The sequence below is a fragment of the Staurois parvus genome, unplaced genomic scaffold (assembly GCF_062004578.1).
Source record: "Staurois parvus isolate SC_StPar_1 unplaced genomic scaffold, SC_StPar_1.0 ptg000292l, whole genome shotgun sequence".
NCBI lineage: Eukaryota > Metazoa > Chordata > Amphibia > Anura > Ranidae > Staurois > Staurois parvus.
This window is the reverse complement of record NW_028318088.1, coordinates 3,352,268-3,640,625: the sequence shown is the minus strand read 5'-3', so window position 1 is coordinate 3,640,625 and position 288,358 is coordinate 3,352,268. Positions and strand designations below refer to the sequence as shown.

At 40.9% G+C, this 288,358-nt stretch overlaps 1 protein-coding gene and 1 pseudogene across 2 annotated transcripts; one reads left to right on the top strand and one right to left on the bottom strand.

The window, feature by feature from the left end:
• The first annotated feature begins 92,300 nt into the window (after positions 1–92,300).
• Positions 92,301–195,931, top strand: ZNF462 (zinc finger protein 462). Of its 2 annotated transcripts, XM_089682607.1 has the most exons (13): positions 92,306–92,705; positions 145,029–145,279; positions 145,511–150,828; positions 159,508–159,681; positions 164,553–164,857; positions 167,781–167,899; positions 168,004–168,180; positions 169,233–169,500; positions 171,333–171,469; positions 188,125–188,348; positions 191,437–191,551; positions 191,915–192,035; positions 193,463–195,931. In XM_089682607.1, the coding sequence occupies exons 2-13, from the start codon at positions 145,060–145,062 to the stop codon at positions 193,626–193,628; spliced, it is 7,344 nt and encodes a 2,447-aa protein (XP_089538733.1). In that variant the 5' UTR covers positions 92,306–92,705; positions 145,029–145,059; the 3' UTR covers positions 193,629–195,931. The 2 variants fall into 2 exon arrangements, with proteins under 2 accessions (XP_089538735.1, XP_089538733.1); XM_089682609.1 differs by lacking the exon at positions 159,508–159,681 and having other exon boundaries at positions 92,301–92,705.
• LOC149458176 (uncharacterized) lies at positions 138,359–140,102 on the bottom strand (annotated as a pseudogene).
• Positions 195,932–288,358: the final 92,427 nt, after the last annotated feature.

Genomic DNA, 288,358 nt, shown 5'->3' with positions numbered 1-288,358 from the left:
AGGATTCCCCAGGGCGCGGAGTCCAAGTCCCAGTCTGCTTATTCACCAGGGCCCCTGATGGTGGGGATGGACTTGGAGCAGACAGGATCCAGGTCGCGGCCCCTGAGTACACCTGCTAGTGGTAGAGGGATCCGCCAGAGGTATGTGCAGGTAGAAAGCCTGATGTGAAGAGGCAGAAGGTGTGAGCAGGGACGGCTGGATCCGTGCAGGATGGATGGATGGCAGAGTAGTTAGCGTGGTCAGACGGGCCAAGTCAGCAACGTGCGGGCAGCAAGGTACCAAAGGAGCAGGCAGAGAATGGTCAAGGTCACAAGCCGGGTTCAGTAACTCACAGGCAGCACGGTACAGGGGATCAGGCAGAAGGATGGTCAGGCAAGCCAGGGGTTCAACAGGAGACGGTCAGCAGAGGTCAGGATCAAGCCGGGTCAGCAACGAAGCAGGAACACAAGATACCAGGTACAGAGGCTCATGGGAAAACATACACCAAGGCCCAGATCACAGGCCTGGTCATGCCTTAAATACACCTTTCTGCAATCAGCCCCAGGTTTGGCTGATTGCACGTGTGAGCTCCTGGCTGCTGAGAGCACCCGCTGGTCAGCTCTGGTACTGCAGCCCACACGGCAGGTGAGTCCCACCACCAGTGCTGAGTCCATTCCTGACAGTACCCCCCCCTCAAGGAGCGGCCTCAGGACGCTCCAAACAGTCCTTAGTGGGCAAAATGTTCCACCGCCCGGGTCAGGTAACTGGCTGAATATCCTACTGCCGGAGTAAACCGGCTGGCTTGGTTTCCTGCTGGTAGACTTCTCTTGGTGTAGGAGAACCCAGGAAGGCAGGTCACTGGGCACAGGATTTCCAGGAGCAGGCTGGGAATCAGTTATTGGCCAGTTTAGCTGGACATCAGGGGCTGGCATGTCGGGCTGTGCAGCGGGCAGAGGCACGTCAGCGGGCACCGAGTCATCTGGCACGACAACGGGCACCGAGTCACCGGGCACGTCAACGGGCACCGAGCCATCTAGCAGAACTGCGGGCACAGAGACACCTGGCAAGTCAGCGGGCACCGAGCCATCTAGCAGAACCGCGGGTACCGGGTCACCAAGCTCGACAGCAGGCACCAAATTAACTGGCACAACAGTGGGCACTGAATCAACTGGCACGACAGCGGGCACTAAGTCATCAGGCATCAGGTTATGTGGCTCAACAGCGGGCACTGGGTCCCCAGGCATCAGGTCATCTGGCTCGACAGCGGGCACCGAGTCAACTGGCACGACAGCGGGCACCGAGTCATCAGGCATCAAGTCATCCGGCTCAACAGCGGGCACCGAGTCAACTGGCACGGCAGTGGGCACCGAATCAACTGGCACCGAGTCAACTGGTACGACAGCGGGCACCAAGTCAACTGGCACGACAGCGGGCACCGAATCATCAGGCATCAAGTCATCTGGCTCGACAGCGGGCACCGAGTCAACTGGTACAACAGCGGGCACCAAGTCAACGGGCACGACAGCGGGCACCGAATCATCAGGCATCAAGTCATCTGGCTCGACAGCGGGCACCGAGTCAACTGGCACCGAGTCGACTGGCACGACAGCGGGCACCGAGTCAACTGGCACCGAGTCGACTGGCACGATGGTACAGCGAGTGGGAGCAGGGTACTGACATGTGGTAGATAGCAGGGTATACTGGGCTGTCCCTGGGGGTGCTGTCGGGAATGCAGGAAAAGAGCTTTGAGCAGAGGAATGATGAGAAACAGGACTGGTTCGTTGCAAGCTGATTGAGGCTGGGTGTAACAAGTCTGACCATGTCTGCAGTAAGGGTTGGACAACGCTCAGCTTACACAAGGCCTGTCTGGTCAAAGATTGCACTGCGTTTATACACTTCTTTAGCACATGTGGTGAACATGCTAAATAATGCTCCAAGAAGCAATCTGGATCATCCTCCAACAACCATACCAGTGATATTATTTGACTCACCCTGAATGGAAGAAGGAATTCATCCCTGCTTTCAGGGGTACTAGATGAAGCCAACTCAACACAAGCCTGAATCAATGGTTGCACCTCAGAGAGCTCTAGGACCTGACCTACTAGGGAATGAGCGACCCGTATGCACTCTAGCAGCTGATCCCTGATATACTCCCGTAGAGTCTGATAGGCATATTCTTTGTCATCAAAGACTAGCATAGACAAATATATAACCTCATCAGGATGCATCCTTCACAACAAGTCAAGATGGCTTCCCTGTGCAGCCACGTCTGGTCAGGAAAGGCCTTGGTGTGATGTCAGGAATCTAGGAATGACCAGAAAGGTGTAGACTGACACAGGGAAACGCAGGCCTCAGGTACAGTATAATACAGTTTATTATTAGCCACCCAGATATATATATAAACGCACAGTGAGCAAACCAACCTTCCAGATATATATATAAACGCACAGTGAGCAAACCAACCTTCCAGATATACATATAAACGCACAGTGAGCAAACCAACCTTCCAGATATATATATATATATATATAAACGCACAGTGAGCAAACCAACCTTCCACTAATCTTAGGAGGTGCAGGAACACAGGCGTAGTCAGGGCTGGAGAGGTGGAACGGTCAGGCCGGCCTTAGGGTTCTGTAATGACCGTTTGGTGGTACCTCTAGCGGTCCTCAGGACAGGATTCCCCAGGGCGCGGAGTCCAAGTCCCAGTCTGCTTATTCACCAGGGCCCCTGATGGTGGGGATGGACTTGGAGCAGACAGGAACCAGGTCGCGGCCCCTGAGTACACCTGCTAGTGGTAGAGGGATCCGCCAGAGGTATGTGCAGGTAGAAAGCCTGATGTGAAGAGGCAGAAGGTGTGAGCAGGGACGGCTGGATCCGTGCAGGATGGATGGATGGCAGAGTAGTTAGCGTGGTCAGACGGGCCAAGTCAGCAACGTGCGGGCAGCAAGGTACCAAAGGAGCAGGCAGAGAATGGTCAAGGTCACAAGCCGGGTTCAGTAACTCACGGGCAGTGCGGTACAGGGGATCAGGCAGAAGGATGGTCATGCAAGCCAGGGGTTCAACAGGAGACGGTCAGCAGAGGTCAGGATCAAGCCGGGTCAGCAACGAAGCAGGAACACAAGATACCAGGTACAGAGGCTCATGGGAAAACATACACCAAGGCCCAGATCACAGGCCTGGTCATGCCTTAAATACACCTTTCTGCAATCAGCCCCAGGTTTGGCTGATTGCATGTGTGAGCTTCTGGCTGCTGAGAGCACCCGCTGGTCAGCTCTGGTACTGCAGCCCACACGGCAGGTTAGTCCCACCACCAGTGCTGAGTCCATTCCTGACACAATCAGTTAGCAGTAATGATGTGCAGTAACCTCTAGCAGCCAATCAGTGAGCAGTAATGATGTGCAGCAAGCTATAGCAACCAATCAGTAAGTGGTAAGGATGTGCAGTAACCTCTAGCAACCAATCGGTGAGCGGTAAGGATGTGCAGTAACCTCTAGCAACCAATCAGCAAGCAGTAATGATGGGCAGCAACCTCTAGTAATCAATCAGCAAGCAGAAATCATGTGATGTAATCTCTAGCAATTAATAAGTGAGCCTTAATGTGTTCTGTAACCTCTAGCAACTAGTCAGTGATTGGTAATGATATTCTGTAACCTCTGACAACCAATCGCAATCGTTGCCAGATCTGCTGCAGTAAACTGATTTTGAGTCTAGCTGCTGTTTATTTTATGTCTCAGAGCAGGTGGAGAGCAAAATTGCATGGGGTGGGGAAGGGGGTCAAGAAAATGCTTGCCCAGGGTCCAATCAATACTAAAGACGGCCTGGTTACATATAGGAAAATACAAGGGAGGTTAGATGGGAGGACTAGGGGCTGGAGATCTTGTTTAGAAGGGACAGAAAAGCACTGAGGAACACAAAGTAGGAGGGTCTGGTGTTGTGACAGGCCGTGTCTCTGTCTGGGCTATTAACCTCCCTGGCGGTATTCCCGAGTGGAGCTCGGGGTTAAATATCAGTGCCAAAAGCGGTAGCCCTGTGCTACACTCGGGATTACCCTGCAGCGTTGCTCTGGGATTCTCTCGATCACTTACCTTGTCTTGCACTCCCGCGATGTGTCCCCTGCAGTGTCCCCGGCCATCTCCTCCGGCCGATGTCAGCATCCATCTTCTGGGTTCTGGTCCCTGCGAGCTTCGGGACGTACAGGACGTACGGAAATTGAAAAATTTTAAAAAGTGACATTCACTAATACACTAAAATCACATAGTAAAACATTACTGTATCAAACCATTTCACATACATTTTGTCCCTAGTGCTTTGTCCTGTGCCCTGCCTGCATTTTTACTGTTCTTTCTGCCAGGAAACTGAGAAAAGTCCATGGCGTCCAAAAAGTGTCCCTTTATGTCAAAAGTGGTTTTAGACCAGCTAGAGAACAGGGATAGTAAATTAGAACTACTTGCAGAATTGAGTGATAATGATTCATGGGGAAATTCATCATCAGACACTGAAAATGATTTTGCGACTAAGCTCTATTTCAAATTTCAATGTTTTTGGTTTGATTATATTATTGAATTAAATTTTTTATTATTATTATATTATTATTTTTTATGATTATTTATTATAATTTATGATTTCGTGTTTCAAATTTTATCATACCTGGGATGTTTACTAGACTCTTGTTCGGACAGATTTCAGCGAGTTATTCCTAAAAATTACAGGCCTACAATAAAAAAAACAACATATTTCCATGCAAAAAAATGTACCGCTTTCAGCACAGAAATAAGGACATAATCAGACCGCTAAAATGAGAAATAAACTAGTACATTTTGTTTGCAATGGTCTCTAGATATAATTTTGATGAGTTTCAACTACCAAATATACAACTACTTGAGGCCAGAAATTCTAAAGCATGCCTTCATAACTCATCAACAATGCGTAGTGTCAGAATCTCCTCATGATCAAAGGAAAATCAGTGATCTAATCCTATTACAAGTGAAACTCAACAAATTTGAATATCGTACAAAAGTTCATTTATTTCAGTAATGCAACTTAGAAAGTGAAACTAATATATGAGATAGACTCATTACATGCAAAGCAAGATAGTTCAAGCCGTGATTTGTCATAACTGTGGTGATTATGGCTTACAGCTCATGAAAACCCCAAATCCACAATCTCAGAAAATTAGAATATTACATGCAATCAATAAAACAAGGATTGTACATAGAACAATATTGGACCTCTGAAAAGTATAAGCATGCATATGTACTCAGTACTTGGTTTGGGCCCCTTTTGCAGCAATTACTGCCTCAATGCGGCGTGGAATGGAAGCTATCAGCCTGTGGCACTGCTGAGGTGTTATGGAAGACCAGGATGCTTCAATAGCAGCATTCAGCTCTTCTGCATTGTTCGGTCTCATGTCTCTCATCTTTCTCTTGGCAATGCCCCATAGATTCTCTATGGGGTTCAGGTGAGGCAAGTTTGCTGGCCAATCAAGCACAGTAATCCCACGGTCATTGAACCAGGTTTTGGTGCTTTTGGCAGTGTGGGCAGGTGCCAAGTCCTGCTGGAAAATGAAGTCAGCATCCCCATAAAGCTCGTCTGTGGAAGAAAGCATGAAGTGCTCTAAAATCTCCTGGTAGATGGCTGCGTTGACCCTGGACTTAATGAAGCACAGTGGACCAACACCAGCAGATGACATGGCTCCCCAAATCAACACAGACTGTGGAAACTTCACACTGGACTTCAAGCATCTTGCAGTGTGTTCCTCTCCATTCTTCCTCCATACTCTGGGTCCTTGGTTTCCAAATGAGATGCAAAAGTTGCTCTCATCAGAAAAGAAGACTCTGGACCACTGAGCAACAGACCAGGTCTGTTTTTCTTTAGCCTAGGTAAGACGCTTCTGACGTTTGTTGTTCAGGAGCGGCTTGACAAGAGGAATACGACATTTGAAGCCCATGTCCAGGATCCCTCTGTGTGTGGTGGCTCTTGATGCACTGACTCCAGCCTCAGTCCACTCCTTGTTAAAGTCCCCAACACTTTTGAATGGCCTTTTCCTGACAATCCTCTCCAGGCTGCGGTCATCCCTGCTGCTTGTGCACCTTTTTCTTCCACACCTTTCCCTTCCACATAATTTTCTATTAATGTGCTTTGATACAGTACTTTGGGAACATCCAACTTCTTTTGCAATTACCTTTTGAGGCTTTCCCTCCTTATGGAGGGTGTCAATGATGGTTTTCTGCACAACTGTCAGGTCAGCAGTCTTTCCCATGATTGTGATTCCTACTGAACCAGACTGAGAGACCATTTAAAGGCTCAGGAACCCTTTGCAGGTGTTATGGCTTAATTAGCTGATTAGAGTGGGACACTTTGAGCCTAGAATATTGCACCTTTTCACAATATTCTAATTTTCTGAGATTGTGGATTTGAGGTTTTCATGAGCTGTAAGCCTTAATCATCACAATTATGACAAATCATGGCTTGAACTATCTTGCTTTGCATGTAATGAGTCTATCTCATATATTAGTTTCACCTTTTAAGTTGCATTACTGAAATAAATGAACTTTTTCACGATATTCAAATTTTTCTAGTTTCACCTGTATATCCAAAACAGGATAGCCACAAACCATAAATTGTTGTTGAGGTCTAAATACAGATTTGAGAATGTATATACTAGGGTATATTTTATGACACTTCAAATGAATTAAAAATATTATGGGAAAAGTGTGCATCTCGTGTCAAATGTAAAGGATAAAATAACCAAAATTAAAACCATACAAGCACAGCTTACCTGTAAAGCATTTCATTTTTCATCCAGGCATTATGGACGTGCACCAGTCCACTCACTCCCTTCTGGTGAGTGATCTGGTTCTCATACCTGGTCATCTGAGAATCCTTGTTGTGATGCAGGAGAGCAGCTCCCAATCACAAGGGACCTATTTTCCTCCCCTGATAATGTACTGCACAGCACCATCTTGCATCTGACTTTAAGATATCTTGTATTTGCCTTTGTGAGTAACATTGTGTTTTCAGGATTTTCTGTTTAGTATTATGTTTCAGCTGCAGTATGATATATGTTATATTACTCTATAACATCTAAATACATTATATTGCCAAACGTATTGGGACTTTGCCTTTACACGCACATGAACTTTAATGGCATCCCAGTCTCAGTCCGTAGGGTTCAATATTGAGTTGGCCCACCCTTTGCAGCTATAACAGCATCAACTCTTCTGAGAAGGTTGTCCACAAGGTTTAGGAGTGCGTCTATGGCAGGGGTAGGCAACCTGCGGCTCTCTAGCTGTTGTGGAGGCATTGCAACATTACAAAACTGACAGTTACAGCTATGACTTGCAGAGGCATGATGGAACTTGTAGTCCTGCAACAGCTGGAGAGCCGCAGGTTGCCTACCCCTGGTCTATGGGAATGTTTGACCATTCTTCCAGAAGAGCCTTTGCGAGGTCAGGCACTGACCTTGGACAAGAAGGCCTGGCTCGCAGTCTCCACTCTAATTCATCCCAAAGGTGTTCTATCAGGTAACATCTTACATTAGATCCCTAACCTCTCCTTTTCCCCCTCACTTCCATTTATTTGGAATGAGCAGTGCATGTTAGTTGTGGTCATGTGCACTACACTACGAATCTCATAGTCCATCTCAGAAGTTAGCAAGAGAGGGTGACTATATACCTACATACAGTGGGACCATAAAGAACAAACATAGCCACCTTCTAACATGAAAACAGATCAATACAACAAAAAAAAGGAATTTAGATATTTGGAGGAGGCCGAGAGCAGCTGAAGGTACTTTGTTGAGCTTAGAATACATACTTGAAAAGATTTTGTCTTTTAAACCAGAGTTTAGTGTCTCTTTAAAGCTGTATTAAACCCAAAACAAAATATGTAATATATTGCAGCATACCAATCATTAGATATGGTGGTTGCATTTGTTTTCTTTTGTTTAGGCTTTTCCCCTCACCTGGTGATCTGGCCAGTAACACACTTCCTGTATTAGAGTGTCTCCACTCTGGATGAATGAGCACAGGGGGCACAGCAGACAGAAGCATTACCAGTCTAGAGGAAGGTTGTGACAAATGTACTAGCAGGTTTAACCTCATCGCGCCAGCCGTATGCAAATGTGCGGCCTCCCGGCGTCTGGGTCTTGACACAGAGCGGCCGCACATTTGCGTGCAATTAAGAAAAACAGCACACATGTCAGGTCCTCATGGAAAGGTCGAAAGAGGAGATCGGAACCTTTCCCGATCATGTGACCGCTGTGACGGCGAATCACGGCGGTCACATGACCTTAAAACCCCGCCCTGCCTCCCAGCTTCTGAAACTCTTAAAGGGCCGGGAGGCGCCGGTGCCAAGGGGTTAAATACACTAACAATTTGAAGCCAAACTGCAGCTAACACTTTATAATCAGTTACGGAAACAGTTTTTTCTTCTTTTGGGATAAAGAATTTACATGAATAAATAAAAGCTGATCATTGTAAGCACTCCTGCCAAGGTTAAATGGTTTGTTTGTCTGTAAATTCATACATTGGAAAGAAAGCTTGTTCTTTTGAAAAAAAAAACAGACTTTCTGGCCAGATCACCAGATGAAAATAGAAGAAAGAAAGCTTAAAAGGAAATGAACACAGCCATCAAATCTAAGAATGGGTAAGCAGCAATATAATAAGTGTCTGCTTTGGGTTTACTGCTTTAAATCCTACCTAGCTACACTGGGTTTCAAGGTTTATTTTACACTACATATATTATCCACATGGCGTTTGAAGAACTTATTTACTGTTATGCATTCAACAACATTACATTTGCAGAGGTTATATTTGAAAAAAGGCCATCTCCTTAGATGAGTTTATTGCATAATTCAATACACATTTTCAGATGTTTCCTACACACCAATAAGCTCATCAGTTTCCAGACTTCCCATTTTACCACTGGTCTTGTGATGGTCTATTAAGCAAGGAAATGCCCTTGCAAGAGGTTATATGTTATATCTAGTGTAGGATCTATTTAGTAAATCGTTGTAAGGACTAGTGCTTGGGTGATTCCTGAGCATATGAGATGAATTATGTACAGGAGAATTTTGGAAAAAAGAGCTCTTTTAACAGCTTACGTTGTATATGATTGTTGCTTTATATGTGCTGCAGAACACAAGAGCTCTTTGACTTGTTTTTTCATTGTTTTGTCAAATGTTTTTGGAGTTTTCTATAACTGCATAAATGAAAATTATGAAAATTACACATCAAAATGAAAAACGCTCTTTTACACCTGAATATTTTGTCTTTTGGATCTAGTTCTACAAAATAACTTTTTCATTACATGAAATAGACAAAAACATAAATAGAATTTGTAATCCTTTTGTTGTTAGAAGGACTACTAAACACAAACAATTCTGTCATTCCAAAAAGAACTCCTGTTAATGGATGTATCATTTAATCATCAGAAAATATCATGAAATGAACTGTCACGGCTCCTTGAGGCTTCCATTTTCACCTGGTCTTCCTTTTGGGTTCACGAGCTGCGGATATCTGATTGGCCCAGCCACAAAGTCATCACTCCCACACATACATGTCCATTGAGAGAGCATTGTGCATGTGCCGGTGACATCACCGTTATTTCTACAGTAAATATCTACTAAACTGTGAACGTTTAGAAGGTATTTACAGAACCTGCAGGTAAGTCTTATTAAAGGCTTACCTGTAGGTAAAAAATAAAGCTTACTTCCACTTTAATTTTATTTTTTTTCCAGCCTTATTTTCCTTTTTTCAGTTACTATGAATAATACATTCCCAGGAATTCATAAACTGTTTTACAAGTCCAGTTCACCTCCATACAACAAATGTCGGTGAGGGTGATAAATCAGGGGCAAGCACCAAGTGTGGAGGCGCACTGAGAGTTAAATGTCCATTCTGACCTCAGTACAGCAGCAATCCCTCTCTGCTGCTGAAGCTGTTACACAGACAGCACAGCAGCAGAGAGTTTTGTAATTGGGGGGGGGGGCGTGATGGGGATTTACAGACACTTCTTCCCCATCAGAACCCTCGTGAATGACAGCAGGCAGTGGGCAGTTCCAAAACCAATAGAACTGCTAAAGCATGGGTGCTCAACCTGTGACCCTCCAGCTGCTGTGGAACTAGAAGTCCCATGAGACTTTGCAAGGCTGACAGTTACAAGCATGACTCCCAAAGGCCTAGGCATGATGGGACTTGTAGTTTTGTAACAGTTGGAAGGCCAAAGGTTGAGCAGCCATGGGCCCATTGCACTGTAAAAGTGGTGCTATTAGGAACTACCAGAATTTGGCATACATGTTGGTAAAGTTACCAAAACAGGCAGTAGAGATTTCTAAATTTGGTGCATGCTATTTTAAAGAGCCATAGTGCTGAAAAACTGTCCATATTTCTTTACTGAATTCCCCCCTGATAATGTTCTAGAGTCGCAATACTTAATTACTCCACTGTATCTGTGGAGGGAGCCATGATTGTCACCCAGCCTACACCCATGATTTGGACTACAAGCACATCTATCGCTCTGTGTCTCCATTACATTGGAGAGCAGGGGGGTCATGTAGATATTAATATTCCTTTTTTTTTCTTTTCCCTTTTTACCACTTCCCACCCAGCCACTGCACATAAATGGCTAGATGGGATAAGCATCGTTCTGAGTTGACGTCCCTATATGTCCCTCAGACTTGTGCCGCCCCCACCGGACACAGTGGATCACCAATCTCAGCACCGATCGGCAAGGCGCTGCCTTGGTACCATGTGGTTGCTGTGGCCAATCACAGCGATCACATGTCCTGTAGTAAAGATGGCTACTAATGATGCAGCCATTCATAACTACTGTGAGCTCTGTGATTGGTCACAGAGATCACATGGTACAGGGCCAGGCACTGCCTCCCTGTGCCATATAACAGCTGTAGCCAACCACAATTGATCACAGTGTTCTCAATGGCTGCAGCAATGCAGCCGAGAACTGTCAGAAATGATCGTTTATCATGGCTGTATAAGCAATCATAATGCAAAAAAATTTATGAGATAATATAATAAAAAAAAAATTAACAATATTGTAAAAGCAGAAAAAAAGCAAAAATAATAAACGGTATACATATACATACAGTTGCAAGAAAAAGTATGTGAACCCCTTGGGATTACGTGGAGTTTTGCATGAATTGGGCATAAAATGTGCTCTGAACGTCATCTTAGTCACAACAATAGAAGAACACAGTCTGCTGAACATAATACTACACAAACATTAGATGTTGCCATGGTTTAATTGCACATAACATGTAAACATTCACAGTGCAGGGAGGAAAAAGTATGTGAGGCCCTAGCTTAATGATTTCTCCCAGAGCTAATTGGAGCCAGGAGTGAGCCAACCTTGAATCCAATCAGTGTGATGATATTGGATGTGTTGCTGACAGCTGTCCTGCCTTTAAAAAACACACACCTGTTTTGGGTTTACTGGTTTCAAGAAGCACTGTCTGATGTGAACCATGCCTTGCAGAAAAGAGCTCTCAGAAGACCTACGATCAAGAATTGTTGACTTGCATGAAGCTGGAAAGGGTTACAAAAGTATCTCCAAAAGCCTTGCTGTTCATGTGTCCACGGCAAGACAGACTGTCTACAATGGAGAAAGTTTAGCACTGTTGCTACTCTCACTAGGCTTGGTCGTCCTGTAAAAATGACTGCAAGAGCACAGCGCAGAATGCTGCACGAGGTAAAGAAGAATCCCAGAGTGTCAGCTAAAGGTCTACAGAAATCTCTGGCACATGCTAACATTTTTGTTGACACATCTACAATAAGGAAAACATTAAACAAGAATGGAGTACATGGGAGGACACCACGGAGGAAGCCATTGCTGCCCAAAAAGAATATTGCAGCACGTTTGAAGTTTGCAAAAGAGCACCTGGATGTTCCACAGCACTACTGGCAAAATATACTGTGGACAGATGAAACCAAGATTGAGTTGTTTGGGAAGAACACACAACACTATGTGTGGAGAAAAAAAGGCACAGCACACCAACATCAAAACCTCATCCCCACTGTAAAACATGGCGGAGGGAGCATCATGGTTTGGGGCTGCTTTGCTGCCTCAGGGCCTGGACGGATTGTTGTCACTGATGGGAAAATGAATTCCAGAGTTTATCAAGATATTTTGCAGGAAAACGTACGACCATCTGTCCGCCAACTGAAGCTCCGCAGAGGATGGGTGATGCAACAGGACAATGACCCAAAGCATACAAGTAATTCAACAAAACAATGGCTGCAACAGCACATAATACACTTTCTGGAGTGGCCCAGTCAGAGTCCTGACCTGAACCCAATTGAAATGCTGTGGCATGACCTTAAGAGAGCGATTCACACCAGACATCCCAAGAATATTGCTACACTGAAACAGTTTTGTGAAGAGGAGTGGTCCAAAATTACTCCAGATCGTTGTGCAGATCTGATCTGCAACTACAGGAAACGTATGGTTGAGGTTATTGCTGCCAAAGGAGGGTCAACCAGTTATTAAGTCCAAAGGTTCACATACTTTTTCCTCCCTGCACTGTGAATGTTTACATGTTATGTGCAATTAAACCATGGCAACATCTAATGTTTGTGTAGTATTATGTTCAGCAGACTGTGTTCTTCTATTGTTGTGACTTAGATGACGTTCAGAGCACATTTTATGCCCAATTCATGCAAAACTCCACGTAATCCCAAGGGGTTCACATACTTTTTCTTGCAACTGTATATAGGCTATATCGCCAAAAGTAGGACACTCCTACTGTTCCAATCACCTCCATGGCCACAGGTGTATAAAATCAAGCACCTAGGCATGCAGACTACTGCTACAAACATTTGTGAAAGAATTTGTCGCTCTCAAGAGCTCAGTGAATTTAAGCGTGGTACCAAGATAGGTTGCCACCTGTGCAATAAGTCCATCTGTGAAATTTTTCCTTGCTACTAAATATTCCACGGTCAACTGCTAGTGGTATTATAACAAAGTGGAAGCAACTGGGAACAACAGCAATTCAGCCACAAAATGGTAGGCCATGTAAAATGACAGAGCAGGGTCAGCGTATGCTGAAACGCACAGTACGCAGAAGTCGCCAACGGTCTGCAGAGTCAAATGCTAAAGACCTCCACATTTCTTGTGACCTTCAGATAAGCACAACAACAGTGCGTAGAGAGATTCATGGAATGAGTTTACGTGGCTGAGCAGCTGCATCCGAGCCTTACCTCACCAAGTGAAATACAAAGTGTCAGATGCAGTGGTGTAAAGCATGCTGTCACTGCTGCCACTGGACTCTAGAGCAGTGGAGATGTGTTCTCTGGAGTGACAAACGGTACTTAGCTGACTGCATTGTGCCAAGTGTGAAGTTTGGTGGATGGGGTTTATGGTGTGGGGTTGTTTTTCAGGGGTTGGGTTTAGCCCCTTCGTTCTAGTTAAGGGAACTCTTAAGGCATCAGCCAAGATATTTTGGACAATTTCATGCTCCCAACCTTGTGGGAACAGGTTGGGGATGGCTCCTTCCTGTTCCAACATGACTGGACCAGTGCAAAAAGCAAGGTTCATAAAGACATGGATGAGCAAGTTTGGGGTGGAGGAACTTGACTGGCTTGCAGTCCTGACCTCAACCCGATAGAACACCTTTATGATGAATTAAAGCAGAGACTGAGAGTCAGGCCTTCTCATCCGACATCAGTGCCTGACCTCACAAATGTGCTTCTGGAAGAATGGTCAAACATTACCATAGACACACACCTAAACCTTGTGGACAGCCTTCCCAGAAGAGTTGAAGTTGTTATAGCTGCAAAGGGCGGGCCAACTGTTGAACCCTACGTACTAAGACTGGGATGCCATTAAAGTTCATGTGTGTGTAAAGGCAGGCGTCCCAGTACTTTTAGCAATATAGTGTATATATACTGTATATATACAGTATATATCATTTTTGGCCCCTTTCACACAGGCAGTCTGATCGGGTACACCTGCTTGTTTTTCAGGTGGACCCTCAAAAACCCGCAGACCCCTTTACACCTGTCATGCTATGGCACGGCAGGTGTAAATGGACATGTGTCCATATATTCCCATCTACATCCAATTTGATCCACAAAGGGACGGGGATCTGTTCCCCTCTGCCTACGCAGATCGAATTGGATGGCAGTGGAGTGTAAACAGACAGGCGGTCCGTTTCCATTCGACCACCCATTGAGGAGAGCAGACTGTGTCTGACACACAGACCTGTCATCCACCTGCTCAGTGGGGATCAGCTAACATCGTACCATACCGCCACGCCATTCACTGTCCCCAGTCACCGCCACCCATTCACAGCATCCTTAATCACTGCCACACCACTCAGTGCCCCTGTTCACCACCATACCAGTCACATTGTCCCTGATTACCGCCACACCAGTCATTTTGTCCCTAATCACCGCCCACTAGTCATATTGTCCCTGATTACCGCCACACCTGTCATATTGTCCCTAATCACCACCACACCAGTTAGTGTCCCTGATCACCACTACACCAGTTGCAGTGTCAGTACACCAGTGTAAGCCAGCAACACTGTCCCGATTGTCTCTACAGTCCTAGTGTCACCTGACCAGTATCAGTCAGCAGCAGTGTTCCTGATTGCTGCCACACTAGTCACCAATGTCACCAGGCCAGTGCAGCCTGTCAGCAACAATGTTCCTGATCACTGCCAAACCAGTACAGTGTTGCTTCTGTCTGCTACCTGTTATGACCCTGGCCTGTTTATTGACCACATTTCTGCCTGTTGCCTGGACTGATCCTTTGCCTGTTTGGCATCAATGTCTCTGCCTTCGGCCTGAACTGACCTAGCTGCATGTTCAACTGACTGTTACTGTGAGACACCAATCCCAGCCATCCCCTGTTACTGCTATAGGCGATGCTACACTAAATACTACACTAAGCAATGTTCCCTGACCACTCATATAGAGGTGACCATTACAGTACATTGGTTTTATACAATTGGTTAATCTGTGTGATATACAAGATACTTCCGGTATTCAACCACTTGCACTCTACAGGAGCCAATGACAATACGAGTAGGCGTATGCCCCCTACCTGGAAATGCAGAATCACATGTATATACACGTGATTAAGCATAGAGCAGCCATCCTGTAGCAGTAAAACTGCTATTGGGTGGTCGGCAAGCAGATAATCAGCCCAGATAGTGAAAAAGTCTCACACATGTAGAATCTCCATACTCAGAAGGAGTAGCAGAATGTGTTTTGGGGTGTAATTTTAAGTATGCCCATGCTGTGTGTGAGAAATATTTTATTAAATTGATGACTTTGTGTACAAATATTAATTTTCCAAACACTTGTGTCAAAAAATGAAGTCTTTACATTTTCACCATGCCTCCTAAAAAATACCTTGGGGTGTTTGCTTTCCAAAATGTGGTCACTTTGTGAGTGCTCCTGCTGTCCTGGTGCTCCAGGGCCTCCAGATGTCCTGGTGCTCCAGGGCCTCCAGAAATGTGATAGGTAGTCAGGAAATCAGACGTATAATTTATCTCCCTTGATCACCTGAAGGTGTCCCTTGGATTTTGGGCCCGTCTATGTGGCTAGGCTGTGAAAAAGTCTCACACATGTGGTATCACTACTTGGGAGGAGTATCAGAATGTGTTTTGGGCAGTAAATAAGTATGCTGTGTTTTAGAAATATCTTATCATTATTATTATTTTTGACAACTTTATGTAAAAAAAAGTTTCATTTTCTTTCCTGCATTTTCCAAAAATGTTTGTTAAAAATGACTCATTACATCTTTCAGAAAATACCTTGGGGGATTTGCTTTCCAATTGGGTAATTTTTTGGGGTGTTTCCACTGTCCTGGTGCTCCAAGGCCTCAAAAAATGTGATAGGTAGTCAGGAAATTAGATGCAAAATGTATGCTCCTTGAAAGCCCAAACATGCTCCTTGGATTTTAAACCCCTATATGCATCTAGGCTGTAAAACATTTTCACACATGTGGTATCCCCATACTCAGGAGACATAGCAGAATGTATTTTAGGGTGTAATTATAAGTATGCCAATGCTGTGTTTGTAAAATAACTTGTTAAAATGACAACTTTGTGAAAAAAGAAAACTTTAAATTTCTTAATTTTCCAAAAAATTGTGACAAAAAAAATTACAACTTCACAAAAAAATCACCATGCTTATTACTAAATACTAAGGGGTCATTTGGGGGGTATTTGTATTGTCCTGGCATTTTAGGGCCTCATGTAATGAGACAGGCAGTCAGTACATCAGGAAAACATGAATGGTCAAAAATATATACCATAGTTTGTAGACTCTATAACTTTATTTTTAGCAAAGAAATGTAGCAGAATACATTGTGGCTTAAATTTATGAAGAAAGATTATTTATTTACAAAATATTATAACAGAAGCTAAGAAAACGTGTTTTTTTTAAATTTCCTGTATTTTTTCGCTTATATAGCAAGAAAAAATAAAAATGTAAACACAACCCAGTGTTGATTAAATACCACCAAGAGAAAGCTCTGTTTATCTAACAAATTATAAAACTTTCATTTGGGTACAGTGTTGCATGACCAAGCAATTATCATTCAAAGTATGACAGCACTGAAAGCTGAGAATTGGCATGGGCGTGTCCAATATTGAGGTGGTTAAATCAGATTTTATTTAAAAACTATTTTTATAGTTTACCACCACAAAGACAAACTGCCACACAGGGAGTAATACAAATACAAAACACAATAGTACTTCATATGTAAACCAGAGTAGAGAAAAGGAGGAAAGAAAATAAGGAAAAAAAAGGAAGGAGGGAAAAGCTGTCTATGAGCACCTAGAAAGGAGAAAACATGCCCCAGCCATTGAGACTATATAGCATTAAATGTATACATAAAGTTTCTCAAGTAGTAAGTATACTTTTTATAAGAGATATATCTATTTAGATCCATTATCCACTCAGAAAGAGTTGGTGGGTGAGGCAAGGTCCACTTAAGTTAAATCTGTCTACGAGCTATAAAAAAACCTCTAGAGATGTTGGAAGGATGGTAAGCACCAAATCATGATCCATAGAAGAGGCGTTGATATAGCAGACATGTAAGTGGTTCCACAAAAATAATATCACAAATAAACTGTTCAAAGTGCCTACAACCTCAGTCCAATATCTCTACAGCTTAGGGCATTGCATGAGATAGATAAGAGATTCTAAAGAATGTCCATACTTATCACAACATCAATTGTCTCTCATCCCTATTGCATAGAGAAATGTAGGAGTTCTATACACCCTATGTATAATATATACCTGGGTCAATCTATGAGAACCTCACATGCACCTTTTCCTTGCACGAAACGTAGGGATATAGAATTCTCCATATGACATTAGTGCCCTGATAAGGAAGTATACTGTCTATTTACGTGTCACCCTAAAAATGAGGTATAGCACTTCTGTATTAGGACAGTCATGGGATGCCTTGTCACATTCTTAATAAGGAAGTACTATACTTCCTATTAAGGCAGCACCTAAAAAGGTGGACAGCTTCCATATACTGTATATGGCCCCTGTTGCCATGGGTGGAGGAATTATTCTACAATTAAGGCTTCCAGCTAGTGTGGTGGTTGCTATGCACTCTGTGTTTCCACTCAAAAGTGCATTGGCAACTGGTCAACTTGAATCACCTTCAAGTTCACTATTATAATGAGCAAAGTAAATATTTAGATTTTCCCATTTTATTTGCTCAATTTTAAAATGTACAGTAATTGTATTTTCTCAATTCTATTTACAATAGCTTCATTTGTTTTTATTTCTTTTAGAAAAACATCAGCAGAACATACTATTTTGTGATGTTATACAGTTCATGAAAAGCAATTTTCTATTCGTGCCAGGTCCAAAATACATTCTCTATTTAGTTATGTGAATATAAAAATGTGCATTGTTATTTTGTTTTCAGTATTTTTACTAAACTACATTTTTGTAATTTTGTAAATTCTGTCATCAGCAGTGGACTGCACTCAGCCTAACTGTATCTTATCAGGAGTATTTCTCTAAGCACAAGTGTTTTTTCTGCCACATGCTGTTTGAGTTTGCTTCATCAGGGTGTGCTAGAAAGTTATAATTATTTGTTATGGATCTTGATAGACTGGCCAATCAGTGGGCTAGGGTAACCTGCTGAGGCATGTTGGGAGAACTATTAAATATCTGAGACATGTCTTGTTCCGTGTTCTAACTCTTGGGCTTTTCATCTGTGAAGATGTCAGCTTTCAGGTCAGTTACTCCTAGGCCTTAGGTCTAGGCACATGGAATAATGGGGGGATCCCTGAAGGTATTAACTGTTGCAAAAAGAGAACCTAAGGCCTAGGGGAAGTAAGCTGTAAATGTTCCCTACATATGGAGATGTATATTGAGTGGAAAGTTATATACAGAAATCTTTCCATGCTCTCATTCCCTGGAAGTGAAAGCTGAGACACCACTTGAACTTGAATCAGCAGGGATTCCAAGCTCTGCAGAAGTCTAGCAAGCACAGTCTGAGATTTTCAAGATAACCATCTGAGACTTTGAGACTATAAAGAGAGATCTAAAAGAGACTGAGGACTAGCTTGATGTCCAGTGTACTTGGGGATATCCTGAGCCAGAACTAACCCTCCTTCCAATATTGCATCTTCAATAAATCTTTTTCTATTTTAAAATCTACTAAAGTGAATGGTGATCATTTCTGAACATCCACAGAGAAGAACCACATTTGAGATAAATGTTTCTAGAACTTTACTATAAGTAATGGACTTACAGCATTCTCATGTAGTTGTTTGAGAGCTGAAGATAAATGTTCATGTGTAACTATTGAATTACAAAGTGTTAGATTACATGGTATATTTTTTCAGTTCCACTTCTAGCATGTAGCCATAATGACAAGACATTTTTTATATGCCAACATTGCCAAAGGCATTAAGTAGAAGGTGGTGTGGTAAGTGCTTAGCTTCTCAGGGAGGCTCTTTACAATAGTTCCTTAAAAATATTAATTTCTGCACCGATAAGAATCATGATCAAAATAATCACTTTTTTATGAAAAGATTGAAGGGAAGACTATGACTGGATGGACTTTGTAGGCACATACACATCAAACAATGTTTCTTTGATAAAACTTAAATTATCTTTATTACAAAAAGTAATATACATAAGAAGGGACAAAACAAAGTTTCAAAAAGTGATACCACAAACTGAAAAGAGGGGTTTCACCTAATACATAAACAAATTGAAAACCTTAAGCTTCCTAGCAACTGTATAAACTATTAGGTACCAAAAAATATCACCGATGGCTAGAATGACCTTGAACAACTGTATGAATATATATAATATTTCAAGTGGGAGCTAATGCGATTTCAACTGGAATTGGCTCTATATGTTTCGTGACTACATGTCGCTTCTTCAGAAGCTAAAAAGGTTGCATCTAAAGCAGATGAATAAGACAAACAATTTTTGTTTAGATCTTCATATACAACCAAAAGATATAGATATACATACATTATACCATCAAAATGTATATATGTTTACAGTTTTTGTGATTACTCACAATAAAGTTATAATTAGTAGTTAATCATTAGAGGGGGAAAAGATGCACAGTTACAATCAAGTAGGAATAGGACACCTTAAATTTAATTGATGTTTAGTTAGATCATAGCCAAAAAACAAGAAATTAGCATGCAGTAATGCATTTACTATAGATGCTTGGGTAGAAGAAACTGGGCCAGTTGGATCAGGTAGCAGTAAATAGTCATCAACATTATGTGAGTGGTGTACTCAAAGCTATAATTCACAAAAAGAGAGGATTGGACATAGTTACAATCTATATTCCAAAGCGCTACAACCACGTTTGCCAAATACTAGTACAAAGAATGAAATACCTTGATGCACATAGATAAGTTGTCACAGGTATTGATATGAGGGTCTAGATGTAGCGGATGTCAAGGGCCAGTGCATACCCTACTACAATCGCAGACTAGTGGAGCTGAATTGAGCCTGCAGAGTATTCTCTTTCCAGCACCATGCCAATGCTGAAAAACTATATGCTCAAAATCATTATCTAACCTGTGCTGCATAACGGATGTATTTATGCCACCAAAAGCCACTTTGCTCAATTTTACCACACACTGAGCCTTGTTTGTATTGTCTTAAAGTAGCCAGTCAAATTTAATCTATTTTCCACCAGGGTGTGTCATTAAATGGCAGATCAGCGGCACTATATTTACCAAGTACCATTTATAATGCCCAGCATAAATAGCCATCAGGCAGCCAATCTGACTGGTAATTATATTTGTATCGAGCTATCATTAGATGGCACTGTACATTGAGATATTTTACCGAGCTGAACCAAGTGGCTGGGTACCATGTTATCAGGGAGATAGATCATCACAGTGATCACATAGCATTGTTTGTATGGTTGATCCTTTCCTCTTAGAACAGGGGAAAAAGAGAGATCGAGATATGTGAATAGAAAAAGAAGAAATGAATCAACAGGTGCAGCTGCAGATTTATTCATACTATTTTAAAGAAGAACTAAAAGCAAAATTCTTTTTTAAGTTTTGGATAGAATGAAGAGGGATTAGAACACCTGTCTGTTTTTATTGCTCTCTGTGCTCCTCTCTATTTGTCCTGTTTACCATTATCACTGGAATTGAAAGTAAAAGAAATGTTTGGGTTGTCCCCTGAAAAGTAATAGAGGGGACATCTTCCAAAGGGCACACTGGTTCTGGTGTCCTGGGGGACCCAAAGGATTACTTTTATTTGTAGGGATTTCCTCTCATTTCCTATTTTGGCTATGAGACAGGAAGTGAAGGTAAATCTTCCCAATGGGACGCAGATGGCAAAAAATAAACTGACAGGGGTTATACCCCTCTGTTACTCTATCCAAAATGAAAAAAAAAAGCTTTGCCTGTGTAGCACCCTCCTAGGTAGGTTGCTAGGATGTGTATAGTCTAGTTTAGTATAGTGTGGTCTCCTGCTTAACAGGAGACTGATAGGCAAACATAGCAGCTTTTCTGATTAACAGGAAGCTACAATTCTTTAGTGGGAATATCCTATGTGGCTCACAGTGTTGCTGCTGCTGCTGCTGCTGCTGTGATTGGCTCTCCTGTATCCAGGAGACATTGGAAGGTTCTGGGTGAACAGGAGTTTGCTCCAGTCTTTGTACAGTTTGCTACACTACTTAAAGAAAGCTAACCTCAAGTGTGCATAGTTTAATTCAGCGTATCCCACTTCCCTATCTCAGTTCTAAAACAAAATGAAAACAACACAAAAAACTAAAACCCCTAAACTGACCATTGGAGTAACAAGTAGAAGTTGTGTGCACCTGGCTATAGGAAATTCTGAGTGCTTGACTGCAGGAGAAGATCTAGGGGAAAGCCTGGGTAAGGTAAAAGCGGCTCCTACTGGGGTTGCACTACACCTATAATTCTACTTTAAGGACACAGAGATCAGTTTTCAACCCTTTCATGCCTCCCTTCCCTCTTACACATGCTACCTACATGTTTTCTCTATGTGACCTGTATATTAACCTTTTCACCTCCCTTATCATGCAAATCTGAACAATAAACCCTTTACCTTCATTCTGCCACTGTATGTGACAGTACATTAACCCCTTTAATTCCGCCTCCTCTGTATATGACCTTTACATCAATGTATCCAGTGCACCATTACCAAACTCCAAGTTTAGCCGCCTCAATACCAACATGCTCCTTCCTTTCCAAAGAACTGTGGTAAAAAAAATGAGATCCTTGGAGTGTCTACTTTCCTAAAGGGGTAATTTGGGGGTTTGCATACTATCCTTTTGCATTTTTAGTTTAACAGAATGTAAGAGTAACAGATGTTCTTTACAAAATGAATGGAGGAGGTGGACTTTTCATTCATCAGCTGTCATTCATTCATAGATCCACTTTCATTTATAGAAGCTATAGTACAGCTTCTATGATTGGAGGAGGGGAGCAGTAAGGATGGGTATAGTTGGCACTCCTGATGAGTGCCTATGACAAACGTAACTTAGGCTTCAAATCTGGAACATTACATCTTTTTAAGTACACTCCAAAAAGAGCAAACTATTAAGACAAACAGCCAGATTATATTTAAATATAAGCAATCAAATTTACTGACTATTAGCAGCTATTAAATTAGAGCTAACCCAATACCACCACAATCCAACAATCTAATGTGACACCTGGCAAGAAATGGCTAATTATTAATACTCCTAGAAGGCAATTATAAGTGCACTCAGTGTCATAAGCATTGGTTGTCACTCACAAAAAATGTATAACCTATTTCTGTGCACAACCTTGCCGATTCTTCTTTCATCTCAGGAACAAGTGGAAAGAAAGCAGCTAACTGCCCATGTGTTGAGAGATCACATAAGAAGCAATAGTGGTAACATCAATACAAAGATCGGTCTTTTCATATTTCTGGCTAGTTCTAAGCTCGCCACAACCATCCTAAGAGCTGCAAATCTCAAGAGCACTGCCCTTTATACGCTTCATAAAAATGGAAGAACACTTCTACTGACCTAGTGTGAGGACTTTTTTCTTTCTGAATTTGCTTTTGTAATCTTGTTCTCTGCTTATTATCCTTTCAGTTCACACTCCTCCTGAATATACATTTTACTGGCTATGTCTCACATTTCTCAATCTCTATTTTTTCTTGCCCTTTCTTGTCCTGTATCTTCACCCTGCTCCTCCCATTTACACCTGTGCCTTGTTTTCCAATCTGTCCTTCCAATATTAGTCTGTCATTTCCCATGAGTCATGGTGGAATATTGACGTAGCAGAACTTGATGTTTATTAGGAGCCTGAATCCCAGCTTTGTTAACTCGTGCTCTCTTGTTTGTAATCCTTCTCCTGAACTCTAGCCTTGTGTTCACTTATGTCTTCTGTTTAGTCCTCTCTTGTGGTTTAACGTTCCTGATTGTGTCAGTTCACCCTGCCTGGTTTCCTGTTGCTGTTCCTCATTCCTGTCTTAGTTCTCTCTCATTAACCCCTTGCTTCTGCCTCTCCCTAGCCTGGTCTTTGTTGTCTAGTCCATGCTCCTGCATCTGGCTACCTCAGCTTGGCATTTTCCTTGCCTTGTCCTTGTGTTCTCTATTGCTCCATTATTTAGTTGCCATCTGCCTCTATTGCTGCCTCTTTCTGTATTTCTTTCCTACAGGCTTGTACCTTCCTTCTTGGATGTTGAATCTTGATACCAACTGTGTTTCTACCAGCAGTGACCATTAACGGTCATATATTAATATATTGCTGCTACCACCATTTATTTCAGGAAAAAACTGGAACAGGTTTTATAATCTGTTTGTTTCTAACACTAACAGTATTGATGCACAAATTATCCCTGCCTTGCTACTGTATTCTGACAGCCAGCACTACCAGATGTCAGAATACGAAAATAGATCCTGCATCTGATGAAGGTGGCAAAGTGGTTAGCACTTCTGCCTGGCAGAGCTAGACTTGCTGGTTCAAATCTCAACTATGGCACTAACTGCATAGAGTTTGCTTCTTCCTGTGACTGTGTGGGTTTCCTCCAGGTACTCTGGTTTTCTACAACACTCCAAAGACATGCTGGTAGGTTAATTGGCTCCTGTTCAAATTGGTCCTAGAATGTATATGTATGAATGTGAGAAAGGGACCTTAGATTGTACACTCCTTGAGGGTTAGGGACTAATGTGAATGTATAATATGCAAAGCGCTGCATAAATTGGTGATGCTATATATGTACCTGTAATAAATAAATAAATAAGGCAGGTGCTGTTTGGCCACCATTTTTTTGACAGACTCCTTCAAAAAAGCCGATTGAACAGTTGACTTTTATTGAATGGAGTGGTGCCAGAAGTGCCAAACACTGCTTTAAATTCATCAGACCCATTGTGTACATTGTCATTATGCTTGTATTCTGAACATGTCAGCATACATACTGTACACATACGTATGTCCTAATCCTACAAATATACAGTAAGTAAAATTACCTTCTCTCCAACCAAAACAGCAGCCAAGTGTTATTATTTAAAAGCAGGTGTCTAAGAGACAGGGACTCATAAATATCTTTGTGAATAAATTCATCATTTAATACAAGTATTTTATTTATTTAGCTTTCTAGTTCTCAGAAAAGTATAACGTCTGAAATCTGTGTTTAAAATGCAAATAAAACACAAAAGCTAACACCCATATGCCCATCAGGCAAAAGAGAACAGTGTAAACTATTATGGAAGATAACCTTAGGAACAATGCACAATTCAACTCTCAAATATGAGGTTTCATACTTATTCTTTTTTGTTTTTACTAGCTGCTATGTGTGATATTTTAAATACATGAGGAATCTGTATCAAGCTGGCATTTGTATATTGAAAACAGACAATGAAGCATAATTAAAACGCTAATGTTAATAATCAGGAATCACATATTCTACAGTAGTGGACTAGTTGTACAAAAATTGTGGTTCTTTAGGCTGGTTACACATAGATGAATATCTTTCTAAAAACAATGGATGGGGAGACATCTGCCTGTTTGTAGCACTGTTTTCAGGGTGAATCTCCCTAGTGGGGACACAGAAAGGATTTTCCTTTCTGTGTCCCCACTATCCAAATCTGGAGATTTGGATCCCTGCTTTATCCAAATCTAAAACCAATGTTTTGTTTTTAGACACACTTTAACCCTTCTCAGCGAGAAGCAAGAGTTATTGTCCATCTTTCTCAGAGAGCTTCCAACAAGTCGTAAGGTCTCTGTGAGCAAATGTCAGATGTACTCAGTATGGCCATGTTGTTGTACTTGCCAATGGCCCAAGCATCCCATTGGGTGATTAGTGTGGAGCAAGATCTTGGTCATTGTTTCTCCTGTCTGTCCTATCTAATCTGTCAGTCATTTCAAGTTTTTAAAGGATTAGTTGATAAATTCACCTTTTAACAAAAAATAATAAATGCACATTGTTTTGCAGACGAAAAAATGTGTGTTTATTATTTTTAGTTTCTGGAGCCTCTATAGCATTGCTCCAGCGATCAGAAGATCGCTGATGCCATTCAGGTCTCCGGCAGACTGTATCTGTGTGCCCATACAGCATAAGGGCAAGCAAATACATTCTGTCAGGAAGACTAAATGAACTACCAAAGCTTTTACAGAGCTGTTTTAGTTCATTGAGAACTACAAACCGACAGCTGAAAAGGCTGCCGGGACTTGTAGTATTCTCATTCACAGAATTTTGTGAATACACAGCATATTGTGATAGCTAGCGAGTGGAGAGGATCCCCGGCTAGCTGTCACAATGGGGGATTGGGGGGAAGGGGGTTCAAGGGCAGTCCATTCATAACATGTTACATGCTACACCCTGAATATGGGTGTAACATGTAACATGTTACGAAAGGTTAACTTATATTTCATTACATAAAGATAGCATACGTAAGTATACATATCCTCAAGAATAATATAGGTTATTGCAGCTTATAAATCCTTAGCTGTATTAGTTTTCCTTTTTTCAAGCTTGTAAATTGTCATTCTATCTTCCTGTTTACTGAACTGAAATATTATACAATGTTATCTGCCTTCCCAGGTATCATCTGTGAACTGAAAAACAACTCCCTCTATGTAATGAAGATGAGGGGGAAGTTTGTAGTTCAAATCAGCCCAAGATAACAACACTGTTCCTCCACAGATGCAGTACAATAAATGAGTAATGTTATCGTAGGACAGGAAGTGTGCTGCTGACAGAAACAGCAAATCAAGTATGTCGGCAGCACAGTGGTTAAGTGGTTAGCACTTCCACCTAGCAGCACTAGGCTCATCGTTTTGAATCCCAACCATGACACTACCTGCCTGGATTTTGCATGTGCTCCCTGTGCCTGCATATGTTTCCTCCCACATTCCAAAGACATGCCGGTAGGTTAATTGGCTCCTGTCTAAATTGGCCCTAGCATGTATGAATGTGTGTTAGGGACTTTAGATTGTAAGCTCCTTGAGGGCAGGGACTGATGTGAATGGTCAATATATATGTGTAAATTGACAACGCTCTATAAGTACCTGTAATAGATAAATAATAAAAATAAATAAGTAAAATGCCTAAAAAAAGAGAAATAATGCAGACCCTACATTTACAGACTGAAAAGTTGCCATATAGAACCTGTCTAAGAGAATGCACCAAAAGGTATATTCTATTGCCATTATTAGCTGGAAAAAAATTTTCTGTGCACTATGCTGAAACTGATCACACTTACTAGGAACCTGACCACCCTGGCTTCAGGACTAGGCCATACCCATCCTCTATGCTTTAAACATAGTGACAGCTGACACTAACAACTGAAAAATTCTCAAGTTAAGTATCGGTTCACACATATGTAGACCGGATGCGTTTTGAACCATATCCAATCTTCAGAACATGTAAAATAACATTGCTTCCAATGGTGCCTGTTCACATATGTCTGGTGCACTGGCAGTGCAGATTCAGTGCCGATTGAAAAAGAGTCATGTCCAATTTCTGAGCAGTGCGGTCTGGTTCAGGTGCAGATATCAGGCTATTGACTTCTATGGAAACCATTTCCAAAGCGCACGTGTAATTAGTTGTGAACAGGATAAAATCTTGACTTGGACCTGATCTAAACCTGTCCTGAAAAGATACACCTGACCTGAAACACTGGACAACTACTGTATCAATTAGCTTTGAAACCTGAGCTTGAATACACACCGCACATGTGTGAATCAGCACTAAGAAGATGGCAGGGAGGTGCTGGTAAGTCCCAGAGCCAAGAAAGTCAAACCCTTAATATGAGAGGGCAACGGGCTATACATATAAGTTTTGGATTTATGAGGGTGAAGATAGTCACGTGGAGCCCCCCGGATGCCCAGACTACATGGGGAGCAGAGGCAAGATAGTTTCAGATTTGGTGTCATCCTTTTTCCATATGGGATAGCACTTATACGTGGTCAATTTTTATTCAAGCGTGCCACTATTTAGACATTTGTACAATCTTGGAATTGACACATGTGTGACCTAATCGCCTGGGCTTCCCCCAACAGGTTGTAAATACACATCTTAGAAATAGGGAAAAGCCTTCTTGAGAAATGAGGAATTGCTTGTAGTGAAGTGGAAGGACAAAAACGGAATGTTTTCGTCCTGTCTTCCATTCACACAGATACGACCATCCAAATTGCCACGGTAGCTGGTGTTGTTGAGAAGCCCCTCTGTGTCCATGACTATAAACATAACATGGGAGAGGTGGACTTCAACGACCAGATGATGAAGCCGTATTTAGTTTAAGATGTTGTGTCTGTAGTAGACATAGAATTATGCATTACACCCGCTTTTTTTGTCATGGCCAACCTGGTCTCTGCCTCAAGGACTGCTTCCGACGCTATCACACACTATTGGAATATTAGTATAGGGTATAGCACGGCACAGTTCAGGGAACATATTTACACAGGGTCTCAAAAGATGTTAGGTAGTCAGGAAACTGGCTGCCGCATTTTGAGAGACCCTACAATCTGTTTTAAAAAGTTAAAGTTAAACAAGTAAAAAAAAGCATAAAAAATAAAACGTACAAATCCCCCAAAAAATAAAAAATTTTAAAAATCAAAAATAGTTATAGTTTTTTTAGTTTTATGGTTTTATTGTTGTTGTTTTTTTGTTAGCCATTGCTGTTTTCTTTGCAGGAATGCCATTCAGCTGCAGCACTGACCTGTTTATTCTGACAGCAACAGGAACTTGCTCTCAGAATATAATAAGTCAGTGTGGACAGTGCTGTTAGATGAGATTTTTCATCTGCAGTTAAAAAAAGAGCATATATGTAAAAGCATGGGGGCCTGGGGTGGCCAGTGGGTGGATGGCCCCTATGCTTCGGCATATATATTTTATAATATTTTTTGGCACATTTCATGTGTGCCCACCCTTAGAAGTGGGTGGATGCAGGGTGGTATATTCTAATGGTGGGCATACCACACACTTTTTCTGACAAAGATTTCTTCTCTTTTTTTCATTCAGCCCTCAGGTTGCATAAAAAAAGAGCACATACACTCAACAAGGACTAGCGATATACAGGTACATCACTGGACTTTGAGTGGTTATGCCGGGATGATGCCTGCAGCTCCAGGTATCATCCCGGTACGGTTTTTTCAGCTGGCGATTGGCTTTCAAGTAAAAGCAATCCTAGTGACTAATTAGCTGCAGGATTGCTTTTACAAGCAGCGGAAGAAGATGCCCCCTCTCCCTCTGCCCTCCACAGCCTTCTCAGGCAGTCCCGTGCCATCAGGGGAACCTGAGAATGCAGCCGGTGTTTCTGTCAGCTGACCATAGAGCTGATTGGAGATCGGAATGGTGCCAATCATCTCTATAGTCTAAGAGTCTAAGATATCGGAAGCTATAAGCATGTCATCATTTCAGTTTCTCAGGATATAAACAGCACCATTTGTAAATTGGGAAAGAATCTGATCACACCGATCTTGGTGAGATTAGATAATGTAATGGCAGAGGAGATATTTAGAGTCTGATAGACCTCAGATTTCTCAAAAAAGAATATATGACAATACCCAATGAAGTTATAGGGGTATTTGTATTCCCTGTGATAGCATTAAGAGTGATTAAAAAAAATTAAAGGGATAGTGTAAAAATAATAAAAAAAATCAAAATAACTTAAAAAAAGCCCCCTGCCCCCCCCCGCGTGTACACATGCATGCGCGAGCGTTGACCCCCTGCCAGTATGTTAACAGCGGTTGCACCATGCGTGTGAGGTATCGCAGAGAATGTCAGGTCAAGGGCAGTAATTCTAGCACTAGACCTCCTCTCTAAATGTAAAATGGTAGCTTGTAAAGGCTTTTAAACTGTTGTCAATGTATATTAAAAATGTATGCAGTTTGTCGCCATTGCACGGTGCATGCACAGTTTTAACCACTTGCCTACCGGGCACTTATACCCCCTTATTTACCAGGCCAATTTTCAGCTTTCAGCGCTGCCGCACTTTGATTGACAATTGCGCGGTCATGCAACATTGTACCCATATGAAATTTTGATCATTTTTTTCTCATAAATAGAGCTTTCTTTTGGTGGTATTTAATCGCCACTGGGCACTTTACTTTTTGCGCTATAAATAAAAAAAGTGCAAAAAATTTGAAAAAAAAAAAAAAGTTTCTTTGTTTCTATTATAAAATTTTTCAAACAGGTATTTTTTCTCCTTCACTGATGTGCGTTGATGAGGCAGCACTGATGGGCACTGATAGGCGGCACTGATGGGCACTGATAGGCAGTACTAAAGGGCACTGATAGGCAGTACTAATGAGGTGGCACGGATAGGCGGCACTGATAGACAGCACTAATGAGGTGTCACGGATAGGCGGCACTAATATGCAGCACTGATAGGCGGCACTGATAGGTGACACTGATGATGGGTACTGATAGACGGCACTGACTGGCATCACTGCTGGGCACTGACTGGCGGCACTGACTGGCACAACCCCTGGGCACTGACTGGTGGCACTGACTGGCAGCACTGCTGGGCTGCACTGGTGGGTGGCACTGGTGGGCAGCACTGGTGGGTGGGCACAGGTGGGTGGCACTGGTGGGCACAGGTGGGTGGCACTGCTGGGCACAGGTAGGTGGCACTTCTGGGCACAGGTGTGTGACACTGCAGAGTGGCACAGGTGGGTGCACTGCTGGGCACAGGTGGGTGCACTGCTGGGCACAGGTGGGCGGAGCTAGTGGGCGCACTGCTGGGCACAGGTGGGCGGAACTTGGGGGTGGCACTGCTGGGCACCGATCATCAGGGCACTGATCATCAGTGCCCTGATGATCGGTGCCGATCCCCGCTCTGACAACTGCCGGTTCTCGGCAGTACTTTCCTCACGATCTGACAGCGTGAGGAAAGTGCAGCCGAGAACCGGCACTTGCATTTCCCTCTGATCAGCGTGTCATTGGACACCGCTGATCAGGTGGTAAAAGGCCGCTGTGATTGGCCTTTCACCACATCACGTGATCAGCTGTGTCCGTAGGACACAGCGATCACGGAGATCGCCGGGTGCGCGCCCCCTGGGGCGCGCAGGAGAGCGCGTTCTGGGAGGACGTCATATGACGTCCACTCAGAACTGGCCGGCCGCAGTTTAGCCATCATTCGGCTATCTGCGGTCGGCAACTAGTTAAAGCATGTCATGTTTGATATCTATTTACTCGGCATACCATCATCTTTTATATTTTACCAAATAATTGGGCAATATATTGTGTTTTTGTTCATTAAAAGTAAAAAAAGTGTATTTTTATTGCGTTTGAAAAATCGAGTACTATGTGACATAAAAAATTGCAGCACCCATAATTTTATTCACTAGGGTGTCTGCTTTAAAAAAAATATATAATGTTTGGGGGTTCAAAGTAATTTCCTTGCAAAAAAATACTGATTTTTTTCATGTGAACAAAAAGGGTCAGAAAAGGCTTGGTCTGCAGGTGGTTAGAAGAGTGAGTGATGTATAGCATAAACTTCTAATTCTGGGAATAAAATGCCCCCACCCCCCAAAATGACACCTTTTTGGAAAGTAGACACCCCAAACTATTTTCTGTGATTTGTATCACAAGTTTTTGGAAAATGACAAAAAAATTATAATTTTTTTTTTTACACAAAATTGTCACTTAAATTATTTATTGCTCACACATGCCATGGGTATATGTGGAATTATTCCCCAAAATACATTCTGCTACTTCTCCCGAGTATGGGGATACCACATGTGAGAGATTTTTTGGCAGACTAGCCAAGTAAAGGACCCCAAAATCCAATAAGCACCTTCAGACTTTTAAAGGGCTTTATTTCCTCATTACACTTCCTGACTACCTATCACAGTTTCGGAGGCCCTGAAATGCCAGGATAGCACCCCCCCCCCCTCCCCCCCCCCCCCCGCAAATTACCCTTTTTTGGAAAGTAAACACCCCAAGGAATTTGATGGTGAGTATTTTGCAGATCCCATTTGTTGCCACAAGTTTTTGGAAAATGAAGAAAGAAAACAAATTTTTTCTTTTCTTTTTTATATTTCAAAACCTTGTGAGAAAAAATGAGACCTGCAAAATACTCACAATGCCCCTTTTTAAATTTTTTGGGGTGTCTACTTTCCAAAAAGGGATCATTTGGGGGGGGGGGTTGGTGCTATCCTGGCATTTCAGGGCCTCTGAAACTGTGATAGGTAGTGAGGAAGTGAAATGAGGAAGTTACGCACCTTCAGGCTTTCAAAGTGGTCATTGGATTTCAGGCTCCTGTACGTGGCTAGGCTCCCAAAAAGTCTCACATATGCAGTATCCCCATACTCGGTGGAAGTAGCAGAATGTATTTTGGGGTGTAATTCCACATATACCCATGGTCTGTGTGAGCAATATATCAACTTTATGTAAAAAAAAAAAAGAAAAATGTTTTTGTCATTTTCCAAAAACTTGTGGAAAAAAATAAATCTTCCATGTACTCAATATGCTGCTCAGCAGATAGCTCAGGGTGTCTATGGGTCATTTGGGGGTGTTTGTACTGTCCTGGTATTTTAGCACCTCAAGAAATGTGATAAGCAGTCAGAAAGTAAAAGCTGTGTAATTTCCATTATCTGTAGTTTGTAGATGCTATAACTTTCACACAAAGCAATCAATATATGCTTATTGAGATTTTTTTTTACCAAAAACATGCAGCAGAATACATTTTGGCCTAAATTTAGTGCAAGGCAAATAAATTCTTTAAAAAATCATACAATGTGATTTCCTGAATTGTTTTTTTAAATTCTGTCTCTCAGAGTGGGAATGCACCTACAATGTGAATTTCAGACCCCTCCATGATTCTAAGTGGGAGAACTTGCAAAATCGCAGGGTGTTCAAAAACTTCTGTTCCTCACTGTACATGTGGGCTATTATACGTAGGGGCTGCAGAGGAAACTAATCTTTTAAAGGATCAGTTATACAAGTGAAAATCACAATCAGATGGAAGAATAAGAATTTCCTTCTCCATGCCCACTTTACAACTTTGAGGTGTAATATATCACAGCTGTGGTTTGAAGTGAAAAGAGCAGGTAGACATTCTATAATAAACCGGTGTAAGACCAGCTACCCTGAAAATGTTCTCCAGACATTTGAACATATATCACAGGGTACAAACCACTGCAACCAAACTTAACTCTTTTTGTGCAATTATGCTTACCTTAGTGTTTTGCTTCCTTTTAGAAGATGTATCCTGCTTGTTTCATATTGTTTTTCAGGTTTGCATACTTTAACAACTATATGCCTATTTTTTTTAAAGGGTTAGTTCACATTCAAAAAAAAAATATTATTGAATTATTTATATATACATAGTGCAGGGCTATAAGATACAATGTTGCATAAAAACAAATGATATATAGAATGACACATATACAGCAAGAAACTCAAATATAACATTAAATGAAAAGATCCTCAATTGAGGGATCAATAAGTGCAAAAACTGTGTGTGTGTCCCTTTAAGGGAGATATATATCATGCAACATGGGGAGTCATATCACAAAGAAAAAAATCAGCATTAAAAGGCTATTCATAAATAAGTGTCTTTATGGATGAAAAAAAACACACTCCTCATGCAAGTGCTCAAAATTGCGTGCCAATCCTCAGTGCCTGGGGTGCCCCCTCACCTTCCTGCCCAGGCCCCTCAGGACCAATGAGCCTAATAAGTCACACAGTATTCCTCCAAAGGATAAGATTCTCCTCAGCAGTGGTGTTGGGACTCCCTCCTACTCTGGTGGATAGGTATCCAATGGTAACTAGTGATGCTGGATAAGTGACACTCCGTACACATCCCCAGTAAAGCAAAAGATATCCAATATAGTGTAAACCTGTTTATTTGCTATGAAATAGTACATAAAAGAATCCTACTCACATTAAAGTGGATGTAAGTCAGCGTTCTCACCAAGCTATGGGTGTACTGCATGTGTGGGTAGTACTAGGGTGTGTGGCTGGAGTTTAGCTTTAAATAACTTTAAAATTCTAATCATACTGTTACAATGTTGTATTATGTACTAACCCTTGACCCTAACCTTAGCCTAACATTTAAATTGCTTTGCATACCTTTTTCCTGGTTTCTAAAGGATTCATACAGAATTAATCAGTCCCATACTAGCCAACACAAAACCAAAATTTGAATCACTTGAAACCACTAAAACAAGGGCTCTTGTTGTTTGGGATGAGCAACAACTCTATTTTTGATCTGTGTTTTGCTGCTTTAACCACTTTGGGGCCGCTCGCCTGCAATGTACTGCGGATGGGTGGCAGCTACAGGGCCAGTGACATACCCGTATGTCGCTGGACTTTTGCCAACACAGGGATGCGCTGCGTGCTCGAGCTGGCGCTCAACCCTACCCCCTCATGTCTGCTGTGTCCACCAGACACAGCAGAATGAGAATCCCGGTAATCGGGACCCAATGATCACGTGATTGCTATGCGATCACATGATCACAATGACAACAAAGCTTTTATGAATCAATGTGATTCATAAAAGCTTTGCTTCTGTTCCTGGAGAGCTGTGACTGGTCCACAGCTCTCACATGACACATGGGGCCAATCACAGCACCCTTTACCATGTGACCAGCGGGAGCCAATCACAGATCACTGTCACTATTGAACTGTCATGAACTTAACACATTCTTGACAGTTCAAAGCAAGCTTCATTGCTCCTGCTTTGCACAGTGTAAAAAAAAAATCCCTGATCACCTCCCAGGGTAGTGCAATGTTATTATGGCAGAACTCTGATGAAAGTTTTCTTTAAAAAAAATTGTAAAAAAAATGAAAAAGAATGTTTAAAAAAAATTGAGAGAAATTTTTTTTTAACTACTTGCTGCTCGCGTGTCAACAATGTGCGGGTGAGCATCGGCTCTGGGAAAAGTGATGTAATCTTTTGTCGCTTTCTATTTCCGGGTGTGGGTACGCCCCCGCTGCCCCCTATGCCACCCAGGGAGAGAAGAACGAACACGGCACTGAGCGAAAGCATTACATTTTACACACATATTTCCTTTCTTTGATATGATATGGAGAGTCATTACCAGAGATTGTAGATCTGGAGTGTTGGAGCCATTCTGGGAGAGTTACTGTGGAGAGTCAGTTACAAAGGCTATTGATTTGGAGTGTTGGAACCATTCTGAGAATAATCAATGTATATGAGAGAATATCCTGGTCTGGAGAAATATATGTTTATACCAATGTGAATTTTGCCAACCATGAGAGTGGGAGGCAAATAAAGTTGGTGAGTGCACACCTAAAGGCGGAGCACAGTACAATTTGGATATTTATTTACAGTCACGTGGTGATTTTATTTTTGAAAATTCAATTCACATGGTGATTTCAAAAAGGACTTTATTGATGGACTTTTTGTTTATGAGTTTCTTTATATGATTTACAGAGTGCTGCATATATATTTTGTTACTTCAAAATATTATTTGTTACAATTAATAAACATGTATTAGGATTAGGATTAGGATAGGATTATCAAAGACGTGCAGCAGAATACATTTTGGCCTAAATTTATGACTAACTTTGAGTTTACTATATATTTTTATATAATGTTTTTTTCAAACTTTTTGGCATTTTTTCATTTATATCACAAAAAAGAAAAAAACCCAGTGGTGATCAAATACCACCAAAAGAAAGCTCTATTTGTGTGAAAAAAAATATAAATTTTGTTTGGGTACAGCATTGCAATTACCAGTTGAAATACTGCGGTGCCGAATAGCAAAAAATGGCCTGGTCATTAAGGGGGGTAAATCTTCCGGAGGGCAAAGCATAGTTTTACATTTACTAAACTGCTTATTGCACACTAGATAGTGAAAAAAAAAGAAAAACATGTACTTTGTCCATGCAGGGTAGGATTGCCGCCCAGGCACCATGCACTGCAGAGTTATAAAGTGCACACATTCTCTGTTTCAGCTGAACAGGCTAATGATAAGTGAATACATTATAACAAAGGATCGTTCTAAAAGTGCCTAAAGTATATTTGTAATCTGCAATGAGTAACAATAAAGCCTGAAAGTTTTTTTTACCTACATGCATTCCATGCATGAAGGTGTAGCACTATCCCCTTAGGAGACATGGAGCTTTTGGACCCTCTAAAACTCTGCACAGCCAGGCAACACGCATTTTCTTCCACACTTAGCATTCAGAGTCAGTAAACAGTCCTTGAGCTTGGTTTTGTGATTTTATTAAGGGACTAATAACTTGGATGGAGTCTACGGGTGTTCAGGATGCCCAAAGGAGTTGCAAACTTTAGGACAACTTTTCTGCCAACTATGTACAAAATGTACAAAAATGTTTGAATAGCGCAAAAAAAAAACCCTGTAGTACCCCCTCAGAGCCCAGATTAATCCTCCACTTCACCCAGCTGTCTGAGGGTATCCCTGGGCAAGGGGGGCCCAGAAGCTGCCAATTTAAAGCAAGCAGTCCCATATGAGAAACTAGATGGGTTTTCCACCTGACTGCCCTCTTCCCTTATCCTGCCCAGGGGGTGTAAGAGTGTTCACACTGTCCTCTCCTGTAAGCTTAGTGGTTTGGTTGCTGCTTTTAGGCCTAACGCTGGGCTGGCTTCTTTCCTTGCCGCTCAGGATGTCCTCCCCAGGAGATGGTGGTACAGTGGAGATCCTCTTTTCCAGAATCCTTCCTGCAGTTGAGCTCTCCTCCCTGGGGCCTCCTCCCAGGCTTCTCACTCCAGCCTTTCTCTCAGTCCATCTTTCACCCGACACTACTCTGCTGCGCAGGTTCTGCCACATTTGAGGGTTGCCCTGGACACCATGCCCAGCCTCCTGCCAGGGAATTGGCCAGGGTCCCTCAAACATACAAATCTGGGCCTCCTCCCCTCCTCCGGAAAGTTCTCTAAGTTTCTGGAAGGTTGGGAGGGCTCCAGAAGCCCTGACCTGTTAGAGCCTCACAGCCTGTCCTGAGGTGAACTCCTGCCTCACTCACAGGCTGACTCATCCCAGGCTGCTACTCAGCCTCTGACTAAAAAAACATATCTAGCTAACTTGGAGGTGTTACAAAGGTTAAAAAACCTTCAGTGTGCAGCTCCTCCCTCAGCCCCCCCAGAACTTACCTGAGCCCAATCTCGATCCAGCACAGGAGCCCTGACTTTCCTGGGTCTCTCCCTACCCAAGGCACAGCAGCGGGACCCATTGGCTTTACTGCTGTCAATCACAGTTGTGAAGGGGGTGAGGACGAGTCACGCTCTGCTGTGTCTTATGGACGCAGAGAGCGGGGCTCAGGAGTGAGCACACACCAGTGCCCCCATAGCAAGCTGCTTGTTATGAGGGCACTACTTAAGGGGGAGAAGCCAGAAGCGCTGGCGGCACACCTGAGAAGAGAAGGATTGGCAACGCTCTGTGCAAAACCATTGCACAGAGAAGGTAAGCATGACATGTTTGTTATTTTAAAAAAATAATAAAAACAAGCGTTTAGTATCATTTAAAATTATGCCTTATCATTCAGCATCTTGTGGATTCACTGACATAAATATGGCATTTCAATGGGAAAATTATTATTTGCATACATGAAATGTAAAAACCTGAAAGGCCGATTCACACCAGGAATTGCACAGGAACGTGTGCATGTTCCTCTGTGATTCCTGTGCAATTTGAGTGCAGTGCATTTTTAGCTCGCTTGTTTCAATGGGCTGAAATTGCATTGCACCACACCCCTACTTTAAAAAAGCACTGCAACTGGTTTGCATGGTACTTCTGTACCACGGAATCTGGTGCAGATAAACACACTACATTTGTAACCTGCTTTGGGGCATCATTAGCATTACATTGACACCCTCTGCAGATCACAATACAGTGCGGGGAAACTCACATGGAACGCGGGTTTCCTGCAACATGTTATGGTGTGAATGGGCTCTGAAATGAAGAGAGGCCTGCTAAATAGCTCCCAGATTAACTGCATAGGTAACAGTACAGATAAAGTCCAATCAAGAAGCTACCTATAACATCATTCTAAGGATGACTTTCATTTCCCCAGCACGCACACTCCGCTCCTCACAAGACCTCCTTCTCTCTAGTTCCCTGGTCTCCTCCTCCCATGCCCGCCTCCAGGACTTCTCCAGGGTGTCACCCATCCTCTGGAACTCCCTGCCCGAACCCATCAGATTATCACCTACTCTCCTCTCCTTTAGGCGCACCCTGAAAACCCATCTCTTCAGGGAAGCCTACCCCTCCCCCTGCTAACTTGCCGACCTCCTCCACTCTTTCTACCACTCCATCCCCCACAGCTATCTCCTCCTGTGCCACCACCAGATTGTAAGCTCGAAAGAGCAGGGCCCTTGATCCCCTCATGTTTTGCATTGTATTGGTATTGTTCTGTCACATGTTCTGTCCCTCTTTGTAATGTACAGCGCTGAGCGAACTATTGGCGCTTTATAAATACTGTATAATAATAATAATAATAATAATTTCCTATCCTATACCAGAGAAACAGCTGGAAAATCATAGCTGCCGTGGAAAACACAAACATTTAATATGTTTATAGATTCTTGTTTGGCATAATTAAATGAAACATAAAAGACTGACCAACTGGCCCATTCAATCTGCCCTCTTTGTTAACTTCTTGCTGCCCAGGTAATGCATATGTGCTTCAGCAAAGAAAGTGGGATTTAAAGCGTTACTAAGCCCAGGAACCTGCATTCACTATATCTGGTCTCCCACAGTACGCAGAACATGGAAATGCAATTATTTAGTAAATATAAACTGCTAAATACCTTTCCTCATCAGCAATTAGAGTAGTCTTGTGACTTCTATCAGTGTCCAGCAAAGCACTGGTTAAAGCTTGTAGGAGGAGTTTTCATTCTTCTCTAGGAGGATAATGTCTGGACAATAATGATTGGCCCTGTGCTGATCACATGAACTCTCCCAAAAAAAACAAACCCTCTCTTGCAATACACACCAAACTGAGCATGTGCAGAGTGACTACACACGATATGTCTTATCAGGCCATAAGAGGGGGCACTGGAAGAAGGGGAGGATCTGAATCAAACAGCCTTTTTACACAATGCGGATGATTAACCCCTTAGGTTCCACGTGAGTATAACAAGCATACATTACTTCATATACAAACTGGTTTCACTGTTGTGGGTTTGATAACACTTTAACACTCATGTGTTGCAACTATGCGTCAACGGGCAGCTGACGTTTCTGTGCTGAGAGCGCACAAGGCAGATTTTGCATTCGGCTGATAAGGAACTCAGTAACCCAGGGACTTCTCACCCTGACATTGAATCTCCATGCCACTCAGCACCCCTACCACTGCACCCCTGATTCTGAAACTGCATGCCTTACTAGTACCTCTGTCATTGAACCCCAGCACCCCAGACAATGCACCTTTCTGCCACTGCATACTCCACCACTGCTCCCAACTGTCCCTGCTCCCCATTACAGGACATGCAGGGAGGTGGAGAGCTGGAGTTTCTAGGCTCTCTGCCAACTTCTCCCCCCCTCTAGTAACATTGTCTCCTCCCCAGTGCAGCCTATAAAGGCCAGTTCTGGGCCCTGGGGGCTCTATGCACATTATGTACATTTCCAGGAGAAGAAAGAGGAAGTGCACACTTTCAGGCCGAGAAGAAATTTGGCAGCCATTTTCTAGAATTGAAATGTATTCTTTATTTCCTTTCAAGGTAAGTGTTTTATATACAATAAAACACACACACATTCTTTTCTCCTAAACGAATGAAGCTTCTATGTGGTTATTTTGAACATGCAATGTTTATATCAGGCGGACACTAAAGCAGAAACGACAATTCCATTCTACTTCCTGTATTCTTTTCCAGTAAGTATGTGTCCGCTGATTTTATCTCCTTTACTATCCTACTTACTTTTGTAAGGAACCATATTAGTTTTTGCTTCCAGTTACTCTTACTAATTTGTTGGACATATAATTGTGTTGCCTCCAGGAATATAGAATTAATAGGGTCCTCTGAGAACTAACCCCTGCAGTTTTACTTCATCCCCTTCATTTGTTTCTTTGAAGGACCTAATTTATGACACCTGCCTGGTTTGTAACATCTGATAAACCAGTAAACCATGTAGGACAGCATCTCTGGCCTTAGTTACATGTATAATTCTACCTTTAGAGTACATATAGGGAGGCAATGTCAATGCATTGGTGTGTCTAAAGGCAATTTTTCCTTAGTTTTACATAAAATAGGGAAGGGTTAAAATCTCTGTCAGTTTATGTTCTGCTGTATGTGACCCATTGAAGAGATGTTCCTTTACTTCCTGTCCAAGAGATGCAACAGCGAGAGGAAATCACTGTAAAGTATGAGGAATTATTTTGTATAGGAAAATCTTTTAGGTAATAGCTGAGATATTGGCTACTAATACAAGCAGTTGTTCACAAAAAAAAAAACAACATACTCATGAAATAAAAGGAAGCTGTCTGTAAAATGTAAGTATTAAAGCACTAGTAGCCACTTCCCATCCTTAGGCGGTTTATAAATGGCCTCAGATTGAAGTGGTTATACCAGGATCATAACTGCCACTAAAGTCATGATCCTGGAATAATTTTTTTAGCTGGTGATTCTCTGAGTTAAAGTGATCCAAGTGGTTATACAGCCACTGGATCACTTTTACAGGTGGCGGAACGAGGTCCCCGATGTCCCATCGGCAAGCCCAGTAAGGATGCGACAGGTGCCATTGGCTTGCCCAGACACAGTGAGAGGACCCGATGTTGTTCCTCCAACTTTGTGATATCACAAACTGGAAACAACAAGAATTTAACCACTTACCCACAGCCGTATAGCAGATATACTGCTACACGGCGGCACAGGTGCAAAAAAGTCATGTATATATATATGTGATATTGCATTTCCGGGCAGGGGGTGCACACAAGTTGAGAGCGCGCCCTATCGCGCCACCATTCGCAACCGTGGATGTCAATCACTGGATCTCAGCAGGTGATTACCCGCCGGCGCCCAGTGATTGCCAGCAATCACTGTTTGTTTAGAAACAGTTTTCCTCCCTGTCAGCTCGGGCACACTGCTTGGGATGGCTGTGCACAGCACAGCCATCCCAATCAGTGTGCTTACAGTGAAGTACACACTCTCCCCCTAGTAAAACACTCCCTACACACAATTAACCCTTTGATTGTCCCTCACATTAACCCCTTCCTGCCCAGTGTCATTAATACAGTGTCAGTGCTGGGTTTTTTTAGCACTGATCACTGTATTGGTGTCATTGGGGATGTCAGTGACACCAAGTTAGTTCCCCCCCAGTGTCAAAATGCCCAGTCCCGTTAAAAGTCACTGATCGCCGCTGTTACCAGTAGGAAAACAAAATCCCAGTAACTATACTGCCAATTGTAAACATTATAAACTTTCAGATAAACCAATTAATTTGCACGCATTGGGATTTTTTTTTAGCAAAGACATGTAGCAAAATACATTTTGGCCTACTAAATTTATGCCGAAATTTGATTTTTTAAATTTTTTTACTGGACATGTTTAATAGCAAAAAGTCCAAAATATTATTTTTTTCTCAAAATTGTCAGGTTTTTTATGCTTATAGCGCAAAAAATAAAAACCGCACAGGTGATCAAATATCACCGAAAGAAAGCTCAATTCATAGGAAAAAAAGGACGTAAATTTCATCTGGGTGCAGCGTTGCATGACCGCGCAATTGTCAGGTAAAGTAACGCAGTGCCGCAACACAAAAAATGGCCTAGTCAAGAAGGGGGGTAAATCCTCTGGAGGGCAAGTGGTTAATCACTTCTGGTTTCGGTCTCATGTATACAAGCCTTACTGGCTTGTGAAAGCATCTGATCTCAGTTTACTCAGATGCTTTGAAGTCCAGAGGAGACATCTGGGGTTTAATAGACCCCAGATCTCTCCATAACGAGGACCTGTCATGGCCCATGCTATCACAAGGGGTGTTGTTCCCTTGTTGTTGTGATAGCAATAAAGTTGATAAAAAAATAAAGGTACAGTGTAAAAAAAAAACATTTATTAAAAATAATTAAAAAAAATTAAAGCACCCCACCCTCCTGTGCTCATGCACAAAGGCAAGCGTATACATACTGTAGGTCTCCTATGCATATGTAAACATTGATCGCACCACACATGTGAGGCATTGTCATGAATGTCAGAACAAGAGCAGTAATTCTAGTTCCAGACCACCAGTGTAACTCTAAACTGGTAGACTGTAAAGGCTTTTAGGGTGTTGCCTATGGAGATTTTTAGGTACTGTAGTTTAGTGCCATTCCACAGGCGTATGCAGTTTTAAAGCTTGACATTTTGAGTATCTATTTATTCGCCATAACGTCATCTACTGTATTATGTTTTACCAAAAAAATGGGTGTTTTATTTTGTTGATGTTCACTAAACTTCATTAGAGTGTATTTTTCTGAAAATATGTGTTTGATAAACCACTGCGCAGACAGGGCTTTTTTTCAGCAGCAACATGGGGGAATGCAGTTCCGGCACCTCCAGCACTAAATGTATGTAATGACAAGGGGAGCTGGGGTGTGCTGGAGGATCTGTTGATGCTGTCTGCTTGGGGATCTATTGTGGCTGGGTGAAATGCATTGTTGCTGGGTAGATCTTTTGTTGCTGGTGGGGGACTATTGTTGCTGTGGGGGTCTTATGTTTCTGGGGGTCAGTTGCTGCTAGAAGGGATCTACTGTTGAGGGAGTGGTCTATTGTTGCTGGTTGCTGGAGGTTCTATTGATGCTGGCTGCTGGGAGATCATTTGTTGCTAGCAAGTGTCTATTGTTCCTGGGGTCTACTGTGCCAGGGATCTATTGTCGCTGGGGTGGTCTATTGTTGCTAGGTATCTATTGTTGCCTGGGTGGTCTATTGCTGCTGGCTGCAGGTGATCAATTTTACTGCTTTTCTTGCTGTCATTAACAAATTCCATATAAGTTATTTAGAACCACAAAATGATATTTGGTTCTAGATTCTCTAAAAAGGTGGTGCTGGGAGATGAATAGGGGCGGAGACAAGGAGTGACTCAGAAGGGGGAGCACATGCACCTATTCTCTGAGAATAAAAGCCGTGTGCGCAGATATTGTGCAAAAAAACAATTTTATTCTTTAGGGTCTCTTCTTAAAAACATATATAATGTTTGGGGGGGTCTAGGTAATTTTTTTATTAAAAAAATGCAGAATTTTATATCCATGAGACCAATGTCAGAACTGGCCCAGACTGGCACTGGTTAAACTCCAAACCATCAATGTAATATCTTGCAGCTCACCAATCATAAGATATGGTGGCTGCATTAGTTTTTTTTTAATTTATTGGCATTTTCCCTTTCTTTTTACCTGGTGATCTGGCCAGTAACACCCCTCCTGTATCAGAATTCTCCCAATCTTGAAAAAGGAGCAACAGAAACACCTTTGGACAGCAGCATTGTCAGTATGGGGGAGGGGAATGTTCGATGCACTGGCAGATTTGGCCATACATTATGCAATTTTCTTGCACAATCTTCCTTTAGATTTACCAAAACCATATAATAAGAGGTCAAACTTAAACACTTTCAATTTGTATGCAGGTAGGCAGGCCCTTGCACTACATAGTTGAAGGTAAACCTAAAGGAAATTGAATAAGAAAACTGTATAATATATGGCCAGCTTAACATACACTAACAGACTGAAGCAAAACTGTAGCTAACACGTTTTAAGCAGTTACAGCAAACAGTTTTTTTTCCCTTTGGGATAAAGGTTTTACATAAATGAATAAAAACTGATCATTGTGGGCACCACTGTCAATGTTAAATGGTTTGTCTCAACCCTCTAACTGCTACCTCTGATGGACAGCTTGTTCTGTTGAAAAACAACATACTTGCTGGCTTGATCACCAGGTAAAAATAAAGGAAAGAAAGCCTAAAAAGGAAAAGTAATGCAGCCACCACATCTAAGAATTGGTAATCTACAATATAATAAATGATTACAAGGGGCGTGTCTGGCTGGCTTTGTGTATGGAAGCTCCTTGAAAGAGCTCCTCTGCCTCTCGAGCTAGTAAAGCGGCAACACACCTACTTGCAGGATAACAATTAGCCCAGATAGCCTGGCACAGCCTCCTTATCACCCCGGCATTATGCCCCAATGTCAGAAGTCACCCAGTCAGCCGCAGAAGCTGACTGACTTCTACACGGCCCAGGAATTGAGCGGCCAAGATGGCAACGGCCGCTTGCAGAGCTGTCCCTCCATTCACACTGAGGATCAATCCTCCTACACATCAGACCCCAGGCTCTCCGCTCCCCTGTATGATGGCGATCCGGGTGAGTCCTCTTCTCCTCTATCCCCATCCTCACGCAGTCCAGTTAAAACAAAACCCCAGAAAGAAGAGGCCACCTGCACCTTGCCAGCAGAAACACCTCTTTTCTCCTATATGCCTGCCTCACAGCGTCAGTCAGCCATAGAAGCTTTCCCTGCCACTGACCAACCAGTGTCTGAACAAACTATGAAAAACATGCTTCTATCCTTGAGACAGACCCTACATAATTATTTGACAACTGTGATAGCTCCAATTTCTAACACTGTACAAGAGCATGAACAAACCTTGTAACATGTTGGAACCAAAAAGGGTGAAATGTTCTCGGCCCATAATGAAATGGTGGATGCTCATGTAGATCACGAAACAGAGCTGCAGCAATTAAAACTCAAAATAGTAGACTTGGAAGACCGCTCAAGAAGGAATAACATCAAATTCCGTGGCATTCCTGAATTGGTCAGTCCTGATGCCTTGGTTCCTTACCTTCAATAACTAATGAAGTATCTCATCCCTTTGCTCAACAATCTAGAAACAGCCATCAACAGAGCTCACAGAATCCCCAAACTGGCTTTCTTACCCACCTCAGTCCCTAGAGATGTATTGGTATGAATACACTTTTATCATATTAAGGAGAAACTTATGTCTGCAGCAAGGAACCCGTCGGCACTTCCTGCCTCACACACAGGTATTAAACTGTATGCTGATCTATCCAAAGCGATGTTACTCAATGGAAAGTAGCTGCTCTCCATCACTAAGGCCCTACGCAATAATGGCATTGGTTACCAATGGGAGTTCCCCACTAAACTCACAATCAAGTGACAGGGAAAAACATTTACGAGTCTGGAAGCAGGCCTTGATCTCCTCAAAGAATGGCATATTTTACTTGCAGATGACCATTCACGTGCTTCATACCAACCTCACCACATTTAATGGACCTGATAGCAGACTCTACAACTTTAAGATAACCCTGCCTACTATCTTCCTAGTACCCATAGCTGGAGCACCTCAACCTAACCCACGAAATTCCAAAAATTACAGGTAACACACCACCATGACAACTTACTGTTGCTATGGTTGCTCCTCTACCCTCATTCATCAGTAGCTGTAAATGTAACCCATCCCTCTTGTATTTTGAGCAATAACTTTTTTAATCCTTTGTTATTGTTTATTTTATCTGTACTACCAGTCTCAAATACTCCAATGCCTTCTACGATATTTCTGGCAATCCTACTCGCACAAGTCATCCATACGAGACCTCACCTCCTGGACCATACCTCCTCTATTCCTACCACAGATGAATATCATCATCAGCGCTACAATGCCTTCCTCATACCATATGGTAGTATCGGGTCCAATTGAAACAGATTTTCAGCAACTGTACTCCTTCATCCTCACATGCCATTATAGCGATTAAAATAGCATCACTCAACGTTCGGGGCCTTAACTCCCCATATAAAAGATCATCACTCCTCAGAGAAGCTCAATCACTTCGAGCAGATCTCATCTTCATCCAGGAAACGCACTTTGCTGTATCCAAGACACCTCATTTCACCTTGAAACATTTCCCTACTCTATTCCTAGCCTCAAATACCAAAAAGAAAAATGGAGTTATGACGGCTATAAGAGATACGGTAAACTTCCAACCAACCTCTGAATTTGCAGATCCTCAGGGATTCCACATCCTTGCATGCAATAATATATAATACTCAATACAATGTCAATGTGTATGGCCCCTAAACTAATCAAATTCAGTTCTGCAAAAGACTGTATGCACGAATCTCAACATGCAAACATGGTCATTTAATTATTGGAGGGGACTTTAATACAGTTGGAAATGTCCAGCTTGACTCCTCTTTTGGCAAACGGCCCTCTAATCAATCCTTGAATCACTTTCTACACACCAACGACTTCCACAACATCTGGAGATGCCAAAACGGGGCAAAACGGGTCTACTTGTATTACTCTCCTCCCAAATATCATATTCCAGGATAGACTTTTTCGTCACGGACAAATGGACTCTACAACATATTACCACCTCAAAGATCAGTACGATAACATGGTCCAACCAAGCACCAATCAGTATCGAAATTTACAACCCAGATAGGCCCTCTATTCCTCGCCTCTGGAGACTGAACTCTACTCTCCTGATTCTAAACATTGAAAGACCATTAGAGAAGCTCCCTCCCTTTTTTTTTAAACAAATAATATTCCAGACATTTCAATACCTGTGTTATGGGCTACTTACAAAGCATATATGAGAGGGATTCTCATAAAGATAAGCTCTCAGATTAAAAGCCAGAGGAGGCGTCAAATTGAAGAGGTTTTAACTTCCATTAAATTAAAAGAAGAACAAAATAAACTTTCCCCTAGTCATAGTCTTTCAGCTTCTTACTCGTAGATAGAAATAAACTTTGCTCCCTACTCATATATAGATACAACATTTCCTACAATCGATCAATCTCCCTACCCTATCCTCCTCCCAAATCCAAGATATATCTGAACCATTTTCCTCTACAGAAATTAAATTAGCTATCAAAACTCAGCCCCTTAACAAATCCCCTGGTGGAGACGGCTATGTTAATGAGTACTATAAAGAATTTGCCTCTATACTTTCTCCACATCTAAATGACCTCTTAAACTATGCCATGTCCTCTGGCTCCTTGCCTAAAGAGATGTTACAATCTATTATAACAACAATACCTAAACCAGGCAAAAATACCCATTTCATACAAAACTACAGACCCATATCTCTTATAAATGCGGATGTGAAATTATTCGTCAAAGTAATAGCCCGCAGATTGCTTCCATTGCTTCCGTCCCTGATCCACCCAGATCTGGTATGATTTATACTGAGTCATCAGGCCCCAGATGCTACTAGAAAACTACTTTCATTGATCTATAGTCTTGAATCTCAAAAAATGCCTTCTCTGCTCCTATCCTTGGATGCAGAGAAGGCATTTGACAGTATACACAGGGGATTTATGCAGGCAGTACTGCAGAAATATGGCATTACATGATGGTTACGTACACCTATTATGTCTCTATACTCCCATCCCTCCACTAGAGTACTAACTGGCGGTGCTAAACTGATGGATCTAAACCCTTTAACATGAGGGAGGTGCAGAAGCATGGCGCTGTGAGGTAGCGTGGCAGATGACCTCCGGATGCCCACATGAGCTCCATATGCCCTAAGTCTAAGTCTCCCTGGGCCCTTGTGTGGAGCAGTTGGGAGGCCGAGTGGCCCGGATGTCTGGTGGCTGGTCGCTTCATTGGCGGTCGGTGTGGCGGAGGTCCCCGGGAGGTGTCCATGGCCACTCTGTGGGAGTTGCAGTGCCTGTGGCAGACCGACAGGGACTGGGGGCCGGATGCTACAGAGGTTCAGTGGCTCCGGCGACTGAAAGTGGAGAAAGGAGGAGAGGATAGCTGGAAGACGGGAGGGCACTGCTGGTGCCCATGATGCTGCCTAAACGGTGGGGGTCGCAGAACCCAGAAGTAATGGGGGAGTAGCTGGAGAAAGAGCGGGTGGCTCATACAGAAGAAGAATCATTCAGCTTCCCTGTTCCACAATATAACATATTGCTCTCTACCTCGGGAGCTACCTCAGACGCCCCAAGACCCCTGACTTGAGAGGGGCCCTTCATGGTGAACCCTGGCTGGGAGAGTGGATACAAAGAAGGAGTAAGCAGGGACGGAACAGCAGCGCATACGTGGCATGCAAGTGGAGGGTGAGCTGCCACATGTAGCAGTTAAAACTCTTCTAAGAACTGTCATTTTCTGCAGTAAATTGGTACATGTATTGGCCACTGTGGAGAAAGAGAAGATTATGAATGGAGGGCCCCGGTGGGCTTCAAATGTGAAGATATATTCAAAGCAATATGTAACAAGGTGCTATGCTGACTCACCAGTCAAAAGGGCCAAAGGGGTCGCGATAGGGCTGTCAAAGAATGTAAGCTTTATATTGGAGTGAAAAAGGGAGGCTCCAGAGGGTTGATTTTTATTCTTGAGGGAAAAACTACAAGGAGCTAAATATACATTGGTTAATATTTATTGTCTGAACAAAAACCCAGCAACATTCCTGGAGGGAGTGTTAAGAGAACTTACCGAATTGAGGGTAGTCTGATTATGGCTGGGGACTTAAATCTGTGTATGGATCCCCAGTTGGATACGTTGTCTTGTACAAGGAGAGAGGGGGGTTAGAATTTTAAATTACACTGTTCAACAGGTAAAATGTTTTGGGCATAAAATTAGCTAATCTTACATAATTTTGGGGTGCTGAAAACAAAAATGACCCTAAAAATTGTTGATTGGCTCTAGTTTCCATGATATATTCACCCATCTAATGACGTAAGCCATTCAAAATTATGATGCAACTTCAGCTGCATATTGCGCAATTGATACTGGTGACCAATAGAAAATTGCATGTATACTGAGATGATGCAATATTAGCCTTTAATTGCATCACTTCACTGCATAAAAGCTGCAGTATCTGTAGCTGATTGTAGTTCGACAGCGTCTTTACATTTCGTTTTATGCTTATATAGGCTACTCAGTAATGCCTCGAACTTGTGTGAATAAAGCAGATAATTTCTGCTATATCTGCGGTGAAACAACTTTTATCTCACAAAAAAGGAGGATAACAGGAATGATTAAGAAAGCCTACAACTTGTATTTTGGCTGCAAGATAGGAGACCAGGACAAGAGCTGGGCACCACATATATGCTGCAATTCTTGTGGGACGGCACTGGAGCAATGGTTGAATGGAAAAAAGGCATCTATGCCTTTCGCTGTGCCAATGATTTGGAGAGAGCCAACAGATCATGTTAGTAATTGTTACTTTTGTATGGTGCCTCCAATTGTAAAAGGGCTAAATAAGAAGAAAAAGTTATCTGTGCACTATCCAAATATTCCATCGGCAATACGTCCAGTTCCTCATGGAGAGGGGCTACCAATTCCTAAAGCACCAGAATCCTTCGTGGTTGAGTCAAGTGAGGAAGAACCTGAAGCGTGTAGTCACGTGCAGTTGTAAGAGATAGCCCTTTCCTCGAATACAAGAGAAATGCCAAGAGAAGCAAAACCGACACAAACTGAAGACAAAACTAGTGAGAATCCTAAGTATTAAAATGATTCAACTTAGCTTATGGCTATAATTTTTCTTGGTAATCCTATGCAATATATTATGCCATTTAGGCTTTATGTAGTCAATATCACTTGCTTTATATTTGTGGAAAGACATCTATCTATATAATTATTGTGCATTGTGTAGTCATTACGCCTATAGTAGAAAACTTTCCGTTTACAGAAAAACTAGAGCCAATTGACAAATATCATTGTTATATTTGAACTCAGAATGTGAAATTCATTAAGAAATGGATCCTTTTGTTTCCAAAACTGGCAAAAAATAAAAATTTGTTGAACAGTGTTATTAAAGAAACTATTTAATCAAGGGCAACTTATGGATACTTGGAGAGTTAAAGATCCAAGAGAAAAAGATTATACCTTCTTCTCTCCCGTACATGGATCATATTCAAGACTGGACTACATAATGATCAAACATAGACAATTGGAGTCGTTAGTTAGCACTAATATAGAGGTTATGTCTATCTCAGATCATGCTCCATTCACAATGAGGCTTCAGGTGGGTGAGAACCAAGATAAAGTACCATGTTGGAGAATAAACTAGATGCGTATTCAAGACCCCAAATCAGAAAAAAGATTAAGGGGGGAGATAGGGCAATTTTTTTTTGTTTAATGAGATGGAGGATGTATCAGCAGCCACAGTCTGGGAGGCACATAAAGCCTATATTAGAGGAAGACTGATTTCGATGAGAGCTGAAAAAAAAGAAAGAACGAGGGAAAAAAATAAAGGTAGTGACTAAAGAGCTCTCTAATTTAGAATGTTTGCATAAAGAAGACATGTACAGACATGTATCAGAAGTTAATTATTAAAAGGGAAGAATAAAAAGATCTAAAGGAACAGGAGTTGAGAAAGCAGGAGAAAAACTAGAGACCCTAGAGAGACATCCTAGAGGAAATAATCTGGCCTTAAAAAATACAGCTAAAGGAAAGAGCCCGGGACCGGACGGATATAAAGTGGAGTATTACGAAAAAATTTTGTGATCTTTTGGTCCCCAAAATGTGTAGCTAGATGAATGCAATATGGGAAGGGCTGGAAATGAGAGACGAGTCATTGCAGGCCCATATATGTATCATATTCAAAGAAGGGAAAGATAGTACACAGTGTGCTAGTTATAAGCCAATATCCTTATAAAACATCGATACTAAACTGTATGCTAAAGTGTTGGCAACTAGATTAAAGGATTTGATGCTGGAGTGGATACACCTGGGTCAGGTAGGATTCATTCCTGAAAGAGAAGGTAGGGATAATGGCCTGAGAACATTACCTTACAAAAGGTAAAAAGAGAAAAAAGCGCCGGACTTTATAGCACCCCGTCAGCAGCGGTCAAGGTAAATGGGTCCCTCTCTCAATTCTTTCAAATGTATAATGGAACCAGACAGGGTTGCCCACTCTCCCCCTTATTGTTTGTTATATCCTTGGAGCCTGTATTGGCTAAGGTAAGGAAGTGTGTGGATATAGCAAGAATAAAGGTTGGACAAGTGGAGCATAAAGTGGCAGCATATGCAGACGATATGGTGTTTTATATTTTAAAAAAAACTGAGAATTAGACACGAGACACTGTGACGGGCAAACAGGTAAAGGTAGGCGTTTGGGGTTGCCAAATGGTAAGTTATTACCAAGCGGTAATACTTTTATGAATAATAGATTGGATATTTAATTCACAAAGGAAAGGTTGGGTGAATATGGAAGAGACGTTGAGTAAGGCACTGTCAGGAATGGACTTGCCAGTAATGGTGGGACTCACCTGCCTTGTGGGCTGCAGTACCAGGGCTGGCCAGCGGGTGCTCTCAGCAATCAGAGACTCAACCCTGCAGTCAGCCAAACACCTGAAGCTGATTACGGAGGTGTATTTAAGGGATGGCCAGACCTGCAGTCTGGGCCTTGGTGTGTGTTTTTCCATGGGCCCCTGTATCTTGTTACCTGCATTCCTGTTCCTGTTCCTGCCTGAATTACTCGTTGCCTACCCTGCCTGATCCTGACCTCTGCTGTCTTCTCCTGTTTGATCCCTGGCTTGTGACCCCAACCATTCTCTGCCTGACCCCCTGTACCTACCTGCCCGTTAGTTGCTGTACCCGGCTCGTGACCTGACTACTCTCTGCCTGCTCCTCCTGTTCCTACCTGCCCGATTGTTATTGACCCGGCCTGCCTGACTACGCTTGCATTGTATGTATTGTTATCTGTGGGTGGTTTGGTTTGGTTCGTTTGCACTGTGTTTATCTTTTAGTATTGCACTGCATTTTGCATTGTTAGTATTAATAAATTATATTGTTTATAACATATCTGAAGCCTGCGTTTCCCTGCATCAGTTCACATACCTCTGGTCATACGTGGAGCCCTGACAGGCACAGTTAGGAAAGTTGGTTTGGGTACCACACAAGTTTCGCACATTAGATGGGAACACAAGTTCACTGACAAAGAAAGGTTTTAGTGTTTGGGACAGATTGCACAATAAAAAAGGATGGAAATATAACTCAGGTATGATCCCCTTGGTGGAAACAGAGTATTTCCCACTAGGGAAGGATAATATCTCTGGGAAATAGATAAAAAATCAGAATACACATTTAAAAGATATACTGAATAAGGGGTGTGGCATACTTTTTTTGAATTAAAGGAAAAAAAGATTTATTTTTCACATTAGATGAGTGGCAGTATGGTCAACTGGCTCACTATGTTTCAAGACTCCCACAACCACTGAGAAACTGTTGAATGTAACTATAGCCTCGAAACAGGGCACTTCTAAGATTTCTAAGATTCTTATGGATATAGAAGGTACTGACCTCCCCCCCCAGTTCTTGGAAAAATGGGAGCAGGAGTTGGAATCAAAGTTGAACGAGTAACAGAGGAATAATTTGTTCAAATTAGCACAAGGTTATAAACATGAGCATGGTGGAAATGATTTATAAATGTATGGCTTGATGGTATATCACACCGAGTAAAGCATATAAACAACAAGTAGAGGTCTCACCTTTATGTTGAAGAGGTTGTAGGGGAAAGGGTACAATGACACATATATGGTGGGAATGCCCGAAGATACAAGAATATTGGAAGGAAGTCTTACAATATATTCAGGAAATATGTGGGACTACTATACAGAGAGACCCATGGATTTGTTTATTTTATAAACTTGAATCTTCGATAAAACTACGCAAGGACAGGGTACTATACCATCTAATTTGTGCGGCTAAGGGCCTGATTCCTAAATTTTGGCTTGCCCCTGACCCACCAAGTATGAATGACTGGGTAAATAGAGTAGATAACATTTATAGGATGAGGAGCTGTATCATATTGAAGAGGATAAAATGGTAAAATTTAGGAAAATATGGAGAAAGTGGTTGGCTTTTAAAAAGATATTATGAACTGCTCGGGAAAAAGTAAATGAATATGGGGAGGGGGGGTAGTTTTTAAGGATGGCCCACAGAGAAAAGGGGCTAGGAGGAAGGGAATACAGATATAGACTGACAAAGACGAAAAAGGTTAGAAACTAGGAAAGTGGCATGGTTTTAGGGAATTTGGGGGGGAAAGGGGTGGGATGAGGGGAGTAGGAAAATTATGATATGAGGTTTTTGGGATGCATAGGAGAAGCTTGTTATGGTTTTTGTTCCTCATCTAGATGTGTATTTGATGTTCTTTTTTTGTATAAAAAAATATAATAAAAGATATAATTTAAAAAAATAAACCCTTTGACATCACAAATGGCACTAGGCAAGGCTGCTCTCTATCCCCCATTATTTTTGCACTTCTTATTAATCCTCTTGCCTCAAAACTAAGGGAAGAGCCCTTAATCACTGGCATTCTGCACCATGGAACTGAGCATAAAATCAATCTATTTGCAGACGACATCATTTTAATGGTTACCAACCCCTCCCAATCACTCCCCATAATACACAATATCCTCAATTTATATGCAGAAGGCTCCTACTATAAATTGAACGAGAATAAATCCCTGGTCCTAAACTTGCACACACCTTCAAAAACTCAACACTCTCTTACCAAAAAATTCCTATTTAAGTGAGTCAAGCATTCAATTCCATACTTAGGAATTAACTTGACCCCCTCAACCACTCAACTTTTTGAATCTAACCACAAATTATTCCTACAATCCCTACTGAAATTTCTCTCTTTTCAAACCTTTGGCCTGTCTAAATTAGGCTGGATTGCAGTCCTAAAAATGTTTGTTCTACCCAAACTGCTTTATGTCTTTAGGACCCTTCCTATACCGTTGCCTTCTAACTTCTTTTACATTGTAGAAAGATAATTAGCTCAATTCATCTGGGAATCCAAACGGCACAGATGTGCCACTAATTTATTACTACATCCACTTAGTAGACGTGGTGCGGGCCTCCCCCACCTATACTCCTACTACCAAGCCACGATTTTAGTCCAAATATACTATTAGTGGCACCCCACTAAAGAAAAAAACTTGGTCCAAAATGGAATCCCTAATGATTCGCCCACTCTCACCACAAAATCTCCTCCTCCTACGCTCTATGGATCAGGTGTACCTTCACCTAAACCATCCCTGCATTAAGGCATTCATTTGAGGCCTGGTCGAAAATATTGTCCCACAAATTCTCAGAATCTAGATCAATACCACTTCCCATTAATACTTTATATGGTTTGATACCCTATCTCAAACCTAACATCCTGGGGAAAATGCGGTATACACACTGTTAGACCTTTACATAAATAATAACCTAGCCTCTTTCCAATACCTACAAAACAAATTCTCCCTACCTCAAAACGCTTTACTTACATGAGGATCACCCATTGCATACAATTTATTACATTTCCCCCTACTTATACTCTCCTGTGCCGTTTTTCAATATTTTAACAACCCCAAATACACAGGTAAAGCGATCTCCCTTTTCTACTCCTATATCACCATTCTAAAATTCAACCTGAGGATGACCTCCTTAAAAAAATGGGAATTGTTACTAGATCAACAATCTCAGACCAAGCTTGGCAGAATGCCTTCATATTCACATCTAAATCCTCCTACTGCGCCACACGTTGAGAATCATACCCAAAACTCCTCCATCAATGGTATTTAACACCTGTCAAAAAAGTACTTTACTCACTCTCCACACTGCTGGAGTCAATGTGGAGAATTAGGATGCCTACTACACCTTATTTGGTCCTGTAAATCACTCAGATCCTTCTGGAACAGTATTTTTACCTTAAGTTCTGAGCTAGTTGGAAGTCCAATTAGTCTTAATCCCACTATAGCCCTATTTCATATTGGTCTGTAGAGATTTCCCCCTAATTCTAAAAGCATTATAATCCATATATTGTATGCAGCCAACATTAAAATTACTAGGCTGAGGAAATCTCTCACATCACCATCTGTTTAAATGACGATTAATGATCTGAATGGATGTGCTAACCATTTAGCCACTGTACTGCCCACAATAATCATTTTGTATAACTGTGAACTTGTGTACTTCACTTTTGTTATTATGTTCTCTTGAAATGAAATCTCAATAAAAAAAATACTTAACAAATACTTAAATATAAATAAATGATTACTTTTGGGATTATTACCACTTTAAGAAAGCTCTATTAAACAAAAATACCTTCTATGTAGCCCTACTGTTCCCTAAAACTGCTCTCCAGCTTTTACACAATAACCACATATGTTGGCACCATCTAAGGCCTGAAGTTTCTTGGTTCCCCAACCTAATGCAGACCATAGATGGGGAGAAAACTGGCAGATTTTTCTTTAAAAAAACGAAAAATCGGTCGTTCAATCGGTCGACGTTACCAGGAACGGTAAAAAAAAAAAAATCGGCCGATTTTCATCCCATCTACAGCCAGCAAAAAGTGTCTCTGCAGAGAGCTCCGCTATTTCTTTGACAGTTCTTTGACATTTATAGCGGCTGCAACATTGTATCTATTTGTATCCATTTCGGATACAGATGTTTTTGTTCGGAAACAGATACAATGTTGCAGCCGCTATAAATGTCAAAGAACTGTCAAAGAAATAGCGGAGCTCTCTGCAGGGACACTTTTTGCCGGACTGGAATTCTTCCTCTTCTTCATCCTCTTCTTCCTCTTCTTCTTCTTCATCCTCTTCTTCTTCATCCTCTTCTTCTTCTTCTTCTTCTTCATCCTCTTCTTCTTCATCCTCTTCTTCTGCTTCTTCTTCCTCTTCTTCTCCTTCATCCTCTTCTTATTCTTCATCTTCTTCTTCTTCATCCTCTTCTTCATCCTCTTCTTCTTCTTCATCCTCTTCTTCATCCTCTTCTTCTTCTTCATCCTCTTCTTCTTCTTCCTCTTCTTCTTCATCCTCTTCTTCTTCTTCTTCCTCTTCTTCTTCATCCTCTTCTTCCTCTCTTCTTCTTCTTCATCCTCTTCTTATTCTTCATCTTCTTCCTCTTCTTCTTCTTCATCCTCTTCTTCTTCCTCTTACTCTTCTTCTTCTTCATCCTCTTCTTCTTCCTCTTCTTCTTCCTCTTCCTCTTCTTCTTCATCCTCCTCTTCTTCTTCATCCTCCTCTTCTTCTTCTTCATCCTCTTCTTCTTCATCATCCTCTTCTTCTTCTTCTTCTTCATCCTCTTCTTCTTCTTCATCCTCTTCTTATTCTTCTTCATCCTCTTCTTCTTCTTCTTCATCCTCTTCTTCTCCTTCATCCTCTTCTTATTCTTCATCTTCTTCCTCCTCTTCTTCTTCTTCTTCATCCTCTTCTTCATCCTCTTCTTCTTCTTCATCCTCTTCTTCTTCTTCTTCTTCTTCCTCTTCTTCTTCATCCTCTTCTTCTTCTTCCTCTTCTTCTTCATCCTCTTCTTCCTCTCTTCTTCTTCTTCATCCTCTTCTTATTCTTCATCTTCTTCCTCTTCTTACTCTTCTTCTTCTTCTTCATCCTCTTCTTCTTCCTCTTCCTCTTCTTCATCCTCTTCTCATTCTTCATCCTCTTCTTCTTCTTCATCCTCTTCTTCTCCTTCTTCTTCTTCATCCTCTTCTTCTTCTTCATCCTCTTCTTATTCTTCTTCATCCTCTTCTTCTTCTTGCTCTTCTTCTTCATCCTCTTCTTCATCTTCTTCCTCCTCTTCTTCTTCTTCTTCATCCTCTTCTTCTTCATCCTCTTCTTCTTCTTATTCCTCTTCCTCTTCATCCTCTTCGTCCTCTTCTTCTTCTTCTTTCTCTTCTTCTTCTTCCTCTTCTTCTTCATCCTCTTCTTCTTCATCCTCTTCTTCTTCATCCTCTTCTTCTTCCTCTTCTTCTTCATCCTCTTCTTCTTCTTCTTCTTCCTTGTCTTCATCCTCTTCTTCTTCTTCTTCTTCTTCTTCATCCTCTTCTTCTTCTTCTTCTTATTCATCCTCTTCTTCTTCATCCTGTTCTTCTTCTTCCTCTTCTTCTTCTTCATCCTCTTCTTGTTCATCCTCTTCTTCTTCTTCATCCTCTTTTTCTTCTTCTTCTTCATCCTCTTCTTCTTCTTCTTCATCCTCTTCTTATTCTTCATCTTCTTCCTCTTCTTCTTCTTCATCCTCTTCTTCTTCTTCTTCATCCTCTTCTTATTCTTCATCTTCTTCCTCTTCTTCTTCTTCTTCCTCTTCTTCTTCTTCCTCCTCTTCTTCTTCCTCCTCCTCTTCTTCCTCCTCCTCTTCTTCTTCCTCCTCCTCTCTTCTTCCTCCTCCTCTTCTTCTTCCTCCTCTTCTTCTTCTTCCTCCTCTTCTTCTTCTTCCTCCTCTTCTTCTTTCTTCTTTTTGTCTTCCTCTTGCAGGTCACTGCTCATGCACAGATTTTTTATCAGTAAAAAGATTGACCGATTTGCCCATAATTGCAGCGAAAATCGGCCGATCGGCAAAATCGGCCAATCTTTTTCCAACTTTACCGATAAAAAAAATCTGCCAAAATACCGAAAAACGGCCGACCTATTAACCCACTAACGATCCGAAAATCGGCCGATTTTATTTTCGGCCGAAAAATCGGCCGATTTTCGACCCATCTATGGCCTGCATAAGGCTCCATGTACACTGCAGCTGATAAACTCACATTTAGGAGCTTTTCTGCATTTTTTTTTCAGCAGCCCCTGAACTCTCCCTAATGTTTTCCTATGTGTCCATGTACACTAATTCGTTTACAGGCAGTTGAGTTTACAGTCATTTTTTTAATGCACCAAACTTGCGTTCAGGAGTAGATTTTATCAGCGTTTCAAACTACAAACGCTTGTAAATGCGGCTAACTCTTCCATTTCCTGATGCTATCCTGAGCCTTGCCTTGCATGCGTGGCTGATGTCGTCGGCTATTGTCGATGTGAACATCTCTTAAACAGTGCACGTTTAGGAGAAATTCATTGAACCTCTAGGTAAGCCTGATTGTAAGCTTACCTGTAGGTACAAGTTAAAATAGAGATGTTACTACCACTTTAGCATCACTACCCCCTACCAGTTACAGTCTTGTTGGTCCTTATTAGGTATGGCTTATGATTAAGTTCAGCACAATACATTACACAATATGTTATTCATGGTATGCATCAAATGTAATATTCTAATATTCTAATATAAAACTTTTAACACACCAACCTGCAAGTACAGCAAGATGATGGGATCCTCATGAATTTTCATGAAGCAGCACCCCCCCCCCCCCGTAGGAGTGGCTGGATAGGATGGGTTTTCTCTTCTTTGTCTTGACCTTCTCAAGATCCTTAGGCACTCTGAAACACCAGGTTGAGTGTACAATACACTACAATATCACTAGGAATTCACTGAAAGTAATACTTAGTACCAAACAGTAGTGCTATATCAAAGAAAACAGTCCCCAAACCACGTAGTAAACGGAAACTTAATAAAGTGATACCCAATATGGTTGGTAACTAGGCAAGCATAAAATTGATCAACGATAGTAATAACAAAATTTAGCATGCAAAGTGATTACCAGTAGGGATTAGGCATAGGATGACATTTGTCAGCCAGATCAGCATAAACAGTAGTAAGGCCACCTCAAGTGCAGCAGTGAGCAGTAGTAAAGTTTAATCTACTGCGTCCTGGAACTATTCTGCCAGAGCTCATTTATGATGCAAGTCCTAGACCGACTTGGTATGCACTGTCCAAAATAAAAGGAGGGTGGTAGCAGAGGGGCAGGGGAACAAAGAGGGCTTGCAGAATAATTATTATGGGAAGGGCTGTCCTTTGCTGCGGTGACCACCTGCTGTAAAAGGAGGACCTCCCATCGGCCTCTCCCCAAAAGTCTCAAGTGATCAGCGGTGGGAAGCAGAGGGTGAATGGATGCTCCAGTCTCCGTGCTGCAGCAGTGCAGGTGCTGTTGGTGGTTCTGCACTGCCCTTGAGTGTCCTCACTCCCAGTCTCAGGCTCGGATATCTGCTGATATGGTCAAATATCGAGGTGCTCTCTGGTTTAAGCGTGGCTGGCTGCGTTTCTAGATTCACAGAAGCATTGCCTTTTTAGAAGCTCAGAATGCATTTCCACATTTGCAGTCAAATTTGAAAAAACTCAAAAAACTCTATATGTTTGTTATGTGTTTCCAATCACACAAATAAAAATAAAAAATTCAGGAGAAGGTGTTATTGTAGCAATTGTGCATACAGAGATGGACGCGGTCACCCATCTTGCTAAGGATCCTCCATCTTGTATCTCTCTCTCCTCCAAATCCCCCCTCCCTCTCTGTTGAGTGACATGTGTTCCCTGGATGCCGAGTTCAAAAGGCATCAAGGCCCAGCGGGAGAACTCATGGTTATAAACCTCAATTAGCCTGGCCCCCGTATGTCTGCGAGACTCTTGCTTGGAAAAGGATCGAAAAGCCATAAACCAAGTCCTTCACTGAGCTTCAAAGACATTCCAGATAAACCGTAAAACAGACATCACATTCAAAATCCATTTTCCCCTATGATTTCATATCTTGGAATATGAAAGACTTACCAGGAGACCAGGCCTATATTCAGATTGGTCACTTTAATACAAGTCACCTGATATATTACACCCCCTAGCTGACATCTACAGGAGAGCAGAAAATGATATCTCCTTAACCGTCTCAAGCAGGTATGTCATATTTCATATCTAGACGTTCAGCAGATACGTCTGCATATTAATCTACTAGTAGATAGGCTGCTAAATCCACCGAGGGTAAGTTATGGGTCATGATATAAGCTGGGAGGGATTTTGGTTCTAGCTGGGGTCTCCGCCTACAACTCCCTCCCCAAATGAGGTGATTGGTTCTCCGCTTCAAGGAGACACCCTGTTGAGTTCCTAGAAAAGCTGTTATGCTTGGAGCAGAAAGATAAGCTAAGCTGAGTTGAGTTAAAGTTTAAGAAGCTCCCTTTTAACATCGGAACTAACTTTGGGAGATAAGGCCCCTTTGCTCAGGACACTTGAAAGCTGCTTAAATCAGGACTTTTGGCAAGTACTTTATCTCTCTAAATTCCTTTCTGTTATCTCTTTGCTGTGTTATTGCTCTCTGTATATTTATATATATATATATATATATATATATATATATATTGGCTGCATCTTTTTCTGTAAATATTTTTATTGCACCCTTTTGACTTTTAGTAATAAATCTTACTTTCTGAAAGTGTTGAACTGTTTCTAAAGCTCTTTAATGCAAACTAAGAATCCCTGCCTCTGAAGAGCGCTACTGTGTGTTTTAAAACGTCTGCATACATATGTCTGCGGTGACATTGTGTATACAAACGATTATTCAAACATCATAGTGTATTGCTAATATTGCCGAGTTTCCTCTTTCTCTGTACAAAAAGGAGGTGGTGGCAGTGTGAAGGGTTATTCGCGTAATTAACCTGACCCATTAACAGTCGCTCTCAGGCTGCAGACACACAGATTGTGGTCCATTAGCTGGAAAATCTTTGTGCAGGGTGCAGCTGGGTGTGGCATTGTTACGCACGTGACAGCGCAGTTTTAGATTGGCTAGTCCTTCGGTCACGAGTTTGGTGAGAAGGGCTGGGGTCTGACGTTGCGATCCCCACAGTCATGGCTGAATGCAAGCATTTCTGAACAATGTCAGACTCAGTTTGTCCCAATAGAAAGGCTTAGGATAGACTAGGTATTCTATTTTTAACATACAATGCAAAAAGCCCACCTTCTAAATCTGCAAAGATGAACTTCACACTTATCATAAAAATTACAACAAAGGTGCATCTAGAAATGTATAGTAATGGCAATCTACAAATAGATATTCTTGAATAAATGCAGGCTTTTTATTCTTTGCTTACCATCTTGTTCTTTATCTCCCATTATTCTCACGGTGGCCATTTTTACTAAGAGCAGGTGAATCTCCTTTTACTGCCTAGACCTCTAGGTTGGTCACCTGGAACATGAGACAGGAACTTCTAAAGATGCAGCTGTAAGGCAAGGGTGACATCACCAGTGTGTTAAAGAAACATCGAAAAACAGTCATTATATGTAAACACAAAAAATGTTTGTTTTAACTAAAGAATTTGTAGCACCCTCCTATGTTTAGGGAAGGCTGCTAAGTAAAGTTAGTTGGACTCCATTGTAATCAGTGGAGCAGGAGTTGATTAGTTGGGGTTGCTCAGGTTTTGACAGGCTGCTGTTCTGCTACTTCCCCCTGTATTCTAGAGATTTCTGGAACATAGTGGGGAGGAGTACAAAGGCTGCAGCCTGAATATTTATGGGTCTTCACCAAACCTTAGGGAGGCAGGCACCAGAAGGTGGGGGAAGAGCCCATAAATAATCTGAAGTCTGAGTAGAGGGGAGATTACAAGGGTGAGATTACAGCATGGTAGCTAATGGCAGCATTCCAGGGTTCAGCCTACTGGAGGAGTGTCAAGTAAGAGGCATTCCCTTACTACTCCCGCTTGGAGCCCCTGAGAGTGGGAACAGAGGGCGCGGAGCCAGGAGTGGCACGAATGCCGGGTGGGTCTGGAGCTGATGGTAGGCAGTTGAAGACCCAGGAGATCCAGATGCAGGCCAAGTGCGGATGCAGGAACGTGGGTGCAGCAGCAGGTAGGTATGTTGGCAACCAGGATGCAGACCGGGAATGGACACAGGAGTGTAGATGTGGCAGCAGGCAGGTATGGTGGTAACCAGGATGCAGGCCAGGTGCAGGATCGTAGGTGCAGCAGCAGGTAAGCATGGCATCAACCAGGATACAGGCCTGGTGCAGATACAGGTAAGTATGTGCAGCCGAGTCAGACAAGCCGGGTCAGGCTCAAATGAGCAAATCAATTACAAGGTAGCAGACAAGCGGATAGTCAGGGATAAGCCGGGGTCGGTGCAAGAGGAGTTCTTTCTTAGTAAGGGTCAGATCAGATACAGGCAACAGTATCAGGTTATGGAGTGCAGAACGTTATAGACCAGAAGGCATAAGCTAAACTGTACTGGAGGTTTAAAAAGCCCGCCTTGCGGTGACGTGTACACTAGTGCATATGCACGCACTCGCACGCTCCTGCGCATGCGCAATCGCACCGCCGCAGCCAGAGGGGATCCGGCGCCGACGTACGGCTGCACGGAGGAGGGATCCCTGACAAAGAGACCCCTCTTGAGGGGCCCTGTCCTCCTGGGCAAAAGCCAGGAAAGAAAACCAATGTAAAGACACCAAGGTCCCAACTAGGCTTAGCTTGGAGGCCTATCTGCAAGAGTACTCCAGGAATCCAAGTGGTCAGGAGAAAGCTCACAGGAGGAGAACCAGGAAGGAAGCTGTGGGAGAGAGCCCAAGTTGTCCAGAGGATGAGTGAGTTGTCATCTCCCTCACAGGGAAAGGCATCTCATGGGGCCCCCTACTGACCCCGGGCCTTCGGGCAGTGCCCCAGTGCCTAAATGGTCAGTCCACCCCTGGAAGGGAGCCAGGGAGTGAACACTGTTTCTTGGAGTCGCAGTGGAAAAAGAAAAATTTAGGATTTTCGCTAAGAATGTTGAAAGTCCACCACCTATAAAGTTGCCTGAAAAAGACAGTGAGCTATCAGCTAGCTCTTCAGTGCCCTTTGTTTTCAGTCCCTACCCACATAAGAAAAGAGCAGATTGATGTATTGCTTAATAGAGCTTCTGATAGAAACTAGTTCTTAGAACCTTCACTGTATTTACTGTATATGTGAATGTGCCAGAAAGAAACAGTGCTGTTTATGTGAACCTGCTGTGCATTTGCATCTATGCTCATTTGCTAACTTGCTTTGGGTCTATGTAAAGAGACAATGTATGTTAAAGTGTCTTTGCAAGTACATGTGACTGCATAAGTAGACAAACACACTGTCAGCCAAGTCCTGAAAGGGCCACAGGGTGTAAACAGTCAACAATGAAACATTGCCAAGTACCTGTTCATGATATCTGTGGAATATCACCCTTTTTACTTCCATTACTTCCCCCCAGCCATCTCTGCACTTGTGACCCCAAAGTGGACCAGTTGATCTCCAGTATCCCAAGTCCTATTGCAACTTGACAGAGTGGTAAGCCTTTTCAGCCAACTTCACATATACAGAATCAACAGAGTGGATTAAATCCCAGACACTATTTTAGCTGATTAAATGGGGCAGTGTTCCAAAATTCCCTTTAAGGACAGAGACAGTTAGAGAAAATCATAGGCATTTCTTATATGGTATATGATATAAAGTTATCTGCAGCCTGTCCAACAAAGCACTAGGCAGTGGCGGATTTTGTTTTTGATTGGACTTTAATGTTGGACATTTTTTTCACTGAAAGTTTGATGGGTTTTAGTTTTTTGGGGGAAGCTGCATGTTTTATTGTGTATGTACTTATCACTGGTACTGTTCATGTATGTCTGAATTGGGTTGTCTAGTCACCAGCTGGTTCTCTCCTACAGTGGCAGCCCAATATAAAGAAAAGATTTTATATTAGCTGGTGTATCAGTGTGTTCTATGTGCTATTTAAGGTGTCACCACGTGCAGAAGACCATGCAATCAAACCCAGTCTTTCTTGCAAGGACAGGCTACACTAAAAATGCATATTGTAAACTATTTGATGGGATAGACACCTGTGTCACCTCTTTCACTCTCACTGACTCACTTACTGGGTGTGCTATCTGAAGCAGGTGTCAGTGTAATCTTAACACCCCAAATACAGATCGCAAACACAGTGCATTTGCCTGCACTTATAGTAGTAGCATGCAATCTGGGTTACAGTGCATTTTTAAAAGTAGTGCATGCCCTAATTTTGGTGAGATCCAATGCAATTTCAGCCCATTCAAATGAATGGCCTTGAAATCACACAAGAACAAGGAGCACATTCCTGTGCAATTCCTGTGTGAACCAGCACTCAAGTCCAATGTTTTTTTTTTACCTAGCTAAACAGATTCTCTTCCTGTACTAAGCCTATGCTGGTTGGCATGGTTATTGGTAACAGACGGGCTGGTCTTAGTATTTAAACAACTGCTGATCTACTGGGATTTTCACGCATAACCATCTCTGGGGAAATCGAGACTCATCAGACCAGGCAACATTTTTCCAATCTTCTATTCTCCAATTTTGGTGAGCCTGTGTGAATTGTAGCCTCCGTTTCCTGTTCTTAGTTGAGAGGAGTGGCACTTGGTGTGGTCTTCTGCTGCTGTAGCTGTAAGGTTCGACATGTTGTGCATTCAGAGAGGGCATTCTGCATATATTGGTTGTAACGAATGGTTAGTTGAGTTACCGTTGCCATTCTACCAGTCTGCCCAGTGGTGTATTTAGATTTTGTGGTGCCCTAGGCAACACACAAATCGGGTGCCCCCCATGGAGAAAACCTGACAATGACCAACAACACCCCTGCCCATCCCCCACCTGAGAGAGTCTCCACTAAGTGAGAGAGAGAGACACTCACCTTCACAGCTCCAGAGTTGGGCTCTCCATAAACCTTCAAGCAGTCCGCAACCTCTCTCAGATCCCACCTGGTCCCCATGCTGCATCTGTCCCTTCTTCCGGGGGGCGGTGCTTCCCCCCTGAAAAATTCCACCCTAGGCAAATGCCTTGTTTGCCTTATGGTAAATATGGCCCTGAGTCTGCCTATTCTCCTCTGGCCACTGGCATCAACAAAGCATTTTTGTCCACACAACTGCCACTCAGTGGATTTTTTCTCTTTTTCGGATCATTCTCTGTAAACCCTAAGGTGTAAGGTGCTTAGAGAAGTGGGGGAGAAGACTGCAAGGAAGGGGCATGTCAGCAGGAGGCAGAGAAACAGCAGGACACTGATCTTCATAGTGATTAGCTGGGGGGGGGGCGTCAGCACAAGTCTAACCATTGGATTATAGGCAGACTGTTCTCCTATGTGCAATGCAAAGAAAACTGAGCACGCTGGGATGGATGTGCTGTCATGCCAGTAATGCTACCACATACATTGTGGGATACATTATGGTGCAAACAAGTCCTAACTTGACACTCTCTATGTCATTAAAATACACCAGGAGTCAGCAACCCATCAATAGCATTCCCCCCATTAATTGTAGGCAGGTGACAGGTAGATTGTGTCCCTTCCATGCTGTCCCTCCTGCAGCAGCTGAAATCCAGCTTCTCCTCTCCCTCTCGCCAGCATTCAGTTACTACATAGGGAAAATATTTCAGTAAATTCCGCCCCCACCACATTTTCTGTCCAGGTTCCCCTTCCTGCTGGTGCCAAACTGCCTGCCCTCACCCCATGTGCTCCCCTGGTGCCCCTGAAGCTCTGCTAGTTTCTGCTCCTCTCCTCTGCCACCAGCTGATGCAGGGGATCATTTCAAAGGGAAGGGTCCAGTAAATATGTCATTAATGAGCCTTTTCCTTTTTTAAATGAACACAGCGAGAGATTGGTTACCTCTTAAACAATAGCCAGGCCACAATGATGTCACTCTGGCTCATGGGAGTCAGGATCATGGCATGGTGCACTCTACATTTAGGGCACACTCAGTGCACATACGCAGTTACATAACCGGCTAGAGCTCATGTGAGTATATCCTAAATGGCACCAGTTTAGGAGATTCACCATACCTAGAGGTAAATCTTTTTATAAGTCTACCTGTAGGTCCACGTATATATCAAGAGTTTGCTTCCACTTTAATTACACATATTTCTTAAACAAGACTATTTTTTTAAAATCATGACTGAATACATCACCAAAAAATTCCCTTGTGCCTTGATTGTAAAAACCATACAAATGAGACCATATTTAAACACCTAAATACATCTGCATTTGGAATCCTATCCCTTAAAAAGTGTGTTCTCCATATGTTGAGTGACTGGCCAGTTGACTGATGAAACAATTCCCAACAGATATTCATAAAATAGTACAGGATTTTTCAACTGAATCATTGGTGGAACAATGGTTTGTATAAGTGTTCCTTCACAAATGCTATATATGTAGATTATATCACAGCGCTTAAGAGTTACATATGGAGCCTGCATTACACAGCACATATATTCTGCCAAATAGTCACACATTAGCATGCCAAAGGTATAGGATCCTGTTTGCAAATTTTGGTATGGCTCCAAATAAGTACACAGGCATCCACTCAGATAAAAAGTGGGTACATGGCAGTTGCTTGTGTTCTGTTATGTGCATTGGCTCAAATCATTTGACAGATGCCCCCACGTACGAATAGGTCTCCCAAGCATGCATTCACACTTTTTGAGATTTGAACTCCTGGTTGATGATCAAGTGATTGTGGTTGGCCCAAAAGGAATATTAGGACTGAGAACATGTGTTCTGATGGCTCACAGCCTGTATACTCATTTCACTTTGTAAAAATGTGAAGTCTCCTACTACACTGTTAAATGATGGCCAATCCTTGTTTTTGTGTAAATCAGTTTCACAGCGGTCAATTCACTAAGAGATAATTACCACATAAATTGTTAAATATATTTGTTTTGAGATATTTATCACTTAAATGTATCATTATTTTTGGCATTGTTTTTTCACAATTTTTTTACATGCTTACGCTGCACCAAAGGAGGATAGTTCTGTAAATAAATGCACACAGAAATATTGATATTATAAAAACATTTTAGTGTGCTTTAATTAAGGCTCCATGCACACTAGGAGCTAAAAAAAGCGCTGGAAAACCGCTGGATAAAAAAATGCTCAAAATGAGCGATTTTTCCCAGCATTTTTCCATTTTTGTGTCAGTGTTTTGCCGGTGTTTAGCAGTGGAACTGGTTGTCAAGGAGTGGTCCAGCAAGCTGGCTACCGTGTCCTTAACAACTGATGACTCGTCAGTTGTCAGTGAACTGCATGCTCGGATTAGGGCCTGGTATGGATTTTGGGGTGGACCCCCACACCATTTTTTAAAAATTTTGGTGTGAGGTCCCCTCAAAATTCTTACCAGACCTAAGGGTCTGTTATGGACTCGGGGGGGTCCATGCTGTTTTTTTCTCAAATTTTTATTGCCAGCAATTCTTTCCTTTACATTCAGCTGTCAGCAGGCAACCCTGCTGATAGCAGATGAGTTGTCCATTGATAAGAACATGGCAGCCGGCTTGCCAGCCCGCTCCTTGGCAACCAACCATCCACTGGTTGTTAAGGACACAAGGGGTCTCCCACTTAGAAAATAACTCAGGATAGAAAGAATCCAGTGCATTTGGACTTCCCCGGTCCTTTGAGGGCAGCAAGACATGCAAATTCCAGGACATCCGAGATGTGGTTATAGCCCATGTCCATCCCCAAGCACAGGAGTATTTGGGTTTGCTGTTTTCGTTTCTTCTGCTACTAACTGTTGAAGCTTCAAAAATGTTTCTAGAATACAATAGTGTGCACAGTCATAAAGGGTAACAGTATTTGCTTCTAGAGGCAGAAAAAAAAACACTCATACATAGCTGCTAGGAGCTTATTTTTCAGCTAGTGTGACCCATGAATTTTCATTCCTGATCTCATAGCAGAACATTTCCACACTGATACATTGTATACTTTTAACTTACTTACCAGTGCAGAGCTCCCCTCATTGTTATTTTGTACATTACTAAAATACCGGCTGTCTACTGGCAGGTGATAAATAACGTGTGTTAGTGAATTGACTTTTAAAGGATAGTTCACCTTCCCCAAAGAACTGCCTATGCAGGTAAAGGGGGTCTGTGGATAAAAACAAACTGTGTGTCTCTGAATAAATATGAATAATACCCTTGTTATAGCTGTAGGCCATTTACGTATCTCATGAAGCCTGACTGGAATACCCCCAAAACATTGCTAGGACGTTGCTAAGTGAGGCCTAGTCATTACTGCTCACCCCAGCATCACAGGAGTGAGATTTTTCTCTGATTTAGACACCCTCACATAATCTTTCTCTCCCCTGATGTACTAGCTCTGATCTCAGCATCTGAGAGCTCACTCCTGTAATGGTGGGGGTAAGCAATAATGACTAGGCCTCACTTAGCAATATCCTGGGAGTATTCTAGTCAGGCTTTATAAGATATGTAAATGGACCACACCTATGACAATGGCCCTATTCAACTTTAATCAGATCTGTATAGTTTGTTTATATCTACAGACACCTCTTATCTGCATAGGCAGTTGATTTGGTAAAGGTGAACTAACCCTTTAATGATTTATATCTTTTTTTTTTTGCTGTATTTACCACAAATTTTTAACAAATGTGCGGTATTTACTTCATATTCAATATTTTCCTTTGATGAAATGCTTAAGTGAATTGACCCCATAATCTCTAACTGCTGTTTTATAAAAACTGATTGATAACTGGGGCAGCACAGTGGCTAAATGGTTAGCACTTCTGCCTGGCAGTACTAGGGTCATTGGTTCAAATCCCAACCACGGCACCACCTGCCTGGTGTTTGCATGTTCTCCCTGTGCCTGCGTTGGTTTCCTACAACACTCCAAAGACATACTGCTGGTTAATTGGCTCCTGTCTAAATTCACCCTAGTATGTCTATGTAAGTTTGGGACTTTAGATTGTATGCCCCTTGAGGGTTAGGGACTGATGTGAATATACAATATATGTATGTAAAGCACTGCATAACTTGACAGCGCTATAGAAGTACCTGAAATAATAAACTAGGGCTAAAATACTAGGCTTTACTGAATTTAGCACATTAGTCTTTATTTCCCTTTTTTGTTGGGTTTGGTACCAACAGCAATAGTTTTCTTGGGGATTGAGGATTATAGTATTTAAAAAAAGACTTTTAAATAGAACAACTTGATTGTGAGAAAATATTTGCAACTAAAAGGTGCACAACACTGGTGCTTTTGTAGTCATGTAGCAGCTACAGAATTGTTCGCCTTAGCATTTTAGTTGCTAGGAAAAACTGAATTCTAGTTAATGAAAGGTCTGGCTTGCAGCAATTCCAGCGATTTGTTCTTCAGTCACTGAGTGATTGACCGTTTGCACTGTTTGGAGCTAGCTACATAACTGTCAGCTTCAGCAGCTTTTACTAATGGTATCTAATGCAGCTGCTGACAATCATGACACACCAGCAAATTTTAGCTGCATAGACAAACATTGCTATTTACCCTGGAAAATAATCAGGCATTCAAAAGCTGAAAAGGATCTCTGCTACCAAATGGCTGGTGTGACATGGCCCTAAGTCTTTCATGCTGATTTTAGTGACTTACCAGTCAGAAGCAGACCTGTAGCAGACACTGTAGCAGTGTCCATGAGCAGATCTCCTGTTGAAAAGAAGAAAAACGTGAGGGATGTCCATTTTTTTCATCCACATCCATTCAGTTTGTGCTCAGTGGACACAGGTGGACTTGTGATAGCTATATGGGATGGATGTATAGGGACCCAGCTGTCTGATCGGAGGCTAGGTCTGGAAAAACGAAGAAAAAACTATGCAGTCCTTTTCCATTTTTTTCTGGACCTGGATGGACTTGGAGGTAGGCGGACGTAAACAGACACAAGTCCTCTTACATCCGCCTGTTCATAGGGCTGCATGGAGCTTAGAATCAAGTCCGCCTAAAACTGACAGGTGAACCTGATTGATAAGCCTGTGTGAAAGGGCCATTATTGTCATTTTTAAAGGGGATAGCTGAGAAGAGTTTGCACAAAAAAGAACATCTGAATAGATGTATGCTCATTTCACTTTGCTAAAAGCCTTGCTGGGATGAGAAATAGAAATAAATAAAAAAAGAGTAATAGAAAAACTGAAACCCATAAAGCAAACTGGTACTTTCCTTAGTCAGGGCAATGTAACAGATTCTTTTAAAATCACCCCTTTGCTTTCCTCTGCCTATGCTTACCCTCAGTTTCAATGTGTACTCTTTGTTTCCCTTGACCAAAGTCAAAATGTCTGCGAGGGCAATGAATGGGTAAAATACAGGTTAACTTTAAAATATATCTAAATTCAAGAACAAAAATGTAATATATTGCAGCTTACTATTCCTTAGATGGGGTTGTTGCATTAGTTTTATTTTTTCTGGTTTATTCTTTATTCTCATCTGGTGATCCTGGCAACATGGCATTTCTTGTCCTCAGGTGACAATGTTTACTCACTGTACTCTCCATACTGTATGAAGGAGTAGCATTTTTACCCCAGGAAAGGACTACAGGACATCTCCCTTGAGGTTAGGGGAGGTGCCATTTAGTCCACAGAGACAGCTGGGAACAATTCTAACTAATAACAGCAAGCAGAAAGCACAGGAAGCTATCAGCTTACAATTTACAAGTTCATTGTGAAAGTCCTACAGAATGTTTCCTAACCATTAGTGTTTTTTAAGACCTTGCTGTTTTGAGATCTAAAGGGTTTTGATGCGTGAGTCTGGTGTTGGCTGTTGAATTTATACATTTTATGTATCTATTTATTATGAAACTTGTTTTATTATACATATGTATTGGTTTTCCCGTGCAGCTACCTACCAGTAATTTTCTTAATAAAAAGCCCAAAAAGTATACCGCAACTAGAGATACATTTAAAATATAAAAAATAATGCAGCGCTCCACACTTCTTAATGATAATAAACCCATAAAATACAACACCTTATGCAAACAAGCTTGTATGTTTGAGGAATTGTCATACACTACCTAACTTTGGAGATTGCTGCAGCACTTAGTAGTGGAGGTATCTGTTATCGATTCTCCAGAAAGGAGGTGAGACCAAGTGACTGGATACAGCATTTATAATACAACAAACAATATTGACCTTCTATAGTTATAGGGGTCAATACCCGAAGGCAAGCGTATATTTCTTATATATGTGGTCACGTCACTGCTGTTTTGGCATGGATGGAGGAACACTCCAATATATTGATTTGATGAATATTAATGATGAAAACTTTGAATACTGTGATCTTTTGAATGTATTTGAGTTGATAATGCATGGATTTGTTGGATTACATAGGTTCTGTTTGTATATTGAGTCACTTCGAGGGATCACATTGTGGAGTGATATTTAGGATGATTAATTCACTATTTTGTCACAAATGTCACAAGCGATCATGTTGTAAAGAATTTTCTTATATCTTTTTTTACATTATTGTTTGCATAACTTGTTTTATTTGAAATATTTAATGCAACATTGTATTGATGATACATTGCACAATAATGAATGTATATAGCCACCTGAAAGACTAAAGTGTCAGCCTAACCCTTACCATGCAGAGTCTACTTGCAGTGACATCAACACATTAATATTCCTCTTCCAGATCCTTGTACAAGGCTGTCCACTTCCCTATTCACATCACAAAATCTCACCCATATTTTGTATGTGCTGCACATAATGATGCCAGGATACATGGTACTGAGTATGTCCTGCATCGCAGCTTGTGATGTATATGTGCTAAAGAAAATAGTCCAACAAACTTAAAGGACTTGGTTTTTCTGCCAGTTGCTACAAAACAGTGAACAACCACTTTAGAAAAACAGGCTTGCAGTCTGAAGTTCTCTTTCAATTTCCATTTAATATCCATTCTGTGGGCATTGATTGTAAAATGATCAGTGCTAAATTGCTAGTAAGCTTAGTTGTAGAGCAGGATGACTACATTTATAACTCTATGTAATTGATTTACTAAAGCTGGAGAGTACAAAATCTGGTGCAGCTGTGCATAGTAACCAATCAGCTTCCAGGTTTTTTTTTTGTCAAAGCTTAATTGAACAAGCTGAAGATAGAAGCTGATTGGCTACCATGCACAGCTGCACCAGATTTTGCACTCTTCAGTTTTAGTAAATCAAGCCCTATATGCTCTACGACTAAGCCCATATGGGTGAAACATGTCAGAGTGGGGAATCTATAGGCAGGGACTGTAAATCTTTGGTTCTGTGGAATGCATAGTGGAGCTGTGAATCTTTCCTATGGTGTTTCTGAAGTGTGGAAGGATCCTTCCCTGTCTAGCTTTTGATTGCTGGGAGACAGGAGTAGCACAGCTTTGGAGTGTTATATTAATGAGATAATGCAACCTTTTCTGTGAATAATAACATTAAGACAGGAGATCTGATCAGGTCTCTCTGTCAGTTTTTCAGGTGGACCTGATCAGATGGTCCATGTATCCTTACGGACCAGCAGGTACACCCGCCTACCTCCAATCCTATCAGGTCTCCTAAAAAAAAAAAAAAACGGAATGGGATCTTTCCCCTCCACCTATGCGGATCAGATCAGAGAGCAGTAGGGTGTAAATGGACAGCTGGTTGGTTTACAACTGGCTGACCATAGAGCAGAATCTGCCTGCTCTGCTCTGCTTAGCAGGGGATCAACAGACATACCCTGCTGAGCAAATCAGATTTCCGCCCTGTGTGATAGGGGCCTAAACATTACTCACTGCCCATTGGTGGCCATAAATATTTTCTTTTCATTCCTGGTGCTTACCATTCTGCTGAGTAGGTTTTCTCTGGCTAATTTTATATGGTCATTATTGGCTAAAGAGGTGCATGAAAGGTTGACTTTTTCACACCAGTCTTCCATAATGTATGTCACAAGACATTTATGGTGCAATTGTACAACTAGATGTGTATTACCTCTGCTGGGTGTTACCACTAAATTATCTTCATACAATCAGCAGTAGAATCTCATTACTTCTCAAGAAAGTTCTAGGTATAAAAACTATTGGGGAAAAAAAGCATACATACTTTAATGTGTATGACTAGCACACTGATTATGGCTTATTGTGATGGGTTTGTTGGGTTTATTGTGATGCAGGCAACCAGGCATGCCACAACTTGATTCTGATATAGTCTGAATCACAGGTATTGTATGATGTAATCATAATCTGTGCGCATACTCAGTAGCAAAACGTTAACAGTCATTGTGTTGGGAAGAAGACAATTACAGGCATTTGAATTGCTATTTATTATTTGTTCCATGCATACATGCATGTAAACATTCCTTTTCTCCTTAACAGTCTTTGTTATAGGAAAATAATCCTCAGTTCACACTATGGATCGCATGTGAATCATACAGGAACTGCACTGCATTCCTGCGCAATTCACATGTGACTCTGTGCGGTGCAATTTGAATGGCTTAAATCGCAGCACATCAGCACCAAAGAAATGTAGGCATTTTTTTTTTACCCGCACTGGAACTGGATCACATGGTTTTTTATACCAATGTGATCTAGTTCAGGCAAACGCACTGTGTTTGCAGCCTGCTTTTGGGGTGTTGTTAACGTTCAACTGACACCCGCAGCAGATTGCACAACACAGTGCAATTACGATGCGGCGCGGGAAACATGCAGGGATTGCTGTGTTTTCTGCACCACATATGTGTGAACCGGGGCTAAAGCAGATTTAAAGGGGAACTAAAAAAATTTGTTTTAGGGATACAACCTTAGCTACTATGCCACTGATTCAACTGATTGCCATCACTTATTCCATTAGTTGTGCAATATTTAGCCAATTGTGCAGTGTAAGAAAACACAGATGATTTGCACTCAGGAACTGTAAATCTTTGAAGAATAATTACCTCAACTAAGATTCCATGAATAAGCTTACATTTTCAGGAAGTTCTGCTATCTTCAAAACAATCTCAGCAGCATTTTTTAAATCAAGACTAAAGATGGCCTTAGCTTTTCTTTCATTTAGCCAGCAAACTGATTCAGTCCATCCACACAAACAAGCTGGATGGAGGGATCCCCCCATTTGGAAATTGTATTGTGACAGCGGGACCCTCCACTGTCAGAATTCACAGACTAGCGGCTACAGTCGATTGGCTGCAGCTGATTGATCGACATAAGTTGACCTCTGTTGAGCAAGAACAGGCACACATGGATCGAAATTATTCCTGTCCCTGCTGAACTGGCTGAATTTTGAATTCAGCGTATGGCCTGCTTACTATTTTAAGGGTCAGTCCATCCAAAATAAATAATTTAGTTATAGGCGGGAGCATGGTGGACTGAGTCAGCCCCTAGATTTTTGTGTTTTGAATACTCAAATAGCAAGATCTCCCTGCTATAATTCCTTAATCAGTCAACCTGGGAGTTTTGGCTGTTTCCACCCAACTTTGCAAATCCATCTGAGCATGGTGCATCCTATAAACATTAAATTAATTTAAAACAATTGGCAGGGGGTCCCTAATGGTCGCAAATGTGCAGGTCCATGGAATTTAAGTACTGAAAACTCACAACTACCATCCCTAAACAGATGCTACTCAATGGTTTAAAGTGAATCTCTAGATAAAACTTTGCTTTCCTTTTGGATAAAGCGGGAAGGGCTAGATCCTCCGTCAAGTATTTATTGCTGTCTGTGTCCCTATTTCAAAAATTTACCCTTCTGTTTGTACTGGTGGCCATTGTCACTGACAAAGTGAGAGGAAATCTGAAATTTTAGCATTGTGCCCAAAACAGGAGGTAAGGGAAACCAACAAAGGACCTGTGCCTGTCCAAGATGGGTATTACTCTTAATATGGGAGTTCCTTTTGCATTTCTCAATAGAGAAACTGAATGAAAATTTCCTTAGTGGTACACAGACAGCAAAAGAGGAAAAAAAAAATCTGAGTTTTAACCCTTTCTTACCCTATCCAAAACATTGCATAAACTTTAACGCTTCAGCATGTATCAAAAACTGAAATATTGATCTTTTAGTATGGTCCATAGAGTGTTATTTGAGAGGTGGAATACATTCTATTCTTGTCATCCTATTGTTGCTCTCTTCCGGTTTGCTTGCAAAAAATGCTGGCTCAGCAATGCACAGGGGGCCTGCAATATTCATTTGATGTTAATCCGTAGGATAGTCTTTACATCTGTATTTTGTTCACTGATTGCAATGTGGCCATATGACAAGCCTTTCCCCATCTACTTCCATTAGTAAGAGGAATCTAGTAAAACAAAATATATCTGCATCATATCAGAAATTCTGTTTTTCTTATTTTCCATGCACATGATTGGGTATCCTTTTCAAACTGAATTTTCACTTAGCTTCACCTCATTGAGACACTGAGGTAAATGAAATTTTACTTACCAAACTGCACATTCTGTAGTCCTTTACTAAATCAGCCCCAGTGTCAGTGTTGATCTTTCATATTTGAAACTGGTCTTCTTCTTTTATTGTTTAACTCTATTTCACTTTTAGTTTACTTTTCTTTAAATGCACCATTATTGCTTACAAGGTTGGCCCAACTTTACTACGTTAGTATAAATGATGTGTAAATGTGTTGCATAACAGTCACAGGGGCGGACTGACAACTCATTGGGCCCCCGGGCAATAGGGGATCATGGGACCCCTATGCCCTAGCCCAAAGTCAAAAAAGCCTATGAAAAAGGTACTAGGGGCATCTCATGGGGCCCTCTACTGACCCCGGGCCCTCGGGCAGTGCCCAAGTTTCCAAATGATCAGTCCACCCCTGCTCACACATTAACATATTATATCATGTCATACCACAGCTTCTTCAGCATGGTAAGTTTTACTTTTCAAAACAAAATCAGCTTAATAAACAGATGAGAAATTATTTAACCAAAAATGTTGGCCCAATACAGAAAACATTCTCAGCTTTGAATATTAACAGAATTCACACTGTGGCGTATTCAGATACATTAGCGTTTATTTTTCCAAAGGTAAATATGTAGATGACAATGGATGGTTTCTTTCACTTGTGAGTGGACAAACTGCCAATGTGGTCTGTGCTATAGGCAATCTGAAAGATAAAAGGCTGCTCTCTAAGGAAACCTGTTTCAACTCTTCTCAATCCCAGAGGAACCTTAAAACTATTCTCAGGTCTCATGGAACATTTGCTAAAAATTATCATATCTACAGCTATATAGCTAAACACTAACTTGTGTATTTGATAGAGTAAATAATTTTAACACTCTCTACTCTGTAAGACTGAATGATTTTCAGTAATAACCAGGAAATAAATCACATAATGAGGGATCAATGTAGTATTACACCTAACATTGATAGTCAGTGAACTACCCCTTTACATCGGCTCTTAGTAGGAAACCTGCCCCTTATATTGGTGGTCAGTTTAGACATATTCTCTTACACAGGAAGTGGAAGACTGACCATTTACATTGGTGGTTAGTCCAGTGCCCCATTAGACTGGTGGTCAGTGGAAGAGATGCCTTCAAATACCTCTCACATAGAGTGGTGGTCAGTGGGAGAAGGCCATCTTAACATGTCAGTGAAATGAATGCCCTGTCACAATGGTGAAAGTCTAGTAGGCATGTGACAGTGCTGGAACGATGAAAATGGTAATTGTTCCTAATGAATGAAGAATAAAGGACATTCTCCCCGAAAAAGGTAGGTCCATGGGGAAGATAAGGTGTGCATGAATCCAGTTTTTGTTTTAGACTGCTTCTTTGAACAAGACAGACAAATTATTCAACAGTTGATCAGTTTTCTGGGTAAGTGGTTAGGAGCACCTAATGCAAACATTTTTCTCACTTGGAAATTCTTTTAAAACATTTATTGGTTAAGATACAACCAATGATTTTAGGGGGACTCCCTTTCTTCAGAACTAACATGTAAAGAACAATAAAAATATATTATAAAATATAATATATGGTAATCCTTATCAATAAAATAATAACAATTAAAATGCAATGACATTATGTAAAATCTAGTCTAACTATACAAATTAATCACACGTTTATGCATAATATCATTTAGCATCATGAGCAGTGTCATATGTAGAGATGAGCGAATCGAACCAGGCGAACCGGAATTCGAGTCGAATTTCAGGAAATATTCGATTCGCGGCGAAACCGAAATTTTGCCTACTTCGGGTGCGCGAATCGAACATTTCCCGATCAGCCGGCAAAAGTGTCCCTGCAGTGAGCTCCGCTATTTCTGACAGTTCTCTGACAGAAGGAACACATGTTTAGCGGTTGAAACATTGTATCTATTAGTTTACATTTAGGATACAGATGTTTCAACCACTGTTCATGTGAAGAAGCTGTGAGAGAACTGTCAGAAATAGAGGAACTCTGCACATACACTTTTTGCCGGCTTGGAATTATTCTTCTTTTCATCCTACTTCTTCTTCTTCTTCATCTTCATCCTCAGAAGAAGAGGATGAGGATGAGGATGAAGAAGAAGAAGAAGAAGTAGGATGAAAAGAAGAATAATTCCAAGCCGGCAAAAAGTGTATGTGCAGAGTTCCTCTATTTCTGACAGTTCTCTCACAGCTTCTTCACATGTACAGCGGTTGAAACATCTGTATCCTAAATGGAAACTAATAGATACAATTTGTATCTATTAGTTTCCATTTAGGATACAGATGTTTCAACCGCTGTACATGTGAAGAAGCTGTGAGAGAACTGTCAGAAATAGAGGAACTCTGCACATACACTTTTTGCCGGCTTGGAATTATTCTTCTTTTCATCCTACTTCTTCTTCTTCATCCTCATCCTCATCCTCTTCTTCTGAGGATGAGGATGAGGATGAAGAAGAAGAAGCAGTAGGATGAAAATAAGAATAATTCCAAGCCGGCAAAAAGTGTATGTGCAGAGTTCCTCTATTCTGCAGATACACTTAGAGGAGCTCTGCACATACACTTTTTGCCTGTTTGGAATTAATCTTATTTTCATCCTACTTCTTCTTCTTCTTCTTCTTCTTTATCCTCATCCTCAGAAGAAGAAGAAGAGGATGAAGAAGAAGAAGAAGAAGAAGAAGAAGTAGGATGAAAATAAGAATAATTGCAAGCCGGCAAAAAGTGTATGTGCAGAGTTCCTCTATTCTGCAGATACACTTAGAGGAGCTCTGCACATACACTTTTTGCCGGCTTGGAATTAATCTTATTTTCATCCTACTTCTTCTTCTTCTTCTTCTTCATCCTCATCCTCATCCTCAGAAGAAGAAGAAGAGGATGAGGATGAAGAAGAAGAAGAAGAAGAAGAAGAAGTAGGATGAAAATAAGAATAATTCCAAGCCGGCAAAAAGTGTATGTGCAGAGCTCCTCTAAGTGTATCTGCAGAATAGAGGAACTCTGCACATTCACTTTTTGCCGGAAACCGCTGTATGGAGGGAATGTCCCAGAACTGTCAGAAATAGTCTATTTCTGACAGTTCTGGGACATTACCTCCATACAGCTGTTTCAACCGCTGTATGGAGGGAATGTCATAGAACTGTCAGAAATAGACTATTAATGACAGTTCTGGGACTGTCCTTCCATACAGCGGTTGAAACATTGTATGTATTTGTTTACATAAATGGATCCATTTATGGAAACAAATACATACAATGTTTCAACCGCTGTATGGAAGGACAGTCCCAGAACTGTCATAAATAGTCTATTTCTGACAGTTCTATGACATTCCCTCCATACAGCGGTTGAAACAGCTGTATGGAGTGAATGTCCCAGAACTGTCAGAAATAGACTATTTATGACAGTTCTGGGACATTCACTCCATACAGCGGTTGAAACATTGTATCTATTTTTTTCCATAAATGACATTCTGCAGATACACTTAGAGGAGCGCTGCAGATACACTTTTTGCCGGCTTGGAATTATTCTTATTTTCATCCTACTTCTTCTTTTTCTTCTTATGAGGATGAGGATGAAGAAGAAGAAGTAGGATGAAAATAAGATTAATTCCAAGCCGGCAAAAAGTGTATCTGCAGCGCTCCTCTAAGTGTATTTGCAGAATGTCATTTATGGAAAAAAATAGATACAATGTTTCAACCGCTGTATGGAAGGACAGTCCCAGAACTGTCATAAATAGTCTATTTCTGACAGTTCCATGACATTCCCTCCATACAGCGGTTGAAACAGCTGTATGGAGTGAATGTCCCAGAACTGTCAGAAATAGACTATTTCTGACAGTTCTGGGACAATCACTCCATACAGCTGTTTCAACCGCTGTATGGAGGGAATGTCATGGAACTGTCAGAAATAGACTATTAATGACAGTTCTGGGACTGTCCTTCCATACAGCGGTTGAAACATTGTATGTATTTGTTTCCATAAATGGATCCATTTATGGAAACAAATACATACAATGTTTCAACCGCTGTATGGAAGGACAGTCCCAGAACTGTCAGAAATAGTCTATTTCTGACAGTTCTGGGACATTCACTCCATACAGCTGTTTCAACCGCTGTATGGAGGGAATGTCATAGAACTGTCAGAAATAGACTATTAATGACAGTTCTGGGACTGTCCTTCCATAGAGCGGTTGAAACATTGTATCTATTTGTTTCCATAAATGGATCCATTTATGGAAACAAATAGATACAATGTTTCAACCGCTGTATGGAAGGACAGTCCCAGAACTGTCATTAATAGTCTATTTCTGACAGTTCTATGACATTCCCTCCATACAGCGGTTGAAACAGCTGTATGGAGTGAATGTCCCAGAACTGTCAGAAATAGACTATTTATGACAGTTCTGGGACATTCACTCCATACAGCGGTTGAAACATTGTATCTATTTTTTTCCATAAATGACATTCTGCAGATACACTTAGAGGAGCGCTGCAGATACACTTTTTGCCGGCTTGGAATTATTCTTATTTTCATCCTACTTCTTCTTTTTCTTCTTATGAGGATGAGGATGAAGAAGAAGAAGTAGGATGAAAATAAGATTAATTCCAAGCCGGCAAAAAGTGTATCTGCAGCGCTCCTCTAAGTGTATTTGCAGAATGTCATTTATGGAAAAAAATAGATACAATGTTTCAACCGCTGTATGGAAGGACAGTCCCAGAACTGTCATAAATAGTCTATTTCTGACAGTTCCATGACATTCCCTCCATACAGCGGTTGAAACAGCTGTATGGAGTGAATGTCCCAGAACTGTCAGAAATAGACTATTTCTGACAGTTCTGGGACAATCACTCCATACAGCTGTTTCAACCGCTGTATGGAGGGAATGTCATGGAACTGTCAGAAATAGACTATTAATGACAGTTCTGGGACTGTCCTTCCATACAGCGGTTGAAACATTGTATGTATTTGTTTCCATAAATGGATCCATTTATGGAAACAAATACATACAATGTTTCAACCGCTGTATGGAAGGACAGTCCCAGAACTGTCATAAATAGTCTATTTCTGACAGTTCTGGGACATTCACTCCATACAGCTGTTTCAACCGCTGTATGGAGGGAATGTCATAGAACTGTCAGAAATAGACTATTAATGACAGTTCTGGGACTGTCCTTCCATACAGCGGTTGAAACATTGTATCTATTTGTTTCCATAAATGGATCCATTTATGGAAACAAATACATACAATGTTTCAACCGCTGCATGGAAGGACAGTCCCAGAACTGTCATTAATAGTCTATTTCTGACAGTTCCATGACATTCCCTCCATACAGCGGTTGAAACAGCTGTATGGAGTGAATGTCCCAGAACTGTCAGAAATAGACAGAAACTGTCACAGAACTGTCCTTCTTCTCATCCTTCTCCTTCTTCTCATCCTTCTCCTTCTTCTCATCCTTCTTCTCATCCTTCTCCTTCTTCTCATCCTTCTCCTTCTTCTCATCCTTCTCCTTCTTCTCATCCTTCTCCTTCTCCTTCTTCTCATCCTTCTCCTTCTCCTTCTTCTCATCCTTCTCCTTCTCCTTCTTTTCATCCTTCTCCTTCTCCTTCTTCTCATCCTTCTCCTTCTCCTTCTTCTCATCCTTCTCCTTCTCCTTCTTCTCATCCTTCTCCTTCTCCATCTTCTCATCCTTCTCCTTCTTCTCATCCTTCTCCTTCTCCTTCTTCTCATCCTTCTCCTTCTCCATCTTCTCATCCTTCTCCTTTTCCTTCTTCTCATCCTTCTCCTTTTCCTTCTTCTCATCCTTCTCCTTCTGCTTCTCCTTCTCCTTCTCCTTCTCCTTCTTCTCATCCTTCTCCTTCTTCTCATCCTTCTCCTTCTTCTCATCCTTCTCCTTCTTCTCATCCTTCTCCTTCTCCTTCTTCTCATCCTTCTCCTTCTTCTCATCCTTCTCCTTCTTCTCATCCTTCTCCTCATCCTTCTCCTTCTTCTCATCCTTCTCCTTCTCCTTCTTCTCATCCTTCTCCTTCTCCTTCTTCTCATCCTTCTCCTTCTCCATCTTCTCATCCTTCTCCTTCTTCTCATCCTTCTCCTTCTTCTCATCCTTCTCCTTCTCCTTCTTCTCATCCTTCTCCTTCTTCTCATCCTTCTCCTTCTCCTCATCCTTCTCCTTCTTCTCATCCTTCTCCTTCTCCTTCTTCTCATCCTTCTCCTTCTTCTCATCCTTCTCCTTCTCCTCATCCTTCTCCTTCTTCTCATCCTTCTCCTTCTTCTCATCCTTCTCCTTCTCCTTCTCTTTCCTCATCTCCAAGGGCATTTAAATTAAAGGTACAGTGTTCTGCACTAATTTAAAGGCTCTCTGAAGCCTAGAAACCCTTTTTATAAGTCATCTTCGTAGCGAAGAAATTCGCATCGAATCGAATTTCACACTGGAATTCGCCGAATCAGCCGAATCGAATTTTTGAGAAATTCGCTCATCTCTAGTCATATGTTTTATAATCTAGTATTTAATTATATAATTAAGATAATCTAGCACATTATTGGGTGCTCAAGAGCAAACTAGTTGACATACAATGCAAGGAAAAAAAGAGGAAAAAAATGACCCTTGGACAACGGTTTGTGAAGTTTATGATAAAAACAGGGAAGAATACAATAGAAAGCCTGAGTAAAGGTTTGGCTAGGGCCGTGGAACAAAAAATTGACTGTTAAAACTGGAAATTCAAAGTCAACAAAATGTTCTAGAAGGATGTTCTCTTGTATAGGAGTGGAAATGGGACTGTGACATCAAAAGTGACTATATGAATTCCATTCTTATAAACAACTAAAAAGATTACTGGTATCAGCAGGTACTGAGATTTGAGAAGGGAGGCTTCAATGGCCCCACAATACTGGCTCTACTGCGTGAAGTTGGTGATGCCCTAGCAACCTCTGGAGGAACTCTAGGATGCCATAGATTTCTGGTTAAGAAAAATTTGTCTAAAGATGGCCACAGATGTATCAAAATGAATCCAGTTCAGCAGGAACCGACTGAATTTTGATCCATCTAAGGCCATTTCCATTTTGGAGAATTCAATCTCATGATTGACTTTATGAACAGGCTTGTTGGAAAAATGTTTTTCAGCCAGCGCTGCAGCTGATCAGTGTATTCCGGCAGCAGTGGCCTAACTTCTGTGGATCTATCTATCCACCTCACTTGTGTGGATGAAGGATTTCCCTCAGTGGGCTGATTGCAAAAACTGACCCATGTATGCCCAGCTTAAAGAGCACAAACGAGCCTGCAAGAACTAGAACAGCTTTAGCAGGAATGGACCCAAATCAGATAGCTTGATTTTTGAAGAAGAAAAACCAGCATCACCAATACGCTAAAAGTGACATCACTACCCTGTGTGAGAACAGTATGCACATAGATGACACAACTGGAGGGAAGGGTGACAGGGCTCAGATAAAGGATATGATTCTGTTCTTGCAGATTCAAGAGTTTTGATTTCGAGAACATCCAACAACAAAGGTTGGAACTAGCCAGGTTTCAACTCAAGAGTGTTAAAATGGTTGTAAACCTCAGACACAAAATATAAACAAAGCATATCCATCTATAGTGTGCACTTGTCTCTATCCAGAGCACTAAGTGTAATTTCTGTCTGATTTGTTCCTCTGCTATCAGCATGGGTCACTTCTGACAAGTTTTTCTGACACCAAGAGAAACAATGGTGACAGGGAGGGACCTCCAGTAGATTGACAGCCTCAGCTCTGTTCCTGTGAGCTGTGTGGAGGGGGGGAGGGGTGTCTCTTCCCTCCAATCGGCTCTCAGAACTCTCCCCACTGAGGTTTGCTGAGTGTAATTTCAGCTCTCCTTATCCTATTTTTCTGAACTCTCAGCCAAGCTTTATAAATTATGCAATTTGAATGGATGTAGAAAAGAGAAGACTGCAGATAGAAAAATACAATTTATGTAGGACGATTGGCCTCAGTTTTTGTAGTGGATTTTGAGATTTTTGATTTGGCCTAATTGCAGGTTTCTTCAGTATTATCTGTTTGTTTGAAAACATTTTAATGAGCCTTTACAGGTATACTAAACACAGCCAAACAATGAAACCCCAACACTGAAAGTCCCATATTTATTTACAGAAAATACGTGATACAATTACAGGCAGTCCATTTCACTTTTAAATCCACTGAATCAGCTTAAATAATTAGTAATAGGTTATCTTTAAATAAACAGTCTTACACTGAAACAGCCCCATTGACCATTTTAACCTTTGAATTGTAATTGTATTAGATAACATTTGCACATGAAAGATAACATTTGCATTCTAAGACACCAGCTATAAACCATATGAAAACTGATCAACTAAGATAGCAGTCAAATAGATTAGAGTGCTTACTGTATCCTTAAGCTGGGTACACACTATCAGTTTTTTTTTTGTTCAACCCAAGGAAAAAAAACTGAAGAGCTCAGGAACAGCTTGCTGTACTAACTATCCGATGTTAGTACAGCACTTTCCCTGCTGTGCTACTGTGTTCTGACAGGGAGACTGCCCTCCTCCCGCCAGAACACACCAGTCACTATTGGCTGCCAGCACTGATCGGATGCCAATTGGATGCTGGTTTTCCAGCTTGCCCGTTTGACAGAAGCTGGCCGTTCAGCATAGTCTTCTGACAATTGTGTAAAGCTAGCCATACACCTTTAGAATTACCTTGTTGTCAAACAAGAGAAATCAGTTGATTTCCCCATCCATGCTAAACAACGTAGATGAAGAAATCTCACTTGCCAGCTATTGTATTCAGCAGCCAGTGGGACTTGCAACTCCTATACACTGGAGATTGCCTCTAAGGCAGCCCATACATGAGTCAGTTGAATAAAAAAAAAAACTGCCTTGATCTCCCCATCCACACTTCTCCGCCATCAGAATACAGTGATCAGTGCTGCTGGTTATAACTGACAGTGTTGATCAAGTGGCAAAAAATCCCACAGGGCGGTTATACAGACGTCGATCAGTAAATTGACTTCTGTACAACCTCTATGCTCATATGTGGATCGAAATTCAGTCTGTCCCTGCTGAACTGGATGAATTTTGATCCATGTTTAGAAAGTTTAAGTCAACTGGATCCTTTGACAAAAATTAATTGCAAAGTCAACTTTTTTGAGCTGGAAGGTGCTGAAAAGGCAACCCACAGGTCAAATTTTGGCTGATTTAGTAGGCACTGGCAGTGTATGACTAGCTTAAAGCATAAGTTAACTTAAAAAAATAATAATAAATGCCCAATTTTTTTGTAGGTAAAAAAAAAATGTGCATTTACTAATTTTGTTTTTTTTTGGGAGCCTATAAAGCATTACACCAGCGATCAGCACATCGCTGATGCCATGCAGACTGTCAGTGTAAACTGTGTGCTTGCACCTCGTACCACAGCAAGACTCATTGAAAGACAAGACTCGGTGAACTACCACAGCGCTCAACAGCGCCCTGGTAGTTCACTGAGAACTACAAGCTGGCAGCCGCAAAGGATGTCATTACTTGTAGTTCATCCATTCACAGAACTCATTCACAAAACTCTGTGAATGAATGATGCGGCTGTGTGGGTGAAGCCCCACATGGCCGCGCTGCTTTCAAAAACTGACAGCTATTATGAGGAACTTCTCCCCATACTGCTGTCACAGGCAGAGAAGGCAGCGGCTGCAGGAGTGGGAATATGTTACATGTTCTACCCTAAAACATGTAACATGTTCCCATAGGTAAACATATCCTTTAAGGGAGCATTTCTTTTTAATCTCTGTTGTGTTTTCAGAACAGGAAGTGGAAAGAAATCTCCTAATGATACATAGATGTCCAGTTAGATACATAAGTAAAACAAAGAAAAAACTGACAGAGATTTTAGCTCTACTCTATCCAAAACTCAAAAAATACATTTTAGCTTTAGAGACATGTTATGGCAGCAATATCCTAACCAGGGTTCCATGGAAGCCTAGGTTACTCCAGAGGTTGCTAGGGGATCCTTGAGCTGTGGCTAATTGAATTCCCATTTGATGGTGCCTGCATAGTCCCAGACCCGATACTACTTGGCAAAGCCATCACTTTCTGTAAGGTTGGCATTCTACCACTGTAAGGGGGCTTATAGCTGCTTATAGTGAAACCCCTGCGCTACTTCAATAATGAGAGAGAAGAAGAAAAAGAAATGCACACAAGCAGAAAGGAAAATAAAAATAGTGTGATGATAGTGGCTGCTGCTAACATCAAATTGTGTTTCCACAATAGTATAGCAAATTCAAAATAAATAAGTGATGTAGTGCTGCTAAATAATAGCTACAAAAAATAAAAGAGTAACATAGCTGAATAAAACATCCATAATGAGTCCATATATGTAAAATCAATCAATATGTAATAAAGATTCTTCCATAATTCATGTGTTTTCTTCTTGTGCTGATATCTCAAACACCATCAAGTAAAATAGTGCTCATAACATATAGTGCCACCTCAGTGCTCACAGAAGTCTCACCTGAGAGCACATGGAAACGACCTTTATGATATCAAATAGAGGAAAGGATTCTTCACTTTTGCAATCCACAGCCATGCGATAGGAATTAAACATCTTTGAGCTTTCAATAGATTGTCAAACCAGAGCAAGGGATTGGTCACTTTAAGGGTGATGGAAGTCACACATTAAAGGGACCAATCCCTGGCTCTGGTTTGACAATCTATTGAAAGCTCAATGGTGTTTGATTACTATCACATGGCTGTGGATTGCAAAAGTGAAGAATCCTTTCCTTATTTGATATCATAAAGTGCATTTCCATGTGCTCTGAGGTGAGACTTCTGTGAGCACTGAGGTTGCACTATATGTTATGTGCACTATTTTACTTGATGTTGTTTGGAATATCAGCACAAGAAGAAAACACATGAATTATGGAATAATTTTTATAGCTGCTGGCAAAAATCGCATGAAAAATCTGACAGGCTGGTTGTACCCAAGTCATACAACAATCGAATTGGGGGCAATCTGTCTGTCCATAGATGGTTTGAATCTGGGCTTGTTCCTGCTGATCCGTCTGAGATTTTAACCATCTGTGGAAGGCTTTACAGTACAATTTGATATAAGAAGATTAGGAAGGCCCTGCTCGTGTAAGCTTACAATCCTAACATGAGGGGCAAGGTATACAAAAATTAATAACTGTGAGGGTACAGTTTTTAGATGGAGGTGGGATAAGCTTCCCACAGTAGATGGGTTTTAATAAATCACCTATAGGGTAGACAAAGTAGGCAATACATACCTCCCAAATATCCCTCATTTGGAGGGATTTCCCTTTTTTGGAACCAAATCCATCTGCCATTCTCTCTCTCAGTTGTCCCTCTTTTTAGTCTCATGTACAGATATCCCTGAAAATGTAGTATTTGTCATCTAAAAATGTTATTCTGCACTAAACCTAAAAACTAAATCCTATCTCTAAATTATCTTGTTTACTATTTTGAAAATTCAGTATAATGGAAAAGTAATGGTGGGAAAAACAGTTTTGGGGTAAAATCAATTATTTTTGGCATACAGTATACAGTACATTCTCAATAGTCTGCATAACTGAGGGTGTAGCAGGGTGTGATGATCACAGCGTCAGACCCCAGCCCTTCTCACTAAACTCATGACCAAAGGACTAGCCAATCTAAAACTGCACTGTCATGTGCGTAATAATGCCACGCCCAGCTGCACCCTGCACAACGATTTTCCAGCTAATGGACCAAAATCTGTGGCAGCAGCCTGGGAGCGATTGTTACTGGGTTAGGTTAATTACCCAATTAACCCTTCACACTGCCACCACCTCCTTTTTGTACAGAGAAAAAGGAAACTCGGCAATATCAGCAATACCACTATGATGGTTGAATAATCATCTGTATACCACTGTCACCGTAGGCAGGTTATACAGAGGTTTAAACACACACAGTAGCGCTCTTCAGAGACAGGGGTTCTTAGTTTGCATTAAAGAGCTTTAGAAACAGTTCAACACTTTCAGAAAGTAAGATTTATTACTAAAAGGTCAAAAGGGTGCAATAAAAATATTTACAGAAACAGATGTAGCCAATACATATATATATAAATATACAAAGAGCAATAGCACAGCAAAGAGATAACAGAAAGGAATTTAGATAGATAAAGTACTTGCAAAAAGCCTTGGGTTAAGCAGCTTTCAAGTTTCAGAGCAAAAGGGCTGTCTCCCAGACTTGGTTCCGATGTTACAAGGGAGAATCTTCAACTTAACTCGGCTCAGCTTAGCTCCAAACATAACAGCCTTTTTCTAGGGACTCAGCAGGATGTCTCCCTGAAGCAGAGAACCAATCGCCTCATTTGAGGAGGGAGGTGTAGGTGGAGACCCCAGCTAGCACCAAAATCCCTCACAAGTTGATATCAGGGCAATAACTTTCCCTGGATACATATATCATTCTATCCACGAGTAGATTAATACGCAAAATCATCTGCTGTACGTCTAGATATGAAATATGACATACCTGCTGGGATGGTTGAGGAGATATCATTTTCTGCTCTCCTGTAGCTGTCAACTAGGGGGTGTAACTTATCAGGCGACTTGTATTAAAGTGACCGGTCTGAATGTATGCCCTGTTTTTATGTAAGTCTCTCATATTCCAAGATATGTAATCATAGGGGAAAGTGGGTCTTGAATGTGATGTCTGCTTTATGGCTTATCTGGAATGTCTTTGAACTCAGTGAAGGACTTGGTTTATGGCTTTACGATCCTTCTCCAGCAAGAGTTTCGCAGACATAGGGGTGCCAGGCTAATTGGGGTTTATAGCCATGAGCTCCCCCGCTAGGCCTTGATGCCTTTTTGAACTCAGCAACCAGGGACCACGTGTCACTCAACAGAGAGGGAGGGGGGATGAGGGAAGCTGATTTGGGAGTAGAAAATGATAGAAGATGGAGGCCTTTGCCAAAATGGAGGTTTGCATCCATCTCTGTGTGCATGATTGCTACACAGGGGTGTGCCCATTGCCTAAATATATTGTGCTAGAAGGTGTCTTAGAAAGTTGGGAGGTATGCATGATACCTGCACAGATTGGGGTAGGGGGTTCTAGAGGATGAGTGAAGTCCCAGCATGGGAGGTGGTGACTAGGGAATGAGTGAGCAGGAGGTCTTAAGAGGAGACAGTTTGGTTGATAGGTATCTGGAATATGAATATTTGCTCAGGTTATCCATAAATGCACATTTTCTACAGCTTCTATTCAAGCATCTGTATGGAATAAACATTTATCATAAAAAGACATGACACATACACAAAATGTGAGAGGCTCTAGAGACGTTCCAGCATGGGAGGAGGTGATGAGGGAACTAGAAAGCAGGAGGTCTTGGGAGGAGCAGAGTTGACAGTTGGGTAATAGGTATATAGGATATGAATATATAGTCAGAGTATCCATAAGTACACATTTTTGTACAGCTTGATCCATTCAATCTTCTGTATGGAATAAACATTTAGTATGAGAAGAAATGACACCAAAAATAATGTGAAAGGCTCAAGAGAAGTCCCAGCATGGGAAGAGGTTATGAGGGAAGTGCCCATTGCCTAAAAATATTGTGCTAGAAGGTGTCTCATAAAGTTGAGAGGTATGGATGATACCTGGAAAGATTGGGGTAGGGAGTTCCAAAGTAAGAAAGTAAACATTTATCATAAAAAGACATGATACCAATAAAATGTGAGAGGCTCCAGAGAAGTCCAGCATGGGAGGAGGTGATGAAGGAACTAGAGAGCAGGAGGTCTTGGGAGGAGCAGAGTAGACAGCTTTGGTGATAAGCATCTGGGATATGAATATATGTTCAGATTATCCATAAGTGCACATTTTTCTATAGCTTGATGTATTCAAACTTCTGCTTCAGCTTGGGCGATAGGTATCTGGGATATGAATATATGCTGAGGTTTTCCATAAGTGCACATTTTTCTACAGCTTGATCTATTCAAGCTTCTGTATCGAATAAACATTTATCATAAAAAGAAATGATACCAATAAAATATGAGAGGCTCTAGAGATGTCCCAACATGGAAGGAGGTTATGAGGGAACTAGAGAGCAGGAGGTCTTGGGAGGAGCAGAATGAACAGTTAAGGTGATAAGTATCTGGGATATGAATATATGTTCAGATTATCCATAAGTGGACAGTGTTCTACAGCGTGATATATTCAAGCTTCTGTATGGAATAGACATTTATCATAAAGAAAAAGACACCAAAATATGTGAGAGGCTCTGAGAAGTCCCTGCATGGGAAGAGGTTACAAGGGAACTAGAGAACAGGAGGTCTTCAGAGGCGCAGAGTGGACAGCTTTGGTGATAAGTATCTGGGATATGAATATATGTTCAGATTATCCATAAGTGCACAACTTGATCCATTCAAGCTTCTATATGAAATATAGAAGAAATTACAGAAAAATGTGTGAAGTTCTGGAAAAGTCCCAACATTGGAAGAGGTTATGAGGAAACTAAAGAACAGGAGGTCTTTGGAGGAGCAGAGTGGACAGTCTGAGTGATAAGTATCTGGGATATGAATATACGCTAAGGTTATCCATAGGTGCACATTTTTCTACAGCCTGATCTATTCAAGCTTCTGGATGGAATAAACATTTATCATGAAAAGAAATGACACAAAAATGTGGGACGCTTCAGAGAAGTCCCAGCATGGGAGAAGGTTATGAGGCTACTAGAGAGCAGGATGTCTTAGGAAGAGCAGAATGGACAGTTTGGGTGATAAGTATCTGGGATATGACTATATGCTGAGGTTTTCCATAAGTGCATATTTTTCTACAGCTTGAGTTATTCAAGCTTTTGTATGGAGTAAACATCATAAAAAGAAATTACACAAAAAACAATGTGAGATGATCTAGAGAAGTCCCAGCATGGGAGGAGGTGATGAGGGAACTAGAAAGCAGGAGGTCTTGGGAGGAGTAGAGTTGACAGTTGGGTGATAAGTATCTGGGATATGATTATATATTCAGATTATCCATAAGTACACATTTTTCTACAGCTTTATCCATTCAATCTTCTGTATGGAATAAACATTTATCAGGCATTGCACCAAAAACTATGTGAGAGGATCTAGAGAAGTCCCAGCATGGTGATGAGGGAACTAGAGAGCAGGAGGTCTATGTAGAGCAGAGTGGATTGTTTGGGGTGGTAAGTGTCTGCTGAGGTTAGCTATACGTGCACATTTTTCTTCTGTATGGAATAAACATTTATCATAAACTGCACCAAAAACAATGTGAGAGGATCTAGAGAAATCCCAGCATGGTGATGAGGAATTAGAGAGCAGGGGGTCTATGTAGAGCAGATTGGACTGTTTGGAATGGTAAGTGTCTGCTGAGGTTAACTATACGTGCACATTTTTCTTCTGTATGGAATAAACATTTATCATAAACTGCACCAAAAACAATGTGAGAGGATCTAGAGAAGTCTCAGCATGGGAGGAGGTGATGAGGGAACTAGAGAGCAGGAGGTCTATGTAGAGCAGAGTAGACTGTTTGGGGTGGTAAGTGTCTGCTGAGGTTAGCTATATGTCCACATTTTTCCTTCTGTATGGAATAAACATTTATCACGAATTGCACCAAAAGCAATGTGAAAGGATCTGGAGAAGTCCAAGCATGGGAGGAGGTGGTGAGGGAACTAGAGAGCAGGAGGTCTATGCAGAGCAGAGTAGACTGTTTGGGGTGGTAAGTGTCTGCTGAGGTTAGCTATATGTGCACATTTTTCCTTCTGTATGGAATAAACATTTATCACGAATTGCACCAAAAGCAATGTGAAAGGCTCTGGAGAAGTCCAAACATGGGAGGAGGTGGTGAGGGAACTAGAGAGCAGGAGGTCTATGTAGAGCAGAGTGGACTGTTTGGGGTGAGAAGGGTCTGCTGAGGTTAGCTATATGTCCCAGCATGGGAGGAGGTGGTGAGGGAACTAGAGAGCAGGAGGTCTATGTAGAGCAGAGTGGACTGTTTGGGGTGAGAAGGGTCTGCTGAGGTTAGCTATATGTCCCAGCATGGGAGGAGGTGGTGAGGGAACTAGAGAGCAGGAGGTCTATGTAGAGCAGAGTGGACTGTTTGGGGTGAGAAGGGTCTGCTGAGGTTAGCTATATGTCCCAGCATGGGAGGAGGTGGTGAGGGAACTAGAGAGCAGGAGGTCTATGTAGAGCAGAGTGGACTGTTTGGGGTGAGAAGGGTCTGCTGAGGTTAGCTATACGTCCCAGCATGGGAGGAGGTGGTGAGGGAACTAGAGAGCAGGAGGTCTATGTAGAGCAGAGTGGACTGTTTGGGGTGAGAAGGGTCTGCTGAGGTTAGCTATACGCCCCAGCATGGGAGGAGGTGGTGAGGGAACTAGAGAGCAGGAGGTCTATGTAGAGCAGAGTGGACTGTTTGGGGTGAGAAGGGTCTGCTGAGGTTAGCTATACGTCCCAGCATGGGAGGAGGTGGTGAGGGAACTAGAGAGCAGGAGGTCTATGTAGAGCAGAGTAGACTGTTTGGGGTGGTAAGTGTCTGCTGAGGTTAGCTATATGTGCACATTTTTCCTTCTGTATGGAATAAACATTTATCAGGAATTGCACCAAAAGCAATGTGAGAGGATCTGGAGAAGTCCCAGCATGGGAGGAGGTGGTGAGGGAACTAGAGAGCAGGAGGTCTATGTAGAGCAGAGTGGACTGTTTGGGGTGAGAAGGGTCTGCTGAGGTTAGCTATACGTCCCAGCATGGGAGGAGGTGGTGAGGGAACTAGAGAGCAGGAGGTCTATGTAGAGCAGAGTAGACTGTTTGGGGTGGTAAGTGTCTGCTGAGGTTAGCTATATGTGCACATTTTTCCTTCTGTATGGAATAAACATTTATCAGGAATTGCACCAAAAGCAATGTGAGAGGATCTGGAGAAGTCCCAGCATGGGAGGAGGTGGTGAGGGAACTAGAGAGCAGGAGGTCTATGTAGAGCAGAGTGGACTGTTTGGGGTGAAAAGGGTCTGCTGAGGTTAGCTATATGTCCCAGCATGGGAGGAGGTGGTGAGGGAACTAGAGAGCAGGAGGTCTATGTAGAGCAGAGTGGACTGTTTGGGGTGAGAAGGGTCTGCTGAGGTTAGCTATACGTCCCAGCATGGGAGGAGGTGGTGAAGGAACTAGAGAGCAGGAGGTCTATGTAGAGCAGAGTGGACTGTTTGGGGTGAGAAGGGTCTGCTGAGGTTAGCTATACGTCCCAGCATGGGAGGAGGTGGTGAGGGAACTAGAGAGCAGGAGGTCTATGTAGAGCAGAGTGGACTGTTTGGGGTGAGAAGGGTCTGCTGAGGTTAGCTATACGCCCCAGCATGGGAGGAGGTGGTGAGGGAACTAGAGAGCAGGAGGTCTCTGTAGAGCAGAGTGGACTGTTTGGGGTGAGAAGGGTCTGCTGAGGTTAGCTATACGTCCCAGCATGGGAGGAGGTGGTGAGGGAACTAGAGAGCAGGAGGTCTATGTAGAGCAGAGTAGACTGTTTGGGGTGGTAAGTGTCTGCTGAGGTTAGCTATATGTGCACATTTTTCCTTCTGTATGGAATAAACATTTATCAGGAATTGCACCAAAAGCAATGTGAGAGGATCTGGAGAAGTCCCAGCATGGGAGGAGGTGGTGAGGGAACTAGAGAGCAGGAGGTCTATGTAGAGCAGAGTGGACTGTTTGGGGTGAGAAGGGTCTGCTGAGGTTAGCTATACGTCCCAGCATGGAAGGAGGTGGTGAGGGAACTAGAGAGCAGGAGGTCTATGTAGAGCAGAGTAGACTGTTTGGGGTGGTAAGTGTCTGCTGAGGTTAGCTATATGTGCACATTTTTCCTTCTGTATGGAATAAACATTTATCAGGAATTGCACCAAAAGCAATGTGAGAGGATCTGGAGAAGTCCCAGCATGGGAGGAGGTGGTGAGGGAACTAGAGAGCAGGAGGTCTATGTAGAGCAGAGTGGACTGTTTGGGGTGAGAAGGGTCTGCTGAGGTTAGCTATACGTCCCAGCATGGGAGGAGGTGGTGAAGGAACTAGAGAGCAGGAGGTCTATGTAGAGCAGAGTGGACTGTTTGGGGTGAGAAGGGTCTGCTGAGGTTAGCTATATGTGCACATTTTTCCTTCTGTATGGAATAAACATCATAAAAAGAAATTGCAAAAAAATCAAATAAAAGCTTAATGGTAGGTAGGTGCCAGCTTTGGTATACTCATGGTAGGTGACCTCTGCATAGTTGACAAGGTAAGGCACACTGACCTTCCCTCAATTCCAGCAGCCTTGCCTGCTTGTACATACTTCAGTATTATCTTGAGGAATATTCATGTTCACTAGCAGAGGAACATTCCAAACACCTTATTACAATGCCATCAGACTTCTGATGAGAAAAGTAAACAGGAAGAGCATTGCACAAGAGCTTAGCTTTCTGCCTGCAGCTTCTAAAGCTCTGGTCAGGCTGAACATCCTCTCTCACACAGTTTTTTTCCTCTGTTCATCAATATAAGCCTTTGCACTAGATCCTTTCATAAAAAACAAATCAAGTTGCAGTCATCTAGATCCTCCAAGCTTCTTATTTCAGAAGCACAAGCCTGGATTGTGTGGAAGAGGTTGCTATCTGCTGTAGGTCATATTACAGCAGCACATGAAGCCCCACCCCATGTCTCTTCAGCACAGTCCATTACATCTCAAAGCTTTTTTTTTCATGGTGTAGATGACTCTTGCATTCAAAGCACTTCACAGGAAAAAAAAGCAGCAGAAAGAAAAGTTTTTTTTCCCCTTCCCCCCAAGCTTAGTCCTTTCATGTGAGCTATAGGAGGCACTTTGCTCTGCTTGAATATGTTGTAGCTGACGTTCCACAGATAGGAGACATGTCTACGTGCTCCTTGCTGTTAGATAGACTTTGTGCACCCCCTGGTGCTCTAGCGTTTTGTGTGGTTGAGATTGTCTTCTCTCGCTCTCCCTCTCCCTTCTGGTTGCTCATTATTCAGAAAGAGGCAGAGACACATACACACACACACTGAGTGAGAGAGACGGATCTTTCAGGTCATCTGCAGCTGCAGAGCAGCAGCAGCCAGAGAAGGAGAGAGAGAGGAGGAGGAGAAGATACAAAAAAAAGCAGGGAAGATGGCAATTCTCCATTGCTGAACCTGGCAGCATGAGAGTCAAGGAACAAGTTGAAGCAGAGAGCCACCATCTCTCCACATAGATCCAACGCCACATTGTGAAGGAGCAGGACAACAGAGGCTGGTGCAGCCACGTCCAGAGAGCTCTGTAAGTTCTTCCATTCAAGTCCCTCTCCTTGTTTATTGTGATTGTGTCCTTGTTGGTAAATAATGTTGTCTACCAGGAGACTAGAAGGAGCGATGGGAGATTGGGGAAGCTTAGGGGGTGGCAAGCCTGTCTGGAGAAGAAAGGAGGTGGAGAAGAAGAAGAGACAATTAATGAATTCATTAATTGACCTCCTCTGCTTTCCCCAAACACCCCCATGTGGTGGAGATTAAGAAAAAATAAGAATGATAAACGGAAGAGGGGAGCTGAAGACTCCAGAGGCTAGGTTTGCATGCACTTCTATGTCTGGAGTACAACAGTGACAGACACAGAGGGGGGTAGGAAACATGACTGAATGCTCGGTGGCTGCATGACCAAAGCAATAGGATGACCTCTTCTATTAGCTGCTTGCTGTGGATTTTCCCCCACCCCCTCCCCTCGCCTATTAAGAGGTCTTCTGGGCACCCCCTCCCTCCTGAGCTGAGTTGACATGGAAGGTTGATTCTGAGTTGGATTCTCTTGCCTAGGAGGGAGGGAATGGGGTTGTTGTGCAGCTTTAGGCTGATGTTTCTTGAGGGTGAGAAGAAAAGAAACCACTGTGCTTTCATTAAATATCATATGGAAAGTCCTCATGTCACCTCTACTTTTTTTTCCCCCACTCAGAAAGCAATCTATGTACATGATTAACCCCAGATGGAGCTTAGAAGACTTTAGAACCATAGGTTTGGTTTGTGTCCATGATTTTTCTATCTCTGTGCTCTCTGAGAAGCCTGTCTGGTTTGGTTTCTATCCAGACCTCATAGTACAAAGCTGCTCCACCATACTCATTATTAAGCTCCTCCTGGTCACCCTGCTTTATTCATAGCTCCTTGCTTTTCTAAGCTCAACCCGGCAGTCTAGAACTATGATCAAATCATTAGGTGGCATTTTTGTTTTTGAGAAGAACTTTCAACACTGGAGCTTCATTATTGTATTTTATTTCCATGTGGGTGAAACAAGCTGATGGCATGTTCTGAGAGGAAGTGACTAGGCAAGTTGCTGCAGAAAGCCATGATGTATGCCAGATAACTCATGTCATGCTGTAGCTCCACCAGAAGATGGAGAACAGAGGGCTTCAAAGTAGACAAAGCTGACATGGAGGTTTTCACGATTTAACATGGCTCTTGATCATCCTGTTGGTGTACCATTTGGCAACCATGCTTAACAGCCTCAATAATTCAAAAATGTTACGTTTGGTTTTTCATTAAGGTTTATAATCTACAGAAACTTGCTACAAAATTATTTTTAAGCAGTGTTTTTCAGAAACATGGATTGGTTTCCCAAGGTTGGAGTAATATCATAAAGTATCTCATTTGTATGTGCTGTAAATAACCATATTCTGTAAGTATCTCACAAGAAAAGGGCCTCCTTATGATGTCCTTGGAAACTTCCAATGACTATTCTTATGAAAATAGATTTTTTTCCAGATATGAGCATTTGCATATATTTATTACCACTAAAATATATGTTTGACGTCTTCAGTTTGTAATCCAGATAATCCTTACCTGGTCAATGTTGTTTATGTGCAACAGTTCTTCACCATGTATGTTTTGTGTTGTATGCAAATAAATTACTACATTTAGAGTTTACATCTCAATGAGAACTAGGAAACCAATAATGAAGCCAGGTAAGATTTATCACTGAAGATATTTATTTTAATTGAGAATATATTGTACCTACAACAATATTGATTTTTGATATGATGTCATTAGTGGCCCAAAGCCAATACTTTTATGGTTGGTGCAGGCAAGTTGAATAACCAATGGGCTTTCATATTTTTGGTGACTTTGGTGGAGATATCTTTGCATCTGCATTTCCATGTCTGTCCTTCTACCTCCATCATTGCAGTGTTCTTAATTCCTCTGTTGAATTTTTAAATCTAGTTTACATAAATGACAGTACTGTAGTTAGACAGCTGTGGAAGGTCAAAGCTGTAGGAACTGGTGTGGACCTAATACCAGAGTAATTCCTCAAGAGACATGAGAAACCAGTGAATGACATAGCCCATCAGCAGCAACATGTAACTAACTGAATATCTATCTTGTGCTGGGTTAGCCTTCAGATTTTAAACTAGTAGAATCTATGGCATATTTAAGAGATTTATGAGGATTGCATACCATGACTCTGTCATGTATATAGGTTGCTTGCAATAACAATATATCCTAAGATTCAACCCTCAAAATAAATATAGTCAACATGTACTTCCTGATAGTACAGGCCAATAGTCAGAAGACATCAGATATAACCATACAGAAAAGTGCCACCAAAAAGGGCAGCTGATTTAAACCAGTTGGCATTCATCATATTAGAAGAAATCTGTCATGACACCCAAGTGCTGTGACACCCTAGTACTGACACTGTGAATTTTACCAAAGAGTGGACAGTGTGTTGCCCAGTACATTATAGCTCGTCATAGTCTGAAAAAGTATAACTTAACTTTCACTGAGAAAAGAAATCCAACCCTCCCCTGGTCAGTTACTTTCTAAAGAATTCTAGCAAACTTCCATTACAAAGTCCTATCTTGAAGCTCACACATAGATACCTCTCACTTCCTATTTCCCCTCAGCCCCTTCCTACTTCCTCAGTGCTAAGAGGGCTGGTCTTCCTGTCATAGCCTTATGCATCAACCCAGTGCTGTAATAATAGAAAAGCTGATGGTAATAGCAGTTCAACAAATGTACAACAACAATGTACAGAACCAGAATGTCTTTATACTATAAAGCTATTTTCAATTATTATTTTTTTTGCCAGTTTGGGAAACCCATGTCTGGATGCAGAAAAGTAATTTGTATTAAAGTGTATCTATAGTCAAAATGTAAAATCATATATTAAAGGTCTCTTTGTATTTCAATGATTTCTAGTCTACTCTCATCTGAATGATCATGACAGTTGTATACTAACTTTGTGAAGATCCCCACCCATTTACTTCCTTCAAATGTGACACATTCACTATTTTTTGTGAACAGACACTGCTGTGTTATACATTTCAAAGAGCATGGCCTCTGAACTACAGAGATGCTAAAAGGAGGCGTTTCAGGAGCCAGAATCCGTACAGAAATCACTGTTTGCAGGCAGCAAGGTACCATGGGATACGTAGTCCTTATAAATTGAAAGTAACCAAAGAAATGAGCAGAGTAGTTGCAATGTATGCAGGGAATCCAGGAAGTTGTGGGGAGAGATAACCAGCAGGCAGGTAGCACTCACAACATGAAGATTTTTCATTTTGGCTTATATTGGATTGTCAAAAATAAATATAGTTTTGTATAGCTATTACAATGTTGATATTTTAAAATGAAAGTATATGCTGTGCCCATAGATCTCTTTTAACACTAAAATACAAAATAGCTTGTGTTGCAATTTTTTAAAAACAGAAGATGAGTTTCCCATTTAAACAAAAAGGTTTCTACGCTCCAAGTATACTGTACGTCGTACAAAGTTATGTGTGAGTTATGGTTTACCAAAAGATCTGTCTGATATACATACCCTTTGGCGCTATATAAATACTGTATAATAATAATATACCAATAATAACTGTTACATATGTTATTTTACTGTGATTTGTAAGATCATCTTCTCCAAATATGGTGGATATGGTTGACTGCTAGTTCCAGATAAATCTGATTAGACTGAAAATGTGGCTATTCTTTCTATGCCAGAAGATCAGTAAGAGCTTCACCTCTGCCATTGGGTTACTGCTTCTGGCTCAGGGACACTTAGAGAAACTTTACATGCATGTTTTTCAAACATAGAGAGAGCTACCCATTGGCTCACCTGTTGTTGTTGTTGTGGCTGTTTGAACGGCTCCAACCTGCAGGCTGGCAGAAACTTAAAGGAACCCAAAGTTGTATGGTGTTGACAGTCCAAAATATGAATATGTAAGAGAGATCACACTCTACATAAACAGTATAATAGACATATACGTATATGGCTAAATAATGGATAAAAGAACAGGTAATTTCTCAGTGGTTGTAAATTAAACCAACCAAGATTTAAAATGATCATTTTTTGAGTAACTTTGGCTTCATGTAAAACAGTTGAACCTGAAAAACTGAATATCATGTCACCAAATTATGTATTTACTTATTACAGCATCTCCAGTTTTGAAGAAATCCAAATACATAATATTTATATATATATTATGAATACACTTGGCTATGAAAAGTCTACCATGGCAAGATGCTTTTATGGGCAATATAGTACTTTCAAGAGAATCTTAAGATGTATTGTAGACAATAGAGGCATTAAAACATCAGGCAGATCACTAATTACTCCCGTTGGTTGTTTTGTGCATGGTCATTTGTATTAAAATAGGAGTGGAGGTTGTAGCAGTATCAAAACGTCTTGAATCCATTGTTTTGACAATGTAGTATTACCTGAATTTTGAATGTAGTATTGCTTGGATTTTGTAGTAAATGTCTAGAATTATCAATGGGGCTCAATGGTTTTAAGAAAGCTTTAAAATGTTTGACATAATTGTGTATAAAACTGTACCTTACATAAAGATTCTGTTAAAGGATGGGCTGAAATATGATCTGGAGACTGGTTCCCACTAATCTCCATCCATTCCATGTCTTTTTCCTTGGCCAAAATCACCTCATTGTTGTAAGTTCATAGAGAAGATTAAAAGGGCATTTATTTGCTGGGTGCAAAACATAACTCTAGAAGGACACTTTATGAAAGAACATTCCAGAGAATAAAACTACAGATGGAAAATTATTCATGAATATTATTGTAGTAATGACAATTGTAGACTGTTACAGTGTTTTTTTAAAACACTTGTCTGGAGAGTGCTTTAAAACCTACAATGGTCCAGCTAATGTGAAAAAAAAAGTTAAAAACTTGTATCAATGCATGTTAACTTCTTATAATCCTCTCAGTAAGGATTTAGAATTATGCTGTGGTCATGAACATTTCACATAGACGTTTAATCACTGAGAAGTTTTAGGTGTACTATTTGCCAACCATGCTCCAGACATTTATCAAAAACATGAAACAGTCTACTGATCTCTTACCTCATATTTAAACTGAGCAAAGGTATTCTATAAAGAACAGACTAAAATGATGAAAAGTTGATGATAAACGTTGTTACAGTCTTGAGAATAATTCTGCTGTGTACATTCTTCCATGTGTTCATGGGAGGTCTTTAGTCCTCAAAACTCCAGTATGACCCAAACCCTGTTCACTAGGTAAATTAACAAAATGGATAATAACATCTCTGCTTTAAACAAAACAAAAATGTAACATTATCCAATGCTGATAAAACAAGACAATGAGGTAAAAGAGTAGAGGAACATTGTATATTAGCAAAACTTAGGTTATTGAGTCTACTCTAGTTACTGATTACCTAGTATATAATTAGAAACCCTGCAACCCTGCCTATTTAAAAACTTCTGCAGGTATGTTTTTACTAATATATTTCAAAGAGATCTGGCTTCTTGACCAGAGTTTTCAGAGGTTGGAAAGTGATATGTTAGAAGTTGTTCTTTATTGTTACCCAGTCTGGATGCTTTCTTATGCAAAATCTACATTCCTTTGAAATATATGAAATTCACCTAAGAAACTGTTGTGATGATTGGTTTCTGCATCTTTATGGCAATTTACTCTAGAACTGCATAGTTATGTCACCTCCTGAAGATGTTTTAGTAATAAAAGGTTACTATTCCAAAATCTGCAAACTTTTCTTTTTTGGCTAGCATAGTATTAATTGTTTTGCTGATGACAATATGATATCATCCAGAGATGCATGATGAAGCTTTCAGAATACCTTTACAAAGTGATAGCTATAGTTGAGGGGAATATCTGTTCTCAAGGTTACGCAGGCAAAATTATTTTTTTAAACAAAGTTGCACAGCTATTTATCCCTCAAACAGTAATTTACAAATTCCCCAGAGAAAGCAAATCCAATGTGAACACTAGAGTTTTGAGATCTGATCATTTTGTGTTTGATAGTGAGAAAAATGTCAACGTGCAGAGGCTAACATATTTGAGCTTACAAAATTAGACCCAATCAAGCACTGGTTAGCTTAGTTTAATTTTGCATCTTAAATTTGCAGCACGCACAGCTTCAATTTACTTTGCACTACTTAGTAATGCACACTTTTGCATTAGTAGCTTTCTGTTTTCAGATGACACTAGGATAAGAAACCATGTTGTGCTTCAGGCTTCCAGTGCTTGCTTTTAAAATGGCTTCTTGTAAGGAGCTGTTTCTCCTGTTTCAGGAACATGAGCTAGAAATATTCAGCTGAACTGTGTCTGCTCAGAGAAGAAAGGACTCAGCCTGGGGGATGGTTATTAGAGAAGAAAACTGGATGATCTGCTTTTCTGCCAAGTGTTCAGAATGCAGAAGTCATCTGCACCTTGGAAAAAAACATACTGTGCTGAGAAGACATTGGGTGGGGCCTCATGCTGCTTGATCTACAGCAGATAGAAATCTCTTCTACACAGTCTTGTGTTTTAAGCAAGTACTTTAGTATTTGGATTATTGTAGCCTGGTTTAAAAATAACAGCACTCCCTTATAAGAATGTTCTACCATCTATTAGAGTAAAAGCTTGTTTAGGCAAGGCACTCTCCTATATCATATTTTTGAATTGGTTTTGTCTCAAATGGTATTTTGCACCACTGCCTTATTTGAAGTGCATCACAAAATATATTTGTGTTTTATCATCAGAACTACAAAAGCTGACTAAGAACTAGAAAGGAAAGCTATTGAATATGTAAACATGAGTAAACATTTTCAATATAACACTCAGGTTAAAACTCTTGGTTTGCAACTCTGAGCCTTAGGTTTGGTTGTATTATTTTTTTATAAAAGATGCTCTAGTTTCCTTCTGATGTTTAACACACCATACTTCTAATTTAATTGGAGCTTACCAAGGAGGAGCTAAGGGTTCCTACAAACATTCATTCACAAGCTTCCTTGGTGGCTGGGACCTGATATGAATATCTCTATGGACTGTATTGTTCTGTGCTATATACGTTTGAAAAATGCACAAAATATGTTTATTACCAGTTCATCACTGCTATCTGAAATTAGAATACATGATTTTCTTAGCCATTGGTATGTGGAGCTAAAATTTGCTTCTGGTCACCTTGAAAAGTAATATCATAGCTACTGCCAAGTATATTTTAATCTGTATCACCGTGGAAAAAAAAACGTTTTAGCTATTTCAATCAAAGCAGTTCAGATATGTGAAATATTAGTACGTACATTACTAGGTTGTGTTGAACATAGAGTTGCAGTTTTGCAGCATACTGGTATGGTTTAACAAAAAACACAACCCCCTCCACCATAAATTGATGTCTATTCTCCATGATGGAGAAACTGTAGCTGAATTTTTGAGGAAACTAGCAGTTTGCTATTCCATCTTCATGTCTGTACTCACCTATGGGCCAAGGTAATGGCAAGTGAAGAATAACTATATTTTAAATAAAATTGAAACCATTTATACCCCACTGCACCTGCTTGGGCAGGTCTTCAGTAGTGTTTAATGAGTATATGGGCAAGAAGAAAAGAAACTGTCCAGGAGGTTCTATTTCTTCAGATACCCTATTGGAGAAGCAGTCTGCTTACAAACCTTCAAAAGAGATGGCTTCACCTTCAGGGGCTAGGAGCATTGGCTGCAAATGCCCAGTATGTCATAGCCTGCTAGTTCAGTGGAGTATGCTGAAGAGCCTTCCAAGCTGCTTAAGACTGTGGAGAAAATTATCAGCTGATGTGAAGTAGGTAGTAGGGGAGATATTTATGGGGTGGACAGGGTGAAGGGGGCAGTATAGTTATGCTTCAGCATCTTACATATATTCTCTATGGGAGACTCTATTAGAAGCTACATGAAACTGGAAGGAACCTTTTGTAACCACTCAGGAAAAACTAGACTCTGTCCTGGGAACAGGAATTCAAAATTAACCTGCTCAATTGGCTTCTCTGCAACCCCTTGAGGATTAATCATCTGGGAACTACATAAATGTTTCTTAATCATACATTATAGGACACAGGATGAGTATTTAAGTATAAAGGGTTTAGGCAAAACAAAGCAGCAAGAATAGTCCAGTAAAATCACTCCTGTTCCCAGCCTGCTTTAGTTTTTTGCAAGTGTCTTTAGAAGAACAGATGTCTTCTCTACTCTGAGAGAAGGAAATTCTTGCTTTCCTTTTCTACTTTTTCTGAAGATTCCCTTTTTCTTCTAGCACGATTCTTCAGTTAGCTGCAGAGCCATTGAATTAGATGATCCTCAGCACAGCCTTGGAGGCTGTACCTGGACCTCGCTATGCCCTCTAAGTTTGTGTGGCCTCCTTGTGAATAACTGTTCTGCGCATACATGTACCATTTTCAAGGAGTGCACATAGAGCTAATAGCTTTTCCATCATTCTCCAGGCACACCCACACCAGGGCCCTTAGCTGCCTTCCATTCATGTAGTCACTAATGGCAATAGCTGCTCCCACAGGATTTTTTGTGAGTACCCACTGTGGGAAAAGCTCTCACTTGCTGGCTCTTATAGATTATGGCAGATAATGAGCGCAAGGGCAGTTCCTGTTGGCATTGCTGGCTTACAATCTACTAGCAGTTCCAGTAGAACTTGCATTGTTTCTTCTAAAAGACCTGATATTGTTAGCCTGCACCCATGTCCCCTGTTTCAGTTGCAACACTCAGCAAAGGCCTTCATAAACCCTTCTAGAGTGACCCCCTCTTTGTTTTGTGTATAGAGACACTACTACCATGGCTTTGTTTATGGGACACATCTCAGCCATGTTAGCAGACTCAGATTACAGAGGCCTCAAGCATGCATCCATGTCCTCTCCTCTAGAGTCAGTTTGATTCCCTGGAGCTGTATCTGCTTCTGCACAGTTAGCTGGCGATGAAGAGGAGTATACCTTACCTGTGTTTGATTTGGTACATGAGGAGTCTGTCTTCTCTTAAATTTAAAATATTGTTTGGTCTATATTGACGCAGTATGCATGTGGCTTAACCTGGAATAGCCTGCATTAGCCTTCCCTAAGGTTACCAGCCTGGTTTCTCTTAAATGCCCTCAGCCTGTTTAAAAATCTGAGACTAAGAAGATTACCTCTTGTTTTACCCATAAGTCCTGGACTCCCCAAGTCCTCCCCACTGTGAGGGGGTGCCCTCTATTGTTCCTGTGACATATCAGGCATTTAAGTTCTAAACGTGGTATTCAGGGGCTGCAAGCTAGAATTTTAATCTCTGCCTCCACCACACTTCAGGTTGTAAAACCTGCCAACATTCCCACAAAGACTAGAGACCCTTCATGCTGCTCTGGTGCATCTCCTCTCTCAAGGAGTTGCAGACCTTGTTCCAAAACAGGAAAGGTTCCAGGGTTTCTAATCAGTTACCAAAAGCAAAAGGCACAGTTTCCACATTTTGAACCTTAGGTTCTCCACACCTTCCTTCAAATATCAAAATTCTGTATGGAATCTTCCAGGTCAGTCATTGCTTCTCTCTGTCCAGAAGAATTTGTGACCTTTGTGGACATCTGGGATGCCTACATGCATATCCTCATCTCTTCAGTGCATCAATGCTTGCTTTGTTTTGCAGTGGGCTCATAACATTACCCCTCCTTTTGTTTCTTCAAAGCAATTCAGGTTTTCACCATGATGCCAGCACCTGTATCACTCCCAGTACATCCCATCATTTTGGGATACTTGGATGATCTTCTTATGAGGAAACATTTGAAATTGACTGTTAGTGCCCTACACACTGTTTATGTTCTGCAGAGGTACAGAGTGGATCTTGAACCTCTAGAAGTCAGCACTGGAACTGACTCATTGCTTGGAGTATTTAGGCCTCTTTCTGGTTACTACACTCTCCAGGATCTTCCTTCCATAGGAAAAACTCCAATCCCTCCACTCCCAGATTCAGGCACTACAGTTCAGAAGCAAGTCCTTATGCCGCTTTTACATGCGGGTTCTGGGTTTGAGTTTAACCTCTTTCAAAGTGCTCCATATGCCTGATTTCACTCTAGACTGTTGCAACTCAAGATTCTGGCTGCATGGGACAAGAAGACCCAATTTCTGGGATATCACAAAGGCCTGACCTTCAAAACCAGAATTGCCCTGGCTCAGTGGCTCCCAAATCCTGCCTTGGAGTCAGAAGGTCCTTACAATGTATTCAGCTGGAGATGAGTCCTAGACACCCTCTAAGTGCAAGGGACTTTGTTGCTCGATAAAGCTTGTCTCACAGCCAACATTCTGGAATTCAGAGCAATTTATTTATTGATTCAACAGTGGACCTCTTAATTACAAGATCATCTGATCAAGATACAGCCAGAAAATGCCTTGGCAGAAGCTTACATCAACCATCAGCGGATTCAGTACATCAGAAGCGGATCTGATTCTGGACTGAGCAGAACTTCAAGTTCCAGCTCTGACCACCATGCACATCCCAGAAGTGGAAAAATGTCAGCCAGACGTCCTCAGTCATCCGCATCTGGTCTCTTCACCCAAAAGTATTTCAAGACCTCTGTTTCAAGTGGGAGACACCAGACATCAACCTAATAGCTTCCAGGTTCAGCAACAAACTGATCAGGTTTGTCTCCAGGTCCAGGAATCCTCTACACTTTACAGTGGATGCTCTGGCAACACTGAGGCCACAGTTCAACCTTCTCCTCCTCTTCCTTCCTCTCTGACTTTTGCAGGACTGAGATGGAGGGCATTCCAGTGACTCTCACTGCACTGAACTGGCTAAGGAGGACATGGTACTTGGACCTTTTCAGGCTGTTGTCAGACTCTCTGTGGTTTCAATCCATTTTGCTCGGATCTTCAGTTCCATGGGCCATTTTGTTACCCTGCTTCTTGGTTGCTGGCTTTAACAGCTTGGATGATGAAACCATGGTCATTAGGAACAGAATTTGATCATCCCTATGCTCTTCAAAACTAGGAAATAGACTTCTACCAAAGCCTACTAATGTACTTGGAAAGTATTTCTCTTGGTGCAAGAGAAGTGAATTTCATGCTAGGTACTACTCCTTGGGAGGATGTGTTTTCTTTGATCGGGTCTGGATCAAGTATCAAATCTCAGCCTTAGAGGTGCTTGTTCATAGACCACTTGCCTCTCACTTATTAGTGAAAGCCTTCGTACAGGGTGTCGCTCACATTGTTACTCCTGTACAATCCCCAGTGATGCTATGGGATCTCATCCTGGTATTGTCAGCTTTTCAATGACTGCCTTTTGAACCTATTTGGGATCTTCCTTTTCTCTATCCTCATTCACAACGTTGTTCTAAAGGAAAAATATAGCCAGAGCTCTTTTAGCTGTACTTCTGTGGATCACAGGAGTGCAGTTTGTTCTGCACTCCTGTGACCCGTTTTCAGGTGACAGCAGACTGAAGTCCGCTATAGGTTGATGTCACTCAGCCGAACCAGGCTGGGGAAAGATCCCCACTTTAAAGTTGTGATCCACCCCAGAGTCAGGAGTGGCACCAGGCTCAGCCTCTCAGCCTGAGCCAACCACTTCCACCCCCTGCACAGCCCAGTGCTGCAGTGAGAGCTGGGGGACAGAGCAGACATCAATGACTGACAGTCACTGCTCTCTGCTCAGAGCTGCTGTGAGAACTCAGCGATCAGTGCTCATGTGATTGCTGAGTTCTGACACTTAGAGCCGTCGGGGGACAGATGCAGCATCCACCTAGGTAAGTATAAATGGGGGGGGGGGGAATTCCCTCTTTTTTATTGAAAAACTCAGTGTTATCCAATATGTTCAAACCAAGAGCTATGAAAATGGAGATTTCTGATAATTGTCTATATGACTATGCACGATTTGAGTTTATCACTCAGCTAAAGCTCCCTTTCCTCAGCCCGACTCTGTTTGTCATTCTTGAAGGTTCCAATGGGGGACAGCCTGCGTCTCATTTCACTATCACTAGGTGGATTCCACAGTTCATAATTTATAGATTATGGCCTCAAAGGCAAGATTCCCCCTTTTTTCTGTTTAAAGCTCACTGCAATCAGTTAGTTCTTCATGGGCTTTTGATCATCTAGCATCTGTTTCTCAGATTTGCATGGCTGCATTTGATCTTAACATGTTAATATTCAAGCCTTCTCTGATGCCAGCTTAAATTGTAAGGTTCTGCTACTGGCTCTGTTAAGCTCTGCTGAGCCTCATCTGTTAACCTGTTGTTACTTGTGGGCCTGTTTTGTTTTCAGTGTCACCTGCCCCTCAGTTCTTCTCCTCGTCACACGTTTATTAAGGTTTACCAAGTTAATGTTGAAGCCTCAGATGATGCCACATTTGGTTGCAAGGTTCTACTCTGGGATGTTCAAAACCAGTCCAAGTGAAGGGCAAGCAAGAGAGCAAACAAAGGCTAACAGGCCCGCAAAGACCAACAGATTAACAGAGTAGAACCTGAATAAGTATCCCATGCCCTGCAATGTGCAATTAGGAAAATAAGATTTGCAATGGATGCTCTGGTGACACTGAGGTCACAGTTTTACCTTTTCATTCTCTGAAGCTCCTTCCTCTATGACTATGCAGAACTGAGATGGAAAGCATTCCATTGATTCTAATTGCATTGAACTGGCCAAGGAGGACGTGTTACTTGGACCTTGTCAGTCTCCTGTCAGACTCTCTATGGACTCAACCCATATGGCCTAGATCTTCTGTTCCAAGGGCCATTTTGCTACCCTGCTTCTTAGTCGCTGGCTTTAACACCTTCGCTGATGAAGCCCTAATCATAAGGAACAGAATTCAGTCATCCCTATGCTCTTCAAAACTAGTAAATAGACTTTTTGCAAAGTCTGCTAATGCACATGGAAACTATTTTCTCAGTGCAAGAGAAGTGAATTTCATGCTAGGTACTACTCCATGGGAGGAATCCTGTGTTTTCTCTAATCTGGTTTGGATCAAGTGTCAAATCTCAACCTTAGAGGTGCTTGTTCATAGACCACTTTGTCTCTCACTTTTTAGTGAAAGCCTTTGTACAGGGTGTTACATTGTTACGCCTGTAAGATCCCCAGTGATGCTGTGGGATCTGATCCTGGCTTTGTCAGCTTTTCAAAGACTGCCCTTTGAACCTATTTGGAATATTCCTCTCAATACCCTCATTCACATGGTTGTATTGAAGAAAAGCACAGCCTTATCCAATGTGTTCAAACCAAAAGCTATGAAAACTGAGATTTCCCTCTGTTGTTTATATGAGGTATGCACTGTTTGAGTTTTATCACCGCTTCTCATTCCACTATCATTAGGTGGAATCCACAGTTCATCATTCAAGATTGTGACCTCTAGGGCAAAGTTAAAGCTCACTACAATCAGTTAGTGCTTCATGGGGCTTTTGAGCATCAATAATATGTTTCTCAGATTTGCAAGGCTGCATTTAATCTTAGCCTTTTTCTGATGCCAGCTTAAATTGTAAGGTCCTGCTAGTAGCTCTATAAGCTTTGCTGAGCTTCATCTGCTAACCTGTTGTTACTTGTGAGCCTGTTTTGTGTTTTTGTTTTCTGTGTCACTTGCCCCATAGTTTGATTTTCCGGTCACACATTTATTAAGATTTACCAGGTTGATGTTCAAGCCTCAGATGATGCCAAATTCGGTTGCAAGGTTCTTCAGGATATGTAGGCTCTGTTTTGCCTACTCTGTTAACCTGTTAGTCTTTGTAGGTCTGTTAGCCTGTGCTTGCTCTGTTGCTCACCCTTCACTTGGACTGCTTTTGGATATCCCTATGTACCTGAATTCTTATCTTGTGTCCTGCAGTGTGCAATTAGGAAAATAAGATTTGCAGTGGATGCCCTGGTGACATTGAAGGCACAGTGTGACCTTCTTCTTCTCTGCACTTAGGAAAATATGATTTTTGACTCACCGTAAAAACCATTTAGAGTATATTACAAGACACTCTTCTTTCCGCACTGTACTTATAATTCATTCCTATTATTGCTTGCTAACAACACTGAGGCAAGCTGGAAGTGAAATGGCTTACCCTTGGCTGTCCTTACATCTTAGTTTGGCCGGTTTCCAATCTCCTGAAGGTAGCAGCATAATCGTATGTACCTAAATTCTCATCCTTTGTCCCATAATGTACCCCACGAAATTGGTTTTACTGCAGGATAAGCAGCAACAAATACTGTGCAGAAATAGGAAAGCTGTCATTGACCCTCCAAAAAGGTGGGTGCTGTTTGAAAAGAACATGTAGATCACATTTTCCAATGCTGCAGGTGCTGTTCCTCCTGAGCGTGCACAAAAGTGAATGCTGTGGTAAACACTTTTGTATTCTGGTATATGAGTGGTTGATGTCCTTGTGTGAGGATTTTCATTTTATAGGCTGAAGTATCATGTCCATGTGAGATTCTACCCTTGAACATTACCCATTACACTGAGTTCAGAAGTTAAACCGTGCTATGGTGGAAAATGTTGGACTGTGAACAAATGATTTTTTTGCCTGGTGAAAGAAGTCCTATTGAATGGACAGGTGTACTTGAAAATGTCCTATGAGATATGTCATATTTATGATATTTATTGTGTAAAATTAATTGCATCTTCAAATTTTGTTTATTTTCTTGATATGTTCTTGAGCAAATAAACATTGATATGCAACTAGCATGTTCCATCTTGGTTTTTCTTTGGAGATACTGCAGAACAATCCTAATTAGATGAGGTGCTACCCAAATAAACAATTTGCATTGCAGTTGTTAAGTAGCTTGTAGAACTGATTATCACCTTTTTTTATATACTGAATAGCTTTTTTTAAAAATTTTGTTATGCGTGGCAGTACTAAATGGCGTCTTGAAGAAGACATCATGTTTCTTTAATGGTTGCACAATGAAACCTTCAGAGAAGCCTTTTAATATGCTGGCTGTAGCCTTTGTGATGAAGGGTGTGTCTGTTGGCAGGGTTTGCTGATGCAGACAGACCGGCTAGAGATTAACAAAGGTTATTTAGACTTTGGAATCCAGCAAACAGTCAGGCTGTGTCCTCTCTTTGCAGAGCAGAAGGACAACTCCTAAGAGAACAGATGGAATTTGGACATGACCTATGTTTTTAGCTTCAGTTTAATTTGTTGCAGTTTTATCTATTTCTTAATCACCAATGGCCCTTTGTTGGGTTTCTTATTTTGCACAATTTAAAATTTCCACCCAATTCCCCATTTCTGCAAAAAATATTAGCTGGAAACAAGTTCTGGAAACAGTTAACTACATTTTGTTTTAATCCAGAAAAATGTGTAGCTTCTATCAGTATCTATACAGAATTTAATTCACAAATAGTAGAACTTACTGCAAGAGCAGTGTGTTTTACTCAGATAAGACTGGGATGGTCAGGAGCCATGTTGTGTTTAGGCTACAGACTTCAGTCTGCATTTACTGAGTTAAAATGGCTGCTTCTAAAGCTCTGAGGACTTAACATCACTGCAGCTTCTGTGAAGCCGTGTCTATAGTCTCTGTGCTGGAAAAATTCAGCAGAGCAGTTCCTCCTTTATCTGAGAAGAAAGCTATACGCTTGGGGGATGGGTAGAGGAAAAAAAACTGTGTGTTCTGCTTTTTCTGAGAAGTGCTTAGAATGCAGAAGTCCATCTACACCTTGGAAAATAAATGCTCTGAGTTATAATGGACTGTGCTGAAGAGACATGGGGTGGGAATTCATTTGCTGAGTAATTTGATCAACATTAGACAGAAAGATCTCATCCACAATCCTGTTTTATGCTGTGAAATAAGAGCCTGACATATCTTCATTTCTTCTTGTTAAAATTATCCTGGGCAAAGGCTGACATTGATTAGAAAGAAAAGGCTGAGGCTGAACTGAAAGTATACTAGAGAAATTCTTCAGTATTTTTTCTTGGAGATATATTTGAGTGCTGACCAAATAAGTGTGATAAACCGTGGGGAATTTAGGGTGCCTCCATAATTTCTAAAACAGAGGTTCAAATCAGCTAAAAGAAAGCAATGGTTTTGTCTAATCATAGTTACACCTTAGAGGAGAAAGCCAGGAAATATTGTCAGCTCTCTACTCTAATATGTGTAGATTGCTGCTACTATATACAAAGAAGCTAAAGGGCATTGAAACATCACTACAGTGTTCTATTTTGACAGCTTTTTTTCACTCTCCAACTACATTTAGACCATTGCTGAAGAACTTGCAAGGTTTATTTTTGGGTACAAAAAATTGTATAGAAGACATACCATTTGACTAGGACATTTTAAAAAACTTGATGGTATCAAATGGACAAATTTCACCCAAATTATTTCAGAACAGTTATTTTTATGGTTCTGTAGGATTAGGTCTGTAGTACTTTGTTCTTTAAAGGGACCCTCTTGGGACAGAAATGTTGTAGGTACAAAAATCCTTTACTACATGGTTAGTCATTGCCCTGGTACAAGCATGTGTATGTTAGATACAGGGAAACCTAAGATGTAAATGCTTGTTTTATGTTAATGTTTGTTCACACCTAGTACATTGAGCTGCATTGATCAATGCAGGCGCAACACAAAGACAAAGCAAATACTATTGCTGTCTATTTGCCCAGTTCGCACCAAAGCATTAGGTTGGTACATGCTAGGTTTAAAAGGTATAAATGCTACATTTTTTGTATGGCAGACGAGTGATTTACAACACCCATAAACTTGGGTGGAAGTGATGTAAGAGGAAGTGGTAAAAAAAACCTACATAAAAACACAACACTAAGCGTTTGAAAAACATCGTTCAGCACACAGTAAAGCTCAACTCATTAAAAGACATTAATGCACATGCATTTTCTATGCATCCTATATGCACTGTAGTGTTATCGAACCTTAAGTGGACTCATCTACTGGTGAAGGAAGAATCAGTATGCCATCTCCAGAACCTGCATCTTCAAATCACATGTCAGGAATGGCTGCTACTATATTTTCCCTGACAGGTCTAAAAGTAATCAAACTGCTGTGCACTGGTATGTGCCTTTTTGCAGATGTTTCTGTACTATACAATACATATATGGACATATTTAAAATGTCTCATGGAAATGAAGCCTAACTTTGTAGTAACTAAACCACAAGTATGCAACAGAAAACTTTTATACACATGAGAACAAACACAAAAATAATGACAGCATATGTCAAATTTAGACCTACAACACTGTCAAAAAGAAACTGTGATCAGTATTTGAAGGTACTATAGATGGACCTATAAATGCATAGGTGCTGATTGCCAAAAAGTACACTCTCCAAAATGATTGCAGAATTGAATTGGCACTCCTGTGACTGAACACATTTTGTATAATTTGATACTTTTTCAGAAACTGCTTGTACCACATGTACAGTGGTGTAAGGAACAAAAAGCCTGGTCCCCAAACAACAAAAAAATATGGCCTAATGACTTGTTTCACATGATTTTCTACAACCAGTCAAGATTGTTTGGAAAAAGTCAAAAGATTCCTTAACCCACTGTTATGTTTTCAACCTGTATACATGGTGTGGGTCTACAATGGTACTGGGAGCCATCTTTTGGGCTCCTTGGGTCTAATGCTTGTGCATGGTTGTAGGAGGGCTTATTAGGTCTAATTTTTGAGAATGGTCACTTGAGGGGTCTTAACAGAAATCAGTATATTCCAATTTTCAAACATTTTTATGTCCCGAAACACAGTATTAAATTATTCAGAAGTGGTTTCATGAAAATGGTAATATATAGTATAGTTTACATGGCTTTTATAGTCTTCCTGGTGACTAAATCTAGAACTCCAAGCAGAGGAGTTTATCCTGAACATGTAACAGTAAATGGCATGCATGTAGTAGAGTACATGGCAAGTGGTCCTAGTTTAGTTTGACACACTCCATTTGAAGTACCTTCATGGATTTCTGAGTGCTGATTTCTGGAGTACATTTTAATCTCTTTCATCTTTCAAAATATTAGAATGTTTATTTTTTTAATAATCGTACAGAGGTTCTAGGATTGTACAACAACATCGCAAGAAGAACAGGAAGCTATCTGAGTTGCCTGTGGTAGCCCTATTGCTTATTAGGTTCCTGAATTTAGCATCCATGTAGGCATTTCTGTTATATTATGAACTTCCTACATATTTATTCCTAAATATTTTCTCCTTCGTACATCTCCTTAGATTTCTGGTGACCATACCCTTATTCCAATGTACACTGCATCATGGGCATCTCCTTAATTCCCATGTACAAAGCATTGTGCCTGCTACACGACTGTCCTCCAAGAAAGAAATTAAAAGTACCTGCTTTCCAAAATGACAAGTGAGGTCCATTCATATTAACTCATATGTAAATAGACTGACCGAAGCATTTTTTTTCTCCACAAGGTTGACAAGTTGCATCCTTAGAACAAACCTAGATTACTTTTATTGAAGACATGTCTGAAGGAGGGGTATGTGTCCCACACTTCCAAAAAACACTAGCTTTGAAAATGCCTTTTTCATATGTCATTTACAAAGTAACAAAATATATAAAACATCAAATAAGCTTTGTGGCACACACTAGAAAAGTTATTGGAGAGATTTGCAAAACTGTAGGAAAGAAAAGAGTGTATATTGCCTATAGCAACCTGAATCCAACTGTCATTGTTCTAGCATAGTGTAGCAAATGAATACAGTGATTGTTATAGGGAATACAGACATTATATTTCTTCTAGTTTTCATTATGGCCCCGTTTTTTTCGACATTGATTTACTAGTTCATTTGAACTGGCAATCAGCATCACACATCTGAACATCTCTCAGCTTCAGCCTAGCAAATAATATCTTTAGGACTAAGCTGATTTAGCATGAGTGTGAGCATTGCTCATGTCACTGTACTGTCATCTTCTAATAATAACCTTGAGTACTGCGCTCAGAAGACCGATGTACACCATAGAGGGTGATCTGTAGTGTGTTCTGTGGGCAAAGTCCTTTCTGTGACTCACTGTGCTCATATGTATCCTGTAATTGCTACATGCTTGCAAAAAGATATGCATACATGAACTATGCATGTGTACAATTCCGTGCATTTGCTGCAGTTTGCTCCCCTTCCCTCTGATGCCTAGAAAGAATTGCTGTTTCTGAAAGATATGCATTTAAATGAGAAGGCATGCCATCCAGTGCTAAAACATCAACGTTAACCTATTCCATCAAGGATGCTGGCCTCATCCATCAAGGATGCTGGCCTCATCCATCAATACTCAAGATAGCTCAGATCACCTCATTGTGTTATTCAGCCAACCTATGAATATGTATTCTCCATTTTTGTTATTTCATGTGGGAAAAAAACAAATTTGTGTCCTTTGTGTTATCATTCACCTTAAAATATTTCAAGGAAATCCAAGAAATGCTTGGTGGATCTGTTTCAAATAGCCACCTTTTGAAAGTCATAGACTAAGGGCATTCCAGATGGCCTACAAGTTCCTCTCATTTGGATGTCTGACATAGTCATACCAGTCCAGAGAAAAGATATAGAGGATCATGATATTAGATCTCAGCTATTGCTTTTACGTAAACATTCAAATGTGGAATCACAAAATTGAGACATAGAAGTGAATGTAAGCTTCGTACTACTTTCACCAACTGATTCCAGCTTGGTGGAGTTTTCCTTTAAGTAATTAATCTAGGCTAAACTTTTTATAGTAACCTATCTTCCTTAAATACTCTTTAATGATGTGACCAACGCCCATCACAATAATTTATCTGGTTTTCCAAACTTATTTTAGACAGATGCTGTAACTTTTTGTTTCCTATTATTGTCCATATGTGGCATTTAATATCCACATAATGATTCTAATATGCTATGTTGGGTGGTCTATAACAATTGCACACACTTGTGATAATTTGTGCATTTTGTTATGACATAGTAAGGCTTATTCAATACACAGGGCATGAAACAATGGAAAAAATGCAGTAACGCATACTAACTAAAAATATTAGAGAAGTCTGACCAATGCAAGAAGTCTGTCCAATAGACTCTGCTTGTTATGGGTAATACACTTTGCATAGTGTTTTTGCACTGTTTGGTTAATAAACCTGAACGAGTAAGTTAACTATTGTTATATGTTATCATTATGCCCCTTTCCATTTGTTAATGTGAAGTTGCAAAATCCGCACTGCATTGTGGTTGACATGAACTTGTAAGTTATCTTAATGTCAATGCTGTTTATTTTGGCAAAAACTATAAAATCTTCCCACAAACTGAAGATATGAAAGGTGAAGGCTGACCCAACCCCTCCCAATACTCAACTATTCACTCATTTTAAATAAATCTGCCAGGATAGAGGTATGGGAGTTGCCATTGCCAACCTATTCTGTAAGGTGTGGCACCTGATGCACATATTTGTTGAAAGTCTGCGACTTTTGGCAGTGAGGCATGGCTGAGCATGACTACCATAGAACCGTCATCTGCAAAGACAAGTAATCGATGACAGCCCATATTTCTGTTCCAAGAGATTACTTTTAAGAATGGTGGTGGTGTTGGGGGGGCAGCTTTTGTTTAGTCCCCTAGACTGGAGATGGACAGTCGTGCTCTAGGATGGCAACAAAGGTTTAAATGCTTTATTTTGTTGATGTGGAGCAAATATTTTCTAGTCTGCATAGAAAGCTGCTGTGTCTGATAACCCATAAATTGGGTCTTGGGTGGAGTCTTGTCCACCTGGAGTATGACCTCTTCTTTGACCACTGTTTTCTGTCTGAAGTTCTGTTGCCTGAAACTGTCCATGAAACCTCAGTCCAGATTTTGGTAGTTCTTGCCAAGAAACTTGCAAAGTATAGATAAAAAAATTCTGGCCTTGCTCGAGTTCTGAATTTCCTCGACTAGAATTGAAACCGCAAATGTACAATCTGTCAAACTCTAATGAACATCTGAAATGCTAACTGGTGTTTAGATATTTCTTCCACCTTTTGGTAGAACATTGTGGCTCTCAAGCTGTTGTGGAACTAAATGTATCAGCATGCCCTGGTTAACAGGAGCTGAGAAACCATCCTGCAGCAGTTGACAGACAGAGGCTGTTTGCTTTTGAGAAGATCCTCATTGTCTTTCAGATCATGTTCTCTGGCTTCAGGTTTTCTGTAGCACATGTCTTCTCTCATCTTCAGAAGCTGGCTGCTTTCTTCCTGACCTGGGTTGTTATCATTGAATAGTGGGTGGGCACTTGGACAGTGAGTCACTCCATATCACTTCCTGCCTGGCTCATGAAGAGAAATGTGAGTCAGTTGAAATGTGGACACAATGGAGAGAAGATGAAGGAGAAAAAAACATTCAGCTCTGCAACGTGAAGGTATTTTTAGCAGTTCTGCTAGCATTACTCAATGCTTCTTTCTGTTTTCTGGTGCATATTCAAACTAGGTGTACTTTATTACTGTGTGCTTTGTGTTGTGTATCACTGACTGCCTGGAGCATACAAGAGTGTTTGTATCTGCAGATTGGGTTGCTTTGAGAGCTCATAGGAGAGGGGGTGGGAAGCTTCTCTGGTGTGTTTGAGGAAGCCAGAGCCTGGTGGTAGGGACAGCAGAAGGATAGCTAATTAATCTACTGCACCTTCTTGGATGAAAGCAACAGAAGTCAGTGATGCCAAATTTCATGAAGATAAATATGTGGGTTAGATGTTTTTAAACTGGTTTTTATTTGTATTTGTGAAAAATGTGACTGTAACAAAGGAAAGGATTAAACATTGCAGGATGACTGAATGTCCTCAAGGCCTTATCGGCTCTTCATTTTAACGCTCAATGATGATTGCATTTTTCCATTCTCTAAGGGGCATGACATTTGTACTATAAGAACAAGTATTTTCATATTACAGGAATGTGTTTTTTTTAGGAATATGCGACTTATTGTAGCCATTATGTTTCCTCATATTATGCTGCATTTGCTAATTTAATAATACATTATTTTTTGGTTTCATTTTATTTATTTTTTTTGCAAGATAATGCTAATGGAAACCAAACATATTTAAACTGGCATTGTAGGTTTTAAATGGGTAAAATCCACATTTTTTTTATAGTGCTGTAAGCTGGTGTATAAGAAAGGACTTTCCTTGTTTATGGGGTATATTTGCTGTGAATTAGTTATTTAAGTTTTCAGAGAGCCCACTTGCACATATGTTAATGCGCTTTATGGTGTACTTTTAATTTGCGTTGCGTTAAGGTAGTCCATTCAATGTGAATTGGCTGCCAAATCACCACAGCGGATGAAAAAAATAATGCATTTTTTTCTTTTTAACAAAGTACAGTATACTGTAAGCATCATGATGTGCTGTGTTGGGGTTCCATTCACAATGACACAACCCAACCAGATAGAGCAGGTGCATTGTCATGCGCTGTGTAAATAGTCCCTGATAGAGAGATGCAGGCCTGCCATTGGTTCTTTCCATGACATTAGGTGCCTAACTGTCTCTGGCTTCAATACTCTAAGTCATTGTCCTGGAACAAGCATTCAAGTGAAGTCAGAACTCCTAATCTACATATTTCTAGACAACTCTTCTTGTCTTCTCAAACCAGGAGGCAAAGCATCTGTTTTCATTTGCTTTGTGGATGGAAGCTGTCTATAGGTACCAGAGAGCAGTTGAATGTGCCAGCATAATCCTTTCACAATGCTCTTGGCTCAACTGCAATCCTAAACAGGAATGCTTGGTCACATGATCTTTCCTGGTTTTCCATTGTAGCAAGGAAAGGGAGGAGTGCATAGAGTTTCTTAGGGGAATGGGATAAACTGCTATAATATCATAACCTGGCTACAGAAAAAGACACACAGGTTGAGATTTACTAAAACTGGAGAGTGCACAATCTGGTGCAGCGGTGCATAGAAACCAATCAGCTTCCAGGTTTTGTTGCCAAAGTCTAACTGAACAGAACGTTAGAAGCTGATTGGCTACCATGCACAGCTGCACCAGATTTTGCACACTATAGTACAGGAGTTACACTTTGCAGGCAGAAAGGTACCATGAAATATATGGAGAACTTAGAAACTGAAACAGCAAAGAAGAACATGCAGGGAATGCAGGAAGTTGTGGAAAGAGATGGCCAACTGACAGGCAGTAATCACAACATGAAGGCAGATTTTTCAAGAAGACTTATTTATTTATTTCAGGTACTTCTATATCGCCATTGGTTTACGCAACAATTTACATATATATTATTATTATTATTATTATACAGTATTTATAAAGCGCCAATAGTTCGCTCAGCGCTGTACATTACAAAGGGGGACAGAACATGTGACAGAACAATACCAATACAATGTGATACACGAGTTCACATCAGTCCCTAACCCTCAAGGGGCGCACAATCTAAGCTCCTTAACTTATTTCATACATACACATACTAGGGCCAATTTAGACAGGATCCAATTAACCTACCAGCATGTCTTTTGGAGTGTTGGAGGAAACCGGAGCAGGGGCGGACTGACCATTTGGAAACTCGGGCACTGCCCGAGGGCCCGGGTCAGTAGGGGGCCCCATGAGATGCCCCTGGTACCTTTTTCATAGGCTTTTTTGAGTTTGGGCAAGGACACAGGGTCCCCATGATCCCCTATTGCCCGGGGGCCCCATGAGTTGTCAGTCCTCCCCTGGACCGGAGTACCCAAGGGAAACCCACGCAGGCACAGGGAGAACATGTAAACTCCAGGCAGGTGGTGCCCTGGCCAGGATTTGAACCAACAACCGTAGTACTGCCAGGTTGACGTTTTAACCATTGAGCCACTGTGCTGCCCATGCTGTGTTGTCACATAAAACTATTGCTTGTTTTGTTATTAAAATGCTGATGTTATAATATTATGATAAAATTAAAGTGTATGCTGTGATTCTAGAACTCCTTTGAAGCTTAAATCTCTTTTTCCACAGGTAACCGGGGTTAGACCTCTGTCAGTTTGTTATTGCTTGTTCCTCTCCCTTCCTGTCAGAGCCTGATGTACAAGCTGTCACTAAGACAGGACATGAAGGGAGATAGTCAAAGTGGGGACACACATAGCATTAAAAGCCTGACAGATGTTCTAACCCTTTCCTCTACTTGGTGTATCTGTTACTGTTTATGTCCCTATGGGGCAGATTTACGCTCCTTTTCTGTCCTGTTGACATGGTCTGACCAACAAGGCACAGAAAGCAGAAAATGTCTGACAGATGATCTATCAATGCCTTGCTTTGTCCACAACAAAAAAGTTGGCCATAATTGAACTTTAGTTGGCAACCTTTATGAGAATGTGAAATTAAACTCCTCTCTGGTGCCTGTAAATAGATCAGATATGCACTTTGAGGAGTGCAGTTGAGTACTATGAAGGGTAAAATATCATTACATTAAAACTGCATAATAACAGTCTTAAGGCAGTCATGCTATGACTTGATATTGCTTGGCAATGCTCATCTGTTTTTCATGTGTTGAGATAGACTTGCTTAGATCATTTCAGGTGGTTTGGCTGCTGGTGTGAAGGTTGACTTGCAACTTGTGTTTCAGACTGAGACTGCTTTAAACTTTCATTATATTATGTATATGCAAGTTGGGTAAAGTGCAAGTATTATCTTTAGTGCCGAAGCTCTTTTGTCCCATGACAACAAAGGTTTGTAGCTTCTTGTCAAAGCTATGCACATAATCTGATCTGGCTGTGTGTGGGTCCTAATGGTCCAGATAAGTACTTTATTGAAAACATGGTTGTCTTCTGTCTTTACACCACTAAATGCTGTACTGATGGAACCTAAGATTTGCCATAATTGTGCAATAATAATGTACCCATTGGTATAATAAAGATTGTACTTTTACTGTAGGGAGTAAAGGAAAGATACTTGTGGAATAACGTTCTGTGGAAAGTGTCATGTTTAGACATCTGGTAAATGTAATTCTAAACTTCTGCTCATAGTCCCTTTTTTAATTTTAGACATGAGCAGGAAATAGGAAATGCTGATCTTCAGTGCTTACTAAAGTGAAAAATTTGTAACATTCAAATAGAAATGCTGAAGTGGCTACAAGAAAACATACATAAATTCACCAAGAATCACAGGTCTTAATTAAAACAATGAAAATTACAAATACCTATAGATGCCCCAAGTCATAATCTCATTCTGTTTCTCATCATATAGGAAGCAATCCATGATAATGCAATTATGTGTATAGGTGCTTTAAAATACTCATATATGGAAATAAACCTTAATAGTATTTCTCATAAATCAGTGACCTCCTTTACTTCAGGCAATTTGAAGTATTTACTGGGAACCCAGTTGGTCATTTATTTTTTTTCAAAACTAATACAATCAGTGGAAATGGAGATGTTCTACTGTGATCTGAGACCTGTCTATCTTCAAGGAATATCAGTGATATCTCATAGCGGCCAAAAGTTAAGCTCCCAGCTCAAATTATCTTCCTGTCCTTCCAAAAGCTACATATTACTACAACACCTTTAGGCCCCTTTCACACGAGGTGGACTCCGGCAGCAGATCTGCCTGCTCAGTGAGGAATCTGTCCGTTGATCCCTTCTGAGCATGCAGATTACAGGTCTGTGTCTGTTCCACTTATGTGGAGTGGACAACAACACAGCCCGCTGTTCTCTATGAGGCAATCAGTTGGAAACCGAACGCCTGTCAGTTTCCATCAGACTGACATCTGATCCGATCCACTAGACGGATCCTCATCTGTCTGTTTTTAGTGGACAAGATCAGATGTCGGCGGGTTTCCATTGACATCCACTGCTCCATAGCGGGCAATAGACGGTCCAATCGGGTCCACCAAAATAACTGATCGGTGCATTTGTGTGAAAGGGGCCTTACTCTTTCATCAAACATTTTCTATCAAGCTGGAAGAGCTGTGATGCAGATTTTATGCACTTGTTACTCTTTCATTAATTTGGTGCTCAAACATGTTATGGCCATATCTTTATTTACAAGCAGAAGCTATAGGATCTCGAGTTTCATTTTCTTCAGTTATTCTTGGTCTTCTATGAAGGCCTTCAAAGTTTTTTGCAAAATTTTGAACAGCTTTGTTGAATCCTTTAAAAAAACTCTTCAGCAAGACATTGTTTACAAAGGAGGTAAAAACAGGTAGTTTGGCCACGTTTTTAACCCCCCACTCCTGCCTACCAAAAGGCTAACAAGGCAGCAGATGATGATTGTACACGTGCCGCTGCAAATTTAGTTTGGCTTTTTGCAGCACCACCTGTAAGTTCACTAATACTCGATCCAATGTGGATCGCTTTTCAAAGACTGCCTCATTTGAACCTAACCTTATAGTTTAGAAGTACTTTTCAAAAAGCTTCAAGTAGTGTTGAAATGTAACAAAGTCTGCTAGCAATTTGTTGTGCAGTGATGGTCAACACTGACTTCAAGAACTGTGTTCAACATTTAAAAACTGGAGCTGCAGGTTTGTTTTCTTTTTTGGCATTAATAAAGCTTGTGAAATTCTTTGTAAGGCCCATTTACAGTTGAGCATTTTGTAGTTTGTAGGTGGATGCTCAAAAATGCTCAGCAAGCAAAAACCCATTGTTTTCAATAGCCCTTGGTCACAGCTGAGTATTCTCTCACTTGTTGCAAGACGCCTGTCAAGCAAAAAAAGTACATAAGCTACTTTTCAGGCAGGATTGAGCGTTTTTGTTCCCATAGACTTAGAAACTCCTAAAAAGCTCAAAATGAGCATTTTCTAGTTTGTTTTTTTTCTTCAAGTTTTTTATTGCGCATTTTCTGCTCGAACAGTAGCTCTCAGCCCCTTTTTCAGCAGCTCTCCAAATACCTAGTTGAAAAATACCTGAAAAAATGCCTTACAAAAAGCTGTAAAAACTTGCAATTTTGCTCCAAAAATACTTAAAAAAATGCTTGAAAATGTGAACAAGCTGAAGCCTTTGTGAACAAGGCCTACTCAAGCTGAACTGAGAAAACCACTCTCAAAAGTTCAACTGCAGGTCATATGCACCCATCAATGAACTCGAAATCATCTCAAATATAATGGGGGAACCTGAAAGCAAGTTGTATTTGTTCATCAACGCAAATGTTTAAGATGACAAGTCTTTATGCTGTTACGTGAGTGTCAGCATGATGCTGTGCAGTTACTTTCCCACAACCATCAATCATATTTAGAGTTTCTGAGCAGCATTGAATTCAGAAGTTGGCTGGAAGTAACTCAAGTTTGTAGTGCCTGTTATGTAGTCCTAATTTTAAGGTGATTTTGTCTGAAAAATATCAAAAGCTCCAAAAACAATTGAAAACAACCGCCAAGAGGTCACAAAGCTCAAGAAGAAAGATTGTCCAGTGCGAACCATTCTGAAAGTTGGTTCAGAATTTTGAGTATTTGGATTGACAAAGTCTGTATGTTGCCAGATGCCAGAGTACCTGAAGAGCCATATAATCAGTGAAAATCTCAAACCTGAACGTTTATGCATGGGATGAATGAAGGACGTCAAGATGTTCAAGATGATATTCGTGCAGTATTTCTCTCGATTCTCGCTAGCGATGGGTTAGCCGAGCTAGTAATATTAGTTGTGTAATCAAACCTTGCTTCATCTTAAAGGTCAAGTGGACATAATACTGAAATTGGAGTACTGACTGAATGCCAGCATGTTCATGCACACTGACTGCTTATGCACCTATGGGGTTCGAGTGTTTCCGTCTACTTGGGTTTCTGGAATCATTGCCTCCAGCACCTTTATTCCAACCATTACTGCAAAATTCAAAGCGTTGTAAGAAGACATTATAAACATTTGAAGGTGTGAGGGTTATTTAATATTTTTAAAAACAGGTCCAACAGATTTAATGAAACCTTAGCAATCAAATGGGATTTCTTTATCACCAGCTCAGTTACTGATACTTGTGCACTTTGAAACTAGCTCTCGGTGCAGATATGGTTTGAAGCAGCAGATCATATTCAAGAGTGGAAAATTCCACTGACTTCTCTACAGTACTTGGAAGGATTTTACTCAGTGACAAAAAAGAATAAGCTGCCCTTTGTAATCCATGTACAAATCTTTGTTGCCGCCTGAATTTTTAAGGGATAATTAACTACTGTACCTTCAGCATAGTTAATAACCACAATGTGAACCTGTTTGAATGTTAGGAGCAAAAAAAATGAAAGTATATCTAAAGGCAAAACTTTTATCTTAATCGTACAGTACAGGGCACAGGACAGGAGATCATAGACCATGGTTTATATGCTACTACTATTTAGGTGATTGGGCACTAGTAAAATCTTTATTGAGAAGCAACCCCCCCCCCTTCAAGTGCATCCTCATATACATCATGGGACTCCAGTTTTATGCTTATGTCCTTAGGCAATGGACATCTTCTGTGGAAACCATAATTCTTTTTTTTTATTTTTCTTCACTATTGCAACTGACACTTCTATCAAGATCTTCTCATTGCCCAGGCCTCACTAGCAGTTTCCAGATCATTTACCCTTAATGTTTATCATGGGAACCATACCCAGACCCCACTGCAGCAGGGCTGACCTGTAGTGTTTGGTTCAAGCACTGGATTCTGTATTTGGTGCTCATCTTGGCACATAGTGGAATGCATGTAGTTGGTCACAAGGTGCATACAGCTTCACAGCCATGGTCCATTCCTATTGCACCCAGACCCTGAAGACCCCTTTAGGAGTATGCCCACTGTGATTGGTGAAGTTTGGTCCTCTCTGGGAACCTGCAGAATGGATTAGGTAAAACGAAGTTTCCCTGTATTTGTGATTGGGTCCTGTTTTACGTGTGGGGTTGTCCATCATGTTATCCCCCAATGTAAATGTCTCACAGGCCACAGGGCATCAGTCAGTGCTTGGGTTAGCGTGGCTGCTTTCCCGAACCCGCTAATACCCTCTTATTCCATTTTCAATCCATTTTTGGAGTACTCAACAGGGGATCCCCCTGCTTAGCCATGGTGAAGACAAGGCACAGAGGAGATGAGAAAAAAAGGGCCTAATAGCTGTTGTGTTACAGATGCCACTGGTGAAAACCAACAAAATGCTCAAGGTGATATCTATTCCCCCTGCGTCGGAGCAAGATCCTGTATTGACAGCGCTTCCTTCATTCTAGCTCCCATTCAGGTGCATAACGGAAGGCCTTTCTGACTGCAGATTTCACTGCAACTATGTGCATTTTCTTTGGAAAACTCTGCCCTTCTAGAACTTTCTTCTGTCTCTTCACCACCTAAATATATTCAGGGTTATGACCTTAAAGTAGTTCTAAAGGCTCAAGGTTTTTTACCTTCATGTATTCTATGCATGAAGGTAAAAATCCTTCTGTGTGCAGCGCCCCCCCCCCTTTCAGTCCTTATGTCAGCCCCTCCGATCCAGTGACATTCTCAACAGCTTCTGCTGTCTGGGGACTCTTCCTCCTCATTGGCTGAGACATCAGCGGGAGCCCATTGGCTCCCACTGCTGTCAATCACAGCCAGTGAGCCAATGAGGAGAGAGCAGGGGGCGGGGCCAATGCATGACTCTGTGTCTTATGGACGCATAGAGCAGCGACTCGGGGACTAGCGCGCAGCCATGTCCGCTGGGGGCACTACTTGATGGGGAGGAACCAGGATTGTCGACTGGAACCCAAAAAGAAGAGGATCGGGGCTGCTCTTTGCAAAACCACTGCAGAGAGCAGGTAAGTATGACATGTTTGCTATTTAAAAAAAAAAAACAACCAAGCTTTAGTGTCACTTTAAACGTCCTAACCTTTTCAAGGAAGATGAAGTAGACACAGAAGAGAATCGTGTAAATTAGTTTTCACCTCCTTCATTTTATGAGGCACAAGCTAAGGCTTTACAACATATACAGTATGTTTTCAATTGTGAGCTCCCTTATTAATGTTGTGCACACTAACCTTTGCCTAGTAGCACTGGAATCTCCTCAGCCAAAACAAGCTCCTATTGGCACGAAAGGCTTTCCCTTTGCACGTGCAAATAAACTGTGTTTTGCATGAGGATTGACCAAATCCCGACAAGGTATTTATTCTTCTAAAGCACTTTGCTGAGTTATATGCTATGGAAAAGGAAACAATGGCCTGTCCCCATAGTTTATCCTAACATTTCTGTCAACAAGCCTCCCACTTATCCTGTTGATGATATTCTCTCTCTTTAAGGATTCTGTTATTAGACACTTTTTGAAACATCTTCCTTTAGAAAAACTCCCTTTTTGTTCTCCCTGAAGGCCCCAAGAAGGGACATCCTGGTTCCTCCATCATTGCTAGGCATCTCAGGCTGCACATTTCCAGGGCCTATGCCCTGAAGAAACGGGTTCCTCACATCATTTTCAGGGCACATTCCACAAAATATGTAAGTGTTTCTTGGGCCTTTCAGCATCAAACATCTGTTTTGCAGGTTCGCAAGGATGCTACCTGGTTCTGTTCATGGATATTCAGGCCTCTGCTGATACAAGCTTTGTCTTCAGGATGCTCCAAGCTGCTATCTGAGTGTTCAGGTCCATTGAGCTTTCTTTTTCAGGGCTTGTTTGCTGCTCTTTTCTATGTTGCAAACCCCTCAGTTTATTGCTTGGAGACATGCCTTGCTGTGATTTGCTGTCCGGTGACCTGTACCGTGTCCATATTCTGGAGTAAAATTACTTAAAAATACTATACTATCACATACCTGCAGGACATGGTGGCAAGGTTTCTGTAAAAGGCATGCCCTGACCCACCTATACTTCTATCTTCTCTACAGCTGGTGCTAATATCAGCTGTGTCATCACCCAGGGAGTGATGACATCACTTCCCCAGTCATGTGACAGTTCTTGGGCCTAGCATTTGGCTGCTAGGCCCGGTCACCATCCCAAAGCAGAAAGCCACATGCTTCCCCATACCAGACCTCAGGAATTCTCGCCTACTGTGGAAGAGCAAGAAGCTCTGATAGAGAGAGCTGAAAAGGTGAGTATAAAGGGAGAACCTTTTCAACAGACAGTGACAGGTGATGGTGTCCTTTTAGGTATATCTTAGGGGTTCTGTGTGACAGGTCAAAAGTTCAGTTACTATGTGATGCAAATTTGAGTTTACAGTCAGAAGATAAATGACCAAGAGTGGACATGCATACTTATCAAGGTTTCTCACTAAGAACAGCAGAAGGAGAGACATATATCCATTCAGATAACATTTTCTTCTTAATACAACTGAAACTAATCATGGTGCACAGAATTGCTTTCAGCAAACTGGATATAGTGACAAGTTCTGTTTGTTGTCAGAATCATTCCCTGGAAAAGTTTAACAGAGCCCAGGGCTTGGCTCATCATTGCAGTCAGTGGTGGAACAGGGCTATAGGGTCATGTTTAGAGAAGAAAAGCTCATTTTTCTTTAGCAATGTACATGTTTGTACTTTGACAGTTTAGGCATCCAATAAGATAGCACCTAGTAATCCTAAAGCAAGGATGATTGTTCAGCCTGCATTTTGTTCAGTGTAGATTTTACATATTTTAAAAGGTTTACTTTAAAAGTGGAATGGAACTCAAAAAGTGTCCTAAAAAATGTGCCTAGACAATCTTTTGAGCACAGCCTCATAGCTTTATATCTGCAGTGTGACTCTAAAGCTAGACATAAGCTGTTTGATTCAGACTCATTGAAAGAAACCTAACCGATTACTCAGTCCATGCCAAACGGGGCAGATGGATGAATCCCTCTGTTGACTGGATGCAGCTGCTGTTTCTCTGAAAATTTTACAGGAGGTTCCTTCAACAAAGGTAGTTTGAACGATTGATTGGCTTTTGTTGAGTGGGGCCTGCAGGACCATACACTGAGCCAATTTTGGCTAGATCATCAGGAACCGGCTAATATTCTCTCAGTATATAGTCAGTTTAAGGCACTGTTACCTCAATGCTAATCTCTGGAGATTTGGAAAGAGATTTGTTAATGTCACTGTTGTACTGCTCACTGTTGTTTTTGCTGTTACATGAAGAAGCAAAGCCACCCAGCCTTTACCAAGATGGCTACCCTCACATAGATGCACAGTACAGAATAAGCATAGCAAGTTAAAATGGGCAAATTACAGTTGCAAGTAGACCAATGGTAAATTGGTGACTAATTCTCTGGCCACTGTCTGCCTTTTTATTGGGCACAACTTTCAAAGTCCTGGTATATCTATTGTGAAATGTTTAGAGTATCTTTAACAGGCAAGTTATTTGGCATTCACTGGCTTTTGTTGACGAATGTAACGCCGAAGCATGTGTATTTGCATCAATGTGTGTGGATGTACGGTAGTACAGTACATATTTGCATCCATGTGTTCATGTTCTGTAAACGATAGAGAACTGTGTTAGTGCCACCCTTGTAACCAGTAGTTTGGTATTAGTAGTTGAATATTGGTGTTACCCATTACAGAGGTCTAAAATGTTACATGAACAATTGTCATTTGATTATGGAAATACTAAAGCCAAGTGAAAGGGGGAAGTGCATCTTGGGCTGCACTTTGATGGATCTTGAGAATGTGAAATGTCTTTTAGAGTTTCACATGTTTCGGCAATGCAACAAAAAGGGAAGTTCATTGCACTTTCTGCCTATTAATTACCTAATTGTTTAAATCAGTTACATAACTAGTCAATTTGCAGGTTTCAGTACAGTTTTTCAAGAGAGTCAATGGCTGTCTTATAGCAGGCTAACAGTACTGAACCATCATTGCTGTTACTGGTCTTGATTCCGTGGTCACCTATTAACTGTAAACATGGGCTTACCATTATGGTTGCCATGTGTGGCAATAATGACCACCTCACAAAGCTTCCAAACCACTCTGAATTTGCAGATATCAGGCAGGGGCCTAATGTTTTAATGACTGGCTGTACTTTTCAAGTTGATGAACCGTTGTATAAATGTATTCAGAGATATTTATAATGGTAGCGCTTGACTGGATAAAACAGATCAATTATCTTATTTAATCCAAGCCTTTTCCTCCATTTACTCCATTTAATTCTCAAAGTGTTTTGTTAGTTTTGGAGATATCTTATTGGTATACCTTTTTATCATTTGTAGTCTTCCCTAATATATTATACATGGTGTATACATGCAAATTAACATTTTCACAGGTTTGTGATCAGTAAAATCTGAATGACGGCATACTCGCTTCTGTGAGCATTTCATGCTCAAGTAGTAAAAGTAAAGGTTTTCCAGAGTATTCACCATAAATGGTGGGAAGCAGTGATATATGCAGAGACTTGCTTCAGTCCACTCTTCCCTGTGCAGCTCTGTAACAAACAATAACTTCTAATAATGATCCAGTGCTGCCAGTATTACAGTAATCATTTACTGCATGGGGAGACGGAATAGTGCTGTGGGACTTGCTTTAGACCCCGTAACAGCATTCCATAGCGGAGATAGTGCTTATGCAGTGCTAATTGCCACTTTATGCAAGCTTCTAGCAGACTTTTAACAAGCTTCAAGAAGTTCTGGAACCTGCTAGCAGCTTTGTGAAAGCTCTGCAAATGCTTTGTCAAAGCTTGCTGTTCACATTGCTTTTATACAAGCTGAAGCCTGTGCATTTCAACATCAAGCATCTGTATGCCAGATTTTCAAGGCTGCCATCTGGTCTGCTGTTCACATTCTCAAGGTTGCCTCCACTGATTCCAGCTTTGAATGTAGGCAGCTCTTTGAGCTGTAACTAGAACCCAGTTTACCTGGTCATATGTGGGTCTATTAGTGTTTTGTTTGTGTGTTGGACACCCTTCAGTTGCTTTGGGACACCCTAGTTGTCTTTCAATTCCTTCTGGCCCTGTGTCTCCTAAGAAATGATAAAAAAACATTTTGGAGGTTACTATAACAAAAAATTAGAGATCATTATTCTACCCCTCTGTATGTCAAAAATCCTGTTCACTAATTGTTTACAGAACATGAACACATGGATGCAAATATGTACTAATTGCCTTCAGGAGATTGGACACTGGCAAATAAAGCTGTAAGACAGGCTAGTATAACCCCCTCAGAAACCCCACCTCCCCCACCTGTCTTTTCTCCAGTGGGACCTGGACCATTGTTTTGCTCTGAGTACCCTCAAAGGTCAAATTTTAGCATTAGTGGTTTTCTTTTAAAGACCCCTCACTCTATATTGAAAGCATTTGTAGAGGGTGGTGCTCAAATTGTTACTCTTTGCATTCCCCAGTGACATCTTGGCATCTTAACCTTGTTCTGTTGAAAACTGCCCTTTGAAACCTATCGCGGATATTCCTTTGTCTACTCTCACTCACAAGGCTGTAGGCATCTTTTCTTTCCAAGATAGCTCTGTCCTGTTCCTAGGCATCCTAAAGAACCTTCCCTCCACTGTCTGAATGTGGTATGCACTGTCTATCTCTCCGCTCCTGCTTCCTTTGTATAGACTAACTCTCATTCATCATTACTGATTTTCAGGCTTCCTCTGATGCCATCTTCGGCTGTAAAGTTCTTCAAGTAAGCTCTGTTGAGCATCATCTGTTACTTGGGGGTCTGTTAGTGTTTTTGTTTTCTGTGTTCCCCGTCCCTCAGTTGGACTGATTTTGGATGTCCCAGTATCTTAGAACTACTGCACTCTGTTCCCCTTTAATGAATAATTTCAGAAAACAAAATTTTGAATTTACCATAACATCCTCTTCTTGAAGTTCATTATGCAACACAGGTTCCACCCCTCTGTTCCTATAATCCACTCCTACTACTGCTTTTCCCCAAACCTGATGCATGGTGGGAGTGGGAGGGATTATACTAAGGTTACAACTTTGTTTTCCAAAGTCCAATCTCTTCAAGGCAGCAACATAACCCAGTAGCTCAGAATAACTTACATGTCTCTTATTGAATTGCAAGAAAAGGATTAAAAACAAAAGTAACAAAATGCAGTATTTTTTTCATTGGTGGTGGTAGTGGGTGGTGGGGGACAGGAATAAGATTGGTACTTGCACCTTCCTGCATTCAGTGTTGTTATATTGAGCATATGATAAAAGAATCACATACTGATTGCAGAGCAATACATTTGTATGATGTCCACGTTTCATTTTTCATTTCCCCGTACTTGCAAGTTATGAAAAAATATACTTGCCTTTAGTCACAAATTTAAAGCAAAAACCATATCAGAAGTTGCTTTATAAAATGTCTGTGTTCATTATTTTTGTTTTTCACTTTTGAATTATCAAAATTATGCCCAATTAATGTAGACTTGTACGGTATGTCTACATTTGATTGTTTACACTTGGATTTGTTTGATGTTTTTCAGCTTTAAGAGAGACTGTAGATTTCACTCCAGGTAATTTTGTTTATTTTGCTGATATAAAAATCTATTATTACAACATGTTAAGTGAGCTTTGAGGTGTCCTGTTCTCCACAAAACGTTTAGTTGGGCAAGGATATGGGTGGATCTGTAACACAAGTTGAAAATTGCACACAAATATTATTGGATCTTGAAGAAAGATGTATATATGCTGCTTAGATAAATGTTTGTCAAGCTAATTATTAGGCGTCTTAAATGTGTGCAAAATGATCATTTTAATCCTGATTTTACAAAGAAACTAAGTTTTGTAATGGAAATTGATTTTTAATGTCTGAAAACTGTTTAAATAAAGTAAACCACAAGGAACAGCCATACACATCTTCAAACTTTTACAGAGTTTTATGTTTAACATTACTTTAGTAATCGATCAAATGCTTTAGCTTTCATTATTCTCAGCTGACTTTTGCAACAATGCTGTGTCTGAGTCAAATATTTTATTGGTAATGTGAAGTTGTGCATATATTTCCAGATATGACTATTCGGATAAGCCAGACCACACTATTAAGATACACTGCTCAAAAAAATTAAAAGAACACTTTTTATTCAGAGTATAGCATCAGGTCAATTAAACTCCTGGGGTATTGATCTGGTCAGTTAAGTATCAGAGGTGGCTGTTAATCAGTTTCAGTTTGGTGTTATTTATATTTCAATATTTTTATTGTGAAACAAGCATATTAAAGCGTAAAACAAGATGGCAAACAATACAAGAGAAAAAAAAAGGGCCCACCCGCATGGTGGAACAAGATGTAGAATCATATTCATAACACTGGTAGGTACATAAAAAGATTAGCAGATAATAGCATTACAATTCACATAAAAAATGTCAAAGCCATCAAAACATACAGGTTTCATAGATCAATAAACAAAAATTAAACCAAAATGAACCAAAAATAACAGAAAAAAAAAAATGTTACAACAAATAGTAGAAAAAAAGAGGAAGAGAGAGACGAAAAGGAAAGTACTCTTAAGTGAAAGAAAGATTAAAAAAAATATATATATATATAAGAAGGGGGGGTCAGCTGCCAGACACTCACGATACAGTAATATATTTAATCCAAGGATCCCAAGTCCTCTCAAATCTAGACACATCATCAGTGACGATACTCGTCAGTTTATCATTAACCATTATCCAGTTGAGTTTTTGTTTCACTCTATCCAGTGGGATCAAGGATTGTTTCCAAGCTATGGTAATGCGAGCCGCCAATATGATATATAAAATTAATTTAATCGATTTTTTGGGAACATCAGAGGGTAGTATATTAAACAAGGCCACTTCCGGTGATCTACGGATATTAATTCCTGTCACTGAGTAAAGAAAATTAAATATGCGGATCCAAAACCTACTCACGACTGGACATTTCCACCAGACGTGGAACATGGTACCCTCTTGACCACAGCGTCGGAAACAGCCAGATGAAACGGAAGGATACATTATGGCTAGGCGAGCAGGAACCAAATACCATCGAAGTAGCGTTTTGTAGTTAGATTCAACAAGATCAGTGTTAATCAAAATCTTCGATAGGGCATGGGCCGCAGTCCGCCAGGTATCCAAATCTAATGAACTATTTAAATCCCGTTCCCATAGAATCATGTAAGATAATTTAGTTAGGGGATCAACCAACAAAGCATAAACAATGGACAAGCGACCTCGCATCATCCCACTTGCCCCACAGGAGACCTCAAGGGAAGTAAGCGCACAGGGTTCTGCGAGTAGTCTAAGTTTGCTATCAATAAAAGAGCGAAGTTGATGATAACGAAATATCTCTCCACGAGGCATCCCACAAAAATTCACAAAATAATGAAGAGACAGAGGGCGAACCCCAGTTTGGTGTTATTTAAATTAATAACATGTACACTAGATGGGCAACAATGAGACGACTCCCGAAACAGGAATGGTTTTACAGGCAGAGGCCACTGACATTTTTTTTTCTTACTCATTTTCTGACTGTTTTTCACTAGTTTTGCATTTGGCTAGGGTCAGGGTCACTACTGGTAGCATGAGGCGATACCTAGACCCTAGAGAGGTTGCACAGTCCAGCTTCTCCAGGATGGCACATCAGTATGTGCCATTGCCAGAAGGTTTGCTGTGTCTCCCAGCACAGTCTCAAAGAGCATGGAGGAGATTCCAGGAGACAGGCAGTTACTCTAGGAGAGCTGGACAGGGCCGTAGATGGTCCTTAACCCATCAGGATTGTTATCTGCTTCTTTGTGCAAAGAGGAACAGGATGAGCACTGCCAGAGCCCTACGAAATGACCTCCAGCAGGCCACTGGTGTGAAAGTCTCTGACCAAACAATCAGAAACAGACTTCAGGAGGGTGGGCTGAGGGCCTAACATCCTCTAGTGGGTCCTCTGCTCACTGCTTGGCACCATAGAGCTCGAATGGCATTTGCTATTGAACGCCAGAATTGGTAGGTCCACCACTGGCGCCCTGTGCATTTCACAATTAAGAGCATGTTTACCCTGAGCACATATGACAGACGTGGAAGGGTCTGGAGAAGCCGTGGAGAACATTATGCTTCCCATAACATCATTCAGCATGATGGTTTTGGTGGTGGGTCAGTGATGGTCTGGGGAGGCATATCCATGGAGGGACGCACAGACTTCTACAGGCTAGACAATGGCACTCTGTCTGCCATTGGGTATCGGGATGAAATCCTTGGACCCATTGTCAGACCCTGCACTGGTGCAGCGGGTCCTGGGTTCCCCCTGGTGCACGACAGTGCCCCAGCCTCATGTGGCAGGCAGTTCCTGGAGAATGAAGGAATTGATACCAGCGAATGGCTCTCATGCTCACCTGACCTAAATCCAATAGAACACCTCTGAGATATCATGTTTCGGTCCATCCGACGCTCCTAGGGTGCGCCTCAGACTGTTGATCATTTTCATTTCCAATGATGGGGCATCCTTACGTTCCCAACACATTACCCGGTCCATATCAGTATAGATATCCAGCATGATATTTTTCCCCATTGAGATCTGATGTGTTTTCAGTGTGTTCCTTTATTTTTGTTGAGCAGTGTATATAGTTGCCTATTTAGATTTTTACATATATTAAAGGCTGATTGTTTCGTTTTTCTACAAGTGCCTTTTCAGTTTATCAAGAGCTATGTAGAGTTAAGGGCTTTCCAAGCAGTACATTTAGTTTATATCCTGTGGGATCAGCCCTTGCACTACACCATTGTTGTAAGAGCAAAATGAGATTTTGTAAACAGATTGGAGCTTCTGTGGGCAGCTTTAAACTGACCGGGTGGATGGTCACACACTGTATGGATCTCTGGTATCCTAACAGCAAGAGAAGTGGAGGCTAACAACCTTCCATTTTACCTTTTTTGCATTAAAGAGAACATTTCTAGTAGATGTAATTTCATGTTTCTCTTCCTTCCAGGAATAGAGGGATGCTGTATATGTTGACAAGCAGGCAAAAAAGGTAAAAGGTTATATTTGATGTAGGTGTGTAACAACCATAACAAAACAGAAAATTGCAGAGCTGTTCTAAATGTCGGGCTTTTATATGAATCCCATCTACTTAGACATTTGTGCCAATAGTCTGTAGGTCTAACTGCATTTTCTACAAGCATTTTGGTTGATTATTTTTTTATTGGATTTGGAAGGAGAATAAATATGTAAAGTATGAAAAGCTGGTCACCAGTGTGGACTTTTTGATTTTCTATGTAGTTATGAAAAAGCAAATTATGTTCTTTGACATCCATGCAGAAAACTAATTTCCCTGAATTTTTCTTTGAATAGATGTTTTGCTTCCATTTCCTTGAAATGGGTTTGCAGTGTTCTTTGCAGGTATTGTCAAGACTCCTAATTAATAAAGAACTGCACAAAACAGGCTCTATGTAAGTTTGCTAGTGATTTTTGTTTCTGACTGGAGATCTCATTTCAGTTTTTTATTTCCTGGGTGTATTATAACTTCCCTTGTATTTTCCTCTATGTGTACTAATCTGGGTGGATAGACTTAAAATAACTGTATGAGCTTGATCTTCAAGTGTTCCTTGAAGGACATTTTAAGGAGCAAGCTCAGTAAGCAAGCTTTGGAGGAATTATTCTGCTGAGCAGCATCCTGCTATATGGTTAGTGGTTGTAACCGTGCTTTTTTGCCATGTGCTTCCTGAATTATAACTAGAACAAAGCCGAATCTTTTCCACAGAAAATGTGTGAAGTTTTTTTTTTTTTAATCACTAATCAGAATAATATATTAAGAACATTACTTTGTAGTATGTTATTTTTATCCACTTTAAAGTATGATCTTTTGTTGGTTATTTATGATTTAGCTGTGTTGTAAACAGGCATAGCTCTTAGAATTCTCTTACTTTAGTGTGGTGTGTACCATATGTCTCTCACTGACAGCTATAATTCTTTTAATAAAGCTTTAGTTGAATATAAAGTGGAGATGGCTGCCTGTAGCTGTCAGCTTCCATTTTTTACAGAGTGGGTTGAAAATGTTAGGAGGAATCTAGCTGCTGTTAATGAGATTTTTCCATTTTCAGACCTCCTTTAGAAAAAGGAACACTTTATTCTGACTAGTTGCAATGGGTTTCTATCTTCATTTTTCCTTTTTATCTTTTCCAAATAATATCATGTGCCTGCTTTTCTGCTGTCAACATAAGTGCATGCCCCACACTTCCGAGGAAAAAAAAAAAGAATTCCAGATTGCTTTTGAGTTCTACAGTGAAGGACAACTGCACTAGTCCACCCTCCCCAAGTTTTTTAACCTAACCCAACCCAGAAACCCACACTTTATTTTATTACTGGTACTTCTATAGCACCATCAATTTACACAGAACTTTATAAATATATTGTACATTCACATCAGTCCCTAACCCTCAAGGTGAGTCACAAACTCACATTCATACATACACATGTTAGGGACAATTTAGATAGTCAACCTACCAGCATGTCTTTGTTTACCTCTGCTGTTTATTTCCTCTGGTTGGAAATTGTCTTCAGCCCTTACTGCTCTCAAAGTATGGTAACATTAAAAAGGATATCAAGAGCCCTTCTATCCAATCCAGGAACAGCAGTATTTTTTTTGTTGGAAACCAGCTAAATTGACACGAAATAGAGAGAACTTCGGAAGTTAGGTGCAAGCTGTAATTTTTGAGGAGTATTGGTTATCTAGCTCCTGGGAGTTGTCCTTATCTAGCTCCTGGGAGTTATCCAGCTCTGGTTTGGGTTATTGAGTTAGGAAGTTGGACTAGTACACTTTTTTACTAAACTGCTCTATTACTTCTACTACATTGTAGGGTCACTAAAGACCAGTGGTCATTTATTAGTTCTGTAGTTTCACTTTTTGAAATGTGGTAGAGTTGTTTGAACTTTCTAGATAGAAAAATGCCAGTAACCCTCCTGTCAGTGGAAAAAGTATGTTGGTAGTCTGTGTTTTACATAAGGAAATGTTGTGCTACTGTAAATGTCAGTCTGTGTGCAATATATACAGATATATGAGATGTTTTCCTGATTTTCCACATTTCTTGGACAACACACAAAACTCAATGTATATTTTCTGACTATCTTAATTTCCATTAAGAATGTTTAGTTCTGTTTTTTTTTTCCCCTCTTGCATCCCATTGCTTATCTGAAATATTTCCTCTGTTTAGCCATACCTGTTTGGCTGTCTCCAGTTTAAAAACTTTGTCAAAAGTTAGTTGTCAGTTGTCCTCTAAACACATATAACTGCAGGTTTAACAGTGTCTGTGGACTTAGAGAGGATTTATCTTCCCTTATGAGACCTTTTCTCTTACTTTGTTGTGGCAGAACAGGAAGTAAAGGAAAACTTCTTGAATGGGATACAGACGGCAAAAATAATTAAGTTTTATCCATTTCATACTCTACTGAAAATGAAAAATAAATTTGCTTTAGACCTTATTCCCATGGTCAATTATGGCTATCTCTTCCACAAATCAGCCTTGTACAAATCAGTGACTGGCTGACTGCATCCGGGAAGGGGGGGGGGGGTCCATCGGTTTTTAAGAGCATTAAACCTCTTGATGTGAAGTGACATGTGAACAGCCGTGAGACCTGTCATTGATTTGTACAGGCTTCCGGGTCAGGACTAGTGGCAAACTCTGTGAACGTGCTGCAAAAATATGCTGATGCTTGGTGTTTCATGGTCCTAATTGATCTTGTGAATAAGGCCTTAGATATACTTTCGTTTTGCAGGGCAGTTGCATCTCAGCCCCACTTACTTAAATGGGTCAAGTTCACTGAAAGCGACAGGAGGTATCATTTTTGCCTCGGCCGTGAAACATTTCATTGCGGCCTAGGCATGTGTACAACCCTGTCCGGCTCCCTTTTCCAGTTGGAGAGTGGTAAAAGGCAGTAAAAATGCTGCTCAGCTGCCTATTTTTATCACTTCGCTCCAACTGCACGTGTGAACAAGCCCTTATTGAGGAGTAATTTACTAGTCCAAGCCTTGGTTTATTACCTGTTTTGTGCAGCTTTTGTCTACATCTTCATAAAGAAGAAAAAAATTGCTGAAGCTATGGGTAACAATTTTTTTTTAGATTACCCTTAAAATTTGGATGCTAGGAATATTTTACATGCTTGTATCTTACAGTCAGTATCTCTGCAATTGTGTCCAGCTTTCATCTGACTTCTATAGCTAAGAAATTAATGTCATACTTTGTCATCCGCATTGGCTTCTGTGTTCCTGTTCTACAAAGGCTACCATTGTTGGTTAGTTAATTGTCTTTTTTTTTGCAAAATTAATAAGGTTTAATATGTTTTTTTAATATCGGTGCAATATTTACATCCCTAGATATAGGTATTACATAGAAGTGCCATGGTTATTCTAACATTTTATTAGGATGGAGCTGCAGAGTACCACAAAAGGGTTTACTGTTGGTCCACTGGGGACAGGAAACCAGCTTTCAGCAAACTGTTTGCAAAATACAAGCCACATCCTTTATTTGTAACACTTGCTGCTCTACATGGACTTTAATTTTGTCAGTTATTTCTTTTTTAGAACCATCATGTGAGTTGAAATTAGATTTTTTTTTTTTAAAAAAAACCAACATAATATCCAAATGCTATGTTTGTTATTGGGTGGTAGAAACAATACGCATACTTTTTTTTTTTCTCAAAATGAACAATGTGAATTGGTAAGTATTCTATTTTCTGTACACTACAAAACCTGTTTCCCAGGTAGTACACATCCAAATTTTATTGACTCCTGACTCAAGCTAAAATACAAGAAAAGCACCCAGGGTTCATCTATTGTCTATGATGGACACTTGGAAACTATGCATCTAGGAACTTTTGCATTCAGAAGATATGAAATGAGGGAGGGTACTGTAAAGAAGTCCATAAACATTTACAGTGCTTTGCAGAAGTATGCAGTACCTTGGACTTTTCCCACATTACAACCTAGAACAAAGATGAATGTTTATAGTTTTGATCTATGCAACATGCTTAGCACTTTGAAAATGAAAATTGATCAGACAAAAATAGCAAAAGCTTGTTGGTTGCATAAATCTTCACCTCCAAGTCAGTACTTTGTAGAACCAGTTTTGGATGCCATTACAGCTGTAGGACCTTTAGGTGGTATGTCTCTACCAGCATTACATATCTGGATTCTGCCATTTTTTTCTCATTCTGCTCTGCAAAATGTGTTCTCTCTCTGTGAAGTTAAGTAGCGACCATTTTCAGGTCTTACTACAAATGTTCATTTGGATTGAGCTTTGGAGCTTTACTGGGCCATTTTAGGAGATTCATGCTCTTGCATTGGAACCTCCTCCTCAGTCTCAGATTCTTGCAGATGGAAACAATTTGTCCTCTAAAACTGCTCCGTGTTTGGCACCACTCACTTTGTCCCAGTCCTGACAAGTTTTCAAACCCCTGCCAATAAAAAACATACCCATACCATTTTAGTTTTTTTTCTAACTAATGCTCTATTAACCAGTGGGGTTGCAAATACATCGTTTTGCAAATGTTTTCTACTGTTTCAGCCATAGTTGCTAAAGGTTGCAAACAGAGATCATTTGCAATCAGTTTTTTTTTATCCACCAGCACGTATAGTACAAACGAAGGAAAACATTTGGCAGACTCAGTTCTCTGAAACACCTATGATGAGGAACAATTCCTCTTTAATCTGAACATTTCCCTCACAGAAACATCCTTAATCAAAACCGAATTGTTAACAAGAAAGACAAAACACGTAAGACCGCCTGTAATCTTACAAGCTTCAGATGTGAGGACCTGGATTTCAATGCTACACACTGCCTATATATACAAACCTTTCTGGAACCAGATATGATGGTTTTGGAGGTGAATATAATGTACTTTATATCTACAGTACACTAGCTCTTCATGGCAGGGATGTCAAACTGGCGGCCCTAAAGCTGTTGCGAAACTGCAAGTCCCATGAGGCATTGCAAGGCTGACAGTTACAAGCATCACTGCCAAAGACAGAGGCATGATGTGACTTGTAGTTTCACAACAGTTGGAGGGCTGCCAGTTTGACACCCCTGCTTTAAAGACATGTGCAATGTGAATGCAAAATTAGAAATTTGTCTATTAATTATGACATATTTTGTATTTAAAATGGGTTCTAAATATTGTTTTCTGTTTAGGCTAGGTTCACATCTTTGAGATGCCACAATGCAGGCATTGATGTGCGGTTTTATGCCTGTTACCATGTGCTGCATTTAAATGGGCTTCTTAAAAAACAGAAATTGCACCAAAGGAGTGTCTTTAAAAAAAAAAAAAGGCACATGTATTAGCAAGGCGTGTTGGGGTACCATTAGCAATGAATGGGGCTTCAGCGCACCTAAAATAAAAACAGATGTGAGCAGAGCTTCAAGCTGGCAATACACAAGTAGAATTTAGATTGAAAATTTTCATTCTAAGAACATTTTGTTTTGATTTTCTAATCATTAGTGGGGTAAATTGATGTTCGTTTTAAACATTCTTGACGAGAAAATTCAAAGTAGTATGGATGGAAAATTAATCTCAAATTCATTTCTAACAGTGCGTGGGATTTTCATTTGGGAATGTCCATTCATTCCAAAATGAATGTTAAAGAAATTAAATTTTGAAGTACCTTTAAACAATATTTGTCAAGTAGTGTATGGCTAGCTTTAGGGATGTACAATGAAGCTTTAGGAGAACCTTGTTTAGAGAGGGCAGCAGCAGCCTTTGGGGCAGATTTACTAAAACTGGAGAGTGAAAAATTTGGTGCAGTTGTGCATGGTAGCCAATCGGCTTCTAACTTCAGCTCATTCAATTAAGCTTTGACAAAAAAAAAAACTGGAAGCTGTTGGGATTGCAGACCACACCCCCCTAACCACAACATTCCCCAAATACGATCAATTTAAAGAGAAAACGATTAAATGAATCATGGCTAGAAATGGCTGTGGCACTTTATTGGTGTTTAACAATAAAACCATATACATACAGTGGGGATCCAAAGTTTGGGCACCCCAGCTAAAAATTTGTATTAATGTGCACAAAGAAGCCAAGGAAAGATGGAAAAATCTCCAAAAGGCATCAAATTACAGATTAGACATTCTTATAATATGTCAACAAAAGTTAGATTTTATTTCCATCATTTACACTTTCAAAATAACAGAAAACAAAAAAATGGCGTCTGCAAAAGTTTGGGCACCCTGCAGAGTGCCCAGGTGCCCCTTATGTCCTGTCCCGCTGATGCTACAGGGGGGGGGGGTTGGCCGGCCGCAATCGCACAAAAGTGGTCCCAAAGGTTTGTGCCCACTTTAGGCATGGGATTGCAGACCACACCCCCCCACCACAACATTCATCAAATACGACCAATTAAAAAACAAATGGATTGTGGCGAGAAATGACCCGCTGCACTTTATTGGTGTTAAACAATAAAACAATACACATACATCAATAACCATTAATGAGATTCAACATGCAAAAATATAACCGTTCACCCTTTTCTGTCTGTTATTAGAACTCGAGCCATCTTATACACCATATAACACCGAAACATCCCCACCTACCGGCCTTGTGAACAAGGGCGGCTTACCCCAAAGCAGTGGCCATTTCGATGCCAGATTGTAGCCCCAAATTAAAGATGTCCATATCATCATCCGAAAGATGAACTCCCTCCCGTCTATACAGACCTGGAATTCAACCCTCCAGATCAACATGCTTGTAAGACAAGCCACCTAGCGATGGCATGAATCCTTTAATCCTGTTAATCCTTTTCCTCATTTTCTCAAAAGCCTGCATCTGAGGAGAGGACTGCCAAGAAAACCTGGGAACCATCTCCTGAAAACACCACGGTCGTATATGGGGAAGACAAGCAAAACCTGTGCAAATCCCTCTTAATCATAAACAACAAATCAAGTGTTCTCACCATACCCAAGTCATTACCTACCAGATGAACCACTAAAATAGAAGGCGGGGGCCACACTTGAAATAATTGGGACAAATGCCAGTAGAGCTCACACCAGCACAGGCCTCTCACTCCCTTCCAATAGACAGTGAAGGCTTCAGGCAACAATGACAAAGTTCCACAAGGACGAAGTTGAACAGCCCTCTTATGAGCCCAGTAAACATATGAGTGACCTACAATCCAGACACAGTGCTTAGCACCTGCAATGAGTCAAAGAAAAAGGTTAGGTCCTATATATAACTGAAAACACTTAGACTTCCATCTGCCCAAGTCCTTAATTCCCGAGGGGGAAAAACCCAACCTGGAGGCCTCTGACTCTGCACCAATCCTGAATAAATGGGAAGAGAACTTTGAAATTTGAAAGACCAAATGGTTCAGGCATCTCCGCAAAACGGCATCAAACTGATACTTAGTAAGAGGACACAAATCCGAGTGAAGCAGAAACCGCCTTGCACCTTGAGGACACACAGCAAGGACTCACCGGACGAACAAAAGAATCCCCAACAGCAGACAACGTTATCCATGCACCCTTCCCCAGCTGATCAGTCTTAGAGTGGCGCAAAAACAGCCATACCAACGAATCATCCATCACAACATTCTCGGATAACAGTCCCGAAAAGGCACGCTTGGACAACGGGACCAGCTCGGATATTCTAAAGGCCCCAAAAAACATCAGGGAAAATGCAGCACAAAACGGCAAGGCCTCATAACCAGAAAAGCAGACCACCGAAGCAACAGTACATAAGTCAGCCAAGAGCTCCATAGAAATAGGTCTACGCTCATCAGGCACAAACTTGGATTTCAGATACCCTTTCAGCATCTGTTTCACCAGGAAGAACTGTGTACAAGAAAAGAGGCCCAATAGTTTAAGGAAACTCCAGCCATTTTCTTGGACCCATGACCATAAGAGTATCCACATCGCATCAAAGACATCAAGAAGGATACAATAACCAGTTCAGTGGGGGAATTGGGCAGAAAGCCCCAACTATGCGCAAAGAAGACCCACCTCCTCCATGCTGCCAAATAATCCACCCAAGTGTGCTGAGCGACTGAATTCCTTATAGCCTTCTGCAAAAGGTTCATATCAGGTTCCACAGGTGCGATGGACAACTGAGGCAAACCTCGTCCGCCTCCGGTAGCAATTGACGAAACCTGGACATCTTAAAACGGGACAACGAATCCGCCAGAGTATTAGAAAAAACAGGGACATACCATGCCTTAAGCCAGATGTTAAATTTTAAACCAAGAAAAACAAAGTTTCGCAAAACCTGTACAACAAACACCGATTTAGAGGATAAACAATTTACTGCAAACACCACACCCTTATTATCGTTACTTACCAAAATCCGTTTGTCAGTAATTTGCATACCTCAAAGCTCCAGAGCCACCACCACTAGGAACAGTTCCAGCAGCACAATATTCTTAGTGCTTTTCTTCCGTACCCAAGACTCCAGCCAAGCCCTTCAGCACCAATGTGATTGCCATACCGCAGCGAAGCCCCTGGAACCAGCCGCATCCATTGCCAACAGAAAGTCTTGCACCGGCACAGTCAGCCTGGAAAAAGGACCTACCATTGTACATTGCCAGGAAATTCGCCCAAACCAACAGGTCTTCCTTTAAGTCCCAGGTAAGGCGTAAATCAGTTAAAGGGGACTTGTAACCCAAAGTCGCAAGATACAACTGCCTGGAAAAAATCCATCCAACTGGCATAACCTTGCAAGAAAAGGCCAGAAGCCCCAACAGAGACTGCATCTCCTTCAACAAAACCTTTTTCCAGCGAAGAAAGGCTAGAATCTGCAACTGGAGCCTCTCCAACTTCACTCATTGCAGCTGTCTCAAGAAGAATCCTGAGGAACTCCAAGGAAGTGGACGGCAAAAAAGTCTTCTTCCCCGCTAAAGGGACACCAAAGTGATCCATGAGCACACAAAATAACTGAAGCAAACGAGAACACATTGCCGACTCTGGTGAACCAATGAACAAAAAATCGTCCAAGTTGTGCACAACACCATCCCAACCAGCCTCAGAAGTGATCACCCAATGGAGAAAAGTGGAAAACATTTCAAAATAAGCACAGGACAAAGAGCAGCCCATGGGAAGGCTCTTATCAAAATAAAAACCACCGTCAAAATAAAATCGTAGGGATTGCGGCGTGCAGGCTTTTTGGAAAAATATCCCGCTGGGACAAAGAAGACCCACCCACCTTCTTAGGACATTTAAGCACAGGATGGGGGCCCGCGCAAAAAGAGCACTCATGGTGATACTTACATATGATATTCCAACGACATTGGGAGTCTTTAAGGGCAAAGCAATAACCCTTCCTAAATGCCGGAACAGGACTGCCTAGGCACAAAAGGCTTTTGTGGCAAGATCAAATTCAGCCATAACCCCACATCCTTCATACCCCACTTGAGGGCGGAATGAACCGACGGCTTCTGCCAAAAAGATAAACCATAATGATACCAACCCAGCTCTCCAATGTTCCTGTAAGCCTCAAAAACATGATCTAAATGTTGGAAGAGGCCACTACATAGATCCAAGCGTTTCTCCACCTTTACATTAGAAAATGCACAATAAGCTTGCAGCCAATTGTAAAAGGATCTAGGAATCGGCCTCCTCCTATCCTCCTCTTTACCCTCCACAAGCTTATCAGGTCTGCTAGAAAATACCTTAAAAGCGAGGAGGGATAAAATGCCCACAAAATCCCCCCTCCAAATCTTTTCTTTAAAAGACAAGGTCAGGTGAAAACCAAGGGAGAAGACCTCACAAGGCAGCACCTCCTTTATGCATACCTCAAAAACACTGGGCCTAGCTGGGAACATCACGGGCATAGGCAGAGACTCGGCAGCCCTCTTTCCGGCGGCTCCGACAGCCACGCCCTTCCAGGCTCCTGCCCTCCGGCTGATCTTCAGTAAGATGGCACCAATCTACCTCCGCCCCTCCGTCACGCCACCTCGGCCACTCCGGTGGCCGGCTCCGCGGCGCGCCGGACCCCTGGTCGCACTCGTGGGCACCCTCTGACTCTCTCCTGGCCCTGCAGGTGACACCCTGTTGCAGCCGACCAGTTCTGGCGGGTCTCGTCTTCAGCCAATACCAGGCAATAGCGCAGCCACTCCTCCCCATCGCCCCTCTCCAGGAAGCGCTGCATGAGTGATTTTTCTTTAGGCCATGGCAGATATGTCCATCCCCCAGCAAGGAGCTCTTCTGCTTGCAGACTGGCCACTGATCCCAAATGATTCAGGTGCCCCTTATATCCTGTCCCGCTGATGCTCCAGAATTTTCCATGACTCCAGATTGGATCCTTCTGGAACTCTGCTTTGCATAACTTAAAGGAACCATCACCCATAAATTCCCCACAAGTGCCAAACCTACCACTTAATACTTTAATCATATCCCAGCCTGAGAGGGGAGTGGCCACAATCCCACAAAAGTGGTCCCAAAGGTTTGTGCCCACTTTAGTCATTGGTTTCTATGCAGAGGTGCACCAGATTTTACACTCTCCAGTTTTAGTAAATAAGCCCCATAGTGTTGTAGGGCATGTCTTTTACCAGGTTTGACTAGTGATAACAAGGCTTATTTAGACTTTGGAATCTAGCAAACAGTTAGATGGCCACCTGCAGAAAGCAGACAACTCCCATGAGAATGGGAGTGATTTTCATTTGACCTATTTTTGTTCTGTTCCTCTGATCTGGTGGTTTGATTTTCTTTCTTTTTTTCTTTCTTTCTTTCTATACCTACTTGTAAAGGGTGCAGAAAAGAAGACTAGTTTCAGTCTGACCTAAAATCTCTTCTGTTGCAAGCTCATGCTATGTTTTCCTATTTAATGTTTTTTGTTTTTTTTTTCTGTAGCAAAATGGGTACATGTTCCTTTTTATAACCAAGATTGTTTTATTGCTGGATATTTTTGCATGGGAAGTGTGTTTTGAGCAGAGGAGGCTGTCATGATCAGGAGCCATGTTATGTTTAGGCTACATGCTTGTTATTTCTGTATTCACTGGGTTAAAATGGCTGCTTCTAAAGCAGGAGAGCTTTCCAGCTTCTGCAAAGCCTTGTCTTCTCTCTCCAGAAAATGTGCTGGAACTATTTAGCAGAGCAGTGCCTTTATCTGGGAAGAAAAGTCTAAGCTGGGGGAAGGGTAGAGGACAAAAAAAACTGGATGATCTGCTTCTTTGCATGGAGCTTTGAAAGTAGAAGTCATCTGCTCTTTGGGTATAAAAGGTTCTGTTATGTAATGGACTGTGCTGAAGAGCCATAGAGTGGGGTTTCATATTTTGTAATTTGAGCTACAGCAGATATCAACCTTTTTCACACAATCCAGTGCTTTGTTCAGAAAGCTCAGAGCTTGACATATTTGATCATTTGAAAGTATCCACCGCAAAGATCTACAGGAGTTAAAATAAAGACAAGCTGTAGGTTTAGATGAAACAAAGCAAATTTCAGCTAAACCTACCAAAGGATTTGTGCTACAGGCTGAAGAAAGGTGAAGTTTGCTTGCTTATACATTTTTTTTTTTTTTTTGAGACTAGGTGAATATTTTATGTGGACTTTATAATGCTTTTCCCAGCATTCACATTTAACTCTACCTTCACTAGTTTTACAGCAGTCATTGCAGCTCACATTTTAAATTACTTACAGATCAAAGGTGAAAAGTGTTATTGCAATTGTTTTTTAAATTTGTTTTATTATATCCTTTGAAAGCTGTTTTTGTGTTGTCTCCCCTGTTGCCCATAATAAGCTCAGTGGCTGCAACAGAAAAGGATACACCCTGCACATGAACGGCCCAAAAGAACAGGATGGTGCTCTCTCCCGTGGTACTAGTGGTTGCTGGCCATAATGGTTGATGACGTTGGGGTTGGTTTATGAAACGTAGAGAGAAGAAAATCTGGTGCAGCTGTGCATGGTGTCCAATCATCTCCTAACTTCAACTTGTTCAAATAAGCTTTGACAAAAAAACCTGGAAGCCGATTGGTTTCTGTGCAGAGCTGCACCATATTTTGCACTCTCCAGTTTTAGTAAACCAACCCCAATGTTTAAACAGAAGGGGAGCCCTGACTGGTAGATAGGTTTAGCACACTATGCTGCTGTATCTATATAGAGCAGCATAGTGTGATTTTTGGTAATGCTGAACTTACACTTAAAGTATAACTTTAACCAGAACTTGATAAAGAGGAACATCACAGAGCTATAACTAAGCTGGAGCATACTAACAACAAGGCAGAATGGGGGAATTCTAACTATGGGAGATTTTTATCCAGGGTTCCGAGTTGTCACACGTAACCCACAGGCATGGCAAACATATTAATCAACATTTTTCAGATCTGAATATTTTTATTTTTATCTACGGGGGCTCCTTGACTGCATAGGGAATGTTCTTGAAAAAGTGAACTTGGCTTTTAAGCTACCTTGTTCCTTGATTTGTGAACCTATACTCCAAATCTAGTTCGGCTAGCTAACAGGGATCCATTAGCATTGTTGAATGCGGCAAAGCATTCTTAAAAAATGGTACCTTTAGTGTATAATTCCAAAGCACTTCTGAGTTTCTGAGTTCTTCTAGTTTCTGGGCTACCCGTTTGTTTGTTTGTTTGTTTTTTAACTGATCACTGCTGCCTTTGATTACTAGATTACATTCATTGTCATCAGGTGACCTGATTTAGGACCAGAAATAGTTGGTGAAAGCTTGCACCTCTTCTAATATGATGGGTGCTTGCATCCACAACACAAAACTGGGAGAAAATAAATAAAAAATCAGGTTTAGGCAGAATAAAATCTGCATAATGCTTGTAAGTGCTATATCATTCACACTTAACACATGTAAAGAAGGCACTGTAGTTAGAGACACAGGGGGGCTGAAGAATTGCTAAAGGACTTGAGAATGTTCACACAACAAAATGCCCCCCCCCTAAAAAACAAAACAAAAAAACAATCACGTGAACAAAATGTCTGGTTACTTTTTTTATGTGCACATAATTGGATAGTTGAAATGAATATTAACATTTTTTGTGTGTTTTCTTAAGACTTTTAGTAAATCAGTTTTATGATCTAAGTTCTTTGATACATTTTTCTTTCAACATGTACATACACTGTATAGTAAATTTTGGGGAATCTTTGTCAGTGAGAGATATTGTACAACATTACCTATGTTTTATCATACAATAGCAATTAAGGCTGATATTTTCAAGTCTGCCTAGTTGATGTTTCTGACATTCAAGATTGTGTTCTCTTTTTTAGTCCATACTCTGTCAGCCTGTTGCATGTTAAAGACTAAATATTTCATGCTTGTTGATCTTTGAAGCCTAATATAGGGAAAGTTATTCCAGAATCACTAAATATTGGGGGTTTGGGTAAAATTTAATTACATCTGATTAGGTTGTTCCAAATGATGTAATGATCATTTGGAAATACTTTGTGGCCACTGTCACTATGTTCATGTGTGTATGTTCTAACAGGTTGATAGAAACATCTTGCTGTACTGTTTACCATTCCTGCCTATTTAACACACAGGCAATACCCTGTGTATCAATGGTGCCATATTTTTTATTTTTGGTGGATTAAGAGTATGAAATGTTGTGTTTTTGTCTTATTTCAATGTTGACTTGTAAGATTTCTGTTGATATGCAAAAAGGCAAATCCTCTTAATGGAGACAAAGTTCAGTAGCACCCAGATATTTGTTTAAATATGTGTTTTAAATAGCAATTATTCAATATCCAACTAAAAGTTTGTGTTTTTTTTTGTTCTGTCATCTTTGGTGTATTATAACCAAGTAACCACTTAACCAAACAACACTTAATAGCCCTGCAAATGTTTAATATCTTAAATGAGATAAGTTTGCAGGTTCTGTTGCACAATATAATACAAGTTTGTATGTTCTTTCTGTGTTTCAGAATTTCCTAATGTAAAAAATAACATTAGACCATGGAAGTTCTTCAGTGTGATGGTTGTGACTTCAGAGCTCAATCCTATGAAGATCTAAAGACTCACATACAAGATGTTCATACAGCATTTTTGCAGCCCACAGATGTTACTGAGGAAAGCTCTAGTCAGGCTAGATCTGTGGGTACGAATTCCACCAACCAGTCAGACGCTGTGTTTCCTCCTATGAAAGATGAATTTGTGCCTACAGAAGAAACTCATGGTGGGTTAAATATATTTTGACATTGTTTGTTTACTCTAGTGGTCACTGAGAGTCTCCATTTACTCATGTTGCCTAGTACACATCAGACCAATCATTTCTTATTCAGTATGAGAGCCGTGTCTGATCATAGAATAACTGAGAGGCTGTCTGTTTTCATGTCGGTTTTAGATTGCACTTTTTTTTTTAGAGAATATAGTTTAGAACTAATTTTCTTGTTCTTTTTTATTTCAGGTCAGACTACTCCACAAGCAACTACTGGATCATACTACAGTCAGGGCCTTGGATTCTATAGTCTACCTTCTGCAAGCAGTTCTAAGCCAACCAATAAGTTTTTTCAGTGCAAATTCTGTATTCGCTATTTTAGATCTAAATACCTTCTTGTGGAGCATACTAAAAAAGTCCATGGACCTGGAGGAGGGAACTCTGGAGGTCCTGGAAATGTAAATTATAATATTATGTTACATGATGGTTTTGGAAAAGTCTTCTCTTGTCAGTTTTGCACATACAAGTCACCAAGAAGAGCAAGAATAATTAAGCATCAGAAAATGTACCACAAGAATAGTTTAAAAGAAATGTCAGCAACTTCAGTTTCCCAAACCCCCCCTGTATCAATGCCAATGCAAGAAACGTGTAAAGAACTACCAGCTGAAGTAGTAGAACGTAGCATTCTAGAATCTATGGTAAAACCTCTAACAAAGTCCAGAGGGAACTTCTGTTGTGAATGGTGCAGCTACCAAACACCACGGCGGGAGCGTTGGTGTGATCATATGATGAAGAAGCACAGGGGAATGGTCAAAATACTATCAAGTTTAAGACAGGATGGACTAAATATATCAGATCTACAAAATAGAAGTTCTCAAATACCCAATCCTGGATCCAGTTATATGCCTCTAAACATGGCAACACATGATACATCTAATGCTAGTATGTCTGCTTATAGAAATCCTATGAGTAATCTTCCAGGTGGCAATCCATCAAAATATCAGTCAATGCCATATGTTCCAGTGAAACAACCAAAACTGACTGCAAATCCTGTCCTTTTGAATATGTCAGAAAGGTCACCCTATGGAATGTCAGAAAGATCCAGTTCCATGATAGATATGGATGAGAACAGTTTTTTAAATGATTCAAGCTCAGATGATGACTATATTGACATTGATGGGGAAAATGGTTTAGGTTCAATGGAACTTGGAATATCTGGAGAACCACTGTTGGGATCTGAGAACAACAAACTGCTGGAGACAAAGGGAATTCCTTTTAGAAGGTTTATGAACAGATTTCAATGTCCATTTTGCCCATTTCTCACAATGCATCGACGAAGTATCTCTCGTCATATTGAAAATATCCACTTGTCTGGAAAAACCCCTGTTTACAAGTGTGATGAATGTCCCTTTTCTTGCAAAAGTCCCCTCAAGCTTGGTGTACACAAGCAGTGCCATGGTGGCACATCATCAGAGTGGGATCCCATGAATTCACTTAGTGAAAGCATGTCTTCATCATTAAATGAAACATATGAGAGTAACAGTATAAATGGCAAAAAACCTGGAAGCATAGCAGACTCTCCTCTCCAGAACCCATACAAATGCACTATGTGCAATTATTCTACAACAACTCTAAAAGGTTTGCGTGTTCACCAACAACATAAACATTCATTTTGTGACAACTTGCCAAATAGTAGTGGTAATCTGGTACATCAATTGCAAGGTGATGAAACAGATATGAACGACTCTAACACAGTAAGAAAGAGTCAAACATCTATTTTAGGATTATCTTCCAAAAATAATTTTGTAGCCAAGACATCTCGGAAAGGATCTAGTGAGTTTCCTTTGGACTTGTCACCTGTGAAGAAAAGAACTAGAATTGATGAAATTGCAAGCAATCTTCAGAGCAAGATCAACCAAAGCAAACATAAGGAGGATGCAGTCATTAATGTGGAAGACGATGAAGATGATGAGGAGAATGAAGTTGAAATAGAAGTAGAATTGGACAAAGAGGAGGATCCATCAGAACAGATGGAGTCAGCAGATCAATATCCTATTCAACAGTTGTGGAATAGAGATCTTGGAATGTCCCCAAAGAACACAAACTTCAGAAACATTCAGAATAATTATTCTGGAGGCAATAGTGCAGAAATTGAGTTGACTTTATCAGATGATGAAGAGGACTACTATTACCAGTCTGCTAGCATGAAAGACCAAGAACACAATTCTATTGTTTTAAACCAGTCCAGTCTCTATGAGAGTGACCAACTGGGTGAAAATTTGGAATTCAGTGATGAATCTGGAAGGTTATATTACTGCAAACACTGTGATTTCAGCAACAAATCTGCTCGAAGTGTTAGTACTCATTATCAACGCATGCATCCCTACATAAAGTTCAGTTTTAGGTATATCTTGGATCCTAATGATCACAGTGCTGTATACAGATGTCTTGAATGCTATATTGACTATAACAATTTTGAGGACTTGCAACAGCACTATACAGAGCACCATCCTGAAGCAATGAATGTTCTCAATTTTGACCAGTCAGATCTGATTTATAAATGCCGGTTTTGTTCATACACAAGCCCTAATGTTCGGAGCTTGATGCCACACTACCAAAGAATGCACCCAACTGTAAAAATCAATAATGCTATGATATTTTCCAGTTATGTTGTTGACCAATCAGAAGACCTTAACTCTGAGTCACAAACGTTAAGAGAAATCTTAAATTCTGCTCCAAAAAACATGTTGACATCCACCCCATCAAGTCATGGAAATAGCTCTACAACATCCTTTGCTAAAAATACCACAAAGTCATTTGCTACAGAAAATGACAGCCAGAAGAGTTCTTCTGTTAACAATGTTGTAGTTTATGACTGTGACATTTGTGGATTTGCAAGTCCAAACATGCATTCTGTTTTAGTTCACTGCCAGAAGAAGCATCCTGATGAGAAGGCATCTTACTTCAGGATTCAAAAAACAATGCGGGTCGTTCCTGTGGATAGTGGAACAGCCATTTCTCAGTTGGCATTCGATGGAGGTGCTTCTGTTACTCCTAGTATTACCAATGTGGCTTCCCCCCCAGAAGTAAATGTTGAGCTATATTATTGCAAGCATTGTTCATATAGCAACCGCTCTGTTGTTGGAGTATTGGTACATTATCAAAAGAGGCATCCTGAAATTAAAGTAACTGCTAAGTATATTAGACAGGCACCACCAACGTCTGAGTCACTGAGAAATGTAGATGGCCAACAAAACACACCAGGAAAGCTGCCACCTGTTCCACCTCATACCACAAAAAAAAGGAGCCAGCCGAAAGATAATGAGATGTTTTTCTGTCAGCATTGTGACTATGGAAATCAAACAGTCAAAGGAGTTCTTATACATTATCAAAAGAAGCACAAAGACTACAAGGTAAATGCAGATACTGTTAGGCAGCATACAGCTGCAATAAGGAGTCTTTGTGAACAAGGCCAAAAGAAAGCTACTAGTACACATAATTTACCTTCCGTTACAGAGTCTGAAAAGACAAAACTTAGAAGTCTCAAATGTAGGCAGTGTTCATTTTCAACACCATATGTTTATGCCCTGAGAAAACATATGAAAAAAGATCATCCTCATCTCAAGGCTACTGTGACTTCAATTTTGAAGTGGGCTTTCTTAGATGGATTTATTGAAGCAGGTTATCACTGTGAATGGTGCATTTATTCTCATCCAGAGCCAAGCGGTCTTCTTGAACATTACCAAAGGAGGCATCCCGAGCACTATGTGGATTATACTTATATGGCAACAAAGTTGTGTGCAGGACCTGATTCTGCACATGCACAAGTAACACCTGAAACCAAGTCGTACAATTGCAGAGACTGTAACTTTGAAGCTCCTTCTATATGGGATATCACTAATCATTATCAATCTTTCCATCCATGGGCACTGAAAGGAGATGAATCTGTACTTCTTGACATCATAAAGGAGAAAGGAGCTGTACAAAGGTCACATTTAGAAGAAATTTCATTGCAGACTGAGTTTATCCATAAAGATTCCATAAACTTAGAGCCATTTTTTGAGAGTGCAGATGACTCCAGTATATTGCAAGAAAAATCTGCACAGCTGTCCTCTTCTCAGTCTTCTTCACCATATCAGTGCACAGTCTGCCAATCTGAATACAACAATTTACATGGCCTTCTAACACACTATGGTAAGAAGCATCCTGGCATGAAGGTTAAAGCTGCTGATTTTGCACAGGATGTAGACATAAACCCAGGAGCAGTGTATAAATGTAGACATTGCCCATACATTAACACACGTATTCATGGTGTTCTTACCCACTACCAAAAACGTCATCCTTTGATAAAGGTCACAGCTGAAGATTTTGTGCATGATGTAGAACCACCTAATGAATCAACTCAAAATGAAAGTGAAGAAAATAATAAAATATTTAAACAAGGATATGGTGCCTACAGATGTAAATTATGCCCCTACACCCATGGTACACTAGAAAAACTGAAAATTCATTATGAAAAATATCATCATCAAGCAGAACCTAACATGCTCTCTAAAACATCAGAGACAGAAGCTTCTATTGCCTACACAGATATTCAGTCTGATCACATACCTCCTCATACAGTAGTTACTCTGGAACCAGGGGAAGTTACTGGACTTGCAGGCTTCAGACCACGCAAGAACATTAACCCACACACTGTCTTCAGATGTCAGCTGTGCAAATATTTCTGCTCTACCAGAAAAGGGATCGCAAGGCACTATCGTATCAAACATAATAATGTACGAGCTCAACCAGAAGGCAAAAATAATCTGTTCAACTGTGCACTTTGTTCCTATACTAATCCAATTCGAAAAGGGCTTGCTGCACATTACCAGAAACGACATGACATAGATGCATACTATACACATTGTCTAGCAGCATCTAGAACTGTAAATGATAAACAAAACAAAGTTGTCATTTCTACTCCTCATAATGAAGATTCTTCTGAAATGAATGATGATTTGAAAAAGGCCATTGAGAGGAAAAAATGTTCTCTTTGTGCATTTCAGTCTTATAGCAAAAAAGGGATTGTATCACATTATATAAAAAGGCATCCTGGGGTTTTTCCTAAAAAACAGCATGCTAGTAAGCTTGGTAGTTTTTTTACACTTGTGTATGGTGAAGAAAATGAGAGCCAAATCTGTTTGGAAGAAAAACCTGAAATGGATGCACCATCGGAGGACTCAGAACCCCAAGAACCAGAATTACTTCCATTTAGATGTATCAAATGCTTTAAGTTGTCATTTAGTACAGCTGATCTTCTCTGCATGCACTACACAGACCATCACAGCAAAGACATAAAGAGGGACTTCTCCATCTTGGGTACCACAGGTACCCGTTCTTATACAACCATGTATCAGTGCAAACACTGCAATGTCAAATTAAGCAGCGTCGCTGAGCTAACCTTCCATCTAAACATACACATTGAAGACTTCCAAAAACGTGCCAAACGGCAAGAGAGGAGGAAGCAGCTGTTACAAAAGCAAAAAACTGCTGAAAGTTCAGTTCCAGATGGCAAGCAAGAAAAGGTAAGATACTGCTTAATTTTAATGCTATTTAAATATATTGTCGTCTTATATATTGTAAGTATTCTATTCTGAGCCTTTCACAGAATAAAATACCAACATCTGTACTTCCAGATTGCTAAAAAACATAATTGAATACTCTTACTGTATATTTAATGTTAGTACATGTATTAGCCTTACCCCCAGCCTCATACTGCAGGTGAGGATGTCAGTATCTTTCTAGTGAGATGCAGAAGAATGCTGAGCTCTTGTATCTGAAATCTTGTAATAAGATGCTCCAGCACAGCGCAGGAGCGTTTTCTTGGCATTCCTGGGCATTATGCTAGGAAGATGGTATCACCCTGATATGGGTGCTGCGAACAAAAACTGAAAGTTGGGCATGTACATCTAATAACTAACATTTTCCTTACAGTTTTTTTTGTTTACTTTAATGCTGGTTGCTATTTATGATGAGGGAGGTGGCTCTGATACATGAAAGGCACCTTGCAGTTTTTATAGCAAGGTCCAGTTTAAAATACAGTCTTGACAATATTACAAACCCAGTTAACACAGTGGAACCTCATTTATCAGTTTCTGAATTGGGAAAAACATTTTAATTTTCTAACCAGAATTGAATTAACCACTTCCCGACCGGGTGTTGTATATAAACGGCCGGACTGTGGCACTGCAGGGTCGGGTGGCCATTTATAAACGGCCTCCCCTCACCCTGCTTGTGCACGCTCCCCTCAGGACACAGTGAAACACCGATCGTCGGACGGGACCTCTGTACGAGGTCCCGATCATGTGATCACTGATTGGCCAATCAGTGATCACATGCAAAGTAGTAAGCAAGATGTCACTTCTGACATCATTGCTTAGTACATGTGAAATTTGTGAATGATCACAGAGGTCACATGGTACAAGGCTATTCACAACAGCCTTGTACCATGTGACAAGCTGTGACCAATCACAGCTCACTCAGTATGGCAAGAATGCAGACAGAGAGAAAGAGAAATTATTGCTTTTACATCCTATATGGGTGTAAAAGCAATCGGTGTAAAAAAAAAAAAAAAAATCTTCATCACCCCCCAAAAGTAGTACAGTGTCACCACTGTACTGCTAGGGTGACAGTATGTAAAAAAAAAATGTTTAAAAATTATAATTTTTGGTTATAAACTAATTTGGCTTATTGTTTTTTTACTTAAAAGATAACAGAATACGTTTTGGCCAAGATTTATGATGGAATATTATTTATTTGCAAAATTTTATAAGAAAAACACTTTTTTCAAAATTTTTGGACAGTTTAATTGCCCTGGTCGGGAAGGGGGTAAAAGTCTCCAGACTGGAAGTGGTTAATGAAAAGGAGTATCTGATCAGTTGTTATGGAAAATACAGTATGTTCTTTCAGATAAATGCCGACTCATATTTGTTACACTTGCTAAGTTATATTAAGCCTGATTGAAGCTTATTGAGATTGCACTGCACTTGTGCAGCATATGTGGTTAAGGTACACCATGCTGCAAGTATTTGGGTATTTTAGCGGCTTTAAATATGACATCGATAACAATGTTTCCTGGAAAGAAGAAACATATGCTTACCTCTCCCACTGGAAACATCATTGAATGTTTCTTTAGTCCAGTGAAGTATCTGCCGAAATCTATACTTCTGTGGGTGGTGATTTTCTGTGTTCACTGCTGTACTCAGTAGTGCTGCACCAAAATGAAAATTGTGGTGCCGAAAACAAAAATTCAAAATGCACTTGGACGAAAACCTAAATGCACAGTTTTTAAAAATGAATATATATTTTTTGGAAAAAAAATACACTTTGATTAAAAAAAACAATATATACCCCAATTTTTTTGTAAAATATGAAAGAGGATGTTACGGCAAGCAAATAGATACCAAACATGTCACGCTTTAAAATTGTGCACGCCCGTGGAATGGCGTGAAACTGCGGCACTTAAAAATCTTCATGGGTGATGTTTTAAAAATTTCTACAGGTTAGCAGTGTAAAGTTACAGAGGAGGTCTAATGTGAGAATTATTGCTCTTGCTCTGACGTTTGTGGTGATACTTCATGTGTGGTTTGAACACCATTTTATATATGTGGGTATGGCCTATGTATGCGTTCACCACTATGTGCGAGGACAGGGGCACTTTAAACTTTTTTTTTTGTATTATTTATTTATTTATTTTTTTGCACTGTTCCTTTTAAAAAAAAAATTAATCACTTTTATTCTTATCACAAGAATTGCATGCATCCCTTGTGATAGCAATAATTAGCGACAGGGCCTCTTTATGGAGAGATGTAGGGTCAATAAGACCCCATTTCTCTCCTCTGCAATGTAAAGTATTGGATCAAAAAAAAGCATCGATCTAGTGTTTTAAAAAAAAAATTGGCTGGAATGGGAAGTGACATCACTTAGTCCTCCAAGGGCATACAGATGTGTGGCGGCCATCTTTCCTTCACTCATCTCTATGCCCAGCGGCGGGATCGACTGTTTCTCAGGTAAGGCTTAACTACCGAGTGGCGGCTGGTGGCGACAGCGGCCGGCGGGTTGGCGGCAGCAACAGCGGGCAGTGGTGAAGGGCGGGCTTTTTTCGCCACCTGTATCTGTGCTTTTTTTAATTTCGTCCGACGGCCAAAAGGGATGATTTCGGCCGAAAAGTTTCGGCCACTGAAATTTCGGTGCATCCCTAGTACTCAGTAGTTTCTCTGCCAATCTTCATATCATTACAAGGCACAGTAGCCTTGTAGGTGTCAGCAAGAGAGACCACTGAGCTCAGCAACGGTGTCAATTTCTACAAATACTTAGGCAGACAATTTAGAGGTTAGCAAGGTGGACATTGGCAGAGGTAGGTATTTACTTCTTAGCAGGGATCTGTTATTGGAATTAATTATTACAATTGTTATATTAACCGCTTAACAACCACCCTATAGCAGATATACTGCTACAGGGCGGAACGTGTGCGCAAAATCACGTGTATATATACATGATTTTGCATTTCCAGGTGGAGGGGGGTGCGCGAGCCCTACCCGTGCCACAGATATCAATCACTGGGTCCCAGACGGTGATTACCGAGCATCTCCGATTGGGAGGAAGATTGTTTTGTTTACAAACAATCTTCCTTCCTGTCAGCTCAAGCACACTGCTCGGGATAACTGTGCACAGTACAGTCATCCCGATCAGTGTGCTTACAGTGAAGAACACACCCCTCACCCCCTAGTAAAAAACACACAGCACACAGTTAACCTTTTGATCGCCCCTCAGATTAACCCCTTCCTGCCCAGTGCCATTAGTACAGTGTCAGTGCTTTTTTTTTTTTTTTCTTTTCAGCACTGATCACTGTACTGGTTTCACTGGAGAGGTCAGTGACACCAAGTTAGTTCCTCCCCAATTTCAGAATGTCCGCCGCAGTCCCACTAAGTCACTGATCGCTACCATTACTAATAGAAAAAAAAAATCCCATTATATATACCGCCATTTGTAAACGCTATAACGTTCACATAAACCAATTAATTTACATGTATTGGGATTTTTTTTTTTAGCAAAGACATGTCGCAGAATACATTTTGGCCAAATTTATGACGAAATTTGATTTTTTTCAATTTTTTCCTGGACATGTTTAATAGCAAAAAGTACAAAATATTGTGTTTTTTTTCTCAAAATTGTCAGTCTTTTTGCTTATAGCGCAAAAAATAAAAACTGCCCAGGCGATCAAATATCACCAAATGAAAGCTCAATTCGTGGGGAAAAAAAAGGATGTAAATTTCATTTGAGTGCAGGGTTGCATGAGCGCGCAATTGTCAGTTAAAGTAACACAGTGCCATAACGCAGAAAAATGGCCTGGTCACGAAGAGGGTAAATCCTCAGGAGAGCAAGTGGTTAAAGTGACATTCCAGGCTCCACCTATCTAATGTTAAAAATGCCCACTCCTCCCTCCTTACACCTATTCTGACTAACCTGCGTAAGAAAGATCTGCATATGTAACGCGTTTCAAGCTGTTGTGGTCCATTTACATGATCTCCCCCGCGTTAGCCAGCTTTGCTGCAGAGGGAAGTTGAGAGTGCTCCAACAATGTTTAGTAAAGCCTAGAGAGGTGGCATCACTCATGGGTTTACTATGGCCCATCCATTGTTGGCGCTCCCTCCTCTCCCCTGAAGCCACGCTGGCAGACACACGGGAGTGAGATCACGTGACTGGACTGGGGAGAGGTAAAAATAGGTAAGTATACAGAACTTTCTTACATAAGTTAGTCAGAATAGGTGTTAGGAGGGGGGAGAGTGCATTTTTACGATTAGATAGGTGGAGCCTGGAGTTCAACTTTAATGATAGTTGCTTTTACTGCACGTTTATGGGTAAGTTGCAATAAGTAGACGTGGTGTACTAGCACTGATTGCATCGATTGATCACACATCAGAGAGTACCAGTGTACATTTATAATGCCTGTTGAAGTGTGTTTTTATTTGCAGGTATTTTTTTTTCCTTTCCATAGTTCATGGATAAGCAAATAAATACCTTATTATTATGTAAAAAAAAAAAAATCTGTGAATACATGATTCGTACCCTTTTATTAAATTAACTGTTGTGCCTTTAGACTGCAACATGTACAGTTTTTTGCAATATGCACAGTGCTGTGAACTGACTATGATAGGTACCAACCGTCTGAATGGGCCCTACATTTTCTAACGTACAGGTGAAGCTCGAAAAATTAGAATATCGTGCAAAAGTTAATTCATTTCAGTAATGCAACTTAAAAGGTGAAACTAATATATGAGATTCATTACATGCAAAGCAAGATAGTTCAAGCCGTGATTTGTCATAATTGTGATGATTATGGCTTACAGCTCATGAAAACCCCAAATCCACAATCTCAGAAAATTAGAATATTACATGCAATCAATAAAACAAGAATTGTACATAGAACAATATCGGACTTCTGAAAAGTATAAGCATGCATATGTACTCAGTACTTGGTTTGGGCCCCTTTTGCAGCAATTACTGCCTCAATGCGGCATGGCATGGAAGCTATCAGCCTGTGGCACTGCTGAGGTGTTATAGAAGACCAGGATCTTCCATAACACCTTCAACTCTTCTGCATTGTTCGGTCTCATGTCTCTCATCTTTCTCTTGGCAATGCCCCATAGATTCTCTATGGGATTCAGGTCAGGCGAGTTTGCTGGCCAGTCAAGCACAGTAATCCCACGGTCATTGAACCAGGTTTTGGTGCTTTTGGCAGTGTGGGCAGATGCCAAGTCCTGCTGGAAAATGAAGTCAGCATCCCCATAAAGCTCGTCTGCAGAAGGAAGCATGAAGTGTTCCAAAATCTCCTGGTAGACGGCTGCGTTGACCCTGGACTTAATGAAGCACAGTGGATTAACACCAGCAGATGACTTGGCTCCCCAAATCAATACAGACTGTGGAAACTTCACACTGGACTTCAAGCATCTTGCAGTGTGTGCCTCTCCATTCTTCCTCCATACTCTGGGTCCTTGGTTTCCAAATACAAAAAGATGCAAAAGTTGCTCTCATCAGAAAAGAGGACTTTGGACCACTGAGCAACAGACCAGGTCTGTTTTTCTTTAGCCCAGGTAAGACACTTCTGACGTTGTTTGTTGTTCAGGAGCGGCTTGACAAGAGGAATACGACATTTGAAGCCTATGTCCAGGATCCGTCTGTGTGTGGTGACTCTTGATGCACTGACTCCAGCCTCAGTCCACTCTTTGTGAAAGTCCCCAACACTTTTGAATGTCCTTTTCCTGACAATCCTCTCCAGGCTGCGGTTATCCCTGCTGCTTGTGCACCTTTTTCTTCCACACTTTTCCCTTCCACATAACTTTCTATTAATGTGCTTTGATACAGCACTTTGGGAACATCCAACTTCTTTTGCAATTACCTTTTGAGGCTTTCCCTCCTTATGGAGGGTGTCAATGATGGTTTTCTGCACAACTGTCAGGGTAGCAGTCTTTCCCATGATTGTGATTCCTACTGAACCAGACTGAGAGACCTTTTAAGGGCTCAGGAACCCTTTGCAGGTGTTATGGCTTAATTAGCTGATTAAAGTGGGACACTTTGAGACGAGAATATTGCACCTTTTCACAATATTCTAATTTTCTGAGATTGTGGATTTGGGGTTTTCATGAGCTGTAAGCCATAATCATCACAATTATGACAAATCCCGGCTTGAACTATCTTGCTTTGCATGTAATGAGTCTATCTCATATATTAGTTTCATTTTTTAAGTTGCATTACTGAAATAAATGAACTTTTGCACGATATTCTAATTTTTCGAGTTTCACCTGTATGTCTAATTGGGTATAGTTAGAAAAAAACTTGTGTGCACACAGCATTCCAAAGTAACAATATGTAAAAGTTGTTTTGTTAATTAGAATGGTCCTCATTAGTTTAATACTTATGAACACTATTTTTTTTGGCGTACATATTTATAAATGTCCCTCACAGAGTTTCCAGTTGTTAAATAGCATTACATATCATTGATTATTTTGGTGTGATAACATGACACTACACTGTTCACTTTCTATTGAAATTATATTTAAATTAGAAGTATCCAATTTCTCATCCTATACGGGAAGATAAGTTACAAATAGCCTTTCCATCCAACATTTTTTCACATACCTCTTCATATCAAAACAAAATGATATAGTATCTAGATTTTATGACCTACATCCCCGTGGTTCTTCATACAGATTGATACATCCCATTGTGTGACTGAGTCATTGTGCTGCCTTGTTTGTAGCCCTTTTAATAATATCTTTCTTTTGATAGAGAATGTATAGCAGACAAGTGTGAGAGGTTTGATTAACCTTAATCTATCATCCATACTTTAAGCATTAACTTTGGAAAAGTTTGACTCGGGGATTGCAAGTGCTCATAGTTAACATTTTGTCACTTTGGTAATGGAAATACAGTTTCAGACTAAAATGGTTTTTAAGATGTATTTATGGCAAAAAGAAAGCAGTGTATAAATGGCAGGGTTACCAGTTTGAATAACTGGTCTACAAAATGTCTGGTTGTTATCCAGTGAACCTGAAGAACAGAGCCCTCCACTATGATTTTCCTTTCTGTTTCTATTAACACCTCCTTAAAGTATAACTAAAGGCAAAACTTTTTTTTTTGTAGTTTTAGACATAGTGGAGATGGATTAGAGCACCTATTTGGTTGATATTGTGGTCTGTGCCCCTCAGATTCCACCCTCTCTATGTGTCCTGTTTACCATTATTGAAAGTAGAAGTAAAGAAAAACCCATGTTTTGGGTAAGCTCCAGAAAAGTAATGGGAAATTTTCCAATGGGGACACTAGTTCTGGTGAGCTGGGGGTCCCCAAGGAATTCCCTTAATTTGTGAGGATTTTCTCGCACTTTCTGTTTTGGCTATGGGACAGAAAGCGAAGGTAAATCTTGCCAAGGGAGCACAGACAGAAAAAAAATAAACTGACGGGGGTTATAACCCTTCCTTACTCTATCCCAGTGGTGGGCAACCTTTTTTTTCAACTGAGCCAAATCTCGCCAAAACCACGATTGAAATTTATTTTGAGAGCCACATTTTTAAAACTGAAAATACATAGGATGGTACACTGTTTTTAGTTTCAATAAGTTTTTATAGTAATTCATCCCCCATATAGTAATTCATCCCCCCATATAGTAATTCATCCCCCCTATAGTAATTCATCCCCCATAGTAATTCATCCCCCATAGTAATTCATCCCCCATATTAATTCATCCCTCATATAGTAGTAGTAAGTAAGTAGCAAGTAGTAAGCCAAGTCCCCCCTGTGTCAATTCACTTACCTTTGCTCCGCGCGTTCCTCTCGCCGTGTTCCCGCGCCGTTCCGGTCTTCAGGGCGGACTGTGAGAGGAGCCTAGCTCCTCTCACGTTCGTCACGCTGCCCCGCCTACACACATCCTGACAGCCAATCACTGGCTATCAGGATGTGAGTGGCAGCGAAACTGGCCAATCATTGCATTTGAGCACGCTGCCCTGGCTGTTTTTTTTTTTGGATCACGCTGCAGAGTCCCTGCCGCCCGAGAGGAGGGAGGGGAGCGGGCGCCCCGCACACAAGAGCCGCATTAAAGCGTGTAAAGAGCCGCATGTGGCTCGCGAGCCACGGCTTGCCGACCACTGCTCTATCCAAACTTAAAAAAAAAAAAAGGTTGCCTGTAGTTCTACTTTAAGCATAAAAAATCTAGTTCATAAGTATTTTTTTTTAAGTACTGATTGTTAACTGGTAGTGCTAGGTTAAAATTAGTCCTCAAGATAGAATTTTAGGAAATAATTATAAATTGCTAAATAATGGTTATTTAAAAGGGCCAGCATTATGCATTCTTACTATCACAGTGTTATGTAATTTTCTGGCATATTATATTCATAATTTGATAATTTGAGCTCTGTAAGAAATACTGAAACAGCTTAATTGTACATTTTAAAATATTACATTTGTATTTGACCAATTTAAAAGAGAACTTGAAGATGCTTTTTGTTTGTTTAATTATTTTATAAAATGCATTCCTTTCTTGCAATACATTGTAATTTTTTAGAGTAATATTATGTCTGTAAATGATAGTCTAGTCTAAAGTGCCCATTTCTCTAGATGATCTATTGAGTAGACCTGAGTCACCTGTTACTACTTGTGAACAATGTTCCCTTTTATTTGGCTGTGATAATTGTGCATTTTTCTGGCTATAGTTACAGACAGGAAGTGGTCAAGAGACAGTGAAAAAGAGATTAAAGGAAAAGGTAGTTGTGGGCTACAAATGTAAATTCTGCGTGGAAGTCCATCCCACTCTTCGAGCCATCTGTAATCATCTCCGCAAACATATCCAGTATGGAAATGCTCCCTCACTTCCACCCGAATTAAAGGTACAAACTGTGGCTCCTGGCAACAACATGCTGGAGCATTTTTTTTTTTTTTTATAGCTTAGACATTTTTGGAAACCACATACTGCTATGACATCCTACAATGCCAGCATCTGTGCAGTTGAATACCTATCAGTAAGTTGACTATAGTTTATATGGAGCTTCTAAAACTGGTCCTCAGACCACCCGGCAGTACGAATATTGCAGATACTGAATAGGAATGCTGGTGCATTTACCTAGTCAACTACTCTGTCATTTCTACCCATTCCGTTATTAATAGAGATATGCAATACATGCACTGGTGGTGGTTTGTTTATTAAACTGCAGTAAGTCGTAAATATAAAGATATGAAAGGTAAAGTTCATTCTGTGGTTCTTACGGCTGTTGAAGGAAGCCTGACTTGGTAATATCACTTCTTTGAACATTCCTGGTCCTTCTAGTCTATGTATTTTGCAATTGCAGTTCAGTTATCTGTCCTTCTTCAGCTCCAGCTGCCTGTAAATAAAGGTGGATCAGTGGAAGGTAATTTGTATGCTGTGCTTTGATGTGTCAAATATATTTTCTTTAAGAGAACTATGATTATTTTTGCGGCAATTGCTAATAGCGATTGTATTTTCCGCTTAAACCAAAATATGTTCCTCTGATAATGACAAGGCAACAATACATCTAATAAATAAGCTTTCACTGTGATGAGGATTTTGACAAAAAGATTTCAGAAATCTAGAGTGTCCCACTAACTTGTGCATTCCTTTGGGTGCCCATACAGTGCATCCAGAAAGCATTCACAGTGCTTAACGTTTGCCATATTTTATGTTACAGCCTTATTCCAAAATGAATTAAATTCATTTTTTTCCTCAACATTCTACAAACAATACCCCATAATGACAATGTGAAAGAAGTTTGTTTTGAAATCTTTGCAATTTATTAAAAATAAAAAATGAGAAAAACACGTACATAAGTATTCCCAGCCTTTGCCATGACACTCAAAATTGAGCTCTGTTGCATCCTGTTCCCACTGATCATCCTTGAGATGTTTCCATAGCTTGATTGGAGCCCACCTGTGGGAAATTCAGTTGATTGGACATGATTAGGAAAGGCATAAACCTGTCTATATAAGGTCCCACAGTTAACAATGCATGTCAGAGCACAAACCAAGCCATGAAGTCCAAGGAATTGTCCCTAGACCTCTGTGACAAGATTGTATCAAGGCACAGATCTGGGGAAGGATACAGAAATATTTCTGTAGCATTGAAGGTCCCAATGAGCACAGTGGCCTCCATCATCCATAAATAGAAGAAGTTTGGAACCACCTGGAATCTTCCTGGTCAAAATGAGCAATCGAGGGAGAAGGGCCTTAGCCAGGGAGGTAACCAAGTATCCGATTGTCACTCTGTAAGAGATCCAGCGTTTCGCTGTGGAGAGAGGAGAACCTTCCAGAAGAACAACCATCTCTGCAGCACTCCACCAATCAGGCCTGTATGATAGAGTGGCCAGATGGAAGCCACTCCTCAGTAAAAGGCAAATGGCAGCCTGCCTGGAGCTTTCTAAAAGTCACATGAGGGACTCTCAGACCATGAGAAACAACACCCTCTGATCTGATGAAATAAAGATTTGAACACTGTGACCTGAATGCCAAGCATCGTGTCTGCTGAAAACCAGGCACCGCTCACCATCTGGCCAATACCATCCCTAAAGTGAAGCATGCTGGTGGCAGCATCATGCTGTGGTAATGTTTTTCAGCGGCAGGAACTGGGAGACTAGTCAGGATCAAAGGAAAGATGAATGCAGCAATGTACAGAGACATCCTTGATGAAAACCTGTTCCAGAGCGCTGTGGACCTTAGACTGGGGCGATGGTTCATCTTTCAACAGGACAATGACCCTAAGCACTCAGCTCACATAACAAAGGAGTGGCTACGGCCCAACTCTGTGAATGTCCTGGAGTGGCCAAGCCAGAGCCCAGACTTGAACCCGATTGAACATCTCTGGAGAGAACTGAAAATAGGCTGTGCACCGACGCTCCCCATCCAACCTGATGGAGCTTGAGAAGTACTGCAAAGAAAAATGGGAGAAATTGTCCAAAAATAGGTGTGCCAAGCTTGTAGCATCATACTCAAAATTACTTGAGGCTGTTATTGGTGCTAAATGTGCTTCAACAAAGTATTGAGCAAAGGCTGTGAATACTTATGTACATCTGTTTTTATTTTGTTTTGTTTTTTATTTTTAATAAATTGCAAAGATTTCAAAACTAACTTCTTTTACATTGTCATTATGGTGTATTGTTTGTAGAATGTTGAGGAAAAAAATGAATCCAATCCATTTTGGAATAAGACTGTAACATAACAAAATGTGCCAAAAGTTAAGCGCTGTGAATACTTTCTGTATGCACTGTATAGTAGCATGGTTGGACTACAATCAACCAGCCTGTTTAAAGGTGTTGGACTAGTACTTCATTTTTTTACTTTAAGTGAAAAATACTAAAAGGTAATTTTATTCCATTTTATGCCTCAGGTGACCTTAGTTTTAAAGGACTTTCCATATCCATTTTCAAAATGAAGTCCATGGAATAATTAAAGCACTTAGAGCAACTTGGAGATTGTAATGCTTTACCTTTCAGACTAAACTATTTTGGAACCATCCAACATGTACAGTTTTCAGTCCTCTGTTTATATGTTCAGGCTATGCAGCTTGTGATTCATGCAACCCCTGTCTGCAGCTAAATTCAGGTAGAATCTGTTGTCGTGGACATAGAGCCTGCCTCCCTGCATCCAAACTGGCAACTAGGGGTCAGTGCAGGTGACAAGATAGGGAGTCTTTGCATGTAAGCAAAGGACCTGTGCAGGCCATCCAGTTTAGAAACAGCTGTTCCTTAGCCTTTAATTGTCACAAAATAGCAGTTGTTATTATTTTTAGCAGTTCCTAAGTTATTTTATTGCATGTGTTTAAGTAAATAGGTTCATCTTTAAATGATATCTAAATTTGCATGGCATAACAAAACAGGCTTTCTAGGTTTAATTAAATGTATAAACTTATCAATTGAGGCAGGCTTGTATCCATAGGTGTATACTTAAAAATTCTGCTACAGCTAATGTTCCTTTTAATTTAAATATTTGTAAATATAGTGTCCAGCTTATCATTTTAGAAGATAAGTGCACCTTTAGAACTAACATAAAAGATAACTAAGGTTAAAGCGGTATTGAACCTAAAAGCAAAAAGTAAATATATTGCAACTTACCAACTCTTAGATGTGCCAGCTGCATTCGTTTTCCTTTTTTAGGCTTTTTTTTTCTTTCATTTTCACCTGATGATCCAGTTAGTAAGTGTTATTTTTTTCAAATTCCTTTATTAGGCCAACCTGTTCAGCAAAATTGTCAGCTAGAGGGTTTGAACAAACCATTTAACACTGACAGGGGTGCTTACAGTGGTCAGCTTTTATTTCTGTAAAACCTTTATCCGAAAAAGGAATAAAACTGTTGCTGTAATAGCTTACGAAGTGTTAGCTGGAGCTTTAATTTGTTAACTCCAGCTAAATTTTCTGGAGCATCCAACACTCTGTTGTTTCTCCACAGATTGGAGCCACCCTAAGTCAGGAAGTGTGTTACTGGCCGGAACACTAGGGGAAAATAAAGAACAAAAACTAATGCAGCCACCCAATTTAAGGATTAGTATGCTGCAATATATTATTTTTTGTTTAGTTTAGTTTTGTTTTGGGGCACTGCTTTAAAAAATAAAAAGGTAAAATAGTGAGCTGAAATGCTTCCAAACTATAGTATACATGTGTACCTGTATAATATAGAAAGCCTACTCCCAATGCAGTATTTACATCCTTTTCCATTTTTAGCTTGTTATTTAAGATCTGTGCATACACCTAAGAGAGAAAAAAAAGTAAGGCCTGTGCTCCTCTTGTCTGTTGTTAACTATGAGCAAGCAGAGAGACAACACTATCCTTCTTGAATCTGTGTATTTAAACCTAGAAACAAAAATATAACATATTACAGCTTGCCTTTAAATGAAGTGGCTGCATTTGTTTTTCTTTTTAAGCATTTTCCTCTTAATTTTCACCTGGTAACACTGCATAAGACACTTGCTGCTCTAGCGTGACTACGCTTACTCTTTCTGAGTGTCACCCAGGCTGGACTTCAAACATATCTTCCTCTTTTCATCTTCATTTCATAGGAGTTGGGAGATTTAGTAGTTTACAGAAAAGGGTAACATTGTGCTTTCAGTTCAGCTCCCATGAAGTGATTATGTACTTGCCAAAAAAGTTTCTAGCTTCCTGTGCGCTTAGCTAAAATTTCAAACAATAATATCAGCCTTCCCAGTTCTCTTCTGGGAACTACAGAAAACCTACCCCCCTCTATTATGGAGATGATGAAAGGGGGAAAAGTTGTAGTTCAAGTCACAGGCCTAGACTGACAATGCTGCTCCTCTGTGAATGCAGTGTAGTGATCATTGTCTTCCTAGAAGAGCAAGTGTGTTATTGGCAAGATCAGCAGATAAAAAAAAAATAAAGGTAAAAAGAAAACTAATGCATCTACCATGTCAGAGGACTGGTAAACTGCAATATATTACATTTTTGTTCTTGGGTTTGGATATCAATTACACCTGTTGGTGTGCCGGATGATATAAATACTGCTTCAGTGCTGTGGTGGCCAAGCAGATGGCTACAAGCATTTTGTTTTTCTTTTACACTTGCCATGTTGACGTTTTGTCAAGAGCCATAAAGCCATGTAGGAAAGTACATGTTTTCAAGAAAACATTTCCCTTATCTGAGTTCATCCCATGTACCATGCACCTGATTCTAGGGAAACATTGGTTTTTAAAATCAGAAGTTCCTTAACTAAACCTTATTTTTTTTGCTTCCTTCTATGTAAGGATGATGTAGAGGTAGAAGTGGAGGTAGAAGTGGAGATGAGTAACACAGAAGTTGAAAAAGTTGAACAAGAACCCGAAGAATCGAAACCAGTGGCAGAAGAAGCTTCCATAGAAGTAAAAAAAGAACCAAAGTTACCAAAGCGATGTAGGGTTGGTGGCTACCCCTGTAAGCAGTGTGACCGTGTTCTAATGTCAATGCAAGGCTTGCGTTCCCATGAGAGAAGTCACTTGGCACTAGCCATGTTTACTCGAGAAGACAAATACAGCTGCCAGTTCTGCTCCTTTGTCTCTGCCTTCAGGCACAAGTAAGCATTCTTAACACAAAAAAAAAAAAACCTTTTCCATTTGATTTATGGGTGTGTTTTGTTTATTTATGCACATATTAATATGCTCATCTCTGTCATTGTCTTGAGCAAAATGTTTTTAAATCTCAGAAAAAGCAGCCAAAATGGCATGTAAAATATAAGCCAATTTTCTAGGTACATTTTCCTTTCATGTGTGTATTTGTTCTCTATCTACAAATTATTATTATACAGGATTTATATAGCGCCAACAGTTTGCTCAGCGCTTTACAATATAACAAATCACAGTACATCAATGCCTTATTTTTCTAATAGCAAAAGTATTAGTACAGTTCAGTTTGTGTGTTCCAGTATGCGCCCAGTCTGCATATTACAGTAGACAATCCATGAACAAGTTGTTAACAGTTCTGCAAAGTACCCAGATATAATATAAGCAAGTATTACTAAAAGCAAAACTTTTTTTGTTTTTTAGTTTTGGAGTAAGATGGATTGAAACACCTGTCAGTTTTTATTGCTGTATTTCCCCCTTTTACGGAGATTCCCTCCCTCTATTTGTCCTGTTTACCATTGTTTTTGAAAGTGAAAGTAAAAAATTCCAAATTTTGGGTTGTCCCTAGAGAAGTAATAGAGGAGAAATCTTCCAATGGGGACACTAGTTCTGGTGAACTGGAAGTCCCCAAGGGAAAACTCTGCAATGGGACACAGATGGTGAAAAAAACATTTGACAGGGATTATAATTCTCCCTTACTCTATCCAAAATGAAAAAAAAACTTTAAGTGCTACATGTAAAGAAAAACAAAGGTCCACCTTCTGAAAAGCTGTGAAGAGAGCTTACCATAGGTCAATAGATCATCCATTTGTAGTTCTCCAGGAAAACATTTTATTTGTTTGGGAATATGTCCAATAACACTTTGTTGAGCATAGAGAAAAAACAAACATGGAGCAACGTGTTCTTAGGTATTTGCATGCCATGGAGTGCATTTAGAAGACCAATTTACATTTGCCATACACCATCAGCCTCCCATAATTGTAAGTGGAACCAAGTCTTTAAGCGGTTAACCTAGAAAAGATGGCTTTCCTTGTTGTTTGCCATATTCGACCAGTGCATTGCTTTGGTACTCAGAATTACAGCAGTCAACTAAAAAGCATGTATTTAAAGTGTTACTAAACCCATGACCCTGCATTCACTATATCTGGTCTCCCACAGTACACAGAAAATGAAAATGCAATTATTTTAGTAAATATAAACTGATAAATCAGCAGCATATAGCAGTCTTGTGACTTCTATCAGTGTCCAGCTGGGCACAGGTTAAAGCTTGTAGGAGGAGTTTTCATTCTGCTCTGACTGTCCTATGAGGCTGCCTAACCACTGACCCTCTGTCTGGAAAATGCTGATTGGCCTTGTGCTGATCACATGCACTCTCCAAAAGAAAACAAAAAACCTAACAATACACACCAAACTGAGCATGTGCAGAGTGACTCCTAGAGCTCTGTACTATCAACAGATGAATTGGGGACAGTAGAAGAAGGGGAGGATCAGAAAAGACAGGATCAAACAACCTTTTTATACAATGTGGAGGATTAACCTCTTAGGTTCTACAGTGAGTATAACAAGCATGCTTTACTACATATACAGACTGATTTTATTGCTGTGGGTTTATTAACACTTTAAGTGCTTACAGTATGTCTCATTCAGTCTTGTGTGATGTTCACATCTTTAGTTACAGCTATTTAGTATATGACCATAAATGCTAGAATTAGGGGCATATTTGGTTTAAAACAATCTTATTTACCAGTTGAACAGGAAATGTGTGGAGACCTTAACTATGAAATCACATGTTGACTTAATTAAAAGATGAAAATGAGCAATGCACAAAGGACCAATGCATCATGAAATACCAACCAATGAGGTATATTGATATTGTTTGGAGGACATTTAAACCGGGCACCTCTGCAATGAGTTCACTTATTTAAATGCATAAGTATGTCTCTGGATAATCTTTGGTTGTCCTCTCCTTGACCCTTGAAGAAATGTTCAGGAACATATGCAGATAGCAGGGATCTTTCTGGAGGCAATCATGTATTTCTCTTAGAGACATGACAACATGAATTAGACCAAATGGATCTGAATTGTTCTTGTGAAAAATGTAATTACTCAAAGCAGTTATTTTGAACAGTTTTAATGTGTGAGGTGATCCTAATAACTAGATGCCTTTTGCTACAATGCAAATTGATATTTAAATATTTGTCCAAACCAATGTACCAACCATTCAGGAAAACAAACTAAAATATGTCTGATTTTACAGAAAAGAAACAGAACCTAAAGAAACCAATGTCAGAACATGATGATATGTTGTACATTTTATTAAACTCCCCTTATAGGAAAATTGCCAATTCTGATCATTTGTAGATTTAAACATAATCATGACTTTATTCAAAGATTCATACTATACAATATATTATATGAATATATATCATTCTAAAAATTTGGCTAGTAACACACCCCTCAAAATGTATGAAGGCCCCCATGGAAATAAGGAGTAAAATTTTTCCCATTTCGGTAAATTATTGGATTGTACTGAAAAAAGATTATCAAATGCCCAGTGCATGAATTAACAAATTCATTGCATACATAGATACATCTTATTCAATCAAATAAATATGAGCAAATCTGTTATTTATCTAACTGTAGAGCTTATAAAGTAGTGCATGTAAATGTAAACCGTGCTAATCCGCAAAAAAAAAAATCAAAATTCTGTCTTTCTGTCTATCTGTATTAGTAAGAAAAAATGAATTATTAAATGCATTGCTTAGGTTGGACCTGCTTTGTCAGAAGCAAGAAGTGAAGTGCTTCCGAAATTCATACATATAATCAGTGATAGATAAAAAATGCATTTATTTTAAAATGTCCCTTTTATTCCCCCAGTTTGGATCGGCACCTCCAAGAACACCATGGACATTACAAGCCATTTAGATGTAAACACTGCCCATTCAAATCTTCTTCAAATAGCCGTCTAAAAACACATATTGCAAAAGCACACGGAGGTGAGATTTTGGAATGAAGTTGGTGTGGTGTTCAGATAGTTTTGTTATAAACTGATTTACATAAATATTGGCACTTTATTAATTTTCTTGTGTAACATTTTCAGGTGAACATGCCTACAAGTGCTCATTTTGTTCAGTATCAAAAATGACAATCAGTCAGTTGAAAGATCACTGTATAAAGGCCCATGGGAAAACGCTTACACTACCAAAGCTTCGGACTATGGTTCCAAGTAGCCCACGTGCCAAACAAAGTTCACGAATTGGGAAGGAAGGTCCAGAGGGTAAGAAGACACTTCTATAGAATCATTACTATATTTTCTGTTGATACTAAAACATTTTGAAACTTTTTTGCCTTTAATAAATTGCTGAACATCTAGACACCCCACATGTATCAACACATGAAAGCAATTGTTTTCTGTACAATCTATGGAAACCGTCTTTTACCTTTTTTGTTCTACCTCTCCTGCACATACCCCCACTTTTTATATCATAGATCAGAGGTCTCCAGACGTTCCAAAGAAAGAGCCAGTTTACTGCCCTTTAGATTTCAGGGGGGCCAGACTCTGCCCAGTGAGAGTAAACAATATCCGATCATTGTTATTAGGGGGGAAATAGTTGGTGTCTGGGAGGAAAGTGCTCCATTTTTGTTGTGAGTGGAAGGAGTTATGCCCTATTGTTGGTGTCAGTGGAAGGAATAGTGCCCCAGTGGTGATGTCAGTGGCAGGAATAATGCCGCAAGGGCCAGATAAAGGCAAGCAGGGCCACAGTTTGGAGACCACTGTTCTAGATGGATAGATAGCCAAGGTAATCTAAAATTAGGTAAATGAAACTGAAATGTTTCTGTTCAACTTCATATTTAAAGTCCTTTGTACCTTGCATGTTGTATCATGAGATACAATTTGTTTTTAGACAATATTTGCTTATCCTGGAGGCAGGGGCGGACTGACCATTTGGGAACTCTGGCACTGCCCGAGGGCCCTGGGTCAGTAGGGGGCCCCATGAGAAGCTCCTAGTACCATTCATAGGTTTTTTTGGGTGTGGTTTGAGTGTGTGTGAGGACACGGGCCCCATGATCCCCTATTCCCTGGGGGCCCCAAGAGTTGTCAGTCCGCCCCTGCCTGGAGGTTATCCCTGAGTCCAGCTCTAAATGTATACACACACAGCTACTTGCTTATTACCTTGTTACCTAGTGACAGGTTACATAACTTGAACCTCTTGAGCTAGAGTCTGTCTGACTGGAAGCTCCTTCTTTGTGTTTGTCAGAACCTGAAATTTTGACTACAGCAGATTGGACTGTCTTTCTCTAAATGTAACTGTATTTTTTCTTTTATAGAAGCCATGTATTTTGAACCACCAGATGTCCAGCAGCAGCTCAATCATTATCAGTCAGCTGCTTTAGCCAGAAATAACAGCAATAATAGTCCTGGACCTCTACCTGTGGTTAAAATGGCACTAGAACATAAAGAAGATTTTATCCTCAAGTGTGAATTTTGTGATTTTTCCTCTGGGTACATTCAAAGCATTCGTCGTCACTACAGAGACAAACATGGAGGAAAGAAACTCTTCAAGTGCAAAGACTGCAACTTTTATACATGCTATAAGTAAGAATAACCTACAGTGTTTCACTTAACATTCCATCAGAATTGTGAACATAACTATGGAGAAAGTGTGACTGTGGGAAGAAACCTGGGTGTATGGGGCATGTCTCTTTTGATGCTTTTTACCAAAGATAAGTGGGTTCTGAGAGAAAATGTTATCTTTAGATCAACCAAATCATTAGCTAGATTCTCAATTCCAGCTCAGAGCAATTGAGTTAGAAAAATGAATGGTAAAATTGTGCATCAGAACATTGTTTCTTGCCTTTCTTAAGTACCGTAAACTAATTTCATTAAAAGGCCTTCAAATTTCATCCAGACCCTCTGTTTGAATCCCAGATGTATTAAACTGTTTTTTTGTAGAATATGTACAATTCTTCCCAAATAAAAACCACATTCACAATTAGAAATGTATTCATTTGAGGAAAATGTTTGTATTCTGTTCCTTTTCTCACCACTACTGATTTAATGCCAATAACAATTGGAAGTTCAAAAGAACGATCATTTTCGAATGAATTTCTACTGGAGTAAGACTCTGTAAGATTGCCTAGGTTCAGTTTTATGAATGAATACATATGTGATATGAAATATTATGTGCATGGAGTTTGTAAGTCTTCCTGTGTTTTCATGGGTTTCCTCCTGTATTTTCTTACACAGTCCAAAAACAGATGTAGATTGATCAACTTCCTCTTTCATAGGTGTGTGTAAATATCTTTGGCAAGATGTCAGATAATAAGTGTCAGGGTCAGGAACTGTTCTGAATGTTGAAATACTCTTGTGTTTCTAATAGCTACAAAAAGTAACTAGTATAGGCTGTTGCCCCTAATTATTTGATTTGCTGTAAAGTGGTATTTTAACTGTGTCTCACTCTCAAAAATGTAAGCCTCCTTCACATTGATGAAAAGGCAAGGACAGTGTCAAGGCTGTGACTGGGCTGACAGGCCGTGGCAAACAGCTGTGGCCACTAAGCCTGTACAAAGCAATGACAGACAGCTGAGAGGAGCCACAGTTGTCTGCCGATCTTCACATGTATTCACACATCAAGCAGTTTCCTTTGGTTTAGACCTGATATCTATCCCTGGACGTGTGTGTACGTATGTCTGTGTGTGCGCGTGCGTACGTCCAGGGATAGAAATCTGTCCCTTACCACAGGTAATCTACAGTCAGGTCCATAAATATTGGGACATGGACACAATTCTAACATTTTTGGCTCTATACACCACCACAATGGATTTGAAATGAAACGAACAAGATGTGCTTTAACTGCAGACTGTCAGCTTTAATTTGAGGGTATTTACATCCAAATCAGGTGAACGGTGTAGGAATTACAACAGTTTGCATATGTGCCTCCCACTTGTTAAGGGACCAAAAGTAATGGGACAATTGGCTTCTCAGCTGTTCCATGGCCAGGTATGTGTTATTCCCTCATTATCCCAATTACAATGAGCAGATAAAAGGTCCAGAGTTCATTTCAAGTGTGCTATTTGCATTTGGAATCTGTTGCTGTCAACTCTCAAGATGAGATCCAAAGAGCTGTCACTATCAGTGAAGCAAGCCATCATTAGGCTAAAAAAACAAAACAAACCCGTTAGTTTCATTTCAAATTCATTGTGGTGGTGTATAGAGCCAAAAATGTTAGAATTGTGTCGATGTCCCAATATTTATGGACTTGACTGTATCTGTGTGAAACTACATGCAAAAGCTATGGAGCCTGTCATTCTCAGATGACAGGCAATCAACAAAAACATTCAGATAATCTTCTTTGTTGTATAACGGACAACAGTAATGAGGGATTATTGGTTACATATCTTAATTTCAGCTTTATTTTTCTTCAACAGATCTGCTTTTACCATGCATGTAGAAGCAGGCCATTCATCTGTTCCCCAGGAGGGGCCCAAAGATCTCCGATGTCCTCTCTGCCTGTATCATACCAAATATAAACACAATATGATAGATCATATTGTCCTGCATAGAGGTAAAGGCTTTGTTATAGTGTGGTCGCATTTGTTTCATATTGTAAACTGCGTTGGAAAATCTAAAAACCAGGATGCATTCAAACATTCTTTAACAGGTGTCTCCAAACTTTCTAAACAAAGGGACTTCGGACTTTAGGGAGGCCCAGCTGTCATTTGGAGTAAAGAACACATCTTTTGTATTGGGGAGAAGAATAGCGTCCTGTTGTTGGTGTCAGTGGGAGGAATAGTGCCCCATCATTGGTGTCAGTGGGAGGAATAGTGCCCCATCATTGGTGTCAGTGGGAGGAATTATGCTCCATTGTTGCTGTCAGTGGAAGAAATAGTCTCTTGTATCAGTGGGAGGAAAATTGCCCCAAGGGCCGGATAAAGGCAAGCAAAGGCCCATTTAAGCAGGCTGCTTAATTTCCATTTTATTTCAATGACAGGCATAAATCAATGACATGATGAAGTATTTTGTAATTGCATATTCAAGAAGAATTATATTACACAGATAAAAAAGTTACAAAGAAAGTACATATTAACTTGTACTCTGTAATGGTGGCCATACACAGCCTGGTCTTTAAAAGAAATATTTCTGATTCAGTTGTGATGGCTGGTATTTATCCATGTAGAGTTTTTATATAGAAACCAGAGGCTTTCTACCATCAGAAGCAATTTGTCACACACAGAGATGGGTGCTGATTGTTCAACTGTGAATATAGTGCATGCTTTGTGAAAGTTTTATTTTGCTCTTTTTCATAGAAAAGGGAATACGACTTTCACCAGGCATGCACCACATGCACATTTTGACCATGTAAAGACTACAGCAACCCCCAGCAGCACAGATGTGACAGATCTCTCAATGAATGCAATATCACCAGCACACCATGTTCAAAACTGTAAACTGGATTTTCATGTCACCAACAGAAAGCCTTTCTATGGGTGATGAATAATTATCCTGTTTGTGATTTTGGTGTGCTGGTGATGATGCATTCTTTGGACTTCTGCTATGATGGCACCACCCATCTGATCACCATAACAAATCCTTCAGGCCTGGTTCACTCTAGTGCGGGCCGTGCGACAGGCGTTTGCGCGGGCATGGTAGCCCATTCATTTGAATGGGCTGATGTGCTCACGTTTCACGCAAGGAAAAGCTACATACAGTATACCTTTTCAAAAAAACCGCATGGTCTTTTTGACCATACAGTTTCTGTGTGGTTCCTGCACCCATAATTGTGCTGCAGAATGAGATGTGTGGGGTGCCATTCAGAATGAATGGCACCCACCCACATCTCCTAAGAAAAATGCGCTGCGGGTGCGGGAATTGCATCTATACCTGGAACCAACCAGCAGCGTGCAGGCTAGTGTGAAACTAGCCTTATGGTCAGTTGCTGTAAGGAATGCACTATGTACTTTTGGACTAAATATCTCATCACTCATTCTCGGAGAGATATTTACCATCCATTGCCAACCATACATTGTAATTTCTGTTGGTTGGATTAACCCTTTAGTCACCACGGCATCCATTATTTAAAAACACAGTATTAAAAGTAATTGAATCACATTGTTTATTGTAACTGTAGTGTTTGACATTAAAATTGCTTGACTGCATCTTAGTTGACCATCCTTTTGCAAATACCAGTGCTGCTTGGCACTGTTTTCAATTACTACATGTCCCTGTTCTTTACTATCTCAAACTAGATTGGGAATGCTGTTAAAGAAACACTTTTCAGGATTATGCATACACCAAAACATTGCCCTGTTTGTTGTCAGCTGCAGATCTTTGCCAGAATTATGTAAACAGTCCAGGGTGGGGACCAGTTTGCACCTTGCTGGTGGAAACATTTTGGTTATTGAACTAATCCTATTATATTATTATTATATAGTGCCAACGGTTTGCTCAGCGCTTTACATTATAGTGGGAGACAATACAGATTATATAAATATATTCTCAATAATGGGTATATGGAGAACTACACCCTGTTATTATTATGCAAATTATATTTTCTCATTTACCTAAGTAATTGATGTAAATAACAGTCAGCATAATTCTCATGTTATCAACTATTAAGAGTACAATTCAAATTTTATTGAACAAACCTAATGATAACAGTATTTTTTTAAACATAAAATGCTTACAATGCACTGTTCCAAATTATTACGCACAGTAAGTTTCAAAACACTTTATAGGTTGTAAAGAACTGAAAATTGTCATTTGTTGTGTTTGCAGCATATTTACTGAAATCAAAAGCTATTTCGAACAAACTTTTAACAACATTTTCACTTTTTAAACATTTTAACCGGTCACGTTATATTTTAACATAGGACCCCTTATTTGATAGCAGCTTCACAAGTCTTGCATCCATTGAACTTGTGAGTTTTTGGACAGTTTCTGCTTGAATTTGTTTGCAAGATGTCAGAATAGCCTCCCAGAGCTGCTGTTTGGATGTAAACTGCCTCCCACCCTCATAGATCTTTTGCTTGAGGATGCTCCAAAGGTTCTCAATAGGATTGAGGTCAGGGGAGGATGGAGGCCACACCATGATTTTCTCTCCTTTTATCCCCATAGCAGCCATTGATGCAGATGTATTCTTTGCAGCATGAGATGGTGCATTGTCATGCATGAAGATGATTTTATTACGGAAAGCATAGTTCTTCCTTCTGTACCAGGGAAGAAAGTGGTCAGTCATAAATTCCACATACTTTGCAGAGGTCACCTTTACACCTTTGGGGCCCCTAAAGGGGCCGACCAGCTCTGTTCCCATGATTCTGGCCCAAAACATGACTCCACCACTGCCTTGCTGATGTCGCAGCCTTGTTGGAACAGGGTGGCCGTCCACCAACCATCCACTACTCCATCCATCTGGACCATCCAGGGTTGCACGGCACTCATCAGTGAACAGGACTGTTTGAAAATTAGTCTTCATGTATTTTTCTGCCCAATGCAGCTGTTTCTACTTGTGAGCATTGGTTAGTGGTGGCCGAATAGAAGGTTTATGCACAGTTGCAAGACTCTGGAGGACTCTACACCTTGATGTCCGTGGGACTCCAGAGGCACCGGCAACTTCAAATATCTGTTTGCTGCTATGTAATGGTATTTTAGCAGCTGCTCTCTTGATCTGATGCATGGATTTGGCAGAAACCTTCCTCAATGTGCCTTTATCTGCACAAACCCGTCTGTGCTCTGAATCAGCCACAAATCTCTTAATAGTGCAATGATCACGCTTATGTTTTCGTGAAATATCTAATGTTTTCATACCTCGTCCAAGGCATTGAACTATTTCACTCTTTTGGCAGCAGAGAGATCCTTTTTCTTCCCCATATTGCTTGAAAATGGTGCTCTGCTTAATAATGTGGAACACCCTCCTTTATTAGTTTTTCCTTAAATTGGGCTCACCTGCCAATCTAATTATCACAGGTGTCCGAGATTGTTTTCAGTGATCAAAAGAGCCCTGACACACAATGCCATCCATGAGTCAAACTGAAAAACAAAATATTTAATCTTTGTGACACTTAAATAGAATTTGCATAATAATTTGGAACAGGGTGTAGATACAGACGTATTTTAGCATATAAGTAAATACATAGCCATTTTCAAGTAGTTGTACTTGATTAAATTACCAATAGAAAAATAGTAGGAAATACTTTTCGCTTACCTTTTCACTTACTTAGTAATAAACATGTCTTCTAGTACAGTGAATTGCATTAGACTTGCTACTTTGTTTAGCATATTTATTTGAATTAGGGCAAAACAAGCATGCAGGTTATCAACCACTTGTAAATCCATGCAGATTTTCGATTACACTGCTCTTGTGTTCCTGGAACACACAACAGACCACTCTAAGCTTTCAAGTTTTTTGTTGGCCTTATTTGACAGATCTTATGATTGCAATTTATTTGATGCCCAATTAAGGTTAAAGTCAACATGTCACAAACCTGAGCAGTTGAAACTGATCGTATGAAAAGAAAACACACAAGTTGCTTTTGATGAAATCACATGTCAAAACAATCTAAAGCTAAAAATATATGCAAACCTCCCCCAAACATGTTACGTTTAGCCCTTCCCCATTCTACCTGTCAATCCATCTTATTAGGTAGAGAGGCTGTCCATCATATTAAAGTAACAATAGGAAAAGCTTCAGGGATGAGGACAACTTTTTGCTGGAATAGTCCAAAACATCATGTATATTATCCTACCTATAGCTCTAGTTCTGTTGATTGTTTTGACATGGTGTTTTGACTGGAGAGGATGCCTGCTTATGCAGTTTTTATGACACATCAGTATATATTTCCTGGGTTGGTGAACTGTAAACATTCCTGCTTTATACAGTTCTTCATATTCACAACTGTGTTTAAGGGAAACCATTGGTTTGTAGTTAATTCTGCTTATATATTTAACCTTTTTAAACTGATGTTTAAAAACTGTTTATAAATAAATATTTATATGCATCTTTTCATGTTTACCCATTAAAAAGAAAAGATTATTTATTTTTTAGTCCTGACCATAATAAAGAAAAACAAAATATGCAAAACCACTTTACACTTTCTTTATATTCTTTAGTGAGGCATGTAATGTAAACTAGAAAGTTATCCTATAAATTGTACTTTATAACACTTGGAGATTATATTCTACAGATAAGAGTACACAAACCTCTTCACGCCGACAGTGTGCAAATATGCAGCCTCTCAGAGGCTGGGCCTTGACGCCGAGCGGCCACGTATTTGCGTACCATTTATAAACAAACGTCCTGAGAGCGTGTGCCCTGCGCACTCCCAGCGCATGTGTCGGTGTCCCACGGAAAGGTTCAAATCTCTCCTTGCGATCGGTACCTTTCCGATCATTTGACTGCCGTGGCAGCCAATCGTGGCGGTCACATGCCCCTATAACCCGCCCCGCCTCCCGGCGGCAGAAACCCCTTAAAGGGCCAGCAGGCGCCAGCATGAAGGGGATAAGCCTCATACACACAATAAGAATATCTGACAAATGATCGTTCGTTTTGGGGTTTTCTTGTGCATGCTAGTCTCATATCGAATATGAAGCGTTTACTAAGGTTACGAAAATTCTCGTACGACAGAATACAACTTCATGATGTAATGTATTGTATTTTATTGTAATGTATTATTTCGTTTCTGAGCATGCATGGTCTTGGAAACTTGATTTTTTGTTTTTTATGGGACAAATACTTTACTAATTAAATGAGCTTCATTCATTCGTTCTGTTATCATACAAGAGAGATTTTCATGCTTGTCCCTTCAGATAATTTCACATGAACTGTCAAGATTGGCTATTGAAAGCTGCGTACTAATGGTCAGATTATCGGACAATCTATTCAAAAGCAGTTTTTCATCTGATTTTCTCATAGCTTGTATTAGGCATCGCTGTCTCAAGACAGCACACCAGTTCACCATGTTAAGCATCAAGTTCTTTTCTGTGCTAATTTTTTTTTTTTGCTAATAGGCTGTTGTTATTGTGTCATTTATAAGATGAGCATGAGCAGTGTGTTTTGTCTCATATGCGCCACCTTGTATGATACCATTCTATCTTCATTCATAAAAACTGGATACAGAGTTGCATCAGTGGCTTTCATTGGTAGTGGTGGCATTCACTTGGGATCACTACTAGGGGCTGTCGGGTAAGGCTTTAGGAGTCATCAATGGCCAGCAGCTGGGTGTCCTCGCCTTAATGAGCCTTACATCTATTTCCTGGTGTGGTACTGACTGTAAACTACAGGCAGGCGTATTGTGAAAAAAAAACATATGATGCAGTTGGTAAGAATTCCGTTCAGAGATGTGAAAACAGCCTTTCTACTTTCTTGGATATCTAGTTTTGAGATGTGTTAACCTGACATTTCTGTGCCTCTGAAAAGTAGCAGGCTTTGTATATGATGACTGTTCTAAAATTGCCTACTTTTTCTTTCATTCATATGATACCATCTCATTTGTTCTTTGTATTCCAAGCATACATTACAAGTATGTCACAACCCTAACATTGACAGCTGCTTAAGGATTACAGTTAATATTTAGGTGGGAAGAAGTTCTTGGGGTTGATTATAAAATTTCTGAAATGGTCTGTGTTCATTAATTTTGACCGTTTTGTTACTTGATTATTTAAAGCAGGAGACGCAACAGCAGAGCAGCTGACACCATTATTTTGATTCCCATGTTAATATGGGTAAATTCTCTCAGGTGCAGTGTTGTCAGGGTGGATACATGTTACCGTCTAAACACATGTGTTGCGTACAGAATAAACCTTCCAAGATCTTAATTGTTTTGGTTGCCTGATACCACTCTTAAATGACTTCAAGAGAAATTCCAGTGAGCTGTAAGGGCAAAAGTTTAGCTGTGCTCTAACACAGACAGTTAAAAAGTCTACTCAATTTACCATAACCGTTTGTGACATGCTTTGTAGTTCATTGTGTCTAGAATACAGATAGCTACTCATGTTCAGTGGAAGTATCTGCTTCCTGAAGCGTATGACATATATATATATATATATATATATATATACAGTAACTTTTATTCTCTTTGCTTGCTGTATCACCAATCAGAATCCCTCTTCCAAAGCATTACAAACGCATTACATCATACTGTATATTTTATTTGGGAAAAACAGCAAAAAGTCTTAACCTGCATCACAAATAAGTGAGGAATATGAAATTACAGGCAAATGGGCATGTGCTCTACAGCAGTGCCTGATAAAAGAAAAAAAAGAAAAAATAATTCAGGCAGGTATGCTTTACCGACTGTATTCACTTTATGGCATACTTTTTAAGTTTGACTGTACCTTTTAAGAATATATACTGTACAGGATAAACAGGCCAGCTGCCAAGAAGATCTACGTTAAAGTGCACCTATGTCCAGATTGTGAATATTAAAGTATTTGCATATTCTTAACAAACAGTGAAAAAAACAAGACCCTACTTATCTTTGTAGCTGCAGGCACTGGCAGAAATTCATCCTCAAAGCAGGGGCTTGACAGTCTGCTAACCTTCTAATATAAACACATAGCAGGAGCTGTACCCTTTAAGAAGATAACCAAACCCCTGATATTCAAAATCTGTTGTGATTTATGAGGGGGCATAACCTCATAATCGGAATACCTGCAGCAATAAGGTCAGTGAAGGCTTTTTTATAGCTCTGTTATTGTTTGTTAAAAAACATATACAGTACATTTGATATCTATAAACTGGGAACAGGTGCACTTTACATTGAGAAAAAATGTATATAGTAATCAAAATAAATCTACCAATCCAAAATGAGCCTTTTCTATTTGAAAAAAAAAAAAAAGGCTGAAAATATCTGCCTAAATTACTGATTGCTTAAAAAACCCAATCTGATATACAAATATATATTTAGAAAAGAACAGGTAGATTTTTAATGGTGGTTTGGTGTAACACACTATTCCTTTAGACTATATAAACCTTCGAGATTAGGAAGTATAAAGACACACATATGCATCAAGTATTTGTTATCCAGTCTTGCAGAAGGAGGTAGAATCCCTCAGTGATTGAGTTATTACAGTTCACTGCAGACAGCTGTAAGAATGTGAAGTACCGAGTTAAAAAAAGGGAGGCAAATAGTTCATTATTAAAAATAGAAATGTTCATATTCAAACACAATGCAGAAAAGAAATGCATTTTGCTTTTTTTTTTTTTTTTTGATTGTTGGAAAGTTATGTGATGGGGTCCATTTTAGATACTGCCGATTGGTATTTTATTTGTACATCATATTGCTTCCTTTGGGCTACGATGTGACTATTTTACTGCAGAGTAAGGTGAAAAAAAGAGAAATGTAAACAAAGGTTGCTGATGCTGTGAACAGGAACAACTTGCCTTCAAAAAAGTAGAATGACAGTTGCACCTGCATTTTGAGAACGGCTCCTGATTACTCTCAGCTATCTATGTTTACATTTCCTGAAGCTAGGATCAAGAACATGAGCTTGACAGCTGAGCCTGTGTTCGGGTACTGTTCCCAAACACCGCCGCGGCAAATGTAAACAAAAATGAATCTTTGATGAGTAGCTGCTCTCAGGCAAAGTAAAATGACAGGAAAACTGCTACCTATCACAGCTTTAGCACATGTAAACAAAGAAGGCTCATGTTGTGGTCCATAGCTGTATGTTACCTTCACTTTGGTAAAACTTCTCACTTCCTGTTGCGTCTCCAGAGAATACATTTGAGGTAAATCTCCCTATTGAGACACACATTGAATAGAACTGGCAGGTATTTTTAACAATCATGTGCTCTATCGAAAAATAAAAGTAAAGTTTTACACTTTAACTGGGCTCTGCTTTTAGAACAAAGCTGGTACTATGGCTACAAACAGCAAAGCATGCGGTTTGGAGTTGGTGACTGGAATCCGAGAGGCATATCCAGTTCATACAGTCCAACTAACTTATAAGTTTGTAGGCTTTAAAATATTTATTGGATTCAGCAGAAAGAGCAACTGATTTCTGGAACTGGTCCAGAAGGCAGAGGGCAAAAGACTAGTCACCATTGTCTACGTCACATACCATGCTGTGGTCTTCACTCTATCTCTGTGGAGATGTAGATATTTTGGTAGATGCAGGACTTTACTTCCTTGTGTCAGACTCCAGCAAGTAGGTCAGTGAGCAGCACAGTAGACACCTGCAAATCTCACTCCTAATCTCCTGAGTAGCAGCCAGAGGCAGAAGTGCCATAGATCTCACACAGTAGATACACAGCTATAAGGATGAGGTCACACGAATGCCTAGGCTTATACATAACTGTCAGCAGGCTTTCATCCCATGGCTACCCTAACACTCAACCTGAGTGTTCAGGTTTGTGGAGCTGTCTATTTTGTCTGCACTTCTGACTGTCCCTGGTGATTTCACTGGACCTGACCCAGCACAGACCCACTAACCTTGGGGTTGAATGCTGTAGTTGAATTTCTTGTCCATAAGCCTATTGTGCCCCTGATAGAAGAGAGTAAAGAAGTGTTTATGGCTGAGTGACCATAGTTTAGCTATATATACAGTATATATGCACTGCATTCGTTAAAATGTGTACAGCTTCATGAATACAGTGAGGAACAGAAGTATTTGAACACCCTGCGATTTTGCAAGTTCTCCCACTTAGAAATGATGGAGGGGTCTGAAATTCTCATTGTAGGTGCACTCCCACTCTCTGAACATAAGTATTTGAACACCTAAGAAACAGCAAGAATTCTGGCTCTCAAAGACCTGTTACTGTGCCTTTAAAAAGTCCACCTCTACTCCACTCAATCTAACTTAGTAGCACCTGTCTGAGCTCTTTAAAGACACCTGTCCACCCCACAGTCAGACGCCAGCTACTACCATGGGCAAGACCAAAGAGCTCTCAAGACACCAGAGACAAAATTGTGGACCTCCACAAGGCTGGAAAGGGCTACGGGGTAATTGCCAAGCAGCTTGGTGAAAATAGATCAACTGTTGGAGCAATTGTTAGAAAATGGAAGAGGCTAAAGACAATGTCAATCTCCCTCGGACTGGGGCTCCATGCAAGATCTCAACTCGTGGGGTATCACTGATGATAAGAAAGGTGAGGAATCAGCCCAGAACTACAAGGAAGGAGCTGGTCAATGACATGAAGAGAGCTGGGGCCACAGTTTCAAAGGTCACTGTCGGTAGAACACTACGCCGTCATGGTTTCAAATCATGCATTGCACGGAAGGTTCCCCTGCTCAAGTCATCACATGTCCAGGCCGTCTGAAGTTTGCCAATGACCATCTGGATGATGCAGAGGAGGCATGGGAGAAAGTCATGTGGTCAGATGAGACCAAAGTAGAACTTTTTGGTCTAAACTTCACTCGTCGTGTTTGGAGGAAAAAGGATGAGTTGCATCCCAAGAACACCATCCCTACTGCGAAGCATGGGGGTGGTAACATCATGCTTTGGAGGTGCTTTTCTGCAAAGGGGACAGGGGACTGCACTGTATTAAGGATAGGATGAATGGGGCCATTTATTGTGAGATTTTGAGCAACAACCTCCTTCCCTCAGTCAGAGCATTGAAGATGGGTCATGGCTGGGTCTTCCAACATGACAACGACCTGAAGCACACAGCCAGGATAACCAAGGAGTGGCTCTGTAAGAAGCATATCAAGGTTCTGGAGTGGCCTAGCCAGTCTCCAGACCTAAATCCAATAGAACATCTTTGGGGGGAGCTGAAACTCCATGTTGCTCAGCGACAGCCCCGAAACCTGACAGATCTAGAGGAGATCTGTGTAGAGGAGTGGGCCAAAATCCCTGTTTCAGTGTGTGCAAACCTGGTCAAGAACTACAGGAAACATTTGACCTCTGTAATTGCAAACAAAGGCTTCTGTACCAAATATTGACACTGATTTTCTCAGGTGTTCAAATACTTATATTCAGCAGTGCAAGACAAATAAATTCTTTAAAAATCATACAATGTGATTTCCTGAATTTTTTTTTAAATTCTGTCTCTCAGAGTGGGAATGCACCTACAATGTGGTTTTTGAGAACTTGCAAATTCGCAGGGTGTTCAAATACTTCTGTTCCTCACTCTATATAGTTTATTAGCTTCAGTTTCAAGTACACATCTTGCTCTCAAATTGACATCTGCACATGGCTCCAAAAGTGAAATAATTAGTGGTCACCCAGATGTTTTTCTGGTTTTAGTTCATGTTTTATGTTCATGCAAAGCTTTTCTTGAGAAATTTTCAGTAAACAGCCAACATGTTTGCAATTTATTGTATAGAAAGTAATTAAAATACATTTTTCCATCAAAGAAATAAACATGCCATTTGCAAATACACAATTTTGATTGTTGCTTTCTCAAATAAGTTTTCTAAATAGTACACCATATACTATCATGCCTCTATGTGAAACTGTACATATAATTGCTTCTTTGACTTAAAAAATTGAGAATCAGAGATGGAGAGTGGAAGAATTCTCTTACAAGGCATTCTATGAATGCCGACAGTGCAAGGCAAGTGACCCCCTGTGTGCAATGGGGAAGGCACTTAGGCACTTGAGTAGGACTAATAGTGTAGAAAACTACAGTGATTTTCAGCCTCCCCAGTGACCCATCAGGTATGAGATCTTCATACTTATTTACTGTGCGCCAAGTTGGGCCAAGATAAGTTTGCAGTACAGACAATTCCAGAGTTCAACGCTCTCCCCCATCTCCCCACCATACAGTGGATGTAAAAAGTCTACATACCCCTGTTAAAATGTCAGGTTTCTGTGATGTAAAAAAAATGAGACAAAGATAAATAATTTCAGAACTTTTTCCACCTTTAATGTAAACTATAAACTGTACAACTCAGTTGAACAACAAACTAAAATCTTTTAGGTGGAGGGAAGTAAAAATAAAAAACTATAATATGGATACACACCCTTAAACTTTATTCCAGCACTCAGTCTTTTTGGGTATGAGTCTATCAGCATGGCACATCTTGACTTAGCCCACTCTTCCTTGCAAAAACACTCCAAATCTGTCAGATTGCGAGGGCATCTCCTGTGCACAGCCCTCTTCAGATCACCCCACAGATTTTCAATCAGATTCAGGTATGGGGTCTGGCTGGGCCATTCCATAACTTTAATCTTCTGGTGAAGCCATTCCTTTGTTGATTTGGATGTATGCTTTGGGTCGTTGTCATGCTGAAAGATTAAGTTGTTCTTCATGTTCAGCTTTCTAGCAGAAGCCTGAAGGCTTTGTTCCATTATTGACTGGTATTTGGAACAGTTCATAATTCCCTCTACCTTGACTAAGGCCCCAGTTCCAGCTGAAGAAAAACAGCCCCAAAGCATGATGCTGCCACCACCATGCTTCACTGTGGGTATGGTGTTCTTTTGGTGATGTGCAGTGTTATTTTTGCAACAAACATATATTTTGGAATTATGGCCAAAAAGTTCAATCTTGGTTTCATCAGACCATAACACATTTTCCTACATGCTTTTGGGAGACTTCAGATGTGTTTTTGCAAAATTTAGCCAGGCTTTGATGGTTTTCTTCATAAGAAAAGGCTTCCATCTTGCCACTCTGCCCCATAGCCCAGACATATGAAGAATACGTTAGATTGTTGTTACATGTACCACACAGCCAGTACTTGCCAGATATTCCTGCAGCTCCTTTAATGTTGCTGTGGGCCTCTTGGCAGCCTCCCTGACCTGTTTTCTTCTCTTTTCATCCATTTTGGAGGGACGTCCAGTTCTTGGTAATGTCACTTTTGCGCCATATTTTCTCCACTTGACTGTCTTCACTGTGTTCCATGGTATATCTAATGCCTTGGAAATTCTTTTGTACCCTTCTGACTGATACCTTTTTATTAATGAGATCCCTCTGGTGCTTTGGAAGCTCTCTGCAGACCATGGCTTTTGCTGTAGGATGCGAATAAGAAAAAGTCAGGAAAGACCTACTAGAATAGCTGAACTTTATTTGGTGTTAATCAAAGGCACTTTAAATGATGGCAGGTGTGTACTGACTCCTATTTAACATGATTCTGAATATGATTGCTTGATTCTGAACACAGCTACATCCCCAGTTATAAGAGGGTGTGCACACTTATGCAACCATACTATTTTAGTTTTTTATGTTTACTCCTCCCCCTAAAAGATTTCAGTTTGTTTTTTAATTGAGATGTACAATTTATAGGTCACATTAAAGGTGGAAAATGATTGATTTATTTTTGTCTCATTTTTTTACATCACGGAACCTGACATTTTAACAGGGGTGTGTAGACTTTTTATAGCCACTGTAAATGCCATCCAGACCATCTGATGGATTTCTTTAGTACATCATAGAAGACTGGTTACTTCATATTCATGACTACTTTGTTATGTTGCCACCTTTGGGTGAATTCCTTGCCCAGGTAAAATTTTGCCAGCTTAGCCTCTGCTTTTAGCTAGTGTCTTTAAACGATGTTTGTGCCATCACATGACTCTGAAGAATTTATTTCCAGGGCTCTAGTTCCCTTAGTCTGTACACCCCTTCTGGGGAAGGGAAAGGCTGAACCTGGATTGGTTGCTTATGACCCTGAGGCAAAACAGTCTGTAATGTTGGCAGTCAGGGCTGGATCCTGTGGGCAGCAGTTCCCAGTGTACTCTGTATTCGGTGACCCCCACTGGTAGGATGCTGTGAATGTACAGGGCAGTGATCCCCTTGGGGAAGTCAAGTCCCTGGAGGCCCTGTGGGGCACGCCCACCGTGAGGCGTGAAAAATGGGCCTGCCTTCCAGTCCTAAAGCAAAGAATTGTGAGTTCCTCTGTGGTGGGATAGTGGCAGTTTCACTCCTGTTTGCTGGTGCATTTGGCATAGTGCAAGTCTTTTTCTGTGCATGTAGCGACATAGTAACGGTGTTAAAACTGGTGGATCAAGTGTGACAACATCATTGCATGTAAAACAAACAAGATACCTGTGCTCAAATGTCAACAGCTAGTGCATGCATTTATCCATCAGGTGTTAAAGGGGTGTAACTACATATTAACACTAGAAATTCTGAGGACCCTCTGCACACTGGTATATACCCTTTCAAGCAAACTTTGCAATAAATAGGGATATTTAGTTCACACATATTGCAATACATGCTTAAGCTGGCCAACTGCGTCAAAGTAATCCCTCTATGGCCAGTCGTACTCTGCTCTGCCTGCGCAAATGCTACTGTGGACACAATGCTAGCATAGGAGAAAAGACACAATGGGGAGAGCTACAAGGTTCAGGTCTGGCTACTGACCCAACAATACAACAAACGAGATCCCTGTGCTCAAATCCATACAGCTGGTGCATGCACTTATCTATCAGGTGCTAAAGGGGTGTTACCACATTAACTCTAGAAATTCTGAAGGACCCTCTGCACACTGGTATATACCCTTTCAAGCAAAGTATGCAATAAATAGGGATATTTAGTTCACACATATTGCAATACATGCTTAAGCATGTATTGCAATATGTGTGAACTAAATATCCCTATTTATTGCATAGTTTGCTTGAAAGGGTATATAAAAGTGTGCAGAGGGTCCTTCAGAATTTCTAACATCATTACATGCGTCTGCTGTTTTTTCTGTTCTATTGGCATGGAGACACATGTGATCAGAAGTTATAGCTAATGCAGCACAGACACAGTTCCAGCACATCAAGTGTCCAGCAGTCTGTACAGGTTCTCGAAAGGTTCAGCTGGGTGCTGAAGCTTCAGAAGTCTTCTCTGGTTCTGATACATCTGGATCATTTTAGGTTTGGTCTGCAACACAGCACAAGTAAAAGTTCTGCTTCAACAGGAGAAGTTGCCCGACTTATCGATCACAGGTGGAAACTCTAGGGACATTGGAAAGCCCATTCTTTGACACCTGCATAAGGGGACTGGGGAAGATGGTAACTGCCATCATTGAGGCCCCCCTATGCCCAGTTGCACTCCAGAGCTTTCAAACAATATTTGAATGGGATAAACATTAGGAGTTTTTGGACCTGCCTATGCATCTGACTCCACAGACCAGGTTGGCTCTAAAATGGTGGATACCTACGCAGATGCTGGATACCAGGGAAGCCTTCCTTCTGATGAATTTGGAAGGTCTTGACGAGGGGTTCCAGCCTTTCGGGCTGGGGAGATGTTCTGGAGTGCTTCTTGGTTTAGGCAACAGGATTTTTCAGAGGGGTAGATGTTTCTATGTAACATCTTGGTCTTATATACACCTCTTCCTCATTCAGGGAGCTATTTCCTATTAGAGCCTTCTTGTCAGTGTTCCTAGCCAGATCCTTGCGTGCACTCTGCACTCCTGTTTTTCCCATGGAGCTTCCAAATACAGATGAAAAGGTGCAGTGACATTTTAACCATTGAGATGTGCATCCCTGGGTCATAGTTAGGTCAGATGTTTGTGTTTTTTCTGTGCAGATCTCAAAACCAATATTTCTTCAGAATAAAACATATTAGAAAATATAGTGGAATTAAACCCACCGATTTAACCATTTCCCTAAACCGTTAAATTAAAGGCATGCCTTGATAACTGCTATAGTTACATAAAAAAGACACAAGTCCATGTAGTTCAACCAATAGAAAAAATACACACACACACACAGATAGAACATTTCTATATACACAATCCTATACCTATAGTTGCTCCAGAGGAAGGCAATAAAAACCCAGTAAAGCATGATCGAATTTTTTCCAGCAGAGAAAAAACATTCCATCTTGATTCCCCCAAAAGCAATCGGATATTCTCTGGATCAACTATCCCTGGTGATAATACCTATAAATATAAGTATCAAGTTATATTTTGTGCACTGAGAAAAGAATCAAGGCCTTTTTTAAAACTATGCACTGAGTTGGCCAGAACCAGCTATTGAGGAAGTCTGTTCCATATTTTCACAGCTGTTACTGTAGAGAAGTCTCTCCGCATTTGGAGTGTTAAATGTTTTTCCTCCAGCCATAAAGGATGCCCCTTTGTGATGACCTTAAATTAAACAACTCTACACCAAGTTCACTAAATGGATCACTTATATATTTATACATGTCCCTCCTTAATCTCCTCTTCTCGAGAGAATTAATTCAGTTCAGCAAATCTTTCCTCCATGCTGAGCTCCTTCATGCCTCTTATCAGTTTGGTTGCCCTCCTTTGCACTTTCTCCAGTTCCCCAGCATCCTTTTTTGTGAACTGGTGCTCAAAACTGAACTGCATATAACAGATGAGGTATTACCAACAATTTGTGTAGAGGAAAATGACGTCTTTCTTTGTAGTCTATGCCTCTTTTATTTCAAGAAATTATTTTGCTTGCTTTAGAAACTGCAGTTTGGCAGTGCATGCTACTATTAAGTCTATGATCTACCAGAATACCCAGATCCTTCTCCACCATTAATTCCCCCTTTTCACAACCCCAGACAGTTTCATATTTATGTCTTGGCAGATTGCTGTTTTAATATTGTTTGGCATCTCAAGCACAGTGTTTTGCTGTAAGTCATACAAATCTGCAAATCTTGTTTAATTCTAGTTATGTTAGGATGTTTTATGCTTTAGATTTTTAGCCTTTTGTAATGTTTAGATATGCTTATATGTATGTTGGTCTTCTACACTTATCCTAAGTGTTGATTTATCACGTGTATGTGTTGTGGTGCTGGAAATGTCTTCTCAGTGCCTTGCGGAATGCAGTCTTCAAAGGTCATTGTGCAACATGTTACTGTTCACATTGCAGGATTGCCATGCTGACAAGTTCTTTGTTCAAAATCTGCTGGAACAATGTGCCATAGAAACCCTTTTCTCAATAAATTCAGCAGCATTTCAATTATACCAGTTCCAAAAACACAATTGGAAAAATAAAGCTGAAAAAAGGAGGAGAATTCCTTATTCTAGATATTTCTTTTACAGGGCTAATAACTCTGATATGGTGTGGTGTCTACATATCAGCAATATAATCACTGAAATATCTTTTCATTGAATGTTCTTTGTTATACGTATATTCATACATGACAACTGTATGTAAAGTTCATACAACCATGGTGCTGCTTACAGTCAGAAAACAATAGGCTGTAGGACAATATTTGTCATGTATTGTGAAACATCTCAGGGAAGTCTTCTTTGTTTTATAGACTTCTTGATCATCATACAGCAATGCTAAAATCTTAGGGATCTGATGTCAATCATTGCCACTTTGAAGCATTTGTTTAACCGACTTATTCTATTTTAATACGTTTTTTTTAAAAAATCACTGACTTTTTTTTTTTTTTTTTAGAAGAGAGAGTTGTCCCCATCGAAGTTTGCCGCTCCAAATTATCAAAACAACTGCAGGGAGTTGTATTTCGCTGTGACAAATGTACCTTTACTTGCTCCAGTGATGAAAACCTGCAGCAGCACATTGAGAAGCACAATGAACTAAGGCCCTACAAATGTCAGCTATGTTATTATGAAGCCAAGCAAAATGAAGAACTAGATGGTCACCTTAGGGAGGAACATAAGGTATGCTTTATTTTTCTAAAGAATGTGATTAGAAATAAGAAATGTGTGTAAACTATATTGTATTTTCAGTGAGTACAAACTTTTTACTTATTCTTGTTCTGCCATTAACCCAAAAGGTATTTTTCATAAATGTTTAAAGTTTTGTTTTGTGTTGTATAAAGCAGGGAAGAATTGGAACCAAGTGAAAAACTGCCAAGTTTTTATTGTTGTGAAAGTTCTCACTCTCTTTGTCTTTGTGACCATTGTCATTGAGACAGTAGGCAATGAGAAATATTTTGTCACTAGAACAAGATTTTAAGGGAAACCTTCCAATGGTGACACTTGTTCAAGTGACAATAAGTTGATGGCAGTTCCCCTCAATTGTAGAGATTTCCTCTCACTTAAGCAGGCCACATATTAAGCAGTTTCTTACTTGCAAATATCTCCCGCAGAGCCTTTGTATTCTGAGCATGGGAGGTTTTCCAGGCGTCAGAATACAATGATCACTGCCAGCAGCTACAGCAGTGATCAAATGAGAAAAACCCAATAGGCTGGTTGTACTGAAGTCGATCAATGAATTGACTTCAGCACAACCAGCCTGCCCATAGATGGATTGAAATCTGGTCTCTGCTAAACCGGTCGAATTTCAATCCATCTATGGTAACTTTACTGTTGCAACTCTGGGACAGGAAGTGAAGGGAAATTTCCCCAATGGGACAGAGAGTAAAAAATAAACTAATGGCTTTAAAAGCTATGTATAGAAATGTTAGCTTTTCTTCCTTTCTCTAGAAGTAAAGCAGGATATACCTGGACTATTATTTCTCCTTTTAACCTGCAGTTTGAACGCAAAAAAAAAAAATATCTGGATGGGTTATACTGTATTTGGTTTTATTTCTGCAGTCAATCAGTATGTATGCCCTACTGACACAGCTGATCACGTGATGTGGTAAAAGGCCAATCACAGCAGCCTTTTACCACGTGATCAGCCGTGCCCAATGACACGCTGATCACCGGGAAATGCAATTGCCGGTTCTCGGCTGCACTTTCTTCACTATGTTAGAATGTAAGGAAAGTACTGCCGAGAACCGGCAGTTGTCAGAGCAGGGATCGGCACCGATCATCAGGGCACTGATGATCAGTGCCCTGATGATCGGTGCCCAGCAGTGCCACCCACCAGTTCTGCCCACCTGTGCCCAGCAGTGCACCCACCAGTGCCACCCAGCAGTGCACCCACCTGTGCCACCCAGCAGTGCCACCCACCTGTGCCAGTCAGTGCCACCAGTCAGTGCCCAGTGGTTGTGCCAGTCAGTTCCCAGAAGTTGCGTCAGTCAATGCCTACCAGTGCCGCCAGTCAGTGCCGCCTATCCGTGACACCTCATTAGTGCTGTCTAACAGTGCCACATATCCGTGCTAACTCATTAGTGCTATCTATCAGTGCCCATCAGTGCTGCCTATCAGTGCCCATCAGTGTTGCCTATTAGTGCCCATCAGTGCTGCCTCATCAACGCAGATCAGTGAAGGATAAAAATTACCTGTTTGAAAAATTTTATAATAAAAACAAAGAAACTTTTTTTTTTTCAAATTTTTTGCAATTTTTTTGTTTATAGCGTTAAAAGTAAAGTGCCCAGCAGCGATTAAATACCACCAAAAGAAAGCTCTATTTGTGAGAAAAAAATAATAAAAATTTCATATGGGTACAATCTTGCATGACCGCGCAATTGTCAATCAAAGTGTGACAGCGCTGAAAGCTGAAAATTGGCCTGGTAAAGAAGGGGGTAAAAATGCCCCAGTATTGAAGTGGTTAAGCAGCACATATATTGTACATTGACATCATTCCTGCACTCAAGGAGCTTACAATCTAAGGGCCTTATCTCACATGCATACACATACTAGGGTCAATTTAGATGGGAGCCAATTAACCTGCCAGCATGTCTTTGGAGTGTGAGAAGTAACTCATGAATGCACAGGGCCCGGTAGGCAAGTGGTTAAACTTGCATTAAACACGTCAAAAATGTATGTTAACACTATCGGTGCATTGGTTAGTGTTAGTGTCAGCGTTAGAATTTTTTGCAAATGTGACCTTAGCCTAATGGCTTGAGTTCAGTTGGGAGATGACATAAGCATACTGGTAACTCTGACAGTTATTGCCACAGACGAGCCTTCAATGTAACTGTTTTGAAAAACTATTAGAGGATTTAGTTCCCCTTTTAATTTGTGTGAATATGTGAATGTTTCAGATTATCAGAAGAGAACATGAAAATGATGGAGCTGGAAATTATATTTTCCAATGCACAGCTGACTTCCTGTGTAGTAATTCCAAAACTACCAAACTGCCAATATAGCATTTATCTAGCTATAATATTAGCAGAATATCTATCTAGCATTTGGCATGGAACAACAGGTTTTAAAGCAACATTTACATTTATTTTGGAAAAAGAATTAAAGGATATGCAGATTCTCTGGAACTGCTGTAGACGATGGTGGGCTTAGAGCCAAGGACTTTGTAGCACACCCCTTTCCATGGTGATACTTGAATTTACCATTTAGCTTAGCCTCAAGATGGTGAGGAAGCCGCTACTACCTTCAGGTGCTCAGCTGAAATTGAACAGCAGCTTGGGCCAAAAATTGATGGTGTGAACTGCCAAGACGCTTTCAGTCAACCAGAGACCGGGTATGTGCAGGGACCCTGGATTGGTTGACTGCTAGTGCACCAGGCTCTATAATGAAGCAAAGGAAAGGTCAGGTGCTCCTTTTTACATGTCAATTTTTTTCACAGGTGTGCATCCTTTTACATACATGACTGGGAATGTCATTGGTAGCATAGTCCTATAATACAACCTTTTCTATGTTCTTCAATTCTGTGGCCCTGCAAGACATGATTTGAACATTTTCCAATTAATCATACATACATTAATAGACAATGGGATTCGTTTTGTAGATCCTCCTGTTTTGCAGAAAATACTGTGTGGTAGTACTTGATTGGATCCCCAAGCTGTTAGTATTTGTTACATCTGACAATCATATTAATTGATGTTGTGCAATAGTTTTTAGTGCTACTGAAATATGTGCATATAAGTATCAGCTGTCATATCTGATTTTGTTTCCTTAGGTGTGCCGCAATTTTGAGCTTGTTGGACTAGTTAATTTGGATCAGTTGGAACAGTTGAAAGATAAAACAGAGGTTTCAAGCAGTGATGAAGAAGAATCTGCTGCTAAGCAAGAACGTTAGTGTTTGTTTTAATTTGAATTTGAAAATGAGTGTTCTATGTAAAATATCGGTTTCTTTTTAAATGTACAATATTTTTACAGATCAGATGTAACTTTGCACTTTTATGGCTAACATTTTTTTTTTTAGGTTGACTGTAAAGTGTAAGGTCATCAGTGGGGTTAAAAAAAGGTTTTCCAACCTAGGCCATCACTAGTTCCTTCTGAACCAGCCATAAGGCTTAGGAGCCACTCAGATATGAGTTTGGATGGCCATATTTTCATGTTATGAATAGCTGTACACTTTTCTGAGTGAGCCAGAGGAAGTACTTTGTGTCAGAAATTCAGTCCATCTATTATAATGATTGCTTCTTTTTGTTTAGTTACCATGCAGGTTCCTGATGTCAAGGTTACTGCTGAAGAGAAGCGTTTCCCTTGTGAATTCTGTGGAAGAACCTTTGCACTTAGCACAGAATGGGAAAAGCATGTTTTAAGGCATGGCATGTAAGTTAAGAGATTTTCGGAAACCTATTGACTATACAGGTCTGCTTAAAAATTTAAAAAATGTCACATTTATAGCAATCAAGCCAAAAAAGTGAAATCCTGACTTGAAAGAGTTCAGTATTGGGTGTTCTAGATTCCTTGTGTAATGTCACAGAGAAGCTAGTCAAATCCCTGTTTTTAGTATTTCTAAATTTTTGGTAAATTTATTAGGGACATTACAATTGTACAGCTATTATAGCACCATTGATGTAATACCATCATTGTTTTATTCTACTTGCAACTATTCTAACTTTTTGTGTGTAAGGAATAGTTAATGGCAGAGACAGATGTTTTTACCACATTGTAAAACAGCTGTCACCACAGAGATACACAGGAAACAATTGTTTCCTATGTGTCCCATTCACACTGTAACTCAGAATAGTACTTGCGCTGCAGCATGCTGTGGTAAAATGCAGACATGCTGCATTTTATCGCAGCTCACCAGAATGAATCACACTGCAATGTCAAGCAGTGCAGCACAACAGGGAAACGCTCGGACTGGTCTGCAATTTACTGCCTTGCCAGTAAAGTAAGGTGGAGATTTACTAAAACTGGTGCACACAGAATCCGGAGTGATGCTTGATATTTAAAGTGTTGTCGGTTTGCCAAGGTTGTAACTGTCGGCCTGATTATTTGAGTAGTTAGAGTAGCAAGTGCGTTCAGTGATGATGAGAGTGAACTGTTGCAGACAGAGATGGCCAGGTTAGGAGAGGACAGGGGTGCTTGAAGGGATAGATGGTTGAAGACAAGGACACTGTGAAACTGATGAGGTTGTGAGCAGAGAGAGGAAATACGATGTTGGCAATGTGTGCAGAGATGGGTGAATCAAGGGTCAAGAGTGTTAATGTCGAAGTGAGTGGAAGTGTGTCTCCATTGTGTTCAGTCAAAAGATGAGGTTAAGTTGAGAAGTTAAGATGTAGCTGGACTGTTAACATTAACAGGGATGATAGTGCATGATAGTGAGTATTTCAGAGGAGATAAAGTAAGGTAACCAGTCAAAGGAAGTCATCAAAAAAGTGTGATACTGGTCTAGGAGGCTAATAAATTACTGCAAAACTCAGAGAAATTAAAGAAAACCAACAAATAAAGTGGGTCTCAAAAAAAGGAATGTGATCGAGAGGAGGAGTAGGAAGAAGAGATCAGTTGGGATAGAAGGAGTACAACTCCACCTCCTTTCCGTCCACAGGGTCTGGGTGAGTGAGTCCAGTAAAGTCTACCAAGGGAGAAGGCAGAATCACATTTTTGAAGCCAGGTTTTAGTAATGGCAAGTATGTTAAAGCAACAGGAGATAAAAAAGTCACGCATAGATGTTCTCTGCCCCCCACCTTAAAGCAAACGGAAATGTTATTTTAATTTGGAAATCTGATGACTTTTTTTTTATTTTACAGGACTGTAGTTGTAGTTGAAAATAAGAAAGAGAATGAAGAACACATAAATCCAAATGAAAATGTTGGGGACACTTATAATGAAGCAAAGCAAGCAGAGGAAAGTATTGACACTTCTCAGCAAACAAAAACATCATGTCTGAACCTTGTGGTGACCAAAATGGAATAATTCTTCCAGGAGACACAATGTTGCTTGAACACTGACACAGTTGAGGAAAGGATAGAAAGCTGCTTTTTTTGGACTTGTAGCATCTTCTATTTTTCAAGCACTGATACTCATATGAGTTTGTATAAAGTTCATTTATTTAAATGAGAAACTGAGTCAAGGAATGACTTCACTACAACCTTTCCTCTTCGTTAATATGAATTTTGGTTGAACAAGGACTAATGGAACTTTTGCTTGACGGCACAGACTTTCTAGTGCACTCTTTTCTGCTAAGAATGACTAATACTGCATGGCAGTACTTTTAAAAAGCACCACTTTTGGGACAATTTTTTAATACGTACTTTCCATTCTGTTGCATTTACTCTAGAGATGAGAAATAAAATGTCAGTTTTTTCCTGTTTAATTGCATTGGTCACTATACTTCTAGTACCTCAAGAAAAAAGTTCCAAGGGAGTTCTCTGCATTTACCCAAGCTGCTTTTCCAAGCGGATGAATGTCAGGAAAGCTTGCTAAAATAGTGAACAAAAAAGAACTAAGTGTGTGGAAAATACACATATTCTTGAAGATCCTTTTGTGGGCTTTGTCTTAAAATACTGTGATTTTTTTTTTTCTAAGTTTTAATAAACTAAAAAATTTAAAACCTACTAGAATACAAGGTATCTATTTGTAAACAGTTGTACAAACACTTTTTTCTTAAAGGTTAATTTAGGAATTCTGATTTTTCAGCCTGTTTATTAAATCCGGCATTAGACCAATGCAGCACGATTCTGAGTTTGACGAGAGGAGGCTGTGGTTAAGACTGTAATATTAATGTTCACCATTTGTTTTGTATCCCTATTCAACCAATAAAATGCATCTTTTTTTTAGTATACTAATCTGCAAATGAGGCACTTCTCATAAACGTTTGGTTTTATATGATACTTACAAAGCAAAAGGACGTCTGATATTAGGACGCTATCTTGTTACAGAAAGATATTCCATCTTACAATTGTATGCCTGCCTGAATCCTAGGAGTGTATGGGTCCAAACCATGCCCCACTTACAAAGTTGGCCAATAGCCATTTCTCCCTTTTGAATCCATACTTGCCTTGTTGATACAATCCTGGAGAATTCTTGGTTTCCATATGTTAGACGCTCATCCTACAGTACCTAAATATATGTGTACACAGAGGTTTTCCTGTGTGCAAGCACAGCACACAGATAACAGAACTAAAGAGTACTGCTTATGGGGTCCATTGAAGCCTACTAGATGCACAACCTGAGCAAATAAACAATTGAAAGCAATGCCAAATGCATGACAGCATACATATTCAAATCACAGTAGGTTCCCTCAATCATTCAAAATACCCATGTACTAAAAAAAAACATGCCACACAGGGTCTTCACTAGCAGCAAACAGCGATTGTGGCATTCAGTTCCTTATGTGGTTAACATATATTGGCAAAATGGAACCTTTTACAGAACCTTTACACGTCTATCATACATTGTTCTAGAACAGACCATTCTTTTACATTTGGAGGGTTTTTATTTAGTTTGAGTTGTAGAAATTAAGAAGTGACCTTCAGATACAGTATATATAATTTATTTTTTGATTGTTCAAGCTTTTAACTGTAATTTTTGTCTGTTCTATTAAAAAATGTATTTACATCTTGAAAAGATTAACCATGGTAAATGTGTGGTTAATATGCATATGTTTGGTTTTAAATTAACATGTTGCACTTTTTTTATGTAACATTTTTTGTGCGATCGGTCAACTTGCAGTTAAAGGGGTCATTCAAATTTAGTATGGGACTCTTTTGAGTACTGTACAAATTTACCTCATTCCTCTTGCATTTGAGCAGTAATTGTTCAGGTTGACCTTGCTGGAAACTGCTAGACAGGCATATTTAGAGATTGCTTTTGCAAACATATGTGCTTTGTACTTACATTTACACTTCTCCAGGCCTCCAATAACTAAGTTATATGTAAGAAAGACACAGTAGGTTTGTACTAATTCTGAAAAAGGAGACCTAGTAAGGCTTCAGCTTAAAGCTATGGTTTAAGAAGCGATTTGTAAACATTTTTTTTTGTTAAGATAGAAAGTAGATGATAGACTTTGAAAACTGCAAGATACTGATTGGCCTTTTCTTGAAACTCCTTGTACATGCTGAAACAATGGAGTGGTTACCAAAAACTGTTTGACATGTGAAGTTTGATGCTTTATCACTACTTTATTTTTTAAAATAACATGTAAATATTGTAATCCATTGGACTTTGCTTTGCTAACCAGTTAATTAAACTATGGGACCATTATTGTTTAAAATTTACTGTTTGTAGTTCTTTACTGCTTTTTTATTTTTTACTGCTTTGCTAAAGTATACCTGTACATAATCTTAGCAACACTCTTACCTTTTTCAGTAGCTGTACATTATGCATCAAAATTAAAGCGTCATTGAACCCAATTTTTAAATTTCAGTTAGATCTTCCTTTTTGTTAATAAAGAATCAATTTTAAATGGGTTGTATATCAAAAGAAGTTGCCCATTTACCTTATTGCAGAGTGTATATACTGCAGTCACGTAACACCGCTAAATTGCTCCTCGCCGTGCAGTGATATATGGAGGAGGCACATTTACAAAAAAAAAAAAGTGATGAAGCTATTCAATTCACTCCATGAGATGTATAGGGTCTTCCCATGCCCACAGAGCACTGATTGGTGCTTTTGTGGTCGCATGTTGCCAATGAACACTCAGACAGATACGCCCCTGCTAGATAATATGGGGCAGTGAGGGGCGGACTACAGTGTGGTCGCTTGAGGCTGGAAGTAATGACAAGAGTCACAATGGCAACGCTATAGCTGGAAAATTGACTGCTATAAGGTTGGAACCTGCATCTAGGAAGTGGGGGAAAAAAACAAGAGGATCAACCAGGTATTTACGAATACAGAAGATGCACAAATGAAAGTTTCTGTTGTAAGATTAAGTTAAGTTTAATGACACTGCAATAGGAATGTGTCTATATGTGCTGCATACCCCTACGCTACACTGCTATCTTTGTAGTGGTCTAGGAGGTGCTTAATTTCTTTGGTGTCATAAAATTTATTGGAGCAGGCAGAGGAGGAAGATGGGGATCAGGGACAGGTGTCCGAACAGCTCAACAATGGCCACTATTGTCTTCTTTCCACAGGACACTACTCACCTCCATTTTTTAAAAAAAATTAAGAATATGATCATCTGGAAGAGAGGAATATTCACTTGAATCAATCATTTAAGATGACACCTATAGTCCAAAATAGAACAGAGCTCAGACCAATTTGAATTGTTAAACTAATTCTTTCTTTCCTTTCATAAGGAAGTCTACTTTGAGGACATCTTGAAGTTATTGGGCAGCAAAAAGTTAACAACCACAATCATCCAGACACAGTTGCAAAGTTTCAAGCCATAATAGGCTCTTTCTCAAGCGAGGAGCCAAGCCTGCAATGGCTTGAAATGTTGCAACTACTTTTTCTATAGAGGATTGCTATTTTTACCTTTAATACTGCCTATGGTGAATTAAAAGTGTTTTTTTAGCTTTAAGTGTATCATAAACCAAAATGTAGTGTCTTTATTGTCCATTGAGGGACATAAGAAGGTAGTAATTCTTAGGCAAGATGGACACTGGCAAATGGGGGAAAAAAACTGCTGAAGGTCAGCCCTTACATAATCCTGCTCCTAACTGTCATGGCTCTTTTTTTTTGTTTTAGAAGTATGGGCCCTTAGGAAAACTTTTTGTATATTTTTACAAATTTTTTTTCTTCTATTGACATTTTCTCTAAATCGTAGATTTTTCTCTTCAAGACAATGTTTTGCAAGTAACATATCCTGACTATACTCTGCACTGTTTTGGTATTGCTATCCAGTTTGTGGCACATTCTGTAGGAGTGACCCAGCCTCATTTAATACATTAAGGCCAACCAGGCTGCAGCAAGGTCACTGTGTCACAATTTTACCAACTGAGAGCTATTTTTCTTTTGAAAATTCCTGAGGTAACAGTTCAGCCTGAGGGAAATTCTGTTAAAGTCATCCACTAGAAAAAGTGTTGCACTCTTATCTCTTTTCAACCCCTTCAGCCCAGAAGGAAGCATTTTCCCTCTGCTATCACTATTTGAAATGTGTTATGGATAATCCAGTCTCTGTTTTTTTTTCCCACTGCCTGCTTACAGCGACTTGTTCACTTCAGCTGCCTATAACCCTTACTAACTCTAACTGACTTGGTTTGTGAATACGTATGGCCTTGTCCCATTTTGGATTAGTTGTTTTGGTACAGCATATCCATTAAGATGCGCTGAAGACAGTCCTGTCACAACGGTCTTCTTTTGAAGCAAGGAGCTTCTGATGGGGATCCTGATGTAAGGGGGAACTTTGTATTTTCTTTCACATTTGTTGTGAATCCTATCATGTGGATTCCAAAAAAAAAGATCCAAGTAGAACTTTTTCATTCATTTAATATTCATTGATTTATAAAGCTGATTTTTTTTTGGCAAGTATTTGTAAAATATGCTATGTGGCATTTGTACTGAAAAGTTTGAAGACCCATGATCTAGAGCAGGGGTTTTCAAACACTTCATTACAAGGGCCACATTGTAAATTTTACAAATATTCACAGGTCAAAAATATCAGTTTCGTAAATGAGCAAATTACATTTAAAGGAATGAATTTATTTTACTTTGTTTTTTTGTAATCAGATATGTAAAATAAACTTGAGGATATAAAAGCCCCCCTTACATCAGAATCCCCATCAGAGCCCTTCCTTTTATCAGAGTCCCCTCTTGCATCAGAGGGCCAAATAAAATCTTGAGCGGTGGGCCGGGTTTGGCCCAAGGGCTACAGTTTGGGGACCCCTGATATAACGATTCAACCAGCAGTACTGGGTAATGCATTTTTTGGAGCATGTCTGAAACAAAGACCTCCCCTATATCCTCTGTTCTAGAACAGTTTCTCTCTGAGGACTGGGAGCTTCCATTGCAGTAATGGCTTCCGCCTGACGATGTGAAGAAGCAGTTTGCCTTGGAAATAGAATTCCTTGACAAATGGTCCTTACCTTTTGTGGACTTTTTAATTCCTAATGGACATCTGTCACTCTGGTTGATGGTGCCTTTACTTTCAGGGACCTCACTGATATCCAGTTGGGACTCTATGTAAATATCAGTTTCAAATTAAACCGCTCTTCATCCTCTGTTGGTGGCAATTTTAATTTGTTAAACCATACATCACATAGGACAACCTCCTTTAGCACTGAACAACACCCTCTAGTTTTGCAACTTATTAAGCAACTGTCTCAAGTCCCCTACTTCAGTTACGATGGTGTCTTGGAGACATCTAAGTGTCAATAATGTAATTGCATTTGGGTAGGGCACTTGGGCTATATGCCTTGGACACAGATGATACATTTATGCGATGCATTTGTTCACTTACTGTTTGAAGAAAGGCATCTCTTTGGTCATACACTTAACAGTGGCATACCCACACCTCCTGTTTCCTGCCCTGCATACCCACTTTAACGTAGGAGATCTGTAGATGAGACAGACTTACCTCAGTCTAGTACAGCTGCAGTATGTCAAACAATCAAATCTCTTTCTCAAGTGAATTACAGATCTTGTAATCATAAACTAGGTATACCCCTACTTTTACCAGTGGGTAGTTTACTCATTCTGTTTGGTGTCTCAAGTTTTTCTTAATTGGACACTGTAACTAGGTATCTACTCCCTATTGTACATAATACTGAATTATTTAGACTTCCCGTGGTCCGGGAGCTATGTCCTTTTATGTTGTGGAGTTTATCTCAAGCTACACTACGTCTTTATCATAATTGTACAGTACAAGATACAGGGTGAGTATTCATAGACCCTGGGTCCTCAGTTCATCTTAGTGTACTAATGTGATGAACCTTCTTTCTTATAAAGAAATTACTCTTAGCTTAACTAGTTTATTATTTTAGCTTTGGATTCTTCCATTGACTTCTCAATGTCTTGTAATACAGCCATAGATGTAAATCATATGAAATGCAACCTCAGTAAAATGTTGGGAGCCGTACCCAGACCCCATGTTGTGGGAACAGCCTGTTATGTTGCTTAGGCACTGGGTCCTACGTAGGCACTCACTTTGCACTTTCTCCAATGTATGCAGTTAGCCACAGGGTTCTATACAGGGCCATGGTCCCTCCCTATTGAGCTCAAACCACTTTGGGGAGTATGCCCATTATGACAGGTGAAGTCTGAGCCCTATATCTCTGACCATTGCTGTAAAAATTGGGGTTATGTTGAATGTATTCACTATACAGTGTAAACTTTTCAAACTTGGAGCTCAAACTCAACCGCTCAGAGTCTCAGGTAAACAAATTAGTGTTATATCATACCACTGGTCACACAATTTACTGCCATTTCTGTCTAGAGCCCTTATAAAGTACTCAGAAACTTCCTCACAACCTTTCACCAAGAGGACTTTTCTAGAGAATGGTGTACATTCGGGATGTTGTGTTTTCTTTCCAGGCGCCTAGCCTATATTCCACAATCTATTCTATGAGCTCACCTGTAGCTATGGTGGATACCAGGCAAAAAACTTAGGTGAACATTTGCTCTGAAGAGGGCTCGTACAACACTCAACCTCAGAGTGATGATGCTTCCCCTGCACCGAAGTACAACCCAACTTTAAGTTTTGCCAGGACCCCACAAGAGAGGTTCAAAGGACTCTGTTCAACCTTGTGCCCAGTGCCAAAGCTCATGGGAGTATTCATCCTATTCTGGACCCAAAATCCCTCAACAAATACCTTCAAAATTTCAAATGGAATCTCCAACATCAGTTATTGCTTTTATGAGACAAGGGGAGAACTCGACATCCAAGATGCCTATCTGCATGTTCCCATGTATCCACCTCATGAGTGCTTTATATGCTTCGCACTGGAAGACAAACCCTTCCAGTTTGTCATACTGCCTTTTGGCCTATCCTCTGTTCCCAGAGTATTCACAAAGGTCCTAACACCTCTTCCTGCCTTTCTAAAAACTCAGGGCATCCAAGTCAAAGCTTATCTGCTCTCCAGGCTTCTCTTCACCTGGTACACTTGGTTTGGTCCTCAACATATCCCAAGGAAAGCTTTTTGTTTCAGAGAAGAAAATCCTCTGTCTCAGAGCTCAAGCTTGAGAATAGCGGTCAAACAGGCATCATACAATATTATTCTCCATGAGAGTTTTAGGACTCATGGCAGCCATCTTCAAGGCTGTGCTATTTCCCCACTTTTAGTCAAGGGCTCTCCAGCACAACATCTTGTTGACCTAGAATCTCGACCTACCAGTGCTCCTATCCAGTCAAGCAAGACATTCTTCAGCTTGGTGGATCGTCAGTACAGCCTTAGTAATAGGGAACTTGTCTCTTCCTTATCACTGGAAAGTGATACTAGATTCCATGCCAGCCTTTCAGTCTGGGGAAGAGTGCTCCAGTCCCTTATGGTACAGGGAACATGGTTGTCAGAAGAAGCCAAGTTCCCCATCAATATCCTGGTGCTCAGATCAATTAGAATGGTACTGCAACACTGGAACCACCTTCTGCAAGGACACCCTAGCAGGGTGCAAGAAATGTAAACACACACCAAGGAAGTCCAGAACAAGTCCAAAGCTTTATTCAGTAATCACATCATAGTTACAGAAGCAACATTTCAGAGTCTCACAGGACCCCTTCCTCAGGCATGTGACAAGTGCAATGCAAAACAGAACAATATTTAAAGAACCATCCACCAATCATAGAGCAGAGAATTGGCCATACCTAGCTCCCTGTTGTCATATGGACACCATAAGCCCACCATAAACACATTATTCAAAAAATGACATAACTGACAAACATCTCAACTGTTAAGCACAACTCAGAAATCCATTACATGCAGATACAGGGTTGTAATAGAGATAAGTGTTGGTCATAAAATAGCAAAATTTGTTGTTGAGATATCAAACGTTTCTGGGGACATTAGCCTTTTATACACAATCCCAGGGGAAAGACATAACTCTGCAATTTGTTTAGACGCTACTAAGCACCAGTGGAGGTGTGTATGCCATCCACCAAAGGCAATATCTACTGCACACATGCACACTGCAGTGAATGGGTTGGTAATTGGTGTAATAGAAACTGATGATGTCAGTGTAATGCCAGACTCCAGGCGGTATTGTAATACATACTTTCTAGAGGGTATCACGGGAAACAAAGAGTGGAGGCAAAAAAAAGGGCCAACCAGATGTAGAGCATTGTATAGAGGTGAACAGAGTGTTTAATAGGAAGGGAGGCAAACCTATATAGTTGACAAAAATTAAATAGCAGAAAAGAAAAAAAGCAAAATGGAAACATAAGAATGTAAATGGAGATAAAGAAAAAGTATGAAAATATTCAAGAAAAAAGGGGAAAAGAGAAAAGAAAAAAAATTTAAAAAGAAAATAAAAAAATGCAAAAACAAATAATAAGAAAATAAAAACCTTAAAAGGAAAATAACAGATGAAAAGTAAAAGAAAAAATAGAGATAAAAAAAACCAAAAAAATAACGAAAAAACAAAAAAAGAAAAATAAAGGAGACAAGAAGAAAAAAAAGAGGGCTACCAGGGAGCAGGGTGCATGATGCAGAGCTTTGAAATAAGACACAAAGGGGGCACCAGGACCCATGCAGCGTTGAAGCAGGTAAGAAAGATAATCAACACTGTCTGGCGATCTCTGTGGTCCACATACCAAGAGTGAACTGCTGGAAATTGGATTACTCCAGTCACTAGCACCTGGATCAAGAGGAATGGGCTCTTCACCCCAATACCTTCAACCTGATATGTCAGAGATGGGGAATTCTGGATGTGGATATCCTGGCCTTTGGATTCAACAACAAATCACCTCTGTTTGTGGCAGGTCCCTCTAGCACTGGCATCAGAAGCCTTGATAATCCCCCAGTCTCAGTTTAGGCTAATCTATGCCTTCCCCGGTGCAAATTCTATCTTGTCTGCTCCACTAAACAGAGCAGATGATTCTTACTGTACCAAACTGGCCTAGAAGATCCTGCTACACCTACACCCTAAGAACCTGTTGGGCATACTCAGACTGCTAGAAGACAATCTCTGGATTGTCACCAACAGACTAGACCTACTGTCTCAAGCACCTTTATTCCATCCTGCTTCCCAACCACTAGCTGTAAACAGCATGGCTGTTGAAGCCCATGTCTTAAGAGACAGAGGAGTCTCAGAGTTGCTAAATCTCATTGCTAAAAGCAGGAAAAGCCATTGCCAGAAAGATCTATTCTTGTACAGGGAAATCCTTCTTTGCCTGGTGTGAACACAGGTACTTGATTCCAGAGATTACTCTGTGCCTCACATTCTGGCCTCCCTACAATCAGGACTTGACCAGAACTTGACCTTAAGCATTCTTAATGTACAGGTTTTGGCCTTGTCCATTCGTTTTAAAAACAAAAAATTGGCTTTGCTCTCCCTAGTCAAAACCTTTATTTAAAGGTGTATCTCACATCAGGCCACCCTGTGCTTAGTAAGACTTCAACTTGTTTCTCTTTGCCCTGCAGAATCTACCCACTGAGCCAATCAGAAATATCCTGTTAGATGAATGTAAAGTGGCATTTTTGGTCACTATCACGTTTGTCAAACATGTCTCTGCAATGACAGCCCCCTCTTTTTCATAATAACAAGGCAGTTCTACGTCCAAGACCATCCTCTCTTCCTAACATGGTATCAATCCTCCACCTCAATGAAGACATAGTCCTGCCATCCTTATGCTCTGCTCCAAAGGACCCAGAGGCAATTGCACTTTATTGCCTGGACATAGAACCAGTGGAGTTTGTGTACCAGGACACAGACTAGCTCAAGTTAATATCTAGTGCGCACTGACATGTAGGCGCATTTGTGTGCATGTACATATGCGCCAAGCAGTTAATTTAAAAGAAACCCTGGTGTGTGCTAATCGCTGGATGTTCTTCAGCTTCAGTGTGACCTGTGTTCCTTTTTATACTGACTGATTTCCCATTGCTGACCCGGCTAGTTTCTGACCTTGCTCTGTGGACTTCACATACCCACCTTGGCTCGCCTCTGACTACTCTCTGCATGCTTCCCCAGTGCTGAACTTGGCCTGCTACTGGACCTCACTTGCCTGCTTCCCTGGTACTGACCTCAGCCTGCTACCTGACCACGCTTCAGCCTCATCATCTATGACCTTGGCTCATCCTGACCATGTCTTTGTCCCTGGAGGTCACCTGCTATCAGGCTATCAGGACCTGTGCCTATAACCCAGGCCTATGAATACTTATCTTATGTCCTGTGCTGTACTCCAAGATATTGAATTTACAGGTAATTAAAAATTTCTCTTCTTTAAAACAGAATGAAATTCTATCTTTATGGCCAAGGAAACTGCCATCTGCCTCTGTTTGGTCTGAAGTTACCCTGGTGTCGCACTTACTTATGACACCAGCCATTTTATGACTTGACAGTTATGATGAGAACTACAAGCAACTGTGACAGTTACTATCAAAGACATGTCTTAAATGTAACTGTTTTGCGAAACAGTTAAACCATTGTGATTATTTCTACTTTAATGCAGTTAGTGTAAGTGCCTGAAAACGGCTTACTTTTAGCTTCCTTTAATCTCTTGTGCAGTTAACATCAAACTGTGAAGAGAGACTCAGCATTAGGAGTCAATCAGGTATTCTACATGCACAGGCAGAAAAGTGTGCAGTAGGTTAAGCCAAACAGTATGCTACTCCTTCTCTGTCCAATCAGGTGGAGAAGGGAGGTGTTCTAGATAGAGATGTAAAAAATCTAGAAATTTTGAAGCCATGGGGGAAAAAAATTGTTTTTTCTCCTGTTTTTTTCTGGAAAAAAATTTACATTTTCGGAAAAATTCAAAAATAAATTTAGTATTATTTTTACAAATTGAAAGTCTGGGAACGTGAAACGTAATGTATATAAAACTATTATGATTGAAATAAAAGTACAGCTTCTTCAGTAAATAAACTAAACTTGCTTTTTAAAACTTGTGATGATCCAGAAGCAGCAGAAAGAGTGTTTCTGGAATGAGAATTCTGGAGGTAAATGTTGCTCACACTTTCATTCTGGTCCGCATCATTAAAATTAAATAAATATTTTTTCATGTCTTTAGGGCACTTGTTGCATGCAAGGATGTGTCCCATCGTCCTTGTAGCGTTTGGAAAATAATATTTCTTCTCGCATTATTTGCAAATTGCAGTTTCGCTCTCACCAAAAATTGGACTGTGGAAATGTTTTCAAACTCTAGATGTTGGCCTCATCATTTTACTGGGAGGAAGAAAAGAAAAACCAATATGCTGACCAGATTATAGGGAAACATTATGCTGTGGTGGTGGAGAACATTATAGAGATAAACTAATTTGTCAAATGTACCCTCTTACCTGTCAATTAAAGCCTGAGAGGAGGACAGAAACTATCATCTACTGTATCCCAACAATCACCCAACTGTAAGAGGTACAAGATGGAGCCCACAAGCAAATTAAACTAGAGCCTTTTCCCTGCAGTACCCCCCTAGTGACATAACTGCATATTTCTCTTGTTTGAGAACTGCATTGAAATGTAAAGTGTTACTTGAATTGTTTTCCAGGATTTGCTTGTCTTCAGCTGAGAGAACTTGAAATAATTTAAAACTTTACAAAAAGTCTCAGAAATCTTTCATTAAGGTCTTCATGTTATATTGTTTGAATACCATGTCATAGGTATATTATTTATCATTGTAAAAGAACATAATCCACATTCCTTTTTTTTTTTTTTTCATTTTTTTCAGAAAAAAACAAAAAAAACAAAAAACGGCTTTGGAAGAAAATGGGGAAAAAAAATTCTGTTGCTTAACTGCAATAGAATAAACTCAGGTAACAACTAGGCTCTGCTGTATTGCAGGACTGTGTATGTCTCAACACTAAATGGACAAATACAAATCTGGTAGTTGGCTAAAACAGCTCTCGTATAAGTGTTTTCAGTGTGTTCACTGTTCACTGCAATGGTACTAATATTAAAAGAGTAAAGCTTATAAAACTAGTCTTTTAATTAAATTATATACAAATATTGAAAACATCATTTTTACATCAAAGAAATCATAAAATTAAGAAATTTGCTATGTTTTTGTGCAAAAGGTAACAAATGTGTTTGTTTTTTGAGAGTAAGCACCCATGCACATACAGTATTTGCATTTTAACATGTGAATCAGAATGTACTAAAAACATATGAACAATGTTATAGAGGGGGCCTGTTCACATGTACAGTTGTGTTCAAAATAATAGCAGTGTGTTGAAAAAAGTGAATAAAGCTCAAAATCCTTCTAATAGCTTTTATTTCCATCCACACAAATGCATTGGGAACACTACACATTCTATTCCAAATCAAGACATGAAGAAAAATATATCAAATCTGTGTTGTTCCTCTAAAAAAAATTGAAGAAAAGTGAATTTTAGACTGTTCAGAAAAATAGCAGTGTTTGTAGTCTTCTTTACAAACTCAAACATTCACTATATAAACTGAAAAATGTTTGAAGATTTTGCTTTCCTTTGAATCACTTAATTAATATTTAGTTGTATAAGCACTGTTTCTGAGAACTGCTGTACATCTGTGTTGCATGGAGTCAACCAACTTCTGGCACCTGTGAACAGGTATTCCAGCCCAGGATGATTGGATTACATTCCACAGTTCTTCTCTATTTCTTGGTTTTGCCTCAGAAACCGCATTTTGTATGTCACCCCAGAAGTTTTCTATTGGATTAAGATCCGGGGATTGGGCTGGTCACTCCATAACGTCAATCTTGTTGGTCTAGAACCAAGATGTTGCATGTTTACTGGTGTGTTTGGGGTCGTTGTCTTGTTGGAACACCCATTTCAAGGGCATTTCCTCTTCAGCATAAGGCAGCATGACCTCTTCAAGTATTCTGATGTATTCAAACTGATCCATGATCCCTGGTATGCGATAAATAGGCCCAACACCGTAGTATGAGAAACATCCCCATATCATGATGCTTGCGCAACCATGCTTCACTGTCTTCACAGTGTACTGTGGCTTGAATTCAGTGTTTGGGGGTCGTCTGACAAACTGTCTCCGGCCACTAGACCCAAAAAGAACAATCTTACTTTCATCAGTCCACAAAATGTTGCGCCATTTCTCTTTAGGCCAGTCAATGTGCTCTTTGGCAAATTGTATCCTCTTCAGCACGTCTTTTTTTCAACAGTGGGACTTTGCGGGGGCTTCTTGCAGATAGCTTGGCTTCACATAGGCGTCTTCTAATTGTAACAGTACTCACAGGTAACTTTAGACCTTCTTTGATCTTCCTGGAGCTGATTGTTGGCAGAGTCCTTGCCATTTTGGCTATTCTTCTATCCATTCGAATGGTAGTTTTTCGCTGTCTTCCACGTCTTTCAGGTTTTGGTTGCCATTTTAAAGCATTTACGATCATTTTAGCTGAGCACTTCTTTGTATGTTTTCCCCTCTCCAATCAACTTTTTAATCAAGGTACGCTGTTCTTCTGAACAATGTCTGGAACGACCCATTTTCCTCAGAATTTCAGAGAGAAATGCACTGTAACCAGCATGTACAAAATTTGCTGCCTTCCTTCCTTAAATAAGGGCAATAATTGCCACCTGTTTTTCAAAGAATGAATGACCTCACTAATAGAACTCCACATTGCTATTATTTTTTTTTTGTTTACAAACGATTTTATTGAGTATAAGTAGACAATAAAATAACAGCACATTTTCAAATATTAACAGCAAAAACAAGGCACTTTGGAAAAGTACAATTCAGAAAAAGATATCATAATAATGAAGAGAAGAAACAGAAGAAAAGTAGATTGCAAGTACATGAAATACGTTAATGATAAGAGAAATTGAATAATACGTCTGTCAACAGCATCTGTCAGTCATTGTTCACTGAAAACGTTATCAATCATGCAATAAATGTCTATAATCCCTCCATGACTCCCATTTTTTATCAAATAAGTGCATCTTATCCAGCAAAGTATAATGAATGCGTTCCATGAGCATTACAGCATCAATTCTGTGCAGGATGGAGGCCAAAGGTACAGCACTGGATCTCCAGTGTAAGGCAATAGACCATAAAGTGGCAATACAAATAGTATGTATCAATCTCATAATGGCATCAGGGACCCCTGGGATATGAGCCCCCAATAGGCAAGTTTGAATAGATAAGCATACTGGGGTACCCGCCAGTGAGGTGGCCACCTCGGATATCCTGCGCCAAATCAAAGATATGGACGGGCAATCCCAAAATATATGCACCAAAGTGCCTGTAAAACCACAGCCTCGAAAACATAGAGGGGACGTTTGTGGGTACAATCTATGTAGTCTTGATGGGGTATAATATCATCTAGTTAAAACCTTAAGGGCCGTTTCACGAACCGAAAGAGATCGAGAGCTTTTACAGATATTGTCCACCATGGAATCCCAATCCTCATCCGAAAAAGTGGTACCACTATCCTCCTCCCACCTCTGTCGGTACAACGGAGGCGTATGAAAAAGACAAAGTAAAGATTGGTGATAAAAATTGGAAATAAGACCCCTACCCCTGGGAGAGTCACGGCTGGTACGTTCAAAAAAGGAAACCAGAGAAGACGGTGTAAGGCCAGAATGTGATTCAAAAAAGTGTCTAATCTGTCGGTAACGATGGTACTCGCGAAGGGGAATATCAAAAAGCGCGCGTAGCATATCAAAGGTAATGTAAGATCCTCCTCTTTGAAAATCAGATAATCTGATAAGAGATTGATCATACCACCAACGAAACAGTTGAGGAGAAGAAAAAGCTGGTGTAAAAGTTGGATCACCAAAAAATGAAATACCGGGGGGAATAGGAGAGACCAAATTTAATTTAAATTTGTATGTGGACCAAAGTGTCATTGAATGGGTCACTATGGAGTTATAAAAGGTAAGTGAACGTGGAGAGACCCTGGACCACAAGATGCTCGGTAAGTAGAATGGGCGTATGGACTGAGATTCAAATTTGACCCATGGGATCTGAGAGTTAATAGTTGCCCACTGTGATAGCTGCGCAAAACGAGCCGAAAGATAATATATCCAAAAATTGGGAAGACCGAGGCCTCCAGTCCGTTGTGAGCGGTATAAAATCGCTGAGGCAAAACGTGCACGCTTATTACCCCAGATAAAATTATTAATGGTCCGCTGAAATTGGCTCAGAAACGTTTTTGAGACTGGAACTGGAAGTGCTCTAAAAAGATAAAGAAGTTTAGGCAAAATATTCATTTTAACAGCCGTGACTCTACCCAAGAAGGAAATAGGATAACCATGCCAAATCCTCAGTAGAGTAGATAGACGTGATATACACGGTGGATAATTAGCAGCAAATATATCTGAATAACTGGGAGTGAGATTAATACCTAAATAGGATATCCGGTCTGTAGACCAGCGGAATGGAAAGGAGCTGCGGAGAGATGCACTTAGGGAATCAGGAATATTAATCGGCATAACTACCGATTTGGTAAAATTAACAGTAAGACCTGACGTTATAGCAAAATCATTCAGTATGACACATAAATTAGGCAATGAAGTCAACGGGTTAGTAAGAAAAAGCATAACATCATCAGCATACATGCTCATTTTAAATTGTGAGACTAACAATGGGTAGCCTGAAATATCCGGGTGTGATCTGATCGCTACTGCCAAGGGTTCCAACACCAGTGCAAATAAAAGGGGTGAAAGGGGACAGCCCTGACGGGTACCTCTACCCAATGTGAAAAAGTCTGAATTGCAGCCAGGGAGCCGTATTCTTGTCTTCGGAGAGTCATATAAGGCGTGTATACCGGCTAAAAATTCGTTATTAAAGCCCATTTTTCGTAGCAAGGAAAACATATAGGGCCAAAGAACGCTGTCAAAGGCCTTGTTTATATCCAGACTCATCAGCAAGACCTCTTTAGAATGTAAATTAGCATCTTGAATAACGTTGAGCGTGAGGCGAATATTATCAGTGATAAATCTGTCTGGGATAAATCCAGATTGGTCCGGAGAGACCAAAGAGGAGATAATAGGGGCCAACCTGTCCGCCAAGATGCGGCTAAATATTTTCAGATCATTATTCATTACTGAGATTGGTCTATAGTTTTGTGGTAAGCTGTGATCTTTCTGTGGTTTGGGTATTAAAGACATGTTAGCCAACAGCATCTCCTCCGGGAACCTACCCCCCTGCAAAACATCATTAAATAAAGTTATCAGATAGGGAGCCAAAGTAGAGGCAAAATGTTTGTAATAACTAGCAGTGAACCCGTCTGGACCTGGCGCAGTAGAGCTTTTCAGGGTGCTAATTGCACGAGTTATCTCCTCCAGAGTGCAGGGGGCATTAAGAGAAGCAACTTGGGAAGGTGTGAGAGCAGGGAGGGGTATAGAATCTAGCCACGAGGCTGCTGGTGAAACAGAGTCCGACCTTGGAGGGGCTAATAGGTTAGAATAAAAGTTTTCAAAAATGCCCAAAACCTCCTGAGGCAGAGATGAAATAGCACCCGAGTTAGTACGCAATTTATAAATATGTGGGGGGCGCATGGAGTGATTCAGTTTCCTTGCAAACATAGTGGAAGCCGAGTTGCTATGTAACAAAAATGTGGCTTTTGACCAGCGGAGAGCTTTTTCAGTTTTTTGGGATAGCAGAGTATTCAATTCTAAGCGCTTTTGAGATAGTAACTGTTTATTAAGAAGAGATGGGTTAGCAATATGACTTCGGTAATGTGCTTCCAACTCTCGGGTAAGAAGCAGAATTTGCTGCCATAGTTTTCTATTTCTGGATGAAGCCATAGAAATAAGGCGGCCTCGTAGGACCGCCTTATGGGCTACCCATAATGTGGCTGGAGAAATATCAGGAGTCGAATTAGATTGAAAATATTCCAAAATAGATGCAGCTACTTCATGGCGGGAGTCAACATCCGTAAGCATAGAATCATTGAGTCTCCATGAGAAGGGAGTGGGTGCAAGTCCCATACATGTGATAGACAAGGCTATAATATTGTGATCCGACCAAGGACTCAAGTGGATGTTCGCTATCCTAGAGTTTGCTAATAAAATAGGGGTGCAATAAATATAGTCTAATCTAGCATAAGAGTCATGTGGGTGAGAATAAAATGAATATTCTCTAGCTCCTACATTATGCGCCCTCCAGGCATCTACTAACTGGAAGGCCTCTAGTCTTTTAGTAAGTGATTTTGGGAAGGCGTGGGAAGAGTGCAAGAGTGAGCTACGGTCCAAAAGAGGATTTGCTACCAGGTTGAAATCACCACCCACCAATAGATGGGGTGACAGAAATCTATCAAGAACATCAAAAAATTTTGAGAAAAAGGTAGCTTGTGCCTAATTCGGTGCGTAGACATTTGCTATTGTAAGTTCTCGGCCTGAAAGGGTGCCCTTAAGAATAATAAACCTACTGTCTGGATCACGGTACACATGTTGAACCTCAAAGGGGATTGAATTATGCAGAAAAATGGCCACCCCTCTACTCTTGGAGGAGTGTAAAGTATAATACCCTTGTCTATAGGATTTGTGAAAATATGTCGGGTGTTTTGCGGCTGCAAAATGTGTTTCCTGCAATAAAATAATTTTAGCCCCTAATCGCCTATACTGGAGAAAGGCTGTTTTGCGCTTGTTTGGCGAGTTGAAACCCTGGACATTATGCGAGATACATTGAATTGCCATAATATGCAAAAATTATTACCATCAGCAAAAAAATACACATTGACAAGACATATACTCGAATTATTTGGCTAGGTGTAAGGACCTTCAAGTCCATAACAAATAGATTTACGGGTAGCATTACGAGTCTGGGGGACATCCAGACCCCAAAATGGGGGTCGTGACGTCCACACACCGGCATCAAGCCAACATCATGTACGAAATTTTTAAGGAAAAAAAAGACAAAAAACAGTAAAAGTGAAGCAATGATAGCTGCGACAATGAAAAGAGTAACTGAGAGACATGGATCAGGTATGCAATTAGCTGAAAAAACAAAAAATTTCAACATCAAAGGGCCAATCGGGCCCAAACCCTGTCTCCATAACACATGAAAAACGGAGCCGTCACCCCATAATCGGGCGGTGATTCCTCCGGTCATGTCAGGAGGCAGGGTGGGGTAACGTGTCCAAGAGTTGTGAGGCCATGAATCAGTGGGCGATATTCAGAGGGCCCGAAGACCCTTGTTAGACTTAAACACATCCAGTTATCAACGAGAAAGCATATATAGTCTATATAAACACAGAAACAGCTCAACAGCGTCCACAAAAACACATATATATATCCCCAAGGTGTAGGGGGTGCTGAACAATAGACACCCCGTGGGTTGCCTCCTATCCCAATCAAGGGAAACCGCTGACCAGGATCATCGATGCAAGTAATAATAGGCAGGAAGGCATGGTCCCATCAGCCCAGTTCTTGTCGGGCCCTCCTCCTTTCCCTCCGTGGAGATGGAGTGTGCCAGATAGGAGAGACACGAGGTGTAGAGGGGGGACGCCGAGGCGATGGGGCATCCGCCAGGCCCAACTTGGTCAGGATCTCTCTGCCCTCAGGAAGGGATGTAGCAATATATGTGCTCCCATTATGTGGAACTATCAACTTAAAAGGGAAGCCCCATTTATAACGGATACGAGCTGAAAAAAGAGCCGTTGTAACCTCCTTCATTTTCCTGCGCTTCTCCAATGTAGCCGGAGAAACATCTGGAAAAATTTGTAAAACCGAGATCGTTTGAGTGTTGCGAGCAGCTCTGAGTATGTCTTCTTTGGTCAGGAAATCCTTTAGACACAGAACAATGTCCCTAGGCGGTTTATCACTAGGGGGTTTAGGGCGGAGGGCTCTATGGATGCGATCATAGGTAAAGGATCCGGGGCTGCGATCCGGAAGGAGAGATTTGAATAGCTTGGTAACGGTTTGTGAGAGATCAGAAACAGATTCCGGAATTCCCCTGACTCGCAGATTATTTCTGCGGTTGCGATTATCAAGGTCTTCAACCTGTGCCTGCAATTGTAAAAAGGCCGTTTGTAGATGATCATGTTCTCTGGAAAGGTCCCCATAGGCCAGGCTAAGTTCATCGTGTTTAGTTTCCAAGCGATCGGTTCTAGAGCCCAATGTGGCTATTTCCTGAGAGAGAACATTAGTGCTTTTGTGTAATTCTGATTGGAATTTGGCGGCCAATTTGGTGTACATGGTTTCCAAGCAAGATTCCAGGTCACCCTTTGTAAGTTGCTGTGCATCTTCACTGACCAGAGTTAATGAAGGAGCTGTGATATCCCGCATGGGTTCGGATAGGGATGCTCGTTGTGCGTCACCTAGAGACATGTTGCAAATCTCGTGTGTCTTAAGTAGATATGTAGTGAGGGACTTTTGAGCTTGTCCCTTCTTTTTTTTGGTGGACGGCATACAGAGAGTCTCCCGGGGGTGATCAACTGGAAATCGGATGATAAAAGGAGATAATGACCCCAGGGGACCTATAACGCCCGAATCAGGTTTAGAGTTGTATTTACATAAACGCTGTCAAGCTTATCCGAAAAAACTTTATATTGTAAATACAGTTAACAAGCCATGAGGATGTGGAGTGGACATAGGCCGTGGTGTACCCCATTAATAGCTCCAGGGTCTGGGATGAACGGGGGGGCAAGTATAGGACAGAGGATCCCTCATGATGGCCCAAGAATCCTCCAGGGCAAATATAGTCAGCCCATGCACCCCTCCAGGGAAGTATATAGGCCTCAGTGGGTTTCTGGGCCCAGCAAAGGCCTCAATCACAGAGGAACGGGGTCCCTGGAGTGGTGGGCGGGAGCCCCGTCTCCCGAGATGTCAAAGGGGATAGGATGGTCAGTGTCTACCAGCCTCCTGCACTCACCGTAGCTCGGATGTGAGGGGGAGGAGGTCCGGTCCGGATGCAGTAGGCCGCAGCCACAGGGAACGGCAATATGCTGCGCCGTCTCTTCCCCAGGTCCAGGGGATGCAGAGGATGTCACCAATGTCTCAGGGGGATCCGCCGCCGCCCGGATGGTAGCGGATGCAGGCAGAAACCTCCGGAGTCACGGACCATGCGGCCGCGCTAGGCCGCGCGCATCCACCGCCACAGATGGCGGAGATATCCCCCGGGGCTTCTCTCCCAGGCACAGGGGAAGCACCCAAGGATCCAGCCGCTCCGCCGTGGTCCGCAGCAGCACGGATGGCGGTGGATTGTATAGGTCGGCGACGGAGCTCCGGATTATGCGGCCGCTCCGGTCGCCATCTTGGACACGCCCACATTGCTATTATTTTGAACAGGCCCCTTTCAATTAGTGATTCAATTACACAGAATCAGCAGCATGCATGTCATGACTGTTGGGTCTGTTGGATTTCTATTACTCTACTACACCTGCTAGTAAATTATTTGCCATGTAGAAATATCATTTCTACCAAAAACAGTGATTGATCAGGTTAGTGATGTCTGACTGCTATTATTTTGAACACAACTGTATGTGCTAGAGTACAACACGTTTTTGAAACTAGCTTAGGTTCTTTTGTCCACTTTCATGCCTTTTGAGGCTCATAGAAGCCAATGGTAATGCACAATAACATATGTACTGTCAAAATTGGCACCCCTGCATTTCTGTCAGATAATGCACCACTTCGCCCATAACAGTGTGGCAATTTTTAATGCTTAGGCATTCTCATGTTTATTTCTGTTGTTTGTATTAGTATGACACAAAACAGTGGAGAAACAAAAAACCAAATCTGACACATTCTACACAAAACTTCAAAAATGGACTGGACAAAATTATTGGCACCCTCAATTTAATATTTGGTAGCACACCCCTTGGAAAACAAATACCTGAAATCAATCACTTCCTGTAACCGTCAATGACTTTCTTACACTTCTGTACTGGAATTATGGACCACTCCTTTCGGAAACTGCTCCAGCTCTCTCAGATTGGAAGGGTTCCTTTTCCTAACTGCTGTTTTGAGATCAATCCACAGGTGCTCTATGGGATTGAGATCTGGACTCATTGCTGGCCAGTTCAGTACTCTCTAACACTTCGTCTTGTCTCTAGGTGCTTTTTGACGTATATATTTTGAGTCATTGTCCTGCTGTAAGACCCATGAACTCTTGCGGAGACCCAACTTTTTGACACTGGATCCTACATTCCACCCCAGAATTCTTTAGTAATCTTCAGATTTCATAATACCATGTACGCGATCAACACATCCAGTGCCTGAAGCAGCAAAGCAACCACAAAACATCATTGAACCTTCACCATGTTTGACTGTAGGGACTGTATTCTTTTCTTTAAAGGCCACATAGCTTTTTCTGAAAACAGTAGAATGATGGGCGTTACCAAAAAGCTGTAAATTTGTTTCATCTGTCCACAGCACATTCTCCCAAAAATATTCTGGCTTCCTCAGGTATGCTTTGGCAAACTCCAAACTGGCTTTTTTTATGTATTATGGCAACAGTGGGGTCCTCCGGGGTCTCCTACCATAGAGTGCCTTTTCATTCAGATGGCGACGTATAGTGCGAGCTTACACAGTTGTACCCTGTGCCTGAAGGTCAGCTTGAATTTGTCTGGAAGTTGATCAAGGTTCTCTATCTGCCATTCAAACAATCCTACATTGCAATCTTTGATAAATTTTTCTCTTTCGTCCACATTTATGAAGATTAGCAACAGTGCCATGGGTTGTAAACTTCTTGACAATGTTGCACACAGTGGACACAGGAACATTAAGATCTCTGGAGATGGACTTGTAACCTTGAGATTGTGCATGCTTTTCCACAATTTTTGTTCTCAAATCCTCAGAGAATTCTTTGCTGCTCTTTCTCTTCTCCATGCTCCATGTGGCACACAGATACACAATAGAAAAGTTGAGTTAAATTTTCTCCATTTTAACCGGCTACCAGTGTGATTTCTATATTGTCAGCACCTGTTAATTGATACAGGTGAGTTTCATTACAAATTACAGGAGCATCACAAACTTGGAATGCAATGACTTCTTAAATTTTGTGAAGGTGCCAGTCATTTTGTCCAGTCCATTTTTGGAGTTTTGTTTCAAATGTGTCAGATTTAGCTTTTTGTTTCTCCACTTTTTTGTGTCATACCAATACAAACAAAAGAAATAAACATGAGAATGCCTAAACATTTGTAATTGCAACAATTTTCTGGGTGAAGTGGTGCATTATCTGACAGAAATGTAGGGGTGCCAATATTTTTAGCCATGACTGTATGATGCTTTTTTATGTGTTTTCCACTCCTGGTAACATGACTTCCCTGGATACCTTGCAATGTGCTCACTCACAACCCCGGAGTTTGTTGCTTAATTGCTTATCAGGGAGGTTTGTAGCCTTCCGTTTTCTATGAACCACCACTACTACAAAGACAGAGGAAGAAGGGCATGAGTCTTGGAAACCATTAGTGACAACTTTTATCCACAGCAGTCAGGATTGAGTTCTTCAATTAAGAAGAGAATAGGTTAGTAGAAATTTTCCCTTTAACCTCTTTCCCTTCATTTCTGACTTGGCACTGCATTTACGTTTACGAATCTTTCCTGCTGTTTTATTATAAAGAGCTTCACAAGTATGTGCTGCATAGATTTCAGGATAGACAAGTGGTTTGGCAACCACATGTATGACATTCCAGGCTTTTGATTTGACTTTTTGAAGCTTGCCAGTGGCTAGCTTGACTGCGGCACAAACATGCATGTAAAAATAATTTTTTTCTGCCTCAATGATCAGCCAAATATTTGTGAATCAATTTTTTACATGATATAATATGTGCAACTTGTCCCAAAGACTCATTGTAAGAGGAATACAGAAAAGAATGTTGTGCAGCTGCCAGGTAGAGTTGTCCTTATGTTCCTAGCCTCTTTTCCTTCATTCCTGGTATATTACTGCATTACAGTATAGACCTTTAGTATTATTTGTTATGCTTATATATTATACTGGTAGACTCACATGCTCTTGTACATCCCGCTCCCATGCCACCTTTCTCACCCTTCTTCTTCTCCTAACTGCTGGGGACATCTCCCCGAACCCTGGTCCTCCACTACCTCGCTCACCCACATGGCACCCTCCTACTTCCACGAACTGCCGCAACCCCCTCAACCTAATACCTGTCTCCCTGCTCCCCAAAACCACCCCTCCGTTTTGGTGTGCATTCCTGCACGCCCGATCGGTTTGCAACAAACTCACCGCCATCCACGACCTCTTTGTCTCCCGATCCCTCAACCTCCTAGCGATCACCAAAACCTGGATCCAAGACACTGACTCTACCTCCCCTGCGTCACTCTCCTATGGAGGTCGCACCTGGACCCACTCACCCAGACCCAGCAGTCGAAAAGGTGGTGGGGTTGGTATGCTCCTGTCACCGCTGAGCACCTTCCAAGTCCTCCCAAACCCCCCCTCTCTATCCTTCTCCTCCTTTGAGGCCCACTGCATCCAACTATTCTCTCCAATCCCTCTGAGGATTACAGTAATCTATCGGCCTCCTGGACCCGTGTCCCGCTTCCTCGACGACTTCTCTGCCTGGTTACCCTTCTTTCTCTCCTCCGAGCTACCCACCATCATCCTTGGAGACTTCAACATCCCTATCAACATCAATAACCCGGCAACATCCCAACTCCTCCACTTAACCTCTTTTTTTGCACTCGCACAGTGTATACAGTCCACCACCCACTCCGACGGGAATACCCTGGACCTTGTTTTCTCTCATCTCTGCACCCCCCACAACCTCACAAACGCCCCCTTTCCTCCAAACCCCCCCAAACATCAAACTTTCACCAGCCGAAACCTCCGCAACTTGAACCCTGCCCCCTTCCACTCTGCAGCTGACCAACTTTACGACAGTATCCTTCCCCTGTCCTGCCGTGACCTGGCCACTACTGTTTATAACAACTCACTGTCAGCTTGACTCCTTAGCACCCCTAACCACATGAAGCATTAGACCCCGACCACTTCAACCCTGGCAGAATGACCATACCGAAAACCTCAAATGACGCAGTCGTGCGCTGGAGCGACTATGGCACAAAACCAGATCTCAACAAGCGTTCACCCGATATAAATCAGCGGCTTTCAACACGGTCGACCACCCCCTCCTCCTCAAAAAACTATACTCTCTTGGCATCAGAGACTCCGCTCTCTCCTGGCTCTCTTCCTATCTATCACAGCTCTCCTTCAGTGTTACCTATAACGCTGCCACCTCCCCCTCACTCCCCCTCTCTGTCGGGGTCCCTCAAGGTTCCGTCCTCGGGCCCCTTCACTTCTCCATCTACAGCTCCTCCCTGATACACTCCCATGGCTTCAACTACCATCTCTATGCCGATGACACGCAAATCTATATCTCTACCCCACAGCCTCACCCCTTCAGTCTCCGCCCGTATCACTAGCCTACTGAACGACATATCAGATTGGATGTCACTCCACTTCCTCAAATTAAACCTGTCCAAAACCGAGCTCCTAGTTTTCTCCCCTGCCCACCCCCCCCCCCCCCCCGACTTCTGCATCACGACCAACAACGCCTCCATCAGTCCCACCCCGCAAGTCAGAGTACTAGGTGTCATTCTAGACTCCAATCTGTCCTTCCAGCCCCAGGTCCAATCGCTGACAAATTCATGTAGACTCCACCTCCGCAACATCTCTAAAATACGTCCGTTCCTAACCCCAGAAACTACTAAGCAACTCATTCACTCCCTAATTATATCACGACTTGACTACTGTAACTCCCTCCTCACCGGCTTACCTCATCACAGGCTATCCCCGCTTCAGTCTATCCTGAATTCTGCGGCCAGACTCATCCACCTTACTAACCGCTCCGTATCTGCCACCCCCCTCTGCCAATCCCTCCACTGGCGCCCAACACATAAAATTCAAATTACTAACATTGACATACAAAGCTGTCCATAACACTGCCCCAAACTACATCACCAACCTGATATCCATATACCACCCAAAACGTACTCTCCACTCCTCACAAGACCTCCTACTCTCTAGTTCCCTGGTCTCCTCCTCCCATGCCTGTCTCCAGGACTTCTCCAGGGCTTTCCCCATCCTCTGGAACTCACTACCCCAATCCATCAGACTGTCACCTACCCTCCTCACCTTTAGGCGCACCCTGAAAACCCATCTCTTCAGGGAAGCCTATCCCGCCTATCCCGCCCTGGACCACCTGACAGCACCTCTATCAGTCCCCTGATAGAGCCTCCCCAGAGTGCGGAGTCTAAGTACCAGAGCACTTGTTCACTAGGGCCCCTGATGGTGGGGATGGACTTGAAGCGCTCCGGGACCAGGTCGCAGCTACCGGGTATCTCTACCAGAGGTAGAGGAGTCTGCCAGAGGCTCCTGTGGGTTAAGAGTCTGATGTGAGGGAGCCCGGGGATCCCTGAGGGATGGATGAGCAAGATCAAACAGGCCGTGTCGGTAACTAGCGGGTCGGTGCGGTACAAGACGATAGGCAAAGGATAGTCGGGTCACATACAGGGTCAATACCAGAAGATCAGATCTATAAGGGAGCATCCAGGAGCAGAGTCAGGCAAGCCAAGGGGTCAGGACAGGAGAAGGCAACAAGGTCAGACAATCCAGATCAGAGTACTCACAACACAGGCAACAGGATACGCAAAGACCATTCGGCAACAAGTGTCTGTTCAGGGCTGGTTTAAGTAGCCCGCCCTGCACCTGACAGGGGTAGCCTAGGTCCTAGTGCCTGCCCAGTACTGTCATAGGCGATGGGTGCGCCTGGGTCCTAGTGCCCTGCTGCCTGCATGTCTTGACAGACACCTATGCATGTGTAGACCCATGCGTCGCGATGGTCCCTGACACTCGTGTACTGTCTCCCATTATAATGTACTGTGCTGAGCAAACTGTTGGCGCTATATAAATACTGTATAATAATAATAATAATAATGTGCTCCATAGATGTAATGAGATTTGCATGACAATCTGCACTTACCAGCCACTTTATTAGGTAAACCTTGCTAGTGCTGAGATAATATTCCCCACGCAATTAAATCCTGTTTCTTCCCCATTCTGGTAATCGGTTTGAACTTCAGCAGGTCTTCTTCACCACGTCTACATGCCTAAATGCATGGAGTTGCTGCCATGTGATTGGCTGATTAGCAATTTGTGTTACCAAGCACATGAACAGTTCTAATAAAGTGGTCGGTAAGTATAGAGTTGTAAATAGACTTTGCAGAACTTACCAGTGGCAAGCTAGAAGGTGGCACAAACATGTGAAAACATCACACATAACTCAAAAACTAATCAAATATTTGTAATTCTATTTTATTTACAATATAATATGTGCACTTTGTTCTAAAAGATCAGTCAAAGAAAAATGTTTAATATAATGTGCTTTGCAGTTGCCAGGAGAGTTGTACTTTTGATCACATGAATTATGCACATCATTATATTACCAGTACTGCTGGGAGGGCCAAGAGAAAGAAGCTCAGACTGAACAACTTTCAGCTCCACGAAGGAGAAGGGTGCAGACTTCCTGAACAACCTGAACAATGCCATCTTCTTTAACTGAAATACATCAGAGCAGAGAGTTCTCTATCACCCTCCACACACCTCCAAGGCTAGAGATGAGGTTGCTGCTGAAGATGAAGATGAGAAGGGCTATGTGCAACAAGTGCAACTTACTGGTAAGGATGCCAAGAGAACACTCCACCATTTTTCATGCTCCAAAGAGATGATAAATAAGTAGACATCTCTTTACTTTCAGTAGGTTTCTGGAATAGGGCCAACAGCGGTGCTCACTGAGAACAAAAGACCTCAACAAATGCTGAGCCAGTAGTTTCTGGCAGCGTTGAGTTCTCAAGAAGGTTCAGTGCATTGCCATGCAGCATCTATCAAAATACTGAGTGACCAAATATGCTGGAGTCCAAGCAGCTCATATATCTATATCCCAATGTTTATGTAGTAGTAGCAGCTACGGCGAATTAAATAAAATATGCAAGACACTTTTTTAATTGAAGCTACTGCTTACTACTGGCTTTATTATGTGTATACAGTGGGAAAAATAATTATTTGATACTCTGCAGATTTTGTGCATTTACCCACTTATAAAGAAATGAAGGGTCTATCTTTTTTTATCATAGATGTGTTTTAAATGATAGAGACAAAATATCAACCAAAAATACAGAAAAAACGTGATACAAATGTTATAAATTGAGTTGCAGTTCAGTTAGTAAAATAAGCATATGATTCCCTACCAACCAACAATAATTCTGGCTCCCACAGACTGGCTATGTGCTCATGTGGTACACAGATCAGTTCTGTTCATTTAAGAAGGTGCTCCTAACGACAACTCATTATGTGTATAAAAGACACCTGTCCACAGAATCTCTTTCTTCCATTAAAACCTCACCACCATGGGCAAATGACCAAAGAGCTGTCAAAGGACATCAGGGACAAGATTGTCGATCTGCACAAGGCTGGAATGGGCTACAAGACCATCAGCTAGAAGCTTGGTGAGGAGGAGACAACTGTTGGAGTGATTATTTGCAAATGAAAGAAATACAAAATAACAATCAATCGCCCATGCAAAATTTTGTCTCATGGGGTAAGAATGATCATGAGAAAAGTGAGGGATCAGCCCAGGACTACATGGGAGGAACTTGTGAATGATCTCAAGGCAGTTGGGACCACAGTCACAGTCAAACAAACCATTGGTAACACAATACGCCGCCATGGACTGAAATCCTGCAGCGCCCGCAAGGTCCCTCTCCTCAAGAAGGGACACGTACAGGCCCATCTGAAGTTTTCCAGTGAACATCTAAATGATTCAGACGAAGAATGGTAGAAAGTGCTGTGGCTAGATGAGACCAAAATGGAGCTCTTTGGCATTAACTCGACTCGCCGTGTTTGGAGGAAGAAAAATACTGACTATGACCCTAAGAACACCATCCATACAGGTGGAAACATTATACTTTGGGGTTGTTTCTCTGCTAAAAGTATAGGCCTACTTTGTCGCATTGAAGCGCTAATGGACAGAGCCATGTATTGTAAATTCTTGGATGAGAACCTTCTTCCCTCAACCAGAACACTGAAGATGGGTCATAGATGGGCCTTCCAGCATGACAATGACCCAATACATACCACCAAAGAGTGGGTCAAGAAGAAGCACATTAAGGTCATGGAGTGGCCTAGCCAGTCTCCAGACCATAATCCTATAGAAAATTTATGGAGGGAGCTGCAACTTTGAGTTGCCAAGTGACAGCCAAGAAACCTTAAGGATTTAGAGATCTGTAAAGAAGAGTGGACCAAAATCCCTCTTGAGATGTGTGCAAACCTGGTAACCAACTACAAAAAATGTCTCACCTCTATGTTTGCCAACAAGGGTTTCTCCACCAAGTACAAAGTCATGTTTTGCTTGGAGATCAAATACTTATTTTACTCAATGAACTGTAACTCAGTTTATAACATTTGTATAATGTGGGTTTTTTGGGATAGTTGGCTGATATTCTGTCTCTGTCATTGAAATACACCTATGATAAAAATTTTAGACCCTTCATTTTTTTGTAAGTGGGCAAACTTACAAAATCTGCAGGAGATTAAATAATTATTTTCCCTCCTGTATGTTTCCCATCAATTGGTCCCAAACAATTGAGGAAATTGCATTTCTCCCAGAAGAGACAAGTAGTGTTGGACCGTTCTTTCTATGCTGGCTTCTTCATTACCATCTCTCAGCAACTCTCAAATCACTGTGTATGTGTCATGGACTATACCCCTTGCTGTTGACCTTCTATCCATTAGATTATAATGCCAACCAGCAAAATACTAGCCAGTTACAAGGTACCTGAAAAAAAAATTACAATTATTATATGATTTGTGTTTATTTGTATGTTCTGCAATTCAATCACAATAGTCAAACCACAAATCACTCCCTCCTTCCTTCTGCTTCACTTTCACTTTTTGCTTCTCCTGTCCCACACATGGCTCCATACAAGAGACGTGCAGAAAATAACAAGTCACTACTTTCTAAGTTGTGGCTAAGTTATGTTATTTTTTGGAATTTTAGCAATATGGAGACGTGTACTATATACCCTTGTGTGATGAAGATACTAAAACACTTTACTAATAATATAGAAAAAAAACAACTGCAATGTGATTATTAACCTTTCAACAAGTCCAAACACTGTTTCTGAAAAATGTGCATTGACACTCCAGATGGCGAGATAGAAGGAGCTGCAAAAATGTATGTTAATAATCAATTAATTACAGGAGACACTTTCAACTTGCACATGCACCATTTGCTCAGATAATATCACTGCAGTGCATGTGCAAGGTCATATTGTCCATGTATTGGTGATAAAGATAGGGTGTGATGGAGCATAACCCACCTTTTCAAGAACATCCAACTGTAATTGAAGAATTTATCTTCATGTTCTTGGAGGTCATTGTAAATAACCCAAATCTGCCCTCTTTGCGGTTGGCAGTCACTGGGTGGACCCAACTTATTCTCCTCTTCTTCTCCACCTCCTGCTCTTTTAGCAAAACTGCTACAACTGCTGCCACTGCTGAAAGAATTTCAGAAAAAAGCAGAAATCCCTCTGATTGCTCCAATGTTCACCAAGACACACCACAAAAATCCAGAAATTATCACAAAGTCAAAAAGTAATGATGTCTCAATGTAAATAGTACTTTATTGGTCAACATGAAAAAACACATAACATATAAATGCACATTAAAACCACAGGTCAACAAATGAGATAAACACACATCAATGCACATATAAAAACTTGGAATGCACCTCAAAAAATGGAAAGGTGTGAGCCTAGCCTAACCCTGATAATACTCGGCAACATGTGACATGTTGGGGGAGATCTACTAAATCTGGTTCACTCAGAATGTGGTGCAGCTGTGCATGGTAGCCAATCAGCTCCTAACTTCAGCTTGTTCAATTAAGCTTTCACAATAAAACCTGGAAGCTGACTGGTTTCTATGTGGAGCTGCACCATGCAGTTTTAGTAAATATGCAGGTTTTGCACTATGCGGTCTTTGTAAATAACCCCTGTTATGCCAAGGACATCCAGTCTACCCATTCAGTTTTAGTAAATAAATCCCGTCATGTCAAGGACAATCGATCTACCCTTTCAGTTTTAGTAAATAACCCCAGATATGTCAAGGACAATCAGCCTACCTCTTTAGCTGCAACAAGAGAATCATATAAAAGGCTCATCCTTAGTTGCATGTTACAAATTGTGATGCTTCCCAGTGGTCAGTAGGAGGTAATAGACTATTCAAGACAATCAAGAAGCAAAGATCTTCTAGGGATGTAGGAAGCAGATAACAATATATGATTGTTGTTTCCAAGAAAGCAAAATGAAAATCCATAAGTATATTTAAGATAATCAGAGCTGTTCTTTTAGACTGACATTTTCTCACTGTTTTATCATTGCATGTTTTATTTCTTACTTATGGTATTCTATGTCACAGTTTTCAAGGTTGAAAAAGCTAACTGCAAGCTGAATGTGAGAATGCTTGTTTCCTGCAGTAGAACTGGTATGTCTTCTTGTCCCAATCAAGCCCATCTGACCTCTAGTGTTGGAAAAGATACATTGCCCTCGGTCTAAGCTGTTTTGGTTTTAACATATGCAATGACGTTTGGGGCATACATGTGGGGGATTTTGTGTGTTTGTCTTTTGCTGGTAGATCATTCAAATCACATCTTTCAGATACAGTATTAACATTCTTTGATATTATCAAAGATTCTTTTGTGGTTTGCCTGTACAAGGTTCTTTGCATGTATTTGTATGGGTATATAGTATACAAGGTGTGCAATCTGTTAACTGAGACCATTGTGACCCCAAACTGTGTTTTTGTCAGAATTCTAGTTCATTTTAAAATAATACGTTTATGGACCTAGAAAGGTAAAAATAAAACTGATGCTTGCAATTCCAACTTTAGAAAGATTGAGCACCACTGATGCAAAGAAGGTTACAAACACATAGGGGTCCCTTTAGTCCTATGCCATCTGTTTCAGTGCTGCAGATAATGTTATGTGATTTAGAAATGGCTGCCAACGCAAGCCAATGACCCAAAAACCAGACCTGCAAAACAGAACATACCTGCAGTTCTGCAGCATAGGTACATTGCCCGTACTGTATTTGGGCATTGTAGTCCAATGGCTCCACAGAAGGGATTCCCCTATCAACACTGACTGAGTTGATGGGGATATCAAGTAATTTTCTGTCGCAGGAAAGAAAATTGATCCATCTATGGCCGGCTTAAAGTACTCAGGAGATTGAAATACCTGGAAGTGTTAGCTATCCACCATACTTCACATGAAGATTTCAAAATGTTGTATAATGAGAGGGTCACTTGTGCACATGTACTTCAGCTATGGTTGCATGGCAGTTCTCAGGGTGGGTTTCCTAATGGTGACAGCTGTAGACTGTGCCTGTCTATGTGTTAGTACCAGGGGTGGACTGATCATTGGGAGACACGGGCACTGCCCGAGGGCCAAGGGTCAGTAGGGGGCCCCATGAGATGCCCCTGGTACCTTTTTCACAGTTTTTTTGAGTTTGGGCAAGGACACAGGGGCCCCATGATCCCCTATTGCCCGGGGGCCCCATGAGTTGTCAGTCCGCCCCTGGTTAGTACAACCACTTGCAGTCTTCAGCAGAAGTCCGTGTGACAGAATAAAATCACAGAAGCACAATTGGGAGACAGGGACAGATCATTGTCACTCTAAACCTGGAAGTGCCTAAACAAGAATCTCCATAGCAGAATTACTGGTATTATTTTAATGAAAGCTGCAAATTTAAAAATGCCAAAAATTGCTTCTGAAAGTATACTATGTGAACATAGTCTCTGTTCTCAGCTGCATAAGGGGTTAGAGAAGTGGGGTGAAGAAATAGCAATACACTGATCTTCCCAGTGAATGGCTGTGCAGGGGGCATGTCAGCCCAAGTCTGATCAGGGGAGGACAGGCAGGCTGTTCTCCAAGCACAGCTAGAAAACTGTCCATGCTGAGATGGGTGTGCTTCCATGTTCTGGTGTGATCAGTTTGGAATAGGAAAGCAGGGGGACTGGTAGGATCACCAGGTATTTCACACAAAGGAAGCAATGCAAAGAGAACAGGATACTTTTTAACACAAATATATGGTACAGCAGGCACATATCAGGAACATGAAATGTTGGGGTAGCATACACTTTAACTTTTTAAAAACTTGTATGAGATGTTAGTGATCAGGTTTACACTTTAAGTTTTTAAATGCATTCTGGAAATACAATTTTCTTGCTTAGATCTTTTTTCATTAATCAGACTGTTGTGTATCAACAGTGTACTGGTATCAGTGCATCAGGCCATCCTTTGCATAAATCTCATTGGTGCTCATATTTATGTTCCTGAGTTTCTAACCAATGTAACTCCTTGCTACAAAGATAAAACGTAAACCATCGCAGAACATAATCAGGATTTAGGACACTGCACAAAGCATGCTAGAAATCCTGAATCTGTATAAAGTGATTATATAAAACTAAGATTAATGTAAAATGAGTGGACTTGTAGAATGTAGCACAGCTACAATGCAGTCCACTCGCATGCAGAGGTAGAATAATAATTTTAAGGCCGTCATTTTAATTTAACTATGACTAATGGGCTGTAAAAGAATGCCATGCTTTGCCTATTTACAGTTGTGGGTAATTTAGTTTTTTGAGCCTAGAAATATTTGTTAATTATTATTAAGTTGGCACAGTCCCATCTTACCTGACTGTACATTAACATCCTGAAAGGTTAGGGAACTACAGCCATTGCACTAACAATTGCATAATGTCCACAAATCTAAAATATACATCCTAGTTTATCAACCATACAACCTTGACATATGTATCAAAACCTACAAATATTTGGGGTCCTTATACTCAGGATAAGAATGGGGTCCCTGTACTCAGGATGAGGATGAAAGAAACAATTTAGTGAAAATATTGCAATAATGTATACATGTATACAAAATACATTATACACTAAATAAGATAAATTGTGTTTAAAATGATAAAAAATGCATTGTTTTTAAAAAAGCCAAAATACTAAATGAAGGCCCTATGCTAAAAAATGGTGTGGAAATCATTTGGAATTCAAAGCAGTAAAAAAGTTTTTGTTAAGTAAACCAGTGCAGGCTAAATAAGTAACACAAGGTTTTAATTATCCCTGGAGATTATTATTATCATTATTACACAGCATTTACAGTATATATTACCAACAATTTGCACAGCACTACAAAAGGAAGGGAGACAGAACAGTACAGTTACAATACAATTTGGTAGAAGAGGGTTAGGAGGGCCCTGCTCACACAATCAAAAAGGGAGGTGCAAGCGATACAAAAGACAATAACTGTGAGGGATGAGCTGATGGGGAAGGCAGAGGTACAGAAGTACAGTTTTTAGGTGCGGAAGGGTTAGGCTTGAGTGTTCAGGGACAACCTAAAAGTGGACAGGGTAGGATATAGCCAGACAGATTGGAGTAGGAAGTACCAGAGGATTGTAGAGGCTCTGGAGGTGTCCTGGAGGAGAGCAAGAGCTCTTAGGTGAAACAGAGTAGATGGATTGAGTGAAATAGCTAGGCACAGAGATGTGGATGGCTTTGTATGTTGTTAAAATTTGTAATTTGATGTGTTGACCTATTGGAAGCCAGTGGAAAGACTGGCAAGGAGAGAGAAGCAGCCACAGATCAGTATAAAATATGGAGGTGAATTAGTAGCTTTGCAGTGGTGTTACTTAAGAAGAGGAAAATGTTGCAGGTTATGTTACGGAGGTTTATGCAGCAAGGCTTCATCAGTGATTAGATGTGGTGCTCGAAGGAGAGGTTAGAGTCTAGGATTACACCTAGTCTAGGATTTACCCTGGCATGCATGGAGGGACTGATAGTTGTGCTATTGAATTTGTTGGTAAAAGTGAGGGGAGGAGGATCGGGGGTAATTGAGGAATATTACAATCTCAGTCTATGACAGATTAAGTTTGAGGAAGGGGTGTGACATCCTTACTGATATGTCCATCATTAAGACAATATTAAGAGTTTATCAGCTGGTCCAGCACAGAGGTGAAGAGAGAGAATAGAAGGGTCCTGCGGGAGCTTTGGGGGACCCCAAGGAAAAAAGGAAGAGGAGAGGAGGAGATCCAGTTGTAGGTGGCACTAAAGGTGAAATTAGATAGGTAGGAGGATACGAAGAAAAAGCAAGGTCACAGAGGCCAAAAGATGGACTTTTTTGAGTTGAAGTGGATGTTCAACTGTATCAAAGTCAATGAAAAGGTCTAAGACTATGAGTAAGGAGTACTGTGCATTGGTTTTAGAAAGTAGCAAGTCATTAAGGAGATTCAGTGGAATGTTGCAGTTAGAAGCCAAACCGTAGGGGGTCTAAAGGGTTGTTATCAATAAGACAGAAGCTCAGATGGTTGTAGACAGGAAGTATGGAGGTAGATGGGTTCAGGGAGATGGGTCTAAGGTTGCTCAAACTGGTGTGGTCCAGTGAGGATCTTTTAAGTATGTGGTTGACCATTGCATGTTTGAGAGGGGAGTTGAAGATACGATAGAGAGGGGGAGATTAAGAATAAAAATGTGAGTTAGAGAGTGTAGGATAGAATAATTAAATGATTAACAATCTATTGGGCAGTGAGTAAAGCTTGGTACACACAGGTATTTTTTTTTTTTCATTCAACTCACTGGGTTGATTGAAAAAAACCTGAGGAGCTCTCTGTACTAACTATGCAATGTTAGAACAGCAATCTCCCCGCTGAAGTATTGTGTTCTGACAGGGGGACTGCCCCCCATCAGAAAAAACTGGTCAACTAATAGAATGTTGATTGGCTGCTGGTTTTCCAGCATGCCGATCCGACAGATGCCAGACATTAGGCTGGCTTCTGTTGGACAGGCTGCTGTACACACTGGCCGAATATTGGTTTGTTTCTCTTGAACCAGATGATACTGTCTGATATTTGACCCATGTGTACCAACCTTAAGTAAGTGAAGGGAGGCAGCAGGGGATGAAATAGAAAGTTAAGTGCAGAAAGAAGTTGACAAGGCCTGGATGAGAGGGTAGTAAGGAGAGTGATGAAGTAGGTTAATTTAGCAGCATGGAGGCAGAAATTTTTAGGATTATTATTTTAGGAGGACTTGTTTGTTTAGGGTGAATTTAAATTTTACATCGCAGTTGCTCAGACTCCTGTTGCACAGTCTTCTGAGACTCCTGGTGTCATCTGTTTGCCAGGCCTGTAGTGCTCAAGGCCTGGTCCTGCACGTAGAGGGCAGTACATGGGTCCAGGAAGCAGGAGAGTGTTCTTGTAAAAAGAAGTGGTCAGATCAGAACATTGGTGAGATTTCATTGTAAAGACAGTCAGTAGCAAACAGAGAAATGAAGGGTTAAAGTGGCAAAGGTTTCTATGGGTAACTGTTTGCTGTTTGGGAGATAGGGGTTAGAGGCAGGGAGCATGTAAAACTAATAATGTTGTGATCAAAGAGAGAAAAGGGACTATTGGAGAGGATGCATGAAGTGTAATTGAAATTATACAAGGTAAAAGGTGTTAAGCAGGCCATAGGCGGTTCAAATCTCGGCTGGTTCGGCAGGGACCTGTGAGATGGGGAAACAGCTCTCATTGTTTGAACACTGTTTGTGTGCAGTAAATTATTGTGTGGAGTAAATTAAATGTTCTAGAGTGACATTCTGCGGTTTAGCCACAAGATGCCAATGTTTTCCTAACACAGCCTCAGACTGCATAGATATTTCTATATTCATGAAGAGGTGGGGTTTTTCACACAGAGTTTAGAGAACAGGAAGGAGGGAGACAGAAGCCATGTTTTGGAGGATGGTGAATGCAGGAGCCGTGTGAGCAGAGAATCTGATGTCATCCAGGTGTGAGAACATCCCTCAGTAACCAGAGCTGCAGCTAAGTGAAGCTGATCGTGTCCAAGACCCTGATCCTGTTCAGAGAAAGGAATATTGCTGCCAGGAATGCTGATGAGAGCAGAGGAACAAAGCAACATACACTGCGATACCGCATGCTTGTTGGAGAGACATTTGTTCTGTTCAGAGTCACCAGCGGATGAAAAGCAGACCTGGGTCGGTAAGATCGTGCACGCACCTCGTTTCAGTGTTGGCGCCTAGAGCCTGAGTCCAGGCCTATAGTTAGTTAGTTAGGGTCTCTGTTTGTGTCAGGCCACAAGTGTTATTACTGATCATTGGAAGGACTCCATAACTTAAAGTGACATTTCACATTGGAGAGCTGATAACATCCCACAAACTCAAGCCAGACTGGCGTTTTGCTCAGAAGGAATACTCAGGCACGTGCTACAGGACCAGTTATGGGAGGGGGAATACTGTAGATTTGTGTAAGATTGTAAGCTGTTGTGCTGCACCACAGGCTAGCCCATACCATACACCCATACACTGATTCCTGCTCTTTTAGGGTAATAACAGGTAAGGTGTGGCAGCTTAGTTGTGCCTGCCAGTAGGTAAATTACTACACCTTCTGCCTTCATCCATCAGAAGGCGTCGTGCTGTGCAGCACAAGGGTCTCAGCCTTTGGGCTGGGTGTATGTAAATTTATTGTATGTTCTCAGCATTTGTGGTTGTGTTTATTTGCCACATCTAAGTAAAATTCTGTTGTGGCAAAAGCTGGTGTTGGGGTTGCTTTCCTCGTTCGTGACTTCACTGTATCCTGGGGAGCCCACCCCGGTACACGGCTTACAGACCTGCCGAGATTCAAACCATGTATGGGCAGGTAGAACGTACCGGAGATGATTGATTGATCAATGTGGGTACAGCCAACCTGCTGGATTTTATATGCAATTATTGCTAGCATCTATTATAGCCGCTAGTAGTAATCACTGTGTTCTCCCGGTGGGAAAACACAACCTGTAGTTGCAGGAAAGAAAATCGCTCTGAATAGGGCCTGCTTTACTTTCAGAGTGAGTAATAGTCTGTGCATTTTGTTAGGTTAAAAGAAGTTTGCTTAAGTTGCTGAGATGAAGGGGTCATGCTATCCTAGTTCATATTCAGTATGTGTAAAGGACATACAGCACAACTGACTTTAAGGCCAACAAGTGCCATTTGAAACCTCTGTTCTCAGTGAGAACAGTTAAATTTCATATGAATTTGGGCATTCTTTGCAAAGTAAAATTTAATCAAATTTACTAAGCATTGGGGAAAATTCCTTTGCAAATTGCAATGTCTCTTGCAAATGAACAGCCTATTTTCCTTTAGTAAATCGACCCTTAAATCTATTTGCATCTTTACCACTGAGAGATTAACCATCTGAATAGAATAATCTCATTAGCAGCATGTTGACTTCAAGTGGTTGTAAAGGATCAAGGTTTGTTTACTTTTATGTATTCTATGCATGAAGGTAAAAAACCTTCTCTGTGCACAGGGGTGGACTGACCATTCGAGCACTCGGGCACTACCCGAAGGCCCTGGGTCAGTAGGGGGCCCCATGAAATGCCCCTGGTACCTTTTTTAGGCTTTTTTGGGTGTACTTTGAGTGTGTGCATGGACACAGGGGCCCCATGATCCCCTATTGCCCAGGGGCCCCATGAGTTGTCAGTCCACCCCTGTCTGTGCAGCATCCCCTCCAGCCCCTCTAATACTCACTTAATTGATTCAGCAATGTGCACTGGAGTATCGGATATCCTGGGACTCCCTATACTCATTGGCTGAGATAGCAGAAGGAGCCATTGGCTCTCCTTGCTGTCAATCACAGCCAGTAAGGCAATGAGGAGACAGAGGAGGCAGGGCCAATCCGTGGCTCTGTGTGTGAATGTCAAGATAACACGATCCCAATGTACACATTCCTGTGTTTTCTAGCTGTATGAGTAAGTGGGTGCTGAAGCAACCAACGGCTGGAACCGAAAAAACTGAGGTGGAAAGAACGTCACCAGCACACCAAGGATCTCCAGTTATGGGTCCAAAGCGTTAATACCAATCACATAGTTACAGCAAGTGCGATGTTTCGGAGTCTCGCAGGACCCCTTCATCAGTCATGTTACAAATAGGCAAATAGGCTTTCCCTTTGCATTTTAGCTTAGTGACTGCGATAAAAATTCACTTTGCAAAAATACTGAATCATGTGGAAGGAAAATAAACAAAACATTATTTTTGCTTGCACATGATTGCATGATGGAAGTGAGCAGAACTTCACACCTTCACCACCACTAAGCTAAGAGAAAATTCCCTTGCACAGTGAACAGTCTATTTTCCTTTAGTAAATCAACCCCTACTTTGTTAGGCCCTTAGGGTAACACAAACTGAGACTCCCATGTATGTGGAATACATTAATTTCAGAGAACAAGCTTGAAAATAATTCATTGTTTCTAAATGCATAACATGGAGTTTATTTTCCTTCAACAAATCAAGCAGGGTAAAGTGGCTCAATTTATAAACAGAGAAATTAAGAAAGGCAATAGAACATAGTATATCATTCACATTCCCATAACTTAGAAGAATGAACACAGAGCATGAAGAGGACTTGGCGGAGAATAGACATACAGAGCTCTCAGACCATCTGTACAATGTCTGGCAGACAAAAAAAAGGAAAACAAGATATTGGGATACATATGCAAAAGAATAGATTGTAAATTGGCATCGTTATACTGGCACTGTTAAAAAGCATTAGAGAGCCCACACTTTAGAAATTATCTGCAATTTTAATCCTGTCTGGGGGAAGGATATCGATGAAGGTTCACTGGAGGACAGGTGTCAAATGTATTCAGAGTTTCAAAAAGCAGGCTGTGTGCAGTTAAAGCCATTTATTTAGAAGCCTCTGACAAAGTAAGTGCTACAGATTACAAAGAAAAGGCAAAATATCTATTAAAGGAAAACTAATTATAACAGAAATATATGAGCCACCATTGCTGATGTAATGCGTTGTCGATCACGTCAACCCACCACCCCATGATGTTTCACTGAGGCCATGATAAACCGGAAGATGGTGCCTCACCTCACTTCCCTTGTTAACCAATTGCCTTCCAGAAGGTTTTACCCCTTTCATGACCAAGGCATTTTTTGTTATTCAGCACTGTGCTAATTTAACTGGCAATTGCTCAGTTATTCAACACTGTACCTAAAGGAAATTTACATGTGTTTTCACACAAATAGTGCTTTTATTTGGTTGCATTTGATCGACAATGGATTTTTTAATTTTTTGCTATATAAATGAAAGAAGACAAAAAATTTTGAAAAATGTGTTTCTTAGTTACTGTTTTCAAATTTTGTAACAAAATAATCTTTCTTCATACATTTAGGCCAAAATGTTTTCTGCTACATTTCTTTGTTACAAATAACCCAAATCAGTGTATATTATGTAGTCTGTGGGAAAGTCATAGAGCCTATAAATAATAAATGGCTTCATATGATCACTATCCTTAAATAAAAAATATGATCAGTCATATTTTCAATATCAATGCCGAAATTTTACAATTTCTGCCAGAGTATGCAAACTATATTCTTATATTATATGTTTATTACACTGCTTGAGTGGGTGTAACTGAGACACTAACATTTTATGGATATATGGATTTTTAATCACCTGAATACAAAAAAAACAAAAACAAACAGGTTTTTCTTACTTTCCGTTATACATTTTGCAAATAACTAATCTTTCTTCATAAATTTAGGCCAAAATGTATTCTGCTACATTTCTTTGTTAAAAATAACCCAAATTAGTATATTATGTAGTCTGTGGGAAAGTCATAGAGTCTAAAAACTAGGGTATACAGTATATATTTGCAAATTGATCAGTTCTGATGTACTGGTGGCCTATCTCATTTGTTCTGATGTACTCGTGACCCTAAAATGCCAGGACAGTACAAATTCTCTCAAGTGACCCCTTTTTGCAATGTAGACAGTCTGAGGTATTAAGTACAAGGCATGGCAAGTTTTTACAAGTTTGTGATTCTTTGTCACAATTTTTGAAAAGGAAGAAATTCATTTTTTTTTCACACCAGCGTCATCATGACTGGTGTGACTGTGATCAGGGATACTGACTGGTGACAGTATATAAAAAAAAATAAAATAATACTAAATAAATAGTTTAAAATTCCAATTTAATCCATTTTTTTCTTTTTTTTAACATTTGTTTAAAACAATTTTTAACATACTTTCATCAGAGTATTTCAGTGTCACCATAGTGACACTGTATTACTCTGGGGCAGGTGATCAGGGATTTCCTTTTTTTTCTACACAGTGATGATCACTGTATAAGCAATAGTTTTAGCTGTCATGAATGAGTTAGCATTCATAAACAGATTGCTTATGGTTGTGATCTGTGATTGGGATTGGCTACAGCTAATCACATGGTACAGGTCGCCAGGTACCATGTGATTGCTGTTGGCCAATCACAGATCACAACCGCAAGCAAGCTATTCATAAATGGAAATCCATTAATGAAAGTTTGTTTTCATTGTTATCATGTGATTGCTATAACCAATCATAGTGATCACATGATATCCAGTACCTGGCTACTGGTAATTGTTGCAGGAGCGGCGACGTGCTATGCGCACCTAAACCAGAACAGGCTGGATTACGTACATGTACGTGATGTAGGCTACTCACGCCACCTGCCCGCAGTAAATGTACTGTGGGTGGAAGGGAAGTTGTTAATTGACAGATCCTCAGCTACTAGAATGTAAACAAGCAGCTGCAGAGACTGGATGATGTCATTGACCATGTTTGGTAAAGACCATATAAGATAAAGGATGTCACTCAGAATCACCTGCACTGTGTGTGATGGGACTGTGGCAGATAAGTATGATGGGGTGGTAGGTTGTTGTGACAGTTGGGAAACATCAAGCTATGGGTCATGGTGATTGACGGTGGATATTTATCGCTGGACAACATGATGGATGTTGGATTTACCACAGGGGACATTGTTTTATGTTATTTTTAATTTTACTAGGAGACTTTTTACGGTGTGTGTGTATATCAATTAGCAACCAGAATGCTTCCTGTTCTTCTGTTGTAGTTTTTATGCACAATGGGCATTTTGAAAATGGATTTAGCGTTAGCTGTATAAAGTCACATTGAAAACGCACATTTTTCCACATTTTTTACAGTTTTTTTATTAGCGTTTAGCTGCATTTTTGCTCAAAAAAACGCCCAAAAGCTCCAGTTTGACACATTTTACTGCCTTTTTCCGTGTTTACCAGCATTTGAGCGTTAGCTAAAAAAAACTCCATTAGAAACCCACTAGTTATGAGTTTTTTTCCAGCCAAAAAACGCTTATTAACCACCCTGGTGGTCTAACTAATCAATATTTTTGAATATCAAAGCGGTACATTGTTTTGCATGGAAATTTGTTGTTTTATATTGTAGGCCTGTAACTCTTAGGAATAACTCACTTAAATCTGTCCAAACAAGAGACTAGTAAACATCCTGGGTATGATACAGTTTGAAACACGAAATTATAAATTATAATAAATAATTATAAAAAATGTTATAATAATAATAAATTTAATTCAATAATGTACCGTATTTTTCGCCGTATAAGACGCACCTAGGTTTTAGAGGCAGAAAACAGGAAAAAAAAAATTCGGAACTAATGGACTGCAGACACAGTACAGGAGATGACCAGAGACTGCGGACAGCACAGGGATGATCAGAGACTGCGGACAGCACAAGGATGACCAGAGACTGCGGACAGCACAGGGATGACCAGAGACTGCGGACAGCACAGGGATGACCAGAGACTGCGGACAGCACAGGGATGACCAGAGACTGCGGACAGTACAGGGATGACCAGAGACTGTGGACAGCACAGGGATGACCAGAGACTGCGGACAGCACAGGGATGACCAGAGACTGCGGACAGCACAGGGATGACCAGAGACTGCGGACAGCACAGGGATGACCAGAGACTGCGGACAGTACAGATGACTGCTGACCTTTGGGGAAGTGGGGAGCGGGTACCTGAATTTGACAGGTACCCGCTCTTACTTCCGCAGAGTTTTTGTTTCATCTTACCTGTTCCTCGATCCAGCCGCGCGCTGTCTTCCCGGCTTCTGTAATGGCGCTCGGCATGACAGCTGGGTGCCCAGTGCGCATGAGCGAGAAGCACTTGCGCTTTGTGATTGGTCCGGCGGCTTCTGGGATCTGTCATGTGTCCCAGGTACCGCCTTACCATTCACAAAAAGCACCGCTTCTTGCGCATGCGCACTTGGCACCCGGCTGTCATTCCCAGTGCCCACACTACAGAAGCCGGAAGACAGCGCGCCGCTGGATAGAGGAAAAGGTAAGGTCCCGCTGCAGAGCTGAGCGGCTGGCCCGGTATTCTGACACGGCCGCGGTGGAAATACCGGACCGGCCGCTCCATATTCGCCTTATAAGACGCACTGACATTTCCCCCCCAGTTTTGGGGAAGAAAAAGTGCTTCTTATACGGCGAAAAATACGGTAATCAAACCAAAAACACTGACATTTGAAATTGAGCTCAGTGATGTGCGAACTTGGTGCTCTGTCGCAAAATCGTTTTCAGTGTCTGATGACAAATTTCCCCATGAATCACTATAGCTCAATTCTGCAAGTGATTCTAATTCACTATCACTGTTCTCTAGCTGGTCTAAAACTGCTTTTGACCTACAGGGACGCTTTTTGGATGCCATGGACATTCTCAAGTTTCCAAGCAGAAAGAACAGTAAAAGTGCAGGCAGGGCACTAGGGACAAAATTTTGATGAAATGGTTTGATACAGTAATGTAATACTAACAGATTACAATATATTGTGTGTATGTCATATTTTTACTTTTTAGAATTTCCCGTTGGTTCTGCCCCCCTGTGTACCGTCGCTTGCAGGGAAGTGAACCTGGAAGATGGATGCTGGCATTGGCCCGGAGGACACAGTGGGAGAACATTGGGGGATCGCAAGACAAGGTAAGGATCGAGGGATCACAAGACAAGCACTACAGTGTAATCCCAAGTGTGGCTCGGGGCTACTGCTTTTGGTACTGTAAATTAACCCTGAGTCACACTTGGGATTACCGCTAGGAAGGTTAAAGCCTATGTGTGCATGGACACATAGGATACCATGCTGGGGAGTTTACTGACTGTAGAAAAAAAACACCAAAAACAGCCACTGTAAAAATGTTCACTGTGCATGAGGACTTAACTTCACAACCTGTCCTGACCTCTGCTTGTTTATATGATTCCTGTTTGCCGCCTGCCCTGACCTCTTGCTTCTCTTTGACCACAATCTCGTCTCTCAGTTCTGTACTTCATCTCATTTCTAACAGCTGTTGGAATTCGGAGTGTATTCAAGGACAACAACTCAAAAGGCATTCCACAGCTGCACTTGAATACTGGGCGTGGCTCCTAAGATTCTGTGATTATAAAGTGAATGTTAAGAGTTAGGGAGTGCCATGATGTACAGTATGTCAATAGATTAAAGGCTTACTTCACCTTTAGCAAAAAACTACCAATGCAGATAAAGGGCAGTCTGTAGATAAAAACAAAACATTGCAACTTTGACCAAAGCTGAATAATACCCTTGCTATAAGTGTAGGCTATTTACATACCTCATGAAACCTGTCTGGAAAACTTCTAGGGTGTTGCTAAGGACATTGCTATGAGAAGCCTAGTGTTACTGTTTACCTTCACCATCACTGGAATGAGCTCTCAAACACGGAGCTCAGAGTTACTTTATCAGGAAAAATTCCATGCGAGCAGGTCTGTATTAGAGAAAGCGCTTGCTCCTGTGATGGTGAAAATGAATAGTATAATTAGACTTCTCTTAGCAATGTCTTTATTCAACTTTACTCAAAGCCGCACAACTTCTTTTTATTTACAGACAATCCTTATCTGCATAGGTAGTTTTTTGGTAAAGGTGAACTATGTCTTTAAAGTTAGGAGTTGGCATCTGTAGGTTAGGGCAGGTGTTTACATAAGGGAACTACATTTAAATGTTAGAAGAAAAAGCTGTAAAGACGGCACAATTTGCATATCTCTAAAAAAAATTAATTGCATTACAGAATTTACAAATTTAAAAAGTTATGTGCATTAGCACCCACCGCAACTCACAGTAAAATTGACAATGTTGTTATCTGCTTCCTGGCCATAATACAATGATGGCAGAGCGGAAGCACTGCCATCCTGGGTGGACGTCATATGAGATGTCCTCCCAGGATTGCACCTCTCGCAGGGGCCACGCTGCAGCGCAATCTGTCACCCGCTCTGTGCAATGGACACAGCAGGTAACAAATCATTGCACTGGGCCACTGCTGGTACCATGTGATTGCTGTGACCAATCATATCAGATTACATGACATCTCTACACAATGAATGGCTTTCATTCATATCCATTCATTGTGTACTATCATGTTGCTCTCTGTGATTGGGCATAGTTATTAAATGGTACAGACCAAGCCAATCACAGTGCCATGTGATAGCTGTGGCCAATCACAACTTCACAGTAGTACACACTGGATGAATGGATACCATTCATATAAAATTATTGCTTATTATTATTATTATTATTATTATTATTATTATTCAGGATTTATATAGCACCAACATCTTGCTCACCGCTTTACAATATAACGGAAGACAATACAGGAACAATACAGTTCAATACAAGAGGGTTAGGAGGGCCCTGCTCCTTGGAGCTTACAATCTAAGAGCTTATAAATATGATCATCACTGTTAAGCAATTACAGTGTGTAAAAAAAAAACCTGATCACCTCCCCAGAGTAGTACAGTGTCACTATGGTAATGCTGTATTGCTCTCATCACAGTATGTAAAAAAAAAATCTTAAAAAAATAAAAAAAACTGTAATAAAAAGAAAAACAATGTTTAAAAAATTTTAAAAAAAAATTTTTTTTTTACATACTGTCACCAATCAGTGTCTCTCATCACCGCCACACCACTTATGTTTCTGTATATATGAATCTGTACTGCTCTAGTGACAGTATATAAAAAAATGTAAAAACTGATGTTTTTAATTTCTTCATTTTCCAAAAAATTGAGACAAAAATTACAACTTTAAATAATTCACCATGCCTCTTACTAAAAACTTGGACTGTACTTTCCAAAAAGGGGTTATTTGGGCAAGTATTTGTGCTGTCTTAGCATTTTAGGGGCTCAAGAAATGCGATAGGTACATCAGGAATGATCGATGTTTTTATACTGTGTATATTGTATACCATAGTTTTTGGACTCTATAACTTTCCTACAGACTAAATAATATACATTGATTTGGGTTATTTTTTACCAAAGAAATGTAGCAATATACATTTTGGCCTGAATTTATGAAGAAAAATTAGTTATTTGCAAAATGTATACAGAAAGTAAGAAAAACCTGTTTGTTTTTTTGTTTTTTGTTTTTAAACACCTGTATTCAGGTGGTTAAAAAAGATCCATAATATGTTAGTGCCTCACTTACACCCACTCAAGCAGTGTAATAAACATATAATATATGAATATAGTTTGCATACTCTGGCAGAAATTGTAAAATGTTGGCACTGATATTGAAAATATGACTGATCATATTTTTTATTTAAGGATAGGATAGTGATCATATGAAGCCATTTATTATCACATAATTGTGTGGCTTCTTTTTAAATTGTAAGGATAACAGAAATCACTCAAATGGAATGTTTGGCCTTGGTATAGACACACAATGTGACACACACACACAGGTTAAAATGGCAATTAAAGGTTAATTTTCTACAACCGTGGCTTTTTAAATTGCAATTAGTGTCCGTGTATTAAATAGTCAATTTGTTAGCTCTCACATGGATGCATTGAGCATCCTAGATACTGAGTCATTAGGAGCAAAAAAGAACTGTCAAAAGACCTGCATAACAAGGTAATGTAACTTTAAATATGGAAAAGGATATAAAAAGATATCCAAAGCCTTGAATGTGCCAGTTAGTACTGTTCAATCAACTACTAACCCCTTGGCGCCGGCGCCTCCTGGCCCTTTAAGGGTTTCAAAAGCTGGGATGCGGGGTTTTAGGGTCATGTGACCGCCGTGATTCACCGTCATGGCAGTCACATGATCGGGATTGGGACCCTTCCGTGAGTACCGGACATGTGTGCTGGGAGCGCGCGGGGCGCGCTCTCTCAGCACATATATTTTTCTTAATTGCACACAAATGTGCGGCTGCTCGGCGTCTAGGCCCAGACGTCAGGAGGCCTCACATTTGTGTACGGCCGGCGTGAAGAGGTTAAGACATGGAAAATCTGGGGATTTCTTGATACCAAGCCAAGGTCAAGTAGACCAAGAAATATTGCAGCCACAACTGCCAGAAGACTTATTCAGAATACAAAGAAAAATCCACAGGTAACCTCAGGAGAAATATAGGCTGCTCCGGAAAAAGACAGTGTGGTTATTTCAGGGGATAAAGGTAGTTTTTTAGAGGTTGCAAAATAAATTACCGTATCACCCAATGGATGGCTTCCATTCAGTAGCCAAAAAACATGCAGAAGGAAAGAAGTTTGTGAAAAGAGATTCACAGAAAAGCGGCTACATTATGAACAGAATGTGATACTCAGAAAAATTTCCAAAAAATATGCTTTATTAAACATGAATATTTGACATATGGGCAATCGCCCTGGTTTATTATAAGAATCCTCCTTATGAGTCACGTTTATTACAGATTAATGGGCCCCAACCACTTGTGCCGGTATAGGGTTGTACTGCATTATTTATGTTATACCCACCCATTGCCTATTATAGGCTTATGGTCATGCCTCTCTTTTGACGATTTCTGTGCTCGCTGTACTGCATGCATGTGATATGATATACCCTCGGTATAATTTTTGGAAATCCCCCCTATATGGGGTATAACCTATATGGTTATGACATATGTCTATATACATAGCATGTGACATTGTATACCTATGGTATAATTTTTGTATACACCTCCTTTAGGAAGTGTTACCTATGTGCCAGTGCTGCAAGGACTTTTAGACTATAGCAGTCATAGTCTTTGTAGCACATTTATCCAGACCGGTCTTGGTGTGATTTTATATGGTTTTAGGTCTGTGTGTATTGTCTCATACTGAGGTGATGGTAAACCAGGGCGATTGCCCATATGTCAAATATTCATGTTTAATAAAGCATATTTTTTGGAAATTTTTCTGAGTATCACATTCTGTTCATAATGTAGCCGCTTTTCACAAACTTCTTTCCTTCTGGTTATTTCAGGGGACCGTAAAAGATGACATTAATGCATTTTACCCCAGTGGCCATAGTTTGTTCCTACAGACTAAATAATATACGCTGATTTGGGTGATTTTTACCAAAGAAATGTAGTAGTGTGCATTTTGGCCTACATTTATGAAGAAAGATTACTTATTTCCAAAATGTTAAAACAGAAATGAAGAAAAATGCAGAGGTTTTATTTCAAAATTTTTGGTCTTTTTTACCCCAGTGTAAGAAATTTTGTAAGGATGGTTGCATCCCCATTAAAGCTCCTTATTTTTGACCATCCTAATGCCAAAGACAAGACATTTGGCACCTTTGTAGAAGATGACCAGTGAACAAAGATAAGATCATAATGGGTTCTTCAGTGAATTTTTCAAACTGTTCCAATGTTTGGATTTATTTACTCATTTTGGGGTGAGAGGGGGCAATTAGATTTGAATTCTATAGTATGAAGTGAAAACCCCAGTAAACAAGATGTTCTGTACATATGTATACAGTATGCCCTATAACAGAACATACAAAAATCATAACTTAATGTTATCTACTGCAAACCACAAGCTCCTTTTACCAAGACAAAAGTATTTTTCACATATAATGAATAATTCTCAAATATGGCATATATGTAACCCAACATTAGTTTCTCCATTTTCAATTTTTAACATCGACAGCCACGACAAGAAAGTATCCTGTGAGTCATCATAAAAATACTTTTTAATTTAGTTTCATATTTAGACCCTGTGGGGTTGATTTACTAAAACTGTAAAGTGCAAAAACTGGTACAGTTGTGCATGGTAGCCAATCAGCTTCTAACTTCAGCTTATTCAATTAAGCTACAAAAAAAACTGGAAGCTGATTGGTTTCTGTGCAGAGCTGCACCAGATTTTGCACTCTCCAGTTTTAAATCAGCGGGATTCTTTTTGTAGCGATAATTTGTCTTTATACCCTGGTCAGTTGGAGAGTTTCATGTGAAAAATCCCCAAAAAGGCTGATTCCTTCCACAGATGAATTATGGTACTCCTGAAAGCTAGCACCCAGGGGTGAATGCTCCTATTGTTTTTTAAAAGAAACTCCTGAATGTGCTGAACAACTCTGTGGCTCACAGCACACTTTTAGTTTTTTTAATGTAATTTTTCTCATAGACACAATATAAAACACAACAAAAGACATAGTGCAACTAAATTATTTTATGAGGAACTCTTTTTGATTACTACTGTTCCAAAAAGTTCTTTTTTTTTTGTTAACACATTTTCAAACAATAAAATATCCCCTTGTAAACATATCACAAGGCAGATACCTAATGTTATGTCTTTTAGGGGCGTATTCGCTATGTACAAGCACATCTCAAATGTAGCCCTTTCCAATAAGTACCATATTTTGTAATAGGCTTTTCATTGTGTTTTTCTTTTCCTTTCTGTTCTATTTTTTTCCATGGGCCCTATCTTTTTCCCTAGAGATCACCTAATGCGGGTATTCCCTGGCTTGAAATCTTTTTTGTAAGCTAAGGCTTTCATTTAGAATATCTTGTGTCTCTGTGCAGTACTTGTGTAACTGTTGGAATGGCCCAATTGGAATTCCTCTGAGGAGCCAGGAATGGTGGTTGGTGGTGTGGAGGAGGGACGGGAGTTGCCTACCGCTAGATTTATAAAAGGGGTAGTTTATCTAGTAGTGCCATGTTTGAGAGTTTAAGATGGAGAAATTCAGTAAGTATGGTCACCATAAAATGCATACCATACACACAGGTCTGCTTCCACCATCCCAGATGCAGCACTTATTGCCACTCTGCCTTTTTCTCTAAAATATCTCCCATTAAAGTTCAACCAACAATTGCACCAGGAACTCACTTTGTGCTCCAGCCAGGGGATATTGTTGGTCTAACCTTTATTCCAGTTTTTTCTCAGTATGTCCCCAATGTCAAATACAAAAGAAGGTTCTTCCACAAACATTTTCTGCACTTTCTACAAATTTCCCAATCAGTTCCAATGGACTGTCCTTAAAGTACCTGAGATAATTAGCCTTCCAAGAGGCAATAAGTATTTGTGAACTTTAGGGAGTGTATACAATTTGTATATTATAATTTTTATGCTTTCATATACTTCAATTCACATTTGGTGATAAGCCAATTTAATTCTTTTAATTCTAATTTAGCCTCTGGACCATCTTTGGGAAGAGGTTGTGGTCAATAGGCTTATAACAGTTGATGTAATTATTTTGTGCATAAACTCCTGTTAAATAATAACATCAACTCCTTAGATTCTGCACCTTGGCCCACTATCGTTGATAATGCAGAGGGTCTATTACTACCATGATGCCTTAATAATTTCAGTACTTCTTTTCTATAGGCCTGTCTATATGTCTGATTAAATCTAAAGCTATGCACCCTGTCAACATGAAAATTTGTACTTTCACTCTGTAGGTATCACCAAAAGAGTGCTTATTCCTCTGCTGATAACTGTATGCCCCCTAATAACTGTCTGGTTATATAGCATCAAATTCAAATAACCTGCGCTTGGGTAAATGAACTAATTTTAAAAAATGACATAGAAAAGCAGCTCACACATCAGGCAATAAACATAATAGTAAATAAATAAAATAAAATTGCAGAGCTAATCAAAAAAACATAAAGTCCAATAAATCAGAAAAAGTTCCAGTCAAAAAGTCCCAAATGTAATTCCTATGATCCACCATCACCAGGACACCCGAATGGTTCAGCCTCTTACCAAAAACTCTGATTGAAACACACCGGTCAATATAGGCAACTCAAATGGGAGATGAATATGTGTAGATCATGGAACCAGCAATCCTCATCCAGATGGATATCAATCCTCCCTTTAAAGATCTGAAAACGGTCCTAAAAGAAGACTCCCATCCAATATTTAGATAAGGAATAAAAGAAAAAGGACACTCATAGGGTAGTATTTACCGTATTTTTCGCTCAATAAGACGCACCTGACCATAAGACACACCTAGGTTTTAGAGGCGAAAAACAAGAAAAAAAATATTCTGAACCAATGGACTGCAGACATAGTACAGGAAATGACCAGAGACTGCAGACACAGACAGGAGATGACCAGAGACTGTGGACACACTACAGGAGATGACCAGAGACTGCGGACACAGTACAGGAGATGACCAGAGACTGCGGACATAGTACAGGGGATGACCAGAGACTGCGGACACAGTACAGGAGATGACCAGAGACTGCAGACATAGTACAGGAGATGACCAGAGACTGCGGACACAGTACAGGAGATGGCCAGAGACTGCGGACACAGTACAGGAGATGACCAGAGACTGCGGACATAGTACAGGAGATGACCAGAGACTGCAGACATAGTACAGGAGATGACCAGAGACTGCGGACACAGTGCAGGAGATGACCAGAGACTGTGCACATAGTAGAGGAGATGACCAGAGACTGCGGACACAGTGCAGGAGATGACCAGAGACTGCGGACATAGTACAGGAGATGCCCAGAGACTGCGGACACAGTACAGGAGATGACAAGAGACTGCGGACACAGTACAGGAGATGACCAGAGACTGCAGACACAGTACAGGAGATGACCAGAGACTGCGGACATAGTACAGATGACCAGAGACTTCGGACATAGTACAGATGACCAGAGACTGCAGACATAGTACAGATGACCAGAGACTGCGGACATAGTACAGATGGCCAGAGACTGCAGACATAGTACAGGGAAAATACCAGGGACATAGTACAGATGACCAGAGACTGCAGACATAGTACAGGAGATGACCAGAGACTGCAGACATAGTACAGGAGATGACCAGAGACTGCGGACACAGTGCAGGAGATGACCAGAGACTGTGCACATAGTACAGGAGATGACCAGAGACTGCAGACACAGTGCAGGAGATGACCAGAGACTGCGGACATAGTACAGGAGATGCCCAGAGACTGCGGACACAGTACAGGAGATGACAAGAGACTGCGGACACAGTACAGGAGATGACCAGAGACTGCAGACACAGTACAGGAGATGACCAGAGACTGCGGACATAGTACAGATGACCAGAGACTTCGGACATAGTACAGATGACCAGAGACTGCAGACATAGTACAGATGACCAGAGACTGCGGACATAGTACAGATGGCCAGAGACTGCAGACATAGTACAGGGAAAATACCAGGGACATAGTACAGATGACCAGAGACTGCAGACAGTAAAGGAGATGACCAGAGACTGCGGGCCTTGGGGAGGGAGGGGGAGCGGGTACCTGAATTTGACAGGTACCCGCTCCCACTTTCGTGGAGGTGACCTGTCATGTGTCCCAGAAGACACTGGACCATGCACAAAGCGTAGCGCTTCTCGCGCATGCGCAGTGGGCACCCGGCTGTCACAGAAGCCAGCGCGGGAAGACTGTACAGTGCTGGAGGCCCAATATTCTGACATGGTGGCGGAAGAACCGGCCACTCCATATTCGCTCCATAAGACGCACTGACATTTCCCCCCCTTTTTGGGGGGGAAAAAGTGCGTCTTATGGAGCGAAAAATACGGTAAGTAATAAAATCACCCTGTTTAATTACAAGTTACTCATACATTGTTTTGGATGGTTACCATCATTTGAATCAAGTTTCCAACCACCAAAATGGCCACCGTCCCTCCAAAAATCGTGGTGACATCACACGCCGAAGCTCCTTAATCCATCTAATTTTGTACTTATATCACTTTATTTTGTTTTCTGTACAAAACACATTTTTTGGTGGCTGAGGATTTTGGAAGGAAGAGCTGAGTTGAAGGGTTAACAGGGCTTGTTGGGGTTTGTATTTTGCGGTTAAGGATTGCATTATTCTTTAACTCCTTTTTTGAACAGCAAAACAAAAGAACTGCAAAAACATTCTTTTGTTACTTTCACCTTCTAAAGATACCCCATGCCATCTCAAAATCTTAGTGTTTTTTTACCTGGAAATGTTTGTGTGTAAATAAAAAGCTTACTTTACTGTTAGAGCACTGTGAATCCTCACAATTTTTGTTTTACAGGCTGGACCATTGGACAGAAGAACATTATCTCTTGTGTGATGGTAAAAGGAAAGGAAATGACAAAGGCTATAACTTCAGACATGCTATGTCTCTCCCTGCTGTGGTGCTCCTTCTATCTCCTTGGTAGTGTTACAGAAAAAACAGAGGCTGAGGCTACCACCCCTGTTATTTATTTCTTAGGCATTCCTGGCTGTATAGCTAGAACAATGTGCCCGAAGTGTGTGAGGTCAGTGGCAGTCTAACAACTTTTTATTCTACTCTACTTCTGTTATCCTTCTGCACAGGTAAAGAGCAGATTGGAAGCAGCTTGAATCTGTTATAACTGTGAGTTTTTTGGTGATTTACACTCTGACCTGATCCTAGAATGAACAGACCGAACATTTTCAGGCTGTCATTATATTTTAAATGGGGAAGGGGAGAGAATTGTGCCCCAGGAACCAATATAGTTTACTATGCCAATTTATTGCAAAATTGTTAAAAACATGTAGTATTGCACTCACAAAGGTGAAGTGTATGCAGGCATGTCATTGTGGCAGAAATCCATAACCGCAGGCAGATGGGTGGCTTGAGCTGCTGGTAGCTAGGTGGAAAGGCAGCCAGTGGAGGTACAGAGAAGATGGGCGCCTTGGAGAGCGGGACACAAAGCCAAGAGCGGGATACAAAGCCAAGAGCATGACCAGAAGTTCAAGAGCGTCAGTCGCTGTATAAACTAGCAAACCAGTGGATCAGCAGACCGCTGGAACCAGAGCTTCACTGGAAAGCACTGCCATGCAGGAAGGGATGGACAGCCTGGTGTCACCACCGAGGCAGTGAGTGTGTGTGACTCTAGTGAACGCATTTTTGGAAGAACAACTAACTTCCTTCATCAGCCTCAGAAGATCTTGAACGTCTTGCCATGCACTTGGCTTTGTATCCTGCTCCCCAAGGTGCCCATCTTCTCTGAACCTCCAGTAGCTGCCTTTCCACCCAGCTCTCAGCTGTTCAAGCCATCCATCAGCCTGTGGTTATGGATTTCTGCCACAATGACATGCCTGTGAGTGCAATACTATAATTTTTTAACAATTTTGCAATAAATTGGCATGCTACACTATATTGGTTCCTGGGGCTCCTCTCTCCCCTTCCCCATTTATTCATTTCAGATATCAGTCCTCCCAAGTCAGATTGGAGTCGGCAGGCTGGTCCCATTAGTATCAATAAAAAAACTAGATATACAACCTTACCTCTGGGATTATGTTTATTTTCATTTTTATATGTCTCAGTATGATGAATCTGTTACAATTTGTTACAAAGTTCAGTTAATGAGTAGACCACGCTGCTACTCAAACGCTAGCAGTGATTCATTCCACTAAATCTAATGGCAGCACCTGATTTGTGAAAGAGCGCCATGGGCAATTTTTCTTTTTCGTTTTCTGTCATTATAATTTAACTATCTCTTCTTTCAAGATTTATATTTATGCATTTTTTTTGCAAAAAAAAAGCGAGCTGTTCCAGAGATGCAGCTTATACCAAAACAATAAAAAGTGCATGCATTATCATCACTTTAAATCAGTACTGGAGGCACCATCATTAACTGCAATGTCTGGTGCCTTTATATAGCCCTTTGAGGACAGGAACCTATCCACCACTGAACAGAGAACAATTTAATAACGGCATATAAACACCATACTGTTAATATAAAAATATTAGCTTTGTCTTACATTGTGCCTACAGCAGTCTGATATTTATGGTCAATGTATATTGCAGAGATGATGCTAGGTGTATGAGGGAATGTAATTTAGCTATTGTTCCCCTAAATTTCATTTTCTATATACCACTGAATTTACTGAACTCATAAGTAGCTATATGCTACAAAGTGTAACAAAAACTATACAAATAAATCAGTTATGAATACTAGAGCTGAACATGGGGCAAAGAGCAAAGAACACTACTGAGTTGGAAAAAATTTTTCTCAAAAGGTCTCAAATGACCTCCAACAGGACTTAACCTAGTGATTTCTCTATATTCACCTGCAAAATCAAAAGTAGCTTGAATCTTAACCACTTGATCTCCAGAGGATTTACCCCCCTTAATGACCAGGCCTCTTTTTGCTACTCGGCGCTGCACTAATTCAACTGATAATTGCGCGGTCATGCAATGCTGCACCCAAACAAAATTTACGTCCTTTTTTTCACACAAATAGAGCTTTCTTTCGGTGTAATTTGATCACCTGTGCGCTTTTTATTTTTCACGCTATAAACAAAAAAGGCCAAAAATTTTGAAGAAAAACAATATTTTTTACTTTCAGCTATAAAAAAATATAGTAAACTCAAAGTTGGTTATAAATTTAGGCCAAAATGTACTCTGCTACATGTTTTTGGTAAAAAAAAAATCCCAATAAGTGTATATTGATTGCTTTGTGTGGAAGTTATAGCGTCTACAAACTATGGTATAGATACTGCAATTTACGACATTTTTTTGCTATACAGCGCTGTGCTAGTTTAACAGACAATTGCACGGTCATGCAATATGGTACATAAATGAAATTTACATCCTTTTTTTCCCCACAAATTGAGCTTTCTTTTGGTGGTATTTGATTGCCTGTGCGGTTTTTATTTTTTGTGCTATAAAAAAAAAGGCTGACAATTTTGAGGAAAAAAAAACAATATTTTGGACTTTTTTGCTATAAAACATGTCCAGTAAAAAAAAATGCAAAAATCAAATTTAGTCACAAATTTCTGCCAAAATGCATTCTGCGACGTCTTTGCTAAAAAAAAAACCCAATACGTGTAAATGAATTGCTTTACATGAAAGTTATAGCGTTTACAAATGGCGGGAAAGATACTGGGATTTTTAGGGGTTTTTTTATACTAATAATGGCGGCGATCAGCGAATTATGGGGCGATCAGGGACTTATGGCAGCGACTTATGGCGGGACTGCGGGACTGCGGCGGACATTCTGACATTGGGGGGTACTGACTTGGGGTCACTGACATCCCCAAAAACACTAATACAGTGATCAGTGCAAACAAAAAAAACACTGACACTGTACTAATGGCAATGGGGAGGAAGGAGTTAACTTTATTTTGCAGGGAAGGGTTATAGGAGTGAGGGGAGTGTTTTACTAGGGGGCGGGGGTGTGCGCTGGACAGGACAAGGCTGATCGAGAAAGAGAAACTGTTCTTTCTCGATCAGCTCATCCTCGAGCTGACAGGGAAGTGACAGACAGCACAGATACTGCAGCTGTGCTGTCTGTCACTGTTTGCCGCCGATCGCCGGGAGATAGCCGGTAAGGACCGGCTGTGACCCGGCGACTCACATCTGCGGCGGTGATCAGCGGGACAGATAGGACGGCGTCGCGCCTCACGTGCGCCCCCTAGCTGTTTACAAAACACACGTTTTAAAACGTGGTTTTGCCTGCCAGTGCCGCCCTGCCGCCGTATATCTACAGTGGCAGGGCGGCAAGTGGTTACAAATATTTTTTCCCTTAAAGTGTTACTAAACCCAGGACCCTGCATTCACTCTATCTGGTCTCCCACAGTACACAGAAGATGGAAATGCAATTATTTTAGTAAATATAAACTGCTAAATACCTTTTCTCACCAGCAGTTAGAGCAGTCTTGTGACTTCTATCAGTGTCCAGCAGAGCACTGGTTAAAGGTTGTAGGAGGAGTTTTCTTTATGCTCTATGAGGATGCAGAACCCCTGACCTCTGTCTGGACAGTGGTGATTGGCCCTGTGCTGATCACATGCAGGATCCACACCAAACTGAGCATGTGCAGAGTGTCTCCACACCATATGTCTTATCAGGAGTTAAGCAGGGGACAGTAGAAGAAGAGGAGGCTCAGAGAAGTCAGGATCAAACAGCATTTTTACACAATGAAGAGGATTAACCCCTTAGGTTCCACAGTGAGTATATCAAGCATGCTTTATTGCATATACAGACTGATTATACTGTGGGTTTAGTAACACTTTAACTATTGCCCATTGCCATCTTTACTGCATATTTCTTAATTGCCTGCTTTATGCTGTTACTGTCTTTGTAAGTAACTGCCATAATAATTTTCTCTGAAAAGAATAGTTAGATCTGAGTTGTAACAATCCTGTGCTTTTCCCATATATGGTAAAACAAAAAGGTCTGCTTTAAGTGAGGTCTATGGTCACAGCACAAACTCTCATTATTTTAACATCAGTATTGAAATAGCAATAAAAATTGTTATCTTTTGACAATCCACTATAAGCTTACTTGAAGAATCTCCTTTCATGTTGTGAGTTCTGCCTGTCTGTTAGTTATCTCTTTCCACAACTTCCTGCATTCCCTGCATGCTTTGCAGCTTCTCCTCTGCAGTTTACTTTGCATTTCTAAGGACTACATATCCCAGTGTGCCTTGCTGTCTGCAAACAGTATTTCCTGTATTGACTCCGCCTCCTGAAGCTCTTCTCAGCAGCTCTGTACTGTACATCAGAAGGCAGGCTCTGTGAAATGTGTGACACACAGGACATAGCAAATATATGTCACAGAATTCAAGGAAGAAAATGTGTAGGGTTCTTCACAAAGTAAACTTTAAGATTGTTCAGATTAATAGGAGTAGGCTATAAATAATTGAAATACAATGTGGAAACAAATATGTGATTTTACATATTGAGCATAAATTCTGTAAACTCCTATAAGGGCTCATGTATACTGCAGCTGATAAACTCACGTTCAGGAGCTGTTGACCGTTTTTTTCAGCAGCCCCTGAACTCTCCCTAATGTTTTCCTATGTGTCCATGTACACATAGTCATTTACAGTTGTTTACAGGCAGTTGAGTTTTCAATCTTTTTTTGAACGCAGCGAAATTGCATTCAGTAGTAGATTTTATTGGCGTTTCAAACACCAAATGCTTGTAAACGCGTGTAATTGCTTGTAAACGCGGTTAACCGAGTTTATAAGTGTTTGCACTTAGAAGCGTTTTTTTAACTGTTTCATATTCAGATGCTGTCCAGAGCCTTTTTTCATCATCAGAAATGCATGCAAAGCGTTTTCCATGTATTCAAATGGACCCAGTACACCAGCGCAGTCAGTTCCAAGTTTTGTGTGAAGGAAAAAATGTTAGAACTTGCTGCATTATGCTCATGATGGGATCCATAGTGAATACAACCAGAAAAGACAGGTAATCTCAACACATACTGCTCTCTCTGCTTCTGCTCTCTCTATTTCTCTCAAAATGTCTGAAATAGTATATTTTTTACTATTTTTCAGTGCATTCTGGGCATTTTGGACGGTCTCCTGAGGTTATCTTTTAAAAATGCTTCTAAATGCAAACGCGGCTAAACTGACATTTTTTAACCTAACTTTTCCAGCAGTCAGTTTCCATCATTCAGAAGAGTTCTCCAAACGCCCCGTGTACATGAGCCCTAGAAGGGGAACAATTGATTTTGAAAAGTATAACTTTGCTACAATATTATTATTATTGTTATTATTATATGCCCTTAAAGCAGAGTTCCACTCACCCTATCAAAAAATAAAACTCAGCAGCTACAAAAACTGTAGCTGCTGACTTTTAAAAATCAGCCACTTACCTGTCCCTCGTCCTGCGGTGTGTCCCTCACAGCAGCTCATTTCACTGGCCATCCTGTATTCCAGGAGGCCAGCATCTTCAGTGTGGGCACCCATCTGTGACAGTTTGCAGCTTCACAGCCGGGTACCTACTGCGCATACGTGAGTAGCGCTATGCTTCATGAATGGTCCTGTAGTCTTCTGGGACCTGTCCCAAAAGACTACAGGGAGGGAGGGAGGACACCTTCCATTTCCAATCGCCTAGGCGATCAGACCGGAAGTGGGAGCGGGTTCCTGTCAAATTCAAAGGTGCCATTAAGGTGCCAATCCTTAATAGGGAACAGGGGAGCAGTCCTTAACCCCCCTGGCGGTATTCCCAAGTGTAGCTCGGGGAAAAGTTTCAGTACCACAAGCGGTAACCCCGAGCTACACTCGGGCTTATCATGCGGCGCTGCTCCGGGATCCCTCGAACACTTACCTTGTCCTGCGCTCCTGCGATGTCCATCCTGCAGTGTCCCTGGCAATGTAATCCGGCGGATGCCGGCATCTGTCATATAGGTTCCGTCCCCTGCGAGCGTCGGGACGTACGGGGACGGAACGGCGGGAAATTTGAAAATGACAAAAAGTGACATTCACTAAATTCACTAAAATCACATAGTAAAACATTACTGTATCAAACCATTTCACATACATGTTGTCCCTAGTGCTTTCTCCTGTGCCCTGCCTGCATTTTTACTGTTCTTATTGCCTGGAAACTGAGAAACGTCCATGGCGTCCAAAAAGCGTCCCTTTAGGTCAAAATCGGTTTTAGACCAGCTAGAGAACAGCAATAGTAAATCAGAACCACTTGCAGAATTGAGTGATAATGATTCGTGGGGAAATTCGTCATCAGACACTGAAAACGATTTTGTGACTTTGCTCAGTGATGTGCGAACTTGGCGCTCTATTTCAATGTTTTTGGTTTGATTATATTATTGAATTAAATGTATTATTATTATATTATTATTTTTTATGATTATTTATTAAATTATAATTTATGATTTCGTGTTTCAAGTTTTATCCTACCCGGGATGTTTACTAGACTCTTGTTCGGACAGATTTCAGTGAGTTATTCCTACGAATTGCAGACCTACAATAAAAAAAATACATATTTCCATGCAAAAAATGTACCGCTTTGAGCACAGAAATATGGACATAATCAGACCACTAGGGAGGTTAAAGTGGAACTTCCCCTTTTGGGTGGAGCTCCGCTTTAAGTTGATGTGGATTCCTGGCAGTCACACGAATAGTGTTTTTTTTAAATGATTTGTATGACTTGAATCTTCACAACAGAATGTTCATAATTTCTGTGGCTGTATTCGTATTGCCATTTCTTCCCTTTTCTTTTCCCCTCTGCTTTTCTTGTGTTTTCTAATGACTTGTTTTTTCTCATAGTGTGGTTGATTTACTAAAACTGCAAGGTGTAAAATCTGGTGCAGCTGTGCATAGAAACCAATCAGCTTCCAGGTTTTATTGCCAAAGCTTAACTGAACAAGCTGAAGTTAGAAGCTGATTGGCTGCCATGCACAGCTGCACCAGATTCTGAGTGCTCCAATTTTAGTAAATCTCCCCTAGTATGTCCAGAATAAGGCAACTTTAGCCCAGTGTGAAACAACAAAGAAAAATTCACAGCTCAACAAACCAGCCTGCAACCGACTGAATTATCCTTTCTAACAGTTCACATTAAAAACAGGGGTTTAGTTTGATCTGGGCTGGGATTTAAAATATCTCTTATGGATATATTTGATTGTTCATGAAAAACGGTTTAACTTTTATTTTGCAGACTTGGGGAACGTACATCTGTGTAATGTGCTTATTTCAGTGATTACTTGCAATGAACACATAAGCAAATAAATGTAATTGATCTGAAACCAGCTTTAGCTATTAGCCACTATTGGTTTCTAACTAGGAAATATTTTTGTAGTTCTAGCAGCTTTAAAACCTCATTCACTTACACTGATATAATAATATTAGATCGATGTCATCATCTAAATCACGGCTGTCAAACTGGTGGCCCTCCACCAGTTGAGAATCTGCCATTTGTTTCTCACTTGTTTTTTCTTTGTTTCAATGTTGTAAATTGAACCCCTTATGCCAGTGCCTCCCGGTCCTTTAAGGGTTTCAGAAGCCGGGAGGCAGGGCGGGGTTTTAGGGTCATGTGACTACCGTGATTAATTGTCACGGCGGTCACATGATCGGGAAAGGTCCCGATCGAAAGAGGAGATCGGGACCTTTCCGTGAGTATACCGGATATGTGTGCTGGGAGCGCGCAGGGCTTGCACATATGTTTTTCTTAATTGCACGCAAATGTGCGGCCGCTCGGCGTCAAGGCCTAGACACCAGGAGGCCGCACGGCGGCCAGCACCAAGAGGTTAAATTAACAAAAAAATATTGAAATTCTAAATCTTTCTCAGTATGGTTGTGTCCTACACCACCATGTTTGTTTTTATGAACAGGCACATACCTCTTTGAATTCTATTTAGATCAGGGGTGTCAAACCGGTGGCCCTCCAGCTGTTGCAAAACTACAAGGCCCAGCTTGCTTTGAACTTTGGGAGTCATGCTTGTAACTGTCAGTTTTGCAATGCCTTATGGGACTTGTAGTTTGGCAACAGCTGGAGGGCCGCCAGTTTGACACCTGTGTTCTAAATGATGATTTACTTCCCTAAGTCTCCTGTCTGGGTCCCTCGCAGATGCCATTTACAACTTGTAATTTGTTCACACCAGATTCTACAAATAATGACATTTTCTTGCAGAGCATTTCAGCACATTCAGTATGCTATGATCATAAACCAATAGCATTTGTGACGGAAACCAAAACGACTTCCTGTTTCAGGAGAGAAGTTTCAGTTTTGGAAGAACTTCTAGCTCCAGAAATGGATTACATATTAGGTCCCTTGAAAAGGCCTCACACATGTGAAATCAATCCTGAGTCTCTAGCCCATGTGTTTAATGACTTTTTGTTCTGCTACACATAATCTAGACGGCATCATTTTACCTTTATTAGGGCTCGTTCACACTTGGCTGTTTTACCAACGCTTGCCAAATGCCCTTATAGCGTTTGGCAAGCGTTGGTCCGGCGTTTGCGGAGTGTTTTTTAACGCTTCAACGCCTCCTGACTCGACCAGAGGCGTCCGTTTTGCCGCGACGCGACGCAAACGCTCCCGTTAGAACAGCACCATGTGTAATGTGCAGAATTGGCAGAGCCGTTTGGGAAGCGGTAAAAATGCTTCCCAAACGCCTCTCTGCCGCCTGCACACAACGCTAGTGTGAACGTAGCCTAAATCTTGTTACTGGGGAGGACAGTACACAGCAAGTTATGCCTTGGATTTGACAAACAGTTTTTTGTTGCAAAGTTGCAAATCTGATATTCATGCTTTATTATTAAAGTGGCTGTAAAGGCGAAAGTTTTTTTTACCTTAACCACTTCAATACTGGGCACTTTTACCCCCTTTCTGCCCAGGCCAATTTTCAGGTTTCAGTGTTCTCACACTTTGAATGACAATTGCGCAGTCATGCAACACTGTACCCAAACTAAAATGTTATCATTTTGTTCACACAACTAGAGCTTTCTTTTGGTGGTATTTAATCACCACTGGGGTTTTTATTTTTGCTAAAGTAACAAAAAAAAAAACTGAAAATTTAGAAAAAAAACCCACATTTCTTTGTTGCTGTTATAAAAGTTTGCAAATAAATAATTGTTCTTCATAAATTTAGGCCAAGAAGTATTCTGCTACATTTCTTTGGTGAAAATAACCCAAATTAGTATGTATTATTTAGTTTGTAGGAAAGTTATAGAGTTCACAAACTATGGGATAGATCTGAATATTGATCAATCCTGGAGTACTGACAGTACTGTGATTGGTCACAGCAGGTCACATGGCACTGGCAATGGGGCCGGTACACAGATCTGTCATCGGCCATGTCCGAGGTACACAGCCGGTGACAGGTCTCACCACAGCGCTGCCCTGCAGGCATGCGCAAAGCTCGATCCGGGAAGGACGTCATATGACGCCCTACCGGAGGGAAGAGAGGCCCGCCCAGCTATGCTATAGACCAGGCGGGAAGTAGGTAAAGGATAAGTTCATCTTTCATAATATGTGACATGTTACACCCATATTCAGGGTGTAACATGTAACGTGCTATGAGTGCACTGGCCCCCACTTCTCCCGGTACTCCACTTTGACAGCTAGCAGGGGATCCTCTCCAAATTAAAACAAATTGTGTTCTCTGAATGAGAAACTACAAGTTTAGCTGCTGTCGGCTTGCAGTTCTCAATTAACTATCACGGCACTGTGGAGCTCTGTGGTAGTTCCTTGAAACTTCCTGTCAGCATATCTGCTTGCCCGTATGGGATGCACGGTCAACCAGATATGCTGACAGGAAGACTCAATGATGACCATGCATCCTATATGGCAATCAGATATACTGACAGATCTGCAGGAAGCCTGCATGGCACCAGCAATCTGCTGACCGCTGGTGCAATGCTTTAGAGCAGTGGTTCTCAACCTTTCTAATGCCGTGACCCCTTAATACAGTTCCTCATGTTGTGGTGACCCCCAACCATAAAATTATTTTTGTTGCTACTTCATAACTGTAATTTTGCAGTGGGAGGACTAGTGCCCACATCATTGGTATCAGTGGGAGGAATAATGTCCCATCATTGGTGTCAGTGGGAGGAATAGTGCCCCATCATTGGTGTCAGTGGGAGGAATAGTGCCCCATCATTGGTATTAGTGGGAGGAATAGTGCCCCATCATTGGCGTCAGTGGGAGGAATAGTGCCCCATCATTGGTGTCAGTGGGAGGAATAGTGCCCCATCATTGGTGTCAGTGGGAGGAATAGTGCCCCACATCGTTGACATCAGTGGGAGGAATAGTGCCCCATCATTGGTGTCGGTGGGAGGAATAGTGCCCCATCATTGGCGTCGGTGGGAGGAATAGTGCCCCATCATTGGTGTCAGTGGGAAGAATAGTGCCCCATCATTGGTGTCAGTGGGAGGAATAGTGCTCCATCATTGGTGTCAGTGGGAGGAATAGTGCCCCATCATTGGTGTCAGTGGGAGGAATAGTACCCCATCATTGGTATTAGTGAAGGAATAGTGCCCCATCATTGGTGTCAGTGGGAGGAATAGTGCCCCATCATTGGTGTCAGTGGGAGGAATAGTGTCCCATCATTGGTGTCAGTGGGAGGAATAGTACCCCATCATTGGTATCAGTGAAGGAATAGTGCCCCATCATTGGTGTCAGTGGGAGGAATAGTGCCCCATCATTGGTGTCAGTGTGGTGGAGGGGGGAATAGTGCCCCATCATTGGGGTCAGGGGGGGGAATAGTGCCCCATCATTGGTGTCAGTGGGGGGGGGGAAATAGTGTCCCATCGTTGGTGTCGGTGGGGGGAGGAATAGTGCCCCATTGTTGGTGTCAGTGGGGGGGAGGAATAGTGCCCCATCGTTGGTGTCAGTGGGGGGAGGAATAGTGCCCCATCGTTGGTGTCAGTGGGGGGAGGAATAGTGCCCCATCGTTGGTGTATGTGTGGGAGAAATAGTGCCCCATCGTTGGTATTAGTGACACAAATGATGGGGCACTATTCCTCCCACTGACACCAATGATAAATACCTTGCTGACCCCTGCTCCAGCCTGGGCTCGCTCTCTCCCTCTCCCATCTACAGCCAGCATACCTGGCTGCAGCAGCAAAATTTGCACTTACCTGTCAGCTGTCTTCCTTCTCTGGCCACTCTCTCTTCACTCGCTCTAACAGCTCCCTCGATCTTCTTTGATCTACGCGCGCTGCCGCTCGGCTCCTCCTCTCCAAGCTCCACCTCCTCGCCGGTGATTGGCCGCCTGTGTGCCTCTCCTGAGCTACAGTTCCGGTGGCCAATCAGCGGCGAGGAGGCGGAGCTGTTGAGTGATCCCGGAGGTGTGGCCAGGTGACAGGGGCAGCATATCATCCCGCCCACACATCGCCTGAGACAGAGGAACGGTGTCTCGGTTCCTAAGATCATCGGAAATATGTGTTTTCCGATGGTCTTAGGCGACCCCTGTGAAATGGTCGTTCGACCCCCAAAGGGGTCGCGACCCACAGGTTGAGAACCACTGCTTTAGAGGCTCCTACAATGAAAAATAATAAATGCATTTTTTGCAGAAAAAACGCCTGACGCTTGTATAAATATCTAATGCTTTTACAAGCGTTTAGGCACATTTATAAGCGTCAAGCGCTTGGGCGTTAATTCATTTCATTGGCCAGAATGATAATTTATTCTAGCCATTGAAATTAATTAATGCTCAAGCGCTAAACACGACTTTTTCTGCCAAAATGCTGCTGCTTCTGGATGTACTGGCCCTGGGTTTTTGTTAATGATGGTAAACGCTACTGCTACTAAAAAGTCTATGTATGCATGGACATGTAAAATAATATGGAGGGCCATTTAGAAGCAGTAAAAAAAATGCCTGATGCCCCTAAAAGTGGCTGCAAAAATGCCCTATGTGCATGAGGCCTAAGACCTCATACACACTGGACGTTTTTACAGCTGCTGTTTTTGACTTTTGATGTTTTTTTCAATAGCCAATAAACCCTCCAGCATGTTATCCTATGTGTCCATGCACACATAGACTGTAATCAACATTTTTTGGCTGGAAAAAAACTCAGGACTAGTGGGTTTCTAGAGGAGGATTTTAGCTGTAAAACGCTCTAATGCTGAAAAACGCTGAAAAAAGCGGCAAAATGTGGTAAAACGCCGTAAACCGGTGTTTTTGGATTTTTTTTGACCAAAAAAATGCTAAAAAATGCAAACGTGGAAAAATGAAGTAAAACGCCGCTAAACCCTGCTAAACACTAATGCAAAAATGCTAAACAAAGCTGAACAAACTCATATTTTTAACGTGAGTTTACACAGCTAATGTTACCAGCGTTATCAAAACGTCAAGTGTGGATGAGGGCTTAATAGCAGCTCCCCCTTAAACACTTACCTGAGTCCATTCTCGATCCAGCACTCTCCCATCTGCAGCAGCTCTTATTCCCTCTCCCCTCTCTCATGGGCTTTGCTGATAGCAACAGGAGCCATTGGCATTCCCACCCGAGTGACCCCATAGCAAGTGCTTTGCTATGGGGGCACTCAGAGAAGAGGAGGAGCAGTAAGTGCTGGTGGGGGAGGTTTGAGGCCGCTCTGTGCAAAAGCATTGCACAGAACAGGTAAGTATAACGTCTATTTTAGTTTAGGAAAAAAAGTGTACAACTGCTTTTAGCTGCAGATATTGTAACTGGCGCATTTGTGATTCCATAAGGTATTATTCTTCGTTTCCTTAGTTGAAACATCTAATAGAGAGAACATGAAAAAGGGAAGACACAGACATACGCAATGAATAGATATTTGTCAGAACCAACAGGAGATTTCTGGTCACAGTTAGGGGGTTTGTATATACATACACATACAGTTGTGTTCAAAATAATAGCAGTCAGACATCACTAACCTGATCAATCACTGTTTTTGGTAGAAATTATATTTTTACATGGCAAATAATTTACTAGCAGGTGTAGTAGAGTAATAGAAATCCAACAGACCCAACAGTCATGACATGCATGCTGCTGATTCTGTGTAATTGAATCACTAATTGAAAGGAGCATGTTCAAAATAATAGCAGTGTGGAGTTCCATTAGTGAGGTCATTCATTCTTTGAAAAACAGGTGGCAATTATTGCCATTATTTAAGGAAGGAAGGCAGTAAATGTTGTACATGCTGGTTACAGTGCATTTCTCTCTGAAATTCTGAGGAAAATGGGTCGTTCCAGACATTGTTCAGAAGAACAGCGTACCTTGATTAAAAAGTTGATCGGAAAGGGGAAAAGATATAAAGAAGTGCAGAAAATGATAGGCTGCTCAGCTAAAATGATCGCAAATGCTTTAAAATGGCAACCAAAACCTGAAAGACGTGGAAAAAAGTGAAAAACTACCATTCGAATGGATAGAAGAATAGCCAAAATGGCAAGGGCTCAGCCAACAATCAGCTCCAGGAAGATCAAAGAAGGTCTAAAGTTACCTGTGAGTACTGTTACAATTAGAAGACACCTATGTGAAGCCAAGCTATCTGCAAGAAGCCCCCGCAAAGTCCCACTGTTGAAAAAAAGACGTGCTGAAGAGGTTACAATTTGCCAAAGAGCACATTGACTGGCCTAAAGAGAAATGGCACAACATTTTGTGGACTGATGAAAGTAAGATTGTTCTTTTTGGGTCTAGTGGCCGGAGACAGTTTGTCAGACGACCCCCAAACACTGAATTCAAGCCACAGTACACTGTGAAGACAGTGAAGCATGGTTGCGCAAGCATCATGATATGGGGATGTTTCTCATACTACGGTGTTGGGCCTATTTATCGCATGCCAGGGATCATGGATCAGTTTGAATACATCAGAATACTTGAAGAGGTCATGCTGCCTTATGCTGAAGAGAAAATGCCCTTAAAATGGGTGTTCCAACAAGACAACGACCCCAAACACACCAGTAAACGTGCAACATCTTGGTTCCAGACCAACAAGATTGACGTTATGGAGTGGCCAGGCCAATCCCCGGTTCTTAGTCCAATAGAAAACTTGTGGGGTGACATCAAAAATGCAGTTTCTGAGGTAAAACCAAGAAATAGAGAAGAACTGTGGAATGTAGTCCAATCATCCTGGGCTGGAATACCTGTTCACAGGTGCCAGAATTTGGTTGACTCCATGCAACACAGATGTACAGCAGTTCTCAGAAACAGTGCTTATACAACTAAATATTCATTAAGTGATTCAAACATTTTTCAGTTTATATAGTGAATGTTTGAGTTTGTAAAGAAGAATACAAACACTGCTATTTTTTTGAACAGTCTAATATTCACTTTTCTTCCATTTTTTTAGAGAAACAACACAAATTTGATATATTTTTCTTCATGTTTTGATTTGGAATAGAATGTGTAGTGTTCCCAATGCATTTGTGTGTTTGGAAATAAAAGCTATTAGAAGGATTTTGAGCTTTATTTACTTTTTTCAACACACTGCTATTATTTTGAACACAACTGTAATTTAAAGAAAACTGACAAATGTTGGAGGAAGATGACAGCCAAAAGCATGGGCCAGAACTATGTAAGCATGTTGAGAGCTGAACAGAGGAACAGAAACCAAAGTCTATGTAACCAGTGGATGAAAATGACTCACCACGAGGGAACAGGAACCAAAAAAGCCTGGTCTTCACCAAAGTTCTTGATGGTGGACTGGGGTTCTGCAGCTTACACTCCCAGGCTGTGGCTTTCCCTGGTGACACAACTCAGACAAACAGGAACAGACTGACTAACAAAGACAGACTGAAAATAAATATACACTTTATTAGAAGATCAAGCTGGAACAGGATGCTACCTGAAGATAAAACAAACTAGGCAAAATCAAGGCTATTTGCTTACGGCACAGTAAAATACAAAGAAGTAGATGAAAGCAAGGAAATGGCCAGGTACAGGACACCTTTAAATAGCTACAGGAAGAGTGGAAATACCACAGTTACATTAAAGTATGTGAAATGAAAGGCAAAACATTTGTGCATAAATATATAAAAACATTATAAATACTATTTTCTCTTTTTCCATAAGTGATAACATGTACCTCTGTTGTTGCAGGGGGGCATGTTAGCAGGAGGAAAGGAGAAAGCAGTACACTGAAATTCTCAGTGAATGGCTGTGCAGGGGGGGGGGGGGGTGTCATCTTGGTCATTGGAAGGTAGATAGGCTGTGCTCCCAGCACAGCTAGAAAACTGACCATGCTGGGATGGGTGTGCTCTCATGCCTAGCGTGGTCATTTTAAAACAGGAAATCAGGGGAACTGGCAGGAGCACCAGGTATTTCACACAACGGATGCAATGCACAGAAAACAAGATACCTTTTAACAAAAGTGAATTATACAACAGACACTTATCAGAAATATGAAATGTTGGGGTAACATACTCTTTAAGACAGAGCTGGGTGGTGATAAGTCATATGCAGGAGACCTACAACAGATATCAAGGGGGAAAGCCAACACAGGGGTGTGCAAAAAGTGAAGGCAGCCCAAAGCATAACAACCCACATTTAAATCTGACCTCAGATCCTCACAATATTTAATGTCAGATGACTCTACTGTTAAGATACCATCAATAACTAAAGAAACAGTTAGGGTCTGTGCTGGCAAAACAATTGATTCAGCTAAAACCCCCTCTGGGACGGCAAATATTCTACAACATAACTACCGTCAACTCAGGTCCAAGTTCTAGAGACTTGATGAATGAAAGTTCTAAAAAGAAGTCGGTTTTGTGTTAGTCTGGTGAAGTCTTTCAGTGTCATCCCCACAGCTGTATTCAGTGTCCAGCCATCTAGTAGCTAGTCTCCCTCTTTTCCTGGTGCCCTCAATCTTCACAAACATTATTTTCATCTCCAGCGATTTCTCTCTTCTAACAGTGTGACCAAAATAGGACAGTTGCGACTTCATCATTTAGGCTTCTACTGACATAGCTGGTGTGATCTCCTTCAAAATTGAAATATTAATTCTATGGGTTGTCCATGGCCTGCATGATATCCTTCTCCAGCACCAAAGCTCAAATTAGTTGATATTTCTGTCCAGTTTTTGTAGTGTCCAGCTTTCACAGCTGTAATTGACAATGGAAAAGATCAGTGCGTGGACAAGTCTGATTTTAATTTTGAGTGTAATTTCTTTACCTTTGAATCAGGGGCGGACTGACCATTTGGAAACTCGGGCACTACCCAAGAGCCCGGGGTCAGTAGGGGGCCCCATGAGATGCCCCTGGTACCTTTTTCATAGGCTTTTTTTGAGTTTGGGCAAGGACACAGGGGCCCCATGATCCCCTATTGCCCGGGGGCCCCATGAGTTGTCAGTCCGCCCCTGCTTTGAATACTTTGTTAAGAGTTTTCATTGTGTGGCTACTAAGTGCTATTCTGCAGAGTGTTTCATCACTACTGGTTGCTTCTTTGCTTATGAAATAGCCCAGGAGATTAAAATGCTTTATAACTTCTATTCTATTGCCATCAAGCTCAAAATCATCATTATTTTCTGTGCTCATAATTTTCATTGTTTCTATTCAGTTCTGATCCCATGTTTCTACTTTCTGTATTTTTTCTTTTCTCAGTAAATACAGAATAAATTCTTTGCTGCTGGTGATGAGTGAGGGAAGGTTGTTTATATTTCGGCCGCCAACTTTGATACCGACAGACTTTTCTTCCAAATTTGTATTTCTGAAAATGGCTTCAGTTTACAGGTAGAACAGGTTAGGTGACAAGATGCATCCCTGCCTGATGCCTCATGTTACTGGAAACCAGTCAGTGTTGCCATATTCAGTTCTAACTGCAGCGTCTTGATTTTTGTAGAGATTCTTGATCAAATGAGTTATGTGTTTAAGTATACCCATTTGCAACAGAGTCCTCCACAATTTATCATGATCCACACAATCAAACGCTTTCTTGTAGTCTGTAGTTGATGAAGCAAAAGTATGCTGCCTTTTGGTATTCTTTGCACTTTTTTATATCCATCTAACATTGGCAGAGATGCTTCTTGTTCCTTGGCCTTCTCTGAACTCAGTCTAAACTTCAGGTAGTTCTCGTTCAATGTATAATTGTATTCTTTGTTGTATTATATTCAGCAATACTTTGCTGGCATGTGGAATTAATGCAATTGTTCTGTAGTTGTTACAATATTTGACATCACGTTTCTTCATTATAGGAATAAACAGTGACCTTCAGTTGGTTGGTCATGTTTTTTTCCTTCCAAATCCATTGACACAGTTGAGTAAGGGCCATGATAGCACCTTCTGAGCCTCTAATTAACTCAGTTGGGATACCATTGATACCTAGTGACTTACTGTTTGATAAATCTTTAATTGCTGCTATGACTTCTTCCTTTAGGATATCTGGTTTGTCTTCAGGATTACTTTCCTTTTCAGTTTCTACAATGTTATTCACACTGCTTTTGTATATAAATATTCAGTATAATCTTTCCATCTCCTTTTAATGGTCTCTGGATCCTTCGGTATCAATCCATTAGAGTCTTTAAGCATCCCCAATCTAGGTTGGAATTTCTTTCGCAATCTCTCAGAGTCCTGAAAAGCTAGTCTGGTGTTTCCTTTTATGTGCTTAGCTTCAGTGTTCTTACAAATACCCTTATGTCATTTTTTATCTTTCTGAACTTGGTGTCGAAATGCTCAGTTGATTTGCAATATTTTTACTATATCACAAGAAATTGTGGCTTGCCTTCTTTGTTCTGACACTTTTCTAGCTTCTTCTGAAATCCAAGGTGACTTCTTGGCTTTTTCCCTCATCTGTAATGTTTTTTCAGCTGTTTCATTGTTAAGGTTTTGATGTCATTTCATAATCCATCTCTTTATCTCCTATATCAAGAACAGAAAATCTGTTGTTTAGTTTAATTAAGTAATCTTGTGGAACATTTTAAATGTCAAATCTTGCAAGGCCTCTAATGATCTTCTTCTTGCATGCTTTACCTTGATCTTGCATATCAACAGCTCATAGTCGCTTCCACAATTAACTCCAGGTTTAGTCCCTGCTGTCAAAACTGCAGATTTCCACTGCTGTCCTAAGTAGGCAATTTGATTACGGTGCATGCCGTGTGGAGAGGTCCATGTGTATAGCTGATGCTTGTGGTGCTAAAATTGTGTGTTCACAATGGACAGTTAATTAGTTTTGCAAAACTGTACAATGTTATCTCTGGTTTCATATCTCTCTCCTAGGCCATACTTTCCATTGACTACACCTTCAGATGCACATCCTACTTTTGCATTGAAGTCCCCCATGATAATCAGAAGATCTTGGATTTTCTGCCAGATCTATAGCTTTTTAAAATTGTTCATAAAACAGCTCCACATCCTCCTCTTCTGCTTCTGTTGTTGGAGCATACACTTGGTTCAGGGTAACATCAGCCTTCTCTGTAGACCAGGTTTAGGCAACCTTAAAGAGGTGGAGATCTACCTGAACAATATTGGAGAAGTCAAAGATCACCAGGTACAGTGTCACCCAGTGTTGCCTCCTCACACCTGATTTAAACCTCTAATTGCTCTACTACCGTGTCACAATTGCATGTATTACACAGCAATCATGGGTTTAAACCAGGTGGTGAGGAGGCAACATATTGCCTGCTCACAGATGTTGTACATGCTCAAATCACTTTTTCAGAGGAACAGCAGTGCCTGCTGAACTTGTGAATGAGCCCTTAGTTGCATTCAGCAGCGGCACCCTTAGGGCTTGTCCACACATAAAGTTGGGGGGTGGTAAAACCCTGAAACCTTGCTTTTACCACCCCAAATCTCTATCCCTTTTGCTGCTAAGGCAGCAGCCAAAGGTGTACACATGCCGCAGCAGGAATTAAACCCCCTGTGGCTTTTGGTGGGTGCTACCGCATGCCAATCATGACCCATTTAAGTAAATGGGGCCATTCTGCAAGCGCCTCGCAACTGCATGCAAGGGATTAAAGCAGGTGGTGAGAAAGCAACACAACGCTTCCTGCTTTAACCCCTTGTTTCCTGTATTGTATTGCACAAGGTTGTAGGGCACTTGCAGAGTGGCCTCATTCATTTGAATGGGTCATGCTTGGCAGGTGCTACGCCCACCAACCATGACAGGATGTATAGCTCCTGCTGTAGCTGCAACATGTGTACACCCCTGGCCACTGCAGCTAAAAGGGGTGCAGTTGGGATGAGGGTTGGTAAAGACACATCTTAACTATGAGGTTTTTACCACCCCCCAAACTGCAAATGGAAATTAACCCTTACTGTTTTGAGCCCCATATAAGGCTGCTTTCACACTGATGGGCTGAGGTTTACCTGCACCATAGGTGCAGTGCAGTGCATCTGTAAAATTTCTGGGTTACCCACATGGAAGAAAAATATATTTTAAATATATTTTAAAAATATTGACATATATTTGAAATGCTACAATTTTTGCCATATTCAATATATTTCAAAATATATTTCAATAAATATATTTTATATGAAAAATATTTTTAAAAATACATTTCAAATATACTGTATGTCTTTAAAAATACAAATCTGTGGAATGCATTTACAAACATATGCAAAAATATATGTTAAAATGACTTTTTTTTTGTTAAAAAAAATCTGAAGAATATATTAAAATATATATATTTTTAAAAATATTTTTCATATATTTTGTAATATATAAAAAATGCATTTCAACGTGCAATATATATATATATATATTTATTGAAATATATTTTTAAATATATTGAATATGGCCAAAATTGTAGCATTTCAAATATATGACAATATATTTGGGGAGAATTTTTTTAAGATATATTTCAAATATGTTTTTCTTCCATATGGGTAGTTACGCTTTGCCATAGACCTCTAATTTATCCTGCAGGTGTGGTGCACCTTCTGAAAGAGCACCAAAACTCCTGCATTCAGGAGTTGTGGTGCTCTTCCAGTAACTGCACCAAACCTGCAGGATACAATAGAATCAGTGTGAAAAGAACTCTATATTATTATGCCCTGTGTATTACTTCACACTGACTTGAAGATCTCTTCTTTCCTGCTGCTGGAACCACTCTGAAGATGGCTAACTGGGAGAGGAAGTGGAGTGCAGCTGGTATGACTTAGCATGGGACAGGAGACAGCACTACAGAGGAGGCATCAGCTAATAGTCCTTTTGTATTGCACTCTGTTTGATGCTTTGGGATGGCGGGTCAGCAAGCTCAGACCATGATCTACCAGTCACCTAGCTGAAATCTACTGGTAGATTGCGATCTACTGGTTGTTGACCTACGCTGTAGATAGATTGACATGACCGTCACTAATAGTACTGTCTTTGAAAGCTTATTATTGAGGATGAATGCCACACTGCAAGTTCTGTGACCAGAATAGCAAATCCAATGTTTATTTGATTTAAAGTTTCCCTTCCTTGCCCATTTTAGTTTACTATTTCCTAATACATCTATGTTGGCTTTATCCATTTGCTATTTAATAATTCTAATTTACCTTGGTTCATACTTCGTACATTCCATGTTCCTATGGTGATAATGTCTTTACAGCATTTGATCTCCATTTTCTGTCTAGCAACATCAACATCAGGACATCCTGTCAGATTTAATCGATCCGCCTCAAAAGTACCGGGCTTACTCTTTGTGACTGTCAGCTCTTCCCTAGTAGCATGATAAGTGCCTTCCAAGCTAGGGGACCATCTTCCAGCATCAGGCGACAGTTCTCTTTGTTGTCTCAACATCATCAAGTTTTCTTGGCATAATGCATAAGTAGATTGCCAGGCCTTTTTGCCACATTGTGTAAGTTTGATGTTGTCGCTGTTCTCACGTCAAACATGATCTTCTGCCTTCAACACTGCTCATCTGCTGCTGCCAAGATGAATGGTACATCATTAGTCTGGTATCTCTGTCAGAATCTGTCCACCTTGGGAGGCCCTGCTGGTAGTGAAACTACCGATGGCATAGCTTTCAGCTTCATAGATACATGCAAACCCCAGCACAGCAAGCCTATGTACCATGCCTTGGATCTACAACATAATGAAGCTCTAAGTAAAAACACAAACTGATCTGAACATGGCAACATTCTTGGGACTCAAGGGTTGTTAACTTATCAGGTACTGAATGAGCAGAACGTAGGTTTAGTAAAAACGTTGAGTTATTATTTAATTCATACTCCTAGTTTCAGTATTTCAATGAAGGGGCATTGATCAGTGTGCACTAATTACACAGAGCCACCTGAGCATGCACTGCTTCTATTGGAGGTGTCCTGTACCTGGTGAAAAACTTGTCTACCTTTCAGTAAACCTGGAGGAGATGATCATCATCCAGCATCTCCCACTTGTGGCACAGGTCCTGGAACACCTCAGGGTGTAGGGATCCAGGCACTGCTTGATAACTGTCTACACCTGGGATGTGAATGTGAATTTCTATCCAGAATAGGATACAAACTACCTGTCTTGCCACAGCCACATTTCCATTGTGTTGTCCAACTGAATCTGTAATGGATGGCCTGGATAGCACGATGGTCAAATGCTGCAGAGAACGTCAAATTACCTGAATTTCCAGAATGTTAATTGGGAGTCAAGGCTCTTACACCAACCAAGTCTCCTGACAGTAGCAGAACTACCAGGGTTGCAAAGGTTGCACTTGCGAACAGGCCCTGCTGTTCTGCCACTGTGGGGGTTCCCAGCCTCCTCTCCCCAGCAGCGGCAGTGCATTATGACCTAATGTTGGTTACATTATGGGAATGATGGGTGCATGCATGGGAGTTCTGGCACTATTGGTTGTAGACAGCCAAGCCCCCTGCCGGTTGCCTAGCAGCGGTGACTCTCCATAATCTTCTCTGTTGACATGTCGATTGAGATGTGATCTGGGCAATGCTCCCTATTGGATCTAATATTAACTATGATAGAGGTGTTATTGATCAGAGCCCCCAGCTTACTGGCATGGAGCCCACATGGCTGCTGAACATATTGTTGATATATATGTGATTGTACTCTTGATTCTAATTAATACTGGGTTTATGTCCAATAAAACCACTATCATGTTTATTATTAGATCTGATTGAAGCATCACATGGATGGCATCCCAACCAACATGTCAACAGAAAAGGCAATACAGCATCATCTCTGCTAGGCGTCTGGTGGGGAGCTCGGCCGTCTACAACCAATAGTGCTGTCCCTTCCGCTGATGCGCCCATCAACCCACATAATGGTTACTGGTACTGGGTGCTAATGTGCTGCCACTGCCAATGAGTCAGAGAAGCTGCATCATTGCTGTCAATAGCAGGGGCAGGACAGCAAGAGGAGGCTGGAAACCCCCACAATGACAGAACACCAAGTGCGACCTTTGTGACTCTGGTAGTTCTGCCACTGTGTTGACTGGCTGGCATATTAAAGGCTTTGGATATCTTTTTATATCCTTTTCCATCTTTAGAAATTTCCATTACCTTGTTACACAGGTCTTTTGACAGTTCTTTTCTGCTCCCCATGGCTTAGTATCCAGCCTGATCAGCGCATCCATGTGAGAGCTAAGAAACTCATTGACTATATACAGACACTAATTGCAATTTAAAAAGCTACTGATGTGGGAAATTACCTTTACTTGCCATTTTAACCTGTGTGTGTCACCTTGGCCAAGGCCAAACATTCCAGGGTATGTACACTTTTGATCATGGCCATTTGGGTGATTTCTGTTATTAAGATTTAAGAAGAAGCCAAACAACTATGTGATAATAAATGGATTCATAAGATCACTATTAGAGATGAGCGAATCGAACTTGGCGAAGTGGAATTCGTTTCGAATATTAGGAAAAATTCGATTCGCGCCGAATCCGAAAATTAGCAAACTTCGGATGCACGAATCGAATTTTCCCCGATCGGCCGATTTTCATCCCTTCTACAGCCGGCAAAAAGTGTCCCTGCAGAGAGCTCCGCTATTTCTGACAGTTCTCTGACAGTTCCTTCACATTTACAGCGGTTGAAACATTGTATCTATTTGTTTCCATTTAGGATACAGATGTTTTTATTCGGAAACAAATAGATACAATGTTTCAACCGCTGTAAATTATTATTATTATTATTATTATTATTACTACGAGTTTATATAGCGCCAAAGGGTTTGCTCAGCGCTGTACAATAGGGGGGACAATACATGGCACAGTACAACAACAACAAACAACGTACGAGGGGTAAGAGGGCCCTACTCTTACGAGCTTACATGTGAAGGAACTGTCAGAGAACTGTCAGAAATAGCGGAGCTCTCTGCAGATACACTTTTTGCTGGACTGGAATTCTTCTTATTTTCATCCTACTTCTTCTTCTTCTTTTTCTTCTTCATCCTCATCCTCTTCTTCTTCTTCTTCTTCTTCTTCTTCATCCTCTTCTTCTTCTTCTTCATCTTCATCCTCATCCTCTTCCTCTTCTTCTTCTTCATCCTCATCCTCTTCTTCATCCTCATTCTCTTCTTCTTCATCCTCATCCTCTTCTTCTTCATCCTCATCCTCTTCTTCTTCATCATCCTCTTCTTCTTCTTCATCCTCATCCTCCTCTTCTTCTTCTTCTTCTTCATCATCATCCTCATCCTCTTCTTCTTCTTCTTCTTCCTCACCATCATCCTCTTCTTCTTCATCATCCTCATCCTCTTCTTCATCCTCATCCTCTTCTTCTTCCTCATCCTCATCTTCTTCTTCATCCTCATCCTTATCCTCTTCTTCTTCTTCATCATCCTCATCTTCTTCTTCTTCATCCTCATCCTCCTCTTCTTCTTCTTCTTCTTCTTCATCCTCATCCTCTTCTTCTTCTTCATCCTCTTCTTCTTCTCTTCTTCTTCTTCTTCTTCATCCTCATCTTCTTCTTCATCCTCATCCTCTTCTTCTTCTTCTTCATCCTCATCCTCTTCTTCTTCCTCATCCTCTTCTTCTTCTTCTTCATCCTCATCCTCTTCTTCTTCTTCATCCTCATCCTCTTCTTCTTCTTCTTCTTCATCCTCATCCTCTTCTTCTTCTTCATCCTCATCCTCTTCTTCTTCTTCTTCCTCATCCTCTTCTTCATCCTCATCCTCTTCCTCTTCTTCTTCTTCTTCTTCTTCTTCATCCTCATCCTCTTCTTCATCCTCATTCTCTTCTTCTTCATCCTCATCCTCTTCTTCTTCATCCTCATCCTCTACTTCTTCATCTTCATCCTCTTCTTCTTCATCATCCTCATCCTTTTCTTCTTCTTCTTCTTCATCCTCATCCTCCTCTTCTTCTTCTTCTTCTTCATCATCCTCATCTTCTTCTTCTTCTTCCTCACCATCATCCTCTTCTTCATCCTCATCCTCTTCTTCATCCTCATCCTCTTCTTCTTCTTCTTCTTCATCCTCATCCTCTTCTTCTTCTTCTTCTTCTTCTTCTTCCTCATCCTCATCCTCATCCTCTTCTTCATCCTCATCCTCTTCTTCTTCTTCATCCTCTTCTTCTTCATCCTCATCCTCTTCTTCTTCTTCTTCATCCTCATCCTCTTCTTCTTCATCCTCATCCTCTTCTTCTTCTTCATCCTCATCCTCTTCTTCTTCTTCTTCTTCTTCTTCTTCTTCTTCTTCATCCTCATCCTCTTCTTCTTCCTCATCCTCTTCTTCTTCATCATCCTCATCCTCTTCTTCTTCATCCTCATCCTCTTCTTCATCATCCTCATCCTCACCATCATCCTCTTCTTCATCCTCATCCTCTTCTTCATCCTCATCCTCTTTTTCTTCTACTTCTTCTTCATCCTCATCCTCTTCTTCTTCTTCTTCCTCATCCTCTTCTTCTTCTTCTTCTTCTTCATCCTCATCCTCTTCTTCTTCTTCTTCTTCTTCTTCTTCTTCCTCTTCTTCTTCATCCTCATCCTCTTCTTCTTCTTCTTCATCCTCATCTTTTTCTTCTTCTTCATCATCCTCATCCTCACCATCATCCTCTTCTTCTTCTTCATCCTCATTCTCTTCTTCATCCTCATCCTCTTCTTCTTCTTCATCCTCATCCTCTTCTTCTTCTTCTTCTTCCTCATCCTCTTCTTCTTCATCCTCATCCTCCTCTTCTTCTTCATCCTCATCCTCTTCTTCTTCTTCTTCATCCTCATCCTCTTCTTCTTCATCCTCATCCTCTTCTTCTTCTTCTTCTTCTTCATCCTCATCCTCTTCTTCTTCTTCCTCACCATCACCCTCTTCTTCTTCTTCTTCATCCTCATCCTCTTCTTCATCCTCATCCTCTTCTTCTTCTTCCTCATCCTCATCCTCTTCTTCTTCTTCTTCTTCCTCATCCTCTTCTTCTTCATCCTCATCCTCCTCTTCTTCTTCTTCTTCATCCTCATCCTCATCCTCTTCTTCTTCTTCATCCTCATCCTCTTCTTCTTCTTCTTCCTCTTCCTCATCCTCTTCTTTTTCATCCTCTTCTTCCTCTTCTTCTTCTTCATCCTCTTCTTCATCTTTTTCTTCTTTTTGTCTTCCTCTTGCAGGTCACTGCTCATGCGCAGATTTTTTTATCGGCAAAAAATCGTCCGATTTGCCCACTATTGCCGCGAAAATCGGCCGATCGGCAAAATCGGCCGATTTTTTTTCCAACTTTACAGAAAAAAAAAAACGGCCAAAATACCGAAAAACGGCCGACCAAATAGTCCACTAACGATCCGAAAATCGGCCGATTTTATTTTCGGCCGAAAAATCGGCCGATTTTCGACCCATCTATGGCCTGCATTAGGGCCACAGAGACTTTAGGGCCACAGAATCGTTACTCAGGGACACAGAATCGTTACTCAGGGACACAGAATTGTTACTCAGGGACACAGAATTGTTACTCAGGGACACAGAATCGTTACTCAGGGACACAGAATCGTTACTTAGGGCCACAGCTATCAAAGAATCAAAAATTTAAAGTGACATACACCCTTTTTTTTTTTTGGTGGCTGTCGTGCACAGTTGGTGCTGCAGTTTGCTGATTGTGCAAAATAAACTGACTTTCTGCTTCACAACCACTATTGTACATTCAAAGAGTTAAATCCATTTACACGCCGGCTGGCGGTAATATTTTTTGGGTGATTAGTGCATTCCAGTGACACAAACGTACAGTTTCCAGCCAACGGCAAGCTGCAATTGACCGATTGTGTACAATAAACTGACTTTCTGCTTCACAACCACTATTGGCCTTCAATTGAAGCTGCTTCCGCTCCGCCACTCTGCCATTGGACTCTTGATAGTCGTCTCACCACGCTGCTGCTGGGGGGACTTTTTAACCTAGGCCTGTGTATGGCCTTCAATTGAAGCTGCTTCTGCTCCGCCACTCTGCCATTGGACTCTTGATAGTCGTCTCCCCACACTGCTGCTGGGGGGACTTTTTAACATAGGCCTCTGTATGGCCTTCAATTTAAGCTGCTTACGCTTCGCCACTCTGCCATGGGCCCCTGTACCGCCTCCTCATGCTGCTGCCAGGTCCAGAGTGTGTCATGGGTCCCTGTACGGCCTCCCATTGCTGCTGTCTCCATCGCCACACTCTGCCATGTGCCACTTTCAGGTCTCCTCACACTGCTGGTGGGTTCCATTTTTGTCATAGGGTGCTGTATGGCCTCCCATTGCTGCTGCCTCCACCGCCACACTGTGGCTCCACACTCTGGTTTTGGCCCCGTGACTGCCCAAATGAGTGAAGTGTGCGGTGATTCTAAGATCGACGGCACTCATCTGCATGTCATAGTGACTGACAGTATTATTTCTCTTCCCCAGCAGACTCCAAGGGCATTTAAATTAAAGGTACAGTGTTCTGCACTAATATAAAGGCTCTCTGAAGCCTAGAAACCCTTTTAATAAGTTAAATTCGCAGCGAATAAATTTGCATCGAATCAAATTTATTCCGCAAATTCGGCGAATCAGCCGAATCGAATTTTTTAATAATTCGCTCATCTCTAATCACTATCTTTAAATAAGAGACAGCTTTTTTGGCATGATCAATAATATTTTCAAACTCAGTGCCAAAATTTCCCAATGTTATGAAGTTGTATGTTTAAATTTTCACAGTGCATACTGCTATCATGAGAGATGTGACTTCATACTAGGGATATGTTATCCCACTGTATTTTTATCTTGTGATTTTTAGTATTTAATAGAGCTTTTGTATTTTTATCTGTTGTGGTTTCCCTGGTACCAGTAAAGTATTTTCTTCCCCTTTTTTATGTACTGTAGATACTTTTGGATGTGGTACTATATTGGCAGCTTTTTCTTTATAACAATATAGGAACATCATAGAAGTAGAGTCACTGCAGCTGCCAATGTACAATATGCTGTTACTAATGTGACTTACTTGATCCTGTCATAGTAACCTTGTTCATAATTTAGAATTTTGTGACTGCCACTTTTCTTATACTTTTTGCTGTTGTTGTATTTTTGTATTATTATTCATTCTTTCAAATCAGGGAGAGAAGAAGGGATGTCAGTCAACTCATGGGATGACCCAGAATGGGTCCCCTTTCCCATGAGTGGCACAAAAAACAAGAAAAAAGGAGGGGGTATGTAGATGATGGCGTGGGGTATGTAGATTATGGTGTAGGGGGAGGTGAAAGGGGCAACCCCTCATCCTCTTATTCACCATACCACATCATGTATGCTAAGAGATAACAAAGACTCAATCAACCCTTCTATTGGGAAGCCAAGGGTGGTTGATCTTTGTAGAAAAACCATGGCATCCAGATCTGTCAGTATTTTACTCCTGTTCTTTCATGGCCATAGCAATATTCTCCATTTGTTGTGTTTCTGAAATTCTTACCAGGCAGTGTTTTTGGGGGGGCAATGGTTGTTTCCACTTTTCCGGGATGCAGGTTTTGCCTGCATTTAGGAGGTGTTCCAGTAGTGAATGTTTGCATTTTTTTATGGATAGTGGGGTATTGCACAATAAATATGCTCATTCAAGAGACACAAGTTTTGACTGATTGTACTATCATGTAAAAGTCAGAGAGTTTTGGATTTTCACAAAAGACACAATGCATTTTCTTAAAGAATAAAATGTATGAAGAAGAAACCCACTGCCACCTGCAGGTCAGGCTGACTTATCTGATGTCCACATACACCAATAATGTAACAGCAGTTAAAAACTCTCCTAAAGGATGGTGTAAAGGAGGGATTCCTTAATAAGAAAGCAGTTTAGCATAAAATCGCATGTACTGTATGGTTACCTCATAAAAATCCATAAGACCTTCATTATCTAAGCATTTGATTCAGTGAATATTCTCTTATCAAACTTTTTAACACTTGAATAATCAGTCTATACAGCTGGAAAATGTTTAAAAGTGTTGGAACATTTTTGTTTTACCTTCGGTTCACACTAGTTGCGTTTTGCAGGCTGCGGCACAGCAGCCCATTCATTTGAATGGGCTGTCATGCCTGATGAAACACAGGGAAAAAGGTTCCTGGACCTTTCCAGAAACCACAGCCTGCACTGGGAACCGCACTATAGCATTTCCAGTGCAAGTAGGGTGCCATTAAGATTAATGCCACCCGCCCCCAGGTCTCGCGTGTTGTGTTCAGGTGGTTGCAGCTGCGGGACAAAGTACGGATTCCATAGCGGCTTCCACCTGCACTAGTGTGAGGGTCATAAATGTTGCAGACAAAGATCAAAATTACATTATATTTTTTTGCAGCAGGCTCTAGTTCACATTTACCATAATGTTTTTGCTTAACTTCTTCCTGCCCGGCCTATTGTACAATGACTGCTGAGCGGGATTCCTATTATCCTGGGAATATGTCATAGGACGTCCTCCCAGGATCACGCTTTGCGTGTGCCTTACGGGCCACACTCCGGTTTGATCTGTCACTGACTGTGTACACGGGACGGGATCACTACACCGGCCCACTGCCAGTGACCATTCACAGCAGATCACATGACAGTTGTAAACAATGAATGGTTTCCTTTCATGCCATTTCCTGCTTATAATTGTGCTGCAAGCTGTGATTTGTCACAGTGATCACATGTACAGACTGGACCAATCACAGCCCATCTGTAGCATGTGATCAACTATATCTAATCACAGCTGATCACAAAAAAAACTACTGAATGAATCAGTTTCATTCGGTAAAAATGCTTACTTATACCAATCACAAAGGAAACACAGATCAACAGTGATATTTTCTTTCTCTCAAGATGCAAAAAGAGGAATCTCATACCACAAGGCCTCCGGATTAAAAATCCTTGCGTAAATACAATCAACTCTCCTTATGCAGAAGGACTTTGCAGACGCACCAGCGAGAGATTAGGGAATAACCTCATTCACAAACTGTATGGAAAAAGGGTAACTATCAGGATACAAAAGCAGTCTTTGTTTGAAACCCTAACATCATTGGACCCTACCAACATTAACCAAATCAAGAATGAATTGGAAACTTTACAAAGACAAACACAAAAACTTGCCATGAATGGGAAGCAAAAAAACTTCAGAAGCTACACCAAGAGCAGACTTTTTGGATACAACCTAAACATAAAAGCAACCCAACATCTATACCTCCTACTATCAGTGACCTGGAATCCAATCCGGAATCCCAAGGTATCCCTTGTGTAAGTGCTGACCTGACTGAAAATGTGGATATAACAGAGGAACATGGAATCATCAACTTGTCAAATCATAAACTTTCTGAACCAGAATTAATCATCCTCTCCAAAGGCCTTACATTCTGCCCAACCACCAAATTGGATCATTTACAAGTATTGTCAGATATGGAGGATTTCTTCAGGAGACTAAGGCTCAAAGAATATTTCCACAGTAATGAAAGGAATCCTAGGACAATGGAGTGCTACACAAAGAAAAAGAACAGCTGCTTCACACCTCCACAAGGACGCAACCCCAAACTGGACACCTATATTGATAGCTTCAGATTGCGAGCTACATCCCTGATATCCACCCAGCAAAAGAAAATTCTGTACAATCTTTCACCACTAGAGCGAAGGGCTATACACGATTTGCGCAACAATCAGGCCACCACCATCATCACCAGCGGATAAAGGGGGAGCAGTTGTTGTGATGGACACAAACAAATACATACAAGAAGGCCAGAGGCAGCTGGAAAATGCCATCTACTATAAGAAACTGGATTATGATCCGACCCATGACTTTACAAAACAATTAAAAGGTCTCATTAAAACACTTCCAGCCCACCTACATTCAGAACTTATAAATGCGATTCCGGATCATCCAGAAATCGGGGACTTCTACATGCTGCCCAAAATCCACAAGCCAGGAAATCCAGGCAGACCCATCATAACAGGTATGAATACACTCACCAAACAAATCTCAGGCTTTGTAGAAAAAATTTTAAAACTGTTAGTCAAGAATACTGCCAGTTTCCTGCAAGACACAACTGACTTTCTGAACAAGATCAACAACATACAGCAATTACCATCCAATACACTTCTAGTGACTATGGATGTAGTATCCCTGTATAGTAATATCTCTCACAAGGTCACTACATCAGGATTGATCGATTTTGAGATGTATACCATAGTTTGTGGACTCTATAACTTTGCTACAGACATAGGTGTCCTTTTATAAAACAGAGATCAGCGGCAATCCTGAGGATCGTTGCTGATCTCCGATCATTGGTGGTTTAGGAAACAGAGATGATCAGCGGAGAACATGTTCTCCGCTGATCATCTCAGCATACAGATGGCCAGTATATGAAGGAGCGATGTCAGCCCTTCACTGGTGATCTGTGTTCTCCCTCCAGATTCTCCAGCTCAGAGCTGGAGAATTGGGGAACTGCAAACGAAGCAGCAATAATTTAGCGCTGCTTAGTAAATGGTGTTTGACTGATCTCTTACTGTAATCTCTCAAGATTACAGTAACAGCAGCCGTTTTCTAGCGTTCAAAGCATTTGTAGATCGCTTCTCTCCTCATTTGGAGAAGCCATCTACACCGCTTCATAAAAAGGCATTCAGAGGAGAACTCTCTCCTCTGAGAATGTTGGAGAACTGAGCAGCGGTCACTTACCGCTGCATGATAAAAGGACACCTAAATAATAAACACTGATTTGGGTTATTTTCACCAAAGAAATGTAGCAGAATACATTATGGTCTAACCTTATGAAGAACAATTATTTATTTGCTAAATTTTATAACAGAAACAAAGAAAACATGTTTTTTTCAAAATATACGGTCTTTTTTATTTAGCAAAAACAAAAAAACCCAGTGGTGATTAAATACCACCAAAAGAAAGCTCTATTTGTGTGCAAAAAATGATAAAAACTTTGGGTACAATGTTGCATGACCGCATCAGTGCATCAAGAGCCACCACACACAGACAGATCCTGGACATGGGCTTCAAATGTCATATTCCTCTTATCAAGCCACTCCTGAACAACAAACGTCAGAAGCGCCTTACCTGGGCTAAAGAAAAACAGACCTGGTCTGTTGCTCAGTGGTCCAAAGTCCTCTTTTCTGATGAGAGCAACTTTTGCATCTCATTTGGAAACCAAGGACCCAGAGTATGGAGGAAGAATGGAGAGGCACACACTGCAAGATGCTTGAAGTCCAGTGTGAAGTTTCCACAGTGTGTTGATTTGGGGAGCCATGTCATCTGCTGGTGTTGGTCCACTATGCTTAATTAAGTCCAGGGTCAACGCAGCCGTCTACCAGGAGATTTTAAAGCAAATCATGCTTCCTTCCGCAGACGAGGATGGGGATGCTGACTTCATTTTCCAGCAGGCCTTGGCACCTGCCCACACTGCCAAAAGCACCAAAACCTGGTTTAATGACCGTGGGATTACTGTGCTTGATTGGCCAGCAAACTCGCCTGACCTGAACCCCATAGAGAATCTATGGGGCATTGCCAAGAGAAAGATGAGAGACATGAGACTGAACAATGCAGAAGAGCTGAAGGCCGCTATTGAAGCATCCTGGTCTTCCATAACACCTCAGCAGTGCCACAGGCTGATAGCTACCATGCCACGCCACATTGAGGCAGTAATTGCTGCAAAAGGGGCCCAAACCAAGTACTGAGTACATATGCATGCTTATACTTTTCAGAGGTCTGATATTGTTCTACGTACAATCCTTGTTTTATTGATTGCATGTAATATTCTAATTTTCTGAGATTGTGGATTTGGGGTTTTCATGAGCTGTAAGCCATAATCATCACAATTATGACAAATCACGGCTTGAACTATCTTGCTTTGCATGTAAGGAGTCTATCTCATATATTAGTTTCACCTTTTAAGTTGCATTACTGAAATAAATGAACTTTTGCACAATATTCTAATTTTTGAGTTTCACCTGTAAGCTTCCTATGGACCACCCAAGGTAGGGTTGCTACTGTCTTTACATCCATTGCCATGTTTCTACAACCTGCCTCATTGCAAGCTGCTCTTCATATTCTTCTTCATACTGAGCCATCAATGCTGCGCCTATCAGCTGGGTATATGAAATATTAGATTCCACTCTGAGTCTTTCTTGCTTTTTCTTTCTCACTTATCAAGTTTTCATTATCAACCTTAGTTACAAAGTCTGCCTAAAGGTAAGTCTTAGAATAATTTGTACAGATACTGCTGTGTCCTAAACAATGGTGTCAGCAGAAGAATTATCTCCAGGAGTTTGTGAATAAAGCCTATCAGCGGGATTTAAGAAAAGAAAAGAATGATGTTAGAACAGAGGAAAAAATAGAAAATATAAATAATATTAACTTCCCCTTTTCATTAGTAAATAAAATAATGGTTATAACAAACTGAACACTATTAAAAAGAACTTTTGTTACATGATTCTGTTATATGTATGGAATTTCCTATAAAGGCAACATTTGTCCATGGAAGGGCACACTGTATCAAAGACAAGATGATTAAGCTTTATGTCAAAAAGAAATAAAATGGAAAAGAAATGGAAAAAAAGTGTTTTTTTATTTGTCTTAAACACTTGCCTACTGGGCACTTCTACCCCCTTCCTGTCCAGGCCAATTTTCAGCTTTCAGCACTGTCACACTTTGAATGACAATTGCGTGGTCTTGCAACACTGTACCCATATGAAATTTTTATCTTTTTTTCACACAGATAGAACTTTCTTTTGGTGGTATTTAATCTCTGCTGGGTGTTTTATTTTTTGCGCTATAAACAAAGAAAGAGGAAAAAAAAGTCTCTTTGTTTCTATTATAAAATTTTGCCAACAATTTTTCTCTTTCACTGATGTACGTTGATGAGGCAGCACTGATGGGCACTGATGAGGTGGCACGGATAGGCAGCACTGATAGGCGGTATTGATAGGCAGCACTGATGATGTTGCACTGATAGGCAGCACTGCTGGGCGGCACTGATGGACACTGATGGGTAATGATGGGCAGCACTGATCAGCACAGGTGGGTGGAACTGCAGGGCACAGGTAGGTTGCACTGATGGGTAAAGGTGGGCGGCACAGGTGGACGGCACTGCTGCTGATCAGTGCCATTCCCTTTGCTAACAATTGCCGGTTCTCGGCAGTACTTTCCTCAAACTTTGACAGCGTGAGGAAAGTGCAGCCGATAAATGGAAACTGTATTTACCCGGTGATCTGCTGTGTCATTGGACACAGCTGATCACGTGGTAAAAGGCCACCATGATTGGCCGTTTACCCTATGACGTGGTCAGCTGTGTCCATAGCTGTGGGGGCATGTTCTGAAATGCAGTCCATGGATGTCGTCCCAGAACCATATAAACGCGCTGTAGCCGTCCTTTGGCTATAGAGCAGTTGGGAACTGATTAAATGCAAAGCTTATATAGAACTGGTTTAGAGAAAGAGGAAAATAGGATATTTTCAATCAAGGAAAAACAATGTTTGTTTCTATTAACCGTTTGCCGATCCAGCAGTACATATACTGTGGTCAATAGCAGCTACAGGCACAGGGCCCCCGCCCACCTATTCCCACTGTGACTGTACACAGTGGGAGTCTGTCAGCAAGTCCCAGCCATTGATTATGGCCCTGAATCTGTTGATTGGCTATGTGAACTCACAGCCCAGAACTCTTTGTTGACAATCAACACAGGGATCTGCACACAGAGAACAACCTCTCTGTTTCTCATCTCTGCAAAGCAGAGATGAGAAACAAAGAGATCTATTAGCAAAAGATGCACATAATACACACAAATACACATTCTTAGGCACACATTTAACCCCCTGATCGCTCTAGATGTTAACCCCTTCCCAGCCAGTGTCATTGACAGTATATAGAATTATCACTGATCACTGTATTAGAGCCACTGGAGATGTCAGTAGCAATTAGTTCTCCTCAGCTTCAGTTAGCGTCAGATTGCCCCCTGCACTATTGCAGTCCCACTATATAAAAATATATAATTAAAAATATTATTTGCGTTGATTCACAAAAACCTGTCAAAACCTGAAGCTTCCCTTAATTAGGGCATTGGTGGCTGCAGTGCCTACTAGTCTTATCCTGTGGTTGCCCAAAGTTACATTGTCTAAAAACATGTACCTCCATGCTACCCCACATCCCAGTATGCCAATGATAGTTTAAAGACTCAGGAGCTGCTCCAGCCAGAACGCATGCCCCACCCAGCTGCTCATGTCCCATTGTGCAATGGATTTGAATTGAAGACTAAGTCAGGACTGGGTGCGTGACTTTACTATTCACTACTGGCTGCATGGTCTGCACACTGCTACTTTAGCCTACTAAATGGAGGTGAGTGATCTCACGCAGTACTGCATCTACATTTCCTCATTAGTAAAAATAGCTAAATACAAATAATAGAAACTAGTCATACAAATTAGTGGAGAGCATCTACACTGCTTCTCATTCCTGCACTAGCAGTGCTATGTTCTCCTAATGAACTCCCAAATAAGTCTTTTATTTTTCAGTTTCCTTTTAAATAGCCCAAGCTGTCCAGCAAAAGTGGCAGTTAGAGGGTTGAGACAAACAATACATCACTGTCAGGGATGCTCATGTAGCACTACCCCCAGGGGCGGACTGACCATTTGGAAACTCGGGCACTGCCAGAGGGCCCGGGGTCAGTAGGGGGCCCCATGAAATGCCCCTGGTACCTTTTTCATAGGCTTTTTTGAGTTTTGGCAAGGACACAGGGGCCCCATGATCCCCTATTGCCCGGGGGCCCCATGAGTTGTCAGTCCACCCCTGACTACCCCCTAAGAAGTTGCTAGAGATTTGGGTCCCCCTATAGTCCTGCACAGCCAGGCAACACGCATTTCCTTCAAACCTTGCAATAAAGAGACAGTAAACAGTCATTGAACTTGTTTTTTTGGATTTTATTAGGGGATTGAAACTTGAATGGGAATGAGGGGTACATGGGATGCCCAAGGAACTGTAGAACTGAGGACAACATCCTGGAACAATGTACAAGTAGTCAGATTTTCTCTTTTTTGGAGAGCTATCCAGCCTCTCCTTGCGTACCACTCAGATCCCAGATTAAATCTCTTCCCCCAGCTGCCTGAGGGAATTCCTGGCCAAGAGGTCCCAGAAGCTGCCACTTTAAAGGCAAGCAGTCCCAGATGGGTGCTAGTCAGGTTTCCCACCCGAATGTCCTTTCCTCTTATCCAGCTCAGAGTGTGTGGGGTTACTCACTCAGTCTCTCCTGCAAGGTTGTGGGATGGTGGTTGCCTTCAGGCCTTACGCTGGGCTGGCTCCTTCCCTGCTTGCCAGGCTGTCCTCTCTCAGGATACAATGAGGTTGAGAGATCCTCCCTTCCAGCTCTTCCACCTGTAGGTAGGTTCCTCTCCTGGACCCCCTCCCAGGCTCCACACATCATCCTGCTCACTCCATCTTCCACCCGAACTCTCCTGCTGCTGAGCAGGCTTAGCCCCTTTTAAGGGCTGTCCTCATCCAATGCCAAGTCACCTGCTTGGGGTTTGGTCAAGATCCCCTAAGAGTGCAGACCAGCCACTCCTCATCCCCACCCACTGAATTCTAGAGATTTCTCCAAGTCTCTAGATCAGGGGGAAGATCCAGAGAGTTGATCTGCAGAGCCTCTCAGACCTGACCCAAGTTTGACACTCTGACTATTTCTCCCTGGCTGCTATTCAGCCTCCTAACTACAAAAATAATCAACTAGCTCCTCCTAGCTAACTAGGAGAGTGCTACATTCACCCCCCACTGAAAAACAGCCATGTCCTCACTGGCTGGAGGAACAACAAAAATGGCACCTGAGCCCAGGAGCAGGGCATCCCATGCAGAAAAAGGGGAGGGGAAAAGGGAATAAAATTAGGAAGGGGAAAAAGTATGTACAAATAAATAAAGGTATGAAAATTAAATATGTACATTTTGCACATTTACACATAACAAAAAACCATATATATAGCCTGACTATAGCTAACTGCAGCTAATAGCAGGAGATAATCAGAGTACCAAAGAAGGATATATACAAATATATATTACTGTATCATGGAGCACCTCCCCCCTCAAGGGAAATCCTCCATGAGAGCAGCAAGTCTTCTTGGTGCAGAGCGAACAGCCACCTTGAGGAACCTGAAGAACAGTGAAGACAAAAATACTTAAGAACAAAGCACATCACTAGCTTTAATTGACTAACTAGGTATTTAAGAACGTCCCTTTTTTTTTCAAAAAAGAGAGTCCTTGAAATAGAAATTTAGGAGGATCCCCTCCCAATCAAAAAATGGTAAGGCTAGGTGGGCTCTTTGTAGGACCCCAGACCAACATATCTAGTGCACCAAAACAGAGTCCGGCCAAGTCTCTAGCATCCAAGATGGGTTGGTATCCTGCATCAATCCTCAGCAGTATTGATTGGGGCTGGGCAACTTGACAGTGGTGCCATCAGTCAATTACACAGTGATAGAGTAGGCCACCTTAGGCCTCCCTGCCTTGACGACCACTACTCTATCCTTGTAGATAGCCCAGCCCCTGCTCCATTCTTGTTTAATGTCCTGAAAGCTTTTAAAAGGTAGGGCCCCTTTAACGGTTTGAGTACATGGAGATAGTCCCAAATGATGTCATCCTCCCACTACTGTCTGGAGCTATTGATAATGTGCATGATGTCCTAGGGGATGTAGGGGTAGTTCCATCCCCACTCTAGAGCCACTCGTTTCTGTATAGCCCTCTGAAATCTAGGGTAGCTTGTTCTTGCACCCAATTCCCAGGTAAAAACAGGGGTTTAGGGCCCTGCAGATCAGCATTTTAAATTCAGGATTACTGGCTCTGGTCCTGGGTCAGAGTGTGGCAAATTCAGGCCTTGGTTGAGGGGCATCCAAACAGGCTGAGCCCTGTGTGAAGGTTAAGCAGAAATTGAAGTATACAAGCTCCCTGACCACCCTGTCAAGGATTTATAGTCCTTTGTAGTGTCCCCCCAATCCCATTCCTCCTCTGAGTCTTCAGGGGACTAGTCTTCCTGCTCTTCCTCCACCTCTAACAGCCCTGATCGTGCTAAGATTCGGTGAGGTAGGCCAGTGAGGAGGGAGTTACAGTAGTCAAGGCGTGATATAATAAGGGAGTGAATGAGTTGCTTAGTGGTTTCCAAGGTTAGGAACGGTCGTATCTTGTATAGCAGACACAAGCTCTCCAATCCTTCCATGAGCTCTAGAACAAAGCAGGTGTTATGGTCTAGGTGTACCCCAGTGTCCACCAGGGGAACCTCCGGCACAAACTTCTAGGACACATGGGTAGTGTAGTCACCATCTTCCTCCTCTCACACTCTCTCACAGCATGATGAGTGTACTGGGCGGACTGGGTTGGTACATAGCACTTGGGCTTCTCAAGCAGGAAAAATACACCAGAATTTACACTGCAGAGGCTCTGACACCCCTGTGCAAGAGCCCTAAAAGGTTAAACTGATACATAAGTTTTATTTCAGTAATTTCAGTATTTGTCTTCAATGTCCTCCTTTCTACCGTGGTATGACACATCTATTGTAGATGTCAGCTTTTACTGACAGAATTCATTGCATAAGTTTATGTGTAAAGTCTAAAAACAAATGTGAAGTACATCATATGCGGACATTCATAATATGTAAAGGATAAAATCTTGTCACTTTTTTTTCTTTTGTTCATAAAGTTTTTATTGCAGCAAGGAAAATGAAACAGGTATAACAGGAGGTAGTGTTGATACAGTTCAGGTAGAAGTTAACAAAATCCAGTAGAGATGACTCGCTGTTCAAAAGGCAGTAAGGGTATCCGATACACTTGAAATTACATTGGTCATTCTTTTTTAAGTGCATGCAATTTTATTCTGTGTGTTCATCATTAACAAAAATTCACAATTGTAAATTTTTTACTGTGTACTGTCAAACTTAAGCTTAGAAAAAAATAATAAATAAATAATTTGTGAAGACAGACAAGGATCTGGAATTAAGGAGATTCCCCAATAATTTTCAGAAATCAACTGATAACCTGAGTTCTTTATTTTCACTAATTTGCAGACAAACTAAAAAGAAATAATGTACAAAAACATAAATATATATTTATTAAAAAAAATAAAAAAACAGTGCAAAATGGTAATTAAAAATATAATTCATGACGATAAATAATAATCAAATCAAAATAGCAGTTCAATTATCTAATCAAAATAATGGTTACAAATTCAAACCAACAAATTTATTATATACTAATGAATAGGATCAACTGTCTAAAAAATGCAGCATAGGAAACTATCAGTAACTTAGCAGAATATGACAAAGGATATTCAAATTGACCACGTGATCTCTCTCTGCACCCAGATATTCAAAGCTCAAGGTTTACACTGAGCATTAACTAATTTAGAATACAATACACAGGACCATCCAATAAGCTTACAATCTAAGGTCAAGAACTAATTTTCCACTAAATTGTCTGGTTTGATATATATAACCAACTAAACCATTGACTAGAAGCTGAAATCAACTTCGGGGATATTCGAAAGAGAACCCCCCCAGAATTAAAATGAAGATAATTTATACAGCAGATAAAATTATTTCAAATCAATTCTGGCGCTAACCATAACCGTTATCAGACTAAACGGTTTAGCTGGCGATAAAAGGCAAGCACAAATTGCCTGCAGAAAAATGAAAGTTATACATTATCAGTATATAGATTCTATGGTATCATTGATGTCAGCTTTAGGTCAGCTCACTTCTTTGTGTCTGTCCATCTGTTGTCTCCTCTCATTCTCCTAAGTTTTATCACCCAAAAAATCTAGGGAGGAACAAATCTAGAAAGGAAAGCTTATTTTGCCTATAAGCTTATCTCGCCTATTATGATGTGACTCTAGACGTCAATGTCTTGTATCAGTGGGAGAAAAAGTGCCCCAAGGGCCGGATAAGGGCAAGCAAAGGGCTGCATCCAGCCCCCGGGCCTTAGTTTTGGAAACCACTGTGACAGACCGACACAAAGTGGCACATAGTTGAGTGGTGGAAGGAAGATGATAAATGGTTTTCAAAATTTTTTACAAATAAATATCTGAAAAGTATGTTGTGCATTTGTATTCAGCCCCCCTGAGTCAATACTTTGTAGAACTACCTTTCGCTGCAATTCCATCTGCAAGTCTTTTTGGGGATGTCTCTACCAGCTTTGCACATCTAGAGAGTGAAATTTTTGCCCATTCTTCTTTGAAAAATAGCTCAAGCTCTGTCAGGTTGGATGGGGAGCATCTGTGAACAGCAAAGTCTTCATACAGATTCTCAATTGTATTTAGGTCTGAACTTGAGTTTGGGCAAGGACACAGGGGTCCCATGATCCCCTATTGCCCAGGGCCCCATGAGTTGTCAGTCCACCCCTGGTTTAGGGTTGTTGTCCTATTGGAAGGTGAACCTCCGCCCCACTCTCAAGTCTTTTGCAGACTCTAACAGGTTTTCTTCTAAGATTGCCTTGTATTTGGCTCCATCCATCTTCCCATCAACTCTGACCAGCTTCCCTGTCCCTGCAGAAGAAAAGCATCCCCACAACATGATGCTGCCACCACCATGTTTCACAGTGGGGATGGTGTGTTCAGGGTGATGTGCAGTGTTAGTTTTCCACCACACATAGCGTTTTGCTTTTAGGACAAAAAGTTCAATTTTGGTCTCATCTGACCAAAGCACCTTCTTCCATATGTTTGCTGTGTCCCCCACATGGTGCCTCGCAGACTGCAAATGGGACTTTTTATGGCTTTCTTTCAACAATGGCTTTCTTCTTGCCACTCTTCTATAAAGGCCAGCTTTGCGGAGTGCATAACTAATAGTTGTCCTGTGGACAGATTCTCCCACCTGAGCTGTAGATCTCTGCAGCTCCTCCAGAGTTACCATGGGCCACTTGGCTGCTTCTCTGATTAATGCTCTCCTTGCCCAGCCTGTCAGTTTAGGTGGACGGCCATGTCTTGGTAGCTTTGCAGTTGTGCACTTCGGATGATGGATTGAACAGTGCTCTGTGAGTTCTTCAAAGCTTAGGATATATTTTTATACCCTAAACCTGCTTTAAACTTCTCCACAACTTTATCCCTGACCTGTATGGTGTGTTCCTTGACCTTCATGATGCTGTCTATTCAATAATGTTCTTTAACAAACCTCTGAGGGCTTCACAGAACAGCTGTATTTAAACTGAGATTAAATTACACACAAGTGGACTCTATTTACTAATTAGGTGACTTCTGAAGGCAATTGGTTTCACTAGATTTTAGTTAGGGGTATCAGAGTAAAGGTGGCTAAATACAAATGCACACCACACTTTTCACATATTTATTTGTAAAACATTTTGAAAACCATTTATCATTTTCCTTCCACTTCACAATTTTGTGCAAATTTGTGTTGGTCTATCACATAAAATCCCAATAAAACACATTTATGTTTTTGGTTGTAACATGACAAAATGTGGAAACTTTCAAGGGGTATGAATACTTTTTAAAGGCTCTGTATCTATTTTTGGTATTCAAAGTGAACCATACTATTAAGCCTCTGTCACATGAGCGGTCAGGTTGGGTCTTCATGTCCGTTTTTCAGCCGGACCTGATCAGACCCTCCATTATCCTCTATGGGTAGTCAGATGTAAACGGATGTAAATTGTGTCTGTTTACACCTGTCTTTCTCTGATCCTATCCAGCAAAAACATCTGGCTGGATTGGGGCAGTCAGGTGCAAACGGATAGCTGGTTCGTTCACATCCAACTGCCCATAGAGTGTCCCTGTCTAGTCTGCATAAGAAGAGTGGAAACGGACCTGTAGTCCGGCAGCTCTACTCATCTCTGCTCAGCTCAGCAGGGGATCAATGGATGCAGATCTGGTCCGTGTGAAAGGGGCCCTAGTGATTATAAGGGGTCCTATAAACATTGAAAAGAATACGTTTTCCAACTTTACTTATTTAATCCAATCCTTCTTGATAGCTAAAACACAATTTGGCAGGCTTTAAAGCAAGTAAAAAAATTTGCATTTTTTATTTTTTTACTTGGACCTAGAAAGCATTGCACCCACAATCAGCAGATCGCTGGTGCCATGCAGGACTTCTGCAGACTTGTCAGTGTGTCTCTGTCTGCTTGATGGGGTTGATGTACTAAAGGCAAACAGACTGTGCACTGTGCAAAGTGCAGTTGCACTCTTCAAGTGCAGTTGCTCCAGAGCTTAGTAAATGAGGTAAAGCCTAACTTTGCAAAGCGTACCCAATCAGATGCAAGGAAAATAATAAAAACAGCATTTTTGCTTGTACATTATTGGATGATGGAAATCAGCGGAGCTTCCCCTCATTAACTAAGTTCTAGTGCAACTGCACTTGCAAAATGCAACTGCACTTTGCAAAGTGCACAGTCTATTTGCCTTTAGTAAATCAACCCCAATGAACTACCACAGCCACAAAGGCTGTTGGGACTTGTAGTTTCCCATTCACAGAATTCTGTGAATAAATTATTTTTTAAAAAAGTGACAGCTAGCAGGAGGAGAAGCTGTCACTAGATGCAGCGGAGCAGGCAGAGGGAACATGTTCCACCCAAAAAAAATGGGTGGAACATGTAACATGTTCCCAAAGATGAACTTATCCTTTACTTTTTCATGTTATTCACTTTAAAGGAGCTCTTTGCTAATTGTGCATATCAGAATATCAGACAAACATAATTATTTAGCTTTCAGAACAGTAATCAATGAATATGTTGTCCAAAGGTTATTTTATAGCTTTAGACATAGCATGAGACAAGATTGAGTAGATCCCATGGATATGGTCAACCAGAGATAGTCTGTCCTGTTGTTCTTATCTAGTTATAATGTAATTTATTAAAACAAACAAAGAAATCTTTTAAATCCTTTACAGCCCATGTCTGGGCAAAATGAACTCCCCTCCTATTGCTACCTCTCAACCCTTGGGTTCCTGAAGTTCAGCTGTAAATATGGTAAATCTGGCACTTATGTATTATGTGAAAGCAACATGGTATATACTGAGATTCTGTTTTAGATAGCACTCTACTAAGAAGTAAAAAGAGCAAACAAACTCAGGAATGGAAGCCTTCAGTGTCACAAGGCAGTAGCATGTGCTTTCCCAGATGCTGTCTGACCTTCAAAGTAAGTGAAGGATTTAAAGGATAAGTGTGGTCTGAATTTAAAAAAAAAATCAGTGTTCAGCCAGCAGGACAGCTGGTGTCCTTTTGGCTACTATCTGCAGTTTTCATAAATATAATGGATTATCCATCAACATTTATGCAGGCAGTTCA

Excerpts from the sequence above, each read along its gene's own strand:
- ZNF462 (XM_089682607.1), top strand. The coding sequence starts at position 145,060 with ATGGAAGTTCTTCAGTGTGATGGTTGTGACTTCAGAGCTCAATCCTAT. Across the intron at positions 171,470-188,124 it reads TCATATTGTCCTGCATAGAG|AAGAGAGAGTTGTCCCCATC; the intron begins GTAAAGGCTTTG and ends TTTTTTTTTTAG. Across the intron at positions 188,349-191,436 it reads ACCTTAGGGAGGAACATAAG|GTGTGCCGCAATTTTGAGCT; the intron begins GTATGCTTTATT and ends TTGTTTCCTTAG.